The 286,876-nt window shown below is 39.2% G+C and overlaps 6 protein-coding genes across 39 annotated transcripts; 4 read left to right on the forward strand and 2 right to left on the reverse strand.

Moving 5' to 3' along the window:
* Positions 1–5,138: 5,138 nt before the first annotated feature.
* USP33 (ubiquitin specific peptidase 33) lies at positions 5,139–53,145 on the reverse strand. Of its 4 annotated transcripts, none has more exons than XM_054072722.1 (24): positions 52,990–53,145; positions 46,572–46,683; positions 45,508–45,561; positions 43,398–43,460; positions 40,783–40,935; positions 38,476–38,575; positions 36,567–36,636; positions 35,232–35,345; positions 34,405–34,483; positions 31,585–32,005; positions 31,044–31,184; positions 28,633–28,745; positions 27,166–27,338; positions 26,960–27,063; positions 26,348–26,381; positions 25,479–25,524; positions 24,596–24,776; positions 23,229–23,355; positions 21,140–21,309; positions 19,708–19,789; positions 17,123–17,231; positions 15,154–15,256; positions 14,319–14,387; positions 5,139–12,131 (listed from the first exon to the last, which is right to left on the reverse strand). In XM_054072722.1, exons 2-24 carry the CDS (start codon positions 46,650–46,652, stop codon positions 11,974–11,976), a joined length of 2,745 nt encoding a protein of 914 aa, XP_053928697.1. In that variant the 5' UTR covers positions 46,653–46,683; positions 52,990–53,145; the 3' UTR covers positions 5,139–11,973. The 4 variants fall into 4 exon arrangements, with proteins under 4 accessions (XP_053928697.1, XP_053928698.1, XP_053928699.1 ...); XM_054072723.1 differs by having other exon boundaries at positions 5,258–12,131; positions 26,960–27,054; XM_054072724.1 differs by having other exon boundaries at positions 5,260–12,131; positions 26,960–27,030.
* Positions 53,146–53,286: 141 nt separating this feature from the next.
* Positions 53,287–94,064, forward strand: MIGA1 (mitoguardin 1). Of its 4 annotated transcripts, none has more exons than XM_054073314.1 (16): positions 53,287–53,308; positions 56,684–56,854; positions 59,522–59,699; positions 60,209–60,345; positions 60,597–60,723; positions 61,178–61,314; positions 62,119–62,242; positions 80,392–80,492; positions 87,318–87,436; positions 87,645–87,717; positions 88,033–88,119; positions 88,211–88,309; positions 88,629–88,763; positions 90,210–90,263; positions 90,517–90,633; positions 91,250–94,064. In XM_054073314.1, the coding sequence occupies exons 2-16, from the start codon at positions 56,756–56,758 to the stop codon at positions 91,466–91,468; spliced, it is 1,806 nt and encodes a 601-aa protein (XP_053929289.1). In that variant the 5' UTR covers positions 53,287–53,308; positions 56,684–56,755; the 3' UTR covers positions 91,469–94,064. The 4 variants fall into 4 exon arrangements, with proteins under 4 accessions (XP_053929289.1, XP_053929288.1, XP_053929287.1 ...); XM_054073313.1 differs by lacking the exon at positions 53,287–53,308 and adding an exon at positions 54,154–54,403; XM_054073312.1 differs by lacking the exon at positions 53,287–53,308 and adding an exon at positions 55,069–55,101.
* Positions 94,065–96,388: 2,324 nt separating this feature from the next.
* NEXN (nexilin F-actin binding protein) lies at positions 96,389–121,846 on the forward strand. 14 transcript variants are annotated; one of them, XM_054073523.1, is made up of 14 exons: positions 96,389–96,435; positions 105,907–105,984; positions 107,131–107,322; positions 107,456–107,537; positions 107,622–107,770; positions 109,094–109,135; positions 110,270–110,464; positions 110,543–110,716; positions 113,056–113,241; positions 117,195–117,395; positions 118,655–118,876; positions 119,961–120,146; positions 120,604–120,964; positions 121,068–121,846. In XM_054073523.1, the coding sequence occupies exons 2-14, from the start codon at positions 105,958–105,960 to the stop codon at positions 121,079–121,081; spliced, it is 2,031 nt and encodes a 676-aa protein (XP_053929498.1). In that variant the 5' UTR covers positions 96,389–96,435; positions 105,907–105,957; the 3' UTR covers positions 121,082–121,846. The 14 variants fall into 14 exon arrangements, with proteins under 14 accessions (XP_053929498.1, XP_053929488.1, XP_053929499.1 ...); XM_054073513.1 differs by lacking the exon at positions 96,389–96,435 and adding an exon at positions 98,371–98,531; XM_054073514.1 differs by lacking the exon at positions 96,389–96,435 and adding an exon at positions 98,373–98,531 and having other exon boundaries at positions 117,198–117,395; positions 121,068–121,841.
* Positions 111,327–147,064, reverse strand: FUBP1 (far upstream element binding protein 1). 13 transcript variants are annotated; one of them, XR_008451080.1, is made up of 23 exons: positions 146,835–147,063; positions 145,020–145,110; positions 143,992–144,054; positions 143,113–143,151; positions 142,731–142,770; positions 141,857–141,906; positions 141,693–141,764; positions 141,350–141,407; positions 139,814–139,976; positions 139,637–139,735; positions 139,452–139,553; positions 138,726–138,828; positions 138,541–138,641; positions 137,942–138,083; positions 137,102–137,262; positions 136,152–136,306; positions 135,985–136,064; positions 132,987–133,115; positions 132,259–132,333; positions 127,503–127,648; positions 125,858–125,955; positions 124,932–124,979; positions 122,481–124,014 (listed from the first exon to the last, which is right to left on the reverse strand). XR_008451080.1 is itself a non-coding variant. In XM_054073533.1 (22 exons), the coding sequence occupies exons 1-22, from the start codon at positions 146,946–146,948 to the stop codon at positions 112,485–112,487; spliced, it is 2,001 nt and encodes a 666-aa protein (XP_053929508.1). In that variant the 5' UTR covers positions 146,949–147,064; the 3' UTR covers positions 111,327–112,484. The 13 variants fall into 13 exon arrangements, 9 of the variants coding, with proteins under 9 accessions (XP_053929508.1, XP_053929512.1, XP_053929503.1 ...); XM_054073533.1 differs by lacking the exons at positions 122,481–124,014; positions 125,858–125,955 and adding an exon at positions 111,327–112,502 and having other exon boundaries at positions 139,500–139,553; positions 146,835–147,064; XM_054073528.1 differs by lacking the exons at positions 122,481–124,014; positions 125,858–125,955 and adding an exon at positions 111,353–112,502.
* Positions 147,065–147,347: 283 nt separating this feature from the next.
* Positions 147,348–171,029, forward strand: DNAJB4 (DnaJ heat shock protein family (Hsp40) member B4). Of its 2 annotated transcripts, XM_054073236.1 has the most exons (4): positions 147,348–147,479; positions 164,886–165,172; positions 168,076–168,650; positions 170,216–171,029. In XM_054073236.1, exons 2-4 carry the CDS (start codon positions 164,962–164,964, stop codon positions 170,447–170,449), a joined length of 1,020 nt encoding a protein of 339 aa, XP_053929211.1. In that variant the 5' UTR covers positions 147,348–147,479; positions 164,886–164,961; the 3' UTR covers positions 170,450–171,029. The 2 variants fall into 2 exon arrangements, with proteins under 2 accessions (XP_053929211.1, XP_009557192.1); XM_009558897.2 differs by lacking the exon at positions 147,348–147,479 and having other exon boundaries at positions 164,643–165,172.
* Positions 171,030–176,974: 5,945 nt separating this feature from the next.
* Positions 176,975–205,795, forward strand: GIPC2 (GIPC PDZ domain containing family member 2). Of its 2 annotated transcripts, none has more exons than XM_054073663.1 (6): positions 176,975–177,055; positions 185,937–186,122; positions 190,091–190,271; positions 194,176–194,285; positions 194,968–195,049; positions 203,449–205,795. In XM_054073663.1, the coding sequence occupies exons 2-6, from the start codon at positions 185,940–185,942 to the stop codon at positions 203,601–203,603; spliced, it is 711 nt and encodes a 236-aa protein (XP_053929638.1). In that variant the 5' UTR covers positions 176,975–177,055; positions 185,937–185,939; the 3' UTR covers positions 203,604–205,795. The 2 variants fall into 2 exon arrangements, with proteins under 2 accessions (XP_053929638.1, XP_053929637.1); XM_054073662.1 differs by lacking the exon at positions 176,975–177,055 and adding an exon at positions 177,129–177,459.
* Positions 205,796–286,876: the final 81,081 nt, after the last annotated feature.

The following is a 286,876-nucleotide window of genomic DNA, read 5'->3' on the forward strand; positions in this document are numbered from 1 at the left end:
TGCTCGCCGCAGGAGGCACCTGAGTTCTCTATGACCCGTGCCAGGGAGGGTTAGGTTGAGCGTCAGGATAAGGGTCTTCACCCAGAGGGGGTTGGTGACAAGAGAAATGATCACTGCTACAGAAAGTGGAATAATTCTGATTTAAGCTAAACTAAAGCTTCGTCTGAGTTGATACAAGAAGTGATTACTATTGCAAAAAGTGGAATATTTTTTATTTAAGCTATGGTAGAGTGATGTGTCGTGTAAGTAATTGTATTTTTTGAAAGAACGTCCCTCCTGATCATGTGTTTTCTTTCTCTGATCGTGTGTTTTCTCTCAAACACTGTCTTTGCAGACACTGCTCGTTCTTCGGAGCGGGTAACGCCGCGTGTTCAGCGTGATCTGTGCTGAACAGATGTGTCTTCCGGAATCGCCTGTCTGCAGCCTCTCCCCAGACCAAATGCAGGGGCAGGCAGAGCTGGAGCCAAAGATCTCAATTAGCAAGAGATTGGACTGCTGTCATATTTGGAATAATAATAATAATTAAAATTAGTCCTCAGAAAGTAATAGAATATGCATAAACTCTGGGAAAATATATCCACATGCCTTTAAATGGGAAATCCATTCTGTCCCAGCTCTCACAATTGATGGCGATCACCGCCTCGCGTTGCCCTGGCCTGATAAAGGATGCTCGCTTTCTGAAAGTACAAAATGAGTCTTAGAGAGCTTATTTGCCAGCATTTTTTTTTTGTACGTGGAGCACTGCAACAGCTCCCAGAGAAGCTGTCATGGCACCAAACCTGACAATATTCCAGAAGCCTTTGGTCAAGGCCCTCAGACCCACAGTGTGAATGCTGGGGTTGTCTGTCCTGTGCAGGGACAGGAGTTGGACTCGATAATCCTAGTGGGTCCCTTCCAACTCGGGGCATTCTGTGTGATTCTGTGCTTGTCCTGCTGCCCCCACAGCTGACTTGATGTCCCCCAAACTGGGTCTGCGGCTCCTGAACGATTCCCAGCAGTCTCTCCCGACTCTCTCGCTTCAAGCAGTTCCTTGGGACCAGGCATCTCCATGGGTTATGGCTAAGAAGTAACCAATGGTGCTTTCCCATCTCTTATTCGGGTAGCCACCTGCTTCCCTGCCGATGTGTTTGTGACACCACGTTACTATGTATCGCTCCCAGTCGCTCCAACAGGAGATTATTTACCTCTTTACTCCTACAGAGGAACTGCTGCGTACCTCATGGCCCTTCAAATGGCTCATGGGGCTCTTTCTGATACGCCCTTAAATGATGTGTCTGGAAGAGCTTTGTGCAGCCAAGAAACACAAAAGTCTCAAGTTTTCTGTTAAATGCTTATGAAATTCAAGAACCTTTCTGTTAAAAACAGCTAACAAGTTTCCAAATTGCTAGAAAATCCTAAGATAAAACAATTTTCTGTAACACAAGACTAAGTACTAAATAGATTAAATGTAATTTAAAATATACAAAGGATATTTTATATACATATATATACACAAAGCGTATTTTAAATTGCTTTTAAAAGCAGTTACTGACTACCTGGTAACTCAACTGGTTGATTCTTTTGTAAAGAAAGCAGGTTTTATTAAATCCTAATTGCAAGGTCGGTCATACAGACCCTCATTCTGCAATGCCAGGGTCTGCAGAAAAAAAACCTCTTTTCCACTTTCCCAAGCTTTCTGCTGCATCTTGTTGGCTTGGAACTCTTCTCCTGTTGAAATCCCACAAGAGAAGGGAGGAAATTTCTCTTCTTGAATCTATGCCTCTGTTCTCCTACGGTCTTGTGCCTGCAGGCTCAGATCTGAAAGAGGAACAGAGCTTTTGGCATCGTTGCAGGAGCACCTGTAAGCGCTGAGATGTTGTGAACTGCAATCCATTTAGAAATAACACTCGCTTAGCCGAACAGCTGCAGCGGCTGAAGATATAATTGCATTTCAGACAAGTTTTAGTGCTTTCACAGTAGAACTGAGGTTTCTTTGCAGCTGCTTCAGTGCAAAATTGATTGATTTTTTGGGGGGGTTGGTGGGTTTTTATTTTTTGGTGTGTGTCTGTGTGTGTGATTCTTTTTCTTTCCAACTTCCCGCAGGTGTTTAAGGGTGCAGTCGAGCAGCAGACTTCCCTGCCCCAGAGTCTCTCCCACTGCCCGCTCTGGTGCTCATCTACACGCATGTTAAACCAGTCGGACTTCCTAAACTGCCAAGGAACCATTCCTGTTTCTGGTGCGTTAGTTTTCGGCTAGAAAATCAGCTGCATTGGCCCACTGCGGAGACCGACAAGAAAGCCAGCATGTGAGATGCGGGTGAGAGTGCTGCCAGGAGAGGGGAGGAACAAAACAATCCTCTTTTGGCAGCAGTAACTTTTTGGCAACAGGATTAAACCAGTCAAACTATATTGTTTAACCACACCCTGCACCAGGATTTGACTTGAATTCACTGAGCAGGGCTTAAATATTATGTTCTGCCATCCTGCCAAAGCAGCCACAATGTCTAGTGATGGGATGATAACAGGGAACAACTGGTGCTGGTAGTGTGGGGTTTCAGCTAATGGTTCCTGTTAATGAAAGGGATACTCCCGGGGCTCCTGCCCCACCTCTACGTGCCCCCTGCTTTTCCCTCGATTGAAAGCAGCCATTGTGTATATACAGGGTGGTTTGGCTCAGCTAAACTTCCAGAAGAAAATTAACAATATGCAAAGAAGGAAAAAGGAGTGCATGTGGAGTAAGGGCTGAGTTCAAGCAGGTTTACTAAGACCTCTGCCCAAGAGAATTTACATTTAAACCTGGATAAACCTGCTTCATTTTTAGGCTGTATGGGGCTCTACATTCCCAGTTCAACTCTTCTTTTTTTATCCTCTCATGCTGTCTTGCAGCCCCCTCCCCATAGTATCCTATAAGTAATTTCAAAGTAGGAAGGAATTTGCTCTTGCCTTATAGCAGCACATTGCTTTCTCCAATACACTTTTACTTCCAGTCTCTCTCTCTTGCACCTCATACCCAAACTACATCGCATTCCTAAGTCTTGTTCCCCTTGCAGTTCCCTCAGTGCTACAGCATCTATGTTGTGCCAATAACTGGTAGCTGCATTTACTATGGGCAACCCCAGTACTGCTCATTTGTAGGGCAATAACGATGTCTCTGGCCTAATCAGTGTTGGAAGTAAAAAAAACAAAACCAACCCTCTATTCTAATGAAGGGAAAATGGCATCGGTGACAGCTTTTTGGCATGTTACAATGGGGACAAGCAAGAATACTAGATCAGTCCCCCTTTTCCAAGCTAGTGTTTTCTGAGATGTTCTATATCCCTCCCCATCGCTGAAAACTCAGCTCATGTTTGTGCACAGGGAACTGCCTCAGACCACAAGGTGCTCACGCTTTCAGTGGCAGCATCACTATTTCTACACCTCTCTCAATCAATAAAATAGCTTAATTGCTTCTCCTATTATTAAAGCAAATTAAATGTGATTTTTTTTTTTTTTTTTTTTTTTGTGACAGAAGATAAACAAGGTTCACTTCACCACAGCACAATTGTGTTGATCCTAAGGTGATCCAGGTGAGTTCTGGGGCAGCTACTCTGCCATCTTTATGCCATGCCTCAAGAACAACATCAGAAGCTATTACTGCAATTCAAACAGGGCTTATGGTCTTGGCTCCAGCTCTAGCCTGGCTCCTAAAAAGGGCACACAGGACCAGCGAGATTACAGCCAAATTCAGCTCCAGAGAGTTCAGCTCAAGCTTATTCGTCTGACTTGAGGGCAGCTGTATTGGAGTGGCTGGGCGGGTGGAATTAGCGCCCATTAAAGGTGGAATTACTCGGGTGGCTGCACCTTAAGCCCTGGACAAGAGCAGAGACACCTTTCTGACATACGTGAGACAGGGAAGTTTTTACTTAGAATTTGTCCCAGGTGGTTGTGCCTAAGGCTACTGAAAAACTGAAGTCCACATGAATAGTTACTGGAGTGTTCACATCAGCACTGACTTTGACTTAGCTGGCCTTCTCTAAGAGTTTTACCCCTTAGAGGTGTTATGAACTCCTCTCCAGTCACTTCCCTCATTCCCTCTCCTTGAGAAATTTCCCTTCGCTACATACATGGAGCAGCCTCAGGGACCAGTGGTTCTGCATTAATACTTTCAATTATGTACAACCTACATAAAGATATGTCAGGTTATGGAATATCCCTACTACTGTACTGACTACCTCGCATCTGAGACCACAATAAAGGGCTCTGTCAATACTCAGATGGAAAAGCATGGACTATGCTCGACGTAAACCAGAAACCACAGATTAGAAGTTTTCAAGTGAGATATAGGTGTCTAAATCAAAAAAAAAAAGACATTTCCACTTAGACTTCAGGGATATAATTTCCAAACAGAAAAGCTTTTCAAAGACAAGGCTAGCCTGCAATTAGGGCCTTCTCATACTCTCAGTCATGAAAGATTTAATTTCTATTTAACCTTACTTGCCGTCACACAGGAGAGGACACCAGCACCACCGACGGTTTACAAAGGTAAACACCCTGGTTCACTCAAATCCAGAGTGGAAGGTAGACACTTTCAGATTTAGGTTAACAGTGTGATCAGGCAGCTTAAGATCTTCCAGAGGAGGCTGCAGAAAAGGGCTTCCACAACCCAGAGCCCAGAAAGGGCTTCCACTACCTGTATCTCTTCACTATCTACAGAAAGAGCCCAGACAGAGCAGCCTCTGTGCTCGAGTGTGCAAAGTCAAGGTCACACATGAAGTTCAGACTGCTACTGACCTACTTTTAAAGACAAATCACCTTCACTACCCTGCTTGGTTGGAAAGCACATTAATTATTTTCTAAACAAACAAGGTAAGAGAGAATATATTTCACTCACTGAAAATTATTCAGAAGATCGGACACCAGAGAAGAGTTCACAGGTAAAGAAACGTGTGTTTCTAGCATCTACAGTTAAAATGTACAGTCAGTCTAAACAGAAAAACCTCAATGTTAGACTAGAAATCTAATAGAAAATATTGTCTAGCTGAATTAATAGCTGCCTATCAATTAGCAGTTTGGCACCCATGAGTGCATTTCTTTTGTCATAGCTGAAGATCTCAAAGTAATCTTATTTCTGGTCCTAAAGACAGGGTGTGCACATGGGTGGAAACAAATGTGTGTTCACAGCGTGAGCAAGCGCTGCTTCTCTGCTCCTTTGGTTGGCATTTTCAGACACCCGGGGGGATGGGAGGAGCAACGTGTCACCGTGGTAACCAGGACAGCTTGTTTTAGCATGTACACTAAAAAAACACAGAAGACCGAACAAAATTAGTCACCTAGAAAAATATTAATTTCTGGGCAAAACTGTCCATAAACAATGCAAAGGAAAAGTTCTTGGCATTGTCCTGTGAGATAAAGCCAGAAATTGCCATTTTTCATTTTTGACAGTTGACAATTTATTTTGAGCTGTTTTTTCTTACTTGTAAGAATAAAATGCCTCCTCTCCTCTGCCCTCTTTATTCTTCTCCAAGTACTTTTAGATTTACTTTCTCATGCAGTAAGTTGTTCCAAAAATGGATCTTACTGTTCTTAATGTTTATTTCTTTCTGAGTTCCAAGTGAGAAAGGAAGAACACATCTGGAAACGAAATCTTCTCAACTTCATTTATATTAAGAAAACATTTTGTGGGTGGCAGTCGCTTTATTTTTGCACCTCCCATGCTGCTGGCCAAATGACCAGTAAGAAAAATAAGTGATTTGAGATTCACTACAGTTGCATAAAGGCATATCAAAACCGTGTAAACAACCAGTGTATTCTTATTATTCCAACTTTACTTTTTTACTGACAGTTCATTGCATAATGGTAATCAGTAAGTGTCAACTATATTTCCTCATTTCAACAACCAGATCTTGTCATTTACCCTTTCAGCTATTCAACTCAGTCTTGAACAAGTCAGAAATGAAATTTCCCGCTTATTCATCTTATAAATGTCCTATTTGAGTGCTCAAGTCCTGATTGTCCACACAGATACCCACCTACAACCCCCATGAGGAAACTTTTTATCCTGTGACTTGGCATGCAGCGCCACTAACAACCCATAAAACCTATAAAAAAGGGCACCAAGATGTTTCTTGCAAATGGACTTTCTTTCTCTAGCTGCATGTCTCAAGCTGACACACACTTAGGAGACAGAAAACTTTTGTGCAGAGTAAATAATGCCAGCTTGCTATTGTAAGCAAACCTGCGTAATATTAAATGTATTATAAACAGATGATGTTTTATCTTACTGCGTGTTAGCGTTCACAGTGTGAAGAAACCCACCTTGTCACCTTGTTTAATGGCTGAAAGCTAGGCTGAAGCTATTCTTAATTTAGGACAAGTCACATGTTTTGAACAGCTATATATATCATATATTCAAGGAAAAAAAAGTTAGACTTTTCACTGTTAGTGAGAATAGCCCTTTTAAAAGGCTATTTTCTACTCCGCTGAGATTTTGCAGGCTGATACAAACCGAGTTTGTTTGCAACCAGATAATTCCTGTGAAATAACGCCGAAAGTGATCTGTCTGTCTTTGCAACACTTGAGAACTCTAGAACTCTTTATTTTGCTTCCTGCTACTAATTGTCAGGTCTGGATGGCTTAAGTATAGAGGGAAGCCAGAAAAGCCATCTGTTTGGAAGAAAGAAAAAGCCTAGTTGTTTTACTCATTTCCTGGGCAAAATGAAGAGCTGAAAGGTTTTCAGTGAGAAAACTGCTTAGACTGCAGTAAGCCAGATGTATGTAGGGAATTCAAAACGAATAAATGGAACACAGTTTTCTTAGTTCAGTATAAAACAGTTGTATGACAAATACGAAGAAACCACTTGCCCCTTTCAGCAGATAATGTGTGAGTTTTCCTATAAATTTTCCAAATCTCAGGTTTGCTTTTCCAAATATGATGGAGAATAGGATAATCTATCAATTAAAAAAACCCCAGTGTTAGCAGTATCATTATAAATAAATGCCTATAATACTAACGAAGAAACTTCTTGGCTTTAGTTCTTTTAGGAAAACCTTGGATATCTTAAGTTAGAAAAAGCCAGTCACTATACGAATTCTGAATCTGAGAATCCAGGCCCAGATGAGCATATTTAACTTCAACTGCTTCATCCACATGATGTGTTTTACAGGCAAACACATTTCTAACACTTTGTGTTGCTATCCCCCTGTCCGTGGGACACACCACCAACTCAAAAGCTGCCTACATGAATCCACCCTGCTCCAGGGTTTTCTTTACCAAAATAAATATGGGACCATACAAATTTCCTAAAGGTTCCAACTATAAATTCTTTCTGATGTCACCAAGAGTTGCACTATGCTGGAAGGACAGGCCTCTAAGAGTACGTCATCGCCTAGTCTCCAGAGCAGGGACTAGTGCATCGCTCCTTGTTAGCCTCAGTTTTCTGATACCTCTGCTTGCAGAGCTTGGTCAGAATTAATTCCTATAGAATGGCAAGCATTCCCATATGACTATGTGACTCCCAAGCACAGCTACGTACTAGAACTTCCACATCAAATAGGATATTTTTAGGGAGAAGAAAGAGATTAACTAAATAAAAAACCCCTGAATAAATTAGGTTCCATAGTAGATTTACAAGTAGCAGTATGGTATCTAGACAGAGCACTAAGATTCAAATGCAGGATTCTCTTTACCTCTGCCAGGGATGCCTGCAAACAACGGGTGGGTCAGTTCTCCCTGGAATTCAGATTTCGCACACTTGTGTCTCGCCGGAGAGCTGACCCTACAGTTCTTGTCAAGCAGATATTAGAGGACACCTTAAAGCATTTTTTTGCTGCACTCAGACAGCTTAACAGCTGACTATGACAACAGGATTCAAATGAAATATGCAAAGTTACCAAAATGGTTCTGAGTTTGTCTGATACGAATTAATAAAAATAGCTTTTTGCCCTTCTCCTCTTACCTTGACGCAGCTTTTGAACAGCGCACGACATCTCTAACTCCCCTAGCAAACTTTCAGGCCACAACCGATGGGAAGGCTGACACCCATTATAGGAGGCAACTGAGTGTCATGCATCTGTTTCAAAACAAAACCCAGTCTTTACTGGATCTGTCTACTCAAGACCATCGTAACATAGAACCAGTAGGAAACACTGCAGAGCCTCCAGCCACAGTTCAACTAAGGCTCTGGAGAAATAAGTTATATGCATTTATCTTTCTGTCTCTGTCCCTAGACACAGGACTAATTTAGATCATACTCGCAGAAACAGCTTTCTGGACTGCTCAAGTTAAACAATGAATTTGCTTCACAAATTGTCTTCAGAACTTCCTTCATTTCCTCCTGTTCGATTCACAGGAAAGGAAGAGACTGGTCTTTGAGTCAGATAAAGTATACCATGGGATAATCTTACAGCTAACAAGCAGGTCATTTTTATTTGCTTTATTAAACAGTCTGACTACTTAGCTCTCACCTTGGAAACATATTATAAGTCCCTTATTTTACTCCTAAGCAATTCAACAGCTCTTCCACTAATCTTTTTTCCTCTAATTATACTGTTCAGCTACATCGGTCACACTGTACCTGAAGCGCTTTCCTTGGCACTGGGGGTTTGGATGAACCGTTAACTATACTACTTGCAAAAAAAACTTTCCCAACGCCCCCGTGCAGTTTTCTCCAGAAGAGTGAACTCCAGACTGAACAGCAGGCTTTTAACAGCTCCAATTTAGATTCCCAGGCCTAAAACAAGGACTCCACTGGATTTTTCCTTTCTTGAAATGACAGCTTCCCTGGCACCCACACACATTGCTGTGTTTCCTCGACTGGAAACAAATGAGCAAAGAATCCAAATAGTCTGGTGAAAGGCTTACAGAAAAAAATAATTTCCACAGCCCCTTCCTGAGCTGCATTCTTTCTTTGCTGCGAATCAGACAGCTCTTCACAGCAACGGCTTCTCCTTTTCCTCCACTCTGAAATGCTGCCTTCCCTCCAGCATACACAAGCCATCCATCTGGAGTTCTCCCACACTGTCTTACTTTAAAAGGCTGCTTCCATTTCCGTGGCATAAAACCCTTTGTAGAGCTCTCAAAAGGGCTAAAAGCAAGACAGTCATCCCTTCGGAGCTGTCTGTCTCGAACACAAACACATCTATTTCATCTCTGTAAACTCGGGAGTGGTTTTTTTAAATCATGACAAACAGTTGTAGCACGAAGATGCCTTTTACCATGGTGACAGAGGCATTTCACAAACTCTGCTAGTTTGAAGTATCTTGTTACTGATCTTTGTGCATCGCAGTGTAGGATTATGTTTGACTACGGATTCCTAGAATCCAGTGGAAAAGACCGACAGAACTGCAGGAAGATTTCAAATAGGGCATCTGAACAAGTCACCATTGCTAAACCTGAGGCAAATATTCTTACTCATCTAGGAAAAGTGTTCACTATTATCCAGTAATTATTTCCCCATTGGAACTCCTGCATTTTTAGCATTCTTTTAAGCAATAGGACAACATTGTTTTCAACGCCAAGTCTTGTTGTTCTCAGCAATAATCTCTCGACAACTTAATTTATTGTCATACAGCATCTCAAATTGGGAACGGTACAGATCAGAACTCGCAACAAGCACAGCACCAAGTAGAGCAGAATAATTACCTCCTGTGCCTCACATCTGAGGCTTTTCTTACTATCACCCAGAACAGGTTTCCGTTTGGTATCGCTGGCTTTTAACCCATAGTTTGATCTGCTATAATACCCTGAGTTCTTAGCACTTAGGGTGCTTCATTCCCCTGACCAGCTGATGTCCCTAACACTCAAAACATGCCCTCTTGCGAGTTGTACAGAGGCAGTCTGTTCCATCATCCAGATTATTAATGAAAGCATTGAATAAATTGATAAACCTGATCACCATGTGGTGATATAACCAAGAAAACAGTTCCAAGGTTACAGTTAAGAAATATCAAGGAGGAAAAATTCATCCTGAAGCGTGCAGACTTATTCATTGTTACGTAGCTTTAATATATTAGAGAACCTCAAGAAGAGCTTAAATGGGATAAAACCTTAGGGGAAAAAAAAAAAAAGTTTAATTTAAACGAGTTAAGTCACCTTAATACGATGAAAGTACAAAAAAAATAGAGGTGGGAAGTTCCAACAGCCTTCCACAGGCCCAGGTCAGCAAGTTTCTATTGACTGCTTGTAACCAAGTTGTCTTACAGATTAAAGTAAAATTAAGTCTGTAGTGGTAACTGATGTGTTTGCCTTGTACATAAAAAGGTAACTTGTCATTAACTTCCAGCTGCCTTATCTACCAATACACAACTATCCAAAGGCAGCATCAGACACTACAAGTCTCTGCCCACTATTTCTTTGCATTTACACCCAGCTACGTGCAAGGCTTCTCAGCTGTTGATATCCCGTCATCTCCTTGGAATTTAAAGAACACTTACATATAGGTTCAAGAAATTTGACAGGCCGGCCAAGAGTCACCCGCAATACAGGTTAAAATTGACAAATGCTTTCCTTACGCACCAGCCACACACCCATCAGCTTCATACTGCTGTCCATCCCCCCTCATATTTGCACTGCTGTGGTTTTGCCTCCAGTTAAAAGAGGAAAAACACTGAGATTTATATCCAGACAGAGCTGACTCCTCCTACACAGCACATCCGCAAGTACTTGAGGACAGAGGACACTTTCCCTAGGACTCTCATAGATGGCTTTTTAACCAGAATGGCTTTAAGTGCTTTAAGAAGTTCAAAAACAGTTCGATTTTATACTAGATATAAAATTACTCAGAAGAATGTTAGGTCAGCATTTTCTTACTTTGAAGCCAGAACTGTTAGTATAATTGCATAAACGTGAAGTGGTCAAGAAATACATTTTTATGTGTGCGAGAGCAGTACCACAGCATTACTTCTAAAGGTTTTGTATTGATGTGAGAAATAAAAAAACATTTAAGAAAGCTTTCCCCCTTCCACAGTTTAATTTTTTGTTTTTTTTTTTTTTTTTTATTGATCCAGCCTTGGATAATGCTGCTTATTTGTTAACAACATCAGGCAAAACCAAGAGCAATTGCCATTCTGCATTCCAATATGAATCATTCAGTAAAGTTTTGCAATATATACATTTTATCCAGCTTCTGACATTATAGGTCATCATGCCAATGAACATTTTTAACAATACAATAGACTCTTCCAAATGGAACTGTTTATGAATGTAATCCGAGAGACAAGACAATTAAATTTCAGAAATTTGTATCACTCATGTCCATAGTCATTTTACATTTCACACTTCATGCTCTCAAACGTTACCTTAGAGAAGACTAAATCTTTTTGTGACATATACTATTAAAGACACTAGCCAGGTTTATAGAGTTACAGAAGAATATAATAAGATGTCAAATTTAGTAAGTAATAAGTTATGACATTTGCTGACTAAAACGATTCAATCTAAGCTAATGTTTGATCCATTCAAATACAATAAGTATTCGGATGTTATAGTCTACCCCTTTCATATACTTACAGTGCAAAATAAGTGAGAATTTTTTTCCTGAGCGTTTAAGAAATTAAGATCCTTTTTGTCATTGACTGCGATCCATTTAAAATATATACTCCCCGTACACCTAGGCTTGTCAAGACTGTACAATTAAGACCGGTAAAAGTTTGTAGCTATCAGATGATGAAGCCCAATCAGGAATCAGAAGGGTTATTGAACATCTCTAAAATTTCTCCCCGTTTTTCAAGTCTAAGGATATAACAGGATTTTGACTGATACCAAAAAGTTCAGAAACTACATTTTTTTTCCCATTGACCAGACACTCCAAAATGTACAAACCACATGCCTTCCAAAACAGAGAAACAGCCTCTAGTTAAACAAATTGTAATACGTATTTCAACTTACTATTCTGTAGGTAATGTAATGCCCCGTGAGGTGTGCCTCCAACAGACATAAGAGACCAACATTTTTAGGAATGTATTTTGGGCACTTTGTAAGGATACCGGATTCCTTACAAGTTCATCTTTTTCTCAATAGCTACAGACCATGAGTTTCTAATTCAATCTTCTCCCCTGTTTGCAAGATATCGGGTTCCACTGGAGGAACAGGTGGTCTGAGTATTATCTCTGGACCTCCACCATAGATTGACTGAAGAAAATTCCACGTTTCTTCAGATATTTGTCCAGAATCTGCACCTGAAAACATTTTTAAAATTTTAATTACTATTTAGAACAATTCTTTCATGATTTCTTTGAAGTCCGTAACAGACAGAAAAAGAAAAAAAAAATTACAGATAAAAATACTAATTTAAACCTCTAATCTGAATTTGTGCTTCATTTTGTACCAACTACCAAACCCAATGACACATTTGGTGTTAACTTTATACTTTCTGATTCTTACAGCTACCTGCTCTAAGCTATCCAGTACTCAACATGCCTCAGGCATAAAACACATGAAGGTTCTATGATAAACATCTTATCTGATGCTCAATCAAGCTGACAACTGTTAGCTCTTGGCACACAGGAAACGATTCATAGTCAAGTAAGGATATGCAGTCCCATCAATTACAGTAAAGTTCAAGGACTCAAGATTTTTCTTTGAAAGAAATTATTATTGATAGCTAAGAAGAAAAGTGAGAACAACAGTGAGATTCTCAGAACCCAAGAAAGTAACCATTATTTGGACATTAACAGCCTGACCAGTGCCCCCTGTATGGAGCGCTGATGGGTCACAAGGATTCTCTCCGACAGAATTAAAAGTGATTTCCTCACACAAACCTAGGCAGCGAGGACAAATTTCTATTCTATTCTATCTGAACAAATCCCCCTCTTCAACCAACTCATTAAAAACCTGCCCTGCAGCAAGTTTCCCCCCAATGTCCTTATTAGATACTAACCATCTGTTTCGTGAAGCTTAATTTCAACACCCTCCTAATTAAAAAGGAGGCACTATAACAAGGGGACTTTTCCCCCTCCCTCTCATACTTTTCTGTCCTCATCACCTGCTCCAGGGTGCCTACTACTGTACTTGAGGTATAGTTTCCAAACGGGGAGGGTACAAAGAGCTGTATATTTGTTTACCTACACTAACACAACCATGTAAAGCTACATCTGGAATTCATGATGCAGATCCTATGCCAATACTGATGACTCATTCAGGTTCAAGTACTCAAAACAACTCCATCTCTATAAGCACAGGAGCAGATCTTTACTCCTTTATGCACCTTCCAGCTCTTCTAATGAATAGGTTTAACTAACAGGCACAGCGAACCAATGCACTGGGATCAGGGCCACTGGATCACAGAAATGTGTAATACTGTGAACTATTTAGTCGCGTTCCCACCTGTTCTCTCATGACTTGAGACAAATTTTCCAAAGCCTTTTTGTCTTCATTTCTACTGCAAGTTCTAATTTGAATAAATGTAGCTGAAGTTAAATCAATAGCTGTCTAATTTGCTATCAATTACTGATTCTAAACCCAATTTTTTTTTGCTACATGTCAATCAGAGGCTATATACCTTGTATTTGAATTCTACATTAGCACTTAAATCGTTAAAATGTGCTGCAGAGCTCACGAGTGCAAGAACTCGTTCTTTTTTAAATACACTCCTGACACTCTCAAGTTGGTGAGGCTTATGCAGGGCTTGTGGCCTCCAGGGAACTGCCCATGGTAGGTCCACTGTATGCTCTGCCACTGAGTTAAATTGGGAAAAAATCCAGTTAAAAAAAGGTTAATCTTAATGCTGCAGGGTTTTTTTAAGCTGAGCAATAAAGAATTTAATATTCACAGGAATCATCTAAGGTCTTCATGAAGCAAGCAGTATTAGATTCTTTTTTCTCTTTCCCTACCAATGTCAAATAAATGGTACTAAGCATCTGCAAAGAATAAGAAAGACATCTGTATCTTTGCACTCTAGAGAAGTTTCTGCAATGTACAGTAGCAATTCACTTGCTGAGAAATGAGCACAGTGTTTATTTACTGTGGTTTATTTCCCTATGTCAGAAGTAGCTCTCAATTCAAATTAAGTTTCAGGATTCAAATAACTAGACACATATTACACAGTCTAAAAGCCAAACAATTTATGTTAAGAAAACACAAATCAAACAAGTGATACAAAGCCAAGCACACTTTTGCCATTCTGCAGTTACTCTGCACCTCCTTCTACACTCTCACCTGTTCCAGAATTTGTCTATTACAGGTATTATTTTATTATTTTATTATCTTTATTTTAAGAATAAGCTGCTCCCCCAAAATTGGGCACAGCACAGATTCACTAGGAATTGCCATTTTATAATAATAGGTAAAAAAAGAAAAATAAACTTTCCAAACTTCAGAAAATACATCATATGGAGTCCAGAGCGCCAGCAATATTGGACACCTACCTTGTTTTAGCACAGCATTTCCACATTTTGTTACTGCGATCTTAGCATTGTCGATAGGACCGGGAGGATCTGGTGGGACAGAAAGATGATAAAAAGAGCTGAACACAACTGGCAGGTTAGAGATTCTATTTTCAAATCAAAGGAGAAATACATAGCTCGTTTGTTCACTGCTTGTTTGTGTACTGTTTAACAGTATGCTCTAAATTGTTAAAAGCTAATCAGAATTTTAATTAAGAGCAAGTTTTTCAAAGCATTCGTGATTACAGCAAGTCTTCAAGCAACATAAAACACAAATTAATCTTAATTCTTAGCTCTAGTAAAGTTCTCCTAGAGCAGACTCAGACAAGACGGTAGAATATTTTATCAATGCTTATGTTTTAAAACTTTAGAGGTACCCAAGTAGGCTAAAGTGATATTATTTGAGTTGTTACTCAGTTATCTACAGGTTTAGGTTGTGACAGTGAGGTCACCTCTCCTCTAGAAGCTGTAGCACTGTCTATCAGTTTGCATAGCAAAATCCACCCTCCCTTGAACCTGGATCCAATTTTCCTGCTGCTGCTAACAGCAAACGCCTTGCAAACAGGCAACACTCTTTCCTCAACTCTCCCACTACCCATTCTTGGCAACTACTTCACTATATTTTGTAATTGGTTCCTGGATATATTTCTAACCCATAAAACCCGTATCTTAGATGTTAGCTTTAAGAGCTTTTGTTGCTTTCTTTAGCCATCCTTCCTACAGCCTTCAAACAAAGCAGAAGGAATTTACTTAAACAGTATCACTATACGGCAACAAAGATAAGATCACCCACAGTTTGAAACAGAGCACAACTTACCACTGTCTTTACCCTTCACAAATCCTTCCCACTCTCTGAACCATTGCATACTGATGCAGTAAAATGTTGATGGAGATTCTTCTTCTTGGAATGCTCTGTTAAGCTGAAAGGAAGAGAAATCCGTGATTTTCTGCCTTTTTCATTTTCTTTACACTGGTGGATTCTTTTAACCACTGTAGTTATTAACAACATCATATCACACTGCTATAGAATATTTCAAAGAACTACAGACCATCAGAACAGTAAACATCTGGTGAATTCCAAAGGAGAGCTTTTGATGTAGCCTTCATATTAAAAGATGGTTTATTCTTCACTTGAGAATTTATTTATTCTTTTACTGAAAGCAACAAGTTCTTAAGCACAAGTGCTCGCCCATCAAACACCGCTGGATAATGACTGTGAAAGCTGAACTTTCAAGTAGCAAAAGAAAGCACAAAAACTTAATTTTCGAACATAAAATAAAACAGTCTTCCGAAATATTTGCCCTATAATTTTACGGCAGGTTCTTTGTGTGATGATTTACACCTCCCCACCTGTGTTCGGTTTCCCCCTAACACTTCAAACAGAAGCCAGTACAATTCCATGTACGGCATGGTGAATTACCGCATCAGGACTCTTCATGTATTTTCTTTGCTTCAAATTAAAAAAACAAGAAATATTTTTTGTTCTTACTACTATAAAATTTAAAAAAAAAACCCCACCACATCCTGGTTTCTTGAGTTTGTGTTGCAAGGCAATGTAAGTGACGGTGTAAATTGCAAAAAACCAAAGTGAAGTCTCATTGCATTTAACCAGATTTTTTTCTTTCATTGTAAAAAGAAAAAAAATATATATTTCTTATAATTAAGATTTTAGGAAGTTGTAATTTTGTTCTTTTTCAGGGACTATAGATCGTTTCACAATGTTATTAAGAAACATGCAAAAAGTCACTTAAACCTTTAAAACCATTATCTTTTCACTCCGTGATAATATAGCTATGCTTCGCCCCTGAAGCCATGATCCTAAAGCATCAACAGAACTTCTTAAGGGTTCAGATAGAATAAATTTTGCAAACATTCCCTAAAGCATAAAGAGGATAACAGAATCCTCTGCCTGCTGACCAGCAACAACACTTGCAAACACTGCACAAATAATCACTGTTTATCCTGGAAAAATACTGATTGTTAAAGCAGATGAGGTTGGCTCAGTGTTGTTAATAATAATTACTACTCAGTGGTAACCCAGCCTAAAGAAAAACCAATTACTAAGAAATTCAAATAGCAGCTAAAGTATGGAGAGGCTGACAATCTCTAAAGTGTGATTAAAGCATTGATAAAAATGAAAGAACAGCTGCATTTCTGTTTTTCTTCCTCTCAAGAATTAAGATAGCAGAAATGGGACTCCAATAGCTCTGCATTTATTTTCATTGAAAACTTCAAACCACGTTTTTGGTTTAAGAAATTCCTTACTACTAGTTATGTTACCAGAGTCATGCATAACCTCTAACTCACAGAAAAGAAATAATATGCTAATATCACTGTTACAGACCCATTACAAAACTAAGGTATTTACTCCCCATTGAATTATTTGTTTATGTCTCTAATGATATTTTTAATATCAGAACTAGAGATTATGATTGACCTTTTGCCGGCACGGTACTCTTGCACTTAAACCTTATCAGACTGCACAGAACAGGTCACTGGCAGAGTACAGAGAACAACTGCTCTTGGGGCTGCACTCTCTTTCCGTATGATAAAAAAGCAATTTAAGAAACACATTAAATGTTTTTTCCAAGAACATTTCTATATAAACAGTTATCTGGGATATGAGAAGAATATCACTGTTGCCAAGAAAAAGAAGGGACTCTATACAGGTCTGCAGATATTTAATAACGTCCATTTGTTACAGGAATCACCTACGCACTTCTGGTAAGCCCTTGGGTCAGGTCATGAATATCAAAAAGCAGAATGAAGAAGTGTTTACTTTTTACCCGAATAAACATTTCCAATTCATTCTTCCTTCTTTTTTCAATTCTCTCAGACTCTATTTGGCAGGTGTGACAAACATAGAGATGGTTAACAGCTGGTCCTCCTCCATACCTGCAGTAACAATTAAAAAATATTCACCTTGTGGACAATACCATGGGAAAAGATCCGGCACCTGTAGACGTCACAACTGTCAGCTTCTTTTAAGATATAGCAGAAGTCTGATACATGCCAGTCACGCTGACACATAAATGCCATCATTTATTTTCCTAGTAATATTTTGTGTTCTGTCCTAAGACATAGCCATCTTCACAAGTTCTGACTGCCAAAAGCCAGTAAAAACAACCCCAAACTTTGCTGCCTCTGCCTCCAAAGGTGCTACTAGGGGAAGAACATGCCAGTGAGCAAGGATTCTGTTATAAATACATCATGTCTGATTTTATTAAATACCTCTAAGGAATGACTTATGGCAATGTTCCAGCCAGTTCTATCTTAGACATGTTCCTCTGTTTCACTGCAGGCTCTTCCTCAATTTGCTACCTTCCTGTCACCAGCCTCTAAACTTATTTACTCCCTCCTCTTACATATTCTTTATGTGGAACTGCACCCATGGAATTCTTCAGGGGCAAGTTACTGAGCAGCACCGGATACAGATACGTGCATGTGTGTATATATGCATCATTATAAACATAGCAGCATTCGCTAGCTGGAAACTGGAAGCCTGATAAAGAAAATATTGCATGACTATCAGCCTTAGGAGCCTTTCTGTTGTAGGTAGGGTGTTCCAGGTTCTACTTTTAGGCTGAATAATTATTTTTGTCAGAGCTGTGTTCTCTTTCAATCCTTTTTCCTTTCTAAAATCCTAGATTTTATTAAAAAAAAAAACTTGTTACATGAGATAAAAGACTGTTCTTAAGTACAGCAGCATGAATTAAAGTTCAAAATGTGGACATTTTTAAGCAAGAGTGAAAAATAACTGTATTTACTTAGCGAATAAAATTAAACAAGAATCTGCCATGGAAGGCATTGGGTTTTTTTTCCCCCCTTCAGATTTGTACATTCATCAGTCCATAAAAACAATTTGGGATGCTATTTTTTTTTCCTCAAATACAAAAGTTGTATTTTAACTGAAAATTACTTCTGTACAACAGCAGTTGTACATAGAAGGTTTTTGGTAAATACACACTAGACCCAATGTAACACAGACATATGTTTCATAAAATGGTCAACTCCCACTTGAACTGCACCTCTGAAGACAACACTGTGTCTTTAGCTCGCAAGTTTTTAACCTAAATAGTTCAAATATGGGTGATATTATATAATCTTGAAGCAACTCTGATTACAAAGTATTTGGAATTGAACAGGAGCGGTGCCACGTAAGCAGCAAAATAAGTGTGTTTGGGACATGGATTGGCAACTGGCATGCCAGATGAGTAACTCCTTTTCCTTAATACTATCTTAGTAAAATTCAGCTTCCACTATACTTGGCTTCCTCGCCCTAAATTCTCACCCACAGCAGCCACAGCACTCTCCCTTAGTTCCCAGATCACAGCAAGACGTGGTCGCTTCAGAGCTACTCTGTGTTGAAGGCTGCTTGCACCAGTCGGGAAGAACAGAGAAATGTTTAGCAATAACAATTCATACCTCTCTTCTACCCAGGGATTACTCTCGAAATCTGGAGGACCCAATCATCCCTGGGATTTCCACCTTTCTACCCAATGACTTAAGTTAGACATCTTGTTAAAAAAAGCTTACAGAGCAGGGAAATTAATGAGAACTTTAAACATTTTCCTTCAGATTTAACGAATAATCCTGCACACAGAAAACAGATAACGCCTTTGTCGGCTGGAAGAAAAATTCAGTACATCTAGGAAAATGGAAATAAGCAGGAAACAGCATTGCTTCTAGTTTTCACTTGTTTCCATTTAAACATTAAAACAACAAAACCCCAGCCCTTTGGCTGTAGTGCTTAGGTGGCAGGAAATTAACAGCTAAAAATATTTAATGCATGTGCCATACAGAGTCCTTAAGGTCATCAGCAAAACTCTCCTGCAGCTTTTTTTACTTTAAAAGGAGACACATCACCTAAGAATCCCTCCTTCATAAGCAAGCACTTAAACCTGACCTACATTAAATAGCACGGAGCAGTTGTACGGAAAGCCTAGATATAAGTTATTTCAAAGCACCACTGGCAGCTGAGGCTATGGATTCCAAGCCAACATAAAAAAAAAGCTGCCTCCAGCCAACAAGAGAACAGGAAGTCGATACAGAGAGCTCTTTCAAACCACCTCTTGCAAAGCATACTTTTGCTGACCTACTTTGTGTCATTCTGTACAAACCATACATGTTTATTGGTTTAATACTCAAGTATTAACCCAGTACCGTACTACTTTAGGTAGGCTTTTAACATTACTTTGCACAAGCAAAGTACAGAAATGAGCTGTTTGCAATCCCTTTGCTTAGCTTTGTGCCTAGAAAATATATATTTCTCCGAGTCATTAATTCTAAAGTTTGATGTTGCTACTTGGCACATATTTGCTCTTAAATCGTATCAGTGGAATTTTTTTTTCAGTTACAGTATAAAACTTACCTGCTGTACAGATTATCCCATATATTTTGAGGTAGCATTACAACCAGGTCCTCTATGAAGTTAGCTTTGTGTGGAGGAACACCTGCAGAAGCAATGACAACAGAATACTTGTGGATTTTATTGGGAGGGAAGAATAATCTACGTTGGAGGTCTTTATACAGCCTTTCAATGAATTCAGAGAAATTGTCTGAAACAAATTTTACCACAATTTAATCTAATACTGTATTTAAAGAGACCACTATAATATTAGTCTTTTAGGAGGTTGAAATGTTTATAAAAAGTGGAAGCAAACTACACAAGAAATTAAAATTAAAGTGCCAGCATTCTTTTTAGATACTGGTTACAAAATGCTTCTTAAAGGCATACAATTAAAATGTTAAAGAGTGATTAAATATTTGTTTCATACATGTGAACACATTAGCAAAATGTCTATTCAAAATTCACTTATTTGCTGTAGACCTTTTCAGGTACTTCAAACAACATGAATGCTTGAAAACAGCAAAATTTTGAGGGAGACAGAAACGGAGTGGCTTGCAGAGTTCGAAGCACTGAGCTGATGTACGTAGTAAGCAGCAATGTGCTATGCAGGGATTCTTTTTAATAAGGAAAATTAGTAGTTTGGGGACTTCCGCAACAAGAATCCTCTGCTGTAACCCTGCACAAGGAAAGCCACAGCCACAAGGGCTCACACTACACACTCTGCAAATTACTACAGGGGCACAATATTCCTATGTCAGAAGTTTGGCTCAGCAACAGGGGCAGCGCCTCCAACTGCTAATCTAACACAGCTGCATTTTTTACAAGACAACTGGTATAAGAACACCACAATTTCTCGGAATATTAGCACTCAAATACGGATATTCTCCCAAATATGTTTTGCTTAATGCTATTCTCATTTTTATTAATATTTAGTGCAAAACATAACATCTTTATGCTCCCAGACAAAATATACAAAATTACTACCCCATTTCCACACTGCTATGCACTGGACAACTCTGCATCAGACCCAGTTGTTCTTCCACAGCTTTCAAACCTTGTTGCTTATAGCACATAGCTTAGAAAAACATTCAGACTGGCAGACCAAAGTATTAAGAAAGATGATAAAGCCACAGGATTTTTAGAAATGGGAATATCTATGTTTAGGAAGCAAGCAGACAAGCCAAACTGCTCCTCTAAGAATCAAGAAAGCTTATAAACAAAATCAGATGTGCAGAAAAGAGGAAAAAATAAAAGTAGAACTTCATACAGTATCATTTCCAACCAGTCAGCTACTAAAATGAGAGAAATTACTTAATTATAGTTTTATTTTAATTAAGAAGTTAAAGAAGTTATAATATGAACTTCAAATTCCTTTTAAAATAAATGTGCCTTCCTGTATAGCTTCAAGTCAACAGACAAATTGTTTTTGTTTGATACTCGGTTACAGTCTCACCTCCATGCATACAGAGAAAGTCATTATTTGAAATTGGTCCTGGCTCTGCAAAAGTCTTGAATTTATTTAACCACTGTCTGGAAACATAGAACTGCAGAAGACTCGGTTCCATCATGTTCAGTAGACTCGATATTCTCCGTCTCTCTCTCTGTGCTTCTTCACTGCTCTTTCTATTACCAAAATAGAAAGCGTTACACAAACGTATACCCTGTGTACGGTACAGATCGTATACTTGGGGAAAACTATACTTCCAAGTAAATTACCTGGGCCATGCCTACTACTCATACGAAATGTGAAAGAATTTGGATCCCTTACGCACCGAGGCACCATCTAAACGTGCAGCAGGAACCTGAACTGTCATGTTACAGAACTGTGTGTCACCAGAGTCAGTACAGTTAGTAGAGCGCAGGAAGGGCAGCAAAGACTACTTGCTCTGTTAAATCTATGCTTGCTCCTCGTTCTGACAAGCCATGGCACAGGTGTTATCATGCTGACAAGAAAAGCTCAACAACTCAAAGACCGCAGACGGCTCCCTTTTAACCTACCAGTCTGAGAAAGTAAACAGTTGAACTGCAACAGCAAACTATACTGCAGAGGTCATGATTACCACGAGAAGGTGGCCCATCTGCCCATTTCTTCTGGACATCTTTTCAGCTAAAGCCCTACAAGCATCCTTGGGCAGATGTTCCTCACTCACCTTCAGAAGTACAGCTGAACAGTAAGCAGATAGGGTAATTCTCCTGCTTTCCTCAATGAGGCTGTTGCTCCTGTGCATCTGGAAGCATTTCTGTTCTCTTGTTTTTAGACTGAATAGAAAGTCTCTTCTCCAAATGCAGGTTTGAACTACTCATTCTGCCCTCCAAAACCCTGCCCTGAAACTTTACTCAGCATCACACAAAAGCTGGGACACCTCAGTTAAATTATAGAGTCAAAGTTGACTCAAACAACTGACAGGAAAGCTTCAAGTAGACTTAAAGGCTATAGCAACTAGACTATTTATAGTATAGCAAAACAAGGCTAACATGGTAGGAAAAAAACAAGTGCTATGATCCCAACTCAAATACATCACCTGTTTAAATTCAGATCAAAATTATTTAACAAAAGCCACAAAACTCTGAAAATGAAGCTCAAGTAGGTTAGTTCACTCTTCAGCTGTAATTTAAAAATGCATATAGATGTCCACTAAGCTTTCCAAAATGTGCTGAAAGAACATCTATTTTTTGTCTGCAGTAGTGTTCTATGGGAATATTCTTTAAAATCAAATTTTATGAATGCTATTACTTTATTATTTGTTTGAGTGTGTTTGCCTGCAGTCAGGTACAGTGTCCTTTCCTGGCAATACAGCAAGAGCTCTACATTGCTTTAGAAGTCTGAGAGTCACATGCTTAGCTCAGACAGTGGCAAGCACAACTGCTCCTAATCCTCAGACCACATCTCATTTCTTGTGCAACTCTGACATAATCTATTTCGTAGTTAACTTTTAATGGAAATTCGACCTAAGTAAACCTTAGAATTTGAAAATTGAGTTGAATTGCTTCTATTACTTTAAATACAAAAATTCCTTCGACTGAAAATGATGACAACATGACTTGCTGCCTTTCATTTCAACTTTCAGGAAGAGACCAGCCTATAAATTCCCTGAAATTAAATTACAACACAGTAAATCCTCTGTTGTTCCACATCCCATCTGCTACAGACTTGCAACAATTCCCTCTAGATCTCCTAACAGTTTTGGTCTGTGTGCAAAACCTCCCTGCGTGCAGAACTCCTCTCCTCTAATTGAAAACAAGGTAATTCGTGGCCAGTTCTCATAGTTGCTTGAGATTCTCTTTCCAGTCATATTACTATAGCTTATTAATGTAGATTTTATTTTCATTTTAAGTTCTAGACATATTTTAGCAGAGACAGAGCAAGTGTTAAGGACATAATGAAAGGATTAAGTCTCTCTCCAGCACAAGCTTTTCTCCTTCGTCAAATTCTTAGATCAGAATTCCTGCAGGCCAGCTAATTTCTGAAAGCTGCCCAACTGCTTCTGAAGTTATTTACATGCCAGATTAATAGAAATATGATGGTATTTTTAATTTCTTACCTGTAGAAGAGAACATAGGCTTCTGCATTTTGCACTGTGGATTCTGATACTTCTGTGACACTCTGGTCATCAAATTCATACCACAAATTATTTAAGTTGTTGCGACAATAAGCTATATAGTGTCCACCTAGAGTATTAGAAGCAGTTATTAAAAAGTGTCCAGAGCTGCTCGTTTTGCTTCCTTTCATGTATTGCACAGCATAGTAAGTCCAGAAAAGGCAAGTCTTAAACGGGAGAACCATTACAACAGTCACTTCTCTCCAACTCAGGATCAGCTTTTTGTTCTGCATTTCTATCAGCTAGTGGAAATAGGACATCGCTTTCAACATATTCCTGAACTCTTCAAACAGCTTGTGGACTGAGGCACTCCTGAACCAGGATATTTAAAGACTGTCTGAACAATTTCCCCTCACCAATTTCCACAACGAACTCTTTTCAAATCTCTGCATGCTTTAGAAAAGCAATTAGCTGCCTAACAGCTACAGGACACCAAGACCATACTTAACTGGGTTTTGAAGACTATTCAGAATGCATTTTAAGTTATTATTATTATTATTATTCTAAAATAAATGTTTCACCTTCAATAATTACATAATCAAATATCTACTAAAGTGATTACAAGAAGCATCATTCAGCGAGCACTAAAGAGACAGTTGAAAAGCATCCACAAAATATGGAAACACCTTCATCTAAGCACTGAATACCTCAAGTTTGGCATGGGGAGTAGGAGGAGGTGGGTAACTTCTATAAAAATCTACAAAGTTTCTGGCTTCAAATTTTTCTTCCTCCTGTTTTCCAAAATCTGTCAGGAATAAGCCTGACAAACAGCATTAAGACGTTTATTCAGCTACTTATCACTGTCCATGTAGGCAGTAACTGCCTGGTTTGTGGTTAATTGGAACTGATGATCCGAGAGAACATTGTTTAAAACCCATTACCGACATCTTTGTGGTACCTTGTGAACTCTTTCCAAAAAAAGTAAGGTATACAAAGCATACAAAACACGAGACACAACAGTTGTGTAGAACAGCTGATCAACTGGGCATTTGCTGGCACAGAATATTGTTGTACCTTTATACTGTTCATTTTCAATAGTGTATATACGTTTTTTCCACTTAATATTCCAGGACCTGTTATTTTTTTTCCATCTGCAATTTTATTTTGGTATGCCATACAATTTAAAAATGTGTCGACTCTTTTAAGGGCAAGACATCTTACAATTAAAGCTAGAAATCACAGCATTTATCTTTCACATTCTAATTACCAATGCTTATCTAGATACCCTTCAGTATACAGATATTATCCTTAAACAGAGGTGCTGATGTGAATATCAAGTGCAAAGCCAAAACAGTGAACCTCATACTTACTGCTGGCAGTTCCGTGATGGCAGATGACAGACAGGAGATCATAAGTCACTATTTGAGCTGGACTGTCCTTCGCAAGGAAAGGTTGAAGATCAAGGCCTTCCAACGGAAAGGACACATGGGTCCCAATTTTTGTCGAAAACATAAGTTCATGTCTAAATCTTTTGAGATGAATGCACAATATCTGTAAGAAATTGACAGATTCACTGAAGAACTACACATGCTGCTGGTTGGTGTTTAATAACTACGCTGCACATGCTATCTTTTCCATAAGGATCACTTTCCCTGTGGCACAAGGCAACTATCGCAAGCTCTGTGTTCCACAGATTTTCTGTTTTAAATCAATCGGTGGCTTAAGGAGTTGGAAATGAATTTGTAATTATCAAAGACTAATCTTACTAACAGCATAAAAAAACCCTCAGTCTTGAACAGTTACTAACACTGATGCAGCAATGAACATACCTTTTCTCTTCCTCGGTGCCTACTGCACCATCTTGTCACAAGGGACATTAACTCAGTCATCAACTCATGCTTTGAAGTGTAAGATGGGATTACTTTTAAAACGTAAAGTTACAAACATTACTTACAGAAAACATTCTCAGTCTGTCTGTGGTATTTAGTTCTATGCCCTACAGTATAAATAAGTCCTGCAAGCTGACAGTAACGACGGGAGAAAAACCCTGTTCTTCTACATTTCATGTACAAAGTTCACTTTTTTATGGGGTGACTAATTAGACGTTGATCACACTCTTAAAAAAAAAAAAGTCAATATGAAGATAGCTTTCATCATATAACATGATAAACACAATTTACTCCACGTAACTTAGTCTTACCACATTCCTAATCATGCAGAAAAAGTGCTTTAAAGTGCATGTAGTAACAGTACCTCAGGAAATTTTTGCACTTTGCAGAATTTCACTCCATTTCTTAACCTAAGCAAATGAAAAATACAAACAAACAAAAAAAATCAACCAATACTTAGTTCTGCAAAGGTTTTATTTCACTGTGCTAGATCAGCAAAAGTCCAAGCTGAACATTACATTATCAAACCCAAAATATTTCTGGAATGTAGACTAGACAAGGAGTAGCCAAAACAACACAAACAATGATGCTTCAGGAGAAAAAACAATCTGTACCACTGAAAAATTCAAGGCAGCAAGAACAGGTAATCAAGCTTCAACCAGCTAAGAGTTTCTTTAAGCATAAAAGAACTTGAAGATTCACAAAAGCTGATTATTCAGCAAAAGAGAAAGAAGAAATCAACTAAGTTTAAGAAATTACCTACAGTAGATCACCAGTTACATAGCAATGAATAACACTCTTTTCTATAAACAGCTTTAGGCAGTATTCAGACCATTTTGTTTCTTGGTTCTTTAGTATTTAAAGCCATAGCACATTTATTTGTTTTTAACACACTGAAGTGACACTCTGCATAAAAATGAAAACCTGTCAGTAATAAAGAGCACTAAAAGCTTTTATTTTATCAACCAAGAACAATTTAGAAAGGTCTAAAATGGTAAGGAACATGAAGAAGAAATAAGCACACTCGGTTTGCAATATGGTACAGTGAGTCAGTGCTTCCTGACTCCCGCACCTTTGTAATATTACATTTCTGACAGCCAGAACACAAGGCAGTATCAAAGGATTAACAGTAGCCCGACACACCCAACAGAAATAAAAGCCTCTTGACTAACAGAAGCATTAAAGCACTCAAATTATGACCATTAAAACAAGCAAAGGCAAAAGCCAGCTTACTTTTTACACCTTCCACAGCTGTACATGTTATCACCTGCAAGTACCGGGGAGAAGAAAAACAGACATTATTCTTTAAATCCAAACACTTCTCCTCCAAGAGGATACGTTTGAGATATAAAAGTTTCAAGGGAATTTGTCTTTAGGTTGCATTCAATATTTAGCACTTGTAAGAGTGTTGTGAGAGCAAATAAATAGGAAGGGTTCTTAGGTTTTATGCTTTCAGCTATGAAGTAGTTCAGCATAATCTGAAGAGATGATGCTATATAATACAGAAGGGAAATAATTTACTAAATACAAATTAGAGTTATGAGAATGAGTATTAATACAGTGGGTTTTGAAATTTTTATGACCCTTCAGTTGATATGATCTCATTAAACCAAATTCAGATTTACTTCAATTTCTAAATCAGCTTTAATGGGCACTTCTTACTCAAATATTCAGTTGAGTGAGCTTACCTTTTAGAAATAAATGTTCCCATAAGAGCAAGGAATGACTGTATTACAGTCTAACAGGTGGCTTTTGCTTAATTGAGTGAAGCTAAGAAGACATTAATCATCTTATTGCGATAGGAGGAAAAAAAGAAGAAACATGGTCATGTAATTAACCTCTTACCCTTGAGCTCATCTCTGGCGAAAAAGGCAGCAAGACAATCTTGTAAGGTTACAACTGGACCCCAAAACCAGCTAGGAACACATGAGACAACAAACCTGAAACATCATTGACAGAAAAGAAAGAAAACCAACAAATGTTCTGCCAGAAGAGCAGAAACAGGAATTTCAAAATAGATCGAAAAATGAACCAAGATAAATACTACTTACCTTTTGAAATATTCCATGAAAAAAGCTATCCATCCCTGCGGGGCATACGCTTCTCCGCATGACCCTGCCTTGACCAGAGATGTCTGATGGCTTGCGGAATGGAGTTTAGCAAGATCTTCCTTGCCTGGAATAGGCAAGGACAGATCCTGAAAGGTCTCCAGGGTTACAGACAGCTAAAGAAGAGAACAAATGAAACAAAATACCGTTAGGCTTGAAGAGAAACAGTAATTAAAGTGAATAACGTAAAGTGCACCAGTAACTACTAAGTCATCGTAGAGTTGAAAATTCCACTGGGTTGCAAATTAATTATAAATAAGGAGATACAAGAGGAAGAAAAAAAAAAAACCATTTTGGAGTGAACTTGCACATTGTTATCACTGAAATTTTTTTTAAGTCGTTACTTATTATGTCTTCCTACTGGTCACACAAACAGTGGGTTTTGCCTCAGGCTCCTGTTACACAAGCTTATTTCAGAAAGCATCAGCCCATTCTTCTGACAGCATTTTACTTTGACGTTATCGTGACCTGATGTAACCGGACCTGCTGCAAAAGAAACCCAGCTGGGCATTTCGTTTCTCCCATGCTGGATTTAGCAATCCCACAGTCAGACTAAAACATCAAGCAAACTAAAATTTCTTATCTGTTTTTTTTTAATTTGCTCTCCAGATTACCCTGAGGTCTCAGTATTCTTCGTTCTAAAGCAAGGGAAGCAGTAAGGGCATGAAATTGCCTAAGGGTCAGGTTTAAACTTTGTATTGAGAAACTTGTCCCCAGTGCAAAGACTTGGGTATCCAGTATTTGATATTATTGCTTTGGAAATGAAATTTAGAGAACTGACTTTTTTCAAATGATCACATGTGCTATTCTTAGTAATTACATGAGCAAACAGTACAGCAAAAAATAACTCTTTCTATATTGCATCATATCTTGCTGTAGTGGGCAACTTCAGAAAGCAGTTAAGTAATGATTCATATAATCTGTAAAGGTAAGTACCTTTCCCTGGATTTCTTGAAAGACACAAATTTTCTTAGCCTCAATCTACCTGATAAGACTGCTACAGCAATGTTTGGACCACCATCTTTTACTTTTCTCTGTAACATAATCTCCCTAAGAACTCACGGCAGTAGCAGGCACGCTTTAGGATACTCAGAACATTACTAGAAACTAATCATACCTAAGTGGAGGCGTAGAGCAAGCTTTTATCTATCCTTACTATAAAACAATTCTCAAAATGTTATTTTTCAGCTCTGAGTAAATCTCCAGCTCAATGTGAGCTAACCAGTCTAAACACAGAATGCTGTTAGTAGCTGCTATTGCTGTTTTAGTGAATATGAAACAACCCAACCTTCTGAGAAAATGTGCCACAAAGGAATAATCTTACCAGAGAATGACTGTATTTGTAAAACCTTAAGTCTCTGTACTGGGAAAAACACATGTTAAGATCACAACTTTTGCTTCCTTACTCACCCGATCACAAGTCAAGCACTGTACTGAGCTTATTATAGTCCCATCAAATATATCAGAGATAACGCTCCTGTACTTCTTGCGCTTCTTCCTTTTTGGTGACGATACAGTTGAAACTGAAGTGACAAAAATAAAATGCTCAGTCAGTCAAGATACAGAGGATTCCGATTCCCTTCAATACTGCATACTATAATTAGAGACCACACATATTAAGTTTAAATTATGACCCAAGCCTTGTTTTCTATTTACTAAACAGTTCTTGGAAATTACACAACCAGATCACTGCGACGACCAGGCAATTCATGTAGGTTCCTCAAGCAGTTTAGGGAGAACAAACACCAGAAAATTTTGTCTCTGTTTAAGTAAAACTCAAACCGCCAGTCTTGAAATCGACATCTGCTATGAGATTCATCCTGGCAGGAACCCCCCCAAGGTATAAACTTAAAAAGGCACATTCTTTTTGACATTTAATTTGATCACGTCTTTCCAGGAAGTTCTAACCACGCTGGTCTGAACAGCTCACACACAAGCTTACTGTATCACAACGTTGATGGATAGGGGGTTGAAGTAGACTAAATTTACTACTTGAGGCCAGCCTGTTAGCAGCTTATTAAAGAAAATTAAAGTAAAATTCCAGGCCAACATGTGCTCCTCTCTCAAACCCACTACTAATTATGTAAACACGCCAGAGCAGTCTCTTGGGCTCTACAAATTACTGGAATTGTAGGTGAAAACAGACCACAAAACCTCTTCTGGAGTCAATACTCCACCCAAGGGATCACTCCAAAGTCTCGTAGGAGTCAAAGGCAAAGTCTGCCAAAATGCTGACAGCCAATAACAGGATAGGCAGCGAAACATGGAAATAATTACAGTGAAAAGCAAACTGAATTACTCCAATAAACCTTTCACATAGATCACAGGCTCCTAAGGTTGCTTTGTACATAAAGACTTTTCCCATAAGCAAATAGTCTTGTCTCTTTACTGCTGTATTATACATAGTCTCTGTATCGTCCTCTGCCTAGAAATATGTCTAAAATAATCAAAAAGTCTGAATCTAAAAGTCTAAAAATCTAAAATCTCCATCAGAAAGAACAGCTCTTAGAAGTAATCTGAAAAACCTTCTTTTCAACAACGCATCAGATAAATATATCATGTATGCAAACTGCTTCATACAGCCTTTTCCCCAGAATTCTTTAAGGTTCCTTTCAATCACTTATTTTGGCACTAAACTGCTTAAGATGGTACTAAAGACTACATTTATCAGTGATGTGGAGGATGTGCTGTATCTATCTACACTAACAAACAGCAGGTAGAAATGGAAGACACCGAGAAGCTGTGGCACCCTACAGGCACCATGTGTTTTCAGCAAGGAAGAAGTGGAAAAGAATCACAGAATCATTTAGTCTGGAAAAGATCTTTAAGATCATCGAATCCAACCATAAAAGCATCACATCTACATGTCTTTTAAATACCTCCAGGGATGGTGACTCAACCACTTCCCTCGGCAGCCTGTTTCAATGCTTGACACACTCTGTTGGTGAAAATTTCCTAATATCCAATCTAAACCTCCCCTGGCACAACTTGAGGCCATTTTCTCTCCTCCTATATCTTCTTATTTGGGAGAAAAGACCAACATCTGCCTTGCTACAGCCTCCTTCCAAGTAGTTGCAGAGAGTGATAAGAGGATCACGATATTAAGTTTCTGGCAGTTTTTCGGTTTGGTTTAATACTGGCCTTAAAAGCACATTCCAAAGGATGAGATTTTATTCAAATAGTTCTACCATTAGACATAGAAAGGCAAAAAATAAAAAATCATATATTGTTCCCTGTACCTTCAAGCCACACTGACTTTTAGATAAAGGCAATAAAAGTCTAAGCATTCTGGATGCTGATAAACACATTAGAGTGTGGAAAGTGTCAAAAGAAATACTCCACAACGCAAAGACACCAACAATGAGAAAACAGCTTGCATATACAGTTCTACCTACAGTACAGGTACCCATGGCTCCTTAAAACTAAATAAAGTCAAATGCTGACTTACTGAACTTCTGCCGAAGAAACAACGTGCACATTCTCTCAAAAACATTACCTCTCTGTGGGTATCAACTTCACCCATGTTTTCCCTCTCTCCAAACCACTGTAATTGACAGTTGTTTAAAAATACTGTGCCGTCCACCCAAATCAAAGGCAAATACTATTCATGCTTAAAAAGAAAAATAAGTTTTAAAAGAAGTAAAGGGAGTCTTATTATATGCCCAGCTAACATAATGGTCTCTCCCCTGACTGGGGGTAGGGGATAAAAAAACCCCCTAAGAACACCACTGCATTGTTATGCAAGACCTAAGAAACAACAAAATGACAACTGCAATACAGAGCAATTCAGTACCAGGAGAGAGAAAATAAAGGGACTGTACCTTTTTTGTGGACTGATGCCAGTGAAGAGCATGATGCATACGATTTTGGAGGACTGTTTGATAAGCGTGTGTTCATCCCTTCATTCGCTGATGGGATTTGGGCTGCAGATATATCATTCACGTGAGCATCACTGATGTACTCTGTAATTAATATTTGCATTATTTGATAAATTCTACCAAAAATGTACTGCAGAATGAACATACCCTATGGTTACATCATTTACTTAAGTAGACTATCAGGTTACTTGGACTTATAGGGATGAAGCACCATTTCAATTCCCATACATAACAAAATCAAACAACCCCACTCTTACGAATTATCTGAAGCCCTACCCGACACAAATCTTCAGCTTTTCAAGGGAATTCAAATTTAATTCAGAACATTTAAACTCAAAAAATAAATTAAGAAGGTGCACCATTTACAAGTAAAACCACCTACCCTATTTGACTATACCTCTCTACTGTATTCTACAACTCATTCTCACTCACACAGAAATCCTGGCTAAGAATCTATTTCAATTGCATGTTAGTAATGTGATACCTGAGAATCTGCTGTGTATCTGTACTTTGACAGTTCCTTGATTGTTTAAAAATTCAGTGGTCTCTGAAGCAGCGTTTGTGTCTTTTTCCAAGTCGTCCATAGAATTTGCTCGTTTAAGCTTGTTGTTTGGTATTTTTTCTTTCTGCCAATCTTTGGATGTGATTGAGTTGTTATCATCATCCTGAATTAACATGGTTGTCTCTGCAGGATCTTCTAAGACAGGTTTGAAGATAGCATCGCTTTCTGTTTTATCACAGGTACCACAGGATTCACAGGGCTGAAAGCCTACATCTGACTGGTTCTTGTCTTCTTCTATACTCTCTTCAACACTCATCGGCTGGGCATCTTCCAGTTCTACAACTGGCTCTTTAAGTTCTTCATGAAGCAAATCCATTAGACAACGCAAAAATTCTTGTGCGTCCTAGAATTTTAAACAAGTTTTACAATATTACTCCATTTTATTTGTAAGATATTAAAGTCCTATCAGGAAAAGATACACATCACTAAAACTAAAGCTTCAGATGGCTGTTAAAGAAGACTAAGGCAAAGTGTTCTGTCCCAGGTTTAATGTTCAAAAGATATTTAATTTCCAGTCCACTCAGACTTTGAGCAACCTGATCCCGTGGGAGGTGTCTCTGCCCATGGCAGGGAGGTTGGAACCGGATGATCTTTAAGGTCTCTTCCAACCCAATCCATTCTGTGATTCCATATTTGTTTCCTGCATCCATTACTTGCACGTCACAACTAATCCTATCACACAATTTTCCCCCAAAACACTTCAATTCCCAAAAAACTTATTTCAACAACTTGAACAAAAACACTACTGTAGCTTACAGGAATGATAAATGTAACTTAAGTAACCACCAAGAGCATGGTCAGGCTCCAGCTTTGCTGGTAATGGAATGTTTTAGGGACAGTTTTTTAAAACTTTACGCAAGCATCTTCAGTCAAGCAACCAGAGCCTTGCTTTCACTGGACATGCAAGTACTTGTGCTGCGAGAGGTTTAGGTTGGATATTAGGAAAAGATTCTTCACCCAGACGGTGGTGGAGCACTGGAACAGCAGTCATGGTGCCAAGCCTGACAATATCCAAGAAGCATTTGGACAGAGCCACAGACATTCACAGTGTGAATGTTGGGGTTGTCCTGTGCAGGGACAGGAGCTGGGCTCGATCCTTGTGGGTCCTTTCCAGCTCAGGACATTCTGTGATTTTACTTTTTTTAATAAAGTGCTATGATGTTCTTAGCCCGTCTTTACAATTGCACCACGCTGTCAACAAGGTCTTAATTTCACTCAAGCCTGGACAAGAATCCTCAACTATCGTTTCCACAAAGAACTGTCAAGTATTACAATTGTAAAAGTCTAATCCATGTTTGGAAAGATCTTAAAAGCCACCAAGTTTCAACATCCCATGCAGCAGCTTGGTTCCTGGCAACAGAGAATATCTAATAAAGCAAGTGTGGGTGAAAACAACCACATCTTCTTGACAACAGCTACTGCTTCTATTTGCCTTTTTGGTTGCTTGAAATAATAATTTTTGCTGCTCAACATTCCCACCCATCATAGCATTTACTTACTAAGCTCACAGCTGCCAACTAGAAAACATTCTTTTTTCTTAAAAATTACAACTGTCAGATTTAGGTTTTGGGTTTGGGTAATGAAAAAAAAAATAATATGCCTATTTTCTGGGAATTCTTCACTGAGCAAAAGAATTCCTTTTTCTCCCTGAATATTGGACATGGCTGCCCAACTGACAAGGCAGGCCAACAGAAGAGTATTGGCCACGAAAGACCTGCTTTGTTTTAATTGTTGCCGTGAAACCTACTAAACAGGCAATGGAAGTGTGATCCAGGCAGAACCTAAAAATGGTTCTCATTAAGTGTTGCTCTGCATGGAAAAAGACATTCTCCTCAGCATTCAAAGTTGTGAGAACCAAGTTTCCATACAGTTTCTTCTCGGTTATCAGGATTAATTTTCTACTTTTCCAGAAATTCACGTGGCTCTTCAGAAATTCATGAGAAGAAAAAAAGTTGAGATAGTTAAACATCTACTTTACAGCACCATGTAACATTTGAACATTAAAACGTGTTCTAATCCTCCACTCTAGAGAAATGAAACATGTTAAGCAAAACAGAAAAATTCCTCTGGATAACAGCAGATTCCTGGAAGATATTAGTAAGCTTTTCTAATTACAGGGTTTACATTTTTCCTCTAGCCCAAAAGCTTTTAAATAAAGTGCTGCAAACTGTACGAATGCAGTGAAATGCTGTATGAAGGATCAAGTGAAGAACGCCTTTACTACACAATAATCCATGCCTCCGGAACAAGTTATCAACCCCCACTTCCCACAATACTGATTATGAAACACACAGCAGCACTTTTCCTCTGAGGAGAAATGAAAATTGGATACTGTGTATTTATTTTTTTTTAAAAAAAAACAACTGGTATATGAATATAAAAAAATTCTATTACATTCTTTTTTATTTTTAAACAACCCTTATTCTGTTTTCTGGGACTGCTCAAATATTAACTATGTTATTTCACACAAAGGGAAAGTTTTACATACATATTATTTCAGTTTACCTGGGAAAAGGAGATATTCTCCGAAGTTGAAGGCCTTTCAAGAATTTGATAAAACACAAACATAAAACCTGATTTAAGCTGTTCATGGTTCAGCTTCAGATGATTTGAAGCATATAAACTAAAGTTCGTTACATTTTCTTGAAACAAATATAGGAAGCATAGCAATCTAAGCATTAAATTAAAAATTAAGACAATTTTATAGCTCAGGCAGATTTAAAAGACATCTGAAAGTTTTACCTGTTGAGAATAGCCTCGAAATGTTGGATTAACAGTTTTAATTCCTTGAAATAAACCAGTAGGAACAACAGAACCAGGCCTAGAAAAAAAAAAAGTTTTCAAATACGTAAATATACACTAAAAAACAAGCATTTAAGCAGAATTTTCTCTCTCTACTGGGATCATGATTTTACCTGCAACTGAACTATTAAACGCCTCACACCAATAATATTAATCTTAACCAAATAATATTGGTATTGAATAATTAACAATACATATATTTTTAAAAAAATCTGTCACCCAACAGAAATGGAGACTGCGTCAGGACTTTTATGCCACATTTCTTGTCAGAGAACAGATGACAAATCAGACATCCTCTGATCTATGCACGATCACTATTTATTTACCTTTGTACATATATTTTGAAGTATTCTCTTAGACAGAGCTAATAGAAATTCCATATAAGAAAATAAGAGGAAATTATAAAATACCAATACAGAATAAAGATCACAGAAAGGATGAAGCAGTTAAACATTTTGGATGTATTTCTGACAGTTATTAACTTCTTTTTAAAAGCTTAATGCGACTTCGTATAGCGTTTATCATCTCTTTCTTGTTACAACTTCCTCATTACAATTTACATGAATTATTTTTCCTATCTTTGGTAGACATAGAAAAGAACAGATTATAAGGAGTGTTTAAATCTTGCAAGTCAGTCTTTCCTTAATTTATAAGAGCAATTCTGTGATGTACACAAAACAAAAAGTAAAAACCTAGGACACATTCATGCATCCTTCATTACTCTGGAATTTATTTCTAATCATTTCAGCACCAAAATGATGCAATACCTGCTTTTGTGCCAGAGTTCTGTCATCAGCTTGAGGTAACTTTTACAAATTGCTGGTTTCTTATCTGTTCGGGCTAAGCCTCCGCAGTCAAGAAAGAAGTGCGTCAAAGGTGGGCTTTAAATCAAAGAAAAGAAAATAGTTACTTTTTCAGGTTGTTAAAATACAAGAAGAAACCTGCATATCACACAAGTTTATCAAGAAAAAGTTATATTATTATGTAATTGAATAATTCCATTTCTTACATCCTTAAATGCTGCAACCAAACATTTTCTAGTAGGACAAATTCAGCAGTACAACACCACTGCTCCCTAAACATATTCTGACATTTGTTAAAGCACCAGAACTGTCTGTCAGGATTCAAATTCAAGGCAATTGCTACCAGTCATGACAGAAGTACACCTGTATCACTACAGCAACCATCACCATAAGCCCAGTCCATGAACAGTACTTGAAACAAATCACCTTTTCTCTAGAATCCAGTAGTGCCACATGATATCTGTGGGTTAATTTATACTTAACTGATTATTTATGTGTTTACTTCATGCAGTGTTGCCATCTCACACGATCTCTCTCTTCTCCCCTTTGATTCAAAAGGGGAATCAAAGTCATCTCTCTTGTAGAGAGATTTGCCTCCTTCTCCTCCTACTCAAAAACAGATCTCAGTGAGGTCTACTTAGAACTGTATCCTGTCTTGAACTGCAGCCCAAAGCAGACGCATAGAGTACGCGCATATAATATGTGCTCAAGCGCTGTCCCTGCCTAATTATTTTGAGTGCAAGAAACTTCAGAGTTGGATAGTCATTTTATCTCTTCAACTTCTGTAGCTTTCTCCTTCATGAACTTGTCCGGTATCCCCATGGGATGACAAGATTTTGTATTCGAGCCATTCCTAGGAAGATTTAGCATAGAATGTCCTAGATGCATTGTTTGTAAGGACTGAATTTGGATCTTTTGATCTTAACGTCTGGGGTTTTTTTAATTAGGGTTTATTCTTATGCATTCCCTTTGATTTTTTTTCTTTAGCAGAAAAAAACCCACAATCCACAAACTTAATAGCCTCTATCAGATTTTCTTCTAATTTCTAGCACGCAAGTATTTTCATTTAGGACAGCAAGGAATTAGAATGAAAAAGGGAAAAATCACAGTGGTCCATCTACCGTAACATGTTTCTTTCCCCCCTATCAGTGACAGAACTGTTTGTAGTAGATAAGACTGAGATTTAACAAATACTCATCATATTCCATGCTAGAACAGCCCTTCAAGATCCTTAAGTCTATCTTGAGAAAATGCATGCATAAGCAAACATAAAATTGCATTTACGACCATCTTCCTTACCAATTGGAAAGAGCTTGTAAAGCCGCATTCATGTAACAAGTGTTTCCAATATTTTTTAATCCTGTTAGACCTGAAAAATGGAATGAATATTCATCAAGTCTGTTAAGTCCAAGACATGACGTGTTAAGGAAAAAACTTCCTAGAAAATATGTGCTAAATTATATACTTGTGTAACACTTCTGATACCAATTGTAACGCAGAATTATAACTAAAAGAAACATAGGATTCCCAAAGGAATTGAATCTTAGAATGTCCTGAGTTGGAAGGGATCCACGAGGACCATCAAGTCGAACTCCTGTCCCTGGATAGGACAATCCCAACATTCACACCATGTGTCTGTGGGCGTTGCCCAAATGCTTCTGGAATATTGTCAGGTGTGGGGCTGTGACTGTTTCCCCCAGGGAGCTGTTCCAGTGCTCCACCACCCTCTGAGAGAAGTACTTTTTCCTAATATTCAGCCTAAACCTCCCCGACACACCTTCCTGCTATTCCTTTGGGTCCTATCATTGGTCAGTAGAGACAAGAGCTCAGCACCTGCTCCTCCTTCACTTCTAGTAACTAACTTGAAGTAGTAATTAAGTGCTTTCATTTTGGTTCATTAAAACACTTCAGACGAGAAGATTATATTTCATCTTATCAAATTCCGATGCTTTATGACAGCTGCAGACTGTAATTTAAAGTATTTATCAATATTTAAGTTTTACTTGAAGTTAATGATTTACCCGTTCAGTTAAATTGTTGCTACGCTACACTTATAACCATTAACGATATCACCAAAAGCCTCTCAGGGAAGATTTCATTTTTCTGTTTCAAGTTCATGCAAGTAGTCAGATTACACAAAACAATTGAAATAGGAACTTTAATGCAATTCTACTTGTATAATACTTCTATACAAGTCAAATTCCCAAAAACATAAATAGGACAAGAATATGCACAAATACACACATTGGTAGGAGAAGCTAACTGGGAATAAAACACGTTTTAATTATTTAAGGCATATGGCAAATTAGTGGGGTGGTGATGTATCCAGAAAGACTGTGCCAGATAACAGAAGGGGCAAAGTAGGGTTTTTGGCCAATGCCAGCAGACTTAGGAGAGGGAAAGCTGGTAGTGGATGAGTAAAGGAGAAATGAGATCCATAAATTAGAGTAGCTTCTTTATCATCACTGATGGGGAAACAAACTGCCTCGACATATGCATCGGCATTTCAAAAATAATGGCTTCAAAATCTATTGGTCAGATTTTTCTGACATATCAGCAGTCATAAATATTTACTAATAAATACACACATCCTTTTTAAAATTACTGATACCAATTTGAGTCTTGTCAGAAAAAATAATTATGATGTTCTCTCATGAAAGGAGAAATGAGGGCCTCACTGTTTGGGGTTCATCCGCTCTCATTTTCACCTTTACAATAGTTTAATATCAGGGCCAGGTAAACCTTTTATACCAGAAAGCTTGGCAGTGCATGAAATCCATTACTGAAAAGGAGAAAACAAAAAACAAACAAAAAAACCCAAACCCCCAAAAAACCCAAACTGGGATACTAGAGGCTTAGAAAAGGGTTACCCAAAATGCAGGAAAGCATTCAATTTAGGAATCTTTTAGGACAGAAGAGAATACTACAACAGGTTTTACAAGAAACTACTTTTACCACAGTGGGTACAACAGCAGCTGCACTAAACATCGCTCCAACATGCTTTCTTATTTTTGTTGCTGCTTGCACAGATGCTCAGAAGGTAAGTGAAGATTGCTGCATTAAAGGTGAAGCTAACAGTAAAGGCTTTAGGTAGAGCAGAATAGGGAACAGTTCCACTGAGAGGAGAACTAGTATATAGCTGAGAACAGACTTGGAGACCTACACATACAATATAGGGCAATAAAGCTCTGGATTTTGCTTTTATTACCTCTAGTCTTTAACTCATCTTCTTCCACTTCTATATCTAAGTCATCAAACACAGCTGCTAGTGGAATCTTCAGTGTGGGATTACTAGGTATTTTAAAATCCTTGCAAGGAGAAAGAGAAAAAAGTATATTTAATTGTATTTATCAATTTTCCTCTTACTTGAGCTTACGTATAATTTTCACCAACAAATCTGTGAAATGAAAATTATGTGAATGTATGCTGAAATCTCACTGCACATGGATTACACAGCTGCCCTGATAAAGTTTTCCAAGAGAAAAAACCACACGATTTTGTTTTCAGATTAGCAGTGACAGCATTGCATGCTTTCATGACAACAGCTGAAGAATCAAAACAAAGCAGGTTATAGTATTTCCTTCCCTTGGATAACAGTGAGGCAGCACTGAAAAGCTAACAAAGTAGTCATCACACAAAAGTCAGTGTCTGTGTTTTTGATGTGCCACCAGATGGCTCACTACATTTAAGGATGACAAAATGTTGGAAGCAAAATATACAAATAGAGAAACAGCATTAGGCAGGCAGACGTTTATCACATGATGAACTCTTTTTGTGAGCGTATAAATAAAAGTATTAAAGAAATTGTTTGACAGACTAAGTTCTACTGATTCTTCTGTATGTTATACACATTTCCTCGGAAGATTAAGACAGGTCAAGTATAATAGAATAGAAATTCAGAAGTCTGAACCTAGCTTCATATCAGGTCGTGGCAATTTCTGGAATTAAATTTCTGGGCTTCGGATTTAAAAAATAATATCCTAAAGGCACTGTTCTAATTGAGTTGCTGGCATTTTGTGAGAAAGTGATCAGATTACATTCATACTAAATACTAAACTTTAAAGTGAAAATAAATTTCCTCCCTACATACACAGAAAAACTGCCCATCTCTGTCCAAGCTGAGCATCACAGTGTCTCTCCCAGAGCTCTGTGCCTCAAGCAAAGCCATTTTAGAAATACTTTATGTGTACTTGTTTCAGTTTTAGCTGACATTTCTATATGAATGCATTAAATACGCAATGAAGAAATAACACCATTTTTTCAGATACGTGCATTATGCCAATTACACCTAAAATAGCCTTCTCCTAGACAACACTTATCTAGAAAAATATTATCAGTGACCAGTACTGACGCCAGTGAAGACAGATCTACCCAGGAGAAGATAACAAAACAAAGTAAACCTAAACAAACCCTTGTTGAAGTTACAGAAGAAGACAAGCAGACAGCATATTTCAAAGTTCTCTGCATAATGTCTGTTTTGCTTACTTTTTTCTTCTAACTTGTCTCCAATACTAGCAAATGTTTTGTTTGTTTTCTTACTCATCTTACTATGTTAATTGTTAATAAACGTAGAGTTTGTTAAGCGCTTGGCTCTTCCCTGAGTGTTCTTTTGAAGCCATAATCATTTAAAACACTACAACCTTAAGCCTGTGTTTTACTGGACCAACACCAACTTCCTAGATACTGGCCATATTTTTTTTGCTTAACACAATTATACTCCTTGGTCATCCTAACTGACACACAACACTGTCAGTATTCTTATGATTTCTAGTTTGAAACCTATTCTCCCACATAAGCCTAACACAAAATCTATTTGTCATTCTACACCAACATTAAAACATATACATCAAATATTCACAGATTTCTACTGCCTTCTTATTAAACTCTTGCACAGTAGTTAAATTCTGAACTATTCAGGAGTGTCTGTGTCTATAACACTAATCAACACCTTTTCAGCCATCTATCAAACCTGAAAACTAAACATCAACTTAAGTACAGGAATTACTTTAAGTTCCTTATATAAGCCCCTTAAATTACTAGCTGAATGAGGTTAGCAATTAGCATATATTTCTCCAAAAGTGCTGTGCATGTATGAACAAATTTGTATCTCAGACCAGTATCCGTAAACACACATTAAGGAATTCAGCCCTCCCTGTAAGTTAGCCAGCAACTACTGTAATGAGTTTTGTAAATAATGCTTCAAGCACTGACAGAATGGGGCAGTACAGGTGAACTACTTTAATCTCATAACCTTAAATTTAACCCTGTGCTGCTTCCATACTTAGAGTTTGTTATAGATTACAAATAATTAGACAAAAAGATGAAAAAAGCATTTGTAGGAGGCACGCAGCACACAAAGAGTTTAGAAGCTGGGCACTTCTTCAAGAAATTTTATAAAAATATAAATTAAAAGAAAGTTCAGCCACAAGAAAGAAGTCAGTCTCAGAAGATCAAAACATCCACAATGTTTACTGCAAAGCTACAGTTGCCTTTGTTTCATTGGGCTAAAAAATACCTGCACGCTATTTTCTTGTGCTTGGTGAGACAGTCTTGATTGTGGTAGTGGAGATTGAGATCCTAATTTCCTATCCAGGAATACTTCCTTACTACAGGCATAACACCAGACACGAAGGGTAGTCAGGTTGACAGTTAGACAGTGTTTTGTCTCCTAAAACAGAACAAAAAATAAAACTGTGATTCAGAAATGTGGAATAATTAAATACAGCCACATGCAAGGCAGAACATAAGAACTGAAATTCTATACCTTTCAACAAAGCAGCAAATATGCATGTTAGAATATTAAAAACAGCAATTAAATGACTCAAAGTTTAGCACAAACTATCCAACACTCATTTTTAGTATGAGTCACTCAAATCAGCAACAAGGTACAACCAGAACCTAAGCCACTGCCATATACAACATGCCTCTGTGTAATTACAGAAACAACAAGAAAGCCTGTGGTCAGAGTCATCACAATTCACTACAAACCAATTTTCCAAGACTGCCTGCTATTGGTCATAACGGTCTCCTCTACAGTAAGGGCAGTGTTTGTTTCTACTGGTTTGCTGGAAGAAATTCAAGCTATTTAACAATCAGAAGACAAGATTTTTAGTTCAGTTACAGTGACAAATGCTCATATCAAAACAAATGTTCTAGATCCAATCAGTTCTCTTGCTGACAGCCACATGCTGTGAAGCAATATAAAAATTTGACAGATGAATATTTCTACGGTTCCAGTCTTCACCTTTCTTTTTTCAACCTCTTTGCTTACTTCAAGATTGTGTACATAGTTGCTATCACTCTCCAAATATTTCCTGTATTTCTTACTTATATGTCAGCACCAGACAGGTTTATGAAAAATGAGGGATTTGCTAGAAATTAGGAACATATCACCACTGCTCCAGGATACCCAAATTCCTCCTCCTCTCATTTAATAAGGCCTTGTAAAAGAACAATGTTTTTAATATATAATGTGGGCCACAATTCCATTATGTAGCCCTTCTCCTAATAAAAAACATCATAAATATCAGATTATGTAAATTATCTCAGACAATTTTAATCATGAGAACATGCCTGATTCTGCAGTTTATGCTGCATAAATAATTCCAAGTCTCCAGAGCAACAGCTTATTTATTTTCTTGAAGTCATCATAACGAACATCATTATTTGCAGTGCAAGGAGCCTTGCTAGTGGAAACTGGAGTAAGCAGAAATAACCTGATTCACATCAACCTCAGTTCTCTCACTTTAGTAAAATTACTGAGACTTTTACTGAAGGAAAAAAAAAACCAAACAAAACAGAAGAGGTCTTACTATCCAGAAGTTAAAATTAAAAAGAAAATCAAGACAAGGATGTCACTGACAGAAAGTAAACTATCCGTTTCCTTTCTCTTTCCTGGCAAATACACAACATTGTCTAAACAACATGTAAATTAGGAAAGAGCTACCATAAAAAGCCAAGAGGCATAAAACTGTAGGCAAGAAATTCAGGACCATCTGTTCCCCAACTGCAGTACAAGCAGCTCATGTATATATCTATTGTCAAGGCTTTAAAACTACGTTCCAGCTTAAATAGCTGGCAAAAAAACAATGTATTTATATACATTTATATAAATATGCACTCCTCTCAAGGCCCTGCTTCAAAAAAAATAAAAAAAATCAGTAGTGGTGGTAAAATGCAATCATAAAGCGCACTTCTTTTAAGAGCCCGGTATATATGCTGTTTGTTCATTTTAATATTCAGCAGGAGGGTAGGTTTTTTAGTATTTTTAAGGACCACAAACTGCTTAGTGTGGAACCTTAGATGTATCTTCTGACAGACGAACTGTAAATTGGTGGCAAGAATTGCATTTAATTAGAAACTCAGCAATTCTGAAGTTACATGTTAATAAAACTGCCATCCCTCTGTCACCAGTGTAGTTGTTAAGGGAGGATGATCTATCTCGTTTGCTTCATTTCGGCAAGTGTGCACAGAACAGACTGAGTTTAAGATGCAAACAGATGCACTCAAGCTGTCCAACCTTGCCAGAACTTGGCATGCCCGGGAACACAGTGCTCACGCTCCACTGCTCCTACCAAGCTACATCCAAAACCAGGACATAGCAGGGAAGGATATACTCAGCTCAGTCCGCAGGTTCTTCACCTGTAGCCACTGGAACAGGGAGCACAATGCAGAAACAAAACATTTGTTTCTGGTGATGTACACTTCCTATCTTACACCTGTCCAACCATCATCTTCATTAATCCAACTTCCCTCCCCTTATCCATCAGGCAGCTGCAATACCAAAAAATTACACTACAGTAGTGAACAACTACACAAAACCTGAAGTCCTCAAGACTTCTTTGGTCCACATGTCTTGAAAATCATCAGAAATTGTTATTCTTCCTTTAATTTTCACCATGTTCTTTTAAGAAGCACAATAAAGTCAGAACTACACAAATAATTATGCAGCTGTACAATGACTGTAAGCTCACATACTCCTAAACTAGTGAGATCCGTTTCTATAGATGAAAAATAATCATAGCTAATCAAACTTCCAAACAGTTATGCTAACATAGGTTACTGACTTCATCAAAATGAGTAAATAAAGGTTCTCTAATTCAACCTTCACTGCTTTGCAAATACTCATACCTGGGAATGCGTGGTACTGTGATCAACGTGGGATTCACCACAGCCAACATATGTGCATCTGTTCTGTTGGGCAAGACACGAAGAAGGATACAGAATTAAAAAGTGGCGTCAAACAGGTTTACAGAATAGGAACAAAATTACTACCTGTAAAATCAACTCATGTTTCAAACTTGCAGACTCCTATGCAAGCCAAGAGACATGCACAGTAAGCGTTAAAATAAACATCGCCTAAAGCAAATTAGAATGCTGCAAGGTTTAACTCAACTCATCTCACTGGTGAGCAGCATTAAGACACAATGCGTTTCAAACAGACTTTTTGGCCATTTTGATAGGTTTATTCAGATTAAGGTCAACATGTATTTTTTACAACTCGTGATTTGGTAGAGATTGTTAAAGAAAATACAAAGTTAGCCCCATGTCTAAAATACTCAATTGCAACAGCCTCTAAATATCATATATTTATTCAAAAACACCTGTATGCCCTCATCTGCAGTGCCTGTTTATCAGTGGTATTACTTCACAATTAATTAGTTATTAAGTTTAAGTGAGTTTCCAGCACTATATGGTTAAGTACTCACAACACCTTATTTACAACACATAAAATAATTGCTAATTTTAGTTGCACTAATTACAAAATATATTTGGCTGAGTTGAGGGTGGAATCTTGCAGCTGCCAATCTTCAAGCAATTTTCATTAATTCCTCATTTGCATGAGTCAAGACAATCACATCAGAGGGTACAGCACGTTATCTGTAGAACTTTCGAAGCATGTTATTTATAAGATCAAATAGCACAATTTGCTTTATTAAATAATCACAGATATTGGTTAAGGGTACAGACAGTGAACATGCTGGGATCTCACCATGGTTTTCTACTGAAAAAGGTGAAGGCAAGATGCCAAGTCATCCAAGGGGAGATACATCACAGCATGACACTAAGTGTCCTACTGCAATTAGAAAAAAACTCTCCTATGGAAATGTCAGTATGAAATTAAGTTTTTCAGTAACAGTTTGAGAGCTCTAAGTGAGAAACAAAAAACATGTTTTAAGCTTTTTTCCCACCTGCCAGGTTGGCACATCCCTGAACACCTCTTCCTACTCCCAAAAGGGTTTTTATATGTAAGCAAACATCAAACCATCAAACAAGAAGACATAAAAAAAGCATGTCCTTCCTACTTCATTTAAATCTTTTATTGATAGAAGGATCAAAATATTCTGATGTTTTAATTGTTATCATAATCCACTTCGAAGGAAACTATGAAGTAGGGGTTTTTTTAGCCACATATACACATAGAGGTTGGCAACTCAGCTTAGATATCTGCCCAATTGGAACTAGATAAATCTTGCCATGAAATGAGGTCAAGCCTATAGAGCAAAATCTCAATTTCTGGAAACAGCTGTAGGTCTGAAAAGCTCATGAGACATTTTAAAAACTAAAATAGCTTTACTGTTGGTATCACAGATTGATCAGAAGCAAAACTTTCAGAGCTTTTTGTTTTAAATACACTGAAAATTGTTTTTTCACAGATGGCAAGAAAAGTAAAGCAAGAGCACATTTAAGAAAAAACTATATACATGGTAAAAACTGTACAAAATTCATACAAAGTTTGAAGAATGCTTATATATGCTTCTACAAGTTTCAAAACGAGTTTTTTCTTAGTTTTGCGTAATAAAAAGTCTGATTACATATTTCTATGCTGAAAAAGGTCAGCATCTACTGCTAAACGTTATTACTACAAATGCTAAGAGAGGCATTTAAAAAGCAACTTAATTCAGGAATAATATATTATTTTTCAGATCTACAGATCTGGGGAAAGATTTAAAAAGTATCTTAAGAGCTAAAAAATATCATAACTCAAGAATAAATCTAAATATGCTACTTTCTTATTTAAAAAAACACCATTTTGAACACATTATTCTTAAATTACATGAAATATCTATCTGATAAAAGGTAAATAATTTTAAAAATAGAAAACTGAACAAGAGGTTTTATTTTTAAATAATAACTTTAAAAATAATTTTATTATAGTTGTTTCTTCAAAAAAATACTACCAAGTTTATCTACACATTACTAGAAAAGGATCCTGCTATGGAACAACAGAACAACTTACCTCTAAGCATGCCCAGAGGTTGGGTCCTCCAACTTTGCAGTCCTGACAAGTGCCCTATTAAACACATAAGCAAAGTATTATTTCATTTACTTTAACCAGTAAACCAAAACTTTGAGACAAAATGAGAGAAAATACTGTAAAGCTCAGTAGCAACTGAATAATTTTAAGACAGAAAAAAGCATGTGTTGATAACCAACTCAGGTTTTGTTTTGCTTTATGTAATCTTAACATCAGCATTATTTCTCTAATAAAACCTCGAGTTTTCATCTTAAACAAAAAAACGGTATTTTAAATAAAGCATAAACATGTATCATAACGTGTTGTTATAAAAATCCTCACAATGGGTCTTTGCTAAAAGAAATGAAAGTAATAGAAGCTGTAATAACTGCATATTCCTGATTGCAGGCAATCAGCACCACCCACAATGGTTTACAAACACAATTACCAGAGAAAGGCTGTGCCTCGCACAGCAAACGAACCAGTACCCTTCTCAGATAGAGAACTTTAGCACCAGAGGTAGAAAAGGTTTGGCTTTTTGTCATCTCCTAGCCACTACAAGGCATTACAAGATCTTTCTTTGTTCCATTTATTAATACTAGCTGAAAATCAAGAGCTTCCATAGGGGCAGTTTCTCAAACCGTGGCTCCTCCACCAAAAAGTGAAAGGTTAAAAAAAAAAAAAAAAAGCATAAATTTGTTACAGCTTCTACTTCAAGCCACTTCTGTCATACTACATCACGTTAGCAGTTCAGATAACTGCTACAATGGCAAGATTTGAAAATAAAGCTCATCTTAGTGCTACGCTAACTTTTTTTAACTAAACTTTCCATTACAACATCAGTTTCTTTGGAAAACACTGCTGGGAAAGTTACTCTTTAAGTAGTGAAAAAATATTTTTTCAGTTTTATCAAGCCCATAATTCTTCCTGCACCCCATTTAAACCTTGCTATTCCAGTACAGAATATTTTACCTATGCTTAACACCAATAACTTATGTGACAAGATATGTAGCAAATAAGTAACCAGAGTTAACTGTGATAAAAGAAAGTAAGCTGCTGCAACTCACATGAGATTTCTGTATCAATTCCTCTTTTGTTATCTCCCCAACCGATTCCAAGTGCGGGCAATTGCTGCCGGGGGACGACATTTCCAAAGCTGTATTTTCTGAGATCCTGTAGCTGGGATTTTCAAGACCAGAGAATCACTTGTCAAGAACAGAATTAATAAAACTCAATTCCTCACAGCAGGCACCAATATTAGATATCTAAGATGCAACATATACATAACTTTTAAATGAATGTGGCTTTTTAAAGTTAGTATAAATAACTTCACTGACAATTAGCAAAGCCAGAAGTCCAAACTAAGCACAGCTGACATCTAAAGCAAAATCCTCTGACTTTTAGGTTATAAACTAACAGAATCATGAGTGGAGTAGAGCTGCTTTGGATTATTTAACTTCCCAGCCTCTACCATGGCACCCCAACAACATCAAAATCACGGCTTCTAAGTCTATTCAGAGCTGAAGGTGGCTTTGACTGTATTCTGGAAAGGAAGGCATCTTCACAACACTGCTGAAGAGTGCTGAAGCTGTGAAGGCTAAAATGCAGGAGCACAACTTGCTTGTCAAAGGAGAAGGAAACTTTATCATGGTTTTATTTATTTACAAAGATACATTCTAGATTCAGGCATATTATATATCAAAAGCAAATTGAAACCATGTGTGACTGAAACTGTCACACATGGTACTGAACACTCAGCGAACTTTTCTCGTTTGAGTTCTCTCTGTCCACCAAGGTCTCCAGTGTGGACAGAGGAACTTATCAGATACAAAGAATGCTAAATACCATCACTTTGCCATCATTACTTTCATGATTGCACAGAAAGTTATGAAGTTTTACAGAAGGAAAATTTGAAAAATAACTCAGTAATATTCATATGCAAACAGTCCAACTGATGCATGCAGATAAGCACCATCCAAGAACTTCATTCCGGTTTTGTCACTTAAAACAATTCCTATCGATACCACCCTCATCTCTCTAAAGCCCAAGAAATCTAAAGTTTTCTTTGTCCAATTACTATCTGTCCAATTTAGCATTCCTTTACCAAGGCCGGCAACTCCACTTCCATTCTAACGCAGCAACGCAGGCTGCTTGACCTGTTTGCAGCCTTTAGCACTGTTAGCAACAGCTCTTCCACTTGGCGTGTTTGCTATGGCAGCTCTAGGCCTGTTTCTTCCGCTGTATGACCAATCACTCCTTTGAGTATTAAGCAACCTAGAGCTTTGAAGGTGTGCTAGAAAACAAACCTTGCCTAGCAGGCATCTCAAACACTCCCTAGCAAACTTTGCCATCTTTGACTTGGTCTTTCCTTCCACTGCCTTACAACAAGGCCCCTTTGAATCAAGAATCATTTCAGTTCCCTTTGATTATCAAAGGCATTTTTTATACATCTGTGTGGATATAAATAGTCTGTATACTATTCCTACAAACATTCCTATACAAATAATATTATTAAAGTATTATATATTATTTGTATATACGTATATGATTTATTATATACATGCATGTACATACCTGCATATATACACTTCAATATATTTTATTCCTATATAAAGTAACACACAAGATATTTCTTTTTTATATATATACTCAAGCATGGGTGTCTATCTTTCAGTCTCTTTGAATGTCACATTAACAGTTGTTCAATAAAATATTTAAGAACTTATCTCACAAGATCAGGATGAAAATACTACAATAAACAGACGAGGTCTAAATTCTCTTCCTGAGCCACTGGCATAACATTTAACATGTACTGCTCTCAATTATAAGCTGGAGCTGGAGAAGTATTTCCTCAGTTCCGTGTCTACTTGTAATCAGCATGCAGTGTTGCTGCAAGACACTTGACAAATATGAAAATTATACAGTTTTTTCAGCCCAAACCTCCTCAGCTTCAGTCCTATTAGCAATTCTGCTTTGAACTGTAAAGTTCTTTGTCAGAGCAGAAATGGAAGCACGAATGCACGTTTCATCTTGCAAGGTCTGTTAAAACATTAAAAATGGATAAGTGAGCTTCAGATAAAGCCCTGCCAACCTCAGAAAATTTCAGTGTGAATTAACGCTGATTTAACACAAATGCTTTAGAAAGCTGTTATAACGGATTAGTAAAGCTTTAGGCTTAATTTTTTTTATGGAAGAAGCTCTCTGAGTACATTATTCTACATTTTACAAAGCAATGAATAGAGACTTCACCTCATGCTACCAGATCTGTATTTAACAGTGACTTTACACATCCAGAACTGAACAAATCCAAATCTTCAGTCCTGAACAAATCCAAACCCATGAGTCTGCTCACACCAGATTCTGTTTCTTGGTACAGTCTGCATCTCCTCATAACAATCACTGGAAAGACCAAAGCACACTGAAATTTGTCTCCCTGTGGATGAGGTCCCCGTACCTGCCCATGTGCACAGCATCCCTTCTGTAGGAGTCTAGCTAATGTTTTAAGTTCTTTACATGTTAATATATAAGCAACGCCGAGTGGCCTTTTTTTCACCTTTTGGGAACACAATTCTTGCACGCCTCCTTCTATCCTGTAGCAAATGTGAAAACTCACTGTACTGCCACAACCTTGGCAGCTCAACATACCTGCTGCAGCAACACCTTCTGTAAAATTTTATGTTCAAGTCTAAAACTGTAAAATGCATTTCAAAGCCATGATTCATCCTTCACCCCTCCATGTCCTAACAAGCCCAGGATAGGCCCTCCCTTGCTCACTGCCATTTCTCCATTTCACCACTTCCTACTCGAAGATTGCTAATCTTCCTCTCCTGATGTATCTCATTATCACATCTGCTTTTCCCCAAGCTCCTGCATCGCACTGACCTTATCCAAAAGTCACTTCTTTGCATTTTCACTAATTAAATAACAAACCTACTTTCGCTGTTTCTCTTACATTCCATTTTATGCTCCTGTTCTGAAGCTGGGGTAGGTCTCCACTTCACATCCCCAATGATAGTTAGTAGTGGGAAAGCACCTAGATACCCCACACAAACAGCTCTGCTGGGTCAGACAAAGGGTCCATTTAGCTCCGTATCCTTTTCCCGCTACTGACCAAAAGCAGAAAGACATCATCAAATTAAAATACCACAAGAACATACAGCTTTCTTGGACCCCTTCTAGCTCTGGGGCTTCCTGGACCAAAGGTTTATATATTTGAAAGACAGAGAAAGGCTCTGGAAAGGATCTGTATCAGTAATTTCAGCCTTCGGGTTGAAGACCTCTAAAAAATTGTTATTGAGACAGGAATTTAGACAGCAGTCATGTGTCCAGTGGTAACAAGACTATTTCCGTCACCTTTCATGCACCCTTCAGAAGTATTCCATGGTCTTAGAAAAATCACAAGCAGAAAACCACAGACCTACATGTACGGGATACAAGAAGCATCTTTATTTCACTATAAGGTTAAGAATGAAGTAAAACTTACCCGGAAACAGAACTCAAGTTTCCTCACCAACTGTTCACAATCACATTCATGCAATGAGCTTCTCAACAAACGCTTCCCATGCACCAGAGAGAGAACTTTGCTGTCTCTCTCATGTTCTCCCAAGCTATCTCCATTGTTCCTACTGAAAGACTGGTTGCAGGCCACCTATCTCAATGCATCCTACTGCATCATTCAACTAAGCGAATCATTTAATGCTCAAAAGAAGGACTTATTAACACATTTTTGCCTGGTACATGCATAGCAAGTCATACTCGGTAAAAAAACCCCAAACAAACAACCTGTAACACTCATCCTGAACTCTAGACTTGCTCTTTGCATTCAAAATGAAAAAAGCATTTGCCCAAGTGAGCCATCAGAGAAATGAGAACCATAAATTAAACCATAATGACCAGCAATCTATTTAATATTCAGCAGAATTCCATGGCATCACAGACCTGCATGGTGCCTATTATAAAAGAGCTATCAGACAAGAAAAATTCCATCAAACACTAAGAGAATTCAACTGATCTTGAAAATTGTCTTAGGCTTATGCAGGGAGCATAATATTTCCTAAAGAAACATAAGAGATTTTAAATTCTCTCAAAAAGTTTTTGAACTAAAGCTAATGTTTTTATCTGCCTAGTTACAAAAGTTAACACTTCAACAGATGTTGAATATATATACACACATATAAACAAATATATACATCTTTATTCTGTTGATGTCCCTAAATACGGGTTTTACAGGGTTCAGCTAGGGAACATCCATAGATTTTAAGACCAGAAGAATTATTCTAAAGACAGCAATTACCTGAAGCAGTAATTGTGTCTTCATTATAGGCTTTAATTATTTTGCCTGTAAGGCTCTGAATAACAACATATCAAACCAGTAAGCTCTAAGTTCAGGCTTATTTGTACTTATTTTACTAGCGATGCCCTGGAACAACCCCACTTAAAGTTTATTTTCATTTCAAGGCAACAAAATAAGAGCAACACAGGATGCAATTTTGTATCTGAACATTTAATAACTTAGAACACCAAAGAGTTCTGGAACTTCAGTAATTACTTGTCATTTTATTATTAGTTGTGACTTTTTTCTCACCAGAAAAAAAAACAAAAACCCACCAGCATTCACTCTAAATCATACACGTCCATTGAAGCCACAGCCTTAAAGATACCTGTTCAGACTGTTACAATGTACGTTTTCTATCAGTCTTCTAAAGAAACATATTGCTTTTCAAAACCATACTCAATTCTTGGACAATTTATTACAGAAATTCCCTTAGCTTAACAGTGTACATGAACAAAATTGTTACCAAACTTGAGAATAGTCTTCTCAGGTCAAGAAACACTGAAGATCAATATTCATTTTGCACACTAAGTTCCTTTATATTCTGTTAATCAGTACTGCAGGTGGTTTTGATTTTCATCTCCCATCCCTCCCTATTTCTACCTTTTTTAACTTACCAACTCTAAACACAAGTATCCATTTTCTAGGAAAGAAATTACAACATTTGTACTAACTCTGGCAGAAAATCTACTCTAATTAAAATAAAATCTGGTATTTTCCCAGTAAACAACCAAAGCATGCTCACAAGCTGATGGAAGACACCTGGTTCTTCCTTTCAGGCACCAGGAACTCACCATCTAAGCAAGAATTAATTTTTAAGTCACTTTCCTTATATTTTTTTCCTATCATGAAGTATTCCCAATGGGAAAGGATGTTTAAAAAAAATCCTGAGTTGAGGGTACATTCTCTCATAGAGTTAGGCTTTTTTTTATTTCATATTGCCTTTCAGGGCATACAGACAGTCCACTTACTTATTTCTTCCACCACTTTAAATCCTAATTCTGAAATCCATTACCTGACCTGTGTGTTCTAAGAGGATTTTCCTAACTCGGGCTCTGCCTGCGTGCAGAAGCCACAGAGATTTTCCCCTGGGAGCTACACCAGAAGGTTCTCAGACACATGGCATAAATGTTGGGGTTGTCCTATGCAGATACAGGAGTTGGACTCGATGATCCTTGTGGGGCTCTTCCAACTCGGGACATTCTGTGATTGTTTCATCCCTTACACATAGAGGATCCAAGTGCGCAGACACCTCAGGGAATTAGGACTTGCAGGTAAATCACTGGGATCAGGTACTGCACCGTTCCTATGCCACCATGGCCGCCTCGCTGCAGCTCTGATGGACTCCTGCCCTGTGCCTGCTCCTTGCGGTGGGGAGGGGACAAGGAATTGGACCCACCCCTGTCATGCATAGACTAGAATCATAGAATGGTTTGGGTTGGAAGGGACCTTAAGGCCCATCCAATTCCCAGCCCCTGCTATGGGCAGGGACACCTCCCACTGGATCATGATTATTTATTACCTCCAGCAAAGGAAAAAAACGTTACTGCAAGCTCTCTCCTGCCTTCTTACTGTACTGTGCTCCTATTTGAAGTTCAAGGTTCCATACAGAATCACAGAATGATCTGGGCTGGAAAGGACCTTAAAGACCATCCAGTTCCACCTCTCGCAACGCGCAGGGACACCTCCCACAGACCAGGCTGCTCAAACCTCATCCGACCTGGGTCTGAACACCTCCAGCGATGGGGCAGCCACAGCTTCCGTGGACAACCCGTGCCAGTGCCCCACCACCCTCAGCGTAAAAAATTTCTTTCTTGTGTCCAATCTAAATCTTCTCCCTTCCAATTTAAAGCCATTCCCCTCATCATATCGCTCCAGGCCCTCATAACCCCCCCCCCCCCCCAGTTTTCCTGGAGCTCCTCTCAGTACTGGAAGCTGCTCTAAGGTCTCTCCAGGCTGAACAACCCCAGCCCGTCCTCACAGCAGAGCTGCTCCAACATCACCTCCGCGGCCCTCCTCCAACAGCCCCACAGCCTTCTCTCACGCAGGGAACGGCCAGCATCGGGCCCAACCGCCCCAGGCTCTAATCCTAGCGGGGTCCCCGCGCCCCTGCGCCCCTCACGGACCCCGACCCCGCCTCCCCTCGCTCTTACCGGCGCTCGGGGCCTCACGCCGATGGCGAACGCTGCGGTTCCTCCCCACTCCGAGAACCACCCGGGGCCGTGGCTGCAGCAGCACCGGCGCTGGACGCGCCCCGCACAAAGATGGCGCCGCGGAGCGCCCCCCGCCTCTCACGTGAGCGCTTGCCCCACACAAAGATGGCGGTGCTAGGCTCTCGCCTTACCTCGCCCGGCCGCCCGCCCGCTGGCGTGTGATGCCCTTTATAAAGATGGCGGCGCGGAGAGCCTCTGCTGCTCACATGATCGCTTGCCACACATCAACATGGCGGCACCACTGGCGGGGAAAATGCGAGTAAGTGAACTCCGTAAAACTCGTTTTGAGGGTTTAGAAAACGATTTTGGGAGATCAGGAAAACGAGCGCCCTTTATCAGGAGTGGGTAGCAAGAGGAGCGATCTCCCTCAATGGCGTGCAGCGGCACAAGATCGGGGACAGGAGAGATTTCCCACTTACAGGCACATGGATAAAGTCTCCCAGAGATCTTACGCGTATTCTGTTACTTTCCAAGGACTTATTTTAATATTATTGTGAACTCTGCAACAGCCAAATCTCTTGTTGATTTGGCTCCAGCTCTGCCTGAGATGGGGAAAGGCTGCAAACAGAGGTGATTATAGAAGAAAAGGCATCCGTTCAGCACAGATCGCGCTGAACACGTGGCTCTAAAGAACACCGTGTTGATAGCATTTGTGGAATATTTTGATATAAGCTAAAGTACCATTAAGTTTTGTCTAAGCAGTTGTGGGTTTTGAAAGATGTGAGGAGCGCTTATTAACTGGTAAAATATTGAAAAGGACGAAGTCTTTGAAGCAAAGACAATAATATTTTCATTTTACCATTCAGCACTGAATCAGACCTAGATATGGTGTCCCATCTCACAAAAACGCTAGCTATATGTACTGGTTTTAGACAAAGAACGGTGTAAGTCCTCAAGGAATGTTTATATGTTTAGGTTATCCAACCATGTCTGGAGACTTCCTTCGGGTTATCTCTTCACCTACAACATCGAATTGTAAAATAAAAATATTATTGCCTTTGCTTCGAAGACTGTCCATTTTACAAGTGAATAAGTGTTGTGGGCCTTGAAAGTTAGAAAGAAATTCCTCTGATAGCATGTTTTCTTTATAATGATGTTTTATAGACATTCATTGTTCCTTGAAGACAACGCCTTGTGGTCAACGTGGTCTGTGCTGAAGAGATGCCTCTTCTTCTGTAACATCACCTCTGTTTGGTGTTTTTATCTGTCCTAAAGCCAAGGTCAAGCAGCGATCTGCAGCCAGCTCCAAATAATCAAGAGTTTTGACTGTTGTTAAGTTTCATAACATAAAAATTAGACCTTGGAAAGTAATGGAATGCACAGAAGATCTCTGGGAAAATTTATACACCTGCATGTAAGTAGGAAATCCATTCTGTAACCAGCTCTTGTCTCGCTGTGTGCAGTCGATGGAGATCACTGCGCACGTTGCCCAGGCCGATAAAGGATGCTCGCTTTCTAAAACTCCAAAACAAGCTTTGGAGAGTTTCATTTCCCAACATTTTTGGTATCCCTGTTTGCAAAACCAGTGTTTGAAAGAAAACACGCAATCAGAGGAACATTCTGTCTACCGTTCAAAGGACACAAATACGTAAGTGTAACTCTATGTTAGCTTAAACCAAAGAGACTCCATTTCTTGGAATAGAAACCACTTCTTGTATCACTGAGGCTGCCCTCTATAAAGATGACGGCGCGCGGAGCCTCCGCTGGTCACGTGAGCGCCGCCCCGCACAAAGATGGTGGCGCCAGGCTCTCGCTCTGCCTCGCCCGTCGACCGCAGGAGAGGGATACCCTCTGTAAAGATGGCGGCGCGGAGAGCCCCCGCCGCTCACGTGACCTCTGCCCCGCACAAAGATGGCGGCGGGGGTTGGTGGGGGGGGAGGAGGTTGCCTTCTGTAAAGATGGTGGGCGCGGAGCCGTAGCGGAGCGGGTGACCCTCACGTGGCGGTGACAGGCGCTGACGCGGGGCCCGGAAGCGGATCCCGCATCGCTCTCCTCGCAGCCGCCGGGGCGGGGAGGGGAGGCGCCCGCAGCGCCCGCCCCGCTGGTCGGCAGGTGACGGGGAGGGGGGGGGAAATGGAGCTCCTGGCTCCTTTGGGGATGGAGGAGGGAGTTGGGGGGCTGCCCGCCTTGGAGATGGGTGAGGAGGAGAAAGGGGGGGAGAAAATGGGGGGGTGCCCTGCTTAGAATCATAGAATCACGAGGTTGGAAAGGACCCGCTGGATCATCGAGTCCAATTGCTTGGGGAGGAGAGGGGGAGGAGGAGGGGGGCTGCCCCCCCTTTAAGGATGGAGGGAGGAGAGTAGGGGGGCTGCCCCCCCTTTAAGGATGGAGGGGGGGAGGAGGGGGCCTAGCCCTTCTTTGGGGATGGGGGGACTGTCCCCCTTGGGAATGGGCGCCCAATGGGTGCTGCTCTGTTGGAGCATCGACCCTGAGGAGGGTCCCCGGCCAGAGCCAGACCCGCCCATGTCTCCATTCATCCCCAGGCGTGGGTGTTGGGGCTCGGGGAGCTGGGGGGGGGACACGCGTTTTGGTGGGAGAGATCACCCCAGGCTTCGGTTGTCACTCCTGGTGCTGTTGCTGAAGGACCTGAAGCTCTGAATGAAGTGAACTTTTTCTGGCTGCTCTCAAATCTTTTAACTCTTTTAGCTGGTGAATATATTCTTCCAACAATAATGGCCTTTGAGTAGTTAGATTGGATATTGGGAAAAATGCGTTTACTGAAAGAAAAGTGAAGCGTTGGTAAGGACAGCCCTGGGGAAGGAGTGAAGCGTTGGTAGGGGATGATCAGGACAGCGGTGGAGTGAAAGCCTCAAAGCCTTTGGATGTTGTCTGGTAATTGGCTCTAGGGAGGTGGGTGCTGGCGTCTTCAGCCAAGTAACAACTGATAGGATGAGAGGAAGTGGCCTCAAGTTGCACCAGGGAAGGTTTAGGTTGGATATCAGGAAAACTTTCTTTACTGAAAGAGTAGTGAAGCGTTGGAAGGGGCTGCCCGAGTTAGTGGTGGGGTCAAACCTTTGGGTGTTGTCTGATAATTGGTTGTAGTGAGGCGGGTGGTCTCTTCAGCTAAGTCAAAAGGGACAGGACAAGAGGAAATGGCCTCCGGTTGTGCCATGGGAGGTTTAAATTGGATATTAGCAAAAATGTCTTTACTGAAAGAATAGCGAAGCGTTGGAAGGAGCCGCCCAGGTAAGCGGTGCAGTCTCCTTCTCTGGAGGTGTTAAAAACATGTGTAGATGTGGTGTTTCAGAGTGTGGTTTGTTAGGCACGGTGGTGTTGGGCTGATAGTTGGGCTTGGTGATCTTGCAGGTCCAACCTCAATGATTCTATGATCCTGGATACAGGGTTGTTTCCATGTATGGTTTAGAGGATACAGTGAGTGAACTACCAGCTGATAAAAGCAGCCTGAGGCCTCTGTGGGTCCTGGGTATGCACGCCCAGGTCTTTGCTGAAAGGGAGAGGCTTGGGCTGAGCCAGCTAATTCACTGTCTTCTCATTAAGCACAAGTCTTACCTCTGCTCAGAAACATCAATCAAACAAGTTGTGTGCCTGCTGTGTAAGAGATTAGAGCTAGAAGAAGAAGAAAGCTGTCCAGGCCTTCCATTGCATAATTTAGTATGTCTCCTTCACTTGACAGAGTATTCCAGAGACCATCTGTGACTGCTTTCAAGATAGTTTCACTTAATGAGGTTATGGGAGAGAAGGAGCCATGTCAGAAGAAGCTGTTACTGAGGCACGATTTTCTCTGAAGACGGTAGCTTTGCGAGTATTTCATTTTCCACTTTCTTGGTATTATTCTCTTAACCAGGTAATTATATGTTATCTGAACATTGTGACTTGTGATGTATGTTTAGAGGTTTAATTGTAATGTTGTACTCACTCTTCTGAGTTCAAAATTAATTAATGATTTCGGTTTATTTAGAGCACCGAACTAAAATAAGCAGGGGGTTTTGTCTTTTTTTTGCTCGTAAATGCTTACTAAATTGCTTTATCTGCAGTGTCTATAGGTCTTCATTTTGCAGCAGCACAATGGATCTCATGAAATCAAATATAAAAATCCTTGAGTTTGTGCTGTTTTGTAGGTTTTTTCAGTTATTTAAAAATTAAACATATCTGCCATTAATTTTTAAGTACTATTGAATGTGGCCTGAAGTGTTTTCAAGACTGACACTCACCAAACTAATCAGTGATAATTTGTTAATGCAAATCAAAATTCCTGTTTGATTAATTAAGTGGCACAAGTAAAGGAAGGCAGCAATTCTTAAAAAAAACGGGCTGTTTTTTAAACCTATTCATTTGTTTGTGCTGGTTTTGTTTGTTGATCTTACTTAGGAAAAGATCATCTTCAGCAAAAATCTTAAGGCTTTGTTAAGCACAGCATTTCCTTTTGTAGATGGCCCTGGAGTGATTTATTTTGTGTTTTTTCCATTGATATTCTAGGCTAGTTTTCACTATATATATGACGTCATCGGTAGCAGTCACTCAAACCTGGGTAAAGAGTACGCTGTGATTTTAGTATTCCAGCTTGACAAAAGCTGGAAGGATTGTGAAGCTGACACTCCTTGACTGCAGGGAATCATAAGATTTGTCCCTAGAGTCAAAGATAGAAAGGAGAAATTGTAATTGTGTTGTAGAGATTTGGAGAAGAGAGGCATTATTTGCCTGTAAACTGATAACTGTGATAAGTGGTTGAGGGAAATAAGTCAGAATTACTTGAGAAAATATTAAGGCTTCACTTGTATCCCTCAGAGAATAAATTTCTTATAGAATGATGCTATAATACACAGGAGAAAAAAGATGTTGATAGTTCGGTGTGCAACATAAGGTTTGGTAGTGTTTTCCATTCTGTTTATGCTGAATCACTGGCAAGAATAACTAAAAGAAAAAAAAATATTTGGAATGTCAATGATATTTATTTTAAATCAGATATTAGCAGGTGCTAATAAAAGTTCTGTTAAAATCCATGTCCTTAATATGACATGGGTTTTATTTCTATTAAATTAGATATTTGTAAGCAGAAGCTGTGTCTTTTTTTTTTTTTATACTGGCACATAAATGCTTTTTGAAGTGCTACTGCATACAAAACCAGAATGAGATCTTCTCAGTGTTAGCTCCATCTGACTATTTTCTCATTTTAAAATGCTCACTGCAAGATCACTGATTTCTTTTTTTACATTGCAGCGTATGCATATCCTTTTTCAATACTACGTGCAACTATTAACTTCCCCTCCTTCTGAGGTTTTCTTTTTATTATTATTTATGATCATACTTGTAGGCACAGACAAGATTTGTTAAAAATCTACTCTACAGTTTTCTAAAACCTCAAAACTCGCAGAATCAAATGCTAGAACTGAAGTTTCAGCCTCAGTTACTAGGTTATTACCTGTTTTCTGTTAAATGTAAGTCTCTTGCAGGCATCTTTGTGCTGTGTTTCAGGGAATTCCTTTTCCTTGCAGAGTGCAGTGCCAGGTTTTTGGCCTTAGTCAAGATGCAGTGACACTAGATGACAGGGTTCTCAAATCAAAGATCTTTGACTTGTTGATTGCAAACTCAGTGCAAAGCAAAGCTTTCGATCATTCTTTGAACTACACAGCTCTGATGGTATTAAACAATTGCACAGTGACTGCCAGCACGCAGATTTACTCAGTGTGGCCAGCACACACACTCTATGATGAACTACGTTACAGAAATACCTTATTAGCCCCAAGAACATCAAGTCTTTTTTCTCACAGCTGTCTGTTTGTTAAGTAGCATAGGCTTACTAAAACCACATTTTGTGGATGTAGACTCTAATTTCCAGCTGAACAGCTCTTTTCTTCCTTGTATATCTTGTTGCTTTGAACTTTATAAACATCTTTAATAGCTTTTAGTTCTGTTTGCTTGTGTACATGGTTCTTATTTGCTAATTTAAACATTTGTAAAGCTATGATTGATCTATGTTCGAAATAAGACCTTACAGTAAAACAACCCCAGGTTTATGTAGAGAAATATGTTTAAACACATGTTCTTCCCAAATTGAAACAACGTGCAAATGTTAGCTTTTGGATCCTCTGGTCTTCCACAGTGCAGGGACAGTCTAGTTGTGAAGGGCGAGTTTCTTCTTGCTGGTTGTTTTGCTGTTGGAGAATTAATTGTAGCCTTGCATTGTTCCAGCATTAAAATACTTACATCCTCATAGTTGGTGGATTTGCAGTACAGCTTGTAGTTCTTGGCACTGCAATGTGTCCCACCAGCCCCTCTCTTTGTCCCACCAGTCCCTTTGCAAGCTCTCCCACCAACTGGCCATCACAGATTTGGGAAAGCAGTCTGTGTCCTCGCTTGGAGCTGGTGGTTTCTCAGCCTGTGTGACAGCAGCATCTCTTAGCTCCCTCAGAGAAGCTATGGCCTGAGTCAAAGACACTCAAAGAAGGATGGGAAGAAAGGTGGAAATTGAGGAGCGTATGTTTCTGATAAAGTGTCACACTTTTATTTTCAGATAAAGCTTTCTCCTGGGTTAAAGAAGCTTTTCACAGTAACAGCAGTGAGTGCAATATCTGTTATTTTTCTGGCTCATCATTTTAAAAGAAGACGTGGAAAGAAAACCAAGAACATACCACCATGGGAACCAAGTCATCTGGTATTAGAGTGTACCAAAGCAGCTGCGTCAGAAAAAGGTACGTCAAGGAACCCTAAGGGATATTTAGTTTGTGTTTTGGAGGGGAAAAAAAGAGGTGTGAAGGGATGGGTTTGCATGACAGAGAGAAGTAGAACAAATTATCTTCTTTTAATACTGAGTGAGTAGAAATTATGCAAATTTGGAACAAAATTACAATGTTTTATAAATAAACTGGTCTTGTTGTCAAAGCTGAAGTTTTAATCATGACTGTATATTAAAACTTTAACAATGGGGTTTGCAGTTGTGGATGTATGTCAAGTCTGAGAAAAGCAGATTAAAATTTTTATAGGGTGGGAAAATAATTATGCTTAAATGCATGGTTATTGTTATAGCTATTGAATACTCTAATTTGTAGTTTCTCACGTAGAACTGTAAATAAAAGAGTAGTTTTTCTTTGCTTCCCAACTGAATTTTATTGAAGAGAGTAAATGCAATTCTTGATAGATGTTACTAATGAAAGATAAAATGTTTAGAGTTTGCAACACCTTTAAAATCTGTATCTGTTAGGTTCCAGTTGTTCCAGTAGTCGGCAAAACTTGACTCTTTCTCTGAGCTCTGCCAAGGAGAAAGGATCTCAGTCTTGTATCTGTGCAAATGGAGGACTCTTCAGTAAATACTCTGGTTCAGTCCAGAGTCTGGCCTCAGTAAGTAAAAGTGTTTTAAGGCTCGTGCATGTCTGTTAACTTGCAATGCTTATGCACCTAATGGTTTTGCTGAACTGAAGCAGCTTTCCTAAACAAGCTGCACAACTGGCTGGAGATGCCGAGAAGGCCATTGTACTTAATACATAGCACAAATAGTGTCTAGATAGATAACTTCGATGTAACGTGCTCTGTCACAAATGTAATTTTAAGGATACTCTGTATAACAACACTTCAAAACTTGTCTTATTAAGGTTCAGAGTGCCACCTCTTGCCACAGTTGTGCATGTGCCAATTCTAATTCCTGGGATAAAGCAGATGAAGATGATATTAAGCTTGTCAATATTCCAGTGACCACACCTGAAAATTTATATCTGATGGGTAAGTTCAGCATCTACCAACAATGAATGTAAGTAATTTTGTGGTTTTATGACAAAGTGACACACAACATTACTGTGATGCTCTTTTACAGTGTCCTGTGGGCATGTGTCTAAGAATATTCCCATAAAATAATGAACTCTTACTTGGTCTAGAGTTAATTTTTTAAAATACATGTGTTTTATTCCTGTATTTGTGGTAATAAGCCATGGAATAATTTTAAAAAGTAAATAGGAAAAAAATACATTGAACATGTTTGCTTTAATAATGTTATGAATTTGTTTTTCTTAATAAAAGGGCAGATATCCTTTTCTGCCTGGGGATTGCTACTGCTTTAAAAACTTGTCTCTCCACTACAGTCATGCGTATTAGCTCTATAGTTTCTTATGACTCTAACATTTGAACACATATGGAAGCTGTGTACTTGATGGAATGGAGTATTCCTTATCTCCCCTAGGTATGGAGCTTTTTGAAGAAGCACTGCGCCGATGGGAGCAGGCACTAACCTTCCGTAACAGGCAAGTTGAAGATGAAGCAAGCTGTGGTTCCATTAAGCTGGGAGCGGGTGATGCAATTGCAGAAGAAAGTGTAGAAGTGAGTACTTTCAATCTATAATCTCTTCATGCTCCCACAATTCATTGTATTTTCCTACCTGAATCTTTTAATCTTCTAATTCAGTAGCCAAAATTGAGAATGAACTCAAATTTCCAATGTAGTGGCATTGCATTTAAAGAGCATCTAACTTTGTCTGGTTTTGTTTTTACCACTTAGTTATTTGGAAGAGGATGGGGGAGGGAGGATTAGCTTTATGTATTTTTTGGCAACTGCTGTTGCATCAGTGTTTGCTTCTGGAAGGTATTATCAAGCTTTCAAGTGTACTAGTTCTCTTGTACAAAATCTCCTGGGTCATCCCTTTCTTTTATGACTGTGTGAGAGGATATCTGCTTAGCAGAGACAAAGGTCTTGGGACCTTGGGATGATGAGTTTATGAATATTCATAAATAATGTACTGTGATCTCTAAGGTGCCTTCCAAACCATTCTGTGATTCAAATTTATTTGTAGCCCTCTTGTTCTTATCAACTAAATGCTAAAAATATTTTGAAATAAAAAAAATCACATGGATGGCTTTTACTATTTCTGGTGCTGTAAGCATCACACAGTGTTTGAAAGAATTTCTAGATTAGATATTAATTTTATTATGCTAAATAAAATATATGTATGTTTAGAAAAGTGTGTATGTTTTGGATGTGGAAGCAGTCATCTGATAGTGCCTCTATGTGCCTTGTAGAAAATGAACGTGGCATGGTTGCTCCTTGAAGGCATATTCTTAGATTTTAGGAAAGACTCTTACACACTGTAAACAAGTAGAAAATCTTGTACTGTCTGTCTTCTCGCAGGATATCATTAGTGCTGAATTCATTCATAAGCTTGAATGCCTTCTTCAAAGAGCTTATCGCCTTCAGGAGGAGTTTGAGGCCACCCTTGGGGTCTCTGATCCTGCCGCTCTAGCTAATGATATTGGTGAGTTACTCCTGTTTTACATTTTTATTGCTCGTATTAATGACTCTTGGAGGGGGAGCAGTCGCTGAAATATCCACTGAGCAGAATTAGGTTTATCAGTAAATAAACCGGGAAAAAAAAATCAAGTTCTTGACATTATTATGTCACGTTTGATGTAGTCCATTCTTATCTAAAATACATGCACAAAGAGGAAATTTTTTCCCTGTGGCTTGTCAGTATACTTGAGAATTTTTCTAATGCCTCTCAGCTTTCTGAAGTTTATGTTGACTTGGGTATTTAAATATTTATGCAGTAAGAATATATAACCCTTGTAATAGCTTTGGTGTATTGGAGCACTTCCAAAGAAGTTTTATGGCTTTTCAACTGTTAGACTGTGTATGCACGTGCTTTTGGGTTTTTTTTTTTGGTCTGCCATAATGTTGTACAAAAAAACACCCGAGCCAGACCTGAAAATAAATAGCTGGAAAGAGATATCCATTACCAAAGCTCTTATTCCTGGTGACTGAAATTTATCATAGTTGTGAGAGACAAAAGCCAGAATGTTGAAATGCAGGTATCGTGAGTATTTGCTGTCAGACATGCTGATTAAACATGGGTAGTTTATTTTTATTTAAAGGATTGGTTTAAGATGTTCTTAAAGACTGATCCTATTACACTCTTTCATAATTCAGGATCAAGTATCTGATCTCGAATAACTGTCAGACTTTAACAGCAGAACATGTTCTGGGATCAGTTTTAGTCAGTAGTCTTGTTCGGCTGTAGCTTGACTGGCACGAGGTGGCAGTGCTCCCCTCTCTTAGCCCTCATGTTGTGCTGCAGCTGCTGAATACACCTCTGAGCAAGGTGGGAATTAAATTTAGGTCAGAGTTGGCTTTCTGACATATCTGTGTTACACCTGTTAAAGCAGAAAAGCATTTGAATGTTTTATTTTAGTGTCTGGAACCATAAGCCCTAAATAAAGTTGCATTCATCGTTAAATTAGAAGTTTATTTGTATTTTCTATTTTCAGGCAATTTTAATTAAATGACATTTAAGGGACTTGGTGTGATATTCAATGTGTTCAGTTATTGTTTTACTTGGGTACCCTGGAAGTATTTTAAATTGAAGTTTTATTTTTCTAGATGTGATAACTCGATTCTTGTTTAGCAAGACTGTTCTGAGAATTCAACTTGTTCTAAACATTCTTTGTAGAAATCATTTCTAATCTCTTGAGTAGACCTCTGACTTTATTATGAATTTTATTTGTGCTGGCTCAGATGAGCAGGGAAGGCAAGTAATGAGGTAGTTTAGTGTCATATTTTCACTACTTGGAATTTGGGGCGTTTTCATCATTATCTTGAATTTGTAGCTTGAACAACAAGGAGTATATTAAAAAATGCTTCACTTCTTTTTGTTCTAAAACATTCTGAAACAGAAGAATATAATTGTCTTCCAAGCATTGTGGTGCATGAAAGATTTAATACACAGGATGTTTTTATTCAATATTCAATATAAAAAATTTCATCACTCTAAATTTCTTCAATAATTTACTTTCTTGTAGGATGTGACACTTAGTGTCATGTATGAATGTTTGAAGTGTGATTATTTTTTTTTTTCAGACTGACACTTTTTGTTAACTTTCCTGGGAGAGCCAGAGAAGTATGTTTAGGTGAATCCTGGAATCTCTCTTAACAGATTTATTTCTGCCTCTCTTTTTTTTTTCTTTCTATTTTAATTGATAGTCTAGTGAAAGAAAATTAAAGCTGCTGTCAACAGGTTTCCCTTTACTACCCCAAAATGTACTTAATATCATAGAATCATTAAGATTGAAAAGATCTAAGCTTATCCAGTCCAACTGTCAGCCCAACGCCACTGTGCTTACTAAACTATGTCCCAAAGTGCCATGTCTGCATGTTTTTTGAACACCTCCAGGAATGGTGTCTCCACTGCATCCCTGGGCAGCCTGTTCCAATGCTTTTCCGCTCTTTCGGTAAAGAAAATTTTCCTCATGGCTAATCTAAACCTGCCGTGGGTGCAACTTAAGGCCATTTCCTCTCATTCTGTCACTTCTTACATGGGAGACGAAGTCAGCACCCATCTCACTGCAGCCTCCTTTATAGATAACAGGCAGTTATAGAGAGTGATAGTCTCCTTTCAGCCTTCTCTTCTCCAGACTAAACACTTCCAGTTTCCTCAGCTGCACCTCATAGGACTCATGGTCCAAATCCTTCACCATCTTCATTGTCCTTATATGCAATGTGAATAAGCCCTATGTGTTAATGTGTAATACTTAACTTTGTTTCACTTCTGGTCAAAACTTCAAATTTCTCTTTTAGTAAGAATTCTAGTGTAAGTATTGATTAGGTTTTTTTTTTCTGTTGTGTGTGCGTTTTTTTCTGTTGGGTATGATCAGAATCAGTAAGACAACTTACACCCAAAACTCTCAAAGAAACTAGGTAGAGAAAGCATCCTAATCCACCACTTACTATGCACTAATCTTGAAAAGTAGAAAATGTTCCAAGTCATTGAAATATTGCCAGTTTAGCTCCAAATTTAAAAAAAACCCAAGCAACCTGGAGTCTCCAAGGCCCAAGCGATGTGTCATGCCTGTGAATTAATAGAGTTGCTAATTTGCAGTTCTGTTACTACAAAGAACATAATAAAAGTTGTAATTGGTTGATATGGTTTCATTTCTCAGACTGTAGGTTTTTGAGAGATTTGCAACATGGGGGATTGATAGAGCGTACATTAGAGGATGATAATTAGTTCACTGGCATCAACACTTGTTTATACATCTGCCCGTTGTTAAGGGAAAGTTTGCTTTCTAGGGAATATGTTTGTCAAATGCTGTAATTTTATCAACTAAGTAGTTGATCATAAAACAATTTGTAGAGCTGGAAGTTGATGTCATTTAGGGCATTAAAAGCATTGTATTAATGACAAAAAAATTAGGAATACTTATCTTGATATTCTATTTAAGTGGTTAGAACAGGACATTACCTTTGAAGTACAAATTGTACTTACAGATGAGAGATTTTTAAAAGGAATAAAGAAAAAATCTTGGAATACATTCAGGAAGTTCTGCATGACAGTCAGTGTAAATTCTCTGTACGGTTCTGTAGAAAAAAGGCCATTGCTATCCTTTTGGTTATGTGAAAAGGACAGCATCAGCGTAGAGGCAGAGAGATGATCTTGGTTTTATATGGGTTTAGATACGATCTTGTTTTGTTACGCTTTTAGAATACTGTGTCCATATTTTAGAATACTTCTGTTGTTCATATTTCAGAAGAAATGGAAATACTAGACAGCTCAAAATGAGCCATGAAACTGGATTTATTTTTTTTTTTAGGAAAAAAAAAATAGCTAAAATAGTTTGTTGCGTATGTCTGTCTCCTTATTGAAGAAAATACTAAGAGGTGACTGGTTTGTTCTGAATAGCTTGTTTACACATGGAAAATTCTATACTGCTGAGAGATTTGTGAACGTCATTTCCAAGTCATAACTACATCTGATTTCTGGTTGTTCAAGTGAAACAAGTGAAGTTCTGAAGTAAATGGCCTCTGAAGGGTATTTCAGTGTTTTAGACAAAGATTATTTTTTTTAACGCTGAGGGGTGGACTTGGGGATAAATGATCCCTGTGATCTTTCTGGCATTTAAGCACTTCTCCTTGCTACTGCTATTTTTTCTTTTTTGTGGGCCGTAGAGTGAACAAGAAAAAGACTTTGTCTTTAACAGATTGATAACATTTGCAGCTTGTTGTTAGAATGCTTCTGATCAGGTCTTCTGCTTCCACTGCTGACCCACAACGGTATTCAGAAAATGTTTTTGCTTTGTTTTCTCTGATGCATATCACGATTAGACATAGTTTGTGGGGTTTTTCGTCCATTTTTTCTATCTGAAGCACTTGTGATTAACCACAGCTGGAGGCGGTGCTTGGACAGTTGGACGTGCTGGCATGTCATTTGATAACCTTTGATACGTAATTGTCTGACTACCACTTACTCGCTGAAGTTGGTTGGCACGATAAACAATTAGCTGACCAGCTTTGAGAAACAACCTTCCGGAGGTGATGCTGGCAACACGCTACGCTGGAAAGTCAGGAATGAGTTCCCTGGAACCCTGCTGCAATACAGCAGCTTGACTCTGCCATTGCTCTTTCCTGATGTGGCCTGGAGCGCTTTGCTCTGAGGAGTCAAAGGTGACTTGTCGGAGCAGGCAATCTTCTCTTGAAGTGGTTGCACGCTGTAGTCTAATTACATTTTGATTCTTGTTATGTAAATTAGCATCTCCAGATGCTTCCTCCCCACTTATGTGTAAATTACAGATTTTTTTCTCTTCCAGGTATTTCTAAAACTTCTAAATATTTATCTTTTAGTATGCAGAAGAGTCAGGTATAAATGAACACCTTTTCTCCCTGTGGGTAGAACTCTATTAATAGTAGCAGTAATAATAATAATAATTACAAATAATCATTTTCAACTCTGAGCTATTGTTGAGTTTTAAGCAACAAATATAGCCCTGAAAGAGACTTGCACTTTAAACAGGTGAACTAATGGTACATAATTATGTTCATTATTATTGCATTCTCTGCTGAACTTTCAGAATTATGTAAACCAGCAAGCAAAAATAGGATTTCTATAGCAGAAATATTTCTGGATATGAAATTAGAAGAAATATATAGTGCTAAACTGCTGTTGTTTTTACACTGGTCTTCTTAGGACTGTGAAATAACATGGGAAGCCTAGAAACAGGCTTTCCTGAGGCAGGAGCTGCACTGAGTCAGGAAGGAGCAAATTGGCAGAAAACTTTGAAACAAAATATTGATCTTGTTATTTCTGACTGCTGAATGTGAGGGGGTACGGGTTTAAAAGCTTCCAATACTTTCTGTGGTCTGTCCTTGAAGAAAACTCTCTTTTTTTTATTTTGAACACCCCTCCTTTTTTTTTTTTTTTAAGGTCTTTTCTAGCAGACTGAAATGTTAGTCGAGCTAGCTTGGGAGGAATGCAAAGAGTTAGGAGCCCAACAATAGCTTTACTTATGAGCAGAATTGCAGGTCAGAGGGTAAAATTCTCAAATTGTAGGGCTCCTTGTCAGTACTGAATTCCTAATACTTCGTATTATTCTTTTGATTTCTACTGTAAGAAGAATGCTGGCCTTCAAACTAAGGGGGACTTGTGTACTCTATCCCTTAAACATTTTGATAATAATCTTAAAACATATACGTTGATGACATTTTTATTTTTAAAATATTTGGGGTTTGTAATAATTATACAATTTAAACAAATTAATTGTTTGAGCTCCTGCAGTGAAGGATCTCTCACAAAGGTCTGTGCTGTTGCATGCTTTTCTTGGAAGGTTTGTCTCTTTCCTTTTTTGATTTTCTTCTCACACTCCCAAGATATGCCTGGCATTTTGGAGAGAATGAGCACAGCCTTTAACCTAGTGACAAAACTCTTTGGAGAACATATTTACATATTGGAAACCTTTTCTCCTGCTGCTCTTAAAACAAACAAAAAGATCTTTGCATAATCAATGAAGCTCTTGAAAGCTCATTTTGATATATTTTATTAACAGTCTTCTATAATGTTTTACTGGGATGAATATCTAGGGACTGTTTTCCTTCCCACATCTGAAAGGGTAATCGAAAAACTTTAGTTTGAGAGTATTATGTTTTGTCTGGTTATGCACAAGAAATGTTTCCAATTCTCAGACTCCAATGAGGAGGTGAGCAGTTTGTAATAATTTGCTTAGGTGTGCTCTCGTAGTCCATGCCATGAAATAATTTAACGTAACTCTTTTAGTATAACCTGAAAACTTCTGCTTGCTTTCTGTTCCTTGATGATACACTTATATTAAATGGTTTCTTTGTTTCTTGGAAAAGTACAAAATGTTGTTCTAGTGGCTGAAACAGAATTGAAATCAAAACAAAAGAAAATAATAGCTTTTTCTTTAAGTGTGGAAATGTATTCATCCCAAGAAATGTTCTTATAAAGAAAACAATGTTACTAAATCTGAAGAAAAGCCCAGAAAAATTATTCCCATTTTATTTTTTTAAAAAAACTAAATTTTATTTTTTTAAAAAAATTAATGTGTATTTTGAACATAAGTTACGTATTACAGTTTGTGTAAGTTCAGTAGCTGCTAAAGTTTACCGTGTTTTACTATGGAGTCTCTTGTATTGGAATTTACTGCTGCGACTCATTTCTGACTCGCAATACATAGCTGGAGAGCAGATGTTTGAATTGAATAGTATAACTTCTATCAATATTTAAGAATTTCATTTAAAGGCATGTATGTCCAATACTATTAATGCTTCCTTTCTAAATTACCTTCAAAAAAATTCTTTACCAGAAAGCACGTAAGCATAATGTTGAGTAGTACAGTAAGATTGGTAGTTAAGTTCAACTCGGAGATGTAAAAAAAATGTTTCCATAGATGTTGTGTCTATGAGAAGATTAAAATGCGTGGATTTCTCGGTGAATAGTCTTGGGTTTTGGCAATACTATACTAAAGAAATACGAAAAACAAACCAACAAAAAACCCTCCAAAACCAGCTTTGCATGGAGCTGCAGTGAAGTTACTGGTACTGAAAAAGATTAGTATTTGATAATCTACCTCTTTAGGTTGGTGTTTGATTGCCTGCAGTGTGTGTTTGTGTTTATCTTGAAGCTTAGATGCCATTTCATTGCACAGTGAAACAGACGAGCTGATATCTTTTCAGCAGTGGTTCAGGATAATCTGTTTTACTGGAGAACTGGTCGCTTATTGAATATTAGCTTGGGAGATGATACCTATAGAAATTTCCTAAACCACTTCCAATAAGATCGGAAAGAGAGTCTGTTCCTTGTTTCCGAGGGCCCTGGTTACCATTGCACCAACAGCTTTGCTCTTACACCCAGCCCTGTAGGCTATTTATACACCTCATTGCTTTTCCTTAAATGGCCTCTCTGAGACCTGTCTTCTTTCTGGCCACACCAAAACTCCTGTTTAAGGCCTTGTCTCTCTCACTTCTTGACTCCTGCCTTGTTCTCATGTCTTGCCTTTTGCATTTAAAACTTGCTTCTCTCCCATGCACTTAGCTGTTCACCTTTGCTTGTTTTTCTGACCAGATTATTCCTTTCCCTTAAGCTGTCTCTCTCCCTCGGAAGCTTCTCTTCAAATGGAATATAAGCTATTCCACCTTTTAGCTCTAAAGGCAGCTCATAATTGAGCCACAGTCCACCTACTGATTTAATTTCTAACCTTTGTTCAGTTGGCTGTTCCTGTGCCTCCCTGCTCGCTCCTCCTAACGAGGGATCTGTCTGCTGTTTCCACTGTTCCTGCTCGTCCCTTACAACATGGGAGCAGCTGCAATCACCTCCCTCTCCAGATCTCTTCTTGGTGTGAACTTCCCAGTTCTGTGGAGTTACCCAGGCAAACTCTAATTACTTTCTTCTTTTTTTTCCATTCTTCTCTGCTCCTCAATTTAAAATCCCCGTTCCTGCTTGGACAGCAATCTGTGCAGTCACTGCCTCGCAGTGCTACTCAAGCAGGACTAGTTAACACATGTGATATTATCTCTGTGTTTGTCACTTACCCCACAACAGCAAACACACAATTAATCCTACTTTTAAAGGCCTTTTTTTGTATTCCTTCTGCATTTTTTTTTTGTTGGCCGTTCCCATGCTTAGTTCCAGTCAATAGCTTCTCCATTATTTTTAAAACCTATTTAAAAAGCACACATATTTATTTACTTTTGTCTTGTGTAAAGAAAAATGACCATTTTCCACTCACATCAAGGCTTGATTTAATAACCACTTGCCTTCATTTTGAACACTTTTGAAAATGTCGTATGGAATAAGTGGAAACAGCCTTCCAAAGGCAAGGAGTTGCTGGTTTTTCCCCTTTTTCGTGTGTTCTTGTGGTATATTCTTAACAAGTTATAGTTTACAATTTGTTACTGAAAACGATGTATACACACTTAACTTCTGTGTGTTTATGTGCATGGTAAGTACAAAAGTTCCAGAGTCAGGAAAAATCATACCAGATGGCTAGGAGCAAGGGTGGGATAAGTGTTTATTTTTCTGGCTCGAGTATCACAGTGTGAGGTTATATAAACTGATGATCAAGAACGTGTTTTGGCCCATAGGGCTAATTCCCATTTTAGAACCTATACTAAAACGATTTACTCTTGCATTTGTTTTTAAGAGAGGCTTCTCTGAAACATTCTTGGTCAAAATGAAGGAAGGAGCGCCAGTTTGGTGGAGGGGAGATACAGACAGTAATAGTTCAGACTTTGAAAAGGCTTGAAAGGCAATTGGCTCTCTTAGCTTGGTAGCTTACTCTTGAAAGTGCAGAAACAGCATTTTGAGCCTTTCCCCGTTTGCTTTTGATCACAGTATCAAAATGGAATATTGACAGAATCCTATAAAATCAGCAAACAGCTCTCTGCACTGTAGTTCCTTTATTAATTCATTAGGTCAGTTTGGACTAGAATAGATAAACTTCTGTCTAAAATCTATTTTCAGGTCTTAAAATGAAAACGTCTGTGTACTTGCATGCATATGCTAACGATATTTCTGAAATTATGCTTTGCTGTGTTTAAATCTTGCTGCTTTTTAAGTCAAAGGCTCTGACCCATCAGCCTGACATAAATGGTTGTGGTGTATCCACAGAGCACTGCCTTCCAGCAACTGCTGTTTACTGGGCTTGTTATTTGGCATTAGCCATACTCCATCGCTACAGTCAGACACCTTTATTTACCAGGCATGTGGTTTGTGGAGACTTATCTAATTGTTTACCCTATAGCTGGGAAGCTCAATTAGCTTCTGTAAGCATTTCATCCCTGAAGGCCTTTATAGATCTTAAAATCTTCTTAAAATCCTATTTCAGCTTGAAATGTTTCAAGGTTGAACCTGTATGTGGAAGTAAATCTATTGTTGTGGAAAGTTATAGCAAAAGGCTCTGATAAACAACAACAGAGGAGTAAAATTTATTATTTACATGTCCTTTTTCTCTCATGCATGTATTTATGCAGTTAATTACTAAATCTGTTACAAAAAAATAACTGGGTTTGAGTTGTGTTTTGTTTTGGTTTTCATGGCTCAAGCTGAACTGTTTTGTTTTTTTTTTAATAAATTACTGTCCAATTACTGTAATTCTTCATGGGATATCTGGTCTGTGTTCTGTGTCCCACCTTACCTAATAATCCTGTTTGTAGCCAGGTGCTGTAGCGTAGCTGAATCATGAGCACGTCGATCACGCCAGGTTTTATTCTTTCTTCTATTTTAAGCTGCACTTGTTCTATATTCAGATACGCTGCAAGTATTTAAAACTAAACATGCACATATCTCCAGATAGCTTAAATTATGTACGTCCTTTATTATTCAAGGTTTACTGTGTTATACTTTAACATGGACAATTAATATATTGACTAGATAGCAGTTTTAACTGCATCTGTTTGAGTAGCTGCAGAGCAGTGTCAAGCTGTCATCCAGGGTCGGGTTGCATTAATGGTTACTTACAGTGTAATTCAAGTATTAATATGATGTTACTAATACATTTAGCAACCGTTATAGTGTTTTTAATCTGTCTTTAAATTTAACTTTGGGATGTCATTTAGTAAACTAAAAATCCAGAGGAAGAACTTTACGTTCCGTACAACTTTTTAAGGATTCTTATCTCATTCTTTCCTACTCTTGGAATGCAGGCAGACCCCCAATCAGAAAGGCACTTAAGATAGTCTTTAAATCTTATTCTTTAAAGTTAAGCATGTGTCTTGTTAGGTTCTTAAGCTGTATGCTATGTGCAACTGGGTTTGCAGAAGCCAGTCGCATTCCCAAGCAGCTTCCCTGGAGTCTGTAGGCTTTTGTAAGGCAGTTCTACCCTGAAATTCAAGTGAAAACTAAGATTATTAGGCTGTCCCTGCAGAATTTGCATGTGTCAAATATGCTGCAGTTTCCATTCTGAATGGAATCCAATGTTAGTCCAAATCAAATATATAGATTTGCATCTTCTGACGTTTATTTCACTGAGGATCGCGAGTTATATAGTTGGTTCTGTCTTTCTATCCTTCTCTTAATTCCAGGGCTAGAAAGGTATCAGTCTTTATTTTCTGATAGTGTCTTCACACATGTAAGCAAAATTACCAGCTGCTAAAGAGTGTATATTTTTTAATGCAAGAACGAATGAATCTGTGGGTTTCTTTTGTCAGTCTCTTACTTGCTTTGAAATGTCAACATCCCTGAAGAATGATACACTGGCTAAAGAGAAACCTGTCTAGCAATCTTGTGTTTAAAATCTTATTTTGAAGAGAACATGTTGAATGGTCCCATACACCTGTGCTGTGTCCAGCAAAATAGTCTATATGCTGACATACCAAACAGTTTATTCTTTTTCTGTATAACAAATTAGGAAACTTTGTAAAGCAAGAAGTTCCAGGAGCTGAGCAACAGTTTTTGGTTATTCTGGTCCTTTTTCATCACCGAGTGTGCTACTCTGCTCTATCCAGAGGTGCCTGGTGGGAAAGCCAAGAGTGACAGTGAACTGCCTTGGAAAGAAGCTAAGGAAACTGCTAGTAATGCACTTGTGTAAAAATCTTGCTTTACAAACCCACTGATTTCAGTAGATTTACACCAGCAGAGTAGAACTGAGGTCAAAGGGGGATAAGTTCGCTTCCTTTTGAGACTCCTCTCAAGTCCGGTGAGAAGACTCTTCTGCGTAACCTTCTTATGACATAGGGAAGGTATTAAAGGAGCTAATTCTAGATATATAAGCCTCAAAGTGAACCTTGTGCTTCCTTCTACTGTAAATATGACGCTGCATTTTGAATCTACTCAGCATCACAATGAGTTAACGTACTATCACACGGAATGTGGTTGAACAGACCATTCCATTGTCGCTAGAAAGTGTCTGTTCAAAAATAGTGGTAGGTTGTGCTTGTTTCTAGGATGTGAAAACTAAGAAAAGGCAGTGACGTTCAAATGTGATGACTAAAGCATCTGGCAGCCTTCACGGTGCTGTGCTATAAATCCCCGGTGGACAGCCCCTGTTTTAGAATGAGCAGCGCTGGAATTCAAACTAGTCTTGGCTGTGGACAAAATAGATGTGATGCTTTCTGAATGATGAGGGGAATGGAGAACTCCTGTGAAGAGGAACTGGTGACAACTTTGTGTTGCACATCCATTTGATTAGACTCTGTCCAGATTAGACCGCTGGGCAAACTTCATCTCCAGGTCTTCTCTCTCAAATCAAATACAAGTACAGAAACTGTCATCTAAACTATTAGACTTGAAAACAGGACGATGGTCAGAAATCAGATTCTCCTGTAAAGAACAGGGATTTAAACCTTAATCAGGGAAGATCCACTGATTTTTAGCTTCATGGTAAAGACAAGAAGTTGCAGGAAACTAACCCTGTGTAAATGTAGAACTTTATAATGTGTTGTTACAAATAATTGAAGTATACATTTTCAAAGAAATGGAAAGCTGTATTATCAGGAGAGACCTGACAGTGATGGGTAGTTTACACAGAATATACATGTTAAATCTGTTTCAGGATCATGTGTCTGTGTCAAGCAGAGTCAGAGCAGTAAACCAGAGAGTGAGCATATGCATGCATTGATTTTTGTGTTTACTAAGCTGATTTGTCAGCTGTCGACACATATAACCTGAACTAAATCAACATAAATGCACATTAAATACTGCTTTATTTTCTTAATATTCAGCTTTCAGTGATCTAGCACCATGTGTGTTTACTTTGTTTTACTTTGAGCTTTGAATTGTGGAGTTGCTTGTGGTGAGGCCTTTCTATTTTGAGGTTTCCATTTTACAATAAAACGTGCCACAGTGATTCAGGGACATATTTCACAGGTGACATTCTCTAATAAAATTGTTGCTAGCCTTTTGATAATTTTTAGCCTAAAAAAACCTGTAACTGTTAGAAAATAGCAATTATTATCAAATTTATGGAGGAGTTGTTTAGCAAATTTAAATCTTGAAGGAATCTTTTGATTTACCATCATTCCAGAATATCAAAGCGATATAATATTTCCTTATACTCTTCACTTATTTAATGTGCCTGTGTCTAAAGATTACAGGAAATAAACTATAGTTAAATTCCTTTCTTGGGTATACTTGATTTTTACTTGGAGAGACTAAAACAGTTACTTGTACACAAGTGTTTTATGCTCTTTTTTTACCTTTGCAAGATGCGAGCATTCAAGGTGCTTGATTTTACTGTTCTGGAATATAAGAACAGTAGCCATGGTGCTTTGGTTTATAAATCATTGAACTGATAGTGCTCAGCAGACAATGTAACTGCATGGACAAAGTCAGTATATTTGAGATCTGAAAGTAACCGAATTATTATAGACATCCCAGAAATTGCTATTTCTTTCCCAAGTATGTGGAAAATCTCTGGAAAATTATAAGGCTATTTTAGGCAAGTGGCATCTTCAGTGCATCTCAGTTTTCAGGTGGATTTTACTGCTTATGTGTGTAAACCTAATGCCTTTTACTATTGAATTTTTATATGCATTCTCAACTTATTTAAGCATAAAGAGTCTTTTACTGCCATCTATACACATGCATTTAGCTCAGTTTTTCATCAGTTGGACTCCTTTTGTCTTAAGAATAACATCAAAATGACAAATACAGAACACTGTGACGGAAGAACATCTTGTGTATTGCATAATTATGATTAGGTGAGCAACCATTGTCCTGGAAAATGAGCCTTTTTATACCTGTGCTCGTATTGCATTGAAGGCTTTTATGTGGACCTTGAAGATTAAAGCTGTACTGGGAAACAATTATGAAAGCTTTGAGTCAGCTTTTACAAGAAGTAAGATTTGGCCTTATGTTTTCACAAAAACAAAAGATTATTCCCTGCGTGAAAACTATGAAGGTATTTGTTAAGGATGTAATTTGAAGGCTCAGTAGTTAGCTCAGCCAAAGCTTTCCTTGAAAAAGTTCTGTGAGCGCTAGGAGGAATGTTAAATTGCAAATACAAAGTACTTGGTGCTGTCCCATGTTCTGTTGTCCCTAGTTATTCCTTTCCATTAAACCATTGCTTTGGTTGCTGAGTTCCCAGTCAAATACTGGTGAACAGTAGCTGTTCACAGGGGCCCAGTGGAGGTTTGAACACGTACCAGCAGCCGGTCTGGGTGATCGGACAGCAATGGGGTGTCTGTTGGTGTGTTTGATGGAGGTGGGAGGGAAGTTGCTTTGTTTTTTTTAAAGGAATGTGTTGCTTCAGTTTGCATCAGAGCTGTCCCAACAAAGAACCGTGAGACGTGCTTAACTCATGATGTGTGCTGACATACAGATAGAGTTTGGTTAGGTAGTTTTAAAAGGCCTTGATCTGAAATATATTTTTATGCTGAAGTCAATAACAGCTGTGTTTGCATACAGCGAAGTGAGATGCCTCCAGCTGTAGGCACTTTCTGGAACCCAGGTATTTGTGTTACCGGTGAATGTAAACACATAACTTAAGAATAACTGTTTAATCCAGAATGGTCTGTGCGGTCACCCCACTTCGTTCTTGGCTCGCCTTTTTTAACCTGTTACTATACAACCTAGTCATCAGAAGATGCCATTTGAAAGTTGGGATTGTTTTCCCTTTTATAAATATGGCATAAAGTAAAATTCACATCTTTCTAGGTGCATCCTGTGAGAGTTCATGTAATACATTTGCAGCTACTTGGTAGGAGTGATGATTTTTTTTTTTAATGAATATTCAGTCAATACTCTCAAATTTATGGCTATTTGTAAATGTAAATGAAGATGCTGTTGGATGCTTTAGCTACAGTGGTGACAAACCACTGCTGCTTGTGACTAGCTACAGACTGAACATTATCTCTGGGAACTGCATTATTTAGTAAATCGTGCTTCCATGCTCTCTAAATCCCTGTGTCCAGGCATGAATCCATACATCCAAGGGGCCTGACTGGCATGTGATGTGGTGTCTGGCTCTGTGGTGGCCTGGCAGAATACTGGGACCCTGCTGTCTTGGGGTATCCTCGCTTATCATAAGTGGATTTGCTTGCAAGTATTTCTCCTCTTTGGAGTCTGTCAGGGTTCTCCTTTCTCATCTTACTTTCCTGCCTGTGATGTGTTACTGCACGGCTGTTCCACTGAAGAGGGAGGGCTCAGGAGAAGAGGAAACCTTGGCTTTAATGGTCGCACTCAGAACTAAATTCCTTCACTCCCAGTGAGTTCTTTGCCAGTGGATAAGTGCTTTCCTTTTTTAACTGCCACATCTAAGTGCCAAACTTGCTTGTGAACTCATGCCGTGTTTCATTGACAGTTTTAGGGAAGGTAACATAGAAACAGTTTTCAGAATCTTAAAACCTTATCTGGTGGTTAAAAATTTGCAGTTTGAATGCTAAAAAGTTAATTTGTGTGCAGTTCCATCTGTAAGGTCAGATTTTGCTCTGAGAGTTCAGAGGATTGGTTTAGTAGTCTCTTAACACATGAGCAATGATAAATAAATACTCCAGATGAGTAATGTGTGAATAGATGTGAAACTAGTTTTATTACTGATTTGTTGGGGGTTTCTAGCCTGCTTAGTTTCAATTAGATAGTTGTCTGCAAAAAGCTTATAAAGCTAGAATCATAGAATGCCAGGTTGGAAGGGACTTCAAGGGTCATCTGATCCAACTTTTTTAGGTGATCTATAGTTTAAATAAGATAGCCCAGCACCCTGTCAAGCTGAGCCTTCAAAGTGTTCCATGTAGAGGGATCTACCACTTCCCTGGGGAGATTATTCCAATGTTTTTAATTTCCCAAGCTTTGGCAGTTCTTCATATTCTTAACATTTTTAATACCCTTAATCTGACTTTAGAGCCAGGTTTTAGGCACTGCAACCAAGAGTCTTAACGGCCATCACTGTAGTATCACATCTGAAACTCTGCTTCATCCTCTTTACTGATACAAATGAACCCAAAATAAATCCCTGTCTTCTCAAATAAGTAAAGTATATTTGAAGCTGGGTTTCTTGCTAGTATCCTTTTCCTTAAGGCTTTAGGCTGCATAAGCACTAGGGATGGTCGTACAAGCAGTTGCAGCCGCTGGTGGGTGCGTTCCTCCTGCAGCTGTTCATTCCAGGAGTCTCATTGTCTCTTTTTTACGTGTTCTTGTGTCTAAGAATGTTCTCCTGGTACTTGCATGGTATGTACTCCAGCTGGAACTTAATTTTCACCCTAACATTTTCATAACAGTGTCCTCTCTGCACAGCGTGGTTATTGGTGAGCACCTGCTTGGCTTAAGGGTATTTTAGGGTATAAGGGGGGTGGTGGCTAGAAAGTCAGAAGTAGCTGACAAGGCAGTTTTGTTTTCTCTAGGGAGGTTGTACTTTGTAAGCACGTATCACTTGCCAAAGGTATTATTTCGCTTAGTGTTATCAGCCTTTTTTCAGTCAATTTTTCTGTCATAATATGCAAGTTTTCTGCCTTCTTCTGTAGTATTGAGAATTTGAGTGAAAACAAAGATATGCGGTATTCAATGAACATATTACAAACATACTGGCTAGGTGACAGTTTTAGGCCCATATTTGAGAACTTGGTATTATGACTTCTTCAGCAAATATAGATGTATTCAAAAATCTTATCTTTAGAGCTTTATGTAATCTGTAGCAGCTTGGATGCAAACTCTACAGAAGAACCTCTGATTGCAAGGTATTCTGGGCTGGAAACCAGTTTCTTCATTTACACCAAGTATTTATTTGCATGTATGCAGCATAAATTTTAGTTACATAGCATTATTCCCATTAATACATAATCAGACACAGCCCAATGTTAAAGAATTCAGTGTTAGTGTGGGGGATATTGTTGTTGTCACTGAGCTATAAACTCATATGTCACAGCAAAAACACAGTGATGATTGAATCATAGAATCATTAAGGTTGGAAAAGACCTCTAAGATTATCCAGTCCTACCATCAGCCCAACGCATAATCAATCACATTCTGAAACACCACATCTACACATGTTTTTAACACCTCCAGAGAAGGAGATTCCACCACTTCCCTGGGTAACCCCTTCCAATGCTTCGCCACTCTTTCGGTAAAGACATTTTTCCTAATATCCAATCTAAACCTCCCGTGATGCAACTGGAGGCCGTTTCCTCTTGTCCTATCTCTTGTTACTTGGGAGATGAGACTAACACCCACCTCGCTGCCACCAGTTATTAGACAATATCTAAAGGTTTGGAGGTTTCAGTCTGTGGCAGAGTTGTCACTTCCCTATGAGGGTGGTGGAGTCATTCTTCGATTGTGAATAAGCTGATATATGAGACTACTTGGCAGATGTCCTTCATGTAAGAGCTGGGTCCTTGCCTTAATATCTTCATTAAAGCCATCAGTAAGATCTTCATCAGGAAGGCCCATGCTTTCCTCCTGTAGGAGTTTGTAATTCACATTGCTGCTCATGAATATAGCTGTTTATTTCTCACGAAGCAAGTGTTGCGTGTTGCCTAAAGCCTGGGAGGATAGGCAAAATAGTATTTCTTTCGGTGGCATTTGAACGAGATGCCAGAGGGCTTTTCTAACTGAGATGTAAGAACTTTTGTTTTAATTGCAATTTTATTCTGGAAAATGACTTAGCCAAAGGAGAATTTCAGTGGAAAATCTGCAAGCAGGCTATACATCCCTGTACTGTTCTATGTTTAACAGTGTTATGGCAGTTTCAGCAACTGCTTGTGTGAAAAAAAAAAAAAAGATATTATAAAAGCTTCTAATGTATTAGAGGGGATTCGTGGAAATTATGAAGTAGGAAGGAAACATCACGTTACCCGTTTGGTCTTACCAGACTTGAAGCAAATGCTTTACAAACCAGTTTGGTTTCCTGTTCTAGCTCGTCAAATTCCAGTATGTGATTGCTTCTCAACCAGCGTGGATGCTGCTGTACTTTTTCTCTTGGTTTTGAGAGGTCAGAAAAAAGAACATACTATTAAGAATGATTTGAAAAAATCAGACTTTCATATGAATATTGGCAAAGTTGTGATTACAAGTTGGAACCTGCCTAACTCAATCCAGTGAAATCTTTGTCCAAACTTTTAATCATTTTTTCCCTTGTTCAATAGCCTCAAAGATGAATATTAATTGTTATGTGCAGTTTTGGAGCTGTCATTCCAAGTCTGTAACTAATAAAACCATAACAACCACCGAAATAATACTTAACTTATGTCGATTTGTAGCATTTCAATTGATGAGTAAACCATTCCAGTGCATTGGCATTTGGCCACTTGCTATGTAATAGTGTTTTTTATGGAGTATTGCTGTAGCAACAGTCTGGATGACATTGGGTAGCTGGTTGCTGCTGACTGTTGGAAGTAAAACAGACTTAGCAACGCATGTGTAATGTCTGAAGGTAAAGTAACCCGAAATAAATGCTTGTGCTCTACTGAGAACATAGTATGGGCACATCAAGCTGGAGTCAGGCTTGCTGACTTATGAATTTAATCCTTCTGTGAAAGGATTTCTGTGCGGTGAAAGCAAAACCACGTATGTTAGTACTATGTGCAACAGTGGAAATCTGGGAATAAAATAAAGGAAAAGTGAGAGAAACTGTATTACAGATGGCTTTAAGGATAAAATGTTAAATGTTATTTTAAAGGCATTAAGAATACTAATACTTACAGGAAATGCTTCTGGATGTGTTATTTTAATGCAAAGGCTTGTTAGGGAAAGAGGAGACAGAGAAGATTAAAAACTTCACTTGCTTTCCTGGAGAACCAGCAAGTGAAAAAAGGCACGGGAAGTTTAAAATCAAATTAATTCAAGTGAGGCTGAAACCTGGCTTTTATTAATGGTTTTATTTAGAATGGTATTTCTTGGTTACTAAAACATTGAGCATTTGTTATTTAACACAGCCAAATAAAAAACTTAACAGAGAATTTAGATCATTAATATAGCAAAGTATTATCTTTACATAGAGAGATTCAGCAGTCTATCAAAGAAAAGGCAAAACCGTTGGGGAAATATCTTTTCTCTCTCTTCATTGCAGGTGATGTTTGTAAGTCTGCTTTAAAGACAGAAATAAAATCACCTGTGTATATGTTAGCAGGTCTTAGGAGAATCTCCTCTCATAGCAGTACAATTTTGTGCAACAGTGAAGTATACAAGACACGCTTTCAAGACTTAAACAGAATCTTCAGGTGGTCTAATGATCAGGTTCTTCTATTATTATTTTAAAGATAAAAATACAGACATCACCGTAAAGGATAATACGGATGATTTCTGCCTTCGAGATACATTAAGCATTGCATCAACGGACTCCTTTGTTTCCACAGCTGAGGTAAGACTCCTAAAGACTGCTTCTTTAAAGATTCATTGATCTATTGAAACAGTGAGTTATTGTAAGCAAAGTGTATTTCTCTTTGGAAAAAGAGGGGGGGGGAAGCTTTCTTTGTGTATTTGTAACCAGCTTCCTGGCAGTTCAAGTAATGAAGTTGAGATCAATTTGCTTATTAACTTTTTTTTGTTGCACTGGTAGAGTGCTTCCCCAACTCCTCCAAAAAAGAAGTTGCTTTTGAAAAATATATCAGGTTTTTATGAGTGAAGAAGCTCAGTCAGCCGAGGCTCTAGTAGTTCCATTCACCATTAATTGCGTTTTTTAATTCTTTTTTTTCCTGTTTTGTTACCATAATATAAAGACATATGAAGAAACCTTTGTCTTGTTTTTTGAGTTGAGTTTTTTTGGTGAGGAAATTATTAGAAATTGACAGCTACCTATTTTATTACAGTCCATGCACAATATAATATACTTCATCTAACTTCCCTAATCCTCTTGGATGAGGCCACAGGGGGTACATATAGAAGTAATCTTTGCACAACAGGGCATTTTCTGTTAGCTGAAATCTGCTACAGCTCCCTTGAAGTATTTGAAGGAGTTTTACATACAGTGACACGCTTATTTGAATGAGAAATACCACCTTTTATAGTCTCTGAGGAGCTGCAGTGATCTTGAATAGCATTTTTCTCCTAATTACAGGAAAGGCAATTGGTCTCAGTAGATACATTCTGTGTTAGATATCGCAATTGTGTACGCACTGCAACTAAGCTGCTAAACTAGGGCGGTTGTAAATGGAGAGAATTGCTCACAGATTTTTTTCCAAGGATCTTTTGGCTGTATATTGTATGACTTGTCTTTCTACGGCACAACTTGATTTAGTGTTAGTTTGGTACAAAAATAACTGCAGTTTTTAACCATCAACTTTTAAAGCAATATAGCTCATATTAGAAATGAACGGCAGTAGTGTTTTTGCAAGTATCTGGAGATGGGAACAATCCATTACGCTCCTTTGTGATGAAGAACCTAACCAACCAACCGACAAAAACCCTCAAACCCAGGATGTATCACCTTAGTGGCATAACCATCCTGTCCTGAAACTAAATCGTCTTGGTATTTGCTACAGAAATGTTTGAGGCAAAATTGATAATGGAGTTATCTTTACGTATCCTGAAAATGTTCTCTGTGTTTTGATACCTCACAGCCACTTCTGTCAACTCTTTCTTCCAGAACAAAGTTATGAAAATTTCCTTTTCCTTCCCAGCTGTTCTATCTAGCCTTTGCCGATAAAAGAAGAGAGAGCTTGTTCTTTCTCAGATTTTATGGAGATGTCTGTTCAAATTCTCAGCTGACAGAAGGAGTTCTGAAGATTAATAAAGCCATAAAGAACTTGAAGTTTGGTGTTCAAACCAGAATACCACCAAAAATCCACCAAAAAAAAAATAATCCTGGATTAAATAAGAGCTACTAGGCTTGAAGTACAGGGCCAATTAACCTGTATATTAGCACTGAACTAATTTTTGTACTGTAATACCTCTACTTTGGTATTACGTTGGCAAAAGCCTATGGACCAGACAAAGCACATAGCCCAGGATTATTCTGCCCAGCACATAGCGCTATCCTTGAGGCACACAGCATAGTGAATTCGCATTTTTCATTATGCTTACAAATAATGAAGTTGCAGCGATACTTTGGATAAAATCATGTTATAAATGCCTGTTCTCCTCAAAGAAAATGTCAAGTGTCTTGTAATATATACAAGTATAGAAGACCCTGAAAATATGCTTCCTTCCTGTTTTCTTCCAGATAAGAGGAAAAATGCACCACATCATTTGTTTATTAAAGTACCATCTCAAATGTTTTAGCTAATCACTGTGACATCTTCCAGCTCCCAAAACATGTTTCACACTCTCCTGAAGCTACTTGTTTTTTTTAAAAAAATATCTTTTAAAGGCTAGAGATACCCAGGGGAAGAGATCATCACCAAACTTTTTAATACTTGATAAGTACAGTTTCTCAGAATGTAAGGAATGCTGACTGTGCTGGTAAATTGACCTTTTTATTAGAGGGAGCAAGAAAGAATTCCTAAAAGGTCTAGCATTATTTCTGTTACATTCATGTAGGTGGTTATTTTGGTACTCAACAAGATCTTGATGCACAGCTGAGAATTTTTCCTTTTTATTAAGAAACAAGTTGTGGGTGGCGGACAAGACTATGGGGTCTGTTCATGAGACCAGAGCAGTCAGGGAATCTGAGGCTTAATAATGCCAGTTCTGGAGGTCTGGAAGATGCTACCTTAGAAGATGCAGCCTTAAAGCTGAGCTGTCTGAAGAAAATTTTTTAGTATCTGAACAGAAGCAATCCATGTTGCTATCTCAGAGGCTGTCTTGCAGTGCTGTGTGTAGAAACACAAGTTATCATTGCAAGTCTTGGAATTTTGGAGTCAGATGATCTTTAAGGTGCCTTCCAACCCAAACCATTCTATGATTGCAACATAATGAAGTTAAGTACCTTCTGCAGCTCCTCATAAGTGTCCTGTGCAGTGGTCACCAACAACTATTATATTGTTCTCGAGCCTTGAATGGATAGAAGTAAAGCATTACAAAATCAGATTGCTGCTATAGGGTGATTCATCTTTTCATCTCTTTTTTGTCTATGTTTTCATATTCTTCTTCATGTAATCCCATGGAAAATAGCATTTAGGGGCTGCCCTATCAGGTCCATCATCACAAACCTCTGTGCTGCCACTATCGACATGCTGGTACCTGTGCGTGGAGCACTTTTTCTTCCTTAGTGTTAAGAGTTTCAAAGTGGCAGTGGCTGGCAAAGAAGTGTTTACTATAGAGTGGCAAGAAAGGACATAAGGGTCTTTCAAGAGCCAATTTTACCTGTAATGACAAGATGTGGGATGCTGGGGCTTTCCGCTAACTTGTGATAAATACTGAACCACTGTTGAGGCAAGTTATGAAGTGCTTAGGTTATAGATTAGGGTAAAATGCAGGTACCTGAGCACTTACCGTGAATGCATGATATGGAACAAGGCACTTATGGTGAACCATCTCATTTAAAACTAATCTTTCTCTCTACCTTTTTCCTTGAAGGTAGCAACTCCTTGGAGACACGAGAGTTAATTTTCCTTTCCATAAAAGCTTGACAAGTTCTTATCTAAAAAATGTTGTATACTCTGCATGTTGTTAAGCATTGTATATGATTTGTCCATTCTTCTCATAGCTGAACTCTGCTATGTTAGAAACGTGGATGTGTTTGGAGCATCTTCAACTGATTTTATTTTGTTTATATAGGCAAGCTTCCACCTTATTTCATCTCAAAGAGAATGGCTATTACAGAATGTTTGCAAGACCATTTAAAATATACTACTGTGCGTTACATATATATAGTTTATATCTGCCTATGAAAATCTTATATACTAATATATTTTTAAATACTAGAAAGCATCAAAAGAAAATCAGCGATGACTCCAGGAGCGTTATAATGCAACTTCAGAGCTTGTCTGGCTATCACCTTTTCTAGTTAAACTTCAAGGTTGTTTTAGTTTTTGGGTTTCAGTTTGGTTTGGTTTTTTTCTGCTCTCCTCTTTTTGCATGCTAAGAGAAGTCAGTGATAGAGAGATTTGCACCATTTTGCCAAATGTTGTTGGTTGGGACTAACTTCAATCCATAATCAAAACCTTCACGGTAGAAGAGTAGTTCTACCCTTCTCTCCTGCTTAGTAGCCAGTTGATTTAATTGCTTGCTTCATTTGAGCTCAATAATACGCATTACAACAGCTACACAGCTGTTTTATTTCATCTGCTAGCATGAGAGGAAGTTTAAAAAAGAAAATCTAAATGTAATCAAAGGCCTCACCCAACTCCTAAGTATCAGATTTTGTGCTAATCTGTAACCACAAAGGCTGTGACCAAGCATCTGGGTGTGCTGGTGATGTTATCTGGCAGCAGGTGGAGATTACCTGCATGTAACTGTACCAATCATGTGAGTCCTGATTCAGTCACAGTCAGTCAGTTTGCCTAAATATCTGAAGAAGCTGATTTGCTTCAAGTGCACTAGAGAAAACTAATATAATCCTTTTCACCACAGTAATTATAACGTCCAAGAGAGGGGCAGGTGTTCACAAAGTGCATATGTATTGAGAACTTAGTTCTTCTCATGCTTTGCAAATGAAATAGAGTAAATGGAATGTTTTATGGCTTCAGCAATAGCTGGATCAGGTAAGAAATAAATTAATATACTTATTTGTGTTCTGGTTTGGTCTTTATTTTGGCAAGTATATGTATTGTTCCACAGTTAATACTTTCTTAACCATAATGTAGAAAAACAAATTCTGGAATAAAGGTTTCTTACTTATTCTTGTTTATACCTGTTCTGACTATTACACTATATATACAAGTGTGTGTATATATATGTATATGTGTATCTGTATGTATTTCGATTTCTTATGTCTGAAAGAAATCAATATATTCCTGTGTCTTCCAGTTAGTTAAATTATTCTTTCCGATATAATTTCAAATAAAATCTGTGTGGCTTTCTTTGTATAATAAGAATATACATTTTCAGGTGGGCTTTTTGAATTAGTGAACTCAAAACACAATTCAGTGCTATGATTATAGTGTTATGTTGAAATAAATCTTTGGTCTTGATGGCTGTCCATCTTTTTTAGGAAGTCAGTGTATTCTACTCTGTTCTTCCAAGCAAATCAATGGATAAACAATATGTACTCTTTACAATGGGAGTACTTTCAAGCTAGATGAGTTTTGAAAGTGTAAATTACTCGTTTAAGTGTAACATTTTGCTGACCTTAAAACTTCTATTCCTTCATTTATTCCCTAGCTATCATCTCATTACTTGGGAACATTACAATTCGAGAACTCTGTAGAAATCTGTATAGAAATACAGATATTTATATTTTTCTTACTCAAGCAAATCAACTTAAAATGGAACCTGACAGTTTTATGAAAGGAATTGTATGTATTTGCTTCCAGTAAGAGGATCCTGGTATGAGTGATTCAAAACATCCGTGTAAGCTCCAACAAATATATCCCATCTAACACTGCAGGACACTCGTCAGAACATCAACTGTGTTCTGAAATCTCTGTGTTCTAAATGTTTACATGGACAAAAATAGGTATTGGCACGTTCTTATCTTCTTCCCTGTAGCGGGCAAGCTTGCTCACCCGAACGTTGCTGTATCCGGCTCAGCTAGAGTCTGTGACACACACTGGAATCAAACTTCTCAATGTCTTCATGAACTGTCATCCCAACAATTGCCTGCATGTCCTCAGTTACAGGAAAAACTTCTCAGTTTGAAATGTTAATGTTACTTGAAAATGTTAATGGAAATTTAATGAAGTTATGTTTTAATCTGATTTTTTTTTAATCTTTCCAAGATACAGGGCAACTATTTTTATAGAGAATCATAGAATGGTTTGGGTTAGAAGGGACCTCAAAGCCCACTCAGTTCCAATCCCCCTGCCATGGGCAGGGACACCTCCCACTGGATCAGGCTGCTCAAAGCCCCATCCAGCCCGGCCTTGAACACCTCCAGAGATGGGGCAGCCACCACTGCTCTGGACGAGCTGGGCCAGGGCCTCCCCACCCTCACTCGAAAATATTTCTTCCTGATATCTCATCTGAGTCTCCACTCTTTCAGCTTAAAACCATTCCTGCTCATCCTATCCCTACAAGCCCTGGTAAAGAGCCCCTCCCCAGCTTTCCTGGAGCCTCTTTCAGTACTGGAAGCTGCTCTGAGGTCTCCTCTGAGCCTTCCCTTCTCCAGGCTCAACAACCCTGACTTTCTTAGCCCGTTCCCATATGGGAGGTACTCCAGCCCTCGGATCATATTCGTGGCCTCCTCTGGACTCGCTCCAACAGCTCCATGTCCTTCCTGTGCCAAGGACTGTGATAATTATTTTTTAAAGATGTTTCAGGGCTCTATTTTATAGTCTAGAAACACAGGTTTGTTTCTCCTATGCAAAATATATATTTTTTTTTTTAAAAAATGGAAAAAAAAGTTAGAATTTTCTGTTCATCAGCTAAACTGAAGGATGTGCAAGCATCTGATTTTCTTTCTTTTGGATCATTAACAATATGATGTAATGTTTGTAGTGGAAATTGTAACTGGCCTTGGCTTCGTGGATTAAATACAATACTCGGTAAACAGGAGTTTTCTGTTATTTATGTACTTTGCTCTGTATCTTATTTTGTTTTTTCTTGCTCTAAAATTGTCTATGAGTTCACATTAATTTATATGATAACTACAGAATTGAAACTGCCAATAATTAGAAGCTTTTTGGGAGCCTATACTAAAATATCGGGTGCTCGTGCTTCATAGTTGTGTGCTCTGGTGACTCACAGACATGTTTACCAGTGAAACAAAAACAAGGGTGAGAGGATGTTGCTATTTCCAGCTCCGTAAAGATTTGCATCATGCAATCATTCTCTACTTTGTGTCCTGGCAATTATTTGCTTTTAGCAGCTTTGAGACCATTAGATTTAACTATGCAAATTAAAAACCTAAATAGGCAAATTAAAAACAAACCTCAGCTGCCTCCGTGTAATTGACTGAACTTTTAAAACTTGAAATCTGAAACTGGAGCTTTCAGATTCTAAAAGTCACACAGTAACAGTCTTGTGAGTTGTGTAGTGTCTTTCTTTTGTGGTTGAGCGTTGCCCCTTTGTTTTAAGCAGATGCAGAAAAGGATAGAAAAGGATTTATCTTTCAGTAGAATATCAGGAAAACTTATTTAATTTGTTTTGTCTTTACAAACATTGTTAGGAAGCTCTTTAATGAGCTTCAAACCAATATTTTTTTCAGCTTACAGAGCACAGGGAGATTCGGAATCCGTTTGGTCTGGGTTCCCTTTGCCATTGTCCCTTGTATGAAGAAGCTATGCACTTGGCAGAAGAAGGCAAAATCTATTCGCGAGTGTTAAGGTATCAATTTATGTCTTAATTATTTCCAAGGAAAGCAAGAATTAAAGTTGAATATTCTATGTAGAACTCATTTTTCGAAAGTTACTTGTGCTAGGGTTTTGGTTTTCTTCCTAGAAATTAGACTTAGTTGAATTTTTCTTTTTAAAATTTTTTTAAGGATTTTTCTTCTCTTTTTAATGCTCTTTGAAAACTTTTCTATTTCATATAGGACTGAAATGTTTGAATGTCTAGGAGACAGTGACTTCCTTGCCAAGCTTCACTGTATTCGACAAGCTTTTCAGGTAAATAGTAAGAAGACTGTTTTGCCTGTCGGTCATTATGGTTAAAGTGATGGCACTGAAACTATCAATGTGAAAGCATTTTTATAACATCTTCTGTAATTAAATATTTTCTGGTCACTTTTACATGCCCGTAATTCTAAAATGGGAGGTTTTTGCAGAGGAGCCCCAATTTTGTGAATAGCTTTGAAGCCCTTGCACAAAAGGCTTGTTAGGAACTTGCCCACTATAGTAGCAGTTATAATTAAATTAAATTGGATTGAAGTGATTAAGTATGACCTGTGAATGAATTTCTGTATTTTCTGAAACTTTTTCTAGGTAATTCTTTCAGAAACAGCAAACAGAGTATTTCTTGCTGAAAGTGGAAGAAAAATTTTGTCTGCTTTAATTGTGAGAGCACGAAAGGTAAAACCCTTTTTTAACCAATGTTTTATTGATAGCATAACTTCCACTTTCCAGTGTAAATAAACCCCCTCTCATTGTTTTCACTTCACAGAACCCAAAGAAATTTGAAGATGTATTTGATGAAATGATTTATTTTTTGGAACAAACAGATCACTGGGACAATACTGAAATGGAACTTGCTGCTAGAGGAGTGAGTCTGAATTTCTGAAAAGTGCTTTTACCCTTATTTATGCAAAATGTAGCAACTAAAAATAATTTTTTACAGTTCAGAATTGTGGGAAATGCAAGGCTTTGTTTACATTACTGATTTAGAGAAATGGCATCCACCCCTACAGTTAGTACCAGAAAGCATGGGAAGTTTTTAACTACTCCTTTACTGACAAAGTATCTTTAATATTCATTAAAAGCAATTATAAATATGCATGTTTATAGACAGAATATGATGCGTGCTGAATTCCACTGCTGAAAGAGAAACTAGGTTACTCAGGTCACGTTCTGATCTAATACAGGTGAAAAACCTGAATTTTTATGATGTTGTTCTGGACTTCATACTCATGGATTCCTTTGAAGATTTAGAAAATCCACCAATATCTATACAGAATGTAGTAAATAACCGCTGGCTAAATTCATCTTTCAAAGAAACAGTGAGTATTTATGGCTAATTTTCATAATCATTGTTTTGTAGTATGTCACAATAAGTAGACGGTATGATCAGTACGACATTGGCGTGAGTGTTCTGATACAAGATTTCTGTACACGCAGAAACTGTTCTTTTGGTGGTCTGTGCTTTATATACTTCAAGGTCAATGTAAAAATGGGAATAAATCCATTTAAATTCTTAAAGCATGTTGCATAAATGCAACAACTGCAGGATAAACACTGTCTATTGTCTTGGTAACAGCATTAAATCTAAAGCAAAGAAAATACACCGTCCTTCACTGTAAAGTGTGATTCAGCTTCCAACAGAACTGAATATGTACCTGAAATATCCTTCAGAAAAAATAAGCAATTTGTATTATCCGGTTTTCTGTAATAGCAGTTTAGAAGCTACAAGTTTGGGTCCAAATTATATAAAATGTTTGAATGTGTTGGAGAAAATACTTGAACTTGTCCTCCAAAAATGAGTTTTCTCTGAGGAAGTAGAATTTTAGAGGGGAAGTTTCTGTTAGCCACATCTTGGATGTTAGATACAGGTTTAGGAGATTTAGCAATAAGGCACAAAGCTGCAAGCCAACAAAAGTAAATTGATACAGTGCAGACATCCAAACATTGATAATATTTCATGCTTTTTCAAATGTGCCTGTTAGTCAGAACTCGTTGCTCTGTTACAGACAGGCTGCTGCCGTGATCAGCTGGTAGAGATACTGCTGCCATTTCATCTGTTTAGATCCATAAACCACTAGCTTTCCTTTTTATTTTTGTATTTTGATTCAAATATTCCCTCAAGAGGAAAAAAAAAAGGTAACATGCATCTATTTGGTTTTGTAGGTTTGTGCTAATGTTGTGGTTTGTGAGTAGCAAATTGCACTGCAGCACCGAAGGAGAACCGGATGGGGATTAGTTAGGGAGGGAAAAAGCCTCCTACTGCTATCGGGGTATTGTATTGCGCCGGTCCATATTTGGACAAAATGCCTTAGCTGAATCTGAAGCTATTGCAAGAATGTTTTTGCTGAAATGAAAAAGGACATTTCAGTGTGTTCACGTGCTATTTAATATCTAAAATAGTTACTTATGTCTGAGCGCACACTGGTATCTGAGAGACTGGTCCTCACTTCAACCCAGTGAACGTTGCTCACTGAAGTAACAGTAAAATTGGTCAAGGATACCAAGTTACTTTTGAATTAAGCTATAGATGTTGCAAATTCAGATCTGAAAATAACAAATATGAGCTCTATATGCCATTAGTTACTTGTATCAGCTGATATTTTATAGTTTTAAACTCTGTGTGTTATCACAAGATTGAAACTGAAGTACAAATCCCAAAAATATAGCAGTACAGTATTCTGCAGAGCTTTTGAGATGAAAGATAACTTCCATATAATGATGTTATGCAGCATTTGTACCTTTTTTATTTTTTCTTCCACACTTAGGCTGTGGCTTCAAGCTGTTGGTCAGTCCTGAAGCAGAAAAGACAGCAAATGAAGGTAAGTTGCCTTGCAAATTCTGTGGACTAAAATTACTTAAGATTAGGTCTTAAGAATTTGAAGTTCAGCAAATTAAATCACAGATCAGCCCTTAAATCTGTGGATACGTTAGTACAGACAAGAGGCTGCCAATTGTTGAAGTTACCACAGCCCTGAACCAATAGGCAGTTTAGGTTTTTCTGAAGACCTAAATTCATTTGAGATTTATACTAAATTTACTGTGTAACTTTGTTTACAATTTTTACATCACTAGGTGCCTGATGGATTTTTTGCACATTTCTATGCCATATGTGAACATATCAGCCCTGTCTTGGCGTGGGGCTTTTTGGGCCCTAGAAATTCCCTTTACGACCTCTGCTGCTTCTTCAAGGTTTGCAACTGTTTTTTAATACTTCTTATCTTAATTTAGAAAAAAAAACAATCTTCCAGATTAAAAGAAATCAGAATCTTATTTTCTGCAGGGATAGGATGAGGGGTGATGGTTTTAAGCTGAAAGAGGGGAGATTTGGATTAGAAATTAGGAAGAAATGTTTTCTTGTGGGTGTGGGGAGGCCCTGGCCCAGGTTGCCCAGGGAAGTTGTGGCTGCCCCATCCCTGGAGATGTTCGAGGCCAGGCTGGGTGGGGCTTGGAGCAACCTGATCCAGTGGGAGGTTTGGCAGGGGGTTGGAACTGGATGTTCTTTAAGATCCCTTCTGACCCAAACCATTCTATGATCCTGTGATTTGTAGGCACACATTTGCATTTTCCTGAGATAAAGACTTAACAGTAGTAGACCATGAAAATAAATATTTTCATATAAAACTTTTTTAAGCCTAGAACTGTTGTGCAAAGTCTATTTTAGTGCGCTCTTTAGCAACAAAAGAATACATAAATGGGTTTTTTGTTTTTAGCAAACACGTAAAAGAAATAACTAGCTTTGCATCCTTTTGTTCTTCTTGTCTTGTAAGCGAATAATTCAAATTTTTCCCTTTTTTTTACCAACTAGGATCAAGTGCTTTTTTTCCTCAAAGACATTTTTGATTTTGAAAAAGTGAGATACTCATCTATGGAGAGTTTGGCTGAAGACCTTATGCAATTATTAATCCGACACACTGAACTTTTAATGGCTTATCTTGGAGCAGATTCACTGAGACACGTCAGTGCTTGCGTAAGTGGTCGTGGCCATGTCATGACCAGTGGGCTCTTGGAAGCAGAAGTACAATAAGCTTAAAAACCATGACAAATGAAACGGAATGCACTTTGACATGCTCCTTCCCACCTTTCTCTCTAACCCCAAAGCTGTCGTTGCTGTTATTGAGCAAGCATTTGAAAACCTATCATGTCGCTAAGTGTGGAAAAGGACTCAGGGAGGTTAAACGTACATCTGTGAAAAGAACTGGTGAGCAAATTATTGTATATACCTAAATTAAATTCGCAGCGCAGCTGTCACTGTATTTATACTTAATGTATCCCAAAGCTTTTTTTCTGTAATATTTGGGTAAAGTTTATTTATGAAATGCCATACTTTTGCACAGATAATTTGTAAGTGAAGCTGATGGAGTCGTTTCCTTTCAAGGCTTGTGGTACAAAATGTTCATTACGGAGTCTCCAGATCACTTTGTGTCTAGGTCTAGAAGGTGTTTCAACTGGAATATACGTGGTCTCTGATTCATGTGATGTGCAATAGAGTAATCACACTCACGACATTGAACTGAAATTACATTCGTGTGAGTATAAGCAGTCATTTTGTACTACAGTGTAATAGAGCGACGCAGGAAATGCAGGTGCTGTTTGGGCAGGAATGACTTCCAGTACATGTTTTTTACTTTATTTTGTTTTAAAATATCTAAACATCGTGAAGGTGTTTGAGAGCACTTGTTTATATTCAAAAAGCTATGCTAGCTTCATGAATTAATTTAAACCTTTTCCTTTTTCTAAAACTGTTACTTCTTTATATGGTGGTGGTGAGTTAATACCATTCTCCATTTATATGTAGCATTTCAAAATATATTTTTAAATAAGGATGTTTGAGATTTGTTAATCGTGAAACAGAATCAATGGCAGTGTTTTATAATCAAAAGCATTTCTGTCTTCCTCCCTTCCTTGTATGAAGTGAGGTGTCTATTTAAGAGAAAATATAAGCAATTGTGGCCATCTATGTGCAATGCAAAACTGTGGCTCAGGATAGGATGAGGGGGAATGGCATTAAATTGGAAGAGGGAAGATTTAGGTTAGACATCACGAAGAAATTCTTCACAATGAGGGTGGTGAGACACTGGCACAGGTTGTCCAGAGAAGCTGTGGCTGCCCCATCCCTGGAGGTGTTCAAGGCCAGGCTGGATGGGGTTTGGGCAACCTGATCCAGTGGGAGGTGTTCCTGCCCATGGCAGGGGCATTGAAGCTGGATGATCTTTGGAGTCCCAAAGTTTGTCCCAAAGTTTGTCAACCCAAACCATTCTGTGATTCTGTATGGAACCTTGATAGGAGCACAGCACAGTAAGGAGGCATGAGGGAGCTTGCAGTAACATTTTATTCCTTTGCTGGAGGTAATAATTCATGATGATCTATAACATTTGAATTTCTGTAAAATGAAACAATGTTTCATAGTTAACTTAAGCTCTTAAATTGCCCTTATGTATGTTTTGCCACACAAAGCCAGCCCACAAGAATCTACCCTGTGTGGAGTAATGGAGAGTAAGTACTTACAGAGTAATTCTAAATATTCAGGTACTTGAGAAGCATGTTGTTAAAATCTGGCATATTGAAGCAAACTTTGATTAGAAATATTTCAACCCAAAATGCTGAAATTTAAAAAGGAGGGCCTCTGTAATTCCATAGATTTTACTAAAGCCAATGTTTTGCTCCTTTGCTGTGCTCATTTGATAACTATAAAAATGATGCAAATGTCGTATGACTTGCGTGAAGTACTGAGCGATTCTAGTTTATATATATATATGAAAAAATATACTTCAATGTGTAATAAAACAGAAATTCCAAATGCTGCTGTTGGCCTGTTTCCACTGTTCAAGTTGCTGAACTTGGCACCGTGCTCCATGCTCTGATTTTTTTTTTTTTTCAAAAAATATGTCTTCAATACCAGAATGTGAAGTTTGACCCGTCTCACTTTAAACGTACTTATCTCCCCCCATTATACCACTCAGAAGTGTATTTTGGCAGCTTTTCACAAGGCTATGAATGAAATCATATGGAATAGTAAGGTGTCTCATTGGGCTCGGAATCAAGAGGAACAGCTGGAAGTAGAAGTAACAGGGTAAAAGGCACGTTCCACAGCACGTGTCCTACCTGGGGGTTGCAGTGTGTCTGCTGTGCTTCATATGATCTGATAAAATGGTACAAAGAGAATGTCACCTTAACATTCGTAAGAGAAAAGCACTTTTTCACAGAAGTAAATACACATTAAGTGAACAATTTTCATATTATCTATAATATCCCCTTGGCTGAAGTGCAGCAGTGTTGCCTGTGACATATGAATGTTTCCAGATAATTTAGAAGTCAATCTTCTGTCAAAACAGAAAGGACTTTTTAAACAGAAGAATGGAAAACATCCAATAAAGCACTAAAATGTTTAGAAAATGGGTAAGAAACTGATAATATCTGGCGTAAACAAATGTGTCCCTTTAACTCAGAAGCACTTTCACGCACTCACATAGCTCTCAGAAGTCTATAGAGGTGGTTAGAAATTGGACAGCAGTATTTCCCATCCAAAATAAGAATTAGAGTATCTGGTTGCTGTAGGATACCACCACCAAATATTTGATTTGGAAACAATTGAGAAAGAAAGAGAGAGAGAGAGAAAGAGGGAAAGGAGAAGAGGGAAATGTGCAGGAACGCAGCGGTAGGCTTATGATCTTCTCTGGGTCTCTTTGGACCTTTTCCCAAACAGCTATATCCTGTTTTTCCCAACTCCAGAGACAGAGTTACACATTTAAATGGGAGATAGCAGTCTCCTCGTAATACGGAACTAGAACCAGTTCTGTTGTAACCTCAGATTTATACACCTTAGCTAGAAAGTGTACGAAGAACATCTGTTGATGGCCAGCTTAAGGATTTCAGAAGTCCACAGTTTTTGGAAATACAAGTGCCAGAGCTGCGCGAAAGGAATGATAACAGGATGCAATTCTGCTTTGGTGAATTCTTAATCAAACTCAGAATGTAGTTTATAATCTCTGAATTTTTAAGTAGTTTTGAATGCCCCTTTCCATGCTAACAAGAACGAGCTATATGCAAAGCCATTCCCTTTTGCTGTAACTGTACTCAGAAATGTTGAATGTGTAGGGGTTGTACAAGAATCAAATATTTACATCATTTGTAATTTAGTTGTAATAATAATCACACTTTTAATGTGTTCTTAATGATGATTATTCTTCACTTTTGTAGTCTTTGGTTTCTATCAAACTAAATGTGTCAAATCCAGTGTCAGAGTAAGCGTTTCTGTGAACTTTCTATTGCCAAAATGAACTGCAGTTGTATATGTTAAATAAAATAATTCAGTGAAATGACTGTTGCTCTTATAACTGTATCTAAAACTTGAATTTGCTCCCTGAAACCCAACAAAACCCAGCTATTACAAGATGTGTTGTGTACATTAAAAAAGAAACAGAATGGGAACACCTTTTGAGCTGTCCAGTTCAAACTGATTTTGTCTACCTGTTTAATTTTGCTTCTGTTTGATCCACAGCGTTGATAAATTTCCATGCATAGGCCAACGACCCACCAGAAAGCCAAATATCGGTGTTTCTAGTCTTGGAAATCAACAAGTGACTCAGCCAGGCACCTTAATAAACTAAGAACCCCCCTGCCTGAGGATGTTGTGGCTTGCAGGCGTGAGGCGGGCATGGTGGATTCAAGCGGTGGGACACAGGCAGTGGTGAAATCCCTGCTGATCTGCTAACCAGAAGGGCTTCATTGCGCTCATCTCTGCATGCCAAGCCGTTATCTCTTTCCTTGGTTTTAGGAGATGATTTTCTTCAGGATTACTTCCAAATCGAACTGCTATTGTGAGCTCCAGTTGTGGAATAAGACCTCCTTTGTGGGAAAATACAAATCATGAAAGGGAGGACATCAAGTGTTCGGTTCTCATCGCTGCAGAAGGGCAATGCAGATATGCTTTGATTGGCCTAAGTCTGCTACATGCGTTGTATGTGTTCTACTGCTGAAAACTAAACTTTGCGGGGTGTCAAAAGCCCTGCCTTAACTCAGCTTCATGGCTTTGCTTCAGGAATATGAGTACAGCAGTGCTGAGAGTGGCACTGGGGGAAAGGGCCTGTGCTGTCCTTCAGCAGACAAAGATACGTTTTGTTTTGACTTTGACGGCTGTTGTTCAGATTTGCAAAGCCTGAGGTTGTGTACTTATCATCCTAACATTGATAAATTCGTCTGAAAGTTAGGCTCCAGTGTGGCAGACACGATACAAGTGAGATGGGAAGAAGGAAGTTCCGCACTGGAGGCCTGGCAGCTGAGCACGTAGGAAACAAGTCATCTCTAAGGAGGAAAAAAGAATGGATTCAGATGTCATGAAACTATGTTTCTGTCTCTACTTTGTGAAGTAGTCACAGAAAGGAGTCAGATCTGAGGGCTGGAGCACCTCCCATACGAGGACAGGTTGTTCAGTCTGGAGACGAGAAGGCTTTCCAGTACAGAAAGGGGCTACAGGAAAGATGGGGAGGGATTTTTATCAGAAAGTACAGGAACAAGATGAGAGGGGATGGTTTTAAACCGGAAAAAGGGAGATTTAAATTAGAAAGCAATATTTTTCCTGTGAGGGTGGGGAGGCACTGCTCCAGACTGCCCAGAGAAGTCATGGATGCCCCTCCCCAGAGATGTTCAAGGCCAGGTTGGGTGAGGCATTGAATGGCCTGACGCAGGGGGGTAGAAATGGATGGGCTTTGAGATCCCTTCCAATCCAAACCATACTATAATTCTGTGATAAAGACGCTGCTTTAAACCAAATGTGTTCTCCGTCTTACAGGTCTGGCACTGGCAGGATTCCTCTCTGCTCCCTCAGCTAACTGTCACGTACTATTCTTAGCCGATTGCTCTCTGTCTGCCATAAACCAGCCCGTGCTCAGACCTGCTGCTATAAAGCCTTTCCGCCAGCGGGGCTGTCAACCCCAGCTCCGTCCCAGGCCGGGTGGTGAAGGTGGCGGCGTGCCCAGGCTGTGGTGGTCGTGAGTACGTGGTGGGGCGGTGGGACCCTGCCATTACCAAGGCGGGGAGCTCTGGGGATGAGGTGGTGCTGTCTTCAAGTCATAGAATCATAGAATGGTTTGGGTTGTTAGGGACCATGAAGGTCATCCAATCCAACCCCCCTGCAGTAAGCAGGGACATCTTCAACTTGATCAGGCTGCTCAAGTCTCCATCTAGTGTGGCCTTTAATGTTTCCAGGGATGGGGCATCTACCACCTCTCTGGACAGCCTGTACCAGTGTTTCGCCACCCTCAGCATAAAAGATTTATTTCTAATATTTAGTCTGACGTTATCTTCTTTTAGTTTAAAATCATTACTCCTTGTCCTGTTGCTACAGGTCCTACTGAAAAGTTTTTCTCCATCTTTCCTGTAGCCCCCTTTAAGTATTGAAAGGATGCAATGAGGTCTCCTTGGAATCTTCTCTAGGTTGGACATCCCCAACTTTCTCAGTCTCTCTTCACAGGGGAGGTGTTCCACACCTTTTATTATTTTGGTGGCCTCCTCTGCACCTCTTCCAACAGTTCTGTATCCTTCTGTTAGGAACTTCAGAACTAGACACAGGGTCTCAGCAGAGTGGATTAGAGGGGCAGAATCCCCTCCCACACCCTGCTGGCCACACTTCTTTTGATGCAGCCCAGGATACGGATGGCTTTTGGGGGGGGGGGGGGGAGTGCACATTGGTGGCTCATGTGGAGCTCCTCATCCACCAGTACCCCAGGTCCTTCTCAGCAGGGCTGCTCTCAAGTCTCTATCTGCGGATTCAGTACAGGCTGGGGGACAATGTGATTGACAGCAGCCCTGTGGAGAGGGCCTCGGGGATGAGAATCACAGAATCACAAGGTTGGAAAGGACCCATTGGATCATCGAGTCCAACCATAGAGAAGCTTGATGTTGGCTGACAATGTGCGCTCGCAGCCCAGAAGGCCAAATGTGTCCTGGGCTGCATCAAAAGAAGCAGAAGCATGGTGAAGGAGGGGATTCTCCCCCTCTGCTCTTGCAAGACCCCACCTGAAGTCCTGTGTCCAGTTCTGGAATTCCCTATATAAGATGAATGTGGAGCTGTTGGAACGGGTCCATAGAATCATAGAATCACCAGGTTGGAAAATTCCTCTTGGATCATCCAGTCCAACCATTCCTGTCTGCCACTAAACCACGTCCCTGAGCATCTCATCCACCCAACTTTTAAACCCCTCCAGGGATGGGGTCTCCACCCGCTCCCTGGGCAGCCTCTGCCTCTGCCACGGCCCAATGACCCATTCTGTGAATTTTTTTTTCCTGATATCCAGTCTGAGCCTCCCCTGGCGGAGCTTGAGGCCATTCCCCCTTGTCCTGTCCCCTGACAGCTGGGAGAAGAGCCCAGCTCCTCTTTTCTCTTCTTTTTTTTCTCTTCCTTCTCTTCCTGACTTGTAGAGCGGTGCCCGAGGGCTGCAGCAGCTCTGCTGTAACAGGACGAGAGAGTTGGGGTTGTTCAGCCCGGAGAGGGGAAGGCTGCGGGGAGACCTTAGAGCAGCTTCCAGTGCTGAGGGGCTCCGGGACAGCTGGGGAGGGGCTTTTTACAGGGGCCTGGAGTGACAGGATGACGGGAATGGCTTTAAATTGGAAGGGGGAAGATTTAAACTAGACATGGGGAGACATTCTTCACGCTGAGGGCTGTGAGGCACTGGCCCGGGTTGCCCAGGGAAGCTGTGGCTGCCCCATCCCTGGAGGGGTTCCAGGCCAGGTTGGATGGGGCTTGGAGACCCTGATCCAGCGGGAGGTGTCCCTGCCTGTGGCAGCGGTGGGACGGGACGGGCTTTGAGGTCCCTTTCCCTCCAGCCCGTGCTGCGGCTCTCTGGGCTCTGTGGAGCCGCTCCGTGTCCCCTCCCTCCCGGTTATTTATAGCCCCGCGGCGCTCCCAGCCCCGAATTCTCGCCTCTCCGGGCGGCAGGGGGGTCTGTGCCCGCCGGGGGGCCGGGCCGGGGCAGCTGCCCGTGGAATTCCCGCCTGGAATGCGGGCGCCGGCCGCGCGCCGCGACTTTTATGGGAAGCGGGAGCGGCGGGAGCGGCGGGAGGAGGATCCGGGGAGCCGGGGGAGAGCGGCGGTGAGCGGGGACGGGGGCTGAGGGGACCCGGGGGGGGCGAAGGGGATGAGGGGGACAGGGAGACACTGACAGGGGTGAGGGGACACCGGGGACCAGGAGATACCGGGAGGCAACGGGGGACGCGGACACACCGAGGGCGGGAGGGGGGGAACGCCGGGACCAGGGGAGACGATGGGGACACAGGGACCAGGGGAGGTGAGGCGGCAGCAGTGACCAGGGGGACACCGGGGGTGCACGGGTGGCACCGGGGCTGAAGGGCTCTCGGTTGTGTGGCGGCGGCGGAGCCTCGCAAGCGGAGCTGTGGGGACAGCGGGGACCGTGGTGGCACCGGGGACGAGGGGCTCCCGGTTGTGGCGGCAGCCGAGCGTCCGGGGACAGCGGGGCAATGGGGACACCAGCGACCAGGGCGGCACCGGGGGCGCAGGAGACAGCAGGGCCGGGGGGCACCTGGGTCTCTGAATTCCTCACGGTCCTAACACGGTGGCGGCCACAGTGCCTGTGCTTTGGCTCTGCCACAAAGGAGAGTTCTCCTGGCTTATGGGGGACCAGAGGGACACTGGGGACCATGGTGGATGCTGGGGACCAGGGGGGCGCTGGAGACCATGGTGGCACCGGAGTTGAGGGGCTCACGGTTGTGGTGGCAGCAGAGGGGGGTGAGGATGTGCCGAGCAGCTGAGGCAACAGGGACCGGGGGGACAGGGGGTGGAGAGGGGGGCAATGGGCACCCAAAGGGGCACTGTGTGTCCATGGCCGGCCAGGAGCTTGCCCAGCCTGCCAGCCCATCTTTGCAACTGGTTCCAAACCAGAGGTTGTGCCTCCTGGGAAATCCTGTGGGAGATCCTGTAGGAAATCCAGCTGAAAGATGCTGCCAGACAGGGCTTTGCCCATCAGGGGATCCCAAAGCCCTCTCAGCTCTGGGACTCTGGTCTCAGCAAGGGGAAAATCGCTCGTGTTCATGCTCCGCGTGTCCCTGTGTGCCGAGGAGCCGGGCTCAGCCAGGGCTCCCTGACTGCCTCCATGGGCTCTGTGTCAGCCCAGAGTGTTGCGTGTCTGTCAGCGGCTTGGAAGAACATATTGAGGTTCCTTGACAGCTTGCAAACTGTTTGGCTTAGGTAAAGAGCTTCCGCTAACACAGCAAACAGCTGCAGATGGAGCGTCTTTAATGAAATCTATTAGTATTTCAAAAATTAATCAGCGAGTAGCTGCATGCTGGGACACGTTGGAGTGAACCCTCAGAGCCCTGAGATCTCTTAATCCCATGAAATGAAATTGTAAAATAATAATTAGTCTTATAAGAGGGCCATAGAGGCGTATGTGTGTGTGTGTCGTGTGTGTGTAGGAAGCACAGAGTCTGGTGAAATACAGTACCTGGGCAGAGGGTTGAAGTCCCGCCCAAGGATCACCTTCTCTAGCTGCATTTGAACACTTTAAATGAGCAGTTTCCTCCATGAAAGCAGTCAGACAGTCTGTAATTTGCCACGCTTGGACACTGAGCTTTGAAACTGCTTTAACGAGGAATGGTGGCATGGCTGAGCCCTTGGGGAGGTTGCTGTGGGAAATTGGAGGTGAAGGTTAGTGACGGTGGGAGAACAGGTCATGAAGTGATAGGGGTGACCCTGTGACAGCAGCTGTGGCTGCTCAGATGAAGGTGTTACACGGAGTCTGGTGTTTATGGGCATCAGAGCTGTCAGCAGAGTAGGGCTGGTCAAGTGGAAGTAGCAGCTGATCTCCAGGAAGCCTGGCAACCTCTTCTTTGTGACAGTTGTAGCATAGACACAGTGACCACCACCGTGTTCAGTGTGAGTCGACCAGGAGTATCTCAGAGAAGGGGCAGATAGGCTGTGTCTCACCTGAGAGGAGAAGCAGCAAATTGCAGTACTGCTTCATGTCAGGTATTTTATCCCACATTTCAGTACCCCGATTGCTGAAGCCCTGTTGGTGAAGTCAGCAGGAGGTGAGCTCAAATCACACTCACTCTTCAGCTGCTGCAACACAACAGGGATGGAGGAACTATAGCATGGGGCAAAATACGCTGATTTTTTTCTTAGGGACATTGATTCACAATTTACTGCCATTTGTGATCAGAATGCGTTGGAACATGAAACCATGGCCAGATCTCAGCAGGGCTTCTCCCATAACAGACTAGCCTCTCAGCCCCCACTGTTTGCTCTAAAGCCTTGCTAACCCATAAAGGTACCTGAAGAGAGTAAGGAATTGAACAGACCTTTTCTACAGAAAAGGGCAATTTTGTTTTGTTAACACAGCAGTTGGCCCGCATGCACTGTCACATTAAGGGTATTTATGATTATATGAACAGACAGACAAAATCCTTTATAATAAATACATTTTTATAAATAGCACCACATCTGCAAAGACTCTGCTACTGTAATTGGAGACTCTCGATAGATGTTGAAGTGCAATAAATTCAAAGACTGAGGAAAAGATTATGTATGAAATTGAATTATCTGGGTCCGTTGTCGGTAATCATTCTAGTCTTTAATTATGAAGAGTTAATGAAGGAAACACAAGCAAGTGGAAGTCTTTTTATATTTTACAAAATGTGAAGTTTAGGCAGCTAGTGGGAATTGTTATAACTCCTTGGCTTCAGAGGAGCTGACAGTTTATGCCAGTTCAGGATCTTCCCATGCACGATAATTTTAGTATCTACTTCAGTATCTGTGACTTGGTACAACAACTGGTAGTGTCACTCCAGATGAGTTACAGAAAGGATATAAATGACAACCATGGCTCCCTTTCCCCTCCTCTTTCCAGTTTTATTTAATATTTCATCAAATATTTTTAACACTGTGGACTGTTTTCCTCTCCTCAGTGCTTTGGCTGCAAGGAGTGAGTTTCCAGCCCTCGCAATATGGTTTTCTTATATAATGGAGTCTTCCCTGCAAGTACATCATGAAGAGGAGACAGATGGTAAACGTAACTTGGACTGGGCTGTGGAGGACTTATTTATAACTCACAGTAGCCACAGGACAGCAGGGGGGCCTCCCGAAGGGAGGTGTCACAGAGGAACTCAGTTTTAAGTCCTGGCTTCGTGCTCCTATTGTAAAGAGCAGTATTCTGTTCAGGAAAGCACTGGTATTTTTCTGTCTCATGTTTGAATGTTAATCACTCCATTGAAAAATCAACACCTTCCGTGTTTTGTAATGAAGGGGAGTTTTATTATTTATGTGAGGTTTTCTTTATTTGGCTAAAGCTGCACAATATTTTTTTGATCAATCGAGGGCTCTGGCCTCCTTTCAGGAATGGGATTAATTACATTTAAGGAGATGCATTTGGCAACTTGTAGCCAAGTCAAATCTTCTGTGTTTCCTTAACAGTTTTCTTTGGTCACTTTATTTTGTCTAAAATGAAGTTTTTAGGGAGTCTACATAAAAAGTTGAATAAGTGCTATGATCATAACAAATCAAAATGTACTGGAGATGATAGCTTATCCATCTACAGCAAATGAAATGCTTGAAAACAGCAGGGTGTTTTTTTACAGAGTGGCAGGTGCTGAGCTCTTGTCTCTGGTGACCAACGATGGGACCCAAGGGAATGGCAGGAAGATGTGCCAGGGGAGGTTTAGGTTGGATATTTGGAAAAGGTTCTTCACCCAGAGGGTGGTGGAGCACTGGAACAGCTCCCAGGGAAGCAGTCATGGCCCCAAGCCTGACAATATTCCAGAAGCATTTGGCCAACGCCCTCAGTCACATGGTGTGAATGTTGGAGTTGTCCTATGCAAGGACAGGAGCTGGACTTGATCCTCCTTGTGGGTTCTATCAAGCTCAGGACAATCTATGATTCCGTGATTCCGTGACTCTAATCTGTTGCCTGGTTTCCTCTGCGTTATTTGGTTTATATTAAATTTTCGCTTGAAACTCGTTAGAAATCACTCTCTGCGTGACAGCCAGTCAAGTCATTCTGATAATGGCATTTTCTCTTCCATTCAGTTCCAGAGGTAGTGCCATTGATCAAAGGATGGAGGTTAAATTTCTCTTCTAGGAACTATCTCAATGTAGTCCTCCTTCGAAAGTAAAACTTTAAATTGGAGGGGGGAAGATTTAGACTAGACTTCAGGAAGAAATTCTTCACAATGAGGGTGGTGAGGAACTGGAACAAATCAAGGCCAGGTTGGATGTGGCCTTGATCATTCTGGTCCAGTGGGAGGTGTCCCTGCCAATGGCAGGGAGGTTAGAACTGGATGCTTTTTGAGGTCTCTTCTGATCTGAACCACTCTATGATTCTATGCTGTCTCATTTAAAAGTAGCTGTTATTAGAAAATGAAATATGCCAAAGATTCTTGGGTAGGAAAATTCATTACCACATTCTTTGCACAAAGCTATCAGCAGATGATGAAGGCACCTTTCTTCCAGGATTTGTAGGTGTCAGGATATCTTGACTTAGGCTGTTTTATTTCAGCAGCAGTCCATTGACTGTGTGGATCCTTTCCTAGTGATAAAGCAGATACAGAGGAGCTTCAATCCACTGTTGTTGTTCTTGAAGCAGTGGTCACAGCTTCACAGACCCAAGCCAAAACTCAAAGAGCGCTTCTTTTCTTCTTAAAGGTACTGAATTGTCTTTATTGGAAATTACTTCTTTGCCTTGAGAGGCCCCGGAGGCAGGATCCTGCTGCTGTCCCTGCTCAAGGCTTAATTGCCACGGAGAGGGAAGAAAGCACAAACACAGGTGGTATCATGTTTAGCAATGCCCTACTGCTTTATCCATATCTTTTAGCATCAAAGGTGGAGGTAGGATGACTTGTAGATGCAAAAGGTCTTGGAGCCAGCTGGCTAACCTTCAAGCATATTAACAGTGATGCCAAAGAACTGGAAAGCGGCCTAAAGTAATAGCAGATATGGCAGGAATCCAAATGGTGGAAACACGCCTGCCATCTTGAGGGCCCACAACCTGCCGACTGGCACAGTTTGGGAAGTTCAGACAGCAGGAATTTGCAAAGAAAATGTCTCCCAACAACTGCACTTTTAAAGAAAATGTCAGATCTGTTATTTGAGGGAAGTTCTCACTGCTGTCAGCAATCTTGGTGACACTGTCAAGGGGTTCAGGTGATTTGAGCTATCGGAAAGGCTCAAGAAAAAGGTTCAGTTCAAAAGCTGAATTGTGTTCTCAGACTCGTAAACATAATCTTTTTCCTACAATTAATTGCACATAATAAGCAAATCGCAAATCAGGCTTTGGAACAGTCAGTTTTCAAATGACTTTAAGACAAAGCCATACAGATAGGGTGTGTTGCTATAGTGGACGTTAGCAGTCAGCTTCACTGGAGGTATTCAGGTGAAATGGAATTCCTTGCCAAGTTTATCTTTAGGCCTTACTTTTCTACTCCAGCCCTGTATGAAGGCTAGCAGGTCTCTGTGTCCCAGGCTGCTTCAGTGTGTGAATTGTACCAATGCATGACGTTCCTTTGTTTGCTGATGTGTTCATGCAGTAAACCTTTATTCAACCTCTGTATTTTAAGTACAAGGCTAAAGGTTAACAGCTGCAAGTAGGGAAGAAGAAACTAAAACTGCAGAGAAGCAAAAGAAGAGCGCAGAGAAGAACTACTGTTAAGACCTGCTTAGAAAAAATGAAGAAGTCAAAGGGTTTTAACTAGTTTTAAGGTCATACTGATGGCAGTAGAGATCTTACCTACATGCATGAAATAAGCTAGAGCTTACAAAGACATGCAAACCCAAATGCACAACAGAGAAATGCTTATTGAAATGTGAGGGGGCCCTGGGAGCACAAGAATGCAGTGGAGTTATCCGTCTTTTCTATTCCAATGGAATTGGAACATGCTATTGCTGAGATGAAACAGTTGAAACAGGAACTCACATTTAGTGCTTTTATGTTCATGTGTTCACAAGTGACAAACTGAAATGCCTTGGGTTCCTATCAGTCTACAGATGAAGTATTTGTCAACTGATAAGGGAGGGCATGACTTTCCATAATCATTTGTCTAAAAGGAACACCCAAGCATTTGCCAGAGCTCCTTTGTTGAAGCTGAATTTGAAGAGTTTGGAATTGGTAAATTAGGGCAGGGATTGGTAGCTAAATGCTTTTGTTTTATATGTTGTGACTGCTTTCGTTTGGAAAAAAATCCCAAGGTATCTAAGAATCATCTGATCTGTAGAGCTACAGCAGCATCAACGAGTACTGATGACACTGGGCTATTTTTGAAGAGCTTGCATGACAACAACTCTTAATGTACATTATTTTTAACACAATGTAAAAGTCTCATGTTGATAATCTGTTTGCAATTAAGAATCAGAGAACTTAAAGGCTAAGAACTTAACTTTCCCTGTCATGAAATGCCCTGATTTCAACTCATCTAAACCATAAGTGAGAAGTCCCTGCCAGTGGGAAGCTGCTTCTTACTTTGAGCCTTTGAGTCAATTTTTTTGCACTGTGTGGCACATTGAGTTTCAGGCTTGCCTGGGACTCAGGGCATCGGTGTGGCAGGGACAGCAATGGCACTGGAGTCACATTGTGGTTTCCTTCCTCCCACGAGCTCTGATAGACCTCATGATTGAGAAAAAAAGGGGAAAAAAAAGGAAGAGACTTGCCCTGAATTTGGAGCGCCTTTCAGTGAGGTTCCTAACAAATACAGTATAATCTAAGAATTGTAATTGTGCAATTGCCAGCCCACGGTTACACGATATAAACTCTTTCTCTAAGGTATGTATGTGGCTTACCTAACTCATTTCACAGTTTTTAGCACTAGTTTTTGCTAGAATGGCCCTAGAAGAAAGGAAAGTGTTATTTTGCAGTCCCACGCTGGGTGAAGAGCTGAGAGTTGCCAGCCTGGCTGAGACTTGAGGAAGAGCATTTGCTGGGGCAGGAGATGCAGCTGCCCCTCCGAAAGGCAGATTGGTCCCCCCGAGATGCTGGGGGACCAATCTCTCTGGCAGCCGTCTAGAGGCCAGAGAGCATCTCCAGGAGGCTGTGGGGCTTCGGCCTGAGCACTCCGCACGCTTTTGTGCAACCTGAGCTCGCTGGCTCATACATCAGGCTGGAGTGGAGCGGCGGAGGTGCAGAGCACATTCCTTTCTGCTAGCATGAGTATTGAGAAAAACAGTTTCGTAACCCACCAGCCAGGGCAGCCAGAGCTTGGTTCCAAGTTGTTTTTTCTTTTCTTAAATGGAAATTAAAACCCAATATCTAGGACCGTATAGAAGGGTTATGAGCATGAATAGTGAATCATAAGCTTGTTCTTTTCATTGCTGTGCATACTTAGAACTTATTCATCTCTTCAGAAGCCTCCAAGGACCAAACGAAATTGTGATACATCGATTTCAGCCTATGCAAACCTATTTACAGGAAGCTGGTTAAAGCAGCATTTAAAAGGAAAAAGGAATATAGCTACGACTGTTTCTTACAGGTAGAAACTGAAAACAATCTGAAACCAGGTGCAGAGCACAGTACAGTAGCCATGAATGACATCGCACAGAAAACTGAGGTGGGTACCAATTTTAAAGCAATCACAGTCATGTAGCAATTTACAAGTGATGGTTGCAAAAAGAGTATTTTACAAACAACTGTAAAAGGCAAACAATTATATTTTAAGTCTGCTGGGCTGCTGTTATTTTAAGAGAATGGAAGCGTGCATGAAAGTAGCTTAAGGAAACTCTGATTTGATGGAATGTGTGAAATATGTTATTAAAAAACATGAAAGAAGAAGGGAAAATAAAGGTAACAAAATATGAAGAAACTATAAATGTTGGGGGGAAATTCAAGGCAACATTTACATCTAAGTCTAAAATGCAAATATTAGATTACTTCAAATATTTCTTCTACTCGCTGAACAGGAACAAAAGCAGGACCAAACACTATTGGTTTAGGTGGAAAGTATGAAACATGGAATGTTTTCAGGCAGTTTCTCAGCGTTACTGTATTGAGAGCATTCCTGTAGTCAGTACAGTAAAAAGAGCAAAAACTTCATAGTGGTTCTGAAAAGCGGGAACTTCTCCTATTGTTTGGACACAGACAGAGCAAGCGCTCGCACAGGCGGGTGCAGTAGCTGTCCTTATTGGAGTCGGGCAAGTCCAGTGATCTTGACACATAATAATACAAAATCACTGGACTTGTGAGCTTCAGAATAAATATATGATGTATTGGAAGTGTCAAATGAAAAAAGAATACTATTTATTTAAAAACCATATATGGCTGTTGAAGCGTTGCAGAAGAAAACATGAATATTGTATTGTCTTTATATCTGTTTTAAATGCTGGGGGTACAGAGGCTCTTTGGTCACTGCTGATGATTCAAAGCAACACTATAAATCTGTATCTAATTTTTAAAGCCATAGTAATTGAAAGTGTCCATTCACATAGTCCATACACTGAGTTATGTTGCTATTTGTTTCAATTACTTACAGCCTAACTGTAATACAATTCTAAATGTTGGGCTTTTTGGTATTTTAGTATTTATTGCTATTTATGAACAAATACATTGTTTAATGTATGACAGCTAGCGGCACAAGGTTCATAATCCCATGTGCACTTCTATTGTGTGTTCTCTTTCTTTCTAATCCAGTCTATCCGAATATTTCTATCTGTTTCAACTTTCTTTTTCTTTTCTTCATTTCATCTACATCTTCATCAAGATTCTACTTTCTTCATCTAAACCCGTCCAAAAATCCTATGTGCCCAAGCTTCACAAAGGTGATGTAAAGGATAAATTTGAAGCTATGCAGAAAGCAAGGGAAGAAAGAAATCAAAGGAGATCTAGAGATGAAAAGCAAAGAAGAAAAGAACAATATGTTAGAGAGAGAGAATGGAACAGGAGGAAGCAGGAGGTTATTTTCTTTGCAAATATTTTATTTTAATAGTCAATATTATATGTGAATTTTTTTTTCACATTATTTTAAGATAATGATATTGGAATTTTATTTAAGGTATAGAAAATTTACTTTGTGTTTCATCAACCAGATGAAAGAACTGCTTGGATCTGATGAAGACGATGACGCAAAATCATCCAAAGTAGAAAAAGGTTACGTTCCAAAGCTAATAGGTAAGAGGTTCGATTTTTAAGGCCCCACAATTCAGTAGCCAAGCATTAGCTGTAACTACTGAAATGTGTATTTCATATTCGCAGGAACCGTTAAAGGCAAGTTTGCAGAAATGGAGAAGCAAAGGCAAGAAGAAGAAAGGAAAAGAATGGAAGAAGAAAGAAAGCGCAGAATTGAACAAGATATGATTGAGAAAAGGAAAATTCAAAGAGAATTAGCAAAAAAAGCACAGGAGGTATGTTCATCTGAGCACAACAGTCAGGATATAATTGTAAACAACACACACAAAATAGTTTTGTATTGAACAGAAAGATTTGATCTTAAGATTTCTGATAGTGGTGAGTTACCTGGGAGATGCTCAATGCGATGGAAGTGGAGAATGATGGTCAGAGGATCTTCACTTCTTTATAGTAATAGCTTTAAAAAGCACTAAACTTGAGTTACAGATGAAACCAGGCAGACATAAGCATGGCAGGAATCAGGCACAAATTCTGATGTCATATGCATAGAAGAGTTGATAGAACTTACTAATTTAAACATGTTTCTTATATTTTACCAACTCTTATGTCAGCCAGTGTTTGCTTATGCATTAGTGAATACAGCTCAGCAATAGATGAATCAAGGCAAGCAAGAAGAAATAGGAAAATGCCATCAACAGGCAAAACCGAGAAGATACTAATGCAGTAACAGTCATAAACCATGAAGATTCAGATGATGTTTTCTTCTTTGGCCACTTTCTGAATCTTTATGTGAACTCTCACTTTTGTCAACATCAATAAAGCAAATTCTGTCTTCTGTAGAATTTTGCATCGAGGTATCATATTGAATTCCCTTTGTAAGTTTACTCTGGTGCTGCAAATGCTGCAGTGAGAGAACATCTAAATTGCAGACTAGAACCATAAGCAAATTTTTATGTAATCAGAAGATTATAGTACTTAAATTAAGTTGGTGTTTGGACTTGGCGATCTTAAAGGTCTTTCGCAACCTCAACAATTCCGTGATTCTGTTGTAAGAAAAGATGAGAGTCAGTTTTCAACAAGGACTTGACAGTGTTTTCTACTAAGACTTCTAACTGGAAGGGTATCTAGTAAATATTTATTCTGCTCTGAAAGGCAGAAGCGCATACCACGTAGAATCATAGAAAGGCTGTTTGTTTTAGACAGTAATATATAGAGACACCAGAGGAAGCAAATATTTTACAGAAGCTGGGGGGAAGATGATGTCTCTTGAATCAGAAATAATCAATGAGCTTGCTTTAGCTTTTCTTTTACACAATTCTGGAATGCCTAAATGCAGACTGGTCATTTCAAGTGCTCTGCTCACTGAAGTGTTCGGAATGCCTTAGCATACTTTCCATATGATGGTTTATGTCATGTGCCGCCTTCCTCAACACACTAACCTGTCTGAAGTGTTCTAACAAAGGTTCAATCGTGACCATCTCTGTGAATTTAAGTGCTGCGTCCATATCACTGATATGAAAAGAATTTCCAGTTCTGTGTTTGCAAATCTAAGGCAAAGAGCCAAAGTCATGTAATCATCTGAAATTCTCATTTAATAGATTGATGACTTTAACAATACGGGAACTGAATCAGCAGCGGAGGTAATCAGATTTTTTTAAAGAAATGTTCACCTACATTTTTATTTTGTATTCACTTTGTCTTATTATTGTAATTTGGGTTGGGAAAAACTTAGAAAAGGGCACACCAATGGCTAATTAAAATTCAGCGAAGAAGCTAACACATTTTTAAAGTATATGTAACTATTTGTCTGTACTTGAAGTGAATTTATTTAAGTTTGAAATAGAGTCTGCACTGTGAGTACTTTGTGGTTAAAAACATCTAAAACGTAAATATTCAAAGCCACAAGAATGATTTGAACTCTACTGGCAATGATACTCCAAGTCCTCTCACTTTGGAAAGCATCATCTCAAAAGCTCTTTGCCTTAAACTTGAAATTAAAAGGCGATTCTGTCAATATACAGATGTTTGAGTGCCTTACTCAAATAATTTTGGTTGCTTTTTCTTTTAATTGACTAATTTACTGTGTGGGCTTGGATTTAAAGTCTTGCAAATGAATGTTTAATTTCAAAAAGCTAGGTCCAAAGGCCCCGTTGCTTTCACTAACAGCGGGAAATCCCATTCTTCCTACAGTTTCGGAGAGACAGACAAACAAACAAGCAAACCCCCATTAAAGTTATTTGACGGGATCCTTATTAATCATGGGATGTCATGAAAAATACTGGGTAAAATGCATTTTGCTAAGTAAGTTGTGAAAATAGTTTTGAAGCTGCAACATCCTTGAAAGAAATTTCTCTGATAAATGAGGTTTTGCTCTCTGGAACTACCAGCGTATTCCAACCAGAGTGTATCCTTTACTTAGTAATATATAAGCCTGGAACTTGAGTGTGGCTGCAATTGTTCCGTTTTCAAAATTTCACCAGTTCTTCTCCAAACAACAAATATTTATAGGTAACAGTTAATGAAAATATGTAAAGGAATTGAGGGGTTTGCCTGCACGTATGTTTAAAACATAATCCAGCCTTAATGCTCTTCAGGCAGTACAAGAAAACCAGGGACTGCCTCTGACAGATGGGTTTATTTATGTTGTTAATACTCAAGACAAGTAATTCTTTTGGAAGCTTTGGTGCACAAAGGCAAACCCAGCAGTTTCACTAAGAAATCAGTTACCCAGAAGTCAAGCTTTATGACACTATAACGACTATCTTTTCGGACAGGAAGGGGATGAGTCACTGCTCGTTACAGTAGTGCCTGTAAAACCCTCCAAAACACCTGGGAAGATGAAAATAAACTTTGAGAACACAGGAAAGGAGAGAGCAGAACAAAGAGAGAGAGAGGATGAAAAAATGAAGCTAAAATATGAGGAACAAAACCCATTCTTGAAGGAAACCAAGTGCCTCTCATTTGTCACGGTAAACCACTCATCTAAAAATACCTACGAAAGAAATATCTATTATTTAAGATATCACGATGTAATTTTTCTTACACAGGGTGAAAGTGAAGACAATGAAACACACGGGCCTCTGTCTCCTGGTAAGCTGAAAGTAACATTTGAAGAACTTGAGAGACAGAGACAGGAGAATCAAAGGCGGCAAGCAGAGGAAGAGGCAAGACAGCGTTTAGAAGAGGAAAAACGTGCCTTTGAAGAAGCCAGACAGCAAATGGTAAATACCCTTTTTTGTTCATGCTGTTACAGAATTTTCACACAGGATAAGCTTTTACATTCTTTCCTCTATCTGAGTCTTCGTTTTTTCTTATTCCTTAACTATATTTCAAGCTTTTAAAAGTCTTAAAATTGTATCACCAATAATTTTTGAAAGCTGTATTCTTGACCTTGGTTTTCACTCAGAAACGACACTGGCATAATCCTTGAGACATTATTTTAGTATAACCAGGAAATGTGTTTTAAATTTGACAGCAATCTTAGCAGGTTTTATATCTACACTCGGTAGTACCTTAAGCTTTAAGTCCTCAGGACGATAATTAACTGTCTGTTTGGTTCTTAAATAGCATTTCAGATGTTTCAGTAACCAGTTTTTGATGAAAATGTTCTGTAGGAAGAGAATGCTGTTTCTTATGCCCATATTTATTCATAAATAAATCAATTACAACCTTCCTCTTATGATGAAAGGGAAAAAAAGGACAAGTTAGCTCTTTTGTGTGTGCTGATCTAAACAACAATGTACTAGAAATTACTAAATTAAGCGCCAAATTGTCAGAAATGTAGCTCTCAATCTGTTTTGTATTACTTGCAAAACTGCCTCCCTATGTGATCTTCATCACAAGCCAGACTTATTTGGGATCAAGTATAAACAGGCCTCACTACAGTTTATTCTGTGATCATACAAAAGGAATCACACACTTTAGTATTAACATAAGATACACCAAGCAGTTTAGTTCGATATTTGCTCACTTTACTATATTCCATTTCCAAAAGCATTTTTAAGTTCTGTTTTTAAAGCGTTCCCCTGTACAGTCAGGATCATTACGACTTTGTTAATTCACATACAAAGATCAATGAGAAATGAGATTTTAATCTACCACGAACTCTCCGAAAATATTATTTCTAGGAATTTGATACCTTTAACTTAAGAAGACTATGATTATGAAAGGACAGTCAAACAGGTCAAGAACATCATACTGACTATATTTCAAGAACATACAAGAAACTGATATTCTCTAAGAAAAAAAAATACCAAACAAACACAGAACCTCCATAACATAGAAACACTACAATTCCCACTGGTCCAAACTGAAAGAGTTCTAGGATAGGCAGATGCACAAATTGTAGTTTATTCTTCCACCCCCATTTCCAAAAAATCACTTAACCGTTCTGCATCAATAACCTTGACATTCTGTCAATAATGCACTTTTTTTTTCTTTTTTACTTTGGGGTGGAGAGGACACATGGAAGAACATGAAGGAGACAGAACTTCATGAAGTCACAAGCCATTCTAACTGAAGTGGTGTTCACATCACCCACTCTCATGTACATGAGTTTATTAACCAAGTAATATAAAGTGTTTTACAAAATCCCTATTTCAAAAGAAATTTTCTAACCTGCAGTTTTATCTGTCAAAATTCAAAGTCAGAAGGTTTCTTAAAGGAAGAGTTCAGCAGTTAATTTCCTCCAATTGTTTCTTTTTCCCCTATGAATTCCAAATACAAGATTTCTGTATAATTCCCTTCACTGGTTACTCCACATACCAGTCACAGGGCTGCCTGCAGTAGACAGAAACCTGGATTGCCAATACTCTGACAGTTCCCAGTTTCCTCCGATAACAAAAAAAGGGCTCCCAGACACCTTCTGAAGACGGTTCGTTCTTTTATTCTTGATTGCAGTTTGCAAACCACAGGCTTCTCTTGGCAGATAAGCGTTCAGTGGAGACACGCAATAGTGGAGAGATCTCAGAGTATCTCAGTTCCCTTTCTTCAGTGATGATTAAATGTCTAAAAAGAAAAGAAACAAAAATCTCAGTCTGGAATAGTAGCAAAATGTTAATTGATTTAGTTTTGCTATAAAACTCTATAGCTTTTTGTTTGAACTGGCAAGTGCATTGGTGAAAACAATTTATATGCAAATTAAAAGACTTGATGGTATAAAGGTCTATGAAAGTGATAAAAAGAAAGCCAATAGGGACTGATTTACAGAACAAGATCCAATTCTGAGTCCATAAGATATGTACTTAATTGTTCAGCCTTTTTCTGACCACACATTGTTCTTTGAATTACACACTTGACAGATTTTTTAAAACTATAGAAGCTACATTCAGGACACTGAAATACATTTCTTGTCTCCCTCCCCTGGCTAAAACCAAGGCTAAAGTGCTTCTTACATTCACCAAACTCCATTTTTTCCACCAGGAGAAAATCCCCAATACATTTATAAAAGATCAGAAAGGAATTAGTGGAATATTTATTTACTATAAAAAATATTTTTATGTTTGGATAAATCCTCTCTATTCTATCTTCTCTATTTTTTTCCTCTCCCTCCTCTCTGAAGATAAATGAAGATCCTGATGAAGAATTTGAAAATTCTGTTAAAGAATTCCGTCCTGGTAAACTCAGACTCAGCTTTGAGGAGATGGAAAGACAGAGGAGAGAAGAGGAAAAGAGGAAAGCAGAAGAAGATGCAAGACGACGCATAGAAGAGGAGAAAAGAGCATTTGCTGAAGCAAGGAAGAACATGGTATGGCATTTTGTTTAGTATATAGCTTGATTTTTACCTAGGTCTCTAGTGAACTAGAAAGCAGCTCTGGGGAAAAGCTTTAAACACAGTTAGGAATCCATGCTTCAACTCCTCCATCAATTAATTCACATCACTACTCATTAGAAGCATGAGAGGTAAACTAATCAAGTTTGTTTACCAAAAATCATCACAGAACAATCCCTCCTCACGGACAGCCTAGAAAGGATTTCAAATCATTTAGTTAAACCTAGATATTGTATCCAATTATTATGCTAGATGCAACAAACTTGGAAAGCAAAACGCTTTCATGAGGGTTTGTTGGATTTTTAGGGGAGGAAGAGCAATTCCTTTTACTTCTGCAAATTTATCTCCCTGCCTTTACGGGGCATCCACCAATGAGCTCTTACCAGCTAAGGCAGAATGAACAGCGTATTAGAACATTGCTCACTGCACATACAAATTTTAGCCACCTTAGGAAGGAAAAATTAAGGCGGCTGAACTCAGCAACTTGATGTTCTTGCTCCATTTCATTGCTTCTTCAGAGAAAGAGGAGTAACTTGTGGCATTTACCATTAGAACAATCCATGACATGGATCTTCCTTAGACAAATACAGGTCTCTGATATACAGCGACTTCTAAAATTTGAGTTAAGGTTCCATTGAAGATATATTTTCGGCGGCTTAGGACTGACATACCGACACTACCTGAAAGCAGAGAAAGATGCCCGATTGCAGAGGGTGGCAACCACATTAGTTATAAAATAGAATTAGCATGTATTTAATGTATTCTTCATGCTTATTCCAAGAACTTCAAGGTTTGGCAGTAACTTCCTGGTGGATGTTAGGGAATACAGTATTAAATTACACAGCTAAAGTCAAATGTTGTTTGTTCCGAAAGGCAAGACGTGCCATACAGAACTGGGGAGTAAACCACTCCTCTGGCAGTGCCTTCCTACATTCCCCTCCAGGGTTTTATTGGAAAGGAACAACTGCATGCCTAATAAAATTTTCTTCATCATTTAAAGCAGCCCTTGCGAGACGAATTAAAACTTGGTATGACTCCTAATATCACTAGCAGTGCTCCCTCTGCCTGAAAACCAGGCCAAAGACAAGACCTCTACGCTGAAAGACTACCTAGAGAAACCACAATGTAAAATGATATTTGATATTGTACTGGGAAGCAATTATGGAAAATAATGTCTGTCTGTACCTCGAAAGAGAAAAGCCACTAGGAAAAAACACAAGAAATGAGTGCTGCTCAACTTCTGCCATGACAATTTTTATGGAACGCCAGTAGACAACCAAAAGGAAACAAAGAGAGTAGGTGCTCTCTTCTGTTTGCTCCTGCTTTCTTGAGAATCTCTCCTTTTTTATTTTCTGTCTCAATTTAGCAAGAACCCGAGCTCAAGTGTCTGGTAGGAGAAATCTCACTGATTAAACGAGGTTTAATCCATTAGATGCAGCACAGCCTACGACTGCACTGTAAAAACAGCCAGTGAAAACCTTCAGTAATTGAAAAAAATGTATTTTCATCATATGTTTGAAAATTTTCTGTTAAATCAGCATTCTGAACATGAACACCACATTTTCTATTACTTGTAACAGAAAATAAGCCCACGCTTTCCCCATTTCCCACAGCAACACAATGCAGCAGCGGTGCTGATGTGCTTGGAAAGAACTTTCCAATCATCTCTCTCAGAAGCAGTACAACCTCATGTTCAATTTTATTTAAATATTTAAATGAAGTGGTTATTTTTGTCTCTTTTTCAGGTCTATTCATTTTAATTTAGGTTATGAAGTATATACACAGAGGTAGTGATATTGTTGCTGGAAAACAAATATCACCTCCTTTTGGCAGGATTTCCTTATTTCATGTTTACTTGTGCTGCTTTCATACTTCCAGGCTTCCCAGGCTCACTGTTATCACTTTCAGACTGAAGCGTTTATCTTTCACCCGTATCAGTCTCTTCCCATTAAAGACTGCATAAAGAACCTGCCATTCTATGATTTTAGCACAAATATAAAGACGTCCCACTTTGTATCAGTCACTCTTTGCCCACTAAAAACTGTCTGACTGCGCTGCAAACTATGGTTATTACAGGACTGTTTCTCGCTACCATCTGTTCCCACTTTGCAGGAAAAAAAAAAGTGTGGTCTCACTTCACAAAAAAAGAGCTAAAATATTTACTGAACCAGCCACAGGGGGCTTGTGCATCACACAGCTCAGCTGGTTTTTTCCCCTGTTTTTATATTCAGGAATAAGTTGGTTTACAGTCCTTCCACAACTTACCGATTCAGAAACACAGGGCAGACAGCTGCCAAAGTTTGCTCATTCACAGCTTTTTAAAGTTCACACATACATGGATTGTTAAATTTTGAATTAATGCTTCCTCTTATTCACTTAGTTTCTGCATCTTCTTGAAGCGATGAGCATATGAGCAAACGCATCACAAGCATTTCACATTTCTTTGCTCACTTAGCTGTGGTTAAGCCTCTGAAAACTCACTCTGTGGCTATGCATTGTTTTCATTAAAGGAAACAATTTACAGTTTTCTTTTCTGACTCCACTCTCCATAACAGCTTCAACAAATATGCTCGTATTATGCAAAACGAATGAGGAATGGAAGGAATGGTGGGGCTGGAGTCCAACTGTAAGCTTACTCAGAGGGACAACGCGAAGGAAGACTAGAGTGAAAAGCAGTATTTAAGTGTGATTGCGCCTCAAAGAGCTGCGACAGAAAGGATATGGGCAAAGTGGGTCAAGACAGTGGTACAGACTGTTTTGAGAGAGATGGCACAAACAGCAGTGAAAGGTGTCAGCTACAATGGCAGTAAGGAGCAATGAAGATAGAAGGGAATGCCAAAGCATCTTATTTATGTTCTGTTTCTTTACAAAGCTGCTAAAACCACTTTCCCAAATGAAAGTTTTTGCTCCTTTAATTCTTTTTAACATTTGACTTGATTACTGCTGTTGGGAAATGGTTACCATTTAAGGCACATCGGGCTCTTCAGTGCTGGCCACAAGACTTTTCAAAGATGAGCTGATTAAATAGTGCCAAGAGCTACCTCATCGCACAGTTCTAGATCAGTACCTGACTCCATCTCAGGCATTTGTCTACAGAATATTGCTGTTGAGACAATCTCCGTTATTAAGTTTTTATAGGCACATACACAAACGTACATTCGTACAGGTTTATCAAGGAGTTACTATAAAACCTTCCTGCATAACTCAGACTGCCGTGCTCCCTGCCCACTTTCGTAGCACACCACTTCGGAGTTCAGTAACACTTTCCTTCCACAAATTTGGTCTGTTCCTACACTTCCTGCTTTTGGAAGTCATGAAAAATGCCTTTCCTTGGCCCTCCTCATCTTATGAATTCATCTACAAAACAAGCAAACAGCTCATGAATGACCATCAAAGCCCAACCCTGCTCTGAAGCCCGAGAGAAGGACGGGAAAGGAGGAAATCCTTCCTGTTGAGTTGTACAAAGCAATGAACTCACGAAGAAGTCGCAACATAACCGAGTATCTATTTGTGCACAAGAGGAGTTTCTTGTAGAAAATCCTGTTCAGTTTTCCTTCCTGGGAAGTCTAAAGTTGCTTAAGAACAGCAATATAATGCAATTTGCTAAAAAAAAGATTACAGATAGATGTATTCCAGCGCTAAGAGCAGTAACATTTAAACACAAGCACTTTGTCTAAGTAAACAGGAATGAAAAAGACTGGATTTTAATAAACACATTCATCTTAATTTTAAGAGTTTGTAATAATAAAGAGCTCATGTCAAATAAAACCTCTCCAAACCCGCTCCCTTCCAAACCACTAGAGGAATACCCAAGCTGTCAGACTGTGGCAAAACACTTGGTTATCTTTACGTACTAGAAGCGTTTGAGCAATGCTGCGATTTTATCACAGGCACCTTCAGGATATATCACTAATGCTCTGAATTCCCAGCAGGTGCTGGATGATGAAACACCAGAAATGTTTAAAACCTTTTCTCAAGAATCTCTCATACCTGGGAAACTGGAAATTAATTTTGAGGAGATGCTGAGACAGAAAATGGAAGAAGAGAAGAGACGCACGGAGGAAGAGCGCAGGCAAAAGTTGGAAATGGAAAAGCAAGAATTTCAACAGTTGAGACAAGAAATGGGAGAGGTTTGTATATCGAAGGACACGTTAAGTGTGCTCCGAATAAAAATATAACACGTATTTCCATTAATTATTAACATCTCAATGTTTGAGATGAAATGAAAATTCCTTTAAAAGGAATTTTAAATCAATACCTTCAGTATTATGTGAAAATAATATAAAACAGAAAATTAAAACCCTAACGTTGTTTATAAGAAGATACATATTTTTATGACTTATCTAAAAGGAAAATGCTTTTATCCCTTACCACCTTTAAGAGTAAAAACACAATTTCAAATTTGTAATTTAATTTACAGCCACTTCTGAAAATTCCATGGTATTACTATGGCGATTCTGTAATACTTACAATATTGGGAGAACAGAAAGTTCTTGTTCCCAAATTAATATACAAAAATAAAAGTAAGGAAGAGCAAAATCCTTGCTTTTCCTCAAGGGAATGCTGTGTTAACCAATTAGGAAAGAATTACAGAGGCTTCAACTGGTTTCTAAGCAGCGTATCGAGGGTTCGAACTGTCAGTGGATTTTAAAAGTCACGCACAAAATTTGCTTTGCATACCAAGCGTCTAAACCATCATGTTCAGAACTATGTGCTGCCATTTGATTTGGCTGTGGGTGGAAATTCCTTCTTGCTCCCTTTTGAATGCTGGAGGACTATGTCCGTTTATTTCTGTTAAGCAAAGCTGGAGCAATAAAGGCTCGAGCTTGCAAAATCTTAAGTAAATTTTGTGTTAGATCCTGAAGGTAGGAGAGATGCGGATATCGACTAAAATACACACACACCCCTTTGCTGTCAGTCAAAGGTCATGAAAGGAGGGAGTGATATCAACAACTACAGCCTCAGGTGAGGTTTGACTACAGGATCCAGAGCTGCCATTCCTTTGCCAGTGTGACATCCTGAAACTGCATTTGCTTTTTACTGAATTTAAGAAAATTACATTACAGATCAGGGATAACAAAATTTTTTTGTAGTTTTATGCTAGGTGTGTTTTCCTTAGTCTGCAGGGAGGTTTATTGACAGCAATCCTTGACAAAAAAGTGAATTCAAGCAAAGTGTTTTAGAATCTGTATCTAATTTAGATGTGATCCAAATACAATAATCCTGAGAATAGCAAGAAAAGAAATTAAGAGGGAAAATGTCTCTGTGCCCATCACAAATAACAAAGAGAACTATTCAAGGGTATTAGGCTACACCTGCCTGTGGGGAGACAGGTAGTAAAAACAATGAGGGCATTTTCCATCTAACACCTTTTGTAATTTCTGAACAGCTGGAAGAAGAGTCTGAAACTTTCGAACTAAGCAAAGAATATGAAGAATTAATAAAGCTAAAAAGAAGTGGTTCTATTCAGGCAAAGAACTTAAAGAGCAAGTTTGAAAAAATAGGACAACTGTCCCAAGAAGAAATTCAGAAGAAGATTGAAGAGGAGCGAGCAAAGAGAAGAGCAATGGATGAAGAAATAAGAGAAAGGGAAGCCGAAAAATTTCAAGAGGTAAGTTGCATTCTGTGTGTTTATGATGTACTTAACTAGCACACAAACGACCCAGGAGTGCACAATGCTGCTTTTGCTGAAGTTTGCTCTAGTTCCAAAATGATTTTCTCCCTTCCTCCCCATCCCTTACTTTGTAAGCATGAGGAAGCCTCAGCTCAGCACCCCTAAAGGAAACAGCACCAATTTATTATCAGTTACCTGGCCAAGCAGAAATCTGTTGTTGTGCTCAAAATTCTCAATTCAGCATCTTAAAAGCTCGAAACTTAAGAGGGTTTAAAACATGCATATTGGAGAATTAACCTATTAATCATCACACAAATTGCTTCTTCTTCTGAACTATAACTCATTCTCTATTGTATGAATTAAAACACACCAAACCCAACAATACAATTTAAAGATCAAGACTTTTCATCCTCTTTACTCATCTCTCAGAGGAGGAGGGGGGAAGGGAAGGCTGCCCTACTTATCTGTACTCCACACTGGAACCTCTCACATTTTTTCAGAGGAGAAAAACAAGAAATTAAGCCATCAGTCTAATCAATAAATCAACACTATGTTCCGTGACCCCAAACACCAATGCGAGCTTTCATGATGTAATTATGTGGCAGCACAAGAAACCTGACAGGAGTGAGCCCAGTCCAAGGATCCTTTGCACAGCACTCAGTCACTTCATCGCCTCAAAGCCTTTTATTTTTGAGCTATTAATTTAACGTCTGACACTATAATTATGTTTCTATAGTCAACTTGTGTGAGGTTTTGAAGCTAACACAACATCATGACATAAAAGTCATTAGGGATTTACCATTGCCACACGACAGTATTCAACTTCTATATGAAAATAAATCTTTAGGAGTATTTTTCTATCTAACGTTTTTGAAATTATTTTGCAACTGTCTTGTCCTACCCCTGGGGTAACTATTCCAAGGCTTGATCATAAACCTAACATTAAATAAACCTCCGAGAAAACAGGATTCTGGATGGCTTTGCTCAATTAAGTACTGCTCTGCAAAACTAGTTTTGTTATCCTACATATTTAAAAAGTAATAAGTGAGTCAAGTCCTTTTTTTTTATCCCCCCGCCCCAGGATGATGAGGTAGATGTGAGACCAGCCAAGAAATCTGAGGCTCCATTTACTCATAAAGTAAACATGAAGGCCCGTTTTGAGCAAATGGCAAGAGCCAGGGAAGAAGAGGAGCAGAGGAGAATCGAAGAACAGAAGTTACTACGCATGCAGTTTGAACAAAAAGAAATCGATGCGGCGTTACAGAAGGTATAAATTACCAAATACCTTTTCATCAGTCCTAAGTGTCATTTAACTTAGCATCTAATTACCACTGATGGCAGCGCTGCCACAGCTATAAAAGGAACATTAGACTTGTTTTAACACCTGCTATGAATTGCTCCAATAATGTAAAATTGCTTACAGTGCTTTCACATATTCTTGAAGAGTATGAGATCCTGCAAAGAAAGTTCATCCTAACCTTTCAATAGCCTGAAAATGGAATCTACATTCATGCCTGCTTTACCCCAAGATTGCAGCCCCCTTAAAATCCCTTTTCCTGTCCGTTCCTTATCACATCAACGCACTATATTATCTAGCAAGGACAGGTATGGCATCTCCCCCTCCCAGAATGGTGGTTCACTTTTCTTTAATCACATACGTGTCCCTAGCGGTCATAGTGCTACTGCTGTTTTAAATGTTCTGAATTGACTTGTTCTTAAAACAGAAAAGGGAAGAGGAAGAAGAGGAGGAAGGAAGCATTATTAATGGTTCTACTTGTGAAGACGAAGAAGATCAAGCTCGATCTGGAGCTCCCTGGTTCAAGAAGTCACTGAAAAACACATCAGTTGTTGATGGCGAGCCAGTGAGATTTACAGTTAAAATTACTGGAGAGCCAAAACCTGAAGTTACATGGTGGTTTGAGGGAGAAATGTTGCAGGACTCTGAGGACTATCAGTATATTGAAAGAGGAGAAACCTATTGCCTTTACTTGCCAGAAACCTTCCCAGAAGACGAAGGGGAATATATGTGTAAAGCAGTCAACAACAGAGGCACATCTGCTAGCACCTGCATTCTCACCATTGAAAGTAAGAGTTAACATTCTCATTTGCTCAATTCTCAGACGTTCTTCTTGCATCTTCTCTATTACAAAAATCTAATTATCTGTTTCTCTTAACTCTTATTTTCTAGCTGATGACTACTAATGCTCTGCTCTAGCTGGAATCTTTCTTCCCTTCAAAACTTTCTTACTGCATCATCTCTTTCTCTGATGGGGCCAACTAAAGAAAGCAAGGGTATGAATTGGTCATTCCTGCATCAGATAAGAATAACCTTCAAATTGTTGGCGTGTCCAGATTCCTTCCTCATACAAAAATTACTATTAAAGGTTAAAAAGAAGGAATCACTGTATCAAGGATCAACAGAGGAAAAAGCTGAATTGTTATAGTGCTCCCACATTTGAAGACCAACTGTTGTGTAATAGTATAAAGCTAAATACACAATCTGGAAACTTGTGTAGTAGTGTAAATCTATTGGTATATTTTGCATGAACACTGAATATTTAAGCTATTTTACTTTATCCCAGAGGCACCGGCCAGGCAAAAGGAAATACTTATCGATGATTTTCAAAAACTGCAGTGTACTATTTTTAAAGAATAAAAAATGACGTAACTGCTCACTTCTGTTGTTTTGTTTCAAAGAGCATTAGCTTCTTTTGTTTTAAAATGGCCTTGGATTTAAGCTGTAATGCTCTTACCAACCTATGCAGTTCATAATCCCAAAGTAAAACCAAGCTCAGTAAGGCTTGTAGTACGTCTTTATAGTAATAACATTTGCTTTTAAAACTCTGGATTTTCTTTATTGTTTAAATGATACAGGAACAGTTGGTGACAAAATATGAGCCTATCAGAGCTAAGGTGACAAGAAGCAAACTTGAAGAAAACTACTTTCTGAAAGTGCCTAACTTCTCAATCTTTTTTCTCTCTCAGTACAATAAATTTATTGCTACATCTCTAAACGTTGTCTCCTGAAGGCTACTGTACTTTTTCTTCAAGACCTCTTGATATCCACACTAACGTCCTTGTGCTAACACCATCTGACTTGTTCAGCTTAAGCTTCTGTAGGAGCGATTTTACAACCAATAGCCACTTCTTAAATTAAAGAACATTTATAAGCCTTAACAGAAAGACAAGGTAAGCTGTAGCACATTACATTTACGCAGTCATTTAAAATAGGAATTTTCCTGTGGCTGCACCTGCTGACTGCAAATCGAAGTCACCTGTTGAAAGCCACTCTTTTGCCTCATTGAAATGGTTACCAATTCAGAAACATCTTGACAAAAATGGTAATAAGCTGCACCATGTTTTGAATACTTATCCCAACAGCCATATAAATATATTTTACTTCATTTCATGTGGGTGATGTTCATTCAAAGAAGTACTATTTGATGCAATATCTTTCCTCTGAAGCCGTTATGAACAACTAACGAAGGCAGGGATAGGACCATAAAAAAGACAAAAACATTGCTATTATTATTCATCAGTTTACATTTATTGAGAAAAACCATACAAAAAACATCATACAGTTAACGTGTACCCATATTACATACAATGTCAATGCAAGCTCAAAACCACATTTTTGTAAAGCATTCAATTTACCTCAAGTCCAAGCTGCATCTCCCTAAGACACTGTTCCCATCACAGTTGCCTTTTAAAGCCAATCTTCTTTTTACACACGGGAAGTTTCTGCAGAGAACACTTTTCTCAGGACGAAAAGGCATTTCACATGCACACAAGAGAAATACTGGTGCATATATAAGAGTTTTATAAGCTGTTGCTATGGAAGAGGGAATCCTGTCAACTGTACGCTTTCTGAAAAGCCCAGTCCTCCCTTCCTCCCGCCACTTCCAGAACAAAGCAAAATAAAAAGCTTTTAGCATGCAATGGAAAACTTAAAGACTACTTTGGAAGAGAAAAAGGAAGAAACAGTTTCTATCATCCAATAAAACACCACTAGTAAAAAGATGAAATACTTCAAGATAGCCTGTGCAAGCGATCCTGTCTGCTTGGACAGCTGAAATTGATGTATGATCGAGCTAGACTAAAGATTATCCACCTGACAATTTATTTCATGTCTTATTAAAGTATAGGCTGCAGAAAGTGATCAAATGCGCTTTTTTCTACTTTGCACATCACGCTTCCTTTTTAAACTTTTCATACTCTTCATATCCTACTTAATTTGTGGGACTAAGGGGAGGAAAAAAGCGGGAAACATTTAAAGACACCTTTTGGACAAGTTCTTTAAATTTCTAAGGAAGTCCAGTTATATTTTTGGAGCAGGTTAACTCCAAAGAGCTATTTTCTGTTCTCCCAAGAACCGTGAGTTAAAAATAAACGTTATGCTTAACACAAAACAGCAAAAGCCTGTAAGCACAGCACTGAGAAAGCTGGAAGTCAATGCACCTCAAAAGCTACACAGAACATATCATCCATAAACTAGCAACATCCCAATAAGCCGGCTTTTTCTTCTCTATTTCCTCCCACTGGCTACATTTACAATTGAAAGACCATTCAAGATATTTTACCAACAACAGTTGAAGAAAAAAGTATCATGTAAAAGGAAGTGAACAAGTGACTCACCCCAATACTAAATTCACAGTATTAAAATCCAAATGGTACACACCTAACCTTTTCTCGTGTCAAAAGTGAAGTTGCATATTAAACTACAGATGAAATATTAAGTGACTTGAAAAACTGAAGCACAACTATTAATTTAGTTCAAAAATTCAATATATCTAAGCTTGGCTGTTTAGAAGAATATAAATTAAAATAGATGGTTTATATTATTAAATCATAGTTTAAAAAACTTAACAGATTATGGAACATTTATGGTCAAACAAATAATACTTTAAAGAATGAAAGTGATCAAACAAAAAAATATACCCTACACCATCATGTATGGGATACATTTCAAATCTGTTATGTTTTTGCCAATTTTACCTTCTACATGGAGCCCTTCTACGGTCCATGCTCATCGGCTCACCAATGGCATACACTCAAAGGATTCCTCTTTACTGGTAGTAACTATCTCAGGACCTGATTCTATGAGCTATGATTTGGTGCTTGCAGCATCTTCAGCACTGTGTGTGAAAATGAAGGCAGGATTTTTGAATATTTTTCTTTGATGCACAAATAAGCAGGACTTTTGAAAGAGGAGCAGCACATTTTAGAAACAGAATAATCAACAAAAAAAACAAATAGATGCTGCTTTACTTCAAGCTAAAAAAAAAAAAAAGCAAACAAAAAACCAGAAACAGAATCCTGAACCAGACCATCTATAAGACATACAAACATTTTAAACTATCAAAATATACAGCAATTCAGTTAAAGTATCAAGAAACAGGATACACTGACTGCTATAGAGATAAAATATTATTCTCTGTACTGTTAACATTTAATTGGTGCACATGCTTTTTCAGTTAAAACATACTAATCTCAAACTTCAGAATCAGTTTTCCTGCTATGCCAAGTATGAATAAGCAAACTAAATATCTAAAAATTCTGCTAACACACTATAACTGTAAGACAAGTTATCAAGTTCAGTGATAACAACAATAAAGTCATATTCTTTGCATTTAGGTCTTACAGGTTTGAGTGGGAAGAGTGCCCTAATATTAAAAAAACATTTGTGAAGGCTGTTGACATTTCTAACCAAAGTAATTCCTGCATATTTTAAAGGCTTTGATTCTTTAATTGCAACAATCAGCTGTTTGAGGAATAATAATAAAAATTACTTATTCTGATCAAGTTTAATTACTGCAATCTACTCATCTTTTCTATTAAAAAAAAGAAAAAAGAAAAAAAGAAACATATTCACCTAGAAATAGAAACAGTTGTTTAAAAACTTAAAAGACTTTCCACTGAAATGAACTGTGAGTAACAATGCATTTGGGGAAGCAGCAGATTGCTTTTCAATACACAACCACAAAGATCTCACAGGGACAACATTAATGTACTGAAATATATTCATCTATATACTTCCTTAGGTTGTGCTTACCTGTTGCTTTTTTGCAGCAGAACCTAAGGTGGAAGGTCTGGGAAGGCACTGTGAAGTATAAATAATTGCACTGTTTGCAATTAATAAAGATTTTATACCTTAAATGAATCAAAATCAACAGCCTCCATTTTGTGAATGATAAAGAATCCAGTGAATTTTGCTCAGTTTAGTACAAAATAAATGCACCATTCTATAATGTTATCTACAAAATACCATGCAAAATATCTGAGCTATTAAACTTCATACCCTACACTAAAAATAGCAAATACTGTCCTAGCCTTTTTTAAGCTACCAGAATAATTCCTGATTTTTAAAAGGGATAAAAATAATTCCTTCTATTGCTACAGCACAGTAAATACATTGCTAATTACCTGAATAAGCTACTTCAATTTTCAAGCCATAACTTTTACTTCCCTGTGCAGCCACCCTAAAAGAATTTATTCTCAAAGCAACAATATGGTGTTCCAAAAGATAAAGCAAGTAACAGTTACAGAATTATTTCAGACATACCTACATCACTACAGATCTGCAAACTATCTGAAGACAAAAGCAACGTCTGTCTAACAAGTGGTTCCAAAGACTTCAATGTTACGATACGCATACTTTAAAAATACTGAATGATACAGCTGTCTCAGGAGTACTAATGAAAAAAGCTATTACTCAGATAAACAAACACAATTTTCTTTAGCTATAGCTAAATGTTTCAGGAATACTTACCCACAAAGCTCATATTATGTGTTTGTGTATATATATATATATATATATGCAAACCTATGTTTCTGAATTAAGAAGAAATTATGATTTTCCTAAGTTATCAGCACTGTATTCCAACATAATAGTCACACAAGTATCGCATTTTCATTATGTGGAACATTGACAAAAAGATACTGTTGCAGTTCATCAATTTGTCATTCTGATGTACTTACAGTGCAATGCTCCTTGAAGGAACAATCAAGGATGATACACAGCACAGTCCTCCTCACCCCTACAGAGCTAGTTCTATACTGGCTGGATCAAACCTGCACTTCAACAGACAATGGCAAGACAGACTGTATTGCATGTAGTCTAATATATGCAAAGAGCCAATAAATATGCAAAGAGCAAACACAGGATTTCAAGAGAATCAAGATTTTTAGTATGAGCATTAGAGCAATAAGAAGTTTCAAGCATATATAAAAAAATAATCGATTGATTCAAATACTGGAGTATTTACAAAAACAGAAGTTATCTGCTCTGCAGGAAGCTCTCAACCACTCCCCACCACAAACAAAACAGCGTTTTAAGGACAGATGCAATTTTTGTAACTACTATGCATACCACATTGACTTTCCTACACTGAATTTTGAAGAGGACTACTTTAAACTGAAGGCTTAAGCACATTACACTTAAAATAGATTTTATAACTAGTCTGAAAAATCCATAAAGTAGTTATGCAGGAACAGTTTTAAAGTATTCCATTAAGAACAAAAGTTATCTGTTATAGCAGCTGCACAGGTCTGAAACAGTGGTCATGAATAAAAGGAAATGTCACTGTTAACGCAATGGAAGTATGCCAAAAGATCACCTTCTTAAACACATGCAGTTTTAATCAACTAGAAAGAAAATTAAGGTATCAAGATTACTGGTGCTAGGCAGCAAAATACAATGAATGTAAGAGATCCTCCATCTACAACTATTCTGCAAGAGGGGAAAAACATGCTAACAACATTTTTTTAAACTCAACAAGGTTTCATGGGGGGGGTGGGAAAAAAAAAAGTCTTATTTGTGTACAGGTACCTTGATTCAGCGTTGCAAATCAATCCTCTAATTCTTTACATACCCACATATCCAACTTACCGACACAGGAGGTTTCATATTATTTATTGTAAAGCACAAAACAGGCATTTTAAAAGTGATAAAGTATACATTGAAAAAGTACATTTATATCACAAAGCATTGACCACATAATTGCAAATACATTTGCTGGAATGTGTACATCTACACTAATACTAAAAACAAACCATTTTTCATTTCTACACAGAAATATTACCTCCTATCAGTAGTGATAGATATTTTGTACATTTTCAAAAACACTAATTTTTTTTAACCAAACAAAATTAAGATCTTCATCAAGGCGTCTGCATCCATACATTTAACAAAGGTTTTTTCCCCCACACAATGAAGCAAATACTGTATTGTCCACTTCTTATTATTGGCCCTGTGCAGAAGAGATACATAAGAGATACACAAAAAGTTAAAGAGAATCCTTTAAATCGAGCTAACTCAGGAGTGAAGCCTTTAAGAAAGAAAAATTGGTTAATGTAAATGGTGATGGCTTCTTGCATGGTTTTCAAAACCCTGGGAGGAGAAAGGTTTTCTATTTTTTTTTTTTTAAAAAAACCACATAATCACCAAACAATATGGATACAGAATTCGAGTTATCAGGTAAAAAGAGTAAACTATTAATTATTCCGATAGTTATTTCGCTAGAAAAAAAAAAGCATACTCCAAAGGTAACAAAGCAGGAGACATGCAAAAAGTATCTGTAACCATTGCAACAGAAGCCAGACAAAACCCACATAAACGTTATACCTGTGGTGCTGGAGGATGTTGTGGCATTCCCTGTGGACTTGTCTGGGCATAGTACGCTGCCTGTTGCCTGTAGTACTCAGCCCATGCTGCACTGTAATCTGGCTGACCGCCTGGCGGAGCCCCTGCAGGGGCAGGAACCGCTTGACCTACAAGTAATTAAAATTATAGCTTTGTTGCTGTAAAAGAAATGAGAGCATCTCACAACCTCCCTGCCTAACGAACATCACATGAGCCTCTTGCAATATTCCTTCAAGGATTTTGAATATTCTTGTGGCTGCATTTATTAATCTAACCACTATCCTATTATTTTCATGTTATAATTCCCATGTAAAGCAAAACTGAGGAACTGTAAAGGACAGTTTTTCTATCTTCTGAATAACATTCCAGAGAAAAAGCCTTTAAAGGCTGCTGACTTAAACTGACCTGGTAACTGGAAGCACTTAAATTAAAATACAGGTCAGCAGGTGAGATTACTGTTTCTCATCTACCTAGACTGACTTTATCTTATTGTACAGACTCCGTAATTAATGGACCAAATGCCAATCCATTCCCTCCCCCCAAATTTTGACTCCCTCAATACAACTGCTCAGTTCTTGCAGACTTCATTTTTCAAAAACAATATTAATTCCACCAAAGAAGATAGTTCTGAAACTTCTTTCGGGCTTTGCTTAAGTTCTGATCCTCTGGAAACAGCAGCACGTATGCATGCACAGACATTCTGCCAGACTTACAGCTGAGAACTACCAGTCCCTCAACAATATCAACTTGCAGCTTAAAAACTCTATAAAGGCAACAGACTAATACACAGGGACTTTTTAAAGTCTACCAAAAAAAATATTACAGCCAACTTTTAAGGACCTCAATCTTAATGTTTTCCCAAGGAAGACATCTTTCCTTCCTTCCTTCCTTTTCCCCTTATTTCAGAAGCACTAAATACACTCCACTTATTATTACTCCATTCTTCACAAATTCTTATCTCAAAGGTGATTTTATAGTTACTACTGCAGAAAGAGTCTCTATCCACTAGGCAATCACCTGTGCTCACACCTGCACGCATCCAGAAAGAAGGGTTTCATATGGAGCGCTTCATCTGAAGTTTCTTCAACTTCCACAGCAGAGCAACTACTACTACTGTGATGACATTTTTTGTGATCTACATTCTTAAAGAGTCACTTTTCAAAATCAAAGTTTTACAGTCAGGATTAGGAAACTACCAAAAACCACCCTACCCCAAGTTTTTTCTAGGATACTATAAGAAAAAGCCCCAAGGACAGAACACCACATCTAATAACACTACATCAAACAAATCCAAGCAAAATGCAAGCCTGTACAATTCCATGTGCACCCCATCTTCTCTTCTGCTATCAAGAAGGGGCAGCTTCCACATAACGAGGGGTGAAAGTTTTCAATCCTACCTGAAACCACCTCACCTTTTCTTTTGGTACAAGACCACTGAGCAACCTCCCTGGGGAATGTGAGCAAAGATTCTAATGAACTGTTTTCTAGGGTATCAGACAGCAGATAACTTACATCATTTTCCACTAAGGCTGTAAATACATTAAAAATGGACCCCTGGTCCATCACATTTTGGGGTCTACAGTAAACCAAATGCTTTCCTACGGACTTACTTAAGCATCTTAAGAGCTGAATTCATATTTTACTATTTATACTTTTAAGTTAATAAAACTTACAATTTACACTTCTGAAGAATTATAGTGTATGCCCATTAATATCCAGGTTTAACTGGAACACTAATAAACAAGATTGTTTCTTGCATTTCCTTTGTATGTAGTTTATCAAAACAACTCCCCATTAAGGAAGGTCAAGAAAGAAAATGCCAGATGTTTCTAAAGTTCTTCCCCCATTTAAATCATCAAGTGTGATTCTTGTAAGAGAAAACTGTTCTTTGACCTCTTTCCTGTAGCATCATTGAAAACAGTTCCAATATTTTACTATGGAATCTCTTAACTATAAATCAAGATAATAATACAACTTTAAATTATAAATTGTCAACTCCTACGGTGACATATAGATAATTTTCTATAACAGGGCTTCAGGTTTAGAGGGATCTGTGTTTGTTGGGAAACTTTTAAGGCCCAATTATGCAAACCTTTATTTCAGCTCCAATAGGGAACTATAAAAATACATCTCCAATTAAAGATACCTGCATAGGTATGTCCTCAAAAGCTCAACTACTGTCTTCTTACCTGGTAAAACTCAAGGGAAATGTAGAACATGTTTTTTGAAGTTATGAAGTAGGGTCCAAGCAAACAGAATGTCACCTACGAGCTCCACGTGCAATAACTTACCAGCGTGCGTAATTTTACTAGCTTTTCGGGCTTTTTTAAACTTAATTTCCTACTCAAGTCAATAGTCCCTACCAAACCATGAGCCTGACAAAGGAGAAGCACTTTGCAATTACATTTGTGAGCAGGAAAACAGGTTATTTGCAAGCCACTGCTCTGTACCCTGAGAAAAATATGGAAGTGTTCTCTCTGATGAGCAGGGTCATAGTACACCAGAAGGAAGCCAGTCTGGAAAACATTGATGATTTTGATGGGAATATTCAAGTATGCTTTAGTTTTCAGATCATGCATACTTATGGAAGTATGAGAAAATCCAAAGCATCAACTGCAGTATTGCATCCAACCTGTTTAGCTCAGAGCTGCCACAGAGATCAAAGCAGCTTTTTCAGCAGCCAAAAAAAAAACCTTGCTTGGGCTCAGCAAGTCCCAAGTTTCAGTTCAGTTCTTCAAAACAGCTGTTTGTGTGTGTGATTATTTGTGCTGAGAAAAATTTGAAAAAAGGGTCGAAGACTGAATGACTTTTAACTCCTCCATCCATGCTTCAGCACAAATTAATGGGGACAGAAGCATTACAGCACTGCAGGAAGCACCAACAGCAGTGGATGTATTTGAGAGCCCAGAGCCCACAAAAACTTGCTGATGGGACAGTCTTCCTGTCTGTCAGATCTATTACTGCTTAACACTGTTGTTAAGGAGGTGGGGAAAACCACATTCACTTAGCACTATATCAACTCCAGGCGAACCCTCTGCCCTTCAACCCGATTTAGTCAGTTCTTCCCCTCATCTAAGTGGATCTCAAGAGAAAAGCTGTCTGTCATACAAAGATTTTCAATATGCTGAAGGAACAAAAAATTCTCATGAGTTACACAGTTATACAGGTCCAGACATCAAGAGTTCTCCTTCAGGCAAAGAACTCAATTCAAACTAGAAGAAGGAAAGATCAAAATTGCTCTTCTGTTTTTCCTTATTTGATTGTTGTCTTGGGATTTTTGAATTTTGCATTTTAAGAGAACTTCTTTACATCTGTCAATGTCTATCTTTTTTGGCTTCTCACTCTTCTTTGGACTTGCTCCTAGAAACTCTATCCCAACATCTTATAACTAGCCATTATTCAATTAGAGCAAAGGCAAGACTGGTGCAACCCATACTCTGCTTTCCAGAGATCACAAATTAGAAAGATGGCCAAACAATTACATTATGTGTCAAAAATCCCCACACCTTTGTGTTGAAGAACATGCACTGAATTAACAGAGACAGTAAATTGAAGAGAGTAGTGAAAATAAACAGGAGCAGAAAAAAATGGGAGAGGCCCATTGCATCTTAAAAATCATGTGTTTGGGAGTTGTGTTCAAATTTTCTTAATCTGATACACAATTCTTGACATAAATCATTCTGTATTTTCTGTTTTATTTCGTCATTTATACTGTGACGAAATAAAGAACAACAATAGTTATATCTTGGAAAATAATTTGACATCAACCTGACAGTAAGAGGAATGAAACATGCTATTAATCTTAACTTCAAATGCTTTTTAATATTCTGTGAGAAAGCAGGGTGCAGTTGGAAGAGGGAAAAAAACCCCTCAAACCTTTCCAAGCAAAACAAAAAAAAAAAATCTGAACTAAATGCTGCTATATGTCTGGTTAACAGGGAAAGAACTGGCATTCATAACCCACTAGTCCTCAGTACAGAAATGTACATCAACTACAACAGCCACGTGAGGACTCTCTGGGCAAAACACTGACCTGCAAGACACTACTGTGATGCAGAAGATAACAACACTTTCTGCCAATGCATCACGACCACATATACTTTTCTTATTCAGTAAATGATGAAGTCATCAAGTTAAACTGAAATGTACTTGCTTGTTAAGTCAGCTTGAGCAAAATATTTTGTGCTGCAAAGCAAGTACTATTTTTAAAAGGGCACGATATGAATGCAAGGTAGTTAAGATGCTTAAATAACCTGAAACACAGACAGCAAGTTACAAGAGAAAAAAACCACTATCTGTAACCTTAAGAATAGTAGGAAACAACTAAAGAACAAAAAAGCCCCTACAGCTTCATTAAGTAGATTAAAGTTGAACTGCAAAAATTATACTTATAAAAAATGTACTTCAAAATACTCGGGTTCATGTATTTAAAAGATGTCTCTCAATAATCAAATACGGACATCTCATTGGGCTTGAGGCATTTTTGCAGAGCTGACTACTAGCACGAGTAGAAGTGAATGCCTCAAACTCAACACAATGTTCTAAGTCTTGTTTTTCTGCAGGGTCCAGGGCCTTTAGCAGTATGTGGTTCAGAAGACACAAGGATTATGCCTTTTTTTTTTGGGGGGAGGGGGTGTCTGTAAAAAAAACCAAACACTCAAACCTCATCAAATGTGATATACAAGTCTCCTAAACATTCTACTATATGCAACAACAGAAAAAAAACTTGCACACGTACCCATTTTTTTGTAGTACTCCTCCCAGGCCTTGGTATAGTCAACTTGCCCTGTTGGTGCTGGATTTGGCTGATCTCCTGAATTACATTAAAAATAGTCAAAACAGAACTCCTGGGGTTTGTTTCACACTCATAAACATTTACAAATACTCAAATGAATTTTTTAGTAACAATCCCAAATAAGATTACTCAAATCTGACACTATAAACCTACGTGGTACCAGCTACTACAAATAGAAACTATTAGTAAAAGACACCACAAAGAAGCCTTCAGCATGTTTGTAAGATTCAGGAAACACAAACCACTCACAGTACAAAATAGTACCTAAACTGTAAGTGGTAAGCCTCACTTAGGCACAGAAATTATACTAATATGACTAAATACTACAACTGTAATTGTTCCAGAACCACTGGAAGTGATGCAATTGTGTAAGCAAATCACAACCAACAATTTGGCTGCTTACATTTTTACTTATGACTGACTGCACATTATGTAGACCTTAATTAAAGTCTGCCCAAGTTGCTGCAAAATTCTGTTGTTCATATATATTACATTACCCTTATAACTGCTAGAATTGAAAAAAAGGAACGTTAAGACTGCAAGCAATAGTTTTTAAGAAAACCAGCTACCTTACAATAAATTTATCCAATATTATGGATACAGCAATAAAAAAAAAATGGGGCACCTAGGGCCCAACAATGAAGCATTAAGACATTTTACTAAACAACTACCTTGTCCATTAGTTTGGGTTGTAGCTGGTCCACCAGGAGGGGCTGCAGGTGGTGGCTGTGCTTGCTGCTGATAATAGTGAGCATAATAAGCTGCCCACGCCGCTGAATTGGGATCGGTTCCTGGCTTACCTATGAAAACAAACCGTAAGCATTTATAAAAAGCAATACGAACAGAATGCAGTCCTAAATTAATCCTGTCCTAAGCGCTCATTTTCCTCCAAGGAAAAACTATGCAAACCAAACAACTGTGTACATCCTATCCTGCAATTATCTTTTCTTTCTTGCACTAACTTTCTACCAGGTTTCAGACAACGGTACTGTACAAACTATACTTTTATAGGACTGAGGAGATAAAACCATTCTAGAATCCTTACTACAATGCCATTTATTAATTTTTACATGTGATAAAACAGATTTTCAAGTTTAAATGAACAGTCATGTTACTAAGCAGTAGCAACAGTGAATCATTCTAGCACCAAACAGTTTCAGTGGTTTTACTTTTGTTATAACCTCACACTAAGGACACTGGCACAGGCGGAGGCGGCACGCCAAAAACATATTTCTGAAACAGAAAAATACAAATCTTACTATGCATTCGCAATGCTTGTCAGTTAAAACTTTAAGTAACAGAAAAATACAGAAACACATGGTATTTTAAGAACCTGAATCCCATACATGGCTATAAAGCATCACTGTTTACTTACAGCTTTTTAGTATAATAATAGCAACATTTGCATCTTCTGCAGCTATCTCCATGCTTCCCTTATTTTTAACTACATCTAGGCAGGCTGATGCTTCCTACAGCCTTATTTCTCAGTTTTTTACATACATCCTTTAGTAGGAATAGCTTATTCTTGCTGACTAAGACTAATTGCATTATTAGAGAACATCATTCCACAAAACCTGCAAATCTACTATTAGAGAACATAAAGTTCTGTAACAACCAACATCCCTTAATATCATTTGCATCCTTAAAGGATAAAAATACCTGCAAATAAATTCAGCCAACCGAGGAGAGAACTGCACAGAAGAACATAAACACAACTGATACTTTAGATATTTTAAATGAGAACTGAAGTATACTTGCCCCAAACACAAAATAGGTAAGGCAGTGAGACTACCGGAAGAGAAAGAAATCCCCTGAAAAAGGGTATTCAGGGACAAGAAATCCACAACACAAGTTTCTTGCAGTACTTCATTTAGCATTAAAGTCAGATGTAACCACTTAAAATGCACACAGTAGAATGAGCATACAGAAAACAAGGTCAACACGCTGCTTCCTTTTTAAGTTACACCACTTCCATCAACAATACTGATTTAAACTAACGTACTATATTCTAAGGTTACCTGCAAATAGCAAATAAGCCATTGCTCGGTCCCCCCCTCCATCCCCTTAGTAGCTACTTCTCTAGAATTGAAGAACACAGAGCGGGATTCATTAAATTTCCAAAGATATCTGACTGCAGTAACTAGCTCCACTTTCAGGTGACAAGAGGCAAGCATGGTTCTGGAGAAAGCACCTCTGAAAAAAATACTAAAATAACCCATTTGTTACACTGAAATGAGAAACTAAGTAGAAAACTGTACAAAACTCATCCAAATAAATGCTAGACGAAAGAAACACCAACTTCAACCACACACAGGAAAACTTCGTTTATTAAGAGAAGTATTTATCAAAAAATGGTTATAAAAATCATCATCAGGATGACATCAAGTTGAGTATTTGCCATTTTTATTACAGATCTTTACGTAGATAAATTACTTTATAAAAAACGAAAAGGTGGTATGCAAAAGGCTGTAACATTTTGGCAGTGATTCTGGAATAAATGACACTTTTGGTATGCTGAGACTTCAAGTCACTTTGAATCATTCTACTTTTAAATAACAGGCATTTTAAAATACTAAACTGAATGCATGCAGAGCTACCTTTTATTAATTCTGGAACCTGAAACCAGAGATGGTTCTTTGCCAAGAAAGGCTTTATAAAAGACTTGAACATGAACAGAACTCTCTGTAGATTGCAACATCCTTCAAAGCCCTCCCCTTTTTCAGTAAAGGAACTTCTGTCAGGAACAGTGGCTATCAGAAGATATTTATTCCATTTAGAACAAAAAGTAAAACTCAGATATTTTGGCTGAAGTTCTGACGAAGCCTACCTCAAACAAATGAGGTATACGTGACTTAAGTATCTAGCCTTACCATGCCTTCTGTGATTGCAGTTCGGTTTCCCCATATGCTCTAGTCCAACCAAAGGATGTAACTTAAAGAAAAGCAGGATACTAAAACTTCGGGAAGTTGTAATTAAGTAAAAACTCCCGGTCTTGACAAAGATAAACCAGAAATGGAAGAAACAGATTCTACAAAGATGGGTTTCAGAAGAAAATACAGAATTGTTATAAGCAGAAGCTCAAAATACACAATCCTAACTAGTTTAACTGTATTAACAGCAGTCCAAAAGAAGTTTTATCCCTCAAAAAGGACTAACAAAATACATTTGTACTGGACTCCGAGAAGCAACCCTCATCTAGGTCAACAAAAGCTAGAAACGTATAATATAGCATTAAATGTGCAAAGTCAGGGTCAGTGTGATGAGAAGTGCCGTTTAAAATCAAATACAGAATCATTGGCTAGCAGAGAAAGAAAAACACATCCTCAAAGAACTCCATGTAAAAACACCCATTGTAAGAAAAACAAACTGATTTGCACAAAATCAGTTAACCAAAAGTCTTGCAACAAAAGCATAATATTGGAATGCAATATCAGTAATGTTTAGTAAGGAAGCCTATTCCAACTGTAATAATTGAATTCCAACATCTTACAACAAACATGTAGGAAGCAGAAGACATACACGAACTGACAATCAGTAAAGAAAGACTGAATAGGAGCTTTGAGATATTCCAGTGCAACACAAACAAACTGTGAAATGCGTATACTCGTAAGGACAAAATGGATGTACTGAGGTATATCCGCACTACTGCACAACTGTGACATTTCTTACCTGGATCTGGTGGATTTGGTGGCTGCCAGTGTGGATAAGCATTTCCCCATCCTTGTGGAGCATACGGAGCTGGAGGACCACTATAAAAGATCAAGTCATACACATATAGTGAAAGCCAGTCCCAAGGACACCCTATAAAAAAAGAAGCTAGCTGAAACTGTACTTACTGAGGTGCAGGGCCAGGAGGCCCTGGATTATAAGGAGCTGGGTTATATGGTCCCATGGGAGCACCAGGACCTGGTGGCCCAGGAGGTCCATGTGGGCCAGGAACAACACCATGAGGTCCATGGGGAACAGGTGGGCCCAATGGATTTACTGGACCCTGTAACAAAAGTAACACACAGATGAAAATCAACCTTGATGTTCCCAATTTTTCAGCAATTTAGAAGCACAAATCTGAACACCAAGAACAGAATCTAAAAGGTTTGATTGTTAAAGACATTTCCCTGGAGAAAACGCCTTTTTTTAAAATCAGGGTTATGCCTAATTAAGGAAGAAGGTTGAAAGCAGCCATGGCAGAAATCGCAAACAAAAAACTGCATTTATTTCAGCTCTTCCTTGAGGAAATGAAGAATTTTACAAACAAACATGGATTTTCCCACAAATTGTACCAAAAAAACCCAGAAACCAAAACAGACTACCAGTACTTTAATATAAACTGATACATGTAAATCTGGCTAATCTTCCTAATTAAATCCGTAAGATCACATAAAAATACAGGCAGTAAATTTGATCACATTCATACACATGCAAACAAAAGTGCCGTGAAAATGAAGACTGTGAACTCAGACTAAAACTCTACCTGAACATACTGAGACTGAAAAAATAAACACAGCTTAGCAGCTTTAAAAATATCAAGGATGTGTTCGAAGTCGTCAGATTTTTCACTGTGCACAAAGTGGGCATCTTCAAGAACACATCATTAAGAAATACACTATGTTACACTGAAGAAAGCAACTGTTTCCGTTTTAAGTTTTTGCTTCTTTTTGTGCATCAAGTGTCATTTATTTTCTGATTAAGTAATTTGTAAGGGAAATGGAAGAAAAACATTCACAAAGGAGACTAATTTCCTATTCTGCTTATATAAAATAGTAAATCAAAATAGTCATACACTTACTCCAATCTTTTCTTCTATAAGTTGTCGTGCATAATCTATTTGCTGGGGTGTTCCACGAATAGTAAACATCTTCATGTTCGGATCTGCATTAGGTGGAGGATTTCTTTGAAGTTCTATTCTAGCACCAGACTGCTGGCTTATGCTTTTAATTGTTTCACCACCTACAACGCAACACACAGTTTTTATGATGTGCACCGAAGTGAAAATACTAAGACTCAAATCAGAGAAAATCAACTGCAAGACAATTAAAGATAGAGAAGTGAAAAGGCATCTACTTTTATGATCCATACAAGAACATTCTTAGAACAATTTTAAAAGCCTCTTGGTGTAGCACAGAGTTCTGATTACAACAAACTTGTAAAAATAAGTTGTTTTTTAAAGAATACAATATTGTTACTCAGAAAGAGCAGCAAGGAATTTCTACCACCTATTTTTCCATTCATGTAAAGATATAAGATCAGACGTGAACCCGTTCTCAGTAAATACAAACTTAAGTAAATACAAGAACACTAGGCCAACGAAGCAGTGTCAACACAAGTTAATTACAAGATATACCATTGAAAATCAGTCAATATAACTCAGTGCTTACTGCTTTAAAACAAACTGGTTAGATAAACTGGTTGTTTCTTGACTTTAAACTACTGGGGTATGTGTTTTGGTGAGGAAAACCTTAAAGAATATTAGGTGTGGTTTGATTTAGCAGTATTATGTTCCTCCACCCTACAAGAAACTATTTACAAAGGCTCCTCTTGTGACATCTCCCAAGTATGGCTATTTGTACAAGCAGAAAAGCTGAGAGTTTAAGTACATATAGATACACATATAGATAAGATATATTGCCTTTGCCAATGATTAATCCAGTTTTGCCAGTGGGAACAATAAAATTGAACTCCTGTAATCCACCAGGAGGCCCCATGTTCCAGTTGCCTTGGCCTCTACCCCTTCCTCGACCACCAGGTCCTGGTCCTCCAGGGTTACCAGCCTAAAAAGAAAAAGCATCAAATGAGCACACGCAAACAAATTATGCCAACTGGTTACATCAAATAATTTGCTTAAGAAAAAAGCTGATTTACCACTTGGGTAGTTTTGATAGTTAAAGTAGTATCTTTTCCAGAAGACCTAAACTACATTTTAAAAGATGTTCTGTACAATTCTGCGTATGAATGATGAAGAAAAGGATACAGAAGAAAGCAGAAAGTTTGATGTGTACAAAGATACAATTTGCCTTCTGTAAATGCAGCAGTGGTGCTCTCCTCTCACATTAAGCATTTAAACATCCATTACTTGCAAAACCATAACTGTAAAAGCAAACATCCATAGTCCATACCACATGGCACCCTTAAATTATTTTTGTCACTTACACGCTACTTTTTAAAACTTCTAATTCTTTACAAAGGCCCGACAGGAGATTTTAAATGGTAAACAACATAGGATCCAACCTGAACACTTCGAAGGAGATCTGTAATAATTTCTGCAGCGTGCTGACATCTGTCAGGAGGCCCTGTGATTTGGGCTATTCTATCAGGAGTTGTTCCATCATCTGGAATAAAAATGAACTACTCCAGTATATGTAATGCAGCAAATTCACACTCTCTTTACAGAAACTTATGGACATATTACCAACCTGGCTTAAATTGGATCCTAACACCGGCATCATTCTGTATCTTTTTTATCATCTCTCCATTTCTTCCAATTACAATACCTACGGCAAATCGCGGTATTGGAACCTTAGAAGAGAAAAAAAAATTCAAGATGTCAATAATGCAAAAATTTTACCAAATTCACACAATTAAAGGGTCACATATCAGAAAATTAAACCAGGGCCAGCCTTACGCCACTTAGGACTTCTGAAATTTTTTATATCAAGTCACAAGTCTAGCATATACTGGATGAAAGCACCAGGAGATTCTATGCACTACAGGTTCTTTTGGTGGCAGCAATTTCAGCAGATACTATTTTTCTCACAAGCAAAGAACAGAGGTTGTAATGGGCCTAAAATGCAGATTCTAGCAGATGAGCCTCACCTCTGATGAGCAGTTATGAGCTCATGACTTGCATAATACGTAAACATTCTTCTGTAAAGGCCAAACCCAAATTCCCATAATGGCATCATATCTTAACCATATTTGATTATTTAATAAAAAACTCCAGCTAGCTGAAACAGTTCAGAACTGCCGGCAATGTGAAGGCTGCACACCACTTAAAGTCATCACTGCAGCAAGAGTCAAGCAATACTTACACCACAACCACTTTTGGAACCTGGTTAAGAACTTTCAGTGATATTACCCAGCTTAACATTATAATATTAACATCTCAAAATATAGTGAACAAGTTTTTCAACCATGCTTACGTCTATCCCTTCATTTCCTCCTATTCTTGACCCATATTCGTTGCGCACCTCTCTAAAGCCACCTTGATCACGAATTAACTCCAGCACCATTTCCTTGGCTTGCTAGAAGAAGAATGAAAGTTCTGTTAGGTACTGTGTGATCAGAACAGATTTTAAAGTGCTTAGAATCCTGAAGGACTCCTTACTTGAACTTTATAAGGGTCTCCAGTTATCCTAAGGGGCTTGTCTGCACCAGTGTTCTGTGGACCATCTTGAATCATGACCATTTTGACACCTGCCCGCTCCTATTTGACAAAAGGGAGGTCAATACCCACTCAACTCCAGATTCGGTATCACTCATTTAAAAGAACAAACATATATACCTGTAATTGTTTAATTGTCTCTCCACCTTTTCCAATAACTAATCCTGCTTTACTTGCTGGAATCATAATTTCTTGGACTGCATTTCCAGGTCCATCACCATGATGAAAGCCAGGTGCAGGTCTTCCCTTTTCAACTATCTGATCAAGTAATCTTTTTGCTGATCTGTGAAGGAATAGATGCATTCATAAATACACACCTACACCTATTCTGTTTGCAATTTCCCCCTGCGCCCCCCTTTGAAAAGTTTATGCAGAAGAAATACAATATTAAACATGTGAAACAAACTCAGTAAATCTGTAACAGTAACCTAAAAAACTTATTTCAAGATAACGTGGTAGACCTAAGGCCACCCCCAACATCAGAACACAAAAGGTAGTCCTTTCTCTTATGTGCATAAGTAAAAGTTATGTCCCCAAACATGACTATCGCCCCGGCATATAATTACATCAATCAAACCATATCAGAACAAAAGATGGAAAGTTTGTCCTTTAGAATATTAAAAAGGACACAAATCCATGTTAATTAGAAGATCGGAAATGATTACAATTTACCTTTTTTAGTACATTTAAAAAAAATTATTAGACAAAGCTTTTTCTGGTTTTGCTTAATTTCAGTAGTAATTTGGGTAACCTCTCATTTGACAGTAATTTCTCGTTAATCTACTATCAGCCATTTTTAAGGCAGATCTAATTTATGTTAAGTTTTATAAAAACGCATAATAACACAGACTGAAAAATAAACCTAGCTTTACCACCAAGCACTGTGATATCTACTGCTTGATTCAGCATGCGAAGTAAGGACATCTGTACTTGTAGCTGTTACGAGAATAGTGGACAAAACTGACCATCTATTCACCACACTAAGTCAATTGCCATCAGAATAAAATCATGATCACAGTGCTAACACTGTTTAAAAACGCTTCCCTCTAATACATGAGCAGAATAAACTATAACTAGAAAAGATTTCCCATAAAGCAATGACTTCATGAACAGCAGCTTGATTGGCTGCAATATAAGACAATGCCGTGCTACTTTCCCAAAGGAAAATATGTAGCTGCGGGCCTTACCTGCAAACATGAAGCAGGAGCAGCTAATGTGAATGAGGCAATACCAAGTATACCACTACACCAAAGAGCTTTCCTAGCAAAGCCAGGTAAGTCCATCTTTAAGCGGTTATATAATCTCCGGTTTTGAGTAATTGCTACTCTCACATATTACTGATTTTCCACATTTTCCCTGTGATCTTCCAATTGTGGTTAAAAAAGAGTTTCTTTTTAATACACATTTCCTTCTCAAGGTAAAATCAGTGCATCATTAGGTAAGTATTATCTGCTGAGATCTGTCTTAAAATTCCAAGTCTTATGAGGAATCTAACTGCAGGTTCTGGGCCTTTTTTCGTATGTATATAGTTAATTGTGAGACTGCCTCGTCAACAGAGGAAAAACATATCACAAACATACTACCTGATATTATATTTAGATCTAAAAAATGAAGTATAATGCACAGATATGAACACATGGATTTTGGTTTACTTACTGAACAGACTCTGGTGTTCCAGTTAGCATACATGATCTTTCAGGCAGGCCTCCACTATCTAAGGTCATAAAATAAAACCAATTTAGCTGCAGTATTAAGTCAAAAAGAGATTATAAAATTAAACATCATATAGAAACTACTGGAAATTCACTGCAGTAGAATAACCAGTGTACAACATGATTTTGCATTTCTTTAGACAGTGATAACTGCAATTAGCACAAAACATTAAAATATACCTTAAATGAAAGTTCAGGCAATTAGAAGAAACAATCAATCTTCTGAACCTTCTACCACGCCCCGCCCCCCAATAAGGAAACAAATAAAAAACTCCACAAATAGTTACCAGGTGCAATCTGTATTTTACAGCCAGACTCTTGCTGAATGCGCGAGATCTGCTCTCCACCTCTGCCAATTACTTGGAGAAAGAAAATACACAAAGATTATTTGTATTAACAGCATCTGCTAACATCCCTTACTATACTGCAACACCATATCCACACTACTTACTGAATCCAACCATCCCGTCCGGAACTTTGTACTCCTCTGTCATCACAGACCTAGAGAGAATGTTAAATCAAACAAAAGACACTGACCATTCGGAGACCAAACCAGCATCAAAATTTATGCACGTCCTCCCATTAAACTAAAGAAAGCTGACGCCTCTGCTATTGCCCTGGCTTAGTTGCCTCCCATTAACTGCAAAAGTCATTATGTGACTACAGTACTAAGTAACGGAACACTATACAAGTAACTACAAATAGTTCAAGTATAACATGAAATTATCGAAGTCTTCCTTCATTCTCTTTTACTATTAACAGACATGTGGTACAGAAAAGGCCAGTGTAGTATTTAAAGTTCCAACTGTGTGTCCACCAAAATATGCTGAAAATACCGAAGTTTCAGCATCTCATGTGCCAAAACCACATGGTTTAGGGAACAAGTGAGTGGAGAAAATGACTAAGTTGTAGCAAATGCAGCTGACGGAACAATACACTGTGTTATATCTGATTTTTTTAATTTCTTTTTTTTTTTAATCCATTAATTTTGCTTTTTGTTTACAAGGTAGAGTCAAACCCTCTCCCTTTCAGGTGTGCTTCCAACTTTGGTTATGCTACCTATGACTAAGTAGTAAAAATAAGCAACACATTTTCCTTTTACTAGGCCTGATGCATAACCTAGACTGCAAATGGAGAGAAAGAGACAACAACGCATTTGAAGTGTACCGCTTAGGACTTGCTAAAACTAAATTTGAACAGCTTACACAAACACATAGTAGTTGTTTTATGCACTGATACCACTTTTTCAGAAAAAAAAAAAATCTCAAAACTGCTTTGTTTCAGTAAAAAGGAAAATGCTACATAAGATGTAGTGTAACTCTTACCTTTGTTGTTGATGCATCGGTGGTAGCTGATTTCCAAAAGCTATAAACAAATATTGTTAAAATTAAACTCATACAAGTAGTATGATTTACAGCTAAGCTTCTCCTTGGATAATAAAACTTGACTGTATCAACTGTTGTCCAAGTTGACTTTTTAAAAGGCGTTATCAAGAGGTTTACAAAAAAGCTAGAGATTCTGTGCTGCTGCTACCAACACTGTCAGTTTTACAAAACAGACTGCACTGCTTCAAGACATAAATCCTCAACCATCCCTTTGATTCTACTGATCCAAGTACCACCTACCCAAATACTGTTTCAAATTCCTGTTCTGACAACGTTACAGTTGTTTATAGGTTTTTTTGACAACAAAATAAAAATTACTTACAGTCATTCTGAGGAGCAACTTTCTTAGCATCTGGTTGATCTGCAAAATTAAGATTTTTAAAATTTTTTTGGCCAAGAAATTCAAGAAACGTTTACACCTTTTAGTGTGAATTGTAACTTTCCAGTGTATTTTAGTCCCCCTTTCTTTTTTTTTTCATTTTCTTTCTTTATTTCCTTCAATATCAGGGAGTTGATCATCTGAATAAAAGAAAGACTCTCACGAACACTCAGCACTTGGTTAGTATAGCTGAAAAGATGTTAAGTTTTTCCATAGTATCTATTCAGTAGTTTAACAAAAGGCAGTTTTCAGAACACACTGTGGTTTATTCAGATACCCAGTCACTGAAACTTAACTAAGACAAGGAACAAAGTTTAGCTCAGTTGGTTGCTCAAGCTAATGATGCTTCTATAGTCAAAAAAAAAAAAGAAAAATCAAATCCATAAAAAAATCAACAATGATTTAAAGAAAAAAAAATTCTGACAATGACCACAAATCTAGATCAAGCATCTGAAAATACAACAGTATCGCATGGCAATACAACCTCAACCTGAATGTCAATCTGAAATTCTTATCCAAATATCAAGCATTTCATAGCATAAAACTTCAAAAAAAAAGCAGATTCAAAGCAACTACATCACTACCATCCAAATCCTTTCTGTACAGTAAAGGAATAAAAGGCACAATTAACCTAGACCTGAAAAGATAAGACTTCAGATGCTTCATTCCCACCCCAAAATAAAGGTTACATGAACCACCATAATTTATGTGCAGCAAAAACTCAGACACATATTCCAAGAAATATTTGTGTCAATCCAGAAAGATCCACTAGTTCATGTCATGTTTACATACTAAACACAGGTAATAAATAAAAATTCCTGCCTTTAAAAGGAGAGGGCATTCCCTCCCAGTGTGTTGTACTGCTCGGACTTGTCCAAGAGCCATCTACACATAAAATAAAAAGAATACATTACATATATCATCTGAAGCATCATTAGCTCATTTTTGTATATTAAAAACCTCACCGTTAATAGAAAAAAACCCCTTTATTACAGGACACAAGAACTCCTGATATGAAGCCTTAGTTACATTCTGTAGACTGAGTTTCAATCCATTTAAAGGAAAAAGGGCATTGCTCTTTTGTGAGACCTGTGAGAACATTTCAACAAGCGCAGAGATTCCTTTCCATAATTTAGACAGGATTCTGTGTGTATATTAAACATATCAAACCCTGTCACATTCAAACTGGCTGCTTAGTAAGAGACAGAAGGAGGCACACACACATTTCAGGGAAAAATGTTACTGCAGTATAAGGCAAATTCAAAAAGCTGCAACAAGTTTGATCTTATCAGGGTTCACACGTGCTATAGGCTTAAATAGTAGACCAAGCAAAAGTGTGCACAAGGTAGAAAATTTACTTTCCTGTCTTTTTTTAAAGTCCTATGCTTTTACAATGAAATGCATTAATACTTTTATTTGAAACTGTGCAGTAATGAAGTACACGGAACAATCAAATTTAAGGAGCACTTCCTACTCTAATTGTAATTCACAATATATAATTAGCACTACACAATAGAAGATTTAAATGACATACCTGTGCAAGCGTTTCTCAACCATGAATTTACCTGCCCCCCTCCCCACCATACACTTTCCTCTTCACAGCACTTAAACCACATCTAAAGTATTTTAGAACAGCCTTACATTCGCTTCAGGTTTCAGTGCAATAGTTTAAAATAAATTTCCCCATTAAACTGAAAATGAAAAAGCATGTCATGATCTATAGAGGGAACAAAATGTTTTTATGCTGTGCTATGAAAAAAGAACCACACCAAAAAAAAAAACCACCTGCGATCTTTCTGGCACCGTGGCCATACTCGACAAAAATAAATGCAGCAGTAATAAGTGCATACCTCCATCCTCAAGAGGCCTTTTTTGTCCTCCGTAACCGTAGTCGTTTGAATTCATCGACGTGCCAGCATCTCCTCCAATTTTTGCTGCAATCTAAGCGAAAGGCAGATATCGTTAGCAAAACATAATCAAAACATAATAAATTGTGTCAGTCTTCATTTATTAGAAGTCTTCTGAACGATTTTAAGCGATCTAGAAAACGCATAGGAGTGATCACAAGCATGTAAACAGTAGTAGCAACAGCTCCACTCACAGAAATTTACTTTTTTAACATCTTTATGGAAATTTTTGCTCATCCCGCAACAGCAAAAGCTTCCTGTATTTTCTTCATCGCTTGGAAATAAATACAGTCATACATACAAAAACCCTCAAAATACTCCCTTGCCCTTCAAGCACGAGAAACTTCTTCCTAAAAGGTTTTTTTCCATTTCTACCCAATTCCTCAGGAAAACACTGAAGTATCTGACAGACGACCTGGCCGCTAAACCCGTGTCGAACCTTATCACACCGTCTCTTCCAACACTTCCAAACCCACGGCCGGTTCTTACCAGACGAGGCGACAATTTCACCAGAGAAACAATGAAAGCACGGCCCGTGGTGAAAAAGCTACAAATAAAACTTGGGAATAAAGAACTCCCGAAGGGCCCAGCGCTCCCAACCGGTCTGAGCAGGTTCGTTCAGGGCGCCTCGGGCAACACAATGCGGGCTGCGCAGCCGCCCGGCTCCGGGAACGCCGCCCGGACTCGGTTCCCCCCGCACCGCGCGGGTGGCTGCGGGCAATCATAGAATCCTTTGGGTGGAAAAGATCTTTCGGATCGAGTCCAACCACGCCTGTCCACCACTAAATCATATCCCCGAGCGCCTCATCCACTCATCCTTTAAATGCCTCAAGGGACAGGGACTCCGCCACTGCTCTGGGCAGCCCGTATAAATCCTTCACGACTCTCTCAGAGATTTATCCCGATATACAATCTAAACCTCCCCTGGCGCAACCAGAAGCCAATTCCTTTCGTCCCATTGAAACCGAGAATGCCGGCAAATAAAAGCCTCTAATTCTGGAGCTGTAGAAAGCAAACAAGGCCAAGTTGGATGGGGCCTTGGGCACCCTGATTCAGTGTGATGTGTCCCTGCCCATCGCAGGGAGTTGGAAGTGGATGATCTTCGAGGTCCCTTTGAACCCAAAATTCTATGATTTATCAGGCCTGGGCACATGCGGGAATACTCTCCATCAATCACGCTCAACTAGTACAATATTCCACTTCGAAATACTCCACGTATTGTATCCCTATCACTTGTTATTTGGGAGACCAGCAACCCACCTCACCACAACCTTCTTTCAGGTGGTTGTAGAGAGCGATAAGGTCTTCCCTCAGCCTTTCTCCAGGCTAAACAACCCCAGTTCCCTGAGCTACTTCTCACGCATTTGTTCTCCAGGTCCTTCCCAGCTTTGCACGCACTCCAGCTCAATATTCTTCTTGTAGCGACAGGCCCAAAAGAGAACAGGGAATCTCTAAGCTGGAAAAGACCTTTGGGATCATGGAGCCCAAATGAAGGATCCCTCCCCTGCTGGCCACGCTGGTCCTCACATAAGGCCCAGGCGCCGCTGGCCCATTCGGCCACCTCGCTAGAAGCACAGGGATCAACGGGCTGGAAATACCCTCAGCACTTGAAAAAGGGACGGGACAAACCCTCCCGTCCCCCAAGAGAGCTCCCAGCGCACCCCGAGAGCCGCCAGGGCTCAGCCCGCCCAGCCGTGAGGAGCCGCGGCCCGGCCCGCGGGGCTCCCATTGATTCGGCGTAGCCGCGTCCCCACGCACCTGCCGAGCCCTCTGCAGCGCGTCTTTAAAGGCATCGTTAACTCCTCCACCTCCGCCGCCACCTCCCCCGGGCGCTCCCGAAGCAGGAGGAGGCACGGTGGAATAATCCGCCATGCTCACTCAGCCGCCGCTTCCTGCCCCGCTCGCTGCCTGCCAAGAAAGAAAGAAAATGGCGGCGGGCGGGCGCCTTTCACATTCCTGCGCGGCATCGTGCTAGGGGGGAGAGCGCGCGCGCCGCCATTCTCGCGAGATTTCGGAGACGGGAGCTGGCGGGAGGGCGGAGGTGGGAGGGGGGGGGGCGAGATTTCGACAGCGCGCCCGCAGAAGCCTGGAGAACGGCGGAGAAACCTCGCGGCGTTTCGGCGGGCGACGCTCCTCTCCCCCCGCACCCCGCCCCTCCCCTTCGCCGGGGGGCGTGGTCTCCGGAAGGGGGCGTGGCTAGCTGGTGTGTTTCCATAGAGAAAGGGCGCGGCGGTCGCTGATAGGGCGGTGCGCGCGTCACGTGATGTGGGGGGGGAAAGCTGTCGGGCGGGTGGATGTCGGGCAGTGTCAGTCTTGTCCGTGTTGCGCGGCTGGTGCGAGAGCGGCGGGCGCGGAGGCTGCTGGGAGCGACGTTGGCGCGGGGGACAGCTGAGGCAGCGGCGGGTGAGTGAGGGAGGCGATGGAACGGGGGGCCCCAGGGCAACCTGAGGCGCTGTGGCTTGGCTGCCTACGCTATGCTTGGGGAGGCGGTGGGCGCGCTGGGGGCTCTGGTTGCCGTTCGTAGGTGGTGGGGGCCATACACGGGAGGGGAGGCCTCCCTGTGGTAGCGGCTCCTTGTGCTGTCGCTGTGCCCGCCGTGTGGGGTAGGGCAGGTGAGGGAAGGAGGGAAGAGAATCGTAGAATGTGTTGGGTTGGAAGGACTCTTAAGTTTCTTCCTTAGTTTTACCCTTCTGCCGTGGGCAGGGATACCTTTTGCTGGACCAGGCTGCTCAAAGCCCATCCAACTTGGCCCTGAACACTTCCAGGAAGGGGTCAGCCACAGCTTCTCTGGGCAAACTATACCAGTGCCTCACCAACCTCATCGCGAAGAATTTGTTCCTAATGTCTAATCTAAATCTTCCCCCGTCCAATTTGAAGCCGTTCTCCCTCGTCGTGTCACTCCATGCCCTTGTAAAAAGTCTCTCCCCAGCTGTCCTGGAGCCCCTTTGAGGAGTATTGGAAGCTGCTCTAAGGTCTCCCCGCAGCCTTCTGATCTCCAGGCTGAACAATCCCAACTCTGTTAGCCTGTCCTCATAGTAGAGGTGCTCCAGCCCTCGCATCATCTTCGTAGCCTTTCTCTGGATCCGTTCCAACAGCTCTATATCCTCCTTATGTAGGGGATTCCAGAACAGGGCTCCAGGTCGGGTTTCACGAGAGCGGAGTAGAGGGGGACATTCGCCTCCCTCGCCCCGCTGGCCACTCTTCTTTTGATGCAGCCCAGAAGAAGCTCCTTTTGCGGGAGAAAAGCCTTGGGGTGTCCGGTATTGCGGGCTGTGGGGAGGCGGGGAAGCTGCTCCGGGCCGGTCCCAAGCTCTGTCGAGCCAAGGCCGGTGGGTGCGGCTTTGTATCGTCCCGTCCCTGATACAAGAAGTAATTGCTACTGTGAAAACTGGATTGTTTTTGAGTTAAGGTCAACTAGAGTTAAGTTTGTTTTAAGTAATTGGATTTTTTGAAAGTTAGACAGAATGTCCGTCTGGTAGCTTATTTTTTTTTCCAAGCAGTGTTTTTTCCAGATGCTGGGTTTTCTTTGGAGACACTGTAACGTCTTGTGCTCGGTATGATCCATGTTGAACAGATGTCTTCTTCTATAATCACCTGTTTGCCGCCTTTCCCTGTCTCAAATGCAAGGTCAGACCAAGCTGGCTACAAAGCTCTAAATTAGCAAAAGATTGGACTGTTGTGAAGATCATAATAAAATTAGTCTTCGGAAAGGAATAGGATATGCGTAAGATTTCCCGCTTACTTGCATATGTATAAATTTTCCCAAAAATCTACTCTGTCCCAGCTTTTTCTCACTGCGCACCATTGATTGGGATCACTCCCTAGTGTTGCCCAGGTCTGAGTAAAAGGTGCTTCCTTTCTAAAACGAGTCTTGGAAGTTTATTTGCTGGTATTTTCGATATCGGGGGAAACAATAAAAGCTCCATTTCCGAGGGATAAGCCTTGGGGTCGGGTGGGGAGGCGGGAGAGCCGCGCCGTTCCCGAGCCCCGCCTCTGTCCTGTCCGTTCCTGTCCCTTCAAGTCCGAACGGCGTTCGGCTGTGCCACCGCCCCGCACAACGGGCGGGCTTTTCCCTTTCGAGGAGCTTTGTCTGCCTCCTGCAGCAGTTTTTTATTGGTTGAAGATGATCGCTGCTATTGTGCAGTCTTTACAGCTGGGGTAGGGGAGGTATTTTTGTGCACAAGCTTTAGTGAAGAATTGGAGGTTTAATGTGGATGCTTTAGTGTGGGCCCTGTTTAGGTTTGTGACCTGGTGGGGATGAACTGTCACGCCGAGTGTGGATGACAGTATTGCAAAGGCTTCACATCTAGATAAGGTCGCAAAATATCTACTTGGCTGTCATAGCAGTGGAGACTAGGTAATACCGAAGGGAATTTAGGCTCTGCAGCTGCCCTCTGTACTGTTCACCTGAGGTGTGGAAGGTCTATTAAAAAAAAATGAGTCTGTTTCTCTGCTGTCAGTAGTTTTAATTAAGGAACTGTTGTCTTGGACTTCGTATGGCTTGGGGCTATATACAGGGAGGGAGCAACTTCAGTAGAAATCTTACAAGAGAATGTATCTTACTGTCTTATCTTTAGATTAGCCTTGTAGTTCCCTGCTGCCTTAAGAAGTTACTGGCTTCTCATTGGTCCCTTCAGTTCTGACTGTTTATAAATGGGATCATTTTAGTAGACCTTAAGGCAGTGCTGCTGCTGAGGGCAGGTTATCCTGCATCTCATCCGCATAATTCCACCAAAATAGGCTGAAAACGTGCTAGATGTCTTTCCTTCTAAAAAAACCTTTGAAATAGTATAGCTCAAAAATGTTTTAAGATTGATATATTCCACAAAATTTAAATTCCTATCTGCTTGTAGGCAGATTACAGTGTGTAATTAAAACTTGGTGAAACTTGCTGCTGAAATACTTCTGCTGAAAAAGCCTACTCATAAGAATTAGCATATACTTTCCATTAAGATAGCAGTGTTAACTGGGGAAAGAGAGGGAACAAACCAGTTTTGAAAGTGGGGACTTCATTTCCATGATTGACTCTGCTATTTCTAAACAATAAACTGACCTTAAACTATTTTTTTATTTCCTTTGTTTCAGATAATTTGGCTATGTATACTGGCCATGCTATGCAAATAAATAAATTGAGCAATGTATGTTGAGTAATAGTAGCTGACTATGCGTTGAAGCTAGTGCTGGCTAATGGCTATGTCTTTTATGACTCTTTGCTTATGCGATGATGTGGCATGTCTATGTACTTTGTTTTTCATTGTTACAAAACAGGCTAATGATTCTTTGCTAATTTCTGAGACACAAGCCAGTAGCTGATTATATTTTTAAGCAGTTATAATGCCTTGAGCTAATAAAAACACTCTTGTCTAGTACTGGAAGTGTTCTAGTTGTGTTCGTAGATAATAAGTGAATGTTAATTTTGGAATTTTTATCGGCTTTAGATAGTAGACAACATAAAAGGTAAAAAAAAATACAGAGTTTTTTAAAATGTCGTTCAGTATTTCTATTGAAGATTGGAGGAAGGAGCCTTCCTTAAATGAACTTGTTAGATGATGATATCTCTCATGGTTGTAAGGCCATAGTTATTGTAGAAACAGCTAGTTTAAATGAAAAAAAATCTGAGAAGTCAGAAAACTGTGTACTGTGGATTGTCACAGAGTTAAGTAATGGAGATTTGGGGGGGTGGGTGTGAACACCTCCCCCCATTTCTATTGTTTTTAAGCGTATGTTGTCTATATGAAGGATTTGTTGCTTCTGCCAAAAGGTGCGGCAGGGTTTTTCTGAAATAGCTAGTTCAGGCATTGGAAAAGCATCTTTGTAGAAGTGTGGAGCTGATCCACATCCTCTGTGTAAGCTAGGAAGTGTATGCTTGCATTGAGTTCTGTTTGTTGGTTGGGTTTTTTCCTTTAAAAATAGACTTCAGCTTTGGTCTGTGGTGACCAGACCAAAGGGTGAAGCAGTCCTGAGAGAAGTGGTTTGCTAGTACAGGCAAGGACACCTCTCACAGGATCTTAAACTAAAGGATTACATTTCTTATGAAGTTGCCTCTGCAACTCTCTGGGTATCTTTTGTTTACCCTTGCCTCAGAATCCTAAACATTTATATAGGAAAAGTGATTATAGTCTGTAACTATCGGAGAAGGGTAACCTTTGTGATAGCTTTATATCTGCCCACCGTGCTTTCTGCAAGTCATTGCTGATGTGGGGAAATTTGCAATTCATGTGTGATTATTTCATCACTTTGGGAGGTTTAGATCAACTGTTCCAGATCCTGTCAGCTCCTGCACTGACAAAGGGTCTCCAGGATCAGCAATGTTATCAGTAGAAAACTCCCTTAAGTAGCTACCAAGAGAAGATTCAATATATGTTCTGTATCCAAACAGCAGCTGATCTGTCATGAGCTTTAATATTTACTACATGTGCACCGAAGTAGTTGCAAGTTTTGGATCTACAGTTCAGAACTGTATTGGTTGAAAAAATGTTAACATTAAAGCGTAACTTAAACTGCCCGCAAAATCTATACAAAGATCATAATTAAGTGGTCCTTCGAGAGAGATGAGGATCAAGGGGAGCGGTCTTAAGTACTAAAATAGTAAGATTACTGGGCTGAATTGACCTACCCGAGATGATCCAACGGATGGTCAGCTACATCTTGCAGGTCAGCAAATACTCCTATTATGCTTCATTCTAGCCAAATGCAGAAGCATGGGTTGCTACTGAGGAATTGGAGGGTGTAGGAAAAGGCATTTGTGAGAGGGGTTGGGAGTGTTGAAATGGAAGGGCAGCCTGTGCTGCTGCAGCTGCTTTCACATCTGCTTTCACTCAGTGATGACAACACAGCTCTCCTTTTGGCTTCTGGGAGGAGGGCAAGAGTGAATTTGCTCCCTAAGCCTGGATCTTGTCCCCTGTATACCAACTTCTATATATATGTGTATTTAATTTAAAGCTAGAAGTGAGTTGAAGCTGCTGGAAGGAAATTTAGTAAAACTTGAAAGGGAAGAAGTTTTTGCTCCAAGGCTTCTGTTGAGGTCTACCAACAGATTTGATTTTGGTCTTGAGGACGGTTGACCAGTAAAAGATGAAGATGACATAGCCTCTGAAATTTTGACTAGCTTACAGAAGGCTGTCAGGTTGTGTTGGGCCACCATTGTATTAGGGTATCACAAATACAGAAGGATAAATGGAAAATGTGCACTTCTTCCTTAAATACAGCTACACAATGGAATGAGACGGTTAATCACCATATAGAATGAATGTAGTTCAAAAAGGCAACTGGATAATATTAGTCAGCACAATAATGTGGTCATCCGTCTTCAGCATTGTACTTGTTCAAGGAGGTTGGATGTTTTTGTGTGGATGTCATGGGAAGGAAAGTTTTGAAAGCCCAGATAATGCGTTTGCTGTCAGCATCTGCAAAACTCCTCCCAGATGGAGGAAACAGTGTGAAAGGCCTTGTTTGAAATAAATTGGGTAATGGAGCTAGGCATATGAGTAGGGGTTAAGAAAAGCAGAGATGGGGACTGAGGAACTTTTAAGGGGAGAACAAGTAATTTCTGCAGTGGTAGCTGGAGGGGGCAGAAGTGTCTACTGTGTCCCTCTATCAACACGGCACAAAAGAATGCATATTCAAGTCCTGTTAATAACCATGTAAGTATGTATTTTGTTGAATTAAGGCAATAGTGTTCAGAATTCTCATCTCAAAGTGGGGAAGATCTTGGTTGCTTCAGTGAATTGGTGTAATTCCCTATTACAGAATCACAGAATCACTAGGTTGGGAAAGACCTCCGGGATTGATGATCCAGTGCGTCATTTCCAACCTAGTGATTCTACGATCATTGAGTCCAACCATTCCTATCAACCACTAAACCGTGCCCATCTCATCCACCCATCTTTAAAACCCCTCCAGGGATGGGGACTCAACCACCTCCCTGGGCAGCCTCTGCCAGGGCCCAATGACCCTTTCTGTGAAAAATCTTTTTCTGATGTCCACCCTGACCCTCCCCTGGTGGAGCTTGAGGCCATTCCCCCTTATCCTGTCCCCTGACACTTGGGAGAAGAGGCCGTCTCCCTCCTCTCTACAAGCTCTTTCTGGGAGTTGTAGAGAGCAATGAGGTCTCCCCTCAGCCTCCTCTTCTCAGTTCCCAGTTCCCTCAGCTACTCCTCATAAGACTTGTTCTCCAGCCCTTCACCAGCTTCGTTGCTCTTCTCTGGACACGCTCCAGAGCCTCAACATCCTTCTTGTAGCGAGGGGCCCAGAGCTGAACACAGTATTTGAGGTGCGGTCTCACCAGTGCCAAATACAGGGGGAGAATAACCTCCCTGGACCTTCCGGTCACACCATTTCTGATACAAGCCAAGATGCCGTTTGCCACCTTGGCCACCTGGGCACACTGCTGGCTTATGTTCAGTTGGCTGTCAACCAAGACCCCCAGGCCCTTCTCCTCCATGCAGCTTTCCAGCCGCTCTTCCCGTAGTCTGTAGCACTGCATGGAGCTGTTGTGCCCTAAGTGCAGGACCTGGCATTTGGCCTTGTTAAACCCCATGCCACTGGTTTCAGCCCAGCAGTCCAGCCTGTTCGGATCCCTTTGCAGAGCCTCCCTACCTTCCATCAGATCCACGCTTCCACCCAGCTTAGTGTCATCCGCAAACTTACTCAGGGTGCATTCGATCCCCTCATCCAAGTAATTGATAAAGACATTGAATGTTACATAGGCCTGATCCCAGGTAATATTCTTTCTGATAGTTTTTATTACAGCTAACGTTTGTTAAATTGTGAGTCAGAATACCTTATTTTTGACTAAATTTTGCATATATCACAGAGTCAAAAATAAAACCCCTAGCATAGATCGGTAAATCTCTTCTGAGGGTGAGAAAGAAAAAATGGAGGGAGATGCCTTAGGAGTCCTAAACGACTAATCCCTTCAGTCCATAAGCCCATGATTATGACAAGCTCACCTAAACTGAAAATCCTCTTAATCTTCATTGTTAGGGTTACATGCATATTTGGGGAGAAATAAATGTTTGCAGTGAAGCTTGTGGATGTGTAGGGATATTTTTTCTTTATTGAATGAAAGAGGCATCTTAGAGAAAGCTGTAGTCTTAACTTCCATTTCAGTATCTATTGGTGGTTTGAAGCATCTTGGTGTAATCATCAAAAGTCCAGTTGTGTTTAAAAATGAGCTCAGTAGCAGTGCTGCATATGGACTTGGAAAGGGATAGATGTTGCTGGGTTAATCTCACATATCACTCAAAAAAATCAATGTTGTGAATGTCATCATATGACTTGATCCAAAGAGTGAAAAACGGGAGGTTCCTTAAGTTTAGCTTAAACAAAAAAAAAAAACAGGAACCTGCAAACCTTTAGATTATGGATTAGTATTTTCCATAGAGCATAGGGAGAGATCTTTTACTTCTTTTTACAGGTTCTTATTCATATTCTTGTTAGGATTAAGTCCTGTGAGTGTAATGTTTTCATTAAATAGTCATGGAAATGATAAATTTGTTAGTAGGTGTACTGTGAATCATCACTGTTCTTTGGACTGTTTTTTTTTCAGAAGAGACAGGAGAAAGGTTAATAGGAAAATGTGTCACTTTCTCTAGTCTTTCTAGGGTTTGCTACCTTGTAGCTTTGAATTTCAAGGGAAAACTTTCACACAACTATAGAAACTGTGTTGCTTTAGAACACTTGAACATTTTTCTACTTAATTTGTCATCTTTCCGTCTTGTATTTCCTTTAGGAAAGAATAAAGTCAAGTCATTTAAGATATTAACTGCAATGTAGGTCTATTGAACTGCCCCCTTCCATTTTCTCTTCCTCAACTCTTCTAGATTCTCTGAGGCAGGGTAAAATAACTAAGAAGCCTGCTTTCATATGTAGGATGTGGTGGAAACATTTGCAAGGCTAATGAGCAACTATTTTGACGTTTACAGCAGATTCTGATAAATATAGCTAGTGCTGCCTGTATTTCTATCTTCTGTAAACGAACAGATGTACATTCTGATTGTTTCAACTTAAATCAACTGAGTTTAGGCACACTGACTTATGTTCTCCTTTCAGGTAAAACAGTTGTTCTGACGTTTCCTTATCAAATTGCTGTCTTTATACAACAGTTCACAGCTTGTGTTTTTGGCCTTGCCTGTAAAACTAGCTGTGTGAATCAGAGCAGCTGGGTGGGATTTTGACGAGTGCACTCTGGAAAAAGCATCCAGTGTGACCATCTCCTGTTGCTTATGTAAGAACAGTGTGATCACATGGCCACAGCAAAAATGCATGCAGTTCCCTATTTGGTTATGCATTAATAACCTCTTCTTATTTGAGTAGAACAATAACTGAAAACAATACAGTGTAGCTGAGTCGCATTTCCAAGTGGATTTATTTGTTTTGTGGTTCCTTTCTTCATCAAGATGGAGGAAAGAGTTTATTTTCTACTGGAAACTTAATTTCTGTCATAATTGTGGGAAAAGAAAATCCTAGTGGGGTGTGGACAGGGATTCTGCAGGCAGCTTCCACCTACCTTTCCCCAACTTACACGTAACCCATGATCACCTTTATTCAGCTGTTCTCTTTACTAATGTCTTTCTTAGCTATGCCAGAAAAAAATTAGTACTTTTGCAAGAGGAAAGATACGACCTGCAGGCACTTAATGGTGGAATGTTCCATTAAGCTACAGAACTCTAGATGAGCCTGTTGGTCTTCAGTAGAAAGCAGCAGAGATCTTCACTGTTAGGAAAATATTTCTGTGTTGAATTCCACTAATGAATGTTCCAAACTGGCAGTGTGTTTAGGCTGTTTTGGTTTTGGGTTTTTTTTTTTTTTTTTTTAGTAGAATGAATCCAAATACTTAAGTGCTAGGCTGAGAATCATTGGAAAGAAAGACTTTAGGTTCAGATCAGGTCACATCTGAGTCATTCCAGTACCAAATTCCCAGAGATCTTTAGCAAGAGCTAACCTGTAAGGGACTGTCTTTATTCTACAGGTGCCCTGAATTCTTTACTGCTGTCTCTTTGCTAAGACAGCAGCTTGTTAATTATATTTTTTGGTGAAAGAAACCCCTTAGGATTCCTTTGCTATGAATAAAGGAGTTGTTACCATAGATAAGGTAAACACCAATAAATTCATATAGTTGGTGGATACCTTCTCTTTTCTACAGGTGAAAGGCTAAAAGAGGAGATGCTGTGTGCTGCTTCTATTCAAGTAGATACTAAATTAAGCAGTCTACCCATCGTAATGTTTCCTGGTTGATAAGGTAGTTGCAATGATTAACTTTATGTAGGATATTTAAATAAATGTGTTTAAAATGCCTTCAAAAAAATCTTTTTCTGTCGCAGTTTCTTGAAGGAAAGTCAGGAAGGGTTATTGTGGAAACCAGCACTATTTTTCCATTGTCCTTTTCCTGTTAATCAGTACATACCACTACTATTAGGTCACGGGAGTTCTCCTACCCCAGGATTTGTTTGGTGGAAGTACTGGTAGGGAGCCAATCCTGGTTCCCAGGGTCTGAGCTGGCCTTGTGTCCAGTCCCAGCTAGCCCTGAGCAAATGTTACTTAGATTTGTGCCAGCTGGCCTTGGTCTGTGGGGCAGAGAATGCTGGACTGCAGGAGGGGCAGCATGTTCGGTGTCTATACTTGTAGGGAGATATCTCCCCCTTCTGTGGGGCTGAATCCATCAGTGTTAGCATCAAATTAAGCCTTGCTTCTATTGAAAACGGGAATACCAGAACATCGCTACAAGTGTTACTAAATACCTGTTTTTAAAAAGTGTGTTTATTGTAAGCAGTAAGCAACACTCCTCTTTATTTTACTTAGATGGAAGACAATACATATATGCTTAATAATCGCTGCTTATTTTCCAAGACATGTAAAATGAACGTATCTGCAGGTAGGAAAATAAGGATAGAAGTCTACACGCTTCTTGGGTTTTTTGGTGTCTGTGAATAGCCTGAGAGCCTACAGGCAACTGATACATCATTTCATAGGAAGCGATGGGGAGAAGTAGCAGGAGAGAAAGGAGACAACACGGTTACAAGTAGTACCCTGTATTGTAATTTCAAGTCAGTTTGTTCGTTTCTTCCAACATAGAAGTGGCTGAATTGCATTATGAATGAGGATGTTTCTCTAGAGAATGCTGAACTAGTTGTCCTTCGAGCCGTCTGTTTGGCTCAGTAATTTGCATTCGAATGTGGCTTTAAGTAGAAGCTTCAGGGAAAGCTGGAATAAAGCAAAAACTTGGTGGTCTTTTCCACCTTCCTAGTTTCCAAATGTTTGCAGATCAGGAAATTCCTGCTCTGGTTTCTCTGTTGAGAAACTTGCAGTGGATCGCTTCTCTGTTATTTTTACAGTGTCCCACTGAAACCATTTTTGAGTTTCCAGTATCCTTTGGCAGGGAATTCTATCACTTGTAGACTTTCTTAATTTTATTGTTGAATCTGGATTCTGCCGGTTTCCCAGAGTGGCTCTAGCTTAAATGGGAGTAAACCATGAACAGTTCATGTTTCCCCCTCCTTCCTCCATCGTTTGTAGACCTCTGTGACTTCTTTCTGTCTTTTTTACTGACAGAAGAACTCAAGCCTCCTCAGTTGTTCTCATGTGGAAATGCTTTCATATCTTTGATCGTCTTCTATATTCCTTTTTTGAATATCTGTAAAATAATACTGTACTTGTTGTACTGTTGGTACTGTACTGTTCATATGATAGTATAATATTGTTTTCTGTCTTTTTTTCTCTGTTTCCTGAGTAACTCCTACACTGCTGTCCTAAATCTGTGTTCTTCACCCAACGTACAGAGAACTGATATGATTTGTCGTATCTTGGCGCTGTGTGTGGACTGGTTTGCTGTGCACTGGGTGAAGAAACTAGATTTGGGACAACACTTAATTTGCTTTTTTTTTTTTTCCTGGCTGCCAAGCAATCCTGTATTCGTTTTGGCACTAATCTGAATCTTTTACCTTTTCTAAGCAGTATCTATTTGTTATGTGATACACTATTTGTACTGAGACAAACGTAATACGGAAGCCTGTGGCATAAGTGTAAAATGCATGTATAACCAATAAAATAATCCTCTGACAATACTGAAAACATATTCGAGGTCTGAGTATGTTAGCACTTGGGAGCCTGAAAGGCTTGTCTTGCAGCCGTATGTTGTTTCTTAAAACAATTACCAGAAAGGCTGTAGAAATTGATACAATCAAGTAAAAAGCAAGTAGTGTTGGGGGCAAACAGTCAACAGTTACAAAACTTTACCGTTCATCATAGTAAACATCTTTGCTTGTTGTATAACCACAACGGGAAGGTTCATGCTATGGGAGAAACCTAACTGTATAGTGTGATAAATGCATCAAGTCTAATTTTTCGCGCATGGGCTGCTTCAGGATGGATTTCTTTTGAGTCTTGGAAAAATTCCTGAGTGATAGCAGTCAGAGCCAGACAAAAATCCAGGCTTTTTGTATGTAGAACTGAAAAGAGTTTCGACTGATTTCTTTGGTCGGGACTGGTAACATAAGAGTAAATTGTGCCCAACTTGTCGTTTTCTTGGAGGAAAAAGAATTCAGCCTCATTATGAGTTTGATTTTTCTTTTTTGTAACGACGGTGAGAAGATATTTCTTCTTACGCAGAAAAAATGCAGTGTTGGTAGATGTTTACAAAAGTTTGTATGGCAACAACGCCGTTAACTACTTAAAGTTAGTAACAGTGAGATTGGTAAATAGGCGTAGTCAGTGACATGAGGAAACCTGTTAAATGTTTTGCATGATTGGCATTTTTCCCGATTGATCAATCAACTCGTTCTGAAGAGAAGGATCTTTTTACAGAAATTTATGTGGGTGGGAAACGAAAAGGACACTGAGTCAAAGTAAGGAGTTGCAAAGCGCTTGTGGAATCTTTACTCTTTCAGAAGACGGAAACCTTAATCTGTAGGTGAAAGCACTTCTCTGTGTGTGTGTTGCTCTGAGATGTTTTGTTTTGCGAATGAGCTCTGATACTTGACAGAAGTAGTTAATCACACCCTTGTGAATTAAGGAGGAGTTAATTGCGTTTTGTCAATGTAGTACATCATAGCTGAGTTCGAAGAAGTTTGCTTGCAAGATGTTCCTTCTCTCTCAGAGGTGGAAAGTTAAATTTGGAAAATTCTTCCAAGTGTATTTTTGTTCTTCAGCTGTAGTAGGGACGGTGACTTAGCTGACAGGAATCAAGTATGAGAAAGCAATTCTTTAATGACATGCAAGTTTGCTATGTTGTGATGAAGGATTAGTGTGCATGCGTGACTGGTGTCCTAGGCATGTTTTTGAAGACCGTTGTAGCCATGTATAATTTAAGATCTGCTTGATAACTAGAGCTTTACATTTTATTTTTTCCTTTTTTTCTAGTATTGTGTGTACTTCCTTATAGGTCATAATATATGTAATAGATTATCTGAAGAGAAAAACCTAACCCTAGAACTTAACGTATATATTAAACAATACTAAGTTTTAATGTGCAAATATGATGGCCGCTTCCAGTTGTGCGTAGCATTTCTAGATTTTGGTCTATTGTTACAAAAGTAACAAGAAAAATGTAAGTAATTAAAAAAAGTAAGATAGCAGGCAGAGTTAGAACCATATCGGTTTTCCAAATAAAATTAAAGGCTGCATGAGTCACAGGCTTAAACATTCATTTTGAAAGTTCAGAAGTGGTAGCAGTATATCTGAGTGATAGTAGTATGTGATTTGAGATTTAACATTTAAAATGGGACTGTAAGTTGGTGTCAACTCTAGAATGTGTGTTTGAAGTAAGCTTTCCCACAGGAGACCTTATAATCATGTCCATGGGCCTGCTAGCTTCATGTATATTCCAGTAATATAAACATTTTGAAGCAGATACTGCCAATATAAGATAGAAAATATTTTGGATTTAATTGTCTTGGATAACTTTATAGTTTGCTATTCACTTTAGTAGCTCTTCCTGAACCAAAAATAATCAGACCAGATCTTTCCGGACAATGCTGTTGACTTTTAAATATAGACAGTATAGCAGATCTGTGTCCTATGAAGTACTGGTTACACAGGGCCTTTAATAGATCTCTAATGGGAGCCAGATATTTTTATAAAGCATGACTACACCTATCCCACTGTATTTATTTCCTTTTTAATCTCTGAGGAAATAAAAAGTAAGCAAGTCTTGTTAATTTAAGCTTCAATTGTCAGTTAATTGCATTAAATTGCAGTGTTCTGTGTTGCCTCAGGGAAGAAATTATGGTGTATGTAGTACACAAACTGGTAAATACTACGAGGTTGTATTTCAATTTGAATCTTTTACAAGTAGTGTCTCAAAGACACAATGTATGCAGTATGAAAATGTGTGCGCAAGTACTCAAGTATGCTGTTTCATAAAGTTAATGTCACTGTCTGTAGCTTTAGAATTCTATTAATTGTTTGAAGGTTTTATGTGGTATTTCAGGTGATTATTTAAATATAAAATCAGCCACGGAATCCTTATGTGCAATGAGCTTCTTAGTTCCATCCCAGTAGCAACATGTTTCTGCAGAGAACTGAAGTGGAAACCTGATAAATTTGGGTATTTACTCGAATATGAAGTGTGTCACTAAAGGAAGCTTTTAGTTTAGGGTTGTCCGCTGATGAGAAAGAACTGTTATGCTCTGCAGGTTTCACTTTGGATTTTCTGTTAGATGTATTAAAAAAAATTGTTGCTTCTTTTGTAAAATCTAAAATATATTTCCATATATGACTACTTAGTGTTTCTGTAGTGAAACTCTAATGCATTCATGAGTAGGGTTTGCTTCTACAAAGTCTTATTCACAGTCAAAAGTATAACCCGAGCTCATTTAACAACTACATAGAGTTAAAGGTGGTGGGGAGAAAAGTCATTGTCTGATTCCCCCCCCACCCACCCACCCCCGGGAAAATAATGGATGTTCTAATAGGAAATTATAGTTTCATATATGGGTGTGCTTTCCTGAAACCACCATAGACAAATTTATTGTCTTTGTTGATGTGGGTTTGCAAATATTATGCTACTTAATTGTCAAAGAGCCTTTTCTGGGGAGGGATTTGGCTCCTCTGCCCTGACATTTACGTGCACATGTATATTTATAGTTGTGATCTGTCTGGTATTTGCCTTTGTGGTTTTGTTTGCTCTTTAACTTATTCTGTGATCTGGCCCTGTCTTTTTCAGTTTGTTTCTGAGGTTTGATAGGTGAAGAATGCAGAAGAAATGGCTTAATTTAATGGAAATAATGAGCATTTTTGATTTAACTTCACATACTTCAGGGAATAAAAACACCGTTCTTCTTAGAAGCTTTGCCTTAAAATGACCCTATACTGGTGCCAATTTATGATTAATCTAGAAATTGAGTTCAGTGTATCTGTTATTTGGAATGTTTCCTTGACTGTATCTTAATTTATTTCAGTTACTAAAGCTTCTTTTAAGAGACCAATTAATGCAGGGTTAATATTAAGAATGCAGCTATTTTAGAACCTGGAATTGGAATGACCTTGCTCCCGCTGTTCTGCCAACGTTATGGTGTGTAGCACTTGTCGATACATATGTGAGTTAAACTATGGTTGTTCAGAGAGAATAGGAATGTTATTTAAAAGCAAGAATTATTGTACTGAAATACTAACTCAAGTGGACTGCTGAATAAGAGTAGTCAACCTAAGTCTCAGAAGTGCAAACAAACAGCTCAAGGAACAATTTTCAGCTTCCTGGTGTTCATTTCCTAAACATTTTTAGATAAAAAAAGAAGTCTTGTATTACAAAGTGAATGTCACTTGCTTGGGTTTGATCAAAGAACATAGAAAATCCTCTGTAGATTGGTGGGTTTATAATAGGCAAGTTCTATATGGTTTCAAAATTTTATTTGGTGTTCTGAGAATCAATATAATATTTTAATAAATTGTGCATCTGTCTTTACAGTAATTGGAAACAGTAGAAGAAGCATGGATTTTTTCCCCCCCCCATTCAGCTTTAAAAAGCTTGAATTGAGATTCTCATTGTATGTGTGTATCTAATTTCGACTGGAACAAATAACACAGATGTAAAGAAGCATTGAACAAATACAGGCTGCTAACTTTCTTAGTTCATAATAAGAGTATGCATAAGTAGCTTATAAGAACAGGAGGACATGTCTGAGATGTTCCTTGTTCCAAGTAAGTGGTTGACTGAATATCAAGTCTTGAGAAATATCACCCTAAAAGAACATAAGTATTCTAGCAGAATTCAGAAAATAACAGCAAAATGTACAGAATTTATTTGCAAATTAAACATAACATTTGGGGTGATATATTGTATCGAAGATGTGATCTTGGTTAGGTTTGTCTTGTAGATAAACGGATGAAATCTTGGCTGTGCTTGACAGTTCAGTTCTTTAGCATGATAACAGCTATCAGAAGCTGGCTTGCGTGGATTGCAGATCAGGTGTGATAAAAGGAAGGTTTTTACATGGAAAGAAGAAGGAAAATGCTTTCTGGAGGGAGGTCCTCCAGTTATCCTGTCAACTCTTAGGAGATATGAGATTTCAGACTGTAAATTAATTCTGACGTGAAGATCTCCTGCAGGACAGGAAGTAGAAATAATGTAGTCGTTACTGTGCATCTCACTCAGTCTTAAGTAAGTCAATTTTTAGGGAATAACTTACCTAATTAGGGCATAAATGGGCTTTTGTGCCAGAATAGCATGTTCCCCTCTGTAGGGAAAGGATGCCTGAACGCTTACTCAGTGTGATAGTCAGCAAAAAGTTCCAGTGTGACTTTTGTTGTTACCAGAACTTGCTTTCCAAGTTTTGACATAAGAAGGGAAGAAACCTATGATTTAAAAAGAAATCCTGACTATTTGGGTTTTTAATAAGACTTGGGAAAATAATCACTATGTTTTAAAATTCTGCTAATTGCAGCTCCTTGAGTATTCTTTCGATACTTAAAAGAAGTGGTGTTTAATATGTTCTTCAAGGGGAAAATTTTGTATGCCTTGTTTTTTAAACGAGCGTTATCCAACCTCTACCCTTTGAGCAGAGATTTTGAGAAATGTAATGAAAAAGGCAATCTTGAAACTACTAGTCTGAGCTCTTGCTGTTGTGACAATGCTATTATATGATAACAGGGATATTATATTTTGCATAAAATCAACTGAAGACCTGCTTTAACTCAAGCTACTGTACCTACTGGAGAAAATGCTGAATTTAGGATGTGGGTCTGCGAGAATTTGTCTGAAATACTAGTAGTAAATTAACAAAAGCAGTACTTTTTAAAGAAAGATGAAAATGATTATTCGTAGAAGACTAGCTTTATTCAATGTGGAGTTTAGCAACAACTTCCTCTTTCAGCTGTAAAGTTAATTCATTCTGTTACCTTGTGGCTCCCAGTGTTCCAAAAATGCAAGTAAGTCCTGAGAGGCTTGGTAGCAAGGGTAGCCGATTCCTTGTTTCAATACTCTTTTGCCTCTGCTACATTTGCAATAACTACAATTATGCAAAAGGTCTTGCTTTCTTAAATACCATGGGGAAGTGTCATCTTCATGCTGTTCTGTCTTCATCTTTCCTGCCTCTGTTCTCATTGAAATTTAAAAAGAAAATAATTAAGCAAATCTTGAATCCCACGTGGGAATCCTGTCAATTCCAGCGCAGAAATTGGAAACTAATAGATAAGATGTGAACCATAAGGGGGTGACACGTTTGGTTTTTTAAGTCCCAAATATTGTTCTAGTACTGTCTGACAAAGGAAAAATTTTCTGTATCTTCTGATCTCTCCCCTTTTATGTTAGAGCAGGTTCTGAAAAGCAACTTCAAATACAATGCTTCCTGAATCCGAAGATTTGTGTTCTCATAGGTTATAGCTCTTAACTAAGAGCCAAAAGATATCTTGCAGGCTGAAACTTCATCTCATTCTTTCTGCAGAGCATGAGAAATACTTCAGTGTTAAAGTTTGCACAGTGTGTTATGAAACAAACGTGTAAGAACTAGGTATTGTTCTGTTATTAATATCTCATTGGAAGAAAGCTATTTGCTTGATATATTGGTATACATGTATAATAGTCTTGATATTGCCTCTTGTGTAGAAGGAGCAGGAGAGGAAACCCAGTTTGGGTCTGCTTTGAGTAGCTTAAGTTGCGGTAAACCTAGTGGCATATTTGGCTAAATTTCATTTAATAGTACGTGGCGGCAGTCAGCTTTGAGGGTGGCTTAATTTTATTTTTAAAGAAATGAAGTTCTGCTTTCTGAAGCTTTGTAGTTAACTTAGCTGCAGATTACTTTGTAGTCATTGTTGGAAAGGGTACAAATCCATGTCAATATATTTGGAAAACAATTATATGTACAGCTGTCTCTATAGAAACTGTGAAGTAAAATGCTATAATTACTTCATGTGAGCAACTGTGTTTCTGTTGCGGCAGTTGTGTCCTTAGAGCTGACTGGATCAGCCCTGGCACTGAAAGGCACTGTATGCCACTATTAAACCTTTAAATGTTCTAGTTGCTTGAGAAGGGAGCAAACAAGTTCAGCATTTTCTGTGTGCGTATGAGAGCGTGCGCATGCGTCCGTGAGAGAGAGAGTGAAAGCTGTGTAGGCTGTTCAGCTGGGGCAGTCAGGGAAGTGACGTCCTGTGTTATTTGTCGTTCTAGAAAGAGCGGAGACACGTACTGTAGATAGGAGGACTCTAAAGAGGACTTCGTTCAGTCTTCTGTGTATAATTATTTATAAATGAGCAACGGGGGAAGGAATGAAATCCGGAGAAGCTGTCTAGTGTTTCTTTAACGTATTAGAGAGTTCGTCGGTTTATTACAGTTGTTTGTTTCAGTTCCCAATTAGATTTTTATTTTTCCTCCTCTAGCATCTCTACATTGCTAAGACGCTGGACACTGCTTTCTTTATAGCACAGAAAACCTGAATTCCTCCCAACGCTTAGGATGGGGAAAGATTATTATTCTATCCTGGGAATTGAAAAAGGAGCTTCTGAAGAGGATATCAAAAAGGCTTACAGAAAACAAGCGCTTAAATGGCATCCAGACAAGAACAAATCTCCCCAAGCAGAGGAAAAATTCAAAGAGATTGCAGAAGCTTACGAAGTGCTGAGTGATCCAAAGAAGAGAGACATTTACGATCAGTTTGGGGAGGAAGGTATGTACCTCTCTGTTGTACTCTGATCAGTTGCTTTCGTTATGTTGAATGAAGCAATATAAATGTAGATGGTGCATGGTATGTGTTGGTTTTAGGTAATATATTTGTATTGCTTGGAAATTTGACTTATCAGCTTTTTTTAATGTAAAATGTATCACAGAGTTCTAATGTTGATCTAGTTTTAATTCTTATTTTATTCTGTTTTATGGGTTTTTTTAATCCCAAATATTTGACAGGCAAAAAGTAACCAAATTGAAAAAGTTTGTATGACCCATAAATAGCTTTCTGGTGTCTTTCTTGCTGCCTTCCCTTGCCTGAGCACTTTCGGAAGTGCAGTTGGAGAGAGGTATATTCTTTTCTTAAAATTTATTAAAGAACAGGCTGCTTGATCTAAACAGGACAATCCTGAGCAGAATCCCAGGTGTCCAGTCCGTAGTTGTCCTTGGCTTCTTGCCTGGAGAGGAAAGAATTTGGCTGATGTCATGAAATACCAGAACAATTTTTTAGCTTTAATTGTAAACAGTGATAACATGCCAAGAGAATGAGGCCTCAGAAATGTAGTATTTATCCTAAAATGGTTATCTGGAAATGAGGAGGGCTTTTTTTTTTTTTTTTTTTTTTTTTTCATTTTTGACCAACATGACTTTCAGCCTTATGATTGAGCAACGGACAAAGTCATTACTCTCCCCTTAAATGCATGGTATCAGAAATTCCACATGAAATAATTACTTCCTTTGTGACAAGTAGGTCCCTTTGCTCCTTGCCGTTCACTCAGGGCCATGTTTTTTTACTGATATAAAGGAGGATAATTAAATAGCAGTACTTTGGGAAAAAATGTGGGTTCTTATGCATGCATAATAAAATTTGATCCTCTGTTATTCATAGGACGTAACACAATTGTTAACTTCCATAAATTTGTGTAGAAGACCTTCAGCTGCTGCAGAGTGTGCAGGTTTTTTTGGTCTTTTGTTCCCTTGTTACTGAAACAATCTAGGAGAAAAGTATTTACAAAAATACCAGAGGCCTTTGTTGCCTCTTGGGTCTTTTGCCTTTTTGCACTTCTTCCTTCTTTGCCCTTTGCACCCCCCCCCCCCCCCCCTTCTGTCATATTTACTTTGTGAGTTCATTAGGATTTTGAGTTCCTGTGCAGCAGCTGATCCTAACTGTTTTCCCAAAATATCATTTTAGTCACTTTTACCAAAGAGCTTGAAGTACAGCATATAAAGCAATGTGATCCTGGTATTGTGTGCTTAAAGACAGAGGTTCAAAACATACATTTCTGTTTATTTTGGACATAGTATTAAATCAGCGTAAGAATTTCTGGGTTGGTGAATCTGGAAATACCTCCAGATGCCTCAGTTGCTCTCTGAGCTGTTCAGGGGCTTCTGAGAATGTAACTGGTAGTTGTGATGGAGAGGCAGGAGGTGGGCTCCAAGAAAGGAGGAAACCTCAGTGTTTCTACAGCCAGGAACTTGATGTACATTCCAATAGCAACTTTTGGCTAGCTGTTCCAGGAGTTGTCCTTTTACTGTCACAGATTGAATCCACCGAACTGCTTGCAGTTGACAGCACTGTGACGGAAAGATGTGATACATGCTGCTAAGTGCTTTTAATGTGGTCTGGTATTGAGATGGGAAAAACCCTTCTCATTCTAATGTCTTACTTGGTTACTGTTAAGCCAGTCTTACACTGGTGCATAGAAGGTCTGAAACACTGAGCCAAAAAATAAAACCACAGAAAACCAAACCAGCCCCTCTGAAATTTAGGGAATTCATGCTTCATTAATTATGCCATTGCTTTTTTATGGCTGTGGAAGTAGAGTGGCAGCTATAGTGCTGAGCTGCTGTAAGACTGAAAAAATAAATTAAAATAACCAAACACTTAAAAGACTTTTAATTCTAAACCTGAAGACGACTTCCAGTTTTTCACCTTAAATGTTTGAAATGGTATCCTGAAATTGTCAGTGCTGGAGGGGCCTAATTAGTACGAGGAAAGACTTGGAGGTCACCTGTTGGGAAAGAGTCATTTATGAAAATTGATTTTAGCTGGATTTGAAATGAGAGAGCAAGAAGTACAAGGGACTATCCAGTGAGAGTTGCAAGGGCAATCTTAGCAGACAGAAATGAGATAGATCTCCCCTGTGGATAATAGAAGGTAAAGAAGAAAACTATCTGAGAACATCCTGAGTTTTTGCAGAGAGATTATAGAGATAAAATAATTTCTTTGTACCCAAATAGGTCATGGGAGCTTCCAAAATATTTTTATTTGTGGCTGGATTGAAAAGACTTATCTGGTTCCTTACCTATTTGATATCATGAGAACACAAGCTGCAATAAGTTTGGGATTCTATATTGAACATAAAGGAAGCATATAGCTGCTTGGCTATTGGTATATTACCTTTTATGCAAACTGAATTGCAGGAAAACAGAGGTAAAGAGAATTAATCCTGGGATAAAGCTGAGCTATGGAGGCTATGGAAAACATTGCATATTGATACTGCATAGTTTTCCCCAGAAGTGATCTTGAAGATGGTTACAACTGCTGTAGGCTTTGCAGAACAAGAATAGATCAGATCAAGCAGACCTGTCTTCTGTTTTAAGATATTAATTCTTTGAATAGCTGTCTTCACTCATGTGAAATAGAATTGGCAGTGTCAGAATACTTGTTCTTCTTAAGTAAAAGTCATTGTAGAGCTTCAGAAAGTTTAATGCTGTTCAAGCTATTGAATTATTAGTTGGTACTGCATAATCTAGTGGCGAGTCACTGAAAAGGAGACCTTTCACACTACTGCGAAGACCTTGTTGACTCATCAGTTCTGATATTATTGCACTCTACAATAGAAAAGCTTATACTAATATTCCATTGTTTTGGGTTTTTGTTTTTTTCTAACTGTGCTTATTTAGGCCTGAAAGGAGGAGCTGGAGGACCTGATGGACAGGGTGGTACCTTCCGGTACTCCTTCCACGGTGACCCACATGCTACATTTGCAGCTTTCTTTGGTGGCACAAACCCTTTTGAGATCTTCTTTGGAAGGAGGATGCCTGGTGGCAGAGACACTGAAGACATGGAGGTGGATGGTGATCCATTTGGATCTTTCACTAGTTTTAGTATGAATGGTTTTCCAAGAGAGAGGAATACAGTTGGTAGCCAGATACGTCGTAAACAAGATCCCCCTGTAATCCATGAACTTAAAGTGTCATTGGAAGAGATTTACCATGGCTGCACAAAAAGGATGAGGATTTCACGTAAAAGGCTCAATCCAGATGGTAGAAGTGTCCGAACAGAGGACAAAATTCTTACTATTGAGATAAAAAGAGGGTGGAAAGAAGGCACCAAAATCACATTTCCAAAAGAAGGCGATGAAACACCCAACACCATTCCAGCTGATATTGTTTTTATCATTAAAGATAAACCTCACTCTCACTTCAAGAGGGATGGATCAAATATTGTCTATCCTGTTAAGATCAGCCTAAGGGAGGTAAGTTTCTCTTTTGGCAGAACTCTAAATGTTTAAACCTATCAATGCGGTGCACTGGCTGCTCTGCACAAGCTGTATGGCAGCAGTGAATTGTGTTTTCTTTTTAAAAATAGTTGCACTCTTCTAAAGTCAAAATGTGCCTTATTTATAATGGAAGGATTGGCTGGTTTGATATAAACAGGATATTACCTCAGATTGTTTACTAGAGAGGTGGAAGAGAATGAGAGGGGAAGGGTGAGGATAAAGGTCGATATGTCTTAAATCTTCATACTTCATCTTTCTAGCTAAATGCGCACTAGACTGAAGTAAGAAACAGAAATACAATTAACAAATGCATCCAATATAGTATGCTCCTTACTTCTGTGATGTGATTTGATACTTCTGCAGGACAAAATAGAAATGTCTTCAATATTTTCATTGCCAACAAATTCTGTCTGCCTTTTTATGTCACAAGTTACTTCAGTGTGATATCAAAATATGTAGAGATTGATTTCATGAGGATAAATTATTATGAACAGGTGTTATAGGAGCTATATATAACAACAAAGATGGTATAGCTTTTTTAAATTCCATTCGAAGTCAAAGCATGTGTCTTTTCAAAAGGAAAAACCCAAAAGACAACTGAGCAGAGTTCTTAAGGGTCTGAAGCCTTGGTATAGTAAACATTTAAAAGATTACATAGCTGAATATATGGGTTTTTTTCTTATTTAGTATTAGAGAAATCATCTCTTCCTTGCGTTTTAAATTCTTTATGTACATTATGAGCTCCCTTCTTAAACGATAGTTAATTAAAAATACAGCTGAAGTGGGGTGAAGCACCTGAAATAGGACAAAGGAGGGAGAAAGACAATAGCGTTGATGTGAATAGTATGGTTCCTTTATAGATCAAAGCCTGTTTAAGCTCATCACATTGTTATGAAAATTGTAGTGTGGTGAATCAGGGGAAGTTGGAGAAATCAAAATGTTATCAGAGATCCCAGTAATGAAAAGAAACAATTGGATAAAGCAGGAGAAAGCCTGTGATGTTTTAATTTTGGTGCATCAAAATAGTTGTTTTATTTTCTTTGAGCATCACAAATGCTTACCTAAGACAGCTATGAAATTTGATATGCATCTGCTTGTAGACACTTAGATGTTCTGCAAGTTAATGTATGTTGATAGTGCATTAGAGTAAATTCCTGTGCAATGTGAACAAACAAAAATGGAACAAGACTCTGAATTTCCAATGGAAACCAAGCAGCTGGACATCTCCAGAGAAGTATGAGTGAAGAGCTTAGTCTGTGCTCAACTACTTTATTACTTGATAAAATTTTTGAAGCCATGTATAAGCTTGTTCACCCTCCAGTGGCCATTGCACAAGGCTGGAAAATTCTGTGGCATTCAATGATAAATTGAAGCCCTCCCTTTTTAGGAGAGGAACACTGTATTTGAATTTTGATATTTCAGTAGTGCGCAGTGGAAATACTGATTAGCATGCTAGTCTTGTCTAAATAATGCAAATTCATTTGTTGGTAGAAATAAAGTTCTGACCAATTTATTTCTCTAATGATGTAATTTTTCTTTAGGCTTTGTGTGGCATCTCTATGAATGTGCCAACGATAGAAGGAAGAAACATCCCCATGACAGTTAATGAAGTGGTAAAGCCTGGGATGAGAAGAAGAATTATAGGATATGGTTTGCCATTTCCCAAAAATCCTGATCAGCGTGGAGACTTAATTATAGAGTTTGAAGTAATTTTCCCAGATAGCATTTCTCCAGCATCAAAAGAAGTACTGAGGCGAAATCTTCCGGTTTCATAAAACAAAGACTATCTGTCAACTGTTTAAATAGGACACTGGAAATGCAGAAGACTGGCAAGTCTGTGCTATCAAAGTGCAATCTGTAACAACTAGTGGAATATTTGAGTTTTTTTTTGTTTGTGGGATGGGTGGGTGGGGGGAGGAGTACTGTAATGCTGCATGAGAAGAAAAGAGTTAAGTACAAGTCATACAGATGACTTTTGCAGTAAAATTTACAGGGAAAACCACTCATTTTACTTTACAGCTTCCCAATCAGAAAAGTTTATTCGTTATTTTACATAATACAAAGTGTAGACAATTTTTACAAAGTGCGTATTTCTGATATAGTATTTGAGCCTCCAAGTACTTTATTTCTTATATACCTACCGTATCTATAGCATTACTCATTTATACAGAAATTGGAGGTAGTACTAGAAATACATGAATTATAAATATTTTAGAGCAAAACATGAAAGATATTTTGATATGTTGCCTTCCAGTGCACAAAGCATAGACTGGGAAAATCAGCTTGGGCTCTTGAACTGCCCCCCAGTGGAATGAAAGCGTTTTCCTTATTGCCCCAGAATGTGTGAGGGCTGCATTGTGAGTCTAGGAAAGGACGTGTGGCTTGAGAAGCAGCAGTAGCCAGTCGCTGTGCGGTCATTCCTCAGCCTTCAGGCAGGACAGCAAGAAAGTATTCTACAAGCACATAAACAACAAATGTTGAACCTGCTGTCGAACGTGACAGGGAAACTGGTGGAGAAACTACATGGAGAAGGCTGAGGCACTAGATGCCTTCTTTGCATCAGTCTCTACCAGTAAAACAAGACTTTAGGAATTCCAGCCCTGACACCAGAAGGAAAGTATGGAACCTCGGTATTGGAGGACCGTATTAAGGTGCACTTAAACTGAAAGCTTGACAAGTTGCAACCATAGTGCTGAGGGAGCTGGCTAATGCCATTGCATGCCCCCCTGGAGACTGAGAGGTGTTCTAGTAGATTGGAAAAGCGCAAATATCACTCTTATTTTAAGAAAAGAAGGAAGATTGGGAGAGCTACAGGCCTGTCAGCTTCATGTCAGTTGTTGGAAAGATGATGGAGAAAAATCCTCCTGGAAAGCATTTCCAAACATATAAAGGATAAGAAAGTGATCAGGAGTAGTAAGCATAGATTTACCAAGGGGAGTCAGGTTTTTCTCAGTAGCTCTCACTGGCAGGATGAAGAGGCAGTAAACACCAGCTAAAAAACGAGATTACACCTAAACAGAAGGAAACACCTTTTTACTGGGAGGGTGTCAGACACTGCAGCAGGTTGCCCAGGGCAAGAGTTGCCCAGAGTTGTCATCCCTAGAGATACTCAAAACCTGACCGGACATGGTTCTGGGCAGCCTGCTCTAGGTGACTGTGTTTCAGCAGGGGTGTTGGACTATGTGATTCCAACAGGTTTCTTCCAATGAAAAATGATTGTGTGAATGTGGACTTGGCACTCTCTAGTGAAAAGTGCTGTGGGCCATGTTCTGCAAATGAGGCTTATTCCAAAGATGGGTGGTACTGATGTGGCAGCTTGAATCGCTAGGGAATAGGTCTGTGCTTCAGTGGAAAGATGCACAAAGAACACTAAAAGCATTTGGCTAGCTAAAGACACAAAATAGCATAGGAGTTGCCCGTAAACTTTCATACACTTGAGTTGAGTCTTTTTTGAATACGAACAAGTCTTCAGAGTTAAAAGGTGCACAGGGAAGTAGAGAGCCCTCTGTAATAGTCTAGTTTTATAATACAGTAACAGGGCTGGTTCCCTTGATTGCAGCATGATTTCAGTGAAAGAAATGCCTTGTGGGCGTGCTTTATTACTTGAGTTTAAAACCATAATACAGTGCTTTAACAACACTTTCTAAGGTTTATTTGGTTTGTTGTTGGGAGGTTTTTCCTTTTTTTTTTTTTAATAGGAAAATATGTAAGATTTGCTGTCAGCCTTTTGCCTGTGGAAATTTTGTAGTTACCTGCTCTGTTAGGTAGCTTAATAGCAGTGTTATCTTCATATATGTGATTTTCTGCGGGAAAGTGAATAGTATGAAACATGGGATTTCATTTACAATAACTTTTACATGAGCACAAGAAGAATCCCATTTCTGTTACTCAAAGGAATAGATCTTCTGAGAGATGCTGTTTGTGTCTGGTTTTCAACTGCAGATCTCTTTGTACAGTGTCAGTTTGTAGTCCTCAGTCTACAATGAACTAAACAATAGCTGGAGCAGTATCACAAAGGGGAAAAAACCTGCTGCTTATTGCTTACATGTATTGTTAACTCTATATATTGTCTGTTTAAAAAAAAAAAAATCCCATTTTGGTATGTTCCATATTGCGTTTCTTATGTGGTTTTTAAGTAAAAAGTGTAAAGTTGGTTTTTAACCTTCTCTTATCTTTTGTTATGATGGCAAATGCTAGAAGCTACACGACTTTAAAAGCATATCCTAAAATATATGTTTGTCAATTTAAAAGCTAATGGAATTGAGCATTTTGTAATCCAGGATATTGTAATTATAGTCCAACTTGTAAAAAGTCACATCAAGTAAGACTATTTTTTCTTTGTAACCATCTTCAAGCAAGCGGAGTAGTATTAAATTGAGGAATTGCAGTATCTTGTGTATTTAGAGGTGTATATATATATATATATATGTATGTATAGCGAACTAAACTTTTCCAACTGTTTTCATGCTCAAAATACAGAATATAGGACTGGTATGAAATGCTTGTATTTCTTTTCTTCTGGAGAGGTAACAAAGTATATGTTTCAGAAAAGAGCTTGTGGAATTATTCCAAGCTGGGAGAGGGAGCGTTAATATCTATGTAATCCAGGATTCACAGAAATTAATATTTTTCTAATCAAAAGAATGTCCTTAAAAGCTGTGTTTTAAAACCCATTTGATTATTTAATAAAGGCTACTTTGAAGAAGGAGGCAAATACTTGGTCACCTTCTATATCTCTAACTACTGAAATACATGGAAATAAAATGGCCACTCATGAAGCTGGGATGAGGAGGGTATTTTAATGTCCTGAAGTCTGCTTAAGTGCCACAGAAAGTAAAAGTCATTCGGTTACTTTGGAGGAGTTCATTCATGAATTCTATGAAAGCCTGTTCCCCTGGTATTACTGGCCTCCCTGAAGGAGGAGCTATACAACAAAAGTCTCATTAGTCATGCCTGATTGCTTTATCAAGGACAAATTATCATCTTCACACGCCTGCTGCTCTACATTATTAACTAAAACCACAGCCCAGCCATCTTCTGAAATACCGTATAGTATTTCCCTGGATAAGTACTTTGAGTGCTTCAAAACTTCTCAACTGCTTGTATTTTATATCCAAGGAAAGGTTGATAACTGGCTTCAGTGAGAAGCAGCCCTTGGCAGAAAAGGTGTGACCAAGTGTAATGAGAACCTAGAAGCACTTCTGAGAGTGAACCAGGAAATCACCTATTTTTATTTTCCGCATAGGCCAACAAACTGATTTTAGAAGGGATAGGAAGGAGGATACAAATCCCTAGGGTCCCCTTCTGCTCAAATCGCTATTCAAAACTGAAGTCTGTGTTCAAAGTGATTTTATTGCTGCTGTGTGGACTTTCAGAGGATGGTGTTACTAGTTGACATTTTTCACGTGTCAGAGCCTAAATATGGGTAATGTCATGGACAAACTGAGGATCAAGAAGTCTTAGTTTGGTCCCCTCCTGTCACAGGCAGTCCCGTTTGAACTCCTGTCTTCTAATAAAGGCAATGCAATGTTATTAAAAGGCTTTGCCTTGCAGTATCCTCTGATAGTTTTTAAAAAAAAGTTTTTAACATTTATGAGTAGGAAATTTCAGTTTTATCAACATTCCATTGCTTAGATAGTTTATATCAATTTAATGCTCTTATAGATACTTACAAACACCAGGTATGTTTCGTCTCGGCCTTATTTTGATTAACTAAAGATAAAAGTCCTGAAAGATCTGAAAAGAAGCTCTTCCTTCTCTGGTCTACTGGTAATTATTTTAAACAGTTATAATATGCAGCCAGTAAGATCTAGTTCAGTCACATTATATAGATGTTATGTGTAGTGAAACAACTTTATATGCTGAGAGTTTGCAGTACAGCATTGTGGCGTTCCATACCCAGTAACATGACACTCTTCTATTCCACGTGCTTTCTCCACAAACTTCACTTATGTTGCGTGCCACGATTCTCACATTCTAAGCTCTATGCCTGAGGAACTGAAGAATGTAATAAACAGCAGTGCGCAATGTGCTTGAAAGAGGATGAAAGCACTGAAAAGCCCTTTTTCATTATTTTTTCAGTATGCTGTTTATTTTTCCTTCAAAAATGAAGGCGAATAATGGATTATCAACATTTTTATTTTAAATGGTTAACTGACAACATCACGTACTTTAAGAGAAATTTAAGTAATTTTTGGATCCTAAATATTCTGAATTGCTGGAGGCTTGTTTGGATTCATGCTCTAGTTTTGATGTACGTTAATTAGTGTTGGCAGATATTTCCCTAGTGGGTACACATTCAAGGAAGCCTGAGATCAGAACTGGTTGTAGTTGGAGATGATGTCTTGAGTCATTACAGTCTTTTATTCTTTGATGTTCTTAGCAGTCTGACTCATTTCTAGCTCTTACAGGTCCCTCGGTCAACGCTGTCTTATGCTGGTTCAATCTAACTGGTTAAAACTGCCAATCCATGATCACAGCAATATTAATAAATAGCATTAAACATTTGTTTATAGTTTTTTGCCAAAGCTGGGGGCTGCTAATGACAGTTTCATGTAGATGATGTTCCAGGTTTGGCTATTTGGAATAGTTCAGCATACATGCAGCATTATCCTCTGATTTGGAATGGATCCAGAGGAGGCCATGAAGATGATCCAAGGGCTGGAGCACCTCTGCTGTGAGGACAGGCTGAGAGAGTTGGTGTTGTTCAGCCTGGAGAGGAGGCTGCAGGGAGACCTTATAGGCCTTCCAGTACCTGAAGGGGCTACAAGAAAGCTGGGGAGGGACTTTTTACAAAGGCATGGAGTGATAGGATGAGGGGGAATGGCTTTAAGTTGGAAGGGGGAAGGTTTAGAAATTCTTCACGATGAGGGTGGAGAGGCACTGGCACAGCTTGTCCAGAGAAGCCATGGCTGCCCCATCCCTGGAGGTGTTCAAGGCCAGGTTGGATGGGGCTTTGAGCAGCCTGATCCAGTGGGAGGTGTCCCTGCCCATGGCAGCGGGGTGGGACTGGATGGGCTTTAAGGTCCCTTTCAATCCAAACCTTTCTATGCTTCTGTGTAGTTCAACAAGAAGCCTCTTAAACTTTGCTTTTCTCACTATTGCTGTATCAATCCTTTTATGGATTTATGGCTACGCTATGTACCAATGTGGTAAATAAACCAGAGTTGGCCGAAGTCCTTGTATACTTCATGTTTTCTGTTATATCCTGGATATAAACCCATTTTGATCAATGTTTAGTGTCCCATTACTAGTAGAAATTCCTGCACTAGTGAGTGGAAAGGTGGTAAACTTTTTATGATCTGGGTTTGTGTGCAACTTTGAGAAAGACTTTAAAGGTATAGAAATACATTTCACACTTTATAAACTATTAGAAAACAAGTGGCAGCGATGTCTCTGCATGGGCCAGAAAATGGACTGGACCAATCTCTGGCAAACTCAGCATTCCTGGTGCAGCGAGTTCAAAGTGCCCTTGACTTCCCTTTAGGAAAAACAAACTTTAACCAATACCAAGAACAGGAAGGATTATTTATTTGTATGAATCGCTTCTATCCCAAGCCCACGTTCCTCTGCTTTGGTTATGGCCAGTTGTGGCTTGTGAGGTGGATGGGGACACATGCACAGACAGACAGACACGGACACGCAGAGACACAGACAGACAGACAGACAAATACAGACAGAGATACACAGAGACAGATATAGACACATAGACACACACAGACACACACATACACGCACAAACACACATAAACATACACAGGCACACACAGAGACAGACAGAGACACTGACAGATACATAGACACAGGCAGACAGACAGAGACATAGACACAAACAGCCACAGGCACGCAGCCACAGGCACGCAGCCACAGGCAGGCAGGCAAGCAGACAGACAGACACACACAGCCACAGGGACATACAGCCACAGGCAGACAGACAGCCAGACACACAGCCACAGGGGGACACAGCCACAGGCAGACAGACAGACAGACACACGGCCACAGGGAGACACAGACACAGGGACACACAGCCACAGGGACACACGGCCACAGGCAAGCAGACAGACACACACACACAGAGCCACAGGCAGACAGACAGACAGACACACACACAGCCACAGGGGGACACAGCCACAGGCAGACAGACAGACACACGGCCACAGGGACACACAGCCACAGGGACACACGGCCACAAGCAAGCAGACAGACACACACACACACACAGCCACAGGCAGACAGACAGCCACAGGCAGGCAGACAGACAGACACACACACAGCCACAGGGGGACACAGCCACAGGCAGGCAGACAGACACACGGCCACAGGGACACACGGCCACAGGCAGGCAGACAGACACAGATACACGGACAGACTCACAGTCGCAGGTAGGCAGACACACAGACACAGACAGACCCTGACAGCCACAGGCGGGCGGGCAGACACACCGCCACACGGACAGAGGCGGGCGGGCATCCCGCGCCCCCGCTGCCCCGGGCGGGGCGGGGCGGAGCGGCCTCACCTGCGGCGCGGGGGCCGAGCGGAGCGCGGGGCCGTTGTGGCGATGCCGCTGGGACTGCGGGGCAGGAGGCAGCGCCGGGGCAAGGAGACCTCGCGGCTGGTGGAGAGCGAGGCGGCGGCCGCTGCCCCTCCGGCGGCTCCGGGCGCGGCGCGGCTGCAGTTCCACACGCAATTGGCGCACGGCAGCGCCACGGGGCGCGTCGAGGGCTTCGGCAGCGCCCGGGAGCTCTACGCAAAGATCGCACAGGCGTTCCGTATCGACCCCGACGAGGTGGGGATGAGGGGCGGCACCGACCCCGCCGAGATGGGGATGGGGGGGCGGCATCGACCCCGCCGAGGGGTGTGGGGGGAGTACCGCGGGCTGGAAGGGGCACCGACCCCACCGAGGGGCGGGACAGGGACGGCATGGACGAGAGGGACGTCGCGGGGGGGAGCTTGAGGCTGCATGGACCGCACAGAGAGTGGGACTGGGGGGGAACGGGATGAGGACTGGGAGCGTCATGGACCGCGCTGAGATGGGGATGGGGGAGACGGGGCAGGGTGGGGGGCTGCACCGACCCCGCTGAGAGGCAAAGGAGGGGACACCAGGGGCGGCATCGACCCCACTGAGAGGCAAAGGAGGGGACACCAGGGGCGGGGGGCGGCATCGGCCCCACTGAGAGGCAAAGGAGGGGACACCAGGGGCGGCATCGACCCCACTGAGAGGCAAAGGAGGGGACACCAGGGGCGGGGGTGCGACACTGACCCCACTGAGAGGCAAAGGAGAGGACACCAGGGGCGGCACCGACCCCACTGAGAATGGGGACACGGTGGGAAGGGCCCGGGAGACAGGGAAGGCAACGGGGGGGGGGCTTGGCAAATCCTTGTGGGTATGGGTATCGTCTCTTTTAGGGCTCAAGAATTCCTTTTGTTCCTTCCAAATAAGCCTTATCACACAGGAGAGGGATAAGCGTGACTGCGTGTAACTTTTACATGGGGAAACAATGCTGCTTTTAACCAAAACAGAGGTAATTTCTCTCTGTAGGGTCTTGGTTAACCTGTTGCCAGCCTGCTGGGCCGCACAGCTCCGGGTCAAACCGCTGGTGTTGCCCTTGAGTGGAAGAATTATTTCCAGAGCAGGAATTAGTGACTGTAGTGATTTGTTCCTGTTTAAATTAAAATAAATAAATAAATAAAAAATCAGTGGATCCGTGAGGGTAAATGCTCAGAATGAAGGCGATTGGGAGTATAAATGCTTAAAATGTGTCTCCGTTTTAAACTTCAAATCTGAGATACGAGAAGTTTTCTTGCCAGGTAATTGCTTTTAGAAGGCCCGCTCTAAGTGAGGATATTTAAATCTCTAACAGGATTTTTTTTTTTAGCTTTGCTGCCTTTTTGATCTTTTTTTTTTTTTTTTTCTGAGCCAAGTTTTAAACATTGTTTGGATAATGACCCGTTTATGTTTGTAAATGCATTGTTTTCCCTTAGTTAAAAGGTAGAGGCTCTATCAGAGTTCTTCCTACTGCTCCGGTGAACCTTAACCTCTGAGTAGCAAAGCGAAACAGAGCGCTAACATTTTGTTATGCCCAGATGTGGCTGCCCGGCTTCCCCTCTTTTATTGCACCTGATTTTAAAGTGGAAAAGACTACTACAGACTTTGTTGTGAGTTTTCTGTGGCCTGATCTAGCGGCATTTCAGATGGTAAATAGTAAAAGAGAAGTGTCACTAACAGTGAATACAGTTTAACCAGTCACTGTTGTATTAACTAATTAAGAGGTACCCGTACCACTGCCAGGCAATGCACCTGTGTCCCAGAGCTTCCCAGCTGCTCTCTGACCTCTGCTGCTTCCTTTCCACATTGAGCTGCTATTCCCCTTTTGTTCTTTTTTCCATCTCCAGTTATACCTTTTACTCTCAAGTTCTCATAATTGCTAGATTATCTTCTATTTTAGTTTTCGTCCTTTTTCCATTGAACTCTTGTTACTGATCTTTTGGCTCCACTGACTTGAGAATGAACAATGTTCACCAGGAAATTCAGTTTTGTAGGAATGATGCACTCCCGTTTCTCCTGCTAGATGTATAACCTGACACTCCGAAAGTTTTAGAGGAAGCACCACACGCTTCCTGGTGATCTATAACCAGCCTTGTGCTAAACTGGAGAAGTTTGTTTCTTCTTTTCTCTTCCTACTGTCAGTTTCCTTTTTTTTTTTTTTTTTTTTAGAATATGGTTCATTAGTAAAAACAGATGGAGAATTGTTATGGGGGGCACTGATCTTTTACTCAAGAAATTCAGTGAGCTTTAAGAAACCAAGTTGTTTAGAGATCAAACATATTTCCTCAGTCTTGCAACAAGATTTTGGATGGACAGCATAACATAGTGAATAGCAAGGAGTGCCAAGAAACATGGATTTATTAGCAACTGCTGAGCTTGCTAGAAATAAGGAAAGATTAGGGATTTTAAATGGTGTTAATCTATTAACAAAAGCAGCTTTTGGACAGACTGTTGGGTGTTGAGAGAATAATGCCAGAAGCTACACCTCAGTGAACTGAAAGACACTGAGGTACTCAAATGCTATTTGTAGGTGTAACCTGTTTAGGAAAGTTTCTGTGACCAGGCTATGCTGAAGCCTATAGAAAGCATGATACCTGAATGCCTTCGGAAACAGGTACTATCACGGAGATCTTTGTCCTGTAGTGACTGAGGTGGAAAACAGTGAGGGAGGGGGTGAGGAAGAGCTCAGTACAGAGAACGTTTGGCCAAGTGTTGCAGAAGTGAATACATTTAATACAGTATTTGAGTTTACTGCAGTGTAGCCAACGGTGTGGATTCTTGGGTGGGTTCCTACGTAAGTGCTTCAGAACAGTTCAGGCTGAGCTATACTTGTCATCTGTCACCTTTCCTTTTGATTCCGCATGGTTGCAACACTTGATTTCCTCTTTGTATCACATCTCACAGAACCTGCTGAGTTCAGCTTCTGCTGGAGAATCCTTTCCAGGATCTGAGATTGACTGCCAACAGTGACAGAGCTAAGCTTGTATAAAACACGGCATTTGTAGGACAGAGGCTGACAAAAACTTGTGTGCAGACCTGGATGGTGACTAGGATAGAAAGGGGACAGAACAAGAACGCTGTACCTTCCAAAGGGACACTCCTTCGCTCCTATGATTTTTGCTTTGCATCTATGAAGGAGGGGGTTGTAATAGCAGCTTCTCGAGGCTTTTCCTGTACTCATCTTTTCTTGTCTATTTTATTCTTCATCCATCTTTTTAGGTGGATATGTACCTCAGTTACGCCTTTTGAACCTGACATTCAGCCTGCATTTTGGCGTACCTGTCTGACTAGTGTTTTTTCTTTTCCTGGTGCATACTGAATGTTCTTTCCACAGGGAGGAGGTGTGTAGATGGCTTCTAGCAATGAATTGCCTGTGTCATTAACATGAGTGCTATTTGAGGTAGTTCACATTGTTCTTGACTTTTAACTTGATTTCTTCAACAGGGTTTCAACAAGCAAGCACAGAGCTAAAAAAAAATGTAAATAGATGCAGTTCTTAGCTAACAATACAACCCACTCACATTTTATTTGCATAAATAATACAGCTATCTCCCCTATTTTTTCAATAGAAGATGAAGTAGAGAAAGTAGTTGGAAAAAGTATTTGTGCGTGTTCTTGGCCATTTAGGTTACTACTCGACCGAGACTATCAGGAAATGTGGCAGGGAATGTTATGTCCCTGTAAGGGTGAAAGTGCCATGCGCGGCCTGTGTGATGAATAAATGAGGACAATGTAGGTCTGTTAAAGCATTTGGTGGTGGTGTGCTCCTGTGAGAGCACATGGTAGGGCTTTAAAGCATTCAAAGTAGCTAATCGGGCACTGGGAATGCGGATATTGAAGTCCAACTGTAGCAAGGCTGTTTCTTGATCAGATGAGAAGGGAACGGTAAACCACAGAAGCTACGTGGACTTTTGGTCTATGTACTCATAATTTGCACTTTTGATTATTTTGTTTGCTTTGGAAGGTGATCTATGGTGGGGCGGGTGAGGTAAATTGAATGCTCAACGGGTGTGTCTATCAAGAGCCCGTGGAGGTTGGGGTTTCTTTCATGGTGGAACGAATTTTCCTCCATAAGGGGAACTCGGGAAAAGGGAGACCTTCCCTGTAGTACCAAGGGCGTAGATGCAGCTCCATCTGTCTCTACAAGTAATAAGAGTTCAGCTGCTGAGCTTGTCTGGGCTGTCGTTCCACATGTCTTGCCTCTTTAGGCTGAACAGTTAAGTAAGGATGCTGTGAGGTTGTACTGCATTAAACTTTTATGGAATTATATGATTTAAACCTGTTCGATTTAAAATTTATGAAAGAGTACTGAAAAATAAGCCACTATGCTGAAATTTAGGTTTCTGAACAAGTGATGTTATTACAATAAAAAATCTGAAGTGTGTTTTAATTTGGGTGGTTAGAGAAAAGGCTCAGCTTGTGAAACGCTCATCCTCATCACCAAAGTGTTGGAAGTTTTAGAGTATATGCTTATCTGTTGAAACAAATTGTTCGTAATCTCGCCTACAGATTGAAGACTTTACATGAACAGATTTAGCACTCCCTACAAACCACATCCTCCCAGCCCTCTGGCAACAATTGTTGGCATACTGTTCCCCTAAGCAGGGCTTAAGTCTCACACCCATATTACGCCTGATGCTTGCTGTGTTAATGATCTCCTTTTCAAATACTTTTAAGCTGTATGGAAGAATTTATACTGTAATTCTTGTACGCTCTGGGTTTAAAAGGGGAATAATAAAACATGGAATGCTTATTTTGCATTACTTTTAATGTATTTGTGGATGCAAAGTTGCATAGAGTACCAAAAGCACTCTGGAACTTGAGGACTTGGTTACACTGCCTTTTGCTGCAGCTAATCAAGGCTCCCACATTTACCTTAGGGAGGATGAAGTAATTAGGGTACCTAGAAAATGTGATGATGATTTCTTGATATAATGATGCCTACATACGCAGGGAACTATGTCAATGGGTGTTACATCTTGCTCAGAAGTAGATTTCCCCACCTCTTAAATAGAGAAAGTGATTATGATCTCTTTTGTGAAGTTATCTGACATCTACTGATGTAAAAAGCACTTTCAGTAGCTTCTGAGTATGTCATCTATCAGTAAGCTTATTTTTGAGTTCTTGAGGTGTAGGTTTAATATGGAAGATGAGAATGTAATTAATGTATAGGGTATGCAATATGGTACTGCATATATTCTTTATGTAGCACATGATGTAATGCTTTTTCTTAGCCAATACAGTTTCTTTATATAACACACAGTATAACCCTTTCTTTATTTGCTAATGTAGTCTCTTCCTATTGAAGACACTGATGCAGTGAATAATCTGTTAGTAAGCTTCTCTGACAAGTCTGTTTTATAAGGTTGTGCATAAGCCTCCAGTCCCTGCCAGCTGAATGGAATTTCCTTGTTCTGTGCGCCACACAAGATAAGGCTCTCCGTGAAGGAGGTCTCCTGGATACTTTGTGACTGATGTAACAGTTATGATTTATAATATCACGCTAAAGTTAGCACAAAATGTCACAGCACTGGTATGCCGAGTTAAAGATCAAATGCATGTGAGGGTTGAGGGTAAAATGAGAGAGAAAAGACTTGACAACAAAAATTGGACGCTGATTTTTTTTTCTTTCTTCATTTCTGGATAAGAAAATGACTGTCAAAAATATACCAAATTTTGAGTGAATGGAAGGTGTGCTGTAGTAGCTGTTTGACTGTTTAAATGTAAGCTGTTACTACTAAACTTATATAAAATCAATGCAAAAAATTAGTTTAATTGACAGGTCTCAGTTATGTACAAATAAAGCTCTGGTGTAACTATATTATCCTGGGTACATACATCTTTAGTACATTACTCTCTGCATGTATCTGTTCGGAGAAAAAGCGGTTGTTAAAGAGGATAAAGAATGATTTAAGTTTTATTTTTGACTGGCTGATGCTCTCTCAGCCTTGTGGTTAGCACAGAACTGACTCACAGAAAATTCTGCAGACTTATAGGCTGTAGTAGGAATGCCATCCAGATGAAGGTCTAAAAAGAGAAACTCTGGATTGAGTTTCTAAAGATCACGTTTCTGCTCTGTTGCCATTTTTATCTATTCAAAGGTGTGACAGTAGTTAGTAGATGATTGTCTGTCTGTTTGACAAGGTCAGGTGAAGGATGGTAATGTGTAAAATGTAAAGGCATTGTGCTTGTTTGTTGTAAGAACAGGAACTGAGTTGTGGTTGTAAACTGGCCAAGTTTTATATAGCTTGTGAGGGAGCTGAAAATGGAAGTGTGGACTTTATATCGTCTACTTGAATTGAACATTCTTGCTTAAAAAAATGCTGCTGATTAGGGATGATTATTATTTCTAAAATAAAATTTAGTTTTCCACTTAAAACCAGCTGGATTTCTCTAGAGGGGCTCCAGGAAAGCTGGGGAGGGGCTCTTTAGCAGGGAGTGCAGGGATAGGATGAGGGGGAATGCTTTCCAGCTGAAAGAGGGGAGATTTAGTTTAGATCTTAGCAAGAAATGTTTTCCTGCGAGGGTGGTGAGGCTTTGGCCCAGGCTGCCCAGAGAAGTGGTGGCTGCCCCATCCCTGGAGGTGTTCAAGGCGAGGTTGGATGGGGCTCTGAGCAGCCTGATCCAGTGGGAGGTGTCCCTGCCCATGGCAGGGGGTGGAACTGGGTGATCTTTAAGGTTCCTTTACACACAAACCCTTCTGTGTTACTGCTTGAGTAATGGTTAACAGAAAAATTTTGCATTACCTGAAAGGATAAACCTGATGTCTGTTAAGGGTGTCCTGTTAGAACTTGCATTGTTAAAGGAAGGTGTTAGATTGGAGTGGATATTTGAAGGATTATGTAAGATAATCAATTAGCCTTTGAAGTAAGGCTGTTTCATTGGTGGTTTTTGTTTTATTTTTTAAATAAACCCAGCAACTTAATAAGACATCACCCCCCAATCAAGAAATAATGTCTCACTACTAAACTTCCATTTTTTTTTAGATCCCCACCCTCAGTTATAGAATCTAAGTTCTAGAAAGCTTCAGAAACTCTGTCTAGGAAATAGTTTAGGGAAAAGTATTCACCCCTCATTTGACCTGGAACAGATTGGAATAGGTTGTTGACTTTAATTTCAGTTTTTCTGCAGTGATGCCAGAAGGAATGAAAAGGCATTTGAAGCGTTCTGGTGTGGAAACGCCCACGACTTCTACAAGAGTAGTGAAAGGAGTCAGGAAGGCAGAAAGAGACTCTCCATTGGATTGCCTCTATCTAGAGTGGCAGTAAAGATGAGGGACACTGAGCCACCTCCTGTTAGTGGTTTCTCAAATGCTAGTCTGGCTTCCCTCTTTTCCCTATGTTGGCACTGCTTTTTCCACTTCCCAGTTTGGAGCTGGTGTGGGTGGTGGGCTGCAAGGAGGTCCAAGGTGCGAAAAGGAAAATAACGTCTGGCAGATACAGGCAGAGGGTAGAAAAGGATCTGCTTTTCTCTGTCGTCCTGTCAGAGCCCTGTGCGCCCCGCTGGCAGCAGAGCCTTTGGCTGCTGGTTTGCAGCTATGGCTTTGCCACCGGTGCTGGGAGGGCCAAATGGCATGGCAAGTCTCCTCTTACTGCCATTGCATGTGAAGGATGGTTTTTAGGGGCACTCTTTGCCCGAGTGAAGTCGATTTTAGAGAATCTCTGGGTTTGGAGCATAGGGTTTCTCTTTTTTTGCTCTCTGGTGGCCTGGGAGGAGGCTGTACGGAGCGCCCTCCACCCTCGCTCCTCTCTGGCCACAACTTGGGAAGGAGTCAGCATAGGTGTAGTTACTCTAGCTGTCAGGGGGAGCATTGGGTCATTTTTCTCAGCCTTGCCGTTCAGTACAGGCTGTACTCAACGAGCAGAAAGCCCCAGAGACTGGCCAGGTTCCCCCATGCAGCACCATGGTGGGCAAAAGCGTTGTCTTTGTCCCTGAGCTGGGTTGGTCTCATGCTGCCTGTGCCCAGGACAATAAACCTCCATGTTAAAGAACCACTGGCATAAATGTACGGACAAAAAGGAGTGCTAAAACCCCGTGCTGAAAGGAAATCCATCAGAAAGGCTGATTTATAAGGAAACAATTTGCCCTTTTTCTTAAGCCTTGCTTTTACTAAGCTGGAACAGAGATAATCCCAGTTTATGCTGGAGGAAAGGTAGGAAACTAAGCAAACCCACCGGAGACAATGTGTTAATGGGGGAACACATAAAGCCATAGAAAACATTTCATGCTTTCTCACAATCCATTTGTTTCGATATATTCTCTTTTTTTGTGCACAAAACTGCTTTCAAGCAGTAATGTTTTTAAGCTATCTCTAATGATGTTTGAATCTTGTGGGGTTTGAGGTGGATGACCAATGAAGCAGAAGATGATGGTGGCTTTTTGGTTTGCTCACTCTAACCTCTGGAACAAGCTGTTCTGCTCTAGCTCAAGATGCCTGTGGCAGAGCTGGTGTGCTGAGACAGGCTGCTGGTACAGATATTTCTCTCTCCTTTGCTCCCTGCCAGCTCTTATCTGCAGAATATGAGCTAGTGATGCTTCTTGTGTGTGTGGATGGAGACTATCACCTCTCCAGGAGCAGCTGGAGAAGAAGAGTTAGCATCGTTTCAGCTATGGATCTGTCAGAGAGGCCGGGACTGTGCTCTCAGTTTGTCTTCCCATCAAGCTCACCAGACCTAATGAACTGTCAAACTTAATGTGTTTACTTTCCTCCTGCACAGATCATGTTTTGCACTTTGAACACTCATAAAGCTGATATGGACAAGCTCTTAGGTGCACAAATTGGCCTTGAAGATTTCATATTTGCTCACATAAAAGGACAGCGAAAAGAAGTGGAAGTTCTTAAAACCGATGATGTGCTTGGGCTTACCATTACAGACAATGGCACCGGCTGCCCCTTTATAAAGGTAAATTAATTACTATACTTTGTTCTTTAGAAGCTTCTGTTACTGTAACAGGTTAATTATTGGTTTAATGTTCCTTTATAACTATAATATCTTTTAGTATCATACATATGGTAAGTGAAAAATAAAGTTGCTTTTCTTGAGGGACATAATTCAAAATTAGTTCAGCTATTTCTGTACTGCACGTCATTCTAAATTAGTTCATTTGTTCATTGCTTCTGTAATGTGTATTATCTTTACAATGTAACCATTGTACTTTCCTACCTACCCTGAGGTGGTGAGTGTTGGATACCGCCTGCATCTGCCCCCTCCTTTTTTAAAGTGATTTTCTGATGTCATTGATTAGGTGCTTATAGAACTTCTGTCACTCGTGATAATGAGATCATGTTCTTTCAGTCTTTATGACTGCTCACAGGGTAGAAACCTTTGTGCCCTATGAGAATAGGTGCAAGTGTAGTGCTTTTTTGCTTTCCAATATAGTTGCCTTAGATAGGTAGGGTGAATTAAAAGGTGCTAAGAATGTGAATTAACACAATTTACCACAATTCACCTTGATAGCAGTTATGGGCAGTAACCTAATATGTACAACATATTAATCATAATTTCTTTCGTCCTCATTGTCTATATGACCTCCAGATAGTATGTTTTGAGACAAGTAGAGGCTGAGGAAATGATGCTACCCTTCTGGCTAGACTAGGTATTAGGAGCCTTAATCACATTTTCTGCCTTTTTTTAGATGCTTTGCTCTAATCTACTCCAATTATCCATTATTAGCCAGACATTTGCAATTATCTTTGATTACTGCTGTCCCAATCACTGTTCTCGTTGCTTCTTGTTTGGAGAGTTTGTATTCTCTATTCATTCCATAGCTACCATGGATATAAACCAGGCATGTTTTAGAAATACTTCTGTTTGTCTTTGTTGTGGAAAATTATGATTGAGATGATGCTTGAGAAAGTTGATATGCAGCGGAGGTTTCAGTAAGAATTTTGGCAAAACCATAGCCTCCTTTTTATGTTTATAGACACAGCTCTGAATTTCTAGTGGCAGCATCCATGGAGCCTGTGATGTTGTCACACTGCTGCTTATGTAGCATTTTAAAAGAAGCCGTTGAAAGCAGTGCTTCAGAGATTAAAATTCACGTGTGCAGCACTGTACAGAGCATTACTCTCTCTGTGCTTGCTTGGTAATACATATAGAGAGAGACAACAGCCATCACATGCACTACTGCATAACTGGAGGAAACTGGAAAACCCTCACCACGTTAGCAAGACAAGCTCTAATTTCTAGTAAACTGTATAAAACCTGTCTGAACAAATATATCATTGTCCTTGTACTGGTCTAATAATAAACAGTATAATGAGAACAGTGCAGTCTACATGGTAAAGCATCAGTTCAGAGGAGTTTCTAGGAGCTGACTTTGTTGCTGTTGCATACTTAGCCAATGCTTGGTTTTTTTTAAACAATGTAGAAGATACATATGCAAAAGTAAAAGCTGCATCTTTTTTATACTTGGTTGTCTAGGTAAGTGACTAAGCAGAGACTATCTCTATTTTAAAGGGAGCACAGGGACAGGATGAGGGGTAATGCTTTTAAGCTGAAAGAGGGGAGATTTGGTTAGATATTAGGAAGAAATGTTTTCCTGTGAGGATGGTGAGGCCCTGGCACAAGTTGCCCAGAGAAGTTGTGGCTGCCCCATCCCTGGAGGTGTTCAAGGCCAGGTTGGATGGGGCTTTGAGCAGCCTGATCCAGTGGGAGGTGTCCCTGCCCATGGCAGGGGAGGTGGAACTGGGTGATATTTAATGTCCCTTCCAACGCAAACCATTCTATGAGTCTATAATTCTTTTTGTTTGTATATTTACATTCCTTGAGAAATTGTTACTATGTTCTGTTATTAGTTAAAAATATTAAAACTACCTGTTCGTGGGTTGTTGAAAGCTTTTATGAGCTATAGTAATTTTATTGCATTTTGAATAACAGTATGGTTTCTAGCTTTAAGAACTGGCCGTGTTATATGCCAAACTTGACACTGAACCGCTGGTTCTAGTCCTGTGAAGCCTAATTTTGTTTTGCCTTATGAAGAACAAAACTTGGTGTCATTCTACTTCCACAAATTTATTTTCTGGGTACGTGGCCAGATGGGGAGGTGTATTATGGAAGCAATTTAGCCTTTTAAAGAATAGCAGTAGAACTGAAGTATGACTGACGTGTGTTTAAGGAGACGTTATAAAACGGGGTATGCCATTGATTTTAGGCATTGCATAGGGAATACGATCCTAGCTTCTAAATGGACTGTAGAACACTTAAAATCATAGAAGAGTTAGGGTTGGAAGGGACCTTAAATATGATCTAACTCCAACCCCCTGAAATAGAGCCCTATCAATTGCATCTTGGTTACTGTGACAATGTAGCTTGACTGTTTCTGGTCAGTTAACTTGGAGTTATGATGAAAATGAATATTGTCATAAAAAAATAGTTTGATATGACATGAGTAACGTAGCCTGTGAATATTACAGTTGAACTGAATGGTTTTGGTGTTAGGATCCAAGTGAAGAAGATAAGCCAGATTAAAATGAATTCAACATGTAGACTGAACATTAACTGAAGTCTGGGGGACATGCGTTTGCATCCTGGCACCTGGTAACACAAATGCAGTTGGGTCCTGGTTTCTGTTTTATGTGTGATACCCCTCTCTTCATTCACCATCAGGCTTCTTTGGGGTTTTCATCTAGGTTAAAGAAAAAGGTGCTAGAAAGAGTTAAACTCAATCTGAAGCTAAAAATTGTTGCAGTGTGTTACAGGACACTGAACACAATCACACTTCCCACTGCCTCTCTCGCATGGAGGCACATATGTGGGCTCAGACACGCGCACATAAACTTGAAGCAGGTTTCTGAGATGGTTACACAGCTAGGCTAGGTGTTACAGTAGTAGGTGGTAATATGTTTATCTCCCTTGTCTCACTGCTATGTCACTCAAACGTAGCCTGAACAACATCAGTCTTTGTTGAAAAGTACGTTATTCAGGAAAATATTAGAATGAAAATCATATCTCTACAAAATACAAGATATTCTACAATGTCACAGCTTTTCCAGTAAAGAGCCATAGCATAATAAGTTGCATGACTTGGGCACATGATAAACTAATATGACAGCGTATAACAACAATAAACAGAATCACGGAAATTTTATGTCCTTTAATTGACTTGAGAAATCGTAGAGATCTTTTAAAGATTTTTTTTTCTCACTTTTTAATTTCCACTTCTCAAAAACTGTAAATACTCAGCTCTATTATACTTTATGACCTTTAGACCATTTGTATCCCATGAGATGGCCTAAAGGAATTTCTTATTATTTATTGTTATTTCAGAGGAAGTACTTTAATATGCGGTGGTGGACATCTTATGACTATAGGTGGGCCTTATTATGAGTATTCCTTTATAGCATGTTATTTTTTTTAGTATATCACACACAATTTTTGTGTCTCTGATCCATACTTGGGATGGGAAAGATCTATTCCTGTGCTTGTCAAGCTATCGCATCAAAATAACCCCCCCAACTCAATTAAACATTCACATTACTGTCGCATTCAGGTTCAGATTTAAAGCATGAAAATATTTGCTTATTCTGAAGCCTTAATTTCTAAACTATGATTGCATTCTTTTTTTTTTTTCCATTGATTTTTGGGGGTTGGAACTAGATGATCTTTAAGGTCCCTACCAACCCTAACTATTCTATGATTCTATGATTTTATATCCACTGCTTATTAAAATACTTTATTTGAAAAATAATGCTTCTGAAAGTATGTTTTATGTAAATCTTACAGACTAAACACACTACTGGTATAATAAGCTCAGTGGTTTTGATGTTGTTAACTGACATTCTTGAAACTCTACAGTGTCACCTCTTAACCTTTTGAAATAAACGTTTCTAATTCTTCTTTTCTTTTTCTTTTTTTTTTTTTCACAATAGCGAATAAAAGAAGGTAGCCTTATGGACCAAACAAAAACAGTCTGTGTGGGTGATCACATAGAGACTATAAATGGAAAAAATGTGTCAAATTGTCGGCATTATGAAGTTGCCAAAATGCTGAAAGATCTGGAGAAAGGTCAGGTGTTTAAGCTGCAGCTGATAGAGCCTCTGAAAGCATTTGGTGAGTAACCTGACTGTCCACCTTGTTCACCGGGTATCGAAATCCCAACATTGCATTGCGTTATAAGTTTGTTTTCAGATTGCAGCTAGGTGTCCATCCAAGGTAACATAAGAGTTACAAGAAAGTGCATTTGTTTTTTATTTTGAAGTGAGAAATTTATGAATGGATTTTCTTCTATCTTCCTTTCTCCAGCAGTCATCTTGCTCTTGGGTGCCTTAGTCTCTCTCAGTTGCTCAATTCCTTTGCTGCTAAGTGGTGACGCAAAATAAGTACAGGAATTGTTTATAGATACAATTTTAAAGCATGAGTCGCTTCGCTAATAAGCTGATCCTGGAACCTTCTCTTTTCTGCTATTGATACAAAACCCGTGTTCACCATGCCCAGACAAGTGGTTGAGTCACCATCCCTGGAGGTATTTAAAAAGTTGAGTAGATGAGGTGCTTAGGGATATGGTTCAGTAGTGGACAGGTACGGCTGGACTCAAAGGTCTTTTCCAAACAAATGATTCTATGGTCTGTGCATCAGATTTTTCTGTTTCTGTACTCTTTACTGGGGACTGTACTTTCTAACACAGAAGGGTGTTGTGAAAAACGCTGTTTCCTAGAGCACCGCTTCTGCCGCCTGCCTGCCTGCTCCCTCCCTTTTTTGCACCTCTCTAATCATACAGCTGGTATATTCGGAACTGGGAGAAAGCAGTATGGCCAAGCTCTGTCTCTACCTACCACTCACATGCTAAAAGAAAGTAATACTTACATAGGAGAAATGCATCCTTGTCTATATTAATTTTATCAGTGTGGTAAACAAGTATATTTAGCTTAGAGAGTCAGAATAGAGGCTCAGTTTTAATTTTTATTCTCTCAATTTTTTATAGCCCCCCCAAAATGTAGCATTTTTCTGTAATAAAAACTTCAAAATTTTCAAAAACTGCTTAAAAAACTGATAAGTTATGTGTGTCTATGTTTTATAAGTGTGTCCTAACAGCCAGATAAAAATCACCACCTTCACTGCAGCAGCAAAAGTATGAAATGTTTATTTTTCAAATCTCTTTTTACCTGTTAGTTTACAGCTGCTGTCATACACCAGTCTTGACACTTGGTGTCAGAATAGCAGCAGAAATGGAAAATGGGAGAACTGTGAAGATTTCTTTTTGCTTTTGTGAAGAATGAAGGTTATGAGTTAATCTCTAATGCCTTTGGCTATAAGTAATGTATATGTTTTACATTACCCTAAAATAGTATTACATGTCTAGTATTGCATATGTATAATATTGCAATTAGGAATATAGGAATACCTTTTTAATATGGGTCTATAATTTGTATTCAAAGCTATAGGTGTTACATAGTCTGTTTGTAAAGACCAGAGTAAATCAGCACTTGATTAATGACTTCAGTCATTATTTACTTTAGTCAGGTGATTAAGATGCCTTTTAGTCTGCCTGTGATGCAGAAGAGGAAACCTGCTAATTCAGTGGCAACACCTTTTATCTGACATCGAATTAAGAGACGATCAGAGCTTTTTGGACTGATTTTTGGAAGATGCACGTTATTTTTTTACCCTACGGATACTTATTTACAAGCTGCAGTATACAATAGATTAGAATATCCCACCTCTAGCCTTAGGTACAGTTAGTTTTTAGGCACAAATTTATTCAAGATAGTGCTTAAGCTGCAGCATGCTGAGAATTGCTCTGGAGGAGATGACAAATATCATCAGCATGAGGAAACAGCATCCAGATCATGCTGGACAAGTAGGTGCTGCATTCCTGTTAGTTTCAACGCAAGTTTGTGAGGGTACAGAAATAAGAGACAAGACTCTGTGTGAAATTACTGACTTTTATTTTACTTATTTTACATTCTGCTGAAAGGAAGTATGATTTACTGGTTGTATATCCTTCTACTGTGTGCAGACAGACTGCCTCGGCTGCGCTAGGCAAGGCTTGTAGCAGAGAATGAGAGCCTTGTCTGAATTAGATTGGTCCTTACCAGTCGCAAGCTGCTCCTCTATGAATTGGTGAACCATAAATGGAAACAAAGTAAAGGCAGCTTAACACAAACTCTTAATTGAAATTATATGAATATGAAGAATAGTTTCTGTGATGGCCAAAGAGCTTTGGTCTGAAGTGTTGCAAATAAGGCTTATGTAAAATCATGAGTTTTAAGATGCTAATGGTGGCCACACTAGAAAAATACATATATTGTATCAGGAATGACTTTTTGAAATGAGTCTAGCAGAAATAGTGACAATTTTAAAGATATTTTAAACTGTTCTTTTCAGCAATGAAAGGATTAAGGGAAAGTGTTGATCCTAAGTATATATGTAAGAGACAGTGCCAGATCTATTTGTTAAAATAAAAGCTATTAAAATTTACTTTTCAAGACTTGTTCAGCACAATAATCTGGATTTTTGACTACTTATGCAGGAATGATGAGTTAGAATCCACCTAGGCAAAATTAATACAATAGGTTGAAGTCTTGCCTTCAAGGAGAGGTTATTACAATGGACTGCTGTTAAGAAGAGGGATAATCTGGTAGAGGAAACAGCAGAGTTAAAAACAATTTTGTAGCATTATCTCTTCTCTTCTAGAACTTTCCAGATTAATTATGCAACTCCTGTATCAACAAGTAAATTAAAGCCTTGCCACTCTCAAATATAAAATTATGTCCTAGAACAAGAAACCCAAATCTTAAGCGATTCCATACTCTATTTACTAACTGCGGTGCTCTTAACCAAGATTAAACAAAGAAAGCTGAATGCAAGTAAAGAGAACTTTGGGTAAACCCAGATATGCTTGGTAGAGATTTATCAGGTGTAAAATCATGTCCTCAGTGAAAGCAATGAATCACAGAATCATTTGGTTGGAAAAGACCTTTGAGTCCAACCATACTTATCCACTACTAAACCATATCCCTGAGCACTCCACCCACAAGTCTTAAATACTGCCAGAGATGGTGACTCAACCACGTCCCCAGGAAGCCCATTCTAGCACCTGATAACCCTTTCAGTGAAGAAATTTTTTGTGATATCTAATCTGAACCTCTCCTGGAGGAACTTGAGGCCTTTTCCTCTTGTCCTGTCACTTGTTGCATGGGAGAAGAGACCAACACCCACCTCACTACACCCTCCTTTCAGGGTGTAGTAGACAGTGATGAGGTCTCCTCTCAGCCTCTTTTTCTCCATGTTAAACAACCCCAGCTCCCTCAGCGGCTCCTCATAGATTAGTTCTCCAGCCCCTTCCCCAGCTTTGTTGGCCTACTCTGGACACGATCCAGTGCCAAAATATCCTTCTTGTAGTGAGGGACCCAAGCCTGAACACAATATTCAAAGTGCAGCCTCCCCAATGCTGAGTACAGTGGAAAAACTGCAGAGATACTTATGGATGTTTCACCCATGTGACTACTAGTGACCGAATTGTTAGTTCAGCTCGATGTGGCTCACAATGACCTGTTCAGCGGTAACGTTTGCACCGTTGCATCAGTGAAAGAGGGAAATGTTGCAATGCTAAACCTGCTACGTAGTCTGCCTGTAAAGACCACGATAAACCTACATTTGGCTGATGGCTTCAGCCGTTATCTAATATTAAGTAGCAAATACTACTTTCAGTAGAACAGGGAAATGAAATACCAAGTGAATATCTGAAATCGAGTGCAATAGGCCTGCATAGATATATTGGTCAATGGAAGTCCTACCACTATCCAAGCCGATATCAAAGTTTGAAGACAAATTGTCAGCAAAGCTACGCTTGAAATACAGTTAATTTGCAGGTAAAGTTTTGCATACGTCTGTTTCTTGATTAGCATAAAAAGTGAAGATAATGTAATAGCCAAAGCAGATACATCGTATTCTGATGTAGTATATACTTAGTTTTGTTTGGTATTCTCTTTTTGTTGTTGTTGTTTGTTTTCAGAAAAGCTGGAACCAAGGTCCAAGGGTGGAACTCTAACAACAGCTAAAGTCTCCAGAGGGAGAGAAACACTTAGGCTGAGAACCAAAGGCCCTGCTACTGTGGAGGAAATGGTATGGTTATCTTGGGGCCCTTCAATGGCTTAATCAATAGCATCTGATTTATTCTTCCCCAAGGCTGATAAGATAGAATAGGAAGGAAAAATATGCTTGTTACAAAGCTTGCAAGACAAGGAAACGACTGCCTTCTGCAGAAATGCTTATATAAACTTGAGGGCTAACAGGGATAGGATGGGGCTGAGGAATCTGGAAACGGAGCCAATATTTAGGCCAAGGAGTGCTGAAAAGAGGGGAGGAAACAGGGAGGAATGGTCGAAGAGTTGGTTCTCTTTCTGACACTGCAAAGTGTACACTGGGCTGGTGTAATGGGTTGTTGTTAGGAGTGGTTAATAATGGTCATTGGCATGAGTACGTGTAAAACTAGGATTAGGGTTTAGAAGAAGAAATGTTACTTGTTCTGTGTTCCTCTGAAGCTGACGAGGATTTGTTGAAGATCTGTATTGTCAGGAGACGTGAGTCCCCGGTTTAGTATGAATGTGAGAGCTGATGTTAGGAGGAAAGCTTAGGTTTGTGAGAAGAGGGAAAGAGTGGAATAACGTATTTTACTTGTAGATTTTGTTAAGTCTAGGTGGTTAGTATGGAAATAAGAATAATCAATGGAGAATTGCTGGTGACTTTGGAATCTGCGTGGATCTAATAATGCTTCTGTTCTTTTTCTCTCTTTATTTCAACACAGCCAACTGAAGTTGAAGAAAAAGCAATTAAAAAAGTGGATGAGCTGCTTGAAACATACATGGGAATAAGAGATATTGAATTAGGTAAGTTTTTTAGCAAATACATTACTACAAGATTAAAAAATTTCTCATTTTCTGAAGTCTAAAATGTATCGAGTACTTTAGTCTCTGGATGTAAAAGAAGCAAAATTTGTCCAGCGTTCAGTCTCAAAAACCTGACTGTGTTTCTGTAAATGTGTGTCTCTGATAGAAGAAAGAATCTCTCACTGCAAGCCTTATAATGCAACTAATTAATCCTCTGTTCTTCCTGCATGTTATCTATAGACTATTGCATGAATTATTTAGTTTTTTACCATTAACTGTCATCATCTTCTTGTTGCTGGCATATATTTTCTAGTGGAGCTTGTGTGTAGCATGTTTAAGGATTGTTCAGGATAAGCATGTCTGTTTGCTTCTTGCTCTTTTGCCCCTTGGCTGAGAGACGTGAAAGTTGATCGTCAAGGTTTGAATCTGCGATCTTCATCAGTGAAAGGAAAACTATTTAGCAAGGGAACTGACAGAGTAATTGCACAAATTTATTAAATTCTCTAAAGCCTGTGTTCTGAAGAACATGGGAAATTTTCGAGAATATTTGCTAGCTGTCACAGTCATGAATTTATAATGAATTTATAATGAAAGGAGCTATTCAACCTCAGTTCCTTAAACCTGCACCAAACTTGTCCTTGCAGCTGTTGCTTCTCTCTGTTAATCTGACAACAACTAGAGACTTCTGTTCATACGGGAAGAAGCTGCAGTCTAGCTGAGTAAGGAAGTGTTGCTGCAGCCAGTTGTGTCTGGTGCACTGTTCATGCATTGCTGATACTGAAACAAAGAGGAATGTATTTCTTGTTATAGCAATATCTAAAAAAAAATCAGAATTAGGAAGGGATAAGCTAAGTAGAATGCAATCTTGAAAAGAAAGTTCTCATGAGAGAGAAGTGGAGGAGGCAAAGCAGAAGACAAAACAGGTCTGGCATGAAGCTAAGGGCAATGCAGAAGAGTTGGACAGGCAGCAGTTAGCACAAAGGAATGAGAACAATAGGATATTATCTGAATAGTGGAAAGTCTTTTGTTGGCTGCTCCTGCTGGCAAGCATTGGATTGGCACTTTCTGCTAGTTTTCTCACAGGAAAAATTGTAGGTAAAGTATTATTTGTCCCCTAGCCAAAGGCAGAGGGGGGCTTCCTGGCATGCAAGAAAGAGTGAAGATGCCCAAAACTTGCAAATTCTGTTTTGTAGATTCTGTTTTCCAGTGCCCAGAAAAAGTAAAATGTCTCTAAAATTCTGTTCCTAGCAACTCTAATATATGGTGTCCCTGCCATGTAATATGCTCTCGGAAGCTCCGTGTGGTGCTGCCCCTCTGTTTATGTTAGGGAGCATCCTGTGTCCTGTTGCTCTCCCATGGCCTCCACCCCTTGGTCCATCTGTGGCTCAGGATTCAAAGCTCCGAATCTCACACCAGCCTTCCCTCTGGGAGCTGTTTTTGTCCTGCAGCTGTTGCAGTCTCTGTTCAAGTTGGGCTTCTGGAGGCTTCTGTCCTTGCAGGTTACCTCCAAGCTCCCCAGGCTCCTTGCCCTACAGCAATAAGTGGCTTTCGGTCTTCTGGTTTTGGTGTCCATAGTCCATAGCCCATAACCCTGAGATCATAGGGTGGTTTCTTGGAATATTGAGGTGTGCTCTGCTCTGCTCTGAGACAAGGAAGCAAGGTTGTGGGGGAACCCGTGTTTCCTGTGATTTTGGCTCTCAGCACCGTAATGGGATGGCTCTTGTATAGTAGACTGAGGAATTCAGCTTTCAGCACATATGACTGAGCTGATACTAAGCACCTGGCAGAGTTTTCCCATGAAATTCCTTGATTTTTCTTTTTCCCAGAAGATCTAATGTACTTCATCTTTCAGTATGTAGTTTGGAAAGTTTCAAAGAATGCCTTGAAAAAATACTCGGAGAAGGAAGAGGTCTTTGTCCTCAAAGATATGCTTTTCTTCCCAACTGAGTTGTTGCTTTCCCCATCCAAAAAGGCAGTGAAACAAGGAGAAACTATCAGGAATCAAAGACTACAGGGTTCACATAGCTTTAGTTTGCACCTTTGAAGCCATTTCCTAAAGTTCTGATCTTAGAGACAAGGGCCAACGGTGATGACAAAAAGGAAGTTTTATAATTTTTGAACAATTAAACAGCTCTAGGACTCCTTAGGAAAGGAGAACTAATCACCTGTCACAAATCAGTTCAATTAACATATGTCAGTTTTTCATATACTGGATGTGATCAGTCACCCATGAAAATGAAATATGAGGAAAGGATTCATTCAGAGAATGCCAATCACCACTCAGCTAGAAATTTCACTCATTACTCAAGCCAGATTAACGGAAAACGCAAGTCATCACAATGCGACAGTCGACAAGTGATTAAGATCTCAATCATTGCTCACTCCCATGCAGTTCTGTTTGTCAGAAGCTTTGGATGTCAGTTAATATTGCTCTTTCATCTCCATTAAAATGACACTTCCATAGTGTGATTGAATTCTAAAACAGTGCCCCAGTTTTAAGGCAAAAGTTAGAAAGAAAGAAAAAATAATGTGAAATTACAGACAGAATTAAAGATGAGATAAAACCCTTAATTTTTGCATAGTTAAGTGTCTTGACAGTTTCAAGAATGGCTGAGTAAATCTATACACAAATCCCTAAATTGGAGCAAAATGCTTGGAAATCAGTTAATGGAAATGCGTACACTTACTTTTTTTTTTTTTTTGGCAGAGTTTTTTATTTTCAGACATCTAAATGCTGTTGAGATTTACATACCTGCCTTTTAAATGCACTTTTACCTTTTTACCTCTTTATTTTACTGAAAACTGGACTTAATCCACTTGGCTTTGGAAATTTATTCCTCAGACATTTTATGGGCACATTAGAAATTGGGCCAAGGCTTGACTTCAACCTTCTTTAAACATAAATGCATCATCGAGAGATAGTTCAGGACATTTTAAAGCCTGTCTGTGCTTTCTGGTAAAGTAATGAGAACAGTTCATAGAATAATGGAATCATTAAGGTTGGAAAAGACCTCTAAGATCATCCAGTCCAACCATCAGCCCAACACCACTGTGCCTACTAAAGCATGTCACAATGTGCAATGCCTACACGTTTATTTGAATGCCTCCAAGGGTGAAGACTCCGTCATTTCCCTGGGCAGCTTATTCCAATGCTTCACCACTGTTTTAGTAGAGAAAGTTTTCCTAATATCCAATCTAAACCTCCCCTGGTGCAACTTGGAGCTATTTTCTTTAGTTCTATCACTTGTTGCTTGGGAGAAGGGACCAGCACCCACCTCATTACAATCTCCTTTCAGGGAGCTGTAGAGAGCAATAAGGTCTCCCCTCAGCCTCTTCTCCAGCCTAAACAATCTCCATTCCCTCAGCCTTCCTTATAAGACTTGTGCTCCAGACCCTTCCCCGGCTTTGTTGTCCTCCTCTGAACATACTCCAGCAGCTCAGCGTCTTTCTTGTTAATTAATAGAAGGGACTCGGGGAAACAGTGGTAGTGAAATGTATTGGTGATATTTATTTTTTACATCAATGAGGCTTGAATTGTTATGGGACGTATTTGATCCAAAAGATTCTGGCTGGGAGGAAGCCTGGATCTATGGGATCCAACCCCAGAATGCTACCGATGGAAAAATGATAGCAAAAAGGTCCTCCTTTCCAACTTTTTTCTTTCAGCATCATTTGTCTAGCTCTTCACTCACTAATATTTTGTCCTGTTTTATTCTATATTGTTCCATTTTTAAACTTTTGGATGATTATTTCCTTTTTGTTATTCCCTGTATTCTCCACCTCTGTTTTGAAGGGTTACGAATTTACCGTCTCGTCAAAATGTCCTAACAGCTTTAAACTTTTTATCACCCAAGCTTCTTCTCTTGGCTCGCTAATCCAATCCATCAATATTGGATAGATGTTTTTATCTCAAAATAGCTGAACTACAGTGATATTCTCCCTGAACCTGTTGTTTTCTGCACCTCCTTTCATCAGACTTCCTTTCCCAAAGGATTTTAGTGTATACACTCTCGGGTACGTAGTTTACGAATGTTCAGTTACTCTGAGAGAATAATGGGAGCCTTGTGAAAAAGGGCAAGCTAGCGAGTCTGGCTGAATGAGAAAACTTCTTCCACTTCAAGAAAAGTTAATACTGAATAAACAAGAAGAAAATATATTCCTAATGGTTCCTTGAATGCCAGATCTGATAACGCTCAACAGGAAACTAAAGGCCAGTGATGTTAAACACTAGGACCTGCACTGACACCGTTCATTTTTGGTCACGTTGCCAGGAAGCTGAATGTGAATTTTAGTTCTTTTAAAGTGTCAGGCCAGAACAGTATTTGTAACTTTTTGATGAAGGCAAAGCTTCTGATAGCATTACAGGTAAACAAATATTGAAGTTTCTGTTAAAACTTCAGAAAATTTTGCTTTTTTCTAAAAATTGTAGGATAGTAACCTGTACCAAAACCATTCTATGTTTCTATATAGTTAGCAAACCCACTGTGTATGGTAAGTAATAACAACGGCAGGCAGATCATAGCTTTTGTGGCTTGTGCCGCATCTGTCTGTCAAAAGTGAAAAATATGTATTTTGTGAAAGATCTTTGAAGGTATTTTAAAGAGACTAGATTTAAAAAGCCAACTTTGGTTGGCTTTGGACTAGATTTAAAAAGCCAACTAGATTTAAAAAGCCAGAATATGACTTTGTTCAGATTCTGAGAAGCCTGATATTGAGGTTCTGAGTTAAAGTTGAGAAGACGTGTAATTCCTTTCATCAGTTTTGAGTTTACTGAATTTTTCACACTTTATGTAAAAAAATGTCTTGGATATGAGCATTGCCTGAAGTGAGCTTTAAAAAAAAAATACTCTGAAAACAATTGGGGCTCTCTGGAATGTGGAAAAATATTCTATTGGAATAAAATTCCTGTACTTGCTCATTGTGCAGATGTTACAAGAAGCAGTGGGGGAAAAGGAAGGGGGTGGAGGCAGTTTGGCTCGGAGCTGTCACCCTCTGAGAACCAGTAAAGTCTTCAAGTTGGCAAGCAGCTACTAAAGGCCTTGGCAATCCGTAGGTTTTGATTTGCCTTGGGAATTGGGCATTGCAAATGTCGTCGTGTAAACACGCATGTTCTGCCCTGGGGGATGCCATCCCGTGTTAACAGCCTGGGGAAATAAGGCTATATCCACTGGGGGGGGGGTAGCTGTGATCACCCTGTCTGTATGAAAGTAGAGAAGCAGGGTTGAGCTTGGCACTTTGCTATACATCACTGGGGCAACTTGTGTGTGAAGGTCAGGATGGTTTGCATCTGGTGTGAGGGTCTGGTGCCCAGTAATACAGCTCTGCTGGCACTAGAGGTCAGCACCAGGCTATGGAAAACAGAAACCTGCCCCTGACCATCCTGCAGTGTTTCATGACATCAGGTGAATCTGGGAAGGGCTTTAATACAGTATTTAATGTATCCGTGCTGGTTGTGGTTGCTCAATATGCTTTTAGCTGAAGCTGCTGCAGTGATGTTCTGGCTTGACTGAGTTGAAAGTTGTCTTGATTATCTAAGTTTACTGGATTTTGTTTTCACGTTTGCTAAATGGGTAATAAACTATTTTTAAGGTGCTGTTTCATAATTTGAGATATTTGAGCTTTAAAGAAGATTGTGTTTGAAGTAACATTTACTGTTGATCATAGAATGGGTTGGGTTGGAAGGGACCTTAAAGCCCATCCAGTTCCACCCCCCTGCCATGGGCAGGGACACCTCCCACTGGATCAGGCTGCTCAAAGCCTCCTCCAGCCTGGCCTTGAACACCTCCAGGAATGGGGCAGCCACAACCTCCCTGGGAAACCCGGGCCAGTGCCTCACCACTCTCACTCTGTTAATGACAGAGTTTTGCTGTGTAACTCTGAGGTTTCAAATAAGGCAGCTGGACTGTAATATAATGCTGTGTTTTCTTGTTTTATCACTTTTGTCTGTGTCATATGGCTCTTCCACAAATTCGTCTTTGACACATTCTTCTTAAAACTGGCTAAATTCCTTGCTCCTGCTCCCTTGTGCTGGAACACTTGTGTAGATCCTCACTCTGTTGGTGGGAACTTCTTTTAATAGCTTGAGTAACTAATCTGGACACTTTGGTTCTCTTCACACCTTGCACAGCTCTTTCCTCCAGCCCTCTTCCAGTGTCCATGTAGAGTAACTTCATATCCTGGTTCATATCCAGAAATCTGAGAAGTTTAAATTACAGCCCTCACCTCATTACCTCCAGGGCTTCTCCTCTGTAATTATCTTCCTATGCTGCTGTGTTGTGGGATATAGGGTGACATTGTTAGGACAAATGCTTTTCTTCTGCTTGTCAGGAACAAGAATCCCTTGTGTAATGCCTGTTTCCCATCCAAACTCCTCTGAGTCAGTGTCCAAAGAGCTTCACAGGGGACACGGAGAGAATCAGTGCAACAAGGACAGGGTTCATTCTGGTAGTGAAACAGGTCTTGAGAGTCCTTGAGAGCCACTAGTGGTGCCCGGGAAGCTGGGTTACGCTCAAACTGTCTTGATCACAGCAGTTTATTTGTCAAGATTTACATAAATTTTCCTTGGACTGCTTTGTGTAGCTTGGCACGCTGCGATTCGGTTTGAAGCCTCGTGTCTGAACGTAGTTAAAACCAAAACGTCAAATTCCTTCAGAATTGCTGTTGCTGACGTCTGCAATGTGGAATAGGGGTTGAGTTTGCTCACAGCTTGTTACAAGTTTGCATAACAGCAAACACTTTGCCAGAAGTTCGTAACTGTCAATAAACTTGGGTGAGTTTTAGGTCAACAGAATAACATTAAATACATTTAATAAAACTTCAGAGCAGGAGAAGTTTCTTTTCCTTTTTATTAGAGAGATTTTGCTGTGTTGGCACAACACAGTGCCTGCTGTAGAGAGCAGACTGTCCCAGGAAAAATAGTAACCGGTTGAGGGAGGTGATTGTCCTGTTCTGCTCTACACTTGTGTGGCCCCATCTTGGATATCGTTTGCAGTTTGGGGCATCACTGTATAAAAAGGATCTAAAGCTATTGGAGACTGTCCAGAGGAGACCCACAAATTTGGTGAAGGGCTTAGAGGGGAAGCTGTGTGAGGAGTGGCTGAAGTCACTTGGTCTGTTCAGCCTGGATGAGATTGAGGGGAGACCTCATCGCAGTCTACAGCTTCCTCACGAGGAGGAGGAGCACGTGCTGATCTCTCTTCTCTGGCGATGAATGATAGGACCTATGGGAATGGTAGGAAGATGTGCCAGGGGAGGTTTAGGCTGGATACTAGGAAAATGTTCATCACTCAGAGGGTGGTGGAGAACAGCTCCCCAGGGAAGCAGTAGTGGTGCCAAGTCTGACAATATTCCAGAAACATTTGGGATGGTGCCCTCAGGCACGTGGTGGTGAATATTGGGATGGTCCTGTGCAGGGACAGAAGTTGGACTCGGTGATCCTTGCGTGTCCCTTCCAACTCAGGATGTTCTGTGATTTTATGGTATTCTATGGCTCCAGATCTTCCTGCCCTTTCTTGGGCACTGTGATAAATATTTTCCACTCAGACATCCCTCTAAGAAAAGTCTCTTTACTACCTGAAAGTGCTTTTTAGGGATTAAAAAATTAAGGGAAAAAGGTAATTAAAATGAAATAAAATTATGCTCAAAAATTGAGAAAATCTCTTTGAGGTCATATGGTAATTTCTTGTGAAAAATATAAACTTTCCCAGGTGCAGCTTGAGGCCATTCCCTCTCGTCTTATCACCTGTCACTTGGGAGAAGAGACCAACACCCACCTCTCTACAACCTCCTTTCAGGTAGTTGTAGACAGCGTTAAGGTCTCCCCTCAGCCTTCTTTTCCCTAGGCTAAACAACCCCAGTTCCCTCAGCCACTCCTCTTATTTGAATTCTTGTTTCCTAAACTACGGTGTTCGTTTGTTTTCTCTAGGCCCATTCATCATCACTTCTTTCTAGATGCAGGTCATGTTCAACATTTAAACTCGTACAACATATATGGGTTTGCTCGCAACAACCTCACCTTGGTTGCCTGTATCTGTTGTGCAGGCTGTGTGTTGTTTTCCATGTACAAATGCTATGCCTGTTTGCTTTCTGGGAAAACCTCGTCCACTTTAAATTCTGACTTACTGTGATCTTTTCTTCATTGTTTAGAGGAGAAAAACATTCAGGTTTGTCTTTTGATCTTCTCGTTTAGATCAGCAGGCTCATATAAAACTCACTGAACTGGCATGGGTCTTGCTGTCGCAGAAGAGTTGTGCTTAACCTTGGTTTTTGACCCATGCTTCATGTGCCTTCAGTAATGGATACAGAGTACAATTTAATGAGATTAAAATGAAGGTTTGTTGAATTAAAAATTAAATGTCACTTTCATCATAATGACATTATTTTGTTTTCTTGCTTTTTAGCTGCAACAATGGTGGAAGCTGGAAGAGACAAGAAAAACCCAGATGAATTTGCAGTGGCGTTGGATGAAACTCTTGGAGACTTTGCATTTCCAGATGAGTTTGTCTTTGATGTGTGGGGAGCAATAGGTGATGCTAAGCAAGGACGACTGGAATGAAAACTGCAGTTTGTCAATTCCTATTTGAAATTACAAAATGATTTTCAAATATGTACATTGGAATTGTAATACTTCTATTGATATGAATCCAGGGTGCTCTTTATAAGTATTTTTATCTAAAACTTTCTTTTGCAAAGAAAAGTTTGTAATGGTAATATGAAGATAGACCTAACGTTCTTACAACTGCACATTTAAACCAAACATTTAATTTACATATGTAAATCACTGTGAGGAACGTGTCAAGGAGACCTATATTTATGCAGACATTTTATGAAAATTGGGGTTTTCTAATTGTACATACACTTTGATATCAATAGTCTGAAGACTGTTAGACATATGCAACAGAGAGTTTGGTTTATTTTTTCTTCTTTAGGAGATTTTATAAACTTGTTGTAAAGCTACCCAGCTACACCCTTAAGTTCCTTGCTCTTGCCTTGTCCTTATGTACTCATGTACACTAGAGCTGGGAAAAAACCTAAAGCCTTGGGTTTTCTTACAGTTTGGCCAGAACACAAGTCTTTTCTGTAGGCAGAGTTGGGAAGAAGCTACCCTGTTTCTGAAGAACCTGAATTCAGGGAAACAAATAATCCTCTGAAACACCACAACTAAGATCTTTGAATGAGAAGAGTCATAATACACACTATCTGGTTGTTACTGAGATGAGCAATTATAGCAGAAATCCTTAAACCAGGAAGCTGCTGCTTTATTCGAATGCCATATTATTGCAATGGGAACTGCTTAGAAAGAAACAAATGTTAATTTTGATTACTACTCCTATATTTGAATGATATCTGTGTGCTGGCACTGGAGATTATAGTGTACGAATAAGTGCTTAATTGATCTTAGCATGCTCTAAATTATTGGCTGACATCATATGGAGTTCCCTCTTTTCTGTTTGTTTTTTGTTTTTAAACGTGGCAACATAGGGGAGACATTGAAGGTGTTCAAACCTGAAAGATATTGTTAAGTCAGAGACAATCACAGTGTGGATGAAAATGCGTGCCTAAATCCTGAAAAAATACATTAAACAGATTTTAGATGTTAGGCTTTCCAAATTATATTGTACATAAACATCTATGCTGATAATATTTGACTGTTAAATCTCAGATTATTAAAAATGTGCCTTCTAACACATCTGCATTCATCCTCCTGTTCAATCCATGTTTAATGAAGAGCAATGCAATAAGTTTGGATTTTACTCATAACTAGATTCTTTGTCAGTTTTTACTATGCTTGGTTTTAATCAAGACACATTTGCTCATTTGTTTAGAAAAAGCTACTCTCAAGTGATTATTAAAGCCAAATAACACATCATGAGTGTAGCTGAAAATGAAATTGAATAAGAATGTGGGGCCTGACCAGGGACAGTGTCAGACTTTTTAGTATTTTTATATTTGTATAAGCATATAAAATGCTAGATATTATGAAAGTTTTTTTGTAAATCACTAGTTACTTTTCTGCTGAGGAAAATGTCTTTCACTGACTTGCAGAGATCTATTTAAAGTAAAGACTATGCCGATAATTTTACATGTTCTATGTCAATGTTGTATTTTTTGTTGTTGTCTAAAACCATGACATTTCAAAGTATCATTGAGAGAATAGGTCCTCATTCTGTTTACTCTGTTATTTAGAAAAGCTCCTAAACTCCACCTCAGTCTCTTGCATGTGTTATAATTAGTGAATAGTTTTTCTAGTTATGAAAGTCTTAAAATAATATTCAGTGGTCTTTCAGTGGAGATTATCTCTGCTTTTATAAATGTTGTGAGTATTTTGCTCTTGTGTCTCTGATTTAAGGACAAGCTTTCACATAATATAGATTTTAATTTTTTTTGGTGAAATGGGTAGTACAGAGTAGTATGGAGGTAATAAATTTTATTGTGTTTAAGAAGTTCAAAGGTGTCAAAATTTCTCTTATTTGTAGTAGTGCCTCATATCACCCATGTGGGATGGAATCTATATATATCTTCAAACAGGTATGATCATTATCGATTTCTATATGTAGAAATACATATAAAACCAAAAAATTGGGCTATTCTCAAGTTATGAGAAGTACAAATGTATAGTTTGAATTTTAGTAAAATTTGAAAATAAAAGAAAATTTATAAAGCGTTGGTTAAATTTTATACATTCCATTGCTCAGCTGAGGCTATGAAGTTGTATTGTATTTGAGAGAAGAATGTCGTTTTAGGACAGAGCACAAGGTGGGTAGTGTTTCTCTGTGTTTAGTAATTGCAAGTCTGAGCCCACAGTCTTCTGTTGTGGTTGAGCACACTGTCTTGCTTTGCTTTAACTCATGTGCTCCTGCTAATGAAGAGTTAAAGTATCGTAGGACATAGGAAATCCTTTCTGTTGAAAAAGAAAAACAAAATATCAAGAATTCCATATTCGTTTTAAATTGCTTTGTGTAAAACTCAAGTTTAGTGGAAATTTTTATGTACACTAATCTTAGTGACCAACAGTGTAAAATCAATTAAAGTTAAGAATTTTGGATTCCTAAACAAAAAAAAAACCACAAACCAAAAACTATGCAAGATTTGTATTATAAAATAATACACAAAATGTTACCTATAGCAGATAACCTCTCGCGTTTTGGCTGTTCATAGGATTTTAAGGAATCAATGTTGTTCCATCAGTTTATCCTCAGAGGATAATTTGTCTCATTACACCGATAAAATAGTAAGATAAAAATAATTTCTGAAGCTCTAATTCTGCACAGAGCTTGTCATAGTGGCTTATATTTGTGGAGCTTATGTCCAATCTAAGATTTAAATAGTGATTGCAATTTTACTGGCATTTACCACAGTAAAGTATGTTGAAATATCTTATTTCTTCTGAGTTCTCATTTACGCACACACTGTTTCCAGCACATAAAACATAATGGTGCCACTACCCAATTTCCTAGACTATTTACATTTTCCACCTATGCATGAATAAGTTGTCACAGGAAAATCCCACTACCTCGTAAAGTATGATAAATACTTCTCACTCTTTGTAATGATTTATGGAGTAAATTAATGTTGTTTTACTAATGGGATACAGCCTGCAGATCCCTTTAAAGATAGTCAGTAATGAAACCAAAGCCTTCACATGCTTTGTAGGATGAAAATGTCATTAAATGTCACTACGAAATCTCTCAAATTCATATGTAGTATAAGTTCTGATTAAAATACGTGCTGATCAGAGAAGGACTATAAACCTCTTGCTCGTGTCTTGCAGGCGCAGGTGGATGTTGGTGAATAGTCCTTTCAAAATTCGAGGTGGAATGAGACAAGGGAGTAACTCGGCCTCAATGCTGTTCTGAAAGTCACTGATTCCTCCTTTTTAATTTGGTGCACAGTTTGCAGCGTGCTGGCAGATTCATGTAATTGTTTGTGCCTTTATTTCCAGGCTTACTGCTACATTCAAGATGATGGAAAATACACCACTATTTTTCTCTGTAAGCAATAGTCTTTAGTTGCAACAAGGGGATTTAATGAAATCTGGTGTTCACACAGTTCTGGGCTCATAATCTTAAAAATATGATGAGCGATGAGTATTTCATACTTTTAAAGGAACTAATTTTGCAAATTACAGATATATCACTTGCAACACGTTCAGTGTGCCAGATGTTGCTTCAGCTAAATTTGCTTTTATGCAGCCTTATTCATAATACAGTTGTTATTCAAACGGCTATTAATATAAGCAGTGTATTTGGGAAAATCTCATCTGCTATTCAGATTTGCACCTTGATTTGAATAATGCAGATATTCTTTTTTCTGTATGTGATTTTCTTCACCATTTGTCTGCTTCCTTTTCATTTAATTCTTTCGAGATAAATGTAGTATAAAACATAGAAATCTTGTTCTTTCTATTTGAGAATGAAATATTAATCTTGCAGACAAGCTATTTAATATTACTTTTTTAAGAAAAAGCTGCCAGGCAAGATGTAAAGCATGGTATAAAGTTTTCAAAGTGTGGTCTGTGATGACAGAAAAACAAATTGTAGATTTTTTTTGCTGCTTTTTAATGTGAACTTCTGCTACTGTTCAGATTGCGTATTGTTTTTCGTGAAAACAGCTCTTAGAATTTGCATTCCAAGGCCTGAATATTGTAGTAAAGTGATACATTACTTTTGGTTTCCTTTCTGCCAGGAGGCATTTCAGAACAATTAGAAGTCAGGGTGTTGACTATTTGACCTTATGAAATCAAATTCCTATTTGCCATGAACTTCAGAACTCAACTCTACCAATAAGAGCTTAATCTGAAATTCATATTCAGTATTGTTTTCTTTTCCAGTTCTCTGACTCCCTGTGTTTGTTGAGCATTTTGCCTTTAGATGTTGTTCTGCTTTGAAAGATATGTGATTTGGTTTATTAAAATATGAACAATTTTGCGGGTTTGGAAGTCAAAGATGAGAAAAATCCTCAGCATTTCTTGAAGATACTTGTAAATATTACCAGTCTGATAAAAAAAAATATGTAGCCTGCAGTACAGAATTTGTCCTCAGGAAAGAGGTAGTCAATGTGCAAGATTCAGGGAGTGGCAATTATTAAGAAGAAAAAGATTGAGGCAGCATAAATGTTTTATTGAAATACACGCAGTGGCTTTAAACGGAACAGCACAAGGTCTGTGGATCGAACTGAAGCAACTTCCTGATGTGTTTAGGCTGCCCTGTCCCTCAACTCTTGTTGCTTATAACCAGAGAGGTTGTGAACAGGTTTTTCAGTTTTCTTTAAGTACTGGCAGTCTTTACCTAAATCTCTCTTTCTGTCCGAGAGCTCTTTCACAAGAACGTAGCTGTTGGTTTTGTAGCTGAATAATTTCAGTCTGTGGGGTTCTGCCAGTTCCCTGAGAACTAATGCAGATTTTCAGGTTGTCATAAAATTAGTTTTACTGTATAGCGTCTGAAAGAGGAAAAAATCAAGGAGAAATAAATGTCTACTGAAGTGAAAAGGTATCTGGCAGCTCCACATTTTAGAGTCATCACTGCAGTACTTCTGCTGCACTGACCTGTGCCGGGGATGCTGGAGTGACAGAGATGATGATATCTGGTAAAATCTTTTGTCTGAAAATCATGACAAAACAATCAGCACATAATAAGAATGCTTTGTAAACTCTTAGTAACCGCTATCCAAAAGTTCAATGGGTAATCCCAGCTCGTGGCATAAGGTAGAATTTTTCCAGGAGCTCACGTGAAGAATATGACTGATCACGGGAACAAATCCAAACCTTTCTTCCCAAATCTTTGTCTCGCATCCGTTAAGCTTGTTGTCCTGGTTGTATTTGCTAAGTGTAGTCTCTAGAAATCTATACGTAAAGCTATGTGCAAAGCACAGGAGCTCACAGCAGGCAGAGCTGTGGATCAGAAAAGGACATTGAGCTTCTCCACACAGGATGAAGTTCAATATATAAGGAGGAATTTCTTCACTATGAGAGTGGTGAGGCCCTGGCCCAGGTTGCCCAGGGAAGCCGTGGCTACTCCATCCCTGGAGGTGTTCCAGGCCAGGTTGGATGGGGCTTTGAGTGACCTGATCCAGTGGGATGTCCCTGCCCATGGCAGGGGGTTTGGAACTAGGTGTCTTTTAAGTTCCCTTCCAAACCAAACCAAACCATTCTAGGATTCTATGCCATTTCAGTTATGAAGGCAATCATTTGTTGGTACGTGCGAGGAACCGATCCTATCTTACTTCTCCCCAGTTTCCTAACATGCTCACCGGACTGGGTCGGGTGTAAGTCAATGAGCAAAGATGGGAGAGCAGTAGCTGGATAACCTTTCTAACCTTTCCAGCTGCTAAGGGGGTTTTAGTCTATGGGTCAGACTAGTGCTCGTTCAAAGTAAATCCCTGACACAGGATTAGTATGGATACTGGGCACTCAGCTCAAACAAATCTGGTGAACAGACCTACTGATGTGGTTTCTTGACTGCTGCCAAGGTGCACCCACTGTCCTGCCCCGTTAATGGTTACTAGGAATGTGGGTTCATGCATGTCTCATATAAAAAATGCCTGATTAGTTTTGTAAGCCTGGGTATTTTATCTTGGAAATTAACTGTATTTTTCTCTTTGAAGGGAGACAGGTTTGTTTGGACCCAAAGGTTACAAACAATGGTCCCCAAAGCTTTTCTGTTGTGTTTCTCTAGCCATTGCATGTCTGAACTTTTCACAGGGGCAGAGAGAATGAAAATAAGATTCACTGTAATATTCAAATTTTTGATTACTAAATATGCTTTATATTGACTTGTTTTTTTCCTGTCTTGTTTTGGGATGAGTAGTTAAATATTTCATTATTAATGTTCCTTTTTGAAGCATGAACTGAATTAATTAACTACTTGAAAGAAATAAGGTATTTGAATTTCAGATGAGCTCTAATTGGAGAAACATATTGCACCACAATACTTGGCAGCATCTAAGAAAGCGAGTTTCTGCTTACTGAAAAGATTGTTTTATTAAGTATTCCAAAATATTTTTTCTTTGTCCTTTTAATAACGAAATAAGTTTACAGAATGGTGAACAGCCAGGGAGGAAAGCTTTCAGTTGAGTGGAAAAAGCTTTTAATGACAGACTTACGGTTACAAGTTGTGCTTGTAACACAGATGATCTAACAACAATTTGTCTAATACTTTCACTTAACAACTCTTCCAGTAAGGGCACCGATTTGTACTTTGTACAAATGAACTCTCTGGCTTGAAACAGGAGAGAAAGGATGGTAAATCCATTGCAAGTCATATTCTCCAGGCATTCCTAATATTGAAATCTCTACCAAAAACCTTTACACATCCTTTCCAGGCATCCTATTTACACAGTGTGGATTTTGTTTCCAATGAGTATTTTTACAGATAATTTTAATTGCTGAGCTTAAGTTTTGAAACCAGTAAGCCTGTTCTGAAGTATCTTTAGGTAAGCTAAATTCTTAATAATCAGATACAGAAGCTGATCAATGGAATGACACCAGTTTCAGCTCTGTTGGTAAGAATACCTGAAATGGCCCATGGATGTTTGTCATTAGCATGAACGAACTTGTTGTGAACAAATTCTAATTTTAGGACTGCAGAAGTGGAGGTTGACCTTGTCCTTTCTGCATTAACAAAATGAAATAGCATGTTGTTTCGTGGTTGATATGTTTTCATTATCTATAAAGTGAAACAGGAAGAAAAGAGACTAACTGTGATCAAAACAAATATTATAAAGTTACAATTATGGCCTCTTTCCAGAACCCAGACACATTGTGAATTGAGGTGAAGCTCTAGATAAATACAGTACCAGTGCAAATGCTTTCTCATTTGGTGAAGAATAATACTATACTAAATAAAGTAATAAGTAAACTTACTTATCTGCGATATTGAAAGGTAGCTTTAATGTTATTTATCTGTTCAAATATAGTGAACTGTGTGCTATCTGTTGAATGGGCAACTTTCTTGGCAAGGTTCTTGGCTGAATTAAATTCACGAAACTCAGCTCAGATTGATGGTTTGGTCCATAAGGTTAAGCATTGCCTGAGAGGGGAACAATCTTTTGAGTTGTCCTAATGGTCAAACTATTTGATCTAGAGAGTTTAGAGAGTTTACCAGAACACTGTCTCAAGAATTGATCTTGGGGATGATATCATTTTTTTAGAAGTATAAAAAATAGACCTTGGCACAAAGAACAGGCTTAGGTTAATGAGATTGCTGATGACACAAACTGGGAAAGACAACATGACTAAAAAGAATAGTGGAATATTATCCAAGATGATGGCCTTTAAAACTTAACTAATAGAATTTTAATAGTTTAAAATGAAAGGTCGTAACTTCAGGGACTAATAACTGAGAGAAATTCTTCATTCGAGATGATAGATGAAAAATACCTTGATGCACTAGTCATTCATAGAGTGACTGTAAGTCACCACAGGGCTCTATCTGGGGAAAAAATGACTGTGGTATGCATCATGAGGAGGAAATCCAGGAGAGCCTGGGAGGCAATGTTCTTATCCAGGGCAATGGTGAGAACAATGGGCTCGTTGCAGGCTTCCCCTGTTTGTTGAAACATTGAACAGATTTAGAAAAAAGGCTTAATAAGTTGGTCACAAGAATTTTTAACGATCAAATTGAAGAACCTGCATCCTTTATCACAGTAAACCCAACAAAAATAGTTTGTTAGGATAGCAAAAATCTTGAAGAGGGAAGAGTTCTTTAAGCTAACCAACTGCATTACCAAAAATACATGTGCTTTTTACGTGGCTGTGAACTGCCTTCAGTCTGGAAATGCTAAAGAGGGTTTCTAACCACAAATGGAATAGTTTAATGGAAGAGTCTGGGGACAAAACCCAGGCTGGTTTTAGGGCAGAATTTTAACCTTTATAAGGAGAAGTTATATGGAGTACCAGCAAACATGATGTGATCCCCAGTAGGTTCCTTTCCATCCCAAGAATTGCTTTGACTGTGTTGAATTACCGGGTGTTTCAGACTTCCCTGTGCTCATTTAGACATGGATAGATTTGGAAAAAAGCTGATATGATTATAATGAGTGAAGGAACTTGCCTTTTTGGCTGAAGTTCAATGCCAAAGTCCATTTGGGGTCTTTTAGCAGGGTAGGAGATTTTGGATTTTGCTGCTCCAAAGATGTGAAGGGAGATAGGTACACCAAGGGAAGTCAAGGGAGGTAAAGGGAAAATAAGTCAAGAAAGGGGAGAGGATGGAAGGTAAAGGGAAATGGGAGGAAAGAGAAGAGAAAAGAGTCAAGCGAAGGGAAGATAAAGGAAGAGAAGGAGCCAAAAGAAGGGGAGCGGTGTCAGGGAAGGAGATGTCTCTGGAGCGTTGAGCTTGCTGTTCCTGCTGGGGCTTGGTATGGTCATTTCCACCAAGAACTACTGGTCCTATTGACTTTTCCTTCAGTGGTAGCAGCTGGATCCTGATTTTTGCATGGATTTGGTGCCCTACAGCAATTCTCCTGTCCTAGGCCAATGCTTAAAGCCAGCACTGTAAGTTTTGAATGGAGTGAAGGTTTCATCCTACCCCCAGGAACAGCTGAGAGACACTCTGGTTTTCGGCAATATTCAGGTGCAGGCATTCATTACCCAGGACTCATGAGGGGGAAGAGCTAAGTTTTTGCTTAGTTTCTAGCTGTGATTGAATGAAGGAAAATGTGCAGCCTACATAATGTCCATTGGTAATGTTGCAGACTGCTGCTGGGACACTATCTTCTCTGTCCTCTAGATTTCTAGTCCATAGTAAATATGAAAACGTCTGAGATTTGAACCCTGCTACACTCACTACAACATCCTCTTCCCCTCTATTTCTGGCCTTTCAAGTTTGTGGTTAGTCTCCTGAATGATCAGGGGAAAAGGAATTAGTAAATAGCTCTGGCTGTAATCTGTATCCAGCTCTGTCTCGAACATCCATTATTTTTATGGCTATAATGAAATGAATCGCAGCGTAACAGCTGCCTTGGGTTTTCAATTAAATGCATTAATACATGTGCAAGAAAATAGCTTGTCGCAATAGTATTTATAGGGAAGAGAATGTTTTTGGAGATTTGCTGCAAATCATTATTATGTTTTATTTATCTGGCATTTGGAAATGTGAGAGTGAAGTTGCAGGCATGCTGCTTTATTACTTGCAGGTGGACTGTGCGATAATCAGCCTGACCGCTTTGCAATATTGCTTAATGATGACAATTTTCATTGCATAAAACAATGGATTTATAAACTTGATGAAGAAGATTGTAGCCACTGCTGGTTTTAGTAAAAAGGTGGTTAATATTCACAGAAGGGCCTGAATTTGCTGATTATTTTTAAGAGAAATGTTGATGGTATGAGTGAAGTGTGTACATTTGTGATTAATTTTGGTGTGAGGGTGCGGTGACATTGCTTTGCTTATTGTTTCCAAGCTGCTTTCTCCAATGTGCTTGATTTCCGCTGTCTTCACCCCATGTCAGGATCATGTCCTTGACAGTTCCGTTTGCTTATAGCCTTCATTCTTCTCCTTGGTGCTTCTAAGCCTGCCAAACACCACTGAACAATAAGGGAGTCGCTTCATCCACCCAGCTTAGCTTTTGTCAGGCACTATAACCCATTTTTCTATTCATTCCAGCCATATCTTGTATTTGAGGCCTCAGCGTTCCTGCCAATGACTCTGAAAGAACGGTCTTATCACACTGGTTTTACAGGTCTGTTATTCTTTATGTGTGAATGAGGGACTGTCGAGCATCTCTTATGTTTCCACCCTAACAAATGCAGCTGCAAAGGTTATCTCGGAGCATGGAAGTTGGCTGGTTAAAAAAATAATTATGACCATCCTGCAGCATTATCTGCTTCAGCTCTGAGCCAAGAAGTGGTTTGGGAAGTGGGTTTTTTTTTTTAAATCTTCATGTTCATATCCGGAGTAAGGACTAGAGCCTAAGAGTGAGCAACAAAGCCAGCTAGGATTAGTGTCAGCCAGGTCGTGTTATGGCTGTAATGCAGCCGTTCAGCACTCTTAGTGCTAAAGTCCTTTTATTGAATTGTTTTACTGCAGAAATAATAGAATCTTCTATTACTGAGAACACTTGAATAAATGAATGACTAAAATATTGAATAACCTTGAGCTGTTTGGACTGTGAACTTGACAACAGGATTGCAATCTCGTTTCTTCCCAGTACCACTCCGTCTCCTGTGATCTCATATCCACCGTCTCTTGGCTTTCCTGTTCACCAAAGTGGTGTTTGCTAATTTACATAGCAACACAGGTGGGTAACAGAAACTTGTTTATTATAATTAATTAGGATTTCATACTCTTCCTTTATCCATTGTCTGAAATTGTTATCATCTTAAATCTCATCAAGGAGAGAAAAAATGCCAAAGAATTAAGCTAGCATTGAAAGGTTGCAAGAGATGCTTACCTGTCGTGAGTAGTTCTCAAAATATTATCTTAAAAAATCATCACAGAAAGTACTTTAGAATCCATAGCCACCAACTGAAAATATTTATACCTGATACTGCCACAATGCAGAGAGAAAACGGGTACTGTCATACTTTTAAGTGGATGGAGAATGCAGATTTTATGAATATGAGAAGTTTATTTTCTACACCCCATCACCCACCTGTCCCTGGAGGTGTTCCAGGCCAGGTTGGATGGACCTTGGGCAGCCTGATCCAGTGGGAGGTGTCCCTGCCCATGGCAGGGGGTTGGAAACTGGATGATCTTTAAGGTCCCTTCCAACCCAAACTATTCTGTGATTCTATGATTTACTTACAGGGCGGGGTGGGATTGACAGAGTTAAGTGGAAGAAAAAGAAAATCCCATTTAAACATTTCAAGTTATGGAACAGGAATGTATTCATGTGGCAAAATATTTTTTTTCTTTATTGTTTGTAACATAGTAAACCTGGATTTTCATGTCAGGTTTCCACTGTCTGAGGAAGCACATAAATCTATTCTGAAGCATCTCTCCAGAAAAGAATACAACCTAAGCTAAGACTTGCTATGCATAGACAAAAGCATGATGCAAAATAATCAGGAAACTGAAAACTAGAGATTAATGGCTGATTTTTTTCCAAATACCTCAGGGAATGAGGATTTTCAACATTTTGCCCGTGTCTCACAGAACATGTTGGACAGAGTGAGCCACATGACTCGGATCTGCTTTTTTCCCTGAGTAGTTTTTCCTCTACACTCTCTGTTCCCTCCGCTCTGTATGATCAACTCCTACAGAATGACTTACAAGAAAAATACCATTATATTTGCTTACAAACATATGGGAACAAATAAACGAGCTCTGCTTTGTCAAAGTGCATGGAGATGCAGGTGAGAGAATTTCTCCTGGAAATCATGGAATGACACTTCACGATTAAAACCACCTCTTCAGCAGTTTGATTCGTTCCTCTGCCTTCAGATTACTTCCAGGCAGCTTCTTGAAATTACCTCCTCACTATGTTCATGTGGGATGGGAGTTTAAACAATGACATCATTTAGCCACACGTTGTGATATGTATGACTAACCAGCAGTTAACAATGCAATAATTAATTCCTCTGTGGCATTTTGTTTGTCACTTAAAAGTATTTCTTTGACTCACAGAATAACTCATACCCCGCAGAAATGTATCTCGGCTCCTTAGAGCTGATCTGCAGTTATCACTCGGCTCATATCTCCACTGGTGTCGTTGGGCCTCATTTATTTTAACCTTGATCTGGTATTTCACCTCTCTCTTTTTTTTTTAATGTCCTTTTTTTCCACAGTGGACTCCAAGCAGAGCAAAGGATTCAAACAACACTATTAAAAGCAAATAAAAATAAAAACCCATAAGCCTTTCTTTTTGCAACTAGCCTGTATGGCAAAGTATAAAGATGGCTAAAATAAGGTATGCCTTTGTATGAATGTTTCCTCTGAGCTTCAGCCTCAGCGCAAGAAGCACCAGTGTCTTCTGCAGTGTCCTGATTTGCACTTAATCGACTTTCCTTTCAGTCCGTTTCTGGTTGCAGTGTGGGTTTATTTATTTTTTTATGAGTTCCTGCTTGCAAGAGTAAAAACTTTCACTTTTTTTTGCCTCAATCTATATCAAATATGGATGATGAAACTGAAAAGCCAACGACACCTGTTTTCCTAGAGGAAAAAAAAAGAGATCTTGGGTCTTTTGTACCAGGCTGATCTGCACAATAGATGCCTTTTGAAGTATTTTTTTCTCTTATTTCACAAAGAAATGACATGATTTTCAGTTCTCATAAGGCTCTGAAAAGACCTTGTCCAGAGCATCTGGGGAAAGGTGCGGTCATGCAGGTGGAGAATATGTATAGCATCACTTTGAAGCTTTTCATTGACTCCCACGTTCTGGTGAACTCAAGCAGTTTCTCTTGAAAGGATCTAAGAGGAGTGGCAAGGAGAGTTAGTGTCCAATGAACATGGTTTATGCATTTGATTCTCAATGTTTTTGAGTGAAAGTGTCAATGTGGCAAAAGCAGGGTGAATGTTTGACTTCTGCATCCATGTGAAGCTTGGGTTTCTTGCTCGGAGCATGTCTCCAGATGAAGGAGCGTGCATCCAAATCACCATTCGTGCAGTGAGTCTATTGCATCTGAGAACCAAAAGCCATCAGGGGAGGCAATTAAGGTGGAAGACTGGTAGAGATGGCTTTTGTCCTCCTTCCTCTTTGCCAGCACCAGAAAGCTATGCAGGGACCAGGCAGGTAATGCAGCAGTAGGTGCGAAAAAGGCAGTGGTGGAGAAGGTAAGGACCAGCATACACCCCTTGCACCGGCTCCTGAAGGAGGACAGGGCTGTAGGGGGTGCCCACTGATGGAAGATGTGGGAAAGGCTGAGGTACACCGTTTCCTTTGTGTCAATCTTTTCTGGTGCAGTCTGCTCTCTGGCAGTGTCTCGTGGCAGTAGAAGAAGAGGATTTTTCAACCCAAGTTCAAAAAAAAACCATTTTTTGTTGTGATGGAGAATGCATTCTCCTCTACCTCTGTTATTATTGAATGCAGTATCAACCAAATATTTTATGTGCTGTATATAAATGCATCATTTAACACCAGGTTATGTAAATTCATACCCCATACAATTTGCCCTCTGGAGTGTTTTCTTTATTAAATCTTATAGTCTTTTTCAACAGTGAATCTTGTTATACGCTATCATTATTCTACGTATCATGCAGCTGATGCAGTGGTGGAATAAATAGCTTACTAACAGTCTCAGAGAGTCAATCAGAGTGAATCAGAAGCCAAGCCATTTTTACTCTATGCAAGGAAAACACGAGTTTTTACTGCCAAGTTATTAATATATTCTGAGAAATAGGAAAAAGAAATGAGTTACAAATGGATTAAAAATGTGAAGGCAGCAGGATATTTAAAATGCATGCAGGTAAATGGTTTCATGGTTGGACTCGATGATCCGGTGGGTCCTTTCCACCTCGTGATTCTATGATCCTAAATACTATGCACTGTAAGAGGTATTCCTCATACTCTTAAGTGGCAATGCCTATTCAGAAAGAGATCTGAGACACGCAGCAGTGCACCCTCTCTGAGATGATTGTTGGGCTGGTTACATATCAGTTAGCTTTGTTCTTTGGATAAATATGGTTTGACAGACTTTTTTTTTTAAGCTGAATATTCTAATTTGTCAAAATCAAAACTTCTCCTAAAACCATTTGGTTCAGTTTAAAAGCTGAAGCTGTTCTGGTTATACAGGAAGTTATTTATAAGCTCTTTCAGCCAGGGAACAGAGATCATTGCAAGGTGCACAGTCCAACAGATGAAATAAATATTTTATTACTTGTGAAAAGAAGAATAACGCAATCTACCTGGAAGGTCTAATGACCTAAGATGTGCACTTAACTAAAGTGGAAAAATGAGGTTCAGTTCCTAATCATAATTGTGGAAAAGAGCATCTTGAGGCAGGTTGCTCATTTCCTCAGGAAACACCCCTCAGCAAGTTGGTAGAATGTGATTGTCTCCCTTATAAAATCTTGGGGATGTTTTGATTTGAAGTAGAAATACTATTAAAATTTAGATGTTCTATCTCTTTTTTTGGACAGAGTTTCATACTCAGCTCTTGTTACAAAGCCATGTAAGCAGACTGTGTGGGCAAAAGCCCAGGAGTATATCAGGACATCTTCCGAGAAACAGCTTTGGGAACACGCTGCAGCCAGAGGCTGGGACCCAAACCATCGACAAAGGGAAAGGAAAACTGGAGAAAGATTAGAAAGATATAAAGAATCAAAAAGGAGAAAGGACAATTGAAAAAATATGCTCTGGAAAAAGGACAATTTGCCAAACGTGTGAAAGTGAGCACATATTAAATTCATAACACGGCTAGATGGTTGAACGGCTGCCATACAGATTAATCTGTATTAGCCTCTGAGAGAGAAATGTTTGTTAAAGGTATGGGGTTTATTAGAGCAGAGAGCATGCCGAAATGTAAAGAAATGGGAAAAAAAGGAAGTAATTTTTTCCAGTTTGGTCTGTGAAATGTGCCAATGTAACAGAACTACCATCCAGGATCCAGTCATAAAATGACTTTCAGCTATTTTTCAAAGTTGGGCGATTCTAGCCTATTGCATAACACCTTAATACAGATCCGGTGATTCCTCCATCCATCTCATAATTTCTGCCTGAGCTCTTAGCATATCTCTACAACATGTGGATAGCGATATAGAGAGCTCTTCATGGAGGAGATGAAGGTAGAGTGCTCTAATGGGTCAATTCCCTTCAGCCAAAAAATCTCAGACAACAAAAGTGCCATTTCTTGATCTAACTGTAAAGTTCCTTGAAGCTCTTTCTGTTATGAGAACATCTTCCCCAGCTTGATCTTCCTAGGGAAGCTGGTGTACATCCCATGATTTAAAGGTAGTAGTGCTTCTATTTTGCTATTGAAGAGCTGGGTGGTTGGGATGATGTGGACTGTTTGGTGACACGGTTGTGTCCTTGCGTGGCTTCCCTGAGAAGCTTCCCCAAAGCACGACGTGATGTGTGCTCACAGATCGAGGGTGATGTGGACGTGGCTGTACAGATGGGCCGATTGCACATGTGGTCACAGCCACGATGATGGCATTTTGCTCTGACTATAGCCAAACAATATGTGTGTTGATACAGTTAGGGTTTAAAACTCTGCTGCTGGAAAAGCACTAGGGAAGGGTTTTTTTCCGTGAGGGATGGCTGTCTTGGGAATGAGTCAGAAAAGGATTCTGGAGGGAGAGGGAGCTCCCAGGGCAACATTATAAAGGTGAGTTTTTTTCTGCCAGAAAAGAGGAATAGGAAACACTGTAATTACACACAGTACAATGGTTCCTGGATTATCACATGCAGGTCTGGAAGTTTATTAAGCAGGGAGGTCTAAAGAGAGGAACTCTGAGGTCTGGAAAACTTGTGTGGCGGTGGGATCTGGCAAAGCTTATTAAGGAGACCATAAAGGAGCAGCCTGACCACATGTAAAGCAGAGCTATGATAACAGCAGCTCTCCTGTCTGCCTGGCAGAGGTATAATGAGATCCATGCAATTAAATTTAAGTCTAGGCGATCTAAATTCCAAGCGGGCGCGTCTTAAACAGTGTGAGTGATTTGCCAGTGGATTGATTTGATAAAGACTGTAATGAATTCCCCCTTATTGGACATTTTAAAATCCGAACTGGATGGTTTTCTGAAGTAAATGCTGCAATTCAAACGAGATGAATACATAAAACTCTTATGGCCCAATTTATTGAAGAAGTCAGACTGGAAGATCGTAACGATCCATTCTATCCCTCTGTCGTGCAAAAAGTTGCTCAGAGGTTGGCCTGTGCACTTTCATCATGTGAAAGGACTATTTCTTTGGCAGATGCAAAATATATTGATTTTACAGAGAGTTCTTAAGTCGTCTGTTGCAATTGTAGCTTTTGTATTAGGAGGAATGGTAACTTTTGTTTTTATTGCATTGAATGGTTCATAAGTCTCGAGCTGATATTGTGTTTAATGTTGCTCATATATCTTGAGCCGGTATGAGGCAATAATGAAAAAGGCAATTACTGGATTCATTTTGCAATTTGAAAAATCTACGTCAGTGAGGTCACTGCACTTTGACTCGAGGCAACACAAATGTGTCTTCATACAGCTGATTTCTGACTAATGGTAACTGCTGGTCTGTCAGCTATCCCTGCGGTAAGCTACTGCCCATGGTAAAGGTGGAAAAGAGATACTTACACATTAAAAACAATGTTTGGAGAAATGTCATTTAGAGCAAGTTAATTCATGGTTAAAAATGCAAATAACATAGATACTTGGAATTATAGAATCGTAGAACGGTTTGCATTGGAAGGAACCTCAACATCTTTCTTCAATTACTCTGTTTAAAATGTATAGGAGCTCCTATTCAGCAGATCAAAGAGAAGTGAGGACTTTATTTTGATCACAAGGAAAACAGAGATTTGCTCGTCTACTTTTGATAAAATATATATAACATTTTTTTAACGAGAGCAGAATAAAGTTATTAAAAGTCAATTCAGATTGAAAACATGGATCTTGGCAGTTTTGAGGTTAATTACCCACTTGGGACATCAAAAATATTGGTGAATATTCTACATTTTAAAATCAAGATCGGATTTTATAACCAATGTTTTATAAGAAATATTCTGGGTCAAACAAGAATAACTGTAGAGACATCTTCTCCCTTTACAGTGATTGATTTGAAAATGGTCTCTGTGAGTTCTTACTCTAATTTATTAAGTAGTTTATTTAGCAGATATAAGACATGAGAGTTTTAATACAGGTCTTTTGAACCTTCTTCAAACTGTGACTCTAGTTTTCATAACGAAAACCAGCAGGAATCCTAGCAGATTTCTAGAAATATATTAAATTTATTTTAATTGTGGTTCACACACATTAGTTAATAAATCCAATGGATAATAATTTTAATGTTGCACATGTATTTTAAGGTGATTATGTGGCACTAAGGATGAAAAAGTGATTCCTGATCTATTTTAGCAAGTTTTACACTGATTAAAAATGATTGCCTCAGCTCATTAAGGAGGCATACAATCTGAAACGGGGATAGAACACCACTAATTTTAGAAAGCAAAATGTTCTGCAAATAGACCCGATCAGCACATCTGAGTCACTGTTTTAGAGGCTCCAGACTGCAGGATCTGCCATTTGGCCCTTTCCGTAGTAAGTGTGGTTGTCACACGTATGGTTTGGTTCGAGGTACTCCATATTTGCTGATTCCGTTTAAGCTAATTCCAAGTGAAAACAAATGCTATTATGAGAAACGCAACAGCTAGAGGTGAATTCAATAGAAGCTGTTAAACATTAAGAAAAAACTTCCAGCACCAGATGCATGATTTCTTACAGTTCTCTTTTTGAGAAAATCACCACTTTTCACAGGAAGGCACTGAAAATTAATTTTCAAGTGGAATTACGGGTAACTTCGGGAAAGTTAACAGTGGAAAAAACTTAGAAAAGAGTGAAACCTCATCCTGGTGCATCAAGGAGATGCAGAAATTAGTCTGAAGGAAGTGGAGTCTCTTAAAGTTACTCTCAATGTATGTTTTGAGTGGATTCTTTTTTTCTTAAGAATGTTTTTTATGTTAGAAGGTGACTTGTTTTACGAAGAACGAATTGTTGAACTAATCTTTTTCTCAGCTTTTAAGGAAGAGAACGGCGAGTTTGGCTCACCAGTGACGAGGGCTGTTGACAAAGGAAAAGTAGGACTCCTGAGTTGTCTCCTAGGTCTATTTAGAAATTTCAAATTAGATACCCAGTAGATAAAATAATAACTAAAAAACTTCCAAGCAGTGTTAGAGGAAATGTATTATGAACCAGCGACTCCTGCTGTGCACGTAGTTTCTGAGAACAGCCTGAACAACATTTCTTTCTCCGCTGTGTAAAAGCAGGAACAGTCTCAGAATGACTTCCATAATTCTTAACAACATCTGTAGAGGTGTTGTCTTCAACATAGTCCTCCACCAGCTGTTATTCGATCTCTTCTGAGTAATACAACAGTCTTTCCTTCTCTCTGAACAACAGCCCATTCTCTTGCAGACCAAGAGAGTTTTTTGTGTCCTGTTACACTGTGGTCTCAGAAGCCTCGTGTTAAGGACGTGTGTTCTCCTCAGTGTTTGTAGCCGACAGACTCTGCACCCTCCACACCCGTTTGATATTTGTTTCTCCTGGGTGGTGTTAAATTCTGTGTCCCTGTGCCTTGTCATTCTTTGATTGCCAATGCATTGCGTGTTATGCACGAATACCAGGAAACCACATGCCCTTATTTGTTTAGATTTTGCATTCTTTCCTTTTCAAGGTAAGTAGGAATTATGTTCTGAAATGGGTGATTCACACGCATAAACATTCTAATTTGGCTATTTGGCAATAGCTTCACATCCTTTAAATGCAGCATAAAATTTGCCATTATAAAGGAAATGGCCTTCCTTATATCTCTGGAAATTCCTCAGTCTTATTACAACGCTCCTTTTCTTAACTTTCCCAGTTCCCTCTTCTAATAGTGCTACATATTAATGTAGCAACGAAGTCCATAAATCAGACCTTCCTGTTTAGTTAGGTGTGCAAATATACTTTTCTTTAGTAACATCTGAAGAGCAAAGAAAAAGATTATTTAAAATATAAATAATTAAAGTGACATGGAGAGGTCGATAGGCTGACTCATTGCAATTGGCAAGAAGAACAGTTCTAAATGGAGGGATATAAATTGAAGGATGTAAACTTGAGGGTCTCTGAAGGCTCTCTTGTCCTCACTAATGGCCTTTACTTGAATGGGATTTTTGTCAGTCGGTTTCTTATTTTTCAGCTGAGGATTGGCAAATCCACTCTATTTTTGTTCATTGCTTCAGTGGCTTTAAATTATTTTTCCTACCGGAAAAAACGAAAATCTTCATTGCTGCACTGGTGGTTATCATCTCATTCCATGTAGACATGCTTTTGAAACTCTTCCAAGGAAGCTCAAGTGCATGTAAATCCCCAACTCATCCCTCAGGTAAGACCTCATTGCTAATTAGTCAGGCTAAATGGTTGTCACATTTAGCCCTCTAAACAGTATGAACTGACAAGCAGTGTTGTCTGTGTGTGACTTGGCAGGTTATTTTTTTTCATGTCTGTCTTTACTCGTACTGATCCAGTAAGGAATCATTATCCTGAGATTAACTCATTTACTTGGAAGACCCAAGCTCTCTCTCTGGCTGTCTTTGTGATAGTTTTGTGTTTCACTCCTTGAGGAACTGCTGCTGCAGGTGGTCCTGGTCTCCAGCACCAAGCGGGCTCATCCTGCCAGCTCCCCCTCAGCACTGGCTCCCCCTCTTCAGAAGGCTGCGTAGATTGTGACTTCCGCATGAGATGCGTTACCCTCAGGAAATTCTCTTCCACTTCTTTAGCATAAGGCAGTTGAGAGACGCTGCAGAATATGTTGCTGAACTTGAGAAGGTGCAGAGTATGCTGGCATGGATGGGGTGGAGCTCTGCAGAATAACGGCTAGGCTGGCCTTTCCTTTTGCCATGGTGCTTATTAGTATAGTTAGAATTGGTCTGAAGGTCTTACTTTATTATCACTTGTAAAGGGTAGCCTTGAGAAAGAAGAATGACCTCTGCCATCCAGGCTGGTCATAGTCCCGTAGTTTTAGTAGCTTGGTAGACATGGTGGGTCCTGAATGCTTTGAGGATGCTGTGTATAACAGCCCTTTAATATCCTTTAGTGGATATTTTCAATCCCTCTGGAGCTGTGGTCATTACAAATAAGCTGTCGACAGCCTGGTCTCCTGCCTGCGACCTCTTGACAGAGGAGTACGTTGCTTGCCGTGTGCTTCTAGTCTCCTTTGGCTCTCATTTACAGTCAACAAACTGATCAGTCAATACCAGATCAGTAACCAGCAGAGCTGATGACTGTTTAGAACAGGAGAAGACATTTTTCTCGTTTATTTTTTCTCCTATGCATGTAGTACTGCAATGGCAGGACTGCTTCTGGTTTTATTCCTGCCAGAACAGAGCATACCCCTCAAACATTGGCAGATATACTTCAAATTATAATTTTCCCGTTATGTTCCTTGCTTTATTCCATTCCCCTGATTTAGTGATAAGATATAAAGCTGAAATATATAAAGCTGATATATGAGCTTTTCGAACTGAAAGCAAAAATTCAGATATGGTTACCTTGGGAGCCTCTACTGCGACAGGCGAATGAGCTGTTTACCTTTCCACCAGCTTCTTTTATTGCTTCACCTTGCGTGGTCGGTGAAGAGATCAGAACTTGGCAGGTGGCATAACTTCCTGAAGGCTTATTTATCAACTGTAAATGCTTAAGATAATATTATTTAATTGCTTCTGCTAAGCTTTTTTTAAGTGACAAATAAGATGAATCTCAAAATGATGGATGGAGACAGGATCTAATGTGCTTTTTCAGGAGACAAATGTGTTGGGGCTTCATCCTCACCCTCTCTGGCTCCACTTTCTGAAGCATTTGCTCGGCTGGGCGGTCCTCAGCCTGAAGCACCAGATCAACTAATGACTAATATCGATCCCCTTTCTGCCTCGCTGGGCTTTGTCTTTAAAGGCTTCGGAGATTTAAATGTTGGTGGTACAAAGATTTGTTCCACACTTGGCTACATTTGACCGTTGGAAAAAGAAAGGAAATTCAAAATCTCAACTAAAAAGTAAAGTGGATTCTTTTCTGTTGTGGGGCATTTGGTCTGCCCGAAAAACACTTGTTAGACTCGCCTGGTACTTCAGACCTGTCACTTTTCTGACAACCCAGAGGGGAAGCAAGCCTCAGAAGCAAGTCACGGACAAAACTAATGATGCTGCTTCTGTGCACTGAATCACACTGTGCAGGCAGCTTTTATCTGTCTCTCTTCAAAACAGGATAGCATGGTTTCTCTTCCAGAAATGTGCTAGAATAAATCACCTTAAGTAACAGCACAGATATCAGCTTCCATTTTCTAAGTCTCCAAATACTATTTATTTATTTATTTATAATAAATAATTTCTTAATTTAATTTTGAGTTCCCTACTTTGCTTGCTTAAATTCCTATTTATTTAGTTGCATACATTTCTATTTATTATGAGTGAAATCACTTCACAAGTCTGACTCTTGCTATTTAACCTTTCTGCTTTTCCCTTTTTTAATGTGTCTGTTGTAAAATGACATCTCCCGGTTTAGAGTTCAGAAATGTTATTTCATGAAACATTTGAAGGTCTCATATTCAAGTGAAGTCATGATGTAAGATGTTGGAAAAAATATGTATTCGATAGAATATCGAAGACATTCTGACAGAAGAACTGTACATCCTCTGCAGGGTGCAGGAGGTCTGAGAAAAAAATGCAATTGCATGGTTAAAGTTTGTATCATAATAAAGCAACTGTGTTAGGCAACCTTAAATCTGGCGTTTCTTAACTTTTGAGAATTTGGCTTTGCAACCTCAGAAATGCTGTTTTTCCTCTGTGTGTAGTTTGTCTACTGTTGTCACCTAACAAGGAAGATAATGATGGTACAACAGATGTTTCTGCTGAATGAAGTTCAGGGTTCTTTCCAGTAAAACGAACTGAAGTAAAGAACAACTAAGTTCCAATAACATCCAGAGTTACATTCTTGTGTCTATATCGTCCTCTTTCACCTATATACTTCATGTTTGCTGGTTTCTTTCCTACGTTCTTGGCTAATTTCTGACTTGCTGTTCCTGTTTAACAAACATGTTCCGAAGTTAATTGCAAACTAACGTGTCTGAACGCTCAGTTGGACAAATTGTTGTGTTTCTATTTTTAAGTTAAGGTTTACGTGACTATCAGGGGAAAGCCCGCATGATACTTGAAACTTTCAGACAGACCTTACTGTTGCCGAATCAAAAAAAACATTTGGGCACTGCCTCGTCTGAGTCGTTTGGAAGCTGTGTTAGTAATGTCAGACACAGAAGTTTGGGAAGGGGAAGGGGGCTAAGGCAAGACATGGGGGTTCACCTGTGTCACGCAAGACGCAAAGCTGTTCAACACATCGCTGTGGTTGAGTTGCTTCTGAAAGCTTCATGAGAACCGTATCCCAGAACTCCTGCACAGTTTTATTACTCTGCACTTTTGTAGTGTGAACTAAAATTTCTTACTCATTTGTTCCCAAAGTACCATAACTTAGAGTGTTAAGAATAACTGCTCATTTTTTCCTCAATAAAATACACTAAGAGAAAGCTCTTCCTTAATCTGCCAACAGCTGAAAAACAAACCCAAACCCAAACTAGCCTGGACTAGGAGAGCTATGAGAAAAGGACTTGGACAGGTTTAGAAACTCTGTCCAGAATTCTTGGTCCAGAAAGAACAGTTTCCCTAAGTCTGTTTGGGCTGTTCTTTCTCTAATGCCCCAGGCATTTTTGTCCTGCTATTTTGGAGTCTCCAGACTCCAAAAAAAGTTCCATTTTATCTGTTGCTTTTCTTTAATTACAGACAGCTTTTTATTTTGACTTGGAAGTCTGCTTAGGACGACCATATGATTTTTATTCACCTATTTTTCTTTTCCACTCGCTTACAAACCATGGAAGAGGATTCCAGGGACAAGTTAAGTTGACTAAAGTGAGTCGGAGTATTTCCATATTGGCTTTTGGACTGGATCATTGTAGTTTATAAAGATTAAACTAATTTTGTTCAGATGAAATTAAGTTTGGTACATCCTTTTGACTCATTTTAGCTGTGTAACTAATTAGGTGTCTACTATAACCAAATACTTGTTAGATGAAACGGCTAAGCTGCTGCATAGATTTTTTTCTTTCTCTTCTGCCATGCCCATGAGGGATAATATTTATAGTTTTTTAATACAAATTTTCCTGATTGCTTTTTAGCGAATGTGATTTGGAGATGTGTACTTTGCTCTGAAATAAAGAATGACAAAGTTTGAGACAGCTTTTGGTTCCAGGTATGTACTGACCTTAGGAAAGGGTAATTTGCTTCTAAGGAATATCTTAGAATGAAGAGCTGGAATAACACTGTTCAAACATCTTCAGTGATTTCTTTTAATTGCATGGCTTTGGGAAACTGAGTGCCGGGAGTAGAAGAGCTCAGGTATAGAATTTGTCTCTCTGCTCTATAACAAATGAGTGTAGATTGTAAAGAATAGTTTGCTGTGGCTTCAGTTGTCGAGGAGAGCAGCTGCAATGTCCTGTACTAGCTAAAGTTTGCTAACATTGATGGCTTTATGCCCAAGTAAATCACATTGTTTGAATCCACATAGGATGTGACTAAGGGTCTTGATACTTAGTCATGGCCATAATTCATAAAGATGGGGTAGTTATGTTAGCCTTGCCGAAAGGATGAATGCAGTTGTTGAGATAGACAATAATAAGGGTACAGATGATGCTGCAGCTGGAACAGAGGTATAAATCTAATAGACAGAGCTAATGCATTCAAAAGGAATAGACAGTCTCTTTTTGCAGAATTGCTGCTCAGTTTCATTTTGCAGCACATTTCCATCCCCCATTACAAATGTAGTTTAATTTTTTTTCCCACCTCAACTCTAAGCTGATTTACAGACCAAGGACCACATTCTGTGGTGACATCAAATACTTCTCAGAGGATACAGTAACATCATCCCTTAGTTTGCTTTGAATCGTGCTCTCTAACTACATAGGCTCTTTCTCCCAAGCCTAACCTTAGGCTCATCTACAGGAAAGGCACGGAGATTCCAGCTCTTCCGCAATAGACAGGAAAAACTGGCATGCTAAGGTGCACTTCTGCTGGTTCTCAAATGAATCTGCTCAAACTAAAATTAAGATACAGCAAAGATATGACCCATGGTCCAGAAGAGTAGAAAGTACCTAGGAGAATGGCTGGCACTTTTCTGTTATTTTAAGACATGTTTTAAAAGGATTTTTGAAAGCCAAGAGGATTCAGAAAGAGACAAGAGAGTACTAATTTTATGAAGGAAGAACTGGTTGTCCTTTAGCATGGGGATAATAAAGACAAAAAGAAATCTAATAGAGCAAAGCAAAAGTTTGCGTACTTGATTGTTTCCTATAAAGTGGGAACAGACTGACGTGTTCATGCCAGAAGAAAAGGAAAACTTGACTATTTCTCACTCACAAAGTGACTCAACTAAGAATGTAATACAGCCATGAAAAAGCAAAAGCCTTTCTTGACAATATCAAGGGAGGTATTATTGGTGAATACAAGGAAATATTCAAGTTGTTGTACATGTCAGTTAATAACTAATGGTGTCTCCTGCTTTTATAGTTGTTGCTTTTATAGTTGTTTTATAGTTGTTGCTCCTGCTTCAAGTTGTTGAAAGATTCTTTCAGGCTGGGACTGGATATGGGAAAGAGGTACTATTTCATGAGCTATACTAAAAGACTTCAACTTGTTTAGACAGCCAGTGAGGATGAAGTGGGAATATGAGTGCTCTGTTCAAGTGTTTCAGAACAGTCTTAGTTCCAGGATGGGAGAACAGATGAAAGAGAATAAAAATATCTGTACAGGAAGAGATGGCTGAAACCTCGTCCTGGGTGCAAGCCTGGTGAGAAGGAGATAATCAATAAGATGTTGACTGAGGTTCCAGAGCTGAAATATGGATTCCAGTTGAGGAGACAGAGTTTGAGTTTATGAATAAGATTGTTATGTGATTACCTGTTTACAGCGGGTACCACAGAGGCTCTGTGGGTAGGGCTGAAGAGATCCAGAAATAAACTTAATTTTCTTATGAATTAGAAGTAAAATGTGGTTTTGATTATGGAAAGAAACTTAATTTTCTATACACTTATCCACTGTACTTGTTTTTGAGGCGTGGGGCTAAGTTTCTATCTCTGACAATTATATCCTATTTGATAATCTATACAGTGCCCATTTCTCTGCCGCGTAGGGGTAACTATAAAACAAAACTAAATTTTGTTTTTTAAATGCTCTTGCATATTCTGGAAAGTCTTATAAATACTGGATGTAGATATTATTAATCTTGACTTTTCGAGAATTTCTTCTGTCTGAGGTATCTTTGCAGTTTACTTACCGATATGTATTTTTAGTCCTACTCTGAAATATAACATATTATTGCAAACACATTTACTCTCTCTCACATGCACAGTCCCCTGCTCTCTCAAAGCAATGGGATTTTTACTGAGGTTATTAGGCTTCTTTTCTGCCATTCATACATGCCCGAGCTTGATACACATTATTGTCCCCATAAAAGCCTGTGAGGAGCTTAATGCAATGAGTTTGGGAGAGTTGATGCCTAGGAGGAAAGATCTATAAAAGCACTGTCCTAGAAATATAATGGCAAATCTGTCACTGGAGAAGGTGAAGAGGCACAATTATTAAGGCATTAAAGCCATAGCAACAAAGACATGACGTTATTAGCAGAGGTAGAGATTAATTCTCTCTTGGTATCGTTTGCTGTGCTTTGCTGCTTGCAAAGGTATTTGAGTCCCACAGACTTTAGAGCTGGAAAGGCAGGTTTCTGTCACAGCAACTCTCCTTTACGTCATAGAATCATGGAATGGTTTGGGTGAGAAAAGCCCAGCTTTCTTGTAAACCCCCCTTTAAGTACTTTACAAGTAGTAGAAAGAAATGGATTGTAAGGATAACCCTGGCATCTTTGGTTTAAGGGAAAAAACATCACTTCTCTGAGGCTCCATCCTTTCTTCACCTGCTCTCTTGACTGACACCTGCTCGTCTTTACAGTGACAGCAGAAAATCTGTGTGAACAACATTTACCAAATACAAGTTTACTCAAATTCGAGTTCCATGGAAAAAGTGTATAGAAATCTAAGTTTCTTTCCATAATCAAACCCACATTTTACCTCTAATTCATAAGGAAATTATTTACCAAACTGCAAATTCTTACACTGTGCTGCTGAAAAGGCTTCGCTGTTGTGCCTCCCCCCACTGCTTTGTGTCTGAGATTGGAGGCAAAGAGGTGTGGTATAATGTTTTGAGAGTAAAGTGAACTTTGGTGATATTTTTTCAATAGTCTACTGACTGTCCAGTGTATTGTTGGACACATTAAAAACAACGGAGACCCCAAAGAGACTTAGGGAGAATGGGCTGTGAAAGGCGACCTGAAGACACTTAAGACAGCCTGAGTTGTGTTAGATGATTTGCACAAGAGGAGAAGTTGCTTTGTTTTGCAGCTCTTTTGTAGAAAAGTAATCTGAAATTTGAAAACTTTATTTAAAAAAAACAAGAAATCTGATTTATGTCAATAAGGCGTTAGTGCAAAACTGCTGTAAAGTGGACATTCGTCTGTAAAGTGAAGGAAAAGTCCTCTGCGTTATATCTGAAAATATATAGACAATTCTAGTGGGTACAGAGCAGTTTTGCAAGGTTGTACAGCTAAAAAAAAAAATCACAGTGTAACTAAACTGAGTTTGTTTAAAAAGCTGTCTTGTTTATTCAATATGTTTGTAAAGGTCAATTTGTTAATGCTACTCAACCCCTTCTATTTAGCCTAGGAAGGCTCACTCCAAGCACCTTAAGCAGAGATTCCCCTATAGTTAGTTAAAATACACTTGTCTTGTCCTATGAAACGTGACAGGTTCCAACCTGTTCCATGAGATTGAAAATTTTGAAAAGAAATACTCCCGCTCTGAAGGAAGGAACAAAATCAGCAGCACCTACGGAAGATGACTTTTCAGACAAAATAATTTTCAGATGAAAACTGAGGACACAGCAGCTATGCATGCAGATAAGGAGTAGATTATTCCCAGCAGGCACCTTCCTTTTCTTCTCTTTTAAGTCAACATCTTCATCACTGTCCACTATTATAGAAAGGAGGGCAGAAGAATGAGCAAAACTGAGTAAGGAAGAGACCCACAGGTGATGAAGAGGTAAAAGGAGGGAAAAAGGGGATTGATGGAGAGAAGGTAATGGTCTTTTCAACAGGTAGGAGAAGCAAGCTGCTTTGCTCAGAAGAAAGGTTCTATTCCTATTTTTAGTAGATATAAATTGATATGCACAATCGAAGTATTGCATTTCTCCTCTATGGCACAAAAAAAAATTAAATCTTTTTTTTACAGCTAAATAACTGAAGCTGTCAAGTTTTCATTATTTGCCAAGACCAAACTGAAGTTAAGGAGTAATGTCTTGGTTTCCTGGCTATAAGCTGAATGTCCTCTCTAATGGAATTATTCCAGTCAGAAAAGATCTCTACAAGACAGACACTAAAAATAGAGTGTCTGAAGATAGTTCCTGAGATAAAGAGAAAGTGGATCATATTCTCTTCATAGGAAAAGGTCAGTAGATGGAAATTAAATACAAAGTCACAGGATTATTTCACACTTCAGCATCTGAAAGCATTACTCTCCTTTCCACTTAGGTTATGGATATTCTTCTGCCAATGCTGTTTGCTGTAACTTCTGACTTACTCGGCAGCTCCTGACAAAAGTGTCCTTCTTTTGAAGCACGTGGTTTTCAAAGTGTTATGAATGTGCTAAGAGATGCATTTGTTTGATTTCTTCCTCTGTACTAACCTTGTCTGGTTGCAATTGTATTGGGTTTGCTTGGCAAGGTTTTGGTAGCAGAAGGGGCTACGGAAGCAGCTTCCGTGATAAGATGCTAGAAGCTTCTCCTACATCAGATGGAGCCAAAGCCAGCTGGCTCCTAGATGGAACCACTGCTAATCCAAGGCCAAGCCCATCAGCGATGGTTGTAGCACCTCTGGGATAACGTATTTAATAAGGGGGGGGGGGAAATGCTGTGCAACAGCAATTGCAGCCAGAGAGAGGAGTGTGGATATGTGAAACAACTCTGCAGACACCAAGGTCAGCGAAGAAGGAGAGGGAGGATATGCTCCAGGCACCAGAGCAGAGATTCCCCTGCAGCATGTGGTGAAGATGTTGTTTCCATGCAGTCCATGGAGGTAAATGGTGGAGCAGATATCCATGGAGGACCCCACGCTGTAGAGGGTGAATGCCTGAAGGACGCTGTGACCCCGTGAGAAGTCCATAGTGGAGCTGACTCCTGGCAGGACCTTGTGGAGAGAGAGGAGCCCACGCTGGAGCAGGTGTGCTGGTAGGACTTGTGGATCCCAAGGAAGGGATCCACGCTGGAGCAGTTTATGAAGAACTGCAGCTTGTTGGAAGGACTCAGGTAGGAAAAGTTTATGGAGGACTGTCTGCCGTGGGATGTACCTCAGATTGGAGCAGGGGAAGGGCGTGGGAGTCCTCCTGAGAAGGAAGGAATGACAGAGACAACACTTGGTGCAGTGACCGCAACGCCCATTCCAGGTCTACTCGTGCTGCTGCAGCGGAGGAGGTAGAGAATTCAGAAGTAAAGTTAAGCCTGGGAAGAAGGGAAGGATGAGACAAAGGTATGTTAAAGTTTAGCTTTTATTTCTCATTATCCTACTCTGATTTGACTGGTAATGAATTAAATTAATTTTCCCCAAGCTGAGATTTTTTTCCCGTGATGGTAATTGGTGAGTGATCTCGCCCTGTAATTATCTCAACCCACGAGCCTTTTGTTATATTTCTCTCCCCTGTCCAGCTGAGGAGGGAGAGTGATAGAGCAGCTTTGGTGGGCACCTGCCGTCCAGCCAGGGTCAACTCACCACTGAAAACAAGTGAAAAGAATTATTTATAGAATCAAGAACTAAGTGAAAGAAGGTTTGATTATTAGAGTTTTTGCTAATTATTTTAATTTGTACTTTGGATCCTTTGTCTTCTGTAGCTTTCATGCAACAGTATTATTTTCATTCCTGTTAAGTTAAATCTCTAATGTGTTTTCTCTCAAACTATGTAAAAGATCATTCAAATGAAGCAGAAAATTCAAGGTGTGATTCTGACGCCTTTGGGGTAAAACTCTGTAGAGGTTTTTGGTTCTCTTCCTCTTGCTTTTTGCTTTGGAGATAAGAATTGTCTGATCTACACCTACCTACAGGTTTCAGCGCAGTGTAGTTTGTATCTACACTCAGCTGAGACAAAAGCCTGTCCTGGGCCATCTGAGGTATTCTCCCTTTTGACATTTTTAGTTGTGTTTTTTTTTTTAAGCCTCCGGGCTTTGGAGGCTTATTTTGACATTGATTTTTCTGATGTTTTTGTTTTTACATCCTTACAAACTTCCAAGTCACTTGTGGTTTTGTGGGCTGTTTTACTTTACAACAATGCTGTTGTGCAACAACTTTTCATCCTTGCTAGAGCTCTGAGCATTCTGCCACACCAGACTGATCCATAGCTACCTGCTATCAAAGAGTTCTCACAAAGTTCAGCTCGGTTAAAGTAGTTGGGATGTTTTAAACCATCGTTTATGTCCACTATGATCAAATAGGTTTCATAACTAGAAAGCCCATTAGGAAAAGGGATACACTGGTAGAAGACACCCCACTTAAAACAATAAAGGCTGCATAGGTTTGATCTGGGAGCTTATCCAAAAGGGATCATGGAACATCTGCCCAGTTGGCTTGAGTACCCACAGTTCTGAAATCTGAAACATCCATTCTAGGGTAAGATGTCATAACAGCAGAGGAGTACTGGCACTGCTTTGTGGCTGTGTTACAATGATCTCATGGTGTGATAATTCCTTCTTGTATTGGGAAAGGCCGTGTTGCGACAACTGAGAGCAGAATACTACGAGTGTGATGGTGGAAACAATCTGGGGAGGTCCTTGTATGAGGCTGACAGAACTCTACCATGACAGTAATGTCAGGTTCATGTGGGTCACATAATTAAAACATCGACAGAACCAGCTGGAGTGTGTGTGTATTAGTCATTCCAATACTAAGCACAATTACCTCCCTGTTTTATATATGAAAATATTTTATTTGCAAGATGAAAATTAGCAGCAGTTAATGGATTGCTCAGTAAATAGCCTGGAGGATCCTGGATGAGTCATGGTTGTCCAGCAGCATAACTATAACATGCAAAACTTCTCTACCATTCAGAGCTCTTCCGCTAGCTGGATTTTTTTTCTTTTACTTCAAGATTAAACTGAAGAATTCTTATAAACGAGTTATTTACTCTGTTTCCTATATAATGCTCCTGTGGAAGAGATCAGTGAGCACAGCGCGTCCTTGCCTCTCCAGTAATATCACTTTATAGATCTGGTAACTGTTTTCTTTCATAATATCGGTTTTAATAAGTACCGTTCTCCCCTTTTTCCTCATACTTAAATGCTCTTCGGAATGAAATCTGGTTTGACAGTGCTGTCTCATAGGATCTTCAGTATTTAGCTGACTCTTAGGTAGGTCTGTGACTTGCTCATGGTAGTAAGTCAATGAAGCAGTATCGAGATGGCCAAGAAGATGATGCTGATGTTTAGAGTCCTGCCTTACTCTTGCCTTTGCAGTAGTTGATGCAGCAAATGTCACTGAGTTAGAGAGTAAGGAATTGATGTATAAGGTTGAAAGTATTTTTACTAAAAGTACTTTCCCAGATTGGGTCCAATGACAGCAGCATTCCTGTTTGGAATTGGAATCAGGATATATTAAGTTATTGATATTTAAAAAAAAACCAAACAAAAAACAATACCAAACAAAATACAACCAACTCCCCTCTGAATATGAGTGCGAAGCCTCTGTCTGGGATCCTTAAGATGTAAAGGTCCCTTCCAAACCAAAGTATTCTATGGTTCCACCAATTTTTACCATGGTTCTAATCAGTACAACCAAACAAAATTTGCATAGAGTATTTTATGCAAACATACTTGCATTGAATCTCTGCTAACGGGAAAACACAAATTACACCTAAAACACAGGATATTTCTAGAATGGTTTCAAGAATAAATTCTTACCCTTTTTATTTAAATCAGCGGGGTAATGGTAAAAGCCAACACATGTATTTGATTTGGGTACATTTTCTGTTCTGGACCGCCTCATATTCTTTCTGAAGAGCCAAGAGCGAGTGATCTCATATTAGAGCTTTCCAAATGGTGCTAATTAAGGACTTTCCTGCCAGATGCTCAACATGCTCTTCTCCTATTGCTTTCAGTTGTGGTTGAGGGCATGCTGCATTCTTTGGGATACAACCCTATTGTTTATGAGTTGAAGTTAGCATTGCCAAAAGGAACACAGCGTTAGGAAATTAACAGCACTGAGGTTTACTTTGAGGATCCCGTGAACTAGCTGGGCTTTTTTTTTTTATTCTTGGGAATATCGAATCCTACATCTGGAAAGTATCAGTGTGACGTATAAGTACTGTCTGACCACTAATTTCACAGAAGAGTCGTTATATACAACTTGTGGGAAATCAGTTTTATGTTAAAGGAATAAGGATCTAAAGTCTCCTACTGACTTAAGAGCTCTCTGGAGCAGTAACCAACTCTGCTTTCCTTCTTGTAACATGACTCGAGCTCTGTTCAAAACTCAGTCTTGTGGCCAATTAATTATTGTGTAGTTTCCTGATAAAGCCTCAAATAGCCTAATCCTTGGATATAATACCATGCACGGTTATTACTGACAGCTTCCCTTGTCCCCGACAGCAGCAGTGTGTGCCTTTTACTTTCTGTTAAGGAAAAAAACAGATCAGAAATGTGAAATGTGGTAGATGACTAATTTTTTTCACTAAATTTTGTATGTGAGGCGTCTGGGAATGAAGAATGGGGCAAGTGTTCTGCTTTAATTTTTTTCAGCCACATAATAACTTGAAGAAAGTGTAATGACAAGGGAAAAACCTTTCCTATGATCCTTTGGATACCTTGTCTGCATTCAGAGAACAAAGCCCCTTCCAGGACAGAGATGGGTAGGACAAAGGAGAGAGAAAGGCTTTCTGGTATTCATGTTTACCAGTCCAGTGCTTTGGAAATGTCCTCCCTGTTGCTCTGGGATGGCCAGAAGGGGCTGGAGAAGGGATCAGCAGAGCTATGGTAAAGTCAGTTCTGCAGCTTCATGGGTGGTTTATTTCTTTCTTTTCTTTCATTTCTTTCATTTCTTTCTCCAGTGTCTCTGTAGGGAAGAGACTTTCTATGTGTTTAGTGAACGCCGGAAGATAGAGCTCCTCTATTTCTCTAGGCATGGAAAAAGAATATTTTTTCTTGAAGAAAAATGCCATAGAAGAGCAGATATTCTGCGACCTTGGTTTCCTATCCTTGCTGGATTTAGGATTCTGTTTTGGCATTTCCAAATCATGAGAGAAGCTACTCATTTCAAAGGCTGCTTATGACAGCTCACAATTACTGTCTGATGTATGCTGATGTACTGTTGATAAAAAATATATATTTCCCTTTCTTAAATGGAGTTTTTTTCCAGTTTTTTTGTTGTTTTTTTTTAAATTTTTTCCCCCATGTCTCTTTTTAAATGGAAAAGAATGTTTGCATTTTAGAGAGAGAAGAAAGAAAGACTTGTTCACCCCTTAGTGAGTGGTTCGCACAGCAAAGCTGCTCTGCAAAACACGTATTTGTATTTCCATATGGTTTTGTAAGTGCCAACCCTCTGTGGTTCAACTGTTTGAATTTCTTTGAAGTGATGCTGTTAAACATGGTGGGGTGCTTTTTTTTCCCCTCAGATAGAAAGAAGAGTACATCACTTAAAAGAGTCCTCTTCTAGTGTCCATGTGAAACTGCGTCGACTTAATCAGCTGATTTTGAACAGAGCATCTACAAATCTGCAAAACATCTACTAATCCCCCAGGACTTTAGCTGTATTTTAGGATTTATCTTTTATCCTTTAGCCATGAACTGTGATTAAGCGAAAGCTCACAAATTAAATAGTCTTGGGGTGAAATTAAATGCTTTGAAGAATGGTCTTGCAGGAAGTGATGTTTCCTGTGGTGTAAATGGCAGCAGTTCAGTTGCTATAGCAGAAAGATATTAGGAAGTGCTTGACTGCTTGAGATCCTGTTGTTTTGGCTCAGATGGAGAACAGCAAACTCTTTGGACAACCGATGTAATTAAAGTTCTAATGATGTTTCTGAAAAATAATGGTGCCAATCTCTCATCTCCAGTGTTAAGGGCAGACAGCTGTGAAATTACCAAAGGGAAATGAATACTCCATATTCAAAATGCAAGCTATGCTTACAAAAATATGTCTGTGCTTATCTTTTACTTTAGCATAGTGAATGTTAGCTACATTATACCTACCCCACAGCAATGTGCAAATTCAGATGCTGACAAATAGGAGATAGATGCTATTTTTTGCAATTTGATTGAGGATTTTGCTAAGAAAGTTCTCCCATGACTTTTTGGTGTTTCAGATGCAAAACACCAAAACACTTTGGAAAAAAAAAATACAGTGCTGCATGAAGGTAGAGAAGTTATTCTTGAGAAGTAACTTTTCAGTAACAACCTCTGCATTTTAAAAATAGTTTTAAAGTCATAATTAAAATAGATTTCTGGACTTGAAAGTCCATTTCTGAACTTCTGCTTGAAGCCAGCATAGAGGACTTCAATGAGCAAGTAATTTCTCCCATGACTTTTTGGTGTTTTAGATGCAAAGCTTCTTCATCCATTTACCTGTGGAGCCATGATTGGTGCTGTAAAATAGGTATTTGAATTTCCAGCCTTATTTAACCCAGCCTAGAGTGACAGTGCTCTGCAGCTCAGTCTGAGCCTTGGCTACTACAGTCCTTGTTAGACCATCCCAATGGCAAAAAAAAGGTTTTATTTGTTACAACGATGATTTAAGATAATCTCCTTCTGTCTTATTGTACCGTGCTTCTCTAGGGAGGTTTGTCTCGCTGCTCCAAGCCATTCTGCTTTTGCACAGTTATTCTGTTTTATCTACAGAATTGATCCAACTTCATAGATATCAAGCTGTGATAAGGTGAGCACAATAATTGCATTGTGAAAGTCCTAATAAAATATGAAAATTAAGCTTACATTAAACTAAATTTGACTTGTAAACGACAGAATGGCCACGCTGCAGGGTTCTCACCAAGCACAGGGACAATTTGCAATGACAGATGCGTAAGATGAGTCATAATAAATTTCTAACAAGTGTTGGTAAAATGACTTCAGCCGAGCTAATAAAGACAGCAGCAAATAGACAACACTGCAAAATACAAAGTTTAACAACTAGATAAAGAATATTTGCACTGGCTTTCTATCACTGCGTTACCAGAACAGTTGTTAAATACCGTTTTCACATCACTGAGTAATGAGCTTCACACAGTTAAGGTAGCTGGTCTCTGTCAGTACCTCCAGGCAATGAAAATTAAAGTTACAGGGCTGAGAATTTTCCATTTATTTATCTATTTTGTTTTCAGATCTTAGCAAAAAGACTTAGTAAATCCTCCTCTGCTCCTCCTCCAGAACAGACTGCAGATAACTGCATTGCTTCTCTAATCTTGAGGTCTACTTTGGAAAAGAAATAAGTGCTGCATGAAGGTAGGGAAGTTATTCTTGAGAAGTAACTTTTCAGTAACAACCTCTGCATTTTAAAAATAGTTTTAAAGTCATAATTAGAATACATTTCTGGACTTGAAAGTCCATTTCTGAACTTCTGCTTGAAGCCAGCATGGAGGACTTCAATGAGCAAGCACGGGTTTCTATCAGCTATGACCTCAGTGATGTTGCAACATTCCTCCTTTAAAACTCAGACGCTATCATAGGGGATAAATACATCTGAGTGGCAGGGAAAGATTAAAGTTGTCTGGGGAAGAGTAGTTTAGCCAAAATGTTGAGTAATTAAATGGGGCAACCCCTGATTTCCTGGAACAAGGTATACTGATGCATTTTTTTAGGCACCATGTCGTAATCTGAGAAGCTCAGCACTGCTGGAACTTGAGGTAGTCCAAGAGCTATAATGAGAGAGAGGACGCTGCTATGCTCTCTGGTGCCCGAAGGATCCTGGGTTTAGTTCCAAGAAGCTGTAAGTGGCCGATTTTACAAGTATGGTGTATGTCTGCACGTGAAAACATTAAGGCGCAGTAAAGCACCTCTGGAAAGTTTTCCCCTAGAGCTTTCAGTTAAAAATAGTGTTTTATGATTCTGATTCTACTTTCTTTCAGAAGTACGATCCTACTTCTGGTAATTTCATTGGGAATTGGACCCAAGCTAGTATGTATGTTGTTTTGCTGCAGTACTGCTTATATCTAAGCTCTGCTGAGGGACAATGTGTAAACCAGTGTTTTTGTAGAGCACCGTGTAGGACGCAAACCCCATGATGTCTCAAATACCTAATATTTTCACACATCTGGACAAGGTCTACGTGCTACCTAGGTCTGCGGTGTACTGATTTGGAGGGAAGACTGCACAAACTTGTGTAGCTTTTTCATGCCACCAAGTGAAGGCTATTTTTTTTCTGGGAGAAGCTTGACTGCTGAGCCAGTGGGTGCTGGGGAATATCGTGTATACTTTATGGTCCGCTATGGAGTGCAGGTGAGTCCCCACAGAGGTTTGCCATCCTAAGATGGGACTGAGGAGGAATCTAGCTACCTTCTTCAGGATGCTTCTGTCTGCATTGTTCGATTTCCTCCTTTCACAGGTTTACTGATCAGACAGGAGGCCACTCGGAGTTAGATCCGTTTCTGGTGACTGTTGTTTCTGGAACTTGTTTGTTTGATTAGCCACAGAAAAAGTAGCACTATTTCTCCTCCAGGTTATGAAACTTGATATATAACATGTGGAGCAACTTCAGGGCACGGTTCCAAGGGACCTTGGCTGCATCAAGTGCAGGACATTACTGATGTGTCCTGGAATTTGATTCAGGGCAGCTTCCGGGAGAATTTAACAAAGCTGACAGAAAACTGAGTCTATGTGAAAGTAGTCCGCACCTCATGTGCTGTTCTCCTCAGACCAGCAGTCACCTCTGTCTTCACCCACTGCATCTCCCGTTGCTCTTATCCTCCTCAGTATGTGACAATCTCTGCTTTCTCAACACAATTTATTCCTTCACAGCCACTGCCTGCACAGAGCCCTGACACAGCCCTCCCAGTCGTGCCCTGTTCTTGGCAATGGTGTTGGAGAAGAGACGGGGATTGTCTGAAAGGAGATGGATCTGGCTACATCTCCTTATTCTGCTTTCCAAAGGTCTGAGTCTTTGAGCTCTTAATACCATCAGTTCCTAGGAATTCCTCTCCTTTGAATGGATTTTATTCTCCAGCCCATGTGTGGGGAAATTTTCTGGAGGCTCTTTCCTGGAATTCCTCCTGACTACACAACAAGCCAGTTCCACAGTTTGCTTTGGATCCACTCTGGTGGGCCTAATCCTTTCCACAATCATATAGGGAGCTTTGACATGGCCTGGGGGACAACATCCTAAAGCTTTGTTTTATATATTAATAACTCCAGCAAAGCACCATGATTACTTTTGACTGTGTCTTAAAATGAATACATACTTGGTGCTTTGATGGAGAAAGGCCCACGAAAGCACGTATTGACTATGGCTAAACCTGGTTTGGTCCCACTATGTGCTGTGTTAATTTATTTCCTGGGCTTGGGTGGGCGCCGTTTTGTTGCCTCTGTCCCTTTGTTGAACGTTTCGCGTGCACGTCAAGCCCTCCATCCTCTGCCTTCCTACGCCTCTGAAGGCACAGAAAGTCAGCTTGGGTATCAAAGATGCTGAGTGTGAAATGATGAGAGTCCCAGAATGCTGCGATAGACAGCAAAATATTAGAGGTGCAGTTGCTGTCAGTGAGGGTAATAGTCATTAGTTTTTGTTTATGAAATAATTGAGAGATTGGAAACATGAATCTTTGCTATACGTTCAAGTGACGAAAAAATTTAACCTACCGTTAATATAAATGAAACAGAAGTATTACTACTAGAAAAATTTAAAATATCATTAGACCCCAGTTTTTAGAATTTGATAAACTCTGTAAAGAAGATACAATGATACAGCTATTACCGAGATGATTAATCGCATACTTCTGGCTGGATCAGGCCTGCAGCTGTGGTCTGTGTTTTCTGGAAGTTTGAATTCAACTCCATTGAGGGGAAATGCTCTTCTGAAACGTTAGGTTTCTTTTCAACAACGAAATTGTTATGCGAAGCAATGCCTGTTTCCTATTTGTATACTGTATTCTATTTTTACAGCTATATTGTTGTTTACTGTAAGCTGTTCAGTGGGCAGCTATGTAATTGGTATCAAAAAATGTACTGAATTTTACCTACTTTCTCTTCAGCTTGTTCTTTAATCTCCCTATTCCTTCATCTCCCATAAATCTCCATCTGGTATTGCAAACAGATAGGAGGAGGAGGATGATGCTGGAACAACTCTCTTTCCTACAAATATAATTGCAACTCTGAGAAAGAATTTCCTTCCAATAAAAATTCATTTGATCTTGAAAAAAATTAGAGATGATTAGTGATATATTAGTTCATCAAGGCTTTCAGTTTCAGTAATATAATTGAAGTTTCACTGGTGTGTATAAACCCAAATATTTTGGGATGGAGCTATTCCAGGAAACTTTGAATTCCACGTTGTGAAGAGTGGTGTCTGTCAGCAACAGGGCTTCAGTTGTGCTTTGCAGCTCGAGATCTTAAGTCTCATTACTCTGATGCATTGTGATACAGAGGCTAAGGGAGCTAAGAATGTTTTGCTAAAGTCATAGGTGATACCAGTAAGGGACATAAATATTTCAGAGATTCCGCACTAGCTTTCAGGCTTCCTCTTATAAAGGTTTGTGGGTCACCTTCCCAGTTCTTCCACCCTCGGTCTTAGTCTGCAGCTGGGATTCAATGCTCCTTAGTGCACTCAGCTGTGTGAACCGATCAGCTACAACGGGAAAATTCTTGTCAAGGAGTGAGAAAGTACTTGAGATAAAGCCTCACAAAGTAAGAGAAGTGAAAAATTTCAATTGTAATTCCAGAGATATCATAGATAGCAGATCAAGAATTCAAGAGGAAAAGATCTGACATGAAAACAAAATAAAACATTTTTAAGAAGAAAATAATTCTCTGTTCTCTTCTTTCTTAGGAAGAGAGCATAGAATGAGAATAATGACTCTTCATGATTCTTAGGACCAGAATGTCCTAAAGAAAGTAATTGTCCTGTTCTTTCTCCCTGGCAGGGTCTGCTGACGAGGCTGTGGTCCTACTACATGTCTCATTTGGGACAGTGAACGTATTAACACCTATTAATACTTAGCTTTGTATCTAATTAGTCCTAGCTATGGATACACTATGTAGTCAATATGCAGTGCAACTGCTTTGTACAGTTACAGTGTAGAATGACCCTTTGCAAATTATGTGCCAAGCGTAAAATTTGTCCAAGTGACCTGGAGAAGCAGGATTGCTGCAGAGATAGCTGAGAGTGGAATGGATGATCAGGCTAAGCTATCCAATTTCACTGGCTGCATTGAAGCAGGGGGTTTTCTCTGAGCACTCCTTGTCTGATGGATCATCAGTAGGGCTGATAAACTCCAAGAGATTAAACTCCAAGATTAATGGCTGGAGTAGGGGTAGGGTGGTATCTTGAAGCAGTTGCTGTCCTCAACATCATCACTGACAGTCTTAAAAGTTTGCAATTGTCTCTCTTAAAAACTTTTACCAGATTAATATACTCAGTAATTATTCTTACCTACTCTGATTTCATGGCTGTTTGTATATACTAATGTATAATAATTCAGCTTCTGAATGTGTTAAACTAAACTGGACAAGAAATGGAAAAGGTTAATCTGAACGAAGTGTTTATTCGCAGACTTTCTTTGGGAAAATAGAATGTGTAAATTATAACTGCCGCTGTTACAGTATTTTGGTGTAAGTTTGCAAAGGGGAACTACAAAAAGCAATTGCTTAGAAAGCATCTGCCATGATATAAAATGGCCAGATGGAGATCACCACACTTATTAACTGGACCTTGCTAAGGGGATCACGTGAAAGCCTCTCACCTGTTACTGTGCAAATGTAGTTGGCTTTGCTGAAATTTCCCTCCATCAGCCTTTAAAGTTCAGCTGAACGTTGTTTGAGCTGTGCTGTCTTTGCAGAGAAGCAGATAAGAAATGCTCACCCAATCTGTTAATGCAGACTAGGAGTTGCTAGGGAGACTGTTGTTTTTTGGGTATTTCTCTAAGCGTTACTACGGATGTATGTTTTACTTGTAGCTATGCTTGTGTAACGTATGTGTCTAGAGAAAGCTATCAGATATTTAATTTTTTAAAACTCATACAAATACCTTTTAATCATTCACGCACTTATGTACTGTGTATATTGTTTCACAACTCTTCGTGAGTAAAATGTCTCCGATGTGGGCTGTATCCATTTAATGTAATGGATTGACGGAAGCTCGGTCATGGTAAGTAATAACAATGAGTGTATGAATTTTACTGCTCAAACGTTGGTTGATCATAATGGACTTCAAATGTAATTTTGAATGTTCCTAACTAGACCGAGAAGATGCCATTTGTCTCAGCTGGAGCAGACGGTTTGGATAGGTCACCATTTAAAAACTGAATTCACAAAGTACTTATAAAATCCTCGAAAAATTCAGTAATTCTTTCCACTGGTATGTCTGAAATGTCCCAGGAGAAAGATTCTGTATCCATCGAACTGCAGCTCCATTGAAAAATGAAAAGATCAAAAATGGCTCGCTGCTCACATGCTCTAATAGCTAAATATTTTAGTTTTTCTATTGCAGCTATTTCAGTAAAGTAAGAACTTTTTCTCGTTAAAAAACATGGGAATGGAAACGAAGTGAAATCAAATTCTAAGTTGTAGCAGTGAGGCTTTGTGATACAGATTTAGAATGTCAAGCCCATGCTCTCAAAAAATCCAATTGTTGCCTCATAAAATGATATTAGGAATTATTGCCTCTTGTTTCGAAAAAGCAAGCCATTATCTAGAATGTTCCTTTTCCACCTTGTTCTAAAAGCTCATTTTACACTAAGTGCTAAAACAATTTTTATAGCTATTCAGTGGTTCTCTAAATCCCTAATCCTGTAAATATTTTGTACGTGTTTAACCTTGGGCATAGAAGGAACTGAGTTGAATAGCTTGAAGATAAGTGAGTGTGTAAACACTTTTATATTTCTTTTTCCATAGGGATTTCCTTGTAAAACTAGGAAAGGCTTCAATAAAAAGTAACTTATTGAAGCAGGTGAACAATCATAGTTTCATCCTGTAAGCTTCGAGTGCTGTGAGTTGGACATTTCGTTCAAGGTAAGTCTTGAAGACTTAGAGATGACTTTGATATCTTTTATTTTCTATTGTGCTTCACTTCTCTCTTTATATTTGTGATGCCTTACACAGGTTAGTTACACAAGATAACTGTGCAATGCACAAAATAAAAGTTGAAGCTCTTTTTTTAGGCTAGGCTATGAGGAGCAATAAGTTCGGGGTGGATTCTCTGTGTCACACATCCTAACCACCTCGCTTTACTCCTGTAGGATTCTCTCTTTTGCTTTTTCTGTAATGTATACATAAATCTCCTGTTTTCACATCTATATGTGTTGAATCAAGAGAGAATGGTCCCCTTTCATCGGCTGAATTTATTATTTGGTTGCAGTTAGCTTTGGATTTACCCAGGTTTGTGGCAATGATTCTATCTTGGAGAAGGCATATGGGGACAGGTTAGCAAGATATCAGAAAATTACATTTTCCTCTGTTATGTTTCCTGAGTATTTGATAGAAAATTAGTGCCAGGCATCTAGATTTCATTTTGCTGCTTTGTGTCAAGAATAGGAATTTGGAATGAAATTATTAACAACGAGTTATTGTCCTGGCCTGTCCTTTCACAGTCTTAAGACCCCAGGGATTCTTTTCAAGGTCAAGCCATAAAGAAAAAAGAGACAGCACACAGGGCAATTGTCTGTCTCCATTAAAGTGGGAATTCTACTGTGGCTGTTGTTGGAGTGAGTGGATAAAGAGCAATGTAAATAGCTGTACTCTTTAAGACAGAGTCTAAATAATGGTGTTAGTCGGAGACTGAAAGAAGCACAGTTGGTAAGTCCTGGGGATAGGATGGGCTCTCCGGCTGCAGGCGTAGCCAGTGGAGAAGTTTAAAGTAAAAGATTTTGGAGGCCCGTTTTTATCCTTCCACTGTCACTTAATTGGTCATTATGGACTTCATTTTGCTAAGGTCTTATCCAAACTGTGCAAAGAGGGGAAGAAAAAGTAATATGAAAGTTTCAAATCAATTCTGTGCAAGAATTGTGTTGGTACTTTGAAAATACCAAATAATTTCTTCTTCATTTCCCAATGAGCTTTTCAAAAGTACATACTCAATTTGTTCCAGTGCTTCAAGTTTTTCCCTAGAGAAAGTTTCAACTGACTTAAGTGGCAATTTTTCTTGAGAGGAGAATATAGTTGCAAGTCTTTATTTCATTACTTTTAGTGATTATAGCGGTTTGAAATATTCTTTTTTTTGCAGTTCCTATGGAATTTATTGCTTGCTACCGTCTGTAACTCGCTCAAAGACCCTTGTTCCTTGCTCACATAGATATTATGACTGCACTGTTATTTTTATCATAGAATAACAGAATGATTTCGGGCAGAAGGGAGACTATAAGACCATGCTTAGCTTTTGTGGGGAGTGCTTTAGACCACTGATGAGGTGTATTTTGATTATGGCTTCAAGGAGCCATTATACTTCGGAAAAAAAACAAAAAAAAGAAAAAAAAGTTATTGCAATACGCAATTATTTAAATATGTATCATAACCCCAAACAGTCTAAGCACTTCCCTTGCTATGTGGAGAAACGAGAGGATCTGAGGAAGAAATGAGAAAGGAGCTTCAGGAATTGCTTAGGAAACCTGGCACACAGTATTTCCAATAGTCACGTAGGACACGTTCATTGAAATAATGACAGGAATGATCCACTGTCAACAGAAAATGGAGATTTGGAAGTGCCTTGGTCTGAGAATGAAGGCAGCTAGTCAAAAATAGAGTCCCCACAGCTTTTGTCCTTGGTCTGTCAGAATGCAGAATTGTAAACTCTTTTTAATTTCTTTAATTTTTTCTTTTTTAACTGGAATTTTGGGTGGAGATGCCTGGTGATAGGACATGGTCAACACTGAGGAAGTGTCAGTAGGCACAAACAACATACTCGTCTGAAATGCTGGTAACTGGCAAAGAATAGAATTATTCAATACATTTTCATTACAAAGACTTTGCAACATAATTTATACTGATGTGTTGGGAACGTGGAGATTTTAGTTGGAGACTTTAACTCTGTCTAAAATGTCTAATATGCCATTTTAGTATTAACAACTGTGTCAAGATGTGTGTTTTTCTTTTTTTTTAAATAAACTCTAAATTAGATCACAATTGTTGCAAAAGATTTTCTAGGCTTACATAATAAGGAAATTAATCTGGATCCAGTTTCAAATTACTTATGGATTTCTTGTGAACTGTAGAACTAGCTGTTAATGGACATCATGGGACATATATCAGCCTAGAGATTACAATCCCATCATTGCCCTTCTGTTACAGGAGGTAACATTTGTTCAAAGCAAATGTCTCTATTACTATCTTTCTCCCAGAGACATTGCAAAGTGGTAAAACTACACCTGTTCCATTTCCAGAATATCATTTGCAGGTGGAAGCTGAATCTGTTACATAAAGGACTTGTTCATATGACCAAAACGTGCATGTAAAATCCATCATGTGCACATTTCCATCATGTAAAATCCATCATGTAAAATCACTCTGTCTTTGAGCCAAGTGTTGTGAAGGAAGCTGCCCAGAAGGACTAAGCTGCTCTGATCAGATGGTAGTTCTTGTTGGGGTCTGCAAACCTCTTTGATTTGCTGGCACCCACAGATGTGGATAAAATAAAATAGTGACATCTCATGTTTGGATCATCCAGTTCTCTTTATTATTGTTTTTCTTTCCAACTGAAGTAGTGCCAACAAATCATTGTTTAAACCCAACAGTAAACAACTTGGCCATTTTCTGCTCTCCTCACTCATCCTGCAAATGCTGTCCTCCTTGTGGTTGTTTGCAGGGGCATTATTAATTATACCAGAGTATACCTGGGATCTGCTACAGGCAAAAAGGAAGGAATGCCCAGTGGTGTGACTGTTTCAGGCAGCGTAACCACAGATAATCAGTCTGAGGAGCTGTTTACCCAGTAAAACAATGGCGTGAGGTAAAAAGGCTTTGTGTACACAAAGTAGTTCCATCTAATTAGCTTGGCTTACAAAATAAGCACAGAGATGCAGTAACACGTTTTCCCGCGTGTCAGTACCAAGGCTGTGGGTTCAATGCTTTTGGAGAGATTATGTTGTCCAAGAGTTGCCACCACTTGTTGATGTCTTTGGCTACATCTTCAGGGATGTGACTGTTACATTAAGCAATTCTAAGAGTCAGCTATGTTTTTCTGAGTAATGATGAAGCCAATAGAGTGATTTGAATTTTTTCATATGGTGTATGATCTATCGCGGTTCGTTCCTGTGATTTCACATGGCTTGAATTATATTTCATTGCTGGGGAGGCTTATGCTTATATTTTGGAATGATGGATGTTTGGTTTTGACATAATGCGTAACTAGAGATCCAGTCAGTGGCTTTTTTTTTCATTATTTTTTTTCCAATTAATCACAGAATTGTAGCTCTCTATCTTACTTCTGCCATTTTTAAATACGCTTAAAACTATGTTAATTACTTAAGGTTTCAAGCAAAGACTCTCACTTGCTGTGATAAAAGGTACCAGTCGCTAACAGAATTGAAAAGGTTGTACTTTTGTGATTTGAGGTATTAGGCCAAACTCCACCTGATCCCTAGACCTAGACTCACTCTAAATGCATAACAGGTGGAAACAATGCAATTTTCTACTTCTCTGATCATGTACCCAATTTGAAATAATAAAACAAACTGTACACTGCTCCAGGCAAACGGAGTTCTATCTCCTCTTGGCACCACTGTGGGATTTTAGCCCCAGCAGGCAGGACAGAGAAACGTAAAAGGCCTGTTCCTCTCAATTTATGTAGGTTTTAGTTGGTAGGAAAGAAGCAGTTTCTCTGCTGAGGCTGATATGAAGGGGGTAGTCTTGAATCATTGTTTTAGGTCCACATTATTTGTATCTTGAAAGTTTGCTTTGCAGCCACAGCCTTGGGTAATCTTTCTTTAAGGCTGTCACTCATTTCATGTCCAAATTGCCAGGACATTGTCTATTTTGCACACAATACGTGTTCTCTGCTTGTACAAAAAATTGTGTAGTTATTACTCTAATTACCTAATGGTTAGCAAAGAATAAATGAGAAGATGAATTTTTCTTCCTTTTTTTTTTTGAAAATACAGTCTTCCCTCAAATTTTGTTTCTAATGCATATAATTTATCCTGCTCCATGTTCCGCCTAAATTTCTTTCTACGTCCAGTTTTGTATCATACCCAGTCAGAACAGAAAGAACTGCTTCTTTCATAGGGTCTTTTGATGCAAATTCTTGATTAGTTTGGCATATTCCCTTTTGCAACATATTTTAAGTTTGAGAAAAAAGGATTTTAAAAAGCAAAATGATATGACTATTTCTCTCCATAGCAGCAATACTTTTCTTGGCGTGCATTCACTCTTTTAAACAATTCAGTAGAAGTTGATATCTTCACTGAGAATATTTTCTCCATGTGAAATGATGCTATTGACACAGAGTACAGCATGATATTAATTTCCATTAGCGAGCATCCTGGCATTTACTCAGCTGTCCTCAAAGTAATTAGAACACGCTACAGAAATGTACTCTACTAAAAAACTGACTAAAAGAGTGAATCTGAGGTTGGCTTCTCCTGGTGACAGTCCTGCTTGTAACACAAAAAGGCTGATGCCTTGTCATTTGAAAATACATCAGAAGCTAAGAAAAAGAGCCTTTAACCAAATAATCTAGAACACATACATTTTTAAGCTAGCAAAGGATTTTAATCCACCTTCTGGTTTTGTTTTGCTTTGCTTTCCTTGTTGCGTTCAGTATTATTCATGAAACCACTGTTTAAAATCATCTATTCCTGTAGAGAATTCCTGGATGCAGAGTAGTGCGAATGGCCAAGAAATCTGTATTTGTTCGTCCTGCATAGCCTCTGGATTTAATTAATTCCTAAGGTCTGCCCAAATTGAAATGTTTGGCTGTGAGTTGGTACTCACAAGAAAGAAGTCCTCATAGATTGAGAGCGGCTGGTAGCACAGTAGAAGACATGGGCATCCTGTCAGATGTACTGTACCAGTCCTAACAGCACTGGGAGCTCAGAGTCACGGGATCCTGTTAATCATAGGATCATAGAATAGTCTGGGTTAGAAAGGACCTTAAAGGTCATCCAGTTCCAACCCCCGTGCCATGGGTAGGGACATCCCACTGGCTCAGGCTGCCCAAAGCCCCATCCAACCTGGCCTTGAACCCCTCCAGGGATGGGACAGCCACAGCTTCTCTGGGCAACCTGGGCCAGGGCCTCACCACTCTCATGGGGAAGAAATTCTTCCTAATGTCTAACCTAAATCTGCCCCTCTCCAGTTTATACCCATTGCCCCTCATCCTGTCACCACAAGCCATTGTAAACAGTCCCTCTCCAGCTTTCTTGTAGCCCCTTCAGGGGCTATAAGATCTCCCCAGAGCCTTCTCTTCTCCAGGCTGAACAACCCCAACTCTCTCAGCCTGTCCTCGGATGGGAGGTGTTCTGATCATCATTGTATCCCCTCTGGACCTGTTCCAACAGCTCCACATCCTTCTAATGTTGAGGATTCCAGAACAGGACACAATCCTCCAGATGAGGTCTGACAAGAAAGGAACAGAGGGGCAGAATCCCCTCCCTCGCCCTGCTGGCCACGCTGCTTAGGTGCAGCCCAGGACACAGTTGGCCTTCTGGGCTGCGAGCGCACATTGCCGGCTCATCGAGCTGCTCATCAATGAGCACCCCAAGTCCCTCTCCACGGGGCTGCTCTCAATCACATCATCCCCCATCCTGTACTGAAACAGGGGATTGCCCCAACCCAGGTGTAGGACCTTGCATTTGGCCTTGTTGAACCTCCTGGGGCTTGCACAGCCTCGCTTCTCCGGCCTGTCCAGGTCCCTCTGGATGCTCAGCTCTAGATTTATTTCTTTGCAGGCTGCTATCTTTGCAGGTATATCGGTATATTCAGCTTGGCTGTGTCTAATTTTGAGTACCCTTCCTTTAATTCCTTTCTCAAAAAAGTATTTATGTAATTTATCATAATGTATGTTTGCGAATTACATACTGATGTACTCATCCAGATACCTTAAAAGGCAGCATAGGTGCTATAGCACAAACCACTAACCTGTTCAATAGTAACTCACTTCTGAGTGGAACCGTAGATCATGAGGTGAATACAGTGAATGCAGAAAAGACAGAACTTGCTTTTATGGTTTGCATAAAAGAAATCATATTTGGTGTTGACAGATGGAATAGAGCGCTCAGGACTCATTAATAAAGAACAAGAGCACAACAAATAAGAGAACACTGAATGTAGAGGGCATAACTCTGTAATGGACACACAGTGTTTAGAAGAAGAACAATATAACAAACTAATTATGTTTCAGTACAAACAGTGCCTGAACAGGAGATGTAGTCTGGGCCAATCTCCTGGTACATGTAGCTCACACAGCCCAATTTACATCATGCTTTTTCTGTGAGTAATTGAGTACCCTACACAGAGCTCTTTAGCTCTTTGTTCATTTCCGTGTGCAGTCACAACACCTATGCAATCCCAGAAACTGCACACTCGATTCAGAGGTGCAGATAATGAGGTCTTTTTGCATTTCTTTGCATGCAATTAAAAATCTAGTGACGCTCGGGTTGAAAAGTAGCTGTTTGCCACCTTTATAATATTTCTGAAATAGAAGCTTCAGATGTTTTTTGGTGATGTCTTCCCGGCCAGTTGTTTGGTCCAAAGTATCAGGCATACACTGGGCGTATATCTCAGTTAGGAGGCACTGAAACATAGCTGAAAGGCTGCAAAGAAATTGGCTGTGTAAATTCTTGCCTCTAGCTTGAACTGTGGATGATAGTTGACTTTGTACGAGCAGAAAGAGGTCTGGATGAGAGATCATCTAGGAAGTAATTCTTTACTGCAGCTGAGATATTAGGTGTTTATCCTGAGCTTTCTCTGTCTCTGTTGATCCATCCACTGCCTGTGAGGAGCTGAAGTATGCCCAGGATGGCTGGTTCTTGTTGGATTCTATCTTCATGGTAGGTCTCAAGGATTGTGACCTGAAACCGTAGTTGAGTTGGGTTGTATGGGTTACCTGTACGAATGGCTGGTGGCAGGGCACAGCTACGGTGACCTGCACAGTCCTCTGGTGGGATCATCTAATGTACATTAATTTTAAGTATAATGTTCCCCTGGAGCACTACGGAGACCAGAGGAGATGAAGAAGTAGTCACTTTGAATGATTCTGCTGAAAGACACTAAGCATGTTTGATTCCCTTTTTTGGTTTTGACTGACGGAGGAGGAGGGGTTTGGGACCACTTCAGCCTGAGAGATAACGGATGAGAGAGCAGCAGAAATGAGAACACTCTAGAGATTTTGTATCTGCACATCTCCTTGATGAACTTTAAAACTGGTTGATGTGGCAGCACCAATCCATGCAGCCCCTTGTGAACTGGATCCCCAGCTGCAGAGAAGCCCTTGAAGTGTGTTGATCACTGCTGGTCCAAGCTGCAGGCACCCAGGTAGGGAGGTGGTGGATGGAGATGTGCAGAGGAACAATTCTTTGCTGTATGTAGAAAGGGAATGCTGTTAGGAGTGGAAATCATTAATGAAAATGTAGCTTATTCTTTTTTTAGTTACATATTCTGTTGCCATGCTTTGTAACTTGTTCCATTTCCCCCAGTTCCTTAGACAACCTTAGGAGTTCAGGAATGTGGAGTGGTTGCATCTTAATCAAAGACATCAGAGAAATTTCCCCCTCTGTATACCTTGATGGACATTTGAATGTCTTAATTTTTTGACATACTGACGAAGCTTTTCTCGCTGACATTACTCACCTGGCATTAGGGCCCTTGCATTGATGCCTGACAATAAGCGAGAACTCGCCGTGTGAAAGAGCTGGTTGTAAGTCAGAAGGCTCTTCTGAAATTATATTCATGTTCTCTCTATGTATTGTTCCACCTTCATGTGAGACACGTTCATGAAAGGACGGAAGAGACTGTGTAATCTAACTGCATTCTTGAGAAATTTCTCTTTCTTATGTCCTTGCCTCATAGCAAGTTACAGAAAAAAATATTTCAAACCAGTTATCCCAGTATTGCCGCTAGAACCAAGAGACAGGGTGACAGTTGCTTCAGGTGATAGTACATTTTGTGTGCTTCCATAACTAAATGCAGACAGAAGCCATCGCTGAAACAAATAAATCCCACAATGAGGGCCCCGTGCTCCCCTCTGCGGGAGAACTTAAACAATGATGTATTCACGGGGGAACAGAAATTAGAGATGTAATGGAGCTATCTGCCAACACAGTCCCTTTCCAAATTACTACCATTTCTCTACAGGAATTTCAGGGCTCTCCAGCTGCGATTTTTCTGGGTGTCCTTTTAAAGCTCTTCATTAAGATAGCCGGAATAACCCTTTGGCTCTTAGGGTTTTGTAATAAATCATATGAGAATGGAGGTCGTGCTGTTTAAAGCAAGGAGGTAAGGGGAAAAGTCAATTGAAAGAAAAATATGCAAAAAATTTCCATTGTGACTCTCACAGGATTCTTTATTTTGTTGTTGAAATTTTGGTTTTACTCAATGTTTTTGCACAGTTGCTTGATTTCTAGGCTTCAGAGTCACAGAGAATAGCCAGTAAGATTTTTTGCATTTTCTATGTGGGGAATCATTACTTGCATATACAGCATTTCCAATGACTTCATATTTGCGGGTTGCCAGTGTCTCTTCTGAGGACTGGATGACTTTATGTCCAAATTTTTTGTGTATTCTCCAGTCTGGAGTGTCTTGAGTTTTCTAATGTGTGTATATGATTAACTGGATTATCCGTTGACACGTTTGAATGTAATGCGTACAGATTCCCATTAAACTCAGCAGGATTGTGCAGTTCTGGAGACAAATCATAAATATTCATGCAGAGCACTCCAAAATTCAGATACCTCAACTATGTGAGCTACTGAAAGATGGTGAGATTATTAAGTTTCAGACATGCTAGAAACAAGAACCATCAGAAATGTCATAAAGGTTACTGTCCTATTGTTCTTCGCTGCCTGTTTTGTGCAGATACTTAGCACGGTTTCAAAGACATCTCTACTTTGAAATATAAATCTCAACTGACTTGAAAACAGAAGGCTGAGAAGCTTAAATCTAACAAATAAAAATTAATAAGATGTGAAATTGGGAAAAAGTCCTGAAATCCATTCTTGGTTTGGTATGGTGCCTTTTTCTTAAGTAAGTAAAATGTTCTCTACGTGGTTCTGTTTGTTTATATAGAAGAAAAGCATTGCCAAAGGAAATGCAGAAGAATTTGTTTAGAGAAAAAGCAGCTCTCTAACTACTCACATAATCATGTGAATGACTAAATGCATAACAGGATTAACTGGTGAAAGGTAAACGCATTGGAAATCACTGTCTGAAAACTCAGTTCCCATTAAAATAGACATGAATGATACACATAGAAACAAAAGGAATCAGAAACTGGTAGCTGATAATATGACAACGTTTGGAGCCGTGTTACCGACAAATCCCATACCATTTCCTGCAGCTCTTGCTTTCTGCTTATCTGTAAGGCTGAGCTCTCAGCTCTGCATAGTCACTGACCTCATCCAGAATCTCAAACAATGGGGAAAGCAAGGACAAATTCAGCAACTTACTGCGACTGCCAGAGTGACAGCAGCAGAAGGGAAAGACAAAGCGAAGTGAAAAAAAGCTGGTGCTAGCAACAATGACATCCAGCAACCATCTGACATAGTCTAGAGCCTGTGCTGCGCTGCTCTGCCTGCTAGCGGGATTTTAAACTCGGCATGGCACCCAGATGCTACACTGATGGGCAATAAATAAATAACATTGTTTTGTTCACAATGAAGATGACTCAGGATGCTCAAGAGACAGGGAGTGATTCATACGCAGCCTTCAGACCTCCATCAGCTGTAAGCTATTTTGCTTGCCCTCAGGAATTCAGTAACCGGGACAGGGAAACGGATAGTTATTAGTGTTACTGCTGTGCTTGGCTACTATATGTTAATTTACAATTGTTCTATGTTCAAGTAAGCTGTTACTTACTCCTCAGGTGGCTGCAGTGAGGATATTGTGAAAAGCTGCGTGTACTAGGACGTGTGCCTGCTGGAATGAATTCTTCTACTGTTACAAGCCACGGAAGCGAGCAGCACAAGGCAAAGTAAATGTACTACAGTCTGGTTTCTTCACTGCTGCTACTGCCTTTCTGAAGAAATATCACCCCGTTCTTTCTCAGTCCTACACCCGATATTTGAATTACCTTTACCTAACTTTGTGCCTTGCTTTTTTTCCTTCTTTTAGTTCCTTGGCAAGGGCCCAGGCTACACTCGTTCTTCTCATTGCAAGAGATGTGCAAAGAGAAAGTGTAGCTCAGTTTGAAGTTATAATTTCCTTTTAATCAGCCTGTACTTCATGGCTATGTCTATTGAGTAGATCATAAGAAGAGCTCTGTTTACTGTTGCATTCCGTTCTTGCTGGGTATGGATAGAACTTGTTCTTGTGCCTTTTCTCTGTTTGTGAAGTCTAACTCTCTAAACTTTTCAGCGCATGAGAACACAAAGCTAAAGAAACCCATCAGATGGGTCACAAATATTATATGAGAATGTTACAGCTTGGGGAACTGAGGCACAAACTGAAAAATGACTTGCACGTTAGGAAAATTACAAGACTGGGTATTGTCAGAAGCACCTAGAAGCTTCAAGCGTCTTGATTCTTCTTCCTTACCTGGGAGGATTTGAGGGCAAGGTTCTACATATAAAAGAAAATTACATGGCTGTACTGCATTGTCTAAAAGCTCTTATTTTTCTCCTTGTGTTATAGCTTGACAATCGTGATTAGAAACAAATGTCTAATTTGAGAAAGCCAATTAAGGAATACAATTGCTGTCTGGCGCTGTCTTCTGTTCTGCCCAAACCTACACAGCCATGAACATCCAGCTTCAGCTTTGTGCAGCCTGGGATCCAGATGGATGTTTTTTGCTGAGTCTGGGATTTTGTCCACAAATGCTTCCTCTCTGAAAAAGAACAAGTCCCCACATACAACTAAACAGAATAAGCCATTAAAAAAATGCATTTGCATGCCATATCTATACCTACTTAATATCTATTTTGTCCTAAAGGTAGAGATGCTGACTTTTCCTTCTAATTTTTAACTCCATTTTAACCTTTTCTGTTTCTTGGTTTTACTTGTCCTTTGAATACAGGTTTTGACTACGGTGTCTGTATGACTATGTTTTGTTCAGCTGAAATTTTTGTTCCTATTTCCTAATGAGAAAAGTGTCTTTCTGCTTCACTGGTTTCATTTGTGCATTAAACCAAAACAGCGCAGGAAGATTACATTTGTCAAACAAAATGAAAACATATTAAAAGGACAGATATTCTTTCCAAACACTAATGGAGTTCTTTGCCTAGGTCGACCATAAGAGTTTTGGACCACTGCAGAAGTTCGATAAAAGTCTCTGGAGTTGAGCAATACGTTAACGCCCTGTACTTCTTGACTGCCGTCCCTTTCTACTGTTTTACCACCATCTGCCAATGTGTCTTCACAAGATGATGCACAGTGATCTGGAAATGGGTATGTCAAACCATACAGACATTTGTTTTCTTCCAGTACTGATCACTAATTATATTTATACAGGATGTATACCCACGTTTCTGCTTCAAATGACAAATATTTTGACTAAATGTGATTGATTATTTCAGTTTTTCACGTATCACAAGATTTAAGAGTAGATTGACTGAGCTTAATGCAATGCTTACATTTCAATTTTCATCAGTGGACAAATGATTTTTATATAAAGCATAGTCCGCCTGAGGCTTAATTTTACGTCACAGCTATAAATATCACTCTTGCCAAGTCCCAGTCATTTCCTAGAGTTGTTACTGCGCTTGTAATTTTGAGTTCATGCTTGTGCTGAAGGGTTTTGCTCTATGTTTTGTGATCAATATCCTGCATTTCCATCATCAAATTCCTTAAAGCAAAGTTTCACTTTGGAAAGCAGTGCCCATACAGCTAGAAGCTAATTATCTATTCCTATAATGGTGTACACAAATGAACAGTTACAAAGTCACTAGGTGGGTATATGTTCAGTAATGCTCCGTGTGGCACATGACAAATGAAAACAGGTTTTCCATGTTTATTTATTTCTCCTATGTCTCTTCAACGTGTTTTTGAAATAATTGCACTTGCAAGTTCTTCACAGTTATTGGGTGTGCAAACAATGTGATTTGAGTTATGGTCTTTGTAGTCAGTTGATATTGGATGTCTTCACAACTGTGCTCCTTGAAGACTTCTGTAATTCTGCTACTCACACTTTCTCAGCTGGTTGTTGGCAGGAATTGTTGAAATCTGCCCAGGCAAGTCTCCTAGTCAAAAGATATATTCTGTGCTGATTGGCTGATCCAAACTACTGACCAGTGTAAATAAAGGCAGCCCCCTCCAAACCAGCTATGCTCATTTTTCAGTAAAAATTTGAAGAAAGTGGTTAGTATAGACATCAGATATCCATGCCTGCTAATTTTTTGGGGAACGCAGGCAAACATTCTTGGTTTGGTAATAGTTACTAGCGAGTGACTTACTAATTTAAATTTACTTGGATTTAGTTTCCCATTGATGTCTAATTGTTCACTTACAAAGTTGGTTGACGTATCACGTATCTACAGCTTGCAGTGCCTCTGGACTCCATTTGCACTTTGATAGCCCACAACAGCATCACTGGTCCTCCTGGATCCTTGATGTGTCATGGCATTGCATTTAGGAGATGGTGAAACCTTACATATACCCAGAGTAAATGACACATGATCTGTGTCTTTTTCATTCTGCCTTCAGGGAAAGTGATGAAGAAATGGTTGTATCTCACAGAGAATGAGAGAAGTTTTGCAGAAAATGGCTAGAGAAAGGTCAAATTTGTGACTATTGTACGTTGTGAAATGTACATTGTGAAACTAATGAAAAACTTATGAGACTGGTTTCCACTAAGTAGAGGAAAGGAAGAATCTGGCCCATAGGGAGAAGCAATAAGTATGGAAAATGAACAGTACAATAGCTTTATTTATATAAAGACTTAGTAAAACAAGCTGTGTTATTTTAACTGAGTCTGCCTGATTTAATATCCAAACACAATACTTAATGATACATAATTGGCATCTGAACAGTACCATATAAATGGAATGTTGTTGTGCAATGTCTTCAGAGCAGCTTCCTTTCACGGTGCGTTACCAGTAAGGGCTGCTACACAGCGCTGAGAGAGAGCGCACACGAGGGAGCAGCAGCCCCAAATGTGCTTTTGGAAGATGTGGGATAATCCTTTGCTATAACGATAAACCCATGGTGTTTCTGTCTATCTGTATTCTGCTCCAGAGGCTGCAGCAGCCTTTGGTCTGAGTTAGATGAAGGCTCAGCCCTCGTCTTTTAAAAGATGGAGGGTTGAAAGAAAAGACAATTGCTCGATGGAGGTAGGTGTAACTCAGCTCACGGCTGAAATTCTTCTCAGTAATTTAGTAAAAAATATCAGAATTAGCAAGGTCAGAAATAATTAGGGCATGACCGAGATATCTTTAGGAAGCAGCTATCAGTTCCAGGCTGTGGTAGGAAAATATTTTACACCATTCTAAGTCACCATGGAGTTGGTGCACAGAATGAAGGTCTAAACGACAGGTTGTGGTCCTTCCAAGATCCATTTCTGGTTATTTTTCTGTGGACTGAGACCAGTATATTTCAGGAGGATGTACAACTGAGTTTTTTCAGTACTTTCAACAGTTAAAGATGTTTTGATGTTGCTCCCCTCTCTTCCCTCCCACCCCCTATATCTAGAGGTGTTTCCTTCAATGTCAGCCAAATTAGACCACTGTTTCTCACACAATTCTGTCTGTACAGATGCATAATTGTTTTCACCAGGAAGAAACTTGGGTTTTCACTTGAGGTCAGAAAATGCTCTGAAGTTTGCGTAATGCTTTTTGTTCCTAGACTATTTTTTATTCCTAGACCATTTTTTGTCCCTAGACCACTGTATATCACTGTGATTTCATAGTGTGGCACAAAACACTCTGCTAATACTTGTGCTTTACTCTCAGTAAATCATTACTCTCAGTAAATCAGCAGAAGAAAGCATCTTACATAGAAAAAGGTTTCCGCAAGAAAAACTCTGAAGGCCATAGGTGGAGTAATTTCTATTTTCATTTTTATTCCTGACGACCAACCAAATGAGCAGTTTTGCTCTGCAGCTGTACAGTGCTGCAGGTTGGGATAGATTCTGAAGCTTATCCTTATTTAGGAAAGAGTAAAACTGAAAGAAACCGTGTCCAGTATCTCCATCTACAGAGTCAAACCTTGCTCTTACTTTGAACTTTCTTTATCTAAGAGAGTTTCCATCAGGAACCTAAACTTTACAGGTTCAAATGCCCTACGCAAGAGCACTTCTCAAAGGAAAGACATATAACTGGTGCCCACTTGCTGTGGTATAAATCCAAATGAGCCAAAATCTCCAAGGGCAACTCTGAGTTCTGGATGTAAAGGGAGGAAAGTAGGTGGAGAATGAGTTGAATTAGTGCCTATGTGCCAACTAAGCAGATCAGATTAGATCAGTCACCAGCAGGACAACCATGAAGAGTAGTAGATCAAAAAGCACTGTCCACTTGCAATGGGGCATTTGTGTCTAGATCTTTATTTTTGGTTAAGCTGATATGAATATGGGAGATCTTGGAGGATAATGTTATGTATTTCTACCAGTGAGGTCTAGGGAAAGTTGACAGATCCTCTCAGCTGGGGTAACAGGTAGTTAACGCAATAATAGCAAAAGTAATTTGCCCTAAACCACCTTTTTTCTCGTCTCAGTCTGGGGGCTGTGAGTAAGGGAGAGGAATGTGGCCAGTACTCCAAATTAGACTGTAGACAGAATTAAGGATCTGAGAGCTGCAAATGGCAATTTTGTTCCCTCCATTTTATCCTAAGCTGTGTTTAGCGTTCGCTGCAGCTGTGCATCTGGGCAGCTTTTCCTCAGCAGCAATGCCAGGCCATAAACTTCAGCTGTGGTTACTTGAAACAACGTTCGGAGATGTGCCACAAAGCCATTGTGTTTTGTCGGCTCAATGACCGATTACAGACCTATGGAGAAGAGATGTTGTAGGCAACACTTGAACAGTTTGAAGTAGTGTAAATGAACTGTTTAATTTCTCGTATTCAGCCTACGTTAAGCTCATTTACGTGCATCAGTTGTGGTCAGCTCGAGCCTTGTGGCTATGCGCTACAAGGAAATCCACAACGCAATCTGGTAAATTCACACACACTCTTTTGTTAAAGCAAACGTAATCTCTGCAGAGCTGGTGAGTAATTAATTAATCAACACTTCAAATTATGGGCCACCTTGATATCAAAAGGCCTCTTCTGCTTTATTTGAAAATTCATAGAAGTCTTTCCCAGAACCTTGTAATTAAAGAGGAAAATCATCATTAAAGTATTCATTCCTTATTGAGAGGAATTCAAGCTGTCCTTCTTTACACTTGAAACCAGTAGCAAGTCTGCTTTCTGCTCTTTGAATGTGCTGTGCTGTAATTGGAGCTTCACAGCAACTCCAGTTCCTTTGTAGAGTCACAAGCTGCTATATCAAACTTCTTTCTTCCACTGGTAGAACTCTTTTCAACTCTACAAAGTATAGTTATAACCTGAGAAATGACAACGGAAACTCCACTGCAAATATCTTCTTTATTTTCACGTTCTTGATCATTATACAACATTTTTTGCTCAGTTCAGAAGGGGAAAGACATTTTTTGACAGATGGCGTTGCTATCTGTGTGGACATCTGAATCTGGAGCTCTCTCCTGTTTGTGTGTCATCAGCAACCACTTTGGTCTGGGTAGGGCCTGTTGCACGTATCCTTGGTGCAGCCATCAAACGGGTCCAGTAGATTAAATATTTTAAATAAATGAATCATAGAATGGTTTGGGTTGGAAGGGACCTTAGAGCCCATCCAGTTCCAATCCCCCACCATGGGCAGGGACACCTCCCACTGGATCAGGTCGCTCAAAGCCCCATACAACCTGGTCTTGAACACCTCCAGGGATGGGGCAGCCATGACTTTTCTGGGCAACCCGTTCCAGTGAACAGTTAGCATATTATAGGACCTTAATATATATTAAAAATATTTTCAATCTGTGTTTTCCTAATGACATGCTGGGCTTTTTCTATGCATCGTCTGTCTTTGAGTGAGTTCTGTATCTCCACATGGGCTGGGATAGCACTTTGTGCTTTGTTTCTAAAGCCACATATTTAAGTCTGATTCCTACTAATTTTTTTTTGATATTTAAAGATCTTTTTGCTCTATTTAACTTTATGACTATTAAATTTATTACTAGAGAAGGTAATTACTTAGAAAGAAACAGATTTTCTGAGTCTTGAAATTAAATGTCAGCTTGGGGAAAGCTTCCAGGTAGAGAATGAATCGGTGCTAGAGAACACGTTTTATGTCTGGGCAAAATATTTCACTGCCTCTTACTCTTACCCTACTTCCTCCAGGTCATTCTCGATGTCTTTGCTCCTTTTGGCATTCAGAGCCTGTTCAACAGCTATGGCCATTTTATTTATTCTTGCATATCATTGACTGTAGCACTGTTTGTAATTTCTGACTTGCATGCCACAGCTTCCCCATCAGTTACATAACAGTTTAGTTAATATACTGCAATTAACAGCTTCATGAAAGAAATAAAAATGTCCTGATGAAATGGACTGTAAGCCTGGCAGGATATATGTAACCTGTATTTATGCACTGCCAAACGCAAGCGTCTCCACTACTGATTAGATTAGTATCTTTGGGCACTAACTTAACATACATATTTGATAATAGTAATAAAACTAATTGGGTCATATTCCAGGCACACTAAAATGGTAGCTTTAAAGTGCTTTTGGCAATGATCAGTTCTTTTGAACTGTCCCACCATGATATAAATGGTTTTATGCAGCAAATGATGTCAACTTACTTGTTCTCCTGCTGATTTTGGGTGCAAAAGATGCATCAGGTGGCCACATGTTCCAACAGTTAACTGGGGTCAATACTATCTTAGTTAGCTAACGAGGATATATATACTACATATGAATACCTTTCTAGGTGAATCAGAGCTATCCTCTGGGTACATGGTGGATTATATATTGCTAAAGGCCAAGTGGAAAATATTCTGCACCTTGAGCACGAAAAGACATGTTCTATCCCTATAATGTGAAATTCCAGTTTATAGACAGTGTGAACTACAGAAATTATCACAGACTCTCAAGAAACCAAAGCTTTTTTGTAATAATTTCTTTTTTTAACTCTCTTCTCCTGTTTACTAAAGCACTGCCAAGAAGTAGGAGTTTTTCATCTTGATTTCTCACCGAAATTGAGAAGTCTTTCTGTGTAACTCTTCCTGAACCCTTTCTGAAACACTCCAGCTGGCGTGACAATTTGAGAGCCACACTCATTCGGCTGCTAAATTGTTTGTAAACTGTACGCCTTGCATTGACTGTGTTCTATTCCACTAAATGAAACAGCTGTGGATGTATTTACAGTCCGGGAAAGCTGGATCTCTGACAGAAGCTTGCAGTCACAGTCATTGCTCATCAGCTGATGTAAAGGCAACACCAATGGGGAGCTTATGTTACCCTCTCGCTAGTCTCTAACTTGCCCACGTGTTGCCATTTAACTTGGATGGATCAGAGGATTCAGCATTCAAAGTTTCTGATAATACAGGTCTGTGAGGGCCTATTAAGTCCCAAACATCCTAAGGATGTTTTGGTAAACACTTCAGAAAACGCAGCAGTATTTTCATGGAAGTGGTGAGATATAAAATAATTTTATAAAGCAAAGAAATTAACTTCTCGTTCTTGTTTTTGCATTTATCTAGTGATGAGTCTGCAATTAAGGAAAAAAGTGTCTAAAATCTACTCTTTGTTTTCAAGTATCTGGAAACTCTGTTGCCTAAGCAAGCTTTCCTATGGATCCTCGTACAAATACACTAAATTTACTCCTGCAACTTCAGTGGTTATAGAGAAAATGTTCCTGGGTTTCTATTTATTTAGAGAATTCTCTTTATTACAACAAACTCATAAATGTCTTGAGAATACTTTATTCCTGTGTTTGGTTTAGAAAACAACCTCTAATTGATGGCAATTATTGTAGAGTGTAACCAAAAGATGGCAGCAGTCCAATGTTTTTTTCTACAGAGCAGGCAAGAGACTGAATTTATTTAGTATTTTCTGAGCTCTGCTGTGTTATTGGGAAGGAATAATGCTATGGATGCTATTTCCTATTGGAAAGGAAGTCATTAAAACAATTTGCTTCGCAGTTTTCGTGTAAACATAAAAGCGAACTTACTTTTATTAAATTGCTGTTAATTGCACACTGCCGCTAGGACGCAGCAAGCAAAGAATTAACCACATTGAGATGAGGCACTTGCCAGACCAAGCAGAAATGTGTTTGTTTAAACACTTTCATACTGGACAATGCCCAGATGGGAATTCACCCTACAGTGGAAAAAAAGACAAAATCACATCCCTTCCCAAAAAATTAGCTTCCCAAAACATAAGGAACTGGGGAAGAGACTCAAAAGACTGATTGAGGCACGTTGAGGAGTGAATCTCTTATTATTTCTGGCGTGTGATCTTAACACCTGTGTGTTTCAACTTCCCTGGTGATGTTCACAGGAGGAATTACTGGATTAATGAAATGACCTTCACAGGCCCTCCCTAAACCCTGTGAGGTCAGGGAAAACGTTCCCAGTAACTTCTTTTGTTTTAAATTCAGCTGCAGTCTGGTGGCATCCCAAAAATGTCTGAAACTGCGCAGTGAACAAATATGCACCTTAAGGTGGGTTTAGCATCATCAGTGCAGTCAGGGAGGCCACAACAAAACAGAAGATACCTTTCTTTGGGGAGAAAAAATAGGGAAAGAGCTGCTCATTTGGCTTACAGTGCAGAAAATTTCCCAAACGACAAAACCAAAACAACCAAGCACTCAAACAAAAAAAACCCTTTACCTCCACCCCACCAAGAATTTGCAAGCTCAAACACCTCACAAATCAAAGCACATAACATCTTCCAAAGCATAGAAAAATCCCTTAGGAAAAGGTTTCTCATAATCACAAATTTCCTTACAGGAGATTGCTCAACAACTCTTAAGCAACATTTCCATTCTATGCAAAGCAAAACCAAAAGCTTGTAGCGTTCCAGCACGTGTTCACTTTTAGGGTAACTGAGAGTCTGTTCTTAGTCTGCTTTACTCTCAGCTCCTTTGTACGGTGAATATGAGTTAGGAACATAATCCCAGTAATTAATCTTCACAGTCGTGAAGTTGCATTATCACTTTGTCAATGTGTTTCATATATTCCAGCAGGACTAATGACTGATGTTAAACCAGTGGGGTACAGCACTGCAGAAACATTTTGGGTAGTTGAAGACTTCCTTGATTAGGGACCAATTATTGATTTATTTTAAGTCATGAAAATCCCACTAGCTTTTTCCTTTGACTTGGTATTTATTATTTTTGGTAGCTCGAGATGGTGGTGTTGGGCTGACCTTTGGACTGGGTGATCTTAGAGGTCTTTTCCAACCTTAATGATTCTATGGTTCTATAATATTCCAGGCTGAAGATAGCCACAGGGAATAAATAAAATAAACAAGCACAATGCATGATTCATATACTTTTGGCATTAGAACAGAAGCAGTTTGTCCAAAAGAAGTAGGGTGACTTGAATTTGCTTTTTCCTATGTAAGATTTTAAGAGAGAAGCTGCAGGAGAAAAGTGTTGCAAAGGCTCTGGCGGATGAAACGAAGGAAAATTTGCCTGCCTTTTTCACAACTGTCACCTTATGCTGTGCTTTGACTTACCCTGATATAGGATAATCCTGATTATACAACTCGGAATTGCTATGGAATTCTATTTCAGAAGGAGAAAAATGAATTTACTCTTTGCATCAGCGACAGAAGGTTTAACCTCCTGCAGAAATTCTAGTTCTTTCCTTCAGCTGCCTGCTGTTATCTTTTTAGGCAACTGTTTTCCGTGGATGTGAAGGCATAGATTGTTTTATTCACAGGCCTGCACCCTCACAGTCCTCCTCTCAATTAATGCAGTGCAGTTGGTGGGGAGCCAAATATACGAGCCAGGAGAGTTTGACATCAGCAGAAGTTGCCTCAGAAAAGACTGTCCAACGTGACTCTACAGGAGGTGCATGAACTCCTCAAGCTCTTTGTTAAATAAACAAAATGTTGATGTTTGTGGTGAGTTAAACATCTGCATTTCACTTTGAGCATTAAGCGAACTTCGAAAAATGCAATTTCCTCTGTTATTATTAAATTCAACAGTTTGACAAAACTTGGCTGTCAGAAATATTTCTAAAAGGAGCAACCAATAAAAAAATGGTGCCTTTTATTGTATTGAAAAAACAGATGTACTAAGCTTTTTCTTTTTTTTGGTGGCTCACACATGTGCACTTTGTGTGGATAGTGGTTCCATTACCGGTCTGACTAAATGTGTTTACTTTTTGCCTATATGGTTATTAATTTATATGTTAAAATTCAAGGCTTTTCTTTTCAAGAAAAAGTACATAGGAAGAAGAAAACAGATCAGTCTTGTAGTAATACTTAAATTTTATTTTATTTTATTTTATTTTATTTTATTTTATTTTATTGTTTTCAGGAGGAGTTTCAATACGGTCAACCAATTTTTTTCAAAAAAAAAAAAAGCAAAACCAAGGAATTATTTAGAAATTTAAATATCTTCTGGAAAACATTTGAGAAATCTGGACTATCACATTAGTTTACAGCAAACTCCAGCACAACCGAAGATGTGCATGATTTATTTTTTTTAATAATAGGATCATAGAATGTCCTGAGTTGGAAGGGATCCACAAGGAACACTGAGTCCAAAACAGCTTTGACTGATTTTATTTTTGGTGAATTTTGGTGACTTCATTTTTTTGGTGAGCAATTTACTTCTCAAAATGTACTATTTCAGACAATACAAGACGAAGAAATACGCATCTCAGGAAACTATTGCAATATTTTCAAAAACCATGTCATATATTAATTTTATTAACAAAGAGATTTGGATGTCATTTATAAAACCAAAGTCTGCTGAAAAGGGTTTGGTCTTGTGATTTCCTGGTCTACTGCTCTGGTCTTCTTGTGGGATGAAGAACTAGGGTGAAATTTCTGCTTGGAGTGAATAAGACTGTATTAATGTACAGGTAACCTATATTTTGGACAATTTTCCAAGAGAAAAAGATGAAACTCGCAAGCTATGTTCCTTATTTCACATAATAAGAACTCAAATGCTGTAACTCAAAAGCCAAGGAGAGGAAAACCTGAAAGAAGTTCATAGGCAGGAGTTGACAAAAGTTCCGTGAGGTTGAACGTGTCAATTGTCACTGCTCCAGGAAACAGTGCCGGCCACAGCCAACCCTCCAGAAGGGTTCAGAGAAGGCAGCCAACACCTTCCCACGAAAGCCAGCCCTGCTCCGTCACGTCCCCAGGCCTGGCACGGGAGTGGCCCTTGGACCACCTGCAAGCCATCTGCGATCCAAGAGCAATAGGATCACCACCTTTGGTACAAAGGGTCAAGGACACAAAGTGAGTTTTTTTCTTGATTGCTTTGTGACTCGGGCTTGCTCAGGGCATTATTAAGTATGGCTGATTTGTTTCTGCTTGGATGAAATGTTTTGTTTGATCTCAGATGGTCTGTCTTAATTGGCTGAGTGTGTGGAAACATTTTGGTTGGGGATGGATCTAAAACAATAACAACTACTTTCTTTTTTTTTTTTCTGTTGGCTACTGAACCAAAAAAAAAAAAAATCAATTAGTTATATGGTTTTTGTTTTAACATCAGCTACAGTGGGACTTGGTAGGATTATGCCTTTGTTTGAACCTGAAAATCAATGTGAAGTGTGAAGCTATGGTTAAAAACCAAAGCAAACTCTGAGAAGAAACCAGAAAAAAAAAAAGAGAAGTTAGTTTGATGCTTTAAATGTATTTCTTTCTGATACGCTTGAATTTGATCTGAATTCACATTGGAGTCTCTTAAAAGCTCCTGCCACTCAAGATTCAGGGTTTCCTTTGACTGTGTGTAGAAACAGAGCTAGAAGTTCAGTTCTGGATATGAAAATCTGTTTTGTGATGCACGCAGTCTGGTTCAGGATAGTACTCACTTGTCACTAAATAATGTGAGGTTTAGAATATTATGGCAGATTTTAAACTTGTCAACAGGTTTTTTTGGACCAGGGCTTTATATTTAAGGAACCATCAGACTTACAACTTCCAGCCAGTGGGAGCTTCAACTGGGGCTTTCAGATTAGGTACATTTCTAGTGAAGGTAAAATATAACGTGGAGGAGGAGATGGGATGAAAGACAGACAAGTAACTTTTCATGCTTGTTTTACAGTAATATAGTAGACAATAGGAATGGAAGTAGCACTGGTAGAAACCATCCAACACAAATACGATTTAGGGAGATGATCAAGAGCTTTGGTGTATCTTGTTGCAGAAAGGAGTCGGGTGCATGATGGAAAAAACATGTTGCCTCTCCCGTAGAGTCAAACAGAGCTTGTGGTTTCTTCTGCCCCTTACAGTGCATCTTCCTCTGAATTGGTTGGTTCTCAGATGGAAAACAGGAATAAAAAAAAATCCATCCTCCTTTGTCTTAGCAGAAATTAAGTAATTGCAAATTGCTTTTTCTGCTGTGGCAATGGAGAGATGGAAAGGGCTTGTGTAGGTGTTGGTTATGGATGCACTCATCCCCCTTCCTTCTTCTTCTCAAGTCCTCCACTACCTTAAGCTGTAGCTTGAAATATTGGCAACCAAATGAAACACATACAAATACTGTTATTTTGTATTTTATTCAGTGGAGTGATATTAAAGCAGTCACCTGGTAAATTTAGCTCGGATTAAGTGGAACATATCTGCCAAGGCTAGTTCATATGAAGAATGCAATAAGAATATGAAGTAAAGTTAGAAAGTGATACATCATTAGTGTCAGTCCAGTGGTAATTTTTGATAAATCATTAGTATCATTATTTTTACCTTTTTAAACTTTTTTTTCTTTTAGCATATAGGAGTTACAGCCAGAAGTCACAACTGGAGGCTGCGTATCTTTGAAAAGGCTGCGCCGAAAAATTTAACAGTCCAAATTAGACTGCTGAAGCACTGCAAGATATAATATAGAGTTCCCATCAGACCTGCTTATGTCCATCGCCAAATCCAGAGTGTCAGATCATATTTGGGTTTTCTAACATCAGGGAGGTCTTGGAATGTAACTGAAAGAAAACAAAACCCGATGCACAAGTGGAAAACAGCGAGTGAGTCAGTAGCCAGACTTTCTGGGAAACCTTTCATAAAAACAACAGGGCAAACATAATGCCTCTGGAATAAATATACAGGATTCTTTTTTTCAGTATACTTGCAATATCTTTTTTTTTTTTCAATGCTCCAATCTTATTTTTCACAAAGTAAGAGAATAATTTAACTGTTCTATCATAAATTTTCCATCTTATGAGTGTAATTTATTCTTAGTGTATAGAACAGAAAACAGAATACATTTCTAGCTTCATAGTTTGTCTAATTACCCATTGTCTAAACCTGGTAATATCTCAAAGCACAAGCAATATAAATAAGGATTGTTTCCTTTAAAAACTTTGCCTCCTGGAACAAACTTTTAATCCTATACTCAAGTAGAAATTGAGTATAAATATTGCTTTGAGTAGAATAATGTGGGACCAAATATAAGCCTCCTGTAGTGAGTTTTGCAAAATATGCACGGTGGGATTTCGGTCAGGAAATTGAGAGATTAAGAACAGAATTGATGTCTTTTTGCAGAAGGAATAATCAGGGACTTTCTTTGTGTGTTTAATCACTCTACATACGGCAACTGAAATTGTACCTTTTCATATTGATTCAATGGAATATCTTGATTTAGGATCCTTTGATTTTCTTCTGGATGGCTTTGCGCGCTTTATCATATTTACCAAGAAAGGCAGACTGTTAACTGATGATGCCCAATAGATTAGTACCTACGACTTAAAAATGGAAATACAGAATAGTTACATATGCAACTCTTATGCAAAATGTGATGTACCCTCACATACAACACAGACAAATGAGAACAGTAATACTGTAACAGACTCTCAGTAAGCTATGTTTGTTTATACTCACACCTCTAAATATAACTGTTGAAACTCTGGAAGACATTATCCTTAAGCCCTCCCTGGATTTTTCTTATCAAAAATGTATTGTAAAAAAGCATGTTATCATCCTGAGAGAAAGAATTGGCATAGATTAATCTAATAAGATAGGAGTGTTAGAAATATTAACTGTTGGTCTGAGTCATCACTTTCTACCATAATTCTGTTGGCCGTAGCCACGCATACAGTCTTTGGTACGGAGTTGGCTAACAGATCTAACAGATACAATGGCTTTGAAGCTGGGATTAGGAATGTCAAAAAACACCTCAAACCCCTGTCATACATGGACACAGATCAAAGTCTAAAGCAGAATGGAATTCATCTCTCTTGATCCTGGATTTCCATTTGTTTCTTACAAAATAGGTGTTTGAGAATCCGTGTTTTATTTCCCTAGTAACCTCAGAATGAAAGTTTGAGAATCTGTGTTTTATTTCCCTAGTAACCTCAGAATGATTCTAAAGAATATCCTAACATTTGGTTGCAATGTAAATATTATAATTATTTTTAAAGCAACAGTCTGGTTTCTAGTAGTTTGAATTATTGAAACTCCTTTGATTTCTCTCAAAGAATGCTTTTGAGGTGCTAATTACTCTGGATATTTCTTCCATCTTCTTCTCGATACTTTATATGAATACTTTTAATGTTATGTTGTAAAATATCCTATATCTATTAATATAATCTATATAGTTAATAATGCTTAAAAGGAATCGCTCTACAGTGCAAAAGTTCAGTGGTTTACACTTTATCATGCCATGTTGCAAGCTGCAGATTTCTAAGCACTTTGTCCTGGACTGTCTTTGCAAGAACACTCTGATCGTAGAATCCAGTTAAGCAAAGTGAGGCGGAATTTATAAGAGTGGTTTAAAGCATTTAATTTTGTCTTATATAAGTTATAGTTTCAAGAAGCTCATGAAGAACAACACTGTGAATTGTCTGCCTTGATTAGACTATAAAATCGCCTGGTTTTGTAGTTGAAAGCAGGTGCTGGTGGAGGGATGAAAGAAGACGCAAACAGGCAGGCATAAGGCAGTCAGGGATGTAGAGAGAATAGAGGAAAACCAAGAAAATATCACTGGAATGGAAAAACAACAGGAAAGGCAATTGCTAAATTGTTGACCTTCAGTTCACACAAAAAACCTGCAGAAAGAGATGAGGCGGCGGCGTGAGCAAATCCACAACCTGAATAAGAACAGCTCGACTGGACTGATGGACATTGAGCTCCTTTCAGCTGTGTTTTATTTTCCTTCATCTTTTAAGCAGGAAACAGGTATTATTTCATTTTACACAGGGGGATCAGAAGGAGAGAGATTTATTTCAAGTCATCCAGGAAGTCTACAGCAGAACAGGGAACTAAACCAGGAATTTCTGAACTCCGGACCAGTACGCTAACCGTGGGACAGCTCATTTCCTCTCTATTGGGAGTTTCTCCTGCCAAATTGCATTAGAGGAGAACAAGTCCCTCTTGTTTACATTTCTTTAAAACAAACCTTCATTAGGACTGGATTCAATACATCACAAATACATTATCAAGATTACCATGAAGTGTTTAATAAATCTCTAATGATAGGATTGGCTGGTGATGTAAATGAAAATACGATCACAAGATTCAGGAAAAAAGCAAGTAAATTATCTGAGTAGACAAGTAAGGTTATTTTCTGATGCAAGAAAAACAGAATTGAAAAGACTCTGAGAGGGTTTTCTGAATTCAAAAAAACTTGTTTGTGTGATTGAATGTGCCAGAATAATTTAAAAGCTCATTTATTATGAAATAAAATCTGCGTGTTAGAATACTGCGTCTCAACAAATCCCCTGGGGCTGTTTACATAAAGGAAAACAATCTGCCAATGTTAAAAAATTTACTCACTTCCCTCATGTCCCAGTTCTTTCTTAAGAAAAAAAATAAAGAAGAAAAAAAAGAAAAAGCCTAGCTGTTATCCTCCACAAAGGACGTTGCTCAAGTCATTAATGGAAAAAAGACTGTGCTTTAAAAACAAAGAAAGGAAAACTGTTTATGCTCAGCATTATGGATCCTTACTAAATTATAACTATCGCTTAGCACCTTGAATATGCTCTAATGATTCTTCATTTCTAGGGAGACAGGACATGCTGGATCATAGCTCTGTGCTTATGTGTCTATTCCTGTTCCTGGACATAAGTCAGGTTATGGTTTAGATACGGTAACAATACAGAAATACCTGATGTGCCTTTTATCTCCTTTTATTTCCTAGGTACTTACATACCCAGTGATCAACATATCCCCTTCAAAATGTTTTATGTCTTTTTACTTGTGTTTTGACGGAGATTTTTCTAGCTGCACTAAACTTAGGTCTCCATATTGCTGGTGTTACTCCTTCCAAGGCTTTTGCTCTACTCACAGCCATACAATCTGCTCTATATTTTGACTGTGAGTGAACAGCCTTTTGTTTCTTTGGCTGAGGGCAGTACTGGTCCTGCTGAAGTAGTTGGGGCATCTGTCTGACTTCCACAAGGTTTGATTTTCAGCCTGTGCCTCAAATGAGTGCCCGAAAGTTCCCAGTGACAGCAGTTGAACTTAGGGATTTGACTAAACGTGTCTGCAAACTGTCATCGCTGGTCATAAACACAGCTATGCTCATGCGATGGGGCAGATGAATGTCTTGTGAATGTCCAATAGTAGTTGAGTATTTTCTCGTCTAGTTTTTTTTGTATTTAGGAATAATGTCCAGCACCCAAAATCTGGGTATAGAGGAATGCATGAAAGTACTCGCCCTTTTCCGCTCTCTCATAGTCATGAAAACGTACATATTTTTAAACATAAATGTCTGAGATTGTCTTGCTGCCCAAAAGAACATTAATTGTTTGTTTAATGTCTATCAGAAAAATATAGCTATAAAACATCTTTTACACATGCACATGTTCCTTTCTACATGTGAAAGGAAGATATAGCGTTGGTAAACATCTTTAGGACTTGCATCCGTTTCCTTAACTTTGCCCCTCACAGCACATGGTATATTGACTGTGTTGTTTGGTTACTGCCTCTACATTCCTCCCACCAAAATATTTCTGTATGCTTCCTAGTCTCTGTTACTCTTCAATTAAATACCACACACTTCTTCCCTAACTTATTAGTGCATCCATTTGTTCTTCTCTTAACTCCCTCTTTATTATGTCCGGCAATGGTTTTCTTTTCTTTGCCAGGCTTTTGGCTCCATATCCATCTTTAGTATTTTTTTGTTTGTTTCAACAGATCATATCACAGGGGAGCAGCATCTTAGCGCTGTTCTCACAAATCCTTTACGGAAGGCAGGATGATGTATTGGGCCAAGGAATACACTCTTTTGTCTTCTGGAAGGTAAGTGGTGATTATTCTAGGCCACTTACCTGTTTCCTTATCTACAGTTCTGGTACTTGCACAATTTCTCTCTCTCAGCCCTATCACAAAGAATAAGGTTTCTAGATGTGCATCATCAATCTCCAAGAGTAGAACAGGCTCCAACACCAGAATATTATTTCTTAATTTTATCCATAATCTTGTTTTATATCAATCTTCCAAATAATTTACAGCGCTGTTCCATCTGTCAGGATGAGTCTTCTGTTGTGTTTAAATGTGATAATTGGAATATCTGAGCAGAAATGGTGAGCCTTTGCCAGTGGAAAAAAACAAAACCAAAACTAAGTCCAGTCTCAAGCCTTTTCCGTATATGAGATCTTTTTCTGTATTGTTGCTAAGGGCAAAACTGGTCCTCATTGCAAAGATTAATTATCAACCAAGGTGCTGACGTTGTAATGCACAGCCCATCTGCAGTTGTGGTAGGAAACCTCAGCTCATACAAGAGTTTGACTGTATGGCAGGAAAACCTGTAAAGCAGCACTGGATGCCAACAGATTCAGCTGGAATTGGAAATCTGCAATTTTTGTTGGATACCAAAGTGTCTTCCCACCAGTAATCTACCTTGTGCTCGTTAGCTCAGTGTGTTCCTATGCAATGTATTGCAATTTGACTGCTCAGATCTGGAAATAAGGTGAATGTGGGTACATATTGCAAATTCTATTTCAATGAGGACATATGATTGACCTCCCTAGAATGGGATTGGTAAAATAGAAGCTAGATTTCAAGTGTTTGAATGATTTTGCTGCTTTACTGCTCTCAGTTACGATGAAAGTCAGGTCCTTGGTCTACCTCACCACTTTTGGAAATGAGCCTGGTTTTGGATTTTCTGGTAAGAGTGGTTGGGAGATTTTGCGTCTTCTTGTCGGTGCTGTGATGCTGATGGAGTAGTGGGGATTCTGCTCAGGTGTGAGATAGGTTAGGTCAAGCTCGTGGTTCGTCATTCGGAATGTTCTGGTGCACAGCTTTCAGGTAGATAGTGTATTGTGAGTTTGGATTGTCTCCTCCTGGAAGAACCAGGTTAATACATCAGGAGTCTAGCAATCATAATATCATCATAGAATCATGGAATGCTTTTGTTCGGAAGGGATCTTAAAGCTCATGCAGTTCCATCACCCCTGCCATGGGCAGGGACACCTTCCACTGGGTCAGGTCACCCAAAGCCTCATCCAACCTGGCCTTGAACACCTCCAGGGATGGGGCAGCCACGACTTCTTTGCAAATGATTGCCAAAGAAACTCACAAGAAATCCACATGAAAAGACAGGCAGTTTGAAGGTGATGTCTTAGTAGCTGTGGTTTTTTTTCAGACTTTAAAGAACCTTCACAGGAAAAGAGGCTCCACTGAAGCTGTAATTAAAGATTTTATTCTCCCTCCCTTTTTTCTTTTAAGGAACTTTTCCCTGTCAGAAATAATTTCACAGAAGATAAACTTCTAATTAACTATTAGCAGAATTAACTTATCACTTATGGAGACAGAAAAGTTAAGGGCAGAATGAACTAAATTCTGAGAAAGGCTCCAGTAGCTCTTACACAGTTCTATTTCCCTGATCATCCAAGAAATGATATAGGTTTCATTAAAAGAACAATTTAGATTTAGAGGATCAATTAATAAAAGGTACCCATTATTTTAAAGCAATAATTTAATTTCTGTGAGATTCAACCAACCATTCCAGATCCAGTGGTGAGAGTGATCAGTAGGCAGGTGATGATCAGAACCATTTAATATAAATTGAAATAATCATTGAGGTGAAATGAATCCTTTCATGCCTCCATATTTTACTGTTACTACTATTCAGAGGAGAAAAAATAAACTGGGTAGAGATGGCTACTGTGCTGGTACTAGAATGGAACAAAGAAATAACCAAAGTAAAGGAATTTGGTAAGCAGGAAATGCAATACTAATTCAGAGGTTGTCTCAATGAATGTATCTGGGAGGAAGGAGGGAATCTGGAGATATAAATGCAGAAAAAATGGCTAATATGAATTAGATGATTCATGGAAACTGTTTGTATATTTTATTCGATTGCAACCAAGGCAAAGCATTGGACATAACTTCCTTGCCTGCAGAAGGGACAGAACCAGATAACTGGTTTTGATCCAGAACACCAGCAGCTCCTTTGGTAGAAGGTTCAAAAGCAGCACGAGTACCATTTACGTTCACTGATGGAAGGTGTTGACTCCAGTTTTGAAGTATCATAGAATCATAGAGTGGTTTAGGTTAGAAGGGACCTTGAAGCCCATCCAGATCCAACACCCCTGCCATGGGCAGGGACAACTCCCACTGGATCAGGTTGTTCAAAGCCCCATCCAACCTGGCCTTGAACACCTCCAGGGATGGGGCAGCCACAGCTCCTCTGGGGAACCTGGGCCAGAGCCTTCCTGCCCTCACAGGAAAACATTTTTTTCTAGTATCTATCCCTGCACTCCCTAACAAAGAGCCCCCTCCCCAGCTTTCCAGTAGCCCCTTTAAGTACTGTAAGGCTGCTATAAGCTCTCCCCGGACCCTTCTCTTCTCTAAGAATCAGAAAGGCAAGCGTTGATCAGCCTTAAATTCTGCACATTCAGAAACCATCTCTTTTCTACTTTGGAGATAAATCGATGCTGTGATTTAAACTGGTTAAAACCTGATTAAAACTGAGGGGCTGAACATAGCTGAGTCATTTTTGCATTTATTTTTTTTGTGAAGGGGACACCAGCCTGTCTCATCCTCAGGAAAATCAAACATTTACAACACAGTGATGAAGGAATGCCAGACATTCACGCGACAGCCCTTCAGATTTAAAAAAAAAATAATAATTCTGGCTGGTTTTGTATACTATGAAGTGGTTATAGCAGCAAAACCTGCAGCCTGCCAAGTTGTGAACCCTCATAAAAGTTCACAATCAAAATCTAGTCCAATAGGATGTGATGTAGACTATTGCTGCTCAAACCTGTTGGAATCACTTTTTTTTCCAAATTCATGAATGGCTCTCTGCCGAGTGCCTGCTTCACAGAATATTTAATGTGATTCAAATGTTTAGGTTCTTAGCAGACTATGGATTAGGTTTAGTGCAAGTATGAGTAACCTTTTCATAAAGGAAACAATGAGCATGAAGTATAAACAGCTGTAACAGTGGCTGGTTGCAGTAAAATTAATACTGTGTTAGAATTTTAATTCCTTCCTTCCTGACTGAATTATTCTGTCAAATTCAGGCCCACTGGAAAAAAAAAAAGGCAGAAATTCAATTTCTGATGCAGATATGCTCCTGTCAACATTATACTCATGGGACAAATAGGTAGTAGCATGAATTTGAGCTGGAGTTAACTATATTTCAGCGTAATTGCAAATAGTATGAGCTGATTTAGGTGTAATATTTCATGAAAATCTGCTATTTACAGTTTACTAAAGCAAGTAATAAAATTTTAAAATTTCCCTCACTATTTTTTTTATCACTATTTTTTCTATTTGGGGCATTTTTTTTTTTCAGTGATATCTTTTTCTTTTGATCTTCAAGCTTGAACTCTCTTACAAACTAAGCACAAATTGTTTCTCAGGGTTATAATCGGCCCCAGACCTGGTAGCCTGCCCTTCCACTTTGATCACCAGGAGAACCCCAACGATGGGATAAGTGGTATTTAAGACTGCATGACTTTAAGAACAGAAGTAGGACTGGTTTAATCTGTGCAGAGTCCCGTTTTGTAGCAGGCAGTCACATCAAACACCAAGGTATGATTCCTTTGCTTATATCGCTCCTAAATTTCTATTCCCGCACTCTCCTGCCTTAAGAAATATTTTTAAGTATTATGCTGCAAAATAGATATTCTTTTTCTGATCATAAAAGGGCGCATTTAAGAAATGCTCGTAGTAAATGAGACTCAGAACTACTTTTGTAACTGATGGTATTGAATTACTGACGTTCATAATAGCGAGTGAAAGCCACCCGACGCTGGGAGATGGGTTGGCTGAGACGGGATGTAAGCCAAGGGAAGGGTCATTTCAACTGCACAGCTGCAAACACTGTCCTTGGGGAAACCCTGCTCCAAAATGGAGCCAAAAAATCATATGTCATAATCTTGTAGTTTATCAGGGCACTGCGACATTGCCGCCTCATTGTGGTTATGCATGAAATTGTGAAAACCAGTGGCAAACTACTTTCTCTGCTACAGAATAATTTTCCTTAGCCAAAATCCATTAGCTTGGAGTAGGATCTTTCTAGAGTACAGCCGATTAAATTCTTAAAGCTTGCACTGAGATACGCTGATCATTTGTTTTCTTCAAGAATAAAGCGGAATGGAACTTTTTAATGAGAAATTATGGGCAGGTAGATGAATTTTATATAATTCATAAGCTTTTTTGAGGTTTTGTTTTCCTGTTGTTTTTTTTTCCTTCACTGCTTTGCTGCTTAATCTAAATTATCTGGTGTTATAAAGCTGTTGTTGGTATCCTGTATTGTTAAACCAAATTATCTCTGCAGGCCTCATTTTATTGTCTGTATGCACACCTGAAATTTAGTGGCATGACTTCCTTCCTTGCTAGTGTCTCAATAGAGCAAATTTTAATTACAGTTTCTCTCTTTTACATTCCACACCAACAAAACACTTGGGTGCAGTTTGTTCTCATAAACATTTTGGGCAAATGTGCCATGATTTTCTTCTATTTCAGTGAGGGATGAATTGTGCAACGGTAAATAACTTAATTGCTCAGTTAGCAACATCTATATCAACAGTGACGCTATTGCATGGTTATACTCCACATTCCGCTGTAACTTATTTTCCCTCTGAATCAGAAAGCCACTCATTCTAAGGAAATTGATTCTTTAACAGATATTTATATTTTTCCTATTTTTTCCTATTTTTTCCTAGTAATGTGTTTAAACCTGTTGTGGTTAACCTTGAAAACCTGAGTCAGCAGTGGGACAGTTTGGGTATAAGAGTGTCGTGTCAGGCACAAACCAAGTTGGTCGCTCCTGGGTTGTCCCACGGCCTCAGCGCGATTGCTGTGTCCAACTGTGGGCGCTGTTTACAGCGAGCGAACAACAATCTGCTCTTTGCTCAATCTGATGACCAACATGAGATTATTCATTTTTTTTGAGATTATTCCTTTTTTCTCAAGCTTAATATTTTTCTGCCTGAATCCTTTAGAAATGTCCCAGAACTTGTTGCTATTTGTGGCTATTTCTTTCCCCCCTTTTTTTTTAATGCTAGCTCAGTTAGCAAAGTTTTGTCTCTGAATTCAGTTACTGTTTATATACTCTCCCCAAAAAATAACTTTCAAAGTTCCAGAGAAGCGACGGCTGCCCCACCTCTGGAGGTGCTCAAGGTCAGGTTGGATGGGGCTTTTGAGCAACCTGATCAAGCAGGAGGTGTCCCTGCCCATGGCTTGGGGGTGGAACTGGCTTTAAGGTCCCTTCCAACCCAAACCATTCTGTGATTTATAATTCTATGGTAACAAAACTCTTATACAGATATTAACAGCTCATCAGTATTAATGCATTCCACCCACAGGTAACCCTGAACACTGATAAATTGCTCTATAGCTAAATAGGTCCTTGGTGATTTAGCTTCAGTTTATTATTCTGTTGTCAATATGCCTTAGGAAATCTAAGGAATACAATGTAGGCAAGACATTAAATACTACCTCCTGTATACAACTAATGACAAATATCATATTGAGCTGAATTTCATCAAAGTGTAGATTCTGGCAAAGAAAGGACACCGTGCTCTGTACTCTTACAAAACTCGGAGTAATTTTGAGCTGTTTTTTAATACTTTATATTGCTTATGATATGCGTTCCTTTGCCTTTGACATTTACTGGGGTTACTGGGGTTACTGGGATCTGCTATTCTCACATTCACATAATGAAAAAAATATTTTCAAAGTGAAACATGAAAACACAAGATTTGAAAATGGTAACTTTTCCTGGCCTTCTGACTCTGGAGGTGTCCTGAAAAATACAGGGATTTCATGCAGCCACGGTTTTCTCACTTTTAATTTTCTTCCATTCAGGTATGGAATTTTAAATCAAGTTGTCTCTGGAGAACATGTTCCAGTGCCTCACCCCCTCACGGTAAAAAATTTCTTCCTAATATTTAATTTAAATCTCTTGTCTTTCTGCCTAAAATTGTTCCCCCTCATCCTATTCTTGCACTCCCTGGCAAAGACCCCTCCCAAGCCTTCCTTTAAGCCTCCTTTAAGTACAGGAAAGATGCTATAAGGTCCAGGCTCCTCTTCAACAACAATAATTATGGCAATAACAACAATAATAATACATTTTAAAATCTACTGAATGAAGTTGATGTGGTTGAACCTGGCCGGCAGGTTTGGCTATCCCGTTCAGGGTTGCACCGGTGCCCTTACCAGAACACTTCCCAACCACCCACCTTTCACCTTCACCACATTCTTCTGATATTTTCTATTGCTCAATCTAGTCCAGTCAGCACTAGTTAAGTCTCCTTGGGCTTCACTCTAAACAGCTCCTTTTCCTCTTTTTTTTTTTGCTTTTAGTATATTTATGCTTGCGTAGAAGATAAACACATCTCCTGTTTAATTTCTGTTTAGCCACCCTGTGTTGATTTAGTTACAGATTTCCTCAAAACTCACAGTCATTCCAAGCCCTTAATCCTTCAACTTACTGATTTCATTCCAAACTCTTGTCATTTATGGTAGCAAGGTATAGCAATCTAAATTTTTCTACCCATGAGGAAAAAGTAGCATATTTTCCCAGATAATTCCTCTGCCAGTCAGCTTTTATCGGATGTTGTGGAAGATCTTCAGAGGACCTCAGAAGAGAGTGGATAATTAGTCATGAAAGTTGGGGGGGAGCTCTTTATCAGGGAGTGCAGGGAGAAGACCGGGGTAATGGTTTTAAGATGAAAGAGGAGAGAGTAAATTAGCTATTAGGAGGAATTTTTTTGATGTGAGGGTGGTGAGGCCCTGGCCCAGGTTGCCCAGAGAAGTTGTGGTTGCTCCATCCCTGGAGCTGATCGAGGCCAGGTTGGATGATGCTTTGAGCAACCTGACCCAGTGGAAGGTGTGGCATGGGGCGTTGGAACTGGATGATCTTTAAGGTCCCTTCCAACCCAAACCATTCCATGATTCTATGACTGACTCTCTTGAAAAAAAGGGCTAGGAGCCATTGGAAATGGAAACATGGAAATTCACTGGCAGTTTTTACTCCTTAATTACAGTGCAAATGCATTAGGACTTGAAGTGAAAAAAGCTCAATGTTTGTCCTTCAACCTAAGGGCTACGTGTAATAATTTTCAGAACGGAATAAATCTGACACCATAGTGGCCAGTTACTTAACATTAAAAATGAAAGTAAAAGAATCAAAGCTGTTACTCAGGATGAGATGAAATGTCCTCTTACAAATGTCCTGTTATTTGATCAGAGTGAGCAAGATTTCAGTGGACACGGTACTTCTCCAGCTGCCCTACAGACCGTTTAGGGCTTCTCTAATCTCAATCAGGCTGCTGGAAGGCTGTCTTGTTCTTACTGTAGTGCTGTGTAGTTCTAGTACGATGAATTAATTTTGCACCTTTCTTTCCCATTTCCTTAGTTTCTCATCTGTTTTACTTCTACTAAGTAAAGAGTTCTGTGCTTACCCCAGTTTCCCACGCTAGAAAGTAGAAGTCTCTTACATAATTTCTGAGTTTCCTATTAACCAGCTATGACCTTAGGCAACCAGAATGTCAAAACGCTACTAATTGTTTTGTTACTAATTAATGTAAAGACATAAAAAAAAATCCTTGTGATGTTTTAATACACGTATATTTCACATTTCTGAGCAGATTCTACTTTTCTTTGTGTAGCTGGTATGCCAGATATTTTCTTATTTATGTGCTCCTGTGAATCCAGACCAGCCCATTTTAAAGTCAACTGCCATTCCTTATACATAGAAATTCTTTTCAGAATCACTCTGACCCGAGGTAAAACATAGTAAAATTAAATCCAACACAGTAACAAGGTGAGACTAAAGTTTTGTTTTACAACCTGTACCGTTACTAACGGAGTCACAAGCTGCCAGAGTTTTTAAGTCTCTAAATATCAGAAGTCAGACTCACTCTTTCTGTGCTTAGATTCCTTTATTTATATGACCTGTTGTATTTAATATCTATATACAAATGCGTGTGGCTGGCTTCTAAGAACCTTTATGACATTTCTGGACATGCTTCTGTTTTGAACGTGTAAAGCTAAACTTTCACATCAAGCATCGGTACTTGGAGAATGTGGTTACAAGACCATAATTCACAGATGTTTTGTCTCTGCTGCTGTATCTTTAGAACCTGTGGGCCCATCTGATTAGTAAACCCTTGTGTCTGATATTTGTTTGGTCAATGCGGTCGTGCAGAGGTCTGTTACCAAACCTGAAGAATTCCTTTGCCTCAGAAACTCATCCCTCTATCTACCCTTCAGAAAACAAAGCCAAAAAAGTCATGTGTATTGACATGTACTAGATATGAATTCCTCTTTGCTCTCTTCCTTCATCGTACGCTCTCAGGCTTTGATCGTCCTTTCCAAACACCTTCTCGTTCCTCTCTCCAGTGAAACTCTGCTAATGATATTACTGGAAATATCATTATCTTGCATTAGCCTACTGTTTCCCAAATTCTACTGTTTATCAAGTGCAACTGGTTTATTGAGATTTCAAGAGGGAAATTGTCTGCTCGGCTTAAGGCTATATCTCTACAAATTGTATTAATTTAGTAAGAGCTGAATGGTTACGTGGCTGCCTATCACACTGAAAATGAATTTTCTTCTAATTAAGGATATAAACTTGTTTACCACCTTTGTTGAGCACAGATATTACTTGAGGTAAGCCAACACTATCAGAATTACTAAAATTAGATCATTCTTAATTAAATATCTCCACAGACAGACCTCTCCACATCATAAATGAGTGCTTTTTTCTTTTCACAGAGATGGATTTATTTCTCCATCAAAAATTATCTTCTGCCAGGAAATCCAACCACTTTCATTTAGTCGGAAACCTTGAGTCCGAGTTCTTCCTTCTGGCTGTGGTTTATTGTTGAGTCTAAAGTTTAAAGATCACACTTTGCTTTAAGATAACAGCAATTCTAGGAGAAAAAGAGATGTGAAAACATGACGCTTATTCTAAAATTAACCTGCCTTGCCTAAAGTGTTGCCTTATTCTAGTTTCATTTAGTTTACTTCGGTATATAGTAAACAAAATTTATTTTTCCTCACTGTTAGCTGATGAGCTGTAGGGACAGCCTTTTATTATTTATCTGCTGCAATCACATATTCCTGCATCTCTACTGATCTCTGCCTGTGGTGCTATAGCTCAGGGAGAGCACTGCACTAATGAAATGCAATCGTTGGCTATTCTAGAGCTGCTTTTTCCTGCCAGTGAACTGGCATTTATACTGTTTGTAACCCAAAGAGCCTTGATGTTTATTGAAATCTTCCTATTGCTTTTTCATGGACTTTGAATTTGTATTTTATGATATACTTAAAAAATAAGTATTTTTACTTCAAAATATGAAAAAGGATAAGAGGGGAATCAGGGGAAAAAAACTCAGAAAATGAAAAATGAACCTGCTTAGTTGCTAGTATATATTCTTGTATGGGGAAACTCCATTGAGAATTAGAAGGACCTTTGAAGCATTTTGTCGTTTGTAGTGAAATGCATTCTTCATTGCTACAACAGAGCAAAAAGGGTTCTGACTATGTCACTGCATGGCTAATATTAAATTATAGCATCCTGTTTATTTTATAACTGAAAGCATTGACATCTTTGATAAAAATCCAGAAAAATACTACTGTATAGTGCAAAGAAAATGGTCTTGATAAGAATTCATATCAGTTAAGAAGTCATAGTTTTGGGTTGTTAACATCTTTCTTCTTTCTTAAGGAAAGGAAAGTTGTCAAAGTCTCTTGACTAAAGCTTGCAGAAAATACAGTAGTGCCAAGCCAGTGTTGCCAGAAAGCTCAGTGTTTTTCACTTTAAAACAGATGGGTAATAATTACTTTGATAATACCATTTTTTCCCATTATTAAAATATAAATAACTCTTCTGCCATTCCAAATATTTGTTAAATTTGAATTTTGGAAGAAAGAGGACAAAATAATTTAGCTAACTGTATAAAACTGTAAAGGTTACAATGCTGATTGATTCCAAATTAATCTCTTCTATGATTTTAACTGACTTTTATAGGAATTTTCCAGTTATGACCACAGTTTTGTTTTCTCTATCTGGAAAGAGACTTTAGAACTGGATGACCATTTTCATAAATGCTAGTTTTATACTTATTCATTTTAACCCATCGTAATGCACCCAAACAATTACAAAAGAAAAGCATATTTAATTGGCAGTGTTAGATTTGCAACTGTCAGCTTTCCATTATGTCTCAGAAATGAAAACCTATTAATTCATGGATTCACAATTACAAATATCCTTTAATTCTTTTCCACATTTGATGAATTAAATGGAATTTCTGGCTTTCACGTGGCAGAAATGATAACATATTTCTACAGCATAAATCAAAGGTAAAGCCTTTGAATACAGGATACAGGATTCCAGGGTAGCAGACAGCAGATGTAAAAGTTGGAAAGTCTTCATGCAGTATAAAATGTATGATCATAAAACTATCATGCTAAGTGATGAAATTATTGACCCACAGAACTCCATTAGTTTGTGCCCATTCACATTTGCAGATACAAAAGGTTTCTACATTAAGAGCATACATTTGTTTTTGTTCTTAAATGCAACTGTGTTCTGTTTCCTGATACTTTTGATAATCAAGCAACTAAGCCAAGAAACTGGCTGTGATTTTGTAACAGAACCGGAGACTGGAAAAGCATGCATGTTTTTCAAACTGCAGCATTAATTACAAGTTATTAAGCAGAAAGGAAGAATTTCACTTCGTCACAGCTTTGATTGTCCTATTGCTATCTGCTCGCAAGAAGCAACGGATCACTTTTTTCATGTCTTTGGTGAGTTATCAGTTTCAAATGTCTTTTTATTCTTTTATGAATTGGAATAGATGTATCTGAAACTGAAAGCATCATATTTAATCCACTGCCTGAAAGAAATGCTTGTCAGGGAATGTTGGAAGATGACACTCAACAGTGAGTTGCACAGGCCTTTTACGACCTACAGCCATGCCACTGAACCTGCCTAGCAGTAGATCGTTAGGTTTTTCTTCCACCCTTCTGTCAAAATTAACAGGTTACAAAAATGGTTTGGAATTCCCCCCGCTGAGGAAAAAAAAATAAAATCATAAAATAGTATTTAATATGATTTACCTCTCTTCATTATGATCTTCTTAATTAGAGGTCTTCTGGATTAGTAACTGATTTGATAAACTATGTTTATCAATAACATCGCCTTTTACCATATTCCTTAAATGAAAAGTTGTTCTGTGGAACGCAATTTCATCCTTCTTACGAACCACAGCTAAAAGCAATGCACAGACCACACAACCCAAAGAAAGACATTCAAAATCCCATGATTAAAAAGAGAAATGAAGAATGACTCTTTAGAACCAGCAATCGTAACTAGCGCTTCTATTCCTTTTCGTGTTTTAATTCTGCAATGATTTATTGAAATGTTGCGAGAATATCATTTTTTTGTTTGTGAAACTGATAAAGGTCTGAGGAAATAGTTCTCAACCTGTTGGCTAGACCTGAAACTAAGTGGTGAGGTAACATAACATGACTACTAGAACTCATAATGAACTCAGTAAACTATGGTTCTAATTATTTCTTTGAAGTCACTGTGGAAATTCTGTTTAGAACCAAGAGAACAATATGACTCTTTGGTTTCAAAATACCCCTTAGAAGTGTTTAATCTACCAAAAACTTCATATATTAAATCCTAAACACATACAAGTGAAGAAACCAAATAGATTATACCACATAACTTGACGGCATACAGCAGGCAGACCCTTAAATGAGATTTATTCCTGTGACGGACTTATTTTGGCCATTATGTCATATGGCATAAATATAATAGGTTAGGACAATTTGAAGGAAATGATTTCTTCGTCTAATTTGACCTGAGCAGAAAGATTGAAAAGAATACTTGATGAAAGATTTCTTCTGACTTGGTTTTGCAGTGTCTCCATTCTGGAGAATGGAAGAAGAGAAGAGGAGTTAATATGGCTCAGCATTTTGCATCACTGTTTGCAGTCTGTTTGCTCTTATGTGTCAGAATATCAAAGAAGTGAGTCATAAGAGAGAACATTTTGTCCCACGTATTTAAAATGAACAAAAGAAAATTATACTGTTGGTTTTATGGGCTTGATAAAGCCCACTCACTCAAAATTATCCCAGCCTCAACAGGCAAGACTCATGTACTAGTGGTGTTATTGCATCTCCTTTGACCATCTAAAGATTGGGGTCTATGGTAGAACAAAGAAATGTTTACTTTATATAATAACAAAGGAGACAACCCTTGATTCTGAAATGTCACCTTGAACTTTAAAAAATATATTTGTGACTGTCAAATCTACAATTGATTCAAGCCAGCCAAACGGGTACAGAGTTACATGAAGCTTCCCAGAAATTCCTGAAGGGAATACTTGCAAATTTGTGGGTTTTATAGGAAGAACATTCTCAGATTATCTTGTAGTCAATGTTTAAAATGTAGTTAAAAGGCCTTTTGGTGACACACTTGCTATATAGTCACCTTGATGCTATCCTGTTCCTCTTTCCTCATTTATAAGGAGAATAATTGTAAAAAGTAATGCCTAGAACTATACCTATGAAACAAGAACACTACTCATGGGAGGATCCTAGCTATCTCCCATGTATGCCCTGTAGTGATATAATAGAGAAAAAAAAGGTATTAAAAATATACCACATACACAAGATTTGCAAGAAAGAAGAAACAAAGGGAATTATTGTCCTGCGTTTCTTTCCGTTATAACCAAGTTAGGCACTGTTTGTAGTAATCAAATCATTTTAGAGTAAGTGAAGGTGAAAGTGTATCTCTAAGTAGGAACAAATACAGATCAATTAACTGATGTAATGAAAGGTTTCAGTAGTCCCTTCTAATATTTAGCATTGATTGGTACGATCTGATAGTGACTCATTTGATCAGTAAGCAGCATCTTAATGTTTATATAAACATTGCTAAGAACATATGTGAGTAAGACAGAAAAGAATCAATTTTTTTTCGTTGCTGTAGTATTGCATACCCTGACGTACTGCTAATGCTCTGGTTTAGACTGGAAACTTTGGGGTTTAGTCATTTTTTTATCCCCTTTTGTCTGTCTGCTTGATAGCTGGATGATGGATGCTTTAATTCTCTCCTCCTCTGCTAACACGGTTTGGCCATGATGACTGGGACAAATTCAGCTGTTTCAGAAACGTAGCTGATGGCTGTGATCTGCTTATCTAGGAATTGCTTTGCAGGTCTGCTGGTATCTCAGAGACAATCTGTTTATTTGGTACCAACTGGCCCATCAGCCATATGACGGCCAAATTCCTTGGCTAAAGGAATGCCCCTGAATGGACTTCTTGGACTCTTCTTGTGACAGGATCAAGACCTACATCAAAACAGAAAATCTGTCTTTGCTCTTCCTAGTGGAAAGAACTACAGTACAAATAGAAACATCACTAATTACAGCAAACCTCTGTGCCACACATCCACCCTGCTCTCCCAACTTAATCAGAGAAACTGAATATTTCCCCTTTGTTCTGTCTACAACAGCTTTCACCTCGTTTGCCAGGAGGTATGCCTCATTATCATGAAGCAAAGAGTTGAACTTCCTTTCTGATAGGGATGTTTAGAAAATAAAACACCATTATCCACAGCTGTACTTCCAGTAAGAGCAAACAATCCCCTTTTTTAGATATCAGAAGGTGAAAATCTCAGCAGAATGATGTATGTTTGTTGTTATGATTCCTGATGACCTTCCTTGCTTTTATTCCACTCCGATAGTGAATGCATACTGGTATGTTGGTGTTTTTAAACCTCCTGAAGTGATTTGGGGCTTGTTACAAAACACCATTAATTTATATTTAACTACCTAGGAATTTCCTCCTTTAACTGCACTGGCTACTGTCCCACTTCAGGCAGTACTTGTGCCAGAATTTGTGACTGCTTTATAAACGACTTCATGGTGAGGCATGAAGGTCAGAGTAGCAGTTATCTGAATGACAAAGCCATGGATGAACCGTTCAGCACATTCTGCTGAACCAGACTTCTTTTTATTTTTAAATGGAGAAGTGTTTTAATACATATTAAAACGAGTATTTTGGATATGCCAGGAAACTGGGAGTATGTAGTTTATCCACTCTCCTCAAGAATCAAGCACATCCAGGATCCCGACACCAGATCTTGGAGGAGGTATATTATAACTTCCATTACTTACTTCAGGTACCCACACAGTTTAACTCCACACCAATATGATCACACGTGTTCTTATAAAAAAATCTGTTTCCTAGCTTGGTCAGAAACTTACAGTTTTGTCTTTTGTCTTTCAGGTTGGATATCAGAAAAAAATTCTTCACAGTAAGAGTCATGGGGTACTGGAACAGCTGCCCAGGGAGGGGGTCGAGTCACCTTCCCTGGAGGTGTTTGAGGAACGGGTGGATGAAGTGCTGAGGGACATGGTTTAGGGAGTGTTAGGAATGGTTGGACTCGATGATCCAATGGGTCCTTTCCAACCTTGTGATTCTGTGATTCTGTGAACACTGTCAAGAAAGGACCTAAATAAGAAACTATACCTGATTCTGAAAGGGGACACAACAGTCACGTAATGCTTTTAAGAAAGCTTCATTTGTTAAATTTACATACGCCTTCAAACGCAGAGGATTGGTGACATCCTTCATTGTGCACTTACTGTCATTTCACTACCTGCATCATCATCTTCTGTATTACTGACCTCATTTTCTGCCTATGTGTTCCTGACATGAGGTGTAATCAATTCCTAAAGCAAAATGAGCCTCGATAAGTCTTGTTTTATGAAATGATATTGCAAACTCTCCTTCACTTACATGCAATTTAGAATCACAATCTCTTCCAAAATCTGCCGTAAAACCAAGTTAACAACCTCCAAACAGACGTGTAAATTATTCCTCATTTTCTAATAATGAGAATACTAAATAATGCCACTAAAACTACAAGAAATGGTAATGCTGTTGTTCTTAAAGAGTGAGTCAGACTTTCAAGACTAATTTTTCATCTCCATGCTTCTGCTGTCTGCCTGTTGCTGGCTTCAGAACAGAGCAAGCCTCTGCCCAGCTCACCTCTCAGTGTTGTTTATTGACCTCTTGAAACTCATCATTTGCACTAATTCCATCTTTTTCCTTAGCAATACAAGATTTAAAATGGTGTGTACGCATCAAAAAAAGCACAATATTGCCTGATGTGAATTCCATCTACTCTAAACCTCCTTTCTTACCTTTCTCTGAATATCTGCTTTTTCATTTGAAAACCTCATCCATCCTGGACAGTTGGATCTTTGATAGAAGGTGGTCCATGGGGGTGGGGCAGG

The sequence above is a fragment of the Cuculus canorus genome, chromosome 8 (genome assembly GCF_017976375.1).
Source record: "Cuculus canorus isolate bCucCan1 chromosome 8, bCucCan1.pri, whole genome shotgun sequence".
Classification (NCBI taxonomy): Eukaryota; Metazoa; Chordata; class Aves; order Cuculiformes; family Cuculidae; genus Cuculus; species Cuculus canorus.

Coding starts and splice junctions, on each gene's coding strand:
- USP33 (XM_054072722.1), bottom strand. CDS start 46,652: ATGTCGTCCCCCGGCAGCAATTGCCCGCACTTGGAATCGGTTGGGGAG. Junction 40,936..43,397: donor ACAGTACCACGCATTCCCAG/GTATGAGTATTT, acceptor GTTCTGTTTTAG/GAGACAAAACACTGTCTAAC. Junction 26,382..26,959: donor CGCCAGAGATGAGCTCAAGG/GTAAGAGGTTAA, acceptor CGGTACTTGCAG/GTGATAACATGTACAGCTGT.
- MIGA1 (XM_054073314.1), top strand. CDS start 56,756: ATGTCAGAAGAAGCTGTTACTGAGGCACGATTTTCTCTGAAGACGGTA. Junction 60,346..60,596: donor CAGTCCAGAGTCTGGCCTCA/GTAAGTAAAAGT, acceptor TGTCTTATTAAG/GTTCAGAGTGCCACCTCTTG. Junction 80,493..87,317: donor CCTTTGTTTCCACAGCTGAG/GTAAGACTCCTA, acceptor TATTTTTTTCAG/CTTACAGAGCACAGGGAGAT.
- NEXN (XM_054073513.1), top strand. CDS start 98,439: ATGCGGGCGCCGGCCGCGCGCCGCGACTTTTATGGGAAGCGGGAGCGG. Junction 109,136..110,269: donor GAACTGAATCAGCAGCGGAG/GTAATCAGATTT, acceptor CTTTTCGGACAG/GAAGGGGATGAGTCACTGCT. Junction 110,465..110,542: donor AGTGCCTCTCATTTGTCACG/GTAAACCACTCA, acceptor TTTCTTACACAG/GGTGAAAGTGAAGACAATGA.
- FUBP1 (XM_054073528.1), bottom strand. CDS start 146,948: ATGGCGGATTATTCCACCGTGCCTCCTCCTGCTTCGGGAGCGCCCGGG. Junction 145,111..146,834: donor CGCTGCAGAGGGCTCGGCAG/GTGCGTGGGGAC, acceptor CCTTTCGCTTAG/ATTGCAGCAAAAATTGGAGG. Junction 141,765..141,856: donor GGACGGGATGGTTGGATTCA/GTAAGTAGTGTG, acceptor TCTTTCTCCAAG/TAATTGGCAGAGGTGGAGAG.
- DNAJB4 (XM_054073236.1), top strand. CDS start 164,962: ATGGGGAAAGATTATTATTCTATCCTGGGAATTGAAAAAGGAGCTTCT. Junction 165,173..168,075: donor CGATCAGTTTGGGGAGGAAG/GTATGTACCTCT, acceptor GTGCTTATTTAG/GCCTGAAAGGAGGAGCTGGA. Junction 168,651..170,215: donor TTAAGATCAGCCTAAGGGAG/GTAAGTTTCTCT, acceptor ATTTTTCTTTAG/GCTTTGTGTGGCATCTCTAT.
- GIPC2 (XM_054073662.1), top strand. CDS start 177,232: ATGCCGCTGGGACTGCGGGGCAGGAGGCAGCGCCGGGGCAAGGAGACC. Junction 177,460..185,936: donor TCCGTATCGACCCCGACGAG/GTGGGGATGAGG, acceptor CCTCCTGCACAG/ATCATGTTTTGCACTTTGAA. Junction 195,050..203,448: donor AATAAGAGATATTGAATTAG/GTAAGTTTTTTA, acceptor CTTGCTTTTTAG/CTGCAACAATGGTGGAAGCT.